Genomic DNA, 270,900 nt, shown 5'->3' on the forward strand with positions numbered 1-270,900 from the left:
AAGGTCCATAGAACTGAAAAAACAAAAAAGCATGCAAAAGTATTGAGGACCTATCTGACATAGTTCAACAAGACAAAATGAGGAAATCCTTGGTTGTTACTGTTAATAGCCCAGCACATCAGAAAATGTTTGTTGTTGATCACGTAGATGATTGTGATGAGAGAGGGGCAGGGGGAATTAGGTTTCAACTTGCTCTTGCTTAGGAGTTTTCACAGTTGTAGTTGTTCTTTCTAATCAACTGATCCAGGACCAGGTTTAGGGAGATTAGATACCTCAAGAGGGTCTTCTAACTTTGAACCAGGGGTTCTAAATCCTCTAGATTTATAGTGGAGAAAACAGAATCAACTACTTTTCTCCAGTTCCATATTTTGATTGAGGGGATGGAGACACATAATGGGTTAAAGGAGGAATTCATTGCCATGGTGATGAGGCCTGGGATATGGTGGACAGTGAAGAACTATGACAAAAAACACTGCAGAGAAAGAAGATGTGGGAGGAGTTGGGAAGCATATGAAAGGAAAAAAAAAGCCAAAAGAGAAATGACTAGATTAATAATTTGGAAGCTTAATGGTGTGTGTCTTAGAAGAAAAGTTTTCTGAGCCAGGCACAGTGGCGCATGTCTGTAAGGCCCAGCTTCTCTGGAGGCTGAGACAGGCAGATCTCTTGAGCTAGGGAGTTCAAGGCCAGCTTGGGCAACATAGCAGGACCTGTCTCTAAAAAAAGAAGAAAAAGCTTCCTGAACGAAAGAGGTTAGAATCCTGTAGAATAAGTAGATCTTGGCAAACAAGTGACTGAATGAGGAAGAGAAGAAGGGCTTTTTCTGAAGTTCATAGTGAATCCATGGGAACGTTAATCCCCAGTCATGCTTGCCATCCATACAGTGCTGCTGCATTCCCAGCCTTCTCTCACAACGCCTCATGAAGGCCCAGTGAAATGAGCCAGAAAAGAGCCCATTTTACAGATGAGAATAAGAAGTTCAGAAGAACGGAGACTTGTTCAAATTTATAAAGGAAAACACTGGTTTTCCTTATCCCATTATAACACATGGCCACTTGGGCTCAGTAGATTCTCAGAGAGTAGATTTTATGACAATAAGATATCAGAAAAATGACTTAAAATGGAATCAAACAGGGTGTGGTGGTTCATGCCTATAATCTCAGCACTTTGGGAGGCCAAGATGGGTGGATCGCTTGAGGTCAGGAGTTCAAGACCAGCCCGGCCAACATGGTGAAACCCCATCTCTACTAAAAATACAAAAAAATTAGCCAGGTGTGATGGCGGGCCCCTGTAATCCAAGCTACTCAGGAGGCTGAGGCAGGAGAATTGCTTAAACCCAGGAGGTGGAGGTTGCAATGAGCAGAGATTGTGCCACTGCACTCCAGCTCTGGGCGACAAAGTGAGACTCTGTCTCAAAAAAAAAAAGAAAAAAAATTGAATCAATTTATCTGAAGAAGAAGGAAGCTAGACGGGAAAACACTAAAAAGAAGAGGTGTATTTTTAAGATTTAAATAAATCTTTACTTTCATGGCAAATTTTACATTTCTCCATTCCATTTAAAATATTTTCCATAGCTTAGCTGAACCAGGCTGAAAGTGGATGCCTGGAGTGGTGGAGGCGACACACCGTGAAGTAGACAGGACAGTAAAGGAAGGGGAGATAACAGCCTTCTTTGTTTTGCTGGGGGCCAGTCATCTCTAGAATTCTTGGAAAATTGAGAAACAGTTAGTGGGCCATTTCCTTCCTGAACTGCAAACCCCAGCATCAGGGCAGAGTTATCACTACAAAGCAGGGAGAGAACGCAACAAATAGAGCTTGGCCTCACCGCACTCTCTGGCTTTTGGATCACATTTAATGTGAGAGAGTTGAGCCTGTTCTTGGAATGGGCAAATTCAAAAGATTAAGCCACCAGGCCATGTGACCATTCATCCAGGTGGGTGAAGGTTCCAGGACTCAGGGAAAGAGGAGCTAGGCAGGCAATGAAATCAGGTACATGAGAAGAAATCATTTTGTTTTTTTCAACCATGGTCTGTGTTGAGTAAAAACTCATTTTAGAATTAATAGAGAATTTCTTCATCTGCTCTGAGCAATTGCTGGCTTGATTTTATAGCTGAATTCAACCACATGGGCTCATTGAGCATGTCATAATTTAGTTTCCATTGCAAAAAGAAAATGAGAGTCTATCTCAAATTTTGAAGAAATATTGAGGAAATTAAAAAATTATCTGGATAAAAGTGCATAAGGGGCGCGTGGAAGCAGAGATAAATGAACACTGCCAGCCCTTCATAAATGTATTATTATGTTTGTGTATAATTTATCACCTTGGATTTAGGAATGAAAACTGATTATGTTTCAAAAGCAGCTAAGTAGAAACTTACTTGAATTTGAGCAACAGATAGAGCCAAAGAGAAGAGAATAAACAGACTGAAATTGAAACACCCAAGAAAATAGCATTAACAGCCTGGTGACTGGGAGAAGGTTGGGATCCTGCCTTCTAGAAGCCTTATATTGGCTCTTGATCCCATAGTCTATACGTAGTGCTTTGGGAATAACGCGGCTTTCCCAGGTGCTAACACTACCAACCAACATAGAGAACCATCAAGGTGTAGCATTTCCTCTAATATTATGTCTTTTCAGTCCTTTAAGAAAAATCAGTTAAAGTGAATGTTATTGCTGTCATGCAGCTTGGAGGCCTGGGAGATATGAAATCTTGTGAAAATGTGCTAATCTTAACATTGCGTATCAGGAGGAGTTGGGGAAGGGAAGGAGGGTCCTGCCAACTTTTTTCTGTCATGAAAAATGAAGAGGACTGTGGCTGGTACTCCAAGCTGGAGCAATGCCCTTCTCTATGAATGCATAAAAGACGCAGGTAGACTTGAGCGTGGAGGACCCAGAGAGGCCCTTGAGGCTGGAGAGATTTAGCCTGAACCTGTGACTTGGGCATGCCTCCCTTGGGGCATCCTCCAGAATGCTGGGCAAATTGCTGGCAGATTCAAGGCCTTACAGAGAGCATAGGGCAGTGAGAAAGCATAGTGGCTAACAGTGTGGGCTCCTGAGTCAGATAAACCTGGGTTTGAATGTGAACACTGTCACTTCTTGGCTATGTGATTTTAGGCAAATACCTTACTTCTCTAATGCCTGTTTCTCTCGTCTTTAAAATGGAAATAACAGTATATCAGTCTCATAAGATTTGCTGCTGCCTGGAACAGTGTAAGCACTCAATAAATGGTAGTTTTGAGGGTTATTTTATTTCTAAAGCCATATGTAGTCAAGTGCCATCATATGACAAATGGTAAGTGCAGCAGTCGTAAGGCATGGCCTAGGCACTTGGGAGCCCACGACAAACAGCTGTCCTGAGAGCTCCCTGGGAGGAGTACCAACATCCGATCCCCATTATGCAGCTCTGGACCCCATTAGCCTCCCAGCTCCAGTATCCTACCTCATTCCCAAATGACCCGATAGACACGGTAACTGGTCCCATGTTGCGACACGAATAGGATTTTTGCATAAGAGTTCAAGTTAAACAGACGTGAGTCATCTTATTCTTTGGTTCCATAGCATTTGGCTATGCAAATTTCATATTCTCTTGGCTTCCTTTTTCTCCAGTGCCCAAGACCAAATAGTGGAAGCAGAAAGAAATGTCAATGGCTGCAAGGGTGCGGGGGGAACCATCACTCCTATATGCCTTGCACTGGAAGTGAGGCTGGAAGGATATCAGGCTGGATTTGTTGACACCTTTGATGGTTCTGTAGGAGGCCTTGCCAATGTCTTATATTTTGAAATTCATGGCAAGACATAAGCAACAGATTTGGCAAGAGGAAATATTATAACCTGAAAAATGGGACAGATTACTAGAAAAGCAGCACAACCAGAGAGAAGGGAAGGGAAAAAAAGGATGACAGAATAAAGGGGAAAGAGAGAAAAGTAGAAAAGGAAATTGAAGAGAATGAAGTGTTCTGGTGCTGATGAAGCTTAAGAATCAGGAAGTGATAATAACAATAATAGTTATAGAAAGTAGGAATGAGATGGTTAGAAAGCCTCAAACAAAAAAGTTAGGAAGGAGGGGGTCTTTCAGGCATTAGGTGATCCATCTCCTTTCTTTATGGCTAAAGAAAAGAAGAAAGAGAAAAAAGAAGAGAAATAGAGAACCCTGTGTGTCTGGGCCTTTGGGTCTAGGGGATTGGACTATGACCTATGAGACTGTTTCCACAACTAATAATCTATGAATTTATAAGTCATGTACGTTTTTCAGATTCCTTTTTTGGTTAAGACTTATTTGGTTAAGTCATTGTGGTCTGTGTAACTTCCGATGAAAGCCATGTTGTGATGGATGACATGAATGCGTTTGATTTTTCGCACCTCTCAAAAAGTCAGGATCATAATGCCCTTCAAAGTTCTAAGTAGCTTATACAGTGTGATCATGTTTTTAAAAGTTGACCAGCCTTCAGGTATGTCCTGGGCCTAATACGCTGCTTTTGGGGAGATAAGAATCTAGGCTAGAACCTGGTCCTAGAACTTTGTGTCACTCATTTGGGTGATTCCTCAGTTTCCTTGTTGTTCAGCTCTATGATATCTGTTTCCTTGGTGTCCAGGTTTTCCATTAAATACAGCATATCAGGAGAGACTCGAGAGCCAGCCACAATGTTGATCCCATTGATCTCTGAGGATGTTTCTGTGTCAATTAAAAGAGCTGGCTGAGAGCTCATGGGATCTGGACTTAAGTTTCCCAGGGAAGTGTGGCTGGAGTCCAGGAATCCCGGAAGACTCCACCTTTTTAGAAAGGTATCACCAGGGTCTCCTTCACAGTTGAATATGTTTTCCTCAGCGATGGCTGAAACAGTCTGGGGACTGGGGCCTCCAGGAGGTGTCTCCTTCTCTGAGGGAGACAGGATGGATCCCATGAGGCCCTGCTTCTGCTCAGTCTTGCTTGGCTGAACCCCTGTAAACTCAGAGCTCAGGATGGAGGTAGCGGAGTCATGGTGGTAGCTGTCTGATGTGGGCACTGGTGCTTCGGCCGCTGTGATGAATACCTCGGGTACCAGTGGCATTTTGATGGGGGAAGTTCTCACACTGGACTGTGGGGTCAGGCTCTGTAAAGTGCTTGTCTGGCTGGTCTCCCTGATGGTGGACAGCTCTCCCATGCTGAAGTGCAGCGTGGGGCTTCCTTCTGGGAAGCAGGATTTCTTCCAGGTGGGTGAGGCCCTGTGGGGATTTCTTGAGGGCACATCCAGTAGATCCCTGGCTGGGCTGAGGTCATCTCGGGGTAAGAACATGGAGCTGTCACTTGTCTGCCTCCCGTAGCTTCTTCTTCTGGGGCTGGAGGGGTGTTCGTGGGCACTCAGGAACCGCTTGACTCTTCTTATCATGGAATGCCGATGGCCATGCTTCTCGTAATCCCACAGCCACTCCTCGTCAGGAAAGTCAGACCCAGACAGCCTGAAACACACAATGACAAGATCCAGGCAGAGTAGCTTCGGGGGCCTAGCTTTGGGGGCAGAGTCTCAAAGTTAAGATATGAATTTGGTATTTTTGCCTTATAGATTTTTTAAATGGGGGTTTGAGGACTTGAGATAGTCTAGCAGAGGCTCACACACTTTTTGATCTCAGATCCCTTTTAAACTCTTAAAAATTATTGCGTATCCCAAAGAGATTTGCTTATGTGGGTTATATCTATTACTCTCTTCTGTATTTAAAATTATAACTGCGGAATGTCTGAAACACAAGCATGTACGAGCACACATTCCGTTGACTGCTAAGTGATGACATCATCACATATCTTGTGGCCTCTGGAAAATTCCACTGGACACCCTTGACAGAATGAGAATGAAAAAGGCAAATAACATGTTGTGCTATTATGAAAACATTTTTGACCTTCAGGACTCTCTGGAGTGGTCTTAGGGATCCCCAGATATCCCCAGACTACACTTTGAGAATCACTGATCTAGAGACTTGGACATTAAGAAATATCTATATATCTATGTCTATGAATCTATCTATCTATCTATCTATCTATCTATCTATCTATCTATCTATCTACCTATCTATCTGTCACCTAGTATATATTCTTTCTCCCTTAGTACAGTTGAATTAAGGTCAAGTTTCCCAAGGATCCATAAAACCCCCCTTAACAATGGATCATAGGTAAATTCATGAGCGTGCAATGCCCAGCTCACATTTATTGACTATATACTAAGGCCCAGCTAAGCACCTCCTATGCATTGATTCATTTAGTTATCACAATAATTAGATGAGTTGGTATTAGTATTATTATTTACACTTTACAAATGAGGAAACTGAGGCCTGGAGAGATTCACTAAATGTACTTAGCTAGTGAGAGCAGATTCGGAAGTCTGGCTCCAAGCCCTTGCTCCTAATCGCTTTGATGGAAAGCCTACTATACAGGGGTCAAGGGATGAGCTAGAGGCCAGGGTGGAATAGTGAGTAAAGCACAGTCCTTGCTCAGAGGTAATTTGTAAACATTCCTGATAAGGCTTTGCATTTATGTCTGTACAATTAGGGTTAAAAAAAGAGAAATTGGAACCTTGTGGAAAGGATATATTCATCCAGTTAGGGTGAACTCGCATCGCGATTGGGCTCCACTTGTGATTAAATTTGATGGATTGGCTACCAATAATTTCCTGCTGAATTTTTACCATTTAAAAAATAAAACAAATAATTCTACCATTTAATTTATTTATTTATTTATTTATTTGAGACAGAGTCTTACTCTGTCACCCAGGCTGGAGTGTAGTGGTGTGATCTCAGCTCACTGCAACCTCTGTCTCCCAGGTTCAAGTGATTCTCGTGCCTCAGCCTCCCCAGTAGCTGGGATTACAGGTGGGTGCTACACGCCCAGCTCATTTTTGTATTTTTAGTAGAGACGGAGTTTTACCGTGTTGGCCAGGCTGGTCTCGAACTCCTGACCTCAAATGATCCGCCCACCTTGCCCTCCCAAAGTGCTGGGATTACAGGCATGAGCCACCACACTTGGCCAATCCTACCATTTTAAATCTCCTTCAGGAATGACATAAAATGAATAATTGAGGTGAGATAAGCCTGTTTGGTAGTTTGGCCTACTCTGGCCTCGGATTACATAGTTATTTGCCACACATCTCTGTGGCATTACATCCTTAATAGGGTTTGAAGAAGGACTTAAAGCCTTGCCCTTGAACTACAAATGCTCATCATGCTAGCTCTGGGAGCAACAGTAACCAGCCGGTCCCAGTCCACTATTGGTAGTGCCATCTCTGGTGACAAGATGCCGGGTGCATTTTATGTGACATAAAGGAAAACATTGGGACAGCATAATATTGGCGTAACTTGAAAGGGCAAAGCAAGCAGCCAAAGAAACGTCGTTCCTCATGTTTATGAATAAAACATGGATGACTGAGATGATTAACTGGCTGAATGTCCTGGGACGGCATTCGATTACAGCCTTGTGCTGTTTTTCTAAAGCCCCAGCAGCGCCCTTGGCTACCAGATAGCCTTCTGACCCACCCTCCACTGTTTGAGGCTCAGATTCTATTACATCGACTTGAGAAATGCAGACTCATGCTTTGGTGGCCTTGGTGACCCTGCTGGGTGGACTGCATTTGGTCAGCTCTGCAGTCACACTCCACAGGCACCCATTTAGTTAGGGAGGACACCAGAGGAGCCACAAGTGAACTTGTTCACTAACACAGCCACTCTGGATGTGTTCTGGGAATCAAGGGCAAGCTGGCAATCTCTCTATATAGGACAGACATCTGTCTTCCATTTGGGATCTCAACTATTTATTTAGGATTTGTTTTTTAAAACTACCTCTAAAGTTGCAATCTTGTAAGAAAGACAATCTTCTAGGAAAAAAGTTAATATTTTTAATACTTCAAAACTTTGTGACTCAAAATACAGAAACCTTATGCCCTGGTATAGGACATATGTATTATACCTTCAACTGCAGCAAGAGGTATAAACCCCTGGGTCATAGATGGGGGAAAATAGACAAGTTGCAACAAGCAAACTGTAAAACATCTGGTGCTCTTGCTAATGTCGTACTGATTCATAACTGACATTGGGTAGGTCTGCCAAGAAGATCCTACTGTACCTTCCTGGCTCATAAGAGTATGGACTGGATGCATGAGATTTATCTGTTTATTCACCCGACTAAATTTATTGAGCACTTATCATAAACAATTTGCTGCATTAGGTACCTTTTAAATTATCACTTAAAAGGAGAGAGAAGACATATAAATAAATATCTACATTTGGGGCAAAGCAAGTTTTTGAGCTGGGCTTTGACACTGAGTGGGAATTGGATAGATAGAAAAGGGACAGAGCATTCCAGGTGAAAGAAGTGACTTGAACAAATAAGGCAGCAGGAAAGTTTAGGGTGTTTGTGAGAAATAGGAGATACTTGAATCTGTGTGAAACACACAGAAAAAGTGTCAGGCCTAGGCTGGAAAGAGGTCCTTGGACCGTGCCACGAAGAATCGTATACCAGGTTGCGGGATGTGGACTTTATCCTGGAGACAGAGGGCAGCTGTGGATCGTCTTTGAGAATGGAGGGCATTGCTAGGGTTGTGTGGTGTTGGTAGGGGTGTCCATGGTGGAAGGCTACACAAAAAGCAACGTTGATGACTGCTTTAGATAAGAAACATGACTTGAAAACTTGTTACTCCTTTAGTCTGAAACAGGGTCCTTGGAAGAACACTTGGTGATCTGTGCTCTGGGGGCAGTTTTAAGTATCTTACACTGAGTGGTGAATGATGCCCTCCAGGTCTTAATGCTGTAACAGAGCAGTAGGGAAACTCCCCAGCATGACAAACCTAATGACCTTTCTTCTAAATGCTTCCATGGAAGGTCTCATTGCCAACACACAGTGTTCATCTCCGCCTTTCTCTGGTAGCCACTATTCCCAGTATGACAGCAGAAGCTGTGCTTTAAGAACAAAATAGTTTAAAATAGAATACTTATTTATTTATTTAGAGACAAAGCCTTGCTCTGTGACCCAGGCTGGAGTGCAGTGGCACAATCATGGCTCACTGTAGCCTTGACCTCTTGGGCTAAAGTGATCCTCCCACCTTAGCCTCCCAAGTAACTAGGACTGTGGGTGTGCACCACCATGCCTGGCTAATTTTTTATTTTTGCTAGAGATGGGGTCTCCCTATGTTGCCCAGGCTGGTCTTGAACTCCTGGCCTCAAGTGGTCCTCCCGTCTTGGCTTCCCAAAGTGTTGGGATTATAGGCGAGAGCCACCACACTCGGCCTTAGAATAGTTTGAAAGAGTATTTCCCAAATGGGAGGCTGGGGTATACATTTTAGTTTCTTTTATGTTTTTTTTTTATGCTCCTTGTTTGATATTTAAAGTGTCCTCTTAGTCTAGGGTTAGTACAATACTGAGGCTCAATATAATACCACTTAACCAACAGAATAGCAGAAATATTATATGATAGAACAAAAGTACCCTCATTATATTCCTATATATTAGGGAGAGTCAGCTGAAAAAGCTAGGTTTTATGTTCTGGAACTTATTTGGACTGAGGGAGGCAGGTAATTAGAGATAGGAGGACATTCATGGAAAGTGTCATGCGGCCATCAGTTTCCAGGGATGAAATTTGAGAACTGTCTCTGTGGTGGGAAAAATAATTTATTTTGAGAGCTTGCAGAGCCAGGATTGCTGTGTCTATGCTGACACCAACCAGCTGTGTGATCTTTGGGGACTCATTTAATCTCTTGTGACTTAGCATCATTTTTGGTAAGCTGGTGATAATTATCCTTTACCTGTCTTTTAGGTTGTTTGAAAGTTCAAAAGGGGTGACCTGTGTAGAAAAGCTTTGAAAGTAGAAGATGTAAAAAGGACTCTGTCAATGACTGGCAAACTTTCAGAGGTGGTTTCCAAGTCATCATTGACTTCTCATACAGGGTTAGAGGAGATGATAATGTGTGTCTGAAGGCCACTCCCTTTTCTTCTTCAAGATTGTCCTTTTAAAAATGTTACTACACCTAGGAGATATCACTTAACAATTAACACCTTCAAAAGGGATGACTTAGCCATTTAATGATAAGTCATTTAATGATAGGGCACTGGGTGAGTGAAGAGGAAATATAAGAACTGGAAGAAGCTGGGTTACTTGAGGGAAGGAAGAGAGGGCTGCTCCAATGATGAAAACTGTAGAGACAGACTGCCCTGACCTTGCCTCTCAATATTGTTTTTTTGTGCCATTTGCCAAACATCATCAAACCCTGCAATATACACTTACTGCGTAATAGAAACCATCAATACAAAAATATAGAAAACATGAGAATGGGACAATTGTGTCACATATTGGGCTATTTTTGAAAGGAAGAAGAGTAAAAGAAGGAGAGAGAGAAAAGGTTATGTTAAGCCAGTCAGGCTGGTTAGTTATAGTTGAGTCCAGAAGAAGGGAGAGCATGCATTATTTCCACACGTTAGGTAGGTGTCTGGATTAAAATTATCTTAATCTCAAGTGTTAATAAAAAACCCAATTTCAAAATATATATGGAATACCTACACAAACATCAGCCCCATGGTTTCCCTTGCAAATGACAAATATCCGAGGGCATACGCAGCCATGATTTAATTAGAAACTTTAAAAGATGCCTGGGCTGGTCAGGGGTGCAGAAGAACATGCTTCACCCTCTGCTGCCATAACAAAGAGGCAAGAAACAGGCTGATGAAGATGTCAGCAGACTGCCATGCTTCTTGGGGTGTGTCTAATATAGAAAGACAAAAATAGCCCTGATAGCTTGAAGGATTTAATGCATTTCTCCAAAGAAAGCTTTTTGCAAAGCAACCCCCTTCTCACGAGAGTGATTAGGTAAATATAGAGCTTCAAAAAGATTGAAAGATAAAACTGGATGATGCTTGTCTCTCTTTCTCTGCTCTACTTTTGAAGCGGTTTTTGGACAATTTAAATTCGAATAATAAGAGGCCTTTTTAACAGAACTGAAATGAGGAATTTAGGAAAATGATATTTAGTATGATGAATTCTACTTCTCACTGCAGATTTATTGTTTTCAAATTGCTAGTGTACTCACAGTCAGGCGACTGCCTTGGAGGGAGCCGATAATTTGCCTGAGAATCTATCAGGGCAGAGACATATGTGGAGAAGCATTTTTCATGGGCAAAGCAAAATGTACTCTTCAAACCCATCTGAGGCGCATGTGGCTATTTTTAACCATCTGCACTGCAGAATCGTCATCAAAGCTGTAGCCAACGATTTATAAAATGGGCAAGGCAACCCTCCCTCTGAGCTGGGAGGTGTGGGGCTTAGGGTTATGAGGAAAATCCAGTGGACCAAATATTGTATTCACCCAGCCTCTCTCAACCCTCTTTCAGGTGGACAGTTCCAAGCTCCAGAGCATCCTAGAAGGTAGCCCAGAAAGCTGCATTTAGGGCTGATGACCCCACTGCTACCCCAGTGTTGGCCTATCTGATCATTGAACCAAGGGCTTCGGCAAATCTGGTTGAAAAAGTGGCCTCTTGTGCCTTTAAAGAGGCTTATCTAGCTTATATCCTACCACCATGGTTATGTTCTCTCGGCTCTTGCTGGCTGACACAAAAAGAAGTTATGGCCAAAAGTGGGGGTTCACTTAAAGTTCCCTCTTTAATATTGTTATATTCTGTAGGAATTTTGTTAAAAAAGGGAAATCAAGCCATGTACACATCTGATACCATTTAAAGATGAAAACTGATTGCCCATGGTGACCTCACATCAGGGTATGAAAGAATCCTTGAGTAAATTCTAAAATTATAAACTTAATGCACATTCATCTCCTTGGAAGTTTCCATTTCTCCTTCCTTTCTGGTACATTAAGTGAAAAATCAATGTTCCCAGAATATACTTTTGTTGAAGTTAGTAATTCAGAATTTGAGATATTTTTGGTAGTTTGTAATATAAGCATGCAATAGTATGTATCAGACTACGTATTTTCTTGTAAAGCTAAAATATTTGAATATAGTTGGCTAAAAAGGATTACTAAGTAACATCAACATAGAAGTATATTTAACCACACTTTAATAAAGTCTTTGCTCACTAAAATATGCATTTTGGTATATTTGAATCAATATCATTAAAAATACTTCTGACCTACTGTATAATCCTAAATATTTTGTGCACATTAAGTGCATTTCCATGTCTGTATAATTACCAAAAAATCATGTTATTGTTACATATTCCTAGAACTTTTAGAATAAAGATAGATAAGTAGAAATTATTATTTCTGACAAAGTTTCATAGCACCAAATACATCTTAAATAAATTCTTCAACTCCTAGCCAGAAGGAGCTCTTTAAAATTTTGAATATTTTTCCACTTTACTAAGTGGATCCTTAATTGACTTCATAGACCCCCTTTTTAAGATTATTATATATGTGAGAACATTTTGACATAATTATTTGAATTATGGCAGAAGAACCCAATAAAACAAAGCTCTTTAAATGGGATTACAGTCAGCAGTTTAAAGTTTACAGGCTTGGAGCATGCTTTTAGATTAGCAAGACAGTTAGAGCAAGCACTCTGGACACACTTGAGTGATCCATTTCATAAGCAGTTACAGCCTCTCTTCTCCAGAATTTCAAATCCTTTAGCTGTTATGAATGGATAGTTTGTTAGGGTTTTTCCAATGCCCTTAAGGGATTATCTTCTTTACTGTTGGCTGTTTTGATTTTCAAGATAGGACTAAAGGGCATTATGAGACTTCAAGTCTTTAATTTCTGTGTTTCATTCCTCAGAGTCTTAAACATTTGTGTTAATGGGTAATCCCAAGTAATTGAAAGATAGTAAGAATTTTGAAGTGGCTCATGATGATATAATGTGAAGACAGGCGTTCTACCTCTACCTCAAGCCAGTTGTGACAGGGTAGTTCTGGACCTTGATTTTTGTTCATTTGTTTTTAAAAATTATTTTCAGCAATACTGGCTTGAGTTTAAGCATTTAAAGTTTCTTTGGGTAAAGTTATTTTTATCATGCATATGTTTATCATTGTCCCAGGAAAACTCATTATTACATTAGGGTTTGGGTATATTTTTTCGCTGTGCATCTTACAGACAATGTTCTTTTGGCCACTCGTGGGTGTTTTCTTGATCTTGGTTAATACCATCTCCATAGTTAAGCTAATGAAAAGATGCCTTAATTAAAATAGCAGATCAAGGCCGGGCACGGTGGCTCCCACCAGTAATCCCAACACTTTGGGAGGCCTAGGTGGGAGGATCTCTTGAGACCAGGAGTTCAAGACTAGAATGGGTAACATAGCCAGACTTTCCCTCTTAAAAAAAAAGCCAGGCATGGTGGTGTGCACCTGTAGTCCCAGCTATTCAGGAGGCTGAGGCAGGAAGGTCGCTTGAGCCTAGGAGTTCCAGGCTACAGTGAGCTGTGATTGCACCACTGTACACTCCATCCTGGGTGACAGAGGGAATCCCTGTCTCAAAAATACAGAAGGCAAAAACCAAACAAAAGCAAGAACAAAACTCCAGCAGATTAGAAAGGATTCCACAGTCTTACAAAAGAACAAACAAAACAGAGTCAACTGAAGTGATCCTACATGAGATAATGGTAAAAGAATTCACACAAGAAATATTTTTTCATTGCTTATTAACTCATAAAATGGCTAAGTGTAGATTACTGGCCATGCAATAATTATCACTATTTAGTAAATGCTCAAGACTGGCATATTTATGAAAGCATTTCTATTTTGGGGACTGCATTCAGATTTTTAACTGGCCTTTTTTCATTCGGAGTGTTGATTTTGAAGCTGATTTTTAACATGTCCCATGCAAAGATCAGGAGATGAAACTTCAGACTGGTTTGGTGTTAAAGCTTATAAAATGCAATTTTAAAACAGTAGCTCTTTGGTCCTAGATTGGACAGAGAAAGATGAGCTCTGTTAAAGCTTCCTCTAGATTAAGAGACAATGACTAGATGAGAAAAGGACATTGATTCCTGCTTCCCTGGCTGCACAGGCACCATCTCCCCCTCTCCCCTTACTGTATCCAACTTCAGCTGCTTCCCTCTAGCTCAGGCACTGGGACCTCCCCCTGCCACCCGGGGCCAGCCCTGTGTCTTCTTTAGGACCTTGCTCTGTCATCCCCCCTTGCTCCTGTGTCTTTCCTCTCTTCCAGTGGGCTCCTTTTGCTCAGCCTGTCTTTTTTCCTTCCTTTTTCAAAACAAGGAGAGTTGTTAACTTGTTTCTTTATCACATCTTGCTTCCTCTTACAAAGGATTTGATGTGGCCTTATGGAAATACATATAATGCAATAATAATATTATGTAGTATATATAACATATAAAATATTATATTTATATATTATATAAGTATATATAATATATAAAATCAAGCCAATATAGTAGAGGTAGAATAAGGAACAATAAAAAAACACAGAATCTAGAAATACATTCCAAAAAAATCCCATTCCACAGACTTAGTAAAGGTAGGCTACAAATTTGATTGTCAGCTTCCCAGCAGCCAAAATGAAAAGGAAATCATCATTAATTATAAAATTATAAAGTTTGTAAGATAAATAGTGTAAGATTTGCCCAGAAGAGGCAAAGCTTTCTTTTTTCCCCACCGACGTCTGAAATACATTTCTTCCTGTGGGTCCTCTGCTAAAAGGGATGCCAAGTCACACAGTGGACAGCACTACAGTAAACACCAGAGGGAGTCTTAATGGCTCTGTCCAAACAAGGCCAGGGTACAGCAGCAAAGTGAAATTCAGTATAGGTGGTGAAGATAATTCTAAGGAGGCCAAGGTGGGCGGATCACTTGAGGTCAGCCTTTCAAGACCAGCCTGGCCAACGTGGTGAAACCCTGTCTCTACTAAAAATACAAAAATTAGCTGGGTGTGGTGGTGCACGCCTGTAATCCCAGATACTTGGGAGGCTGAGGCAGGGGAATTGCTTGAACCCAGGAAGTGGAGGTTGCAGTGAGCTGAGATCATGCCACTGCACTCCAGCCTGGGTGACAGAGAGAGACCCTGTCTCCAAAAAAAGCAAAACACAAAAAACCAAAAAAAAAAGGCAAGTAAAAAATAGGCCATTAGCCTTACCCAAGACAAAACAAAAAAGCCATCCCTAGAAGTCTGAATCGAGGAGGGAAACAAACCAGAGTCCCTATCCCTTGGTGAATACGGTCTGGTCTATTTACCCCATCAATTCAGACTTCTCAAAAAAATAGTCCATGGATACTTAATGAATTGAGGAATTATATGCGTTTTGGGTTTGTTTTATTTTTGTTTTTGAAGTATGAAAATGGCATTATGATCTATTTGCTTTACCGTGATCAAATGGTGGGGAAGATAAAGGCAGGTGGAGAATGAAATAAGACTGGCCGTAACTTGACAATTGAAGGGGTGATGGGTACATGGAGCTTTTTCATAGCTTGTTCTCTACCTTTGGAACTGCTTAAACTTCTTTTTTTTTCTGAGAGGGGATCTTGCTCTGTCACCCAAACTGTAGTGCAATGGCACGATCTTGGCTCACTGCAACCTTCCCTTCCTGGGTTCAAGCGATTCTCCTGCCTCAGCCTCCCAAATAGTTGGGACTACAGGCGTGCACCATCATGCCGGCTAATTTTTGTATTTTTGGTGGAGATGGGGTTTCATCATGTTGGCCAGGTTGGTCTCGAACTTCTGGCCTCAAGTGATCTGCCTGCCTTGGCCTCCCAAAGTGCTGGGATTACAGGTGTGGGCCATCGTGTCTGGCCCGGTTTGAATTTTTCTACAATAAAATTATTTTTTAAAAACAGCTTACACTGGCAATTTGACTTTCTTACTTATCAATCACTTCTAACCTACTACGGTTTAATTTCTACCCCACACTCTCACTTAAGCCCCTGATGACCCTAACATGCAAAACCTATGGCATGCTTTTCAGGCTTTATTTGGAAACTTTCTACCTTTGGCCTCTTGGCAGGGCATTTTCTGGGTTACTCTTCATCTTTATTGACCATTCCTACTCTGACTACCCTTTTCCTCTGACCACCCTTTCAGTAATAGTATTCTACCCCTTCGTATTCTGCTCTGTTTCCTTGATACTGTTCTGATTGCTCCCACCCACTCCTTGGTTCTACGTACTGATACCAGTAAAATGCATCTTCTGTCCCTGGACTCACTGCATGCTGGCCATCTCCATGTGAATTGCCCATAGAGGTCTCAAATTCAACACATGCAAAAGGGAGAGCTCATAATCTTTTCCTTAGAGCAGCTTTCACCCTTACACTCTCTCTCATCTTTGGTTTATTACCATTCTTCACTCCTTCTCCTTTCTTGAATCTGTCCCTTCTGTCACCTCTACTGTCTACATCCCTTGTGATACACCTACTTCAGGCCCTTATCCTCTGTTTAAATGACAACAGCCTGCTAACTCTGGCTCTGGTCTTATCTTCAGCTACCTGTCTTTCAGCCAACTGCCAGGCTAATCTCTCTAAAGCAAAAATGTGACCCCATCATTTAATAGCTTTGAATAATGGCTGAAACCCTTACCTGGCCTATAAAACCCTCCATCTTCTCCCTTGCCTCCTCTCCAGATTCATTTCTTGGCTCTTCTGCTTTGCCTATCAAATTGTTACTCTGAGTACACTATTTATCATTCCTTTCTGTCTTTGCCCATATTGGCCTGAAATGTGCCCTCTGCTGAATCCCCTCAATCCTATCTGTGCACTGGCTCCTAATTCATTCTTTTTTTTTTTTTTTTTTTTGAGATGCAGTTTTGCTCTTCGCTCTTGTCGCCTAGGCTGGAGTATAATCGTGCGATCTCGGTTCACTGCAACCTCTTCTGCCTCCTGGATTCAAGTGATTCTCCTGCCTCAGCCTCCTGAGTAGCTGGAATTACAGGCTGTGCCACCATGCTCAGCTAATTTTGTATTTGTAGTAGAGACTGGGTTTCACCATGTTGGCCAGGCTGGTCTCGAACTGCTGACCTCAACTGATCCACCTGCCTCAGCCTCCCGAAGTGCTGGGATTACATGCATGAGCCACCATGCCCGCCTCCTAACTCATTCTTAAAGATGCATATTAGAGTCCCTGACTCTAAGAGGCTTTCTCTGCTTCACCAGGCTGGGTGAAGTGTGTCTTCATTGCATGTGTTCCCATAAGGCTCAGCATTTCTCCACTGTAGCATTTACCACATTGTATTGTCACTTTTCTCCGCCTTACATCTGTGAGCTTGGGAGGCGTCTTTTTCTTTTCTTCTTTTGACTACCTCTAGCATCTGGCATAGAACCTACCTAATAGTAGGCCCTGAAAAAAATTTACCAGAATAAATTAACGAGCACATTCTGTATGTAAGTGTCCAAGGGAAAATATATTTTAAATTGGTACTTAAGATGGAAAGAGGAAAATTAATTTATTTGAGTTATGTATATTTGATAAATATGCAGAAAATAGGGCCATGTTTTGAACATGTTCCTTAATATAGAGAATAAAGACATTGTCTCCAAGGAGTTTCCTTCTGATGTGGAAATGAACAGTGGCTGAATGTGAACAGCACTGTTGAATGTGCTGGCTGGGAGGCAGGTCTTCTTGCAGGTGGCCCTTGGAGAGTAGTACTTTTGCTCTGTTCTTGAAGGCATTGCTTTGATTTTAGAATATCCGGGTTATGGGAATTGTGGCTACAAACCCAAAACATTGATATGAAAAGGTAAGGAAAATTTGATTTCTGAATTAAATATGCTGGGAACATACACCTTAAAGAGAATAAGAAAATTTAAAAAAATCTCATCCAGGAAAGGATTTTATACGGTCATCAAGAGGCAGGCACTTTTATAAAACGGAATGCTTGTGTCTACAGCATCTTGACACGTGATCTTCACTCTCATGCAAAGAGCTCATTGGCTCAGTCAGCACCAACAAGACCACCAGTGCTACAGTCCCAGGCTGGAGTGCAGTGGCGCAATCTCGGCTCACTGCAAGCTCCGCCTCCCAGGTTCATGCCATTCTCCTGCCTCAGCCTCTCCGAGTAGCTGGGACTACAGGCGCCCGCCACCGAGCCCAGCTAATTTTTTGTATTTTTAGTAGAGACGGGGTTTCACCGTGGTCTCGATCTCCTGACCTCGTGATCCGCCCGCCTCGGCCTCCCAAAGTGCTGGGATTACAAGCGTGAGCCACCGCGCCCGGCTACAGTTCTTAACTTTTACCTTCCCCTTGCCCTGAGCCTCAGTCAGGTGGCCCATTTGACATTGACCTTGTATTTGGTGAGGGAACCATTCATTGCTTAGGGAATTATCTTCTATGATTTTAGAGACATCTATTGTTTTTGCCAGCCCGGCAAAACCATTCATTCACCCTTCTTCTGATAATAGAACCCTGCTTTTTCTTGAGATATCACATAATCCATATAGTTGGATGGGGCTGACTATAACCCTTGGTTCAAAGATGGACCTATAAACCAGCCATGAATAGTCAAAATATTGTCTCCTTGTTGATAGTAATTAGCTCAGGAATGGATACGTGAACCCAAGCCCAGTCAGTCATAGCAAATCCATCACTTCAGTTTCAAGAGTTGGAAAAGAGATGTGCTCTTTCCACAGGTTAGCTGAGAAGGTAAGCTGTGAGCCTGGAGCTTCTCATTTTGCCATTTTGCCCTCAGGATGGGAGAGAGCCTGCCTGGGATCTGAGCCAGTGGAGAGAAAAACAGACCTGAGAGGGACGGGGCAACAGTGAGTCCTGGTGACATTTTCTGATCCTCTGGATCTAGTGACATCCAAAGCTAGGCTTGTTTCTGGATGTGACACTATAAACCTCCTTTAGCTTAAGAAAGTTTGAATTTGGTTTTCTGTCATAGGCAACCAGAAACATTTTTTGTAATACCACAATCACAGGAAAAATAGGCATTAATAGATCCAAAGGGGGCCATTTCTATCAACTCAGGGCTTCTGAACGCCTATTTTCCTGCAGTAAATTTTCCTGGATTGTGGTCCACTTTAATCGTCCTCATTTATACAGAAAATCAAGATCAAGTGAGTTTTGCCTAATTGTTTCTTTGATCAATTGGTTCTAGCAGATTGAGTTAAACCTCTCACAAAACCCTCTCCCAATAGATTCTGGCCTTTGTCTGTTCCTCTCTCCATCCTGCTAGTAAATAGGCCATTTTAGTTGGAGGACTTCTCTCTGACAACTGATAATTTTTTGCTGCAGTTTTAAATATTGTACTTCCTGGTTTTCTCTCAGTTGTTTTATTTTCTGTCCCAAATTTCCAGGGTAAGTTTAATATGAAAAATAGCTCAAAGTGATTTAATCTTTCTCTGCTTCAGTTTGACATCCACAAATAAAACTTGACTAGGTGATAATAATCATCATGCTCTATGGTTTTATATAGAGCATCTTAATGTTTACAATCTCATCTAATCTTCCCAATAATCTTTTGGGGAAGAAATTTTCTCTGAGATCTTGTCAATCCCTAATTCTGTTTCTGTATTTAGAAACAGGAGAAAAAAGTGTTTTAATATTTTCTAAAGAACATGAACATTTATGTAGTAATCTGCAGAATTATGACGATTAGGATGAATAAGTAGATCAGGGTAAAAATTTTGGGACCTTCAAAAAATCATCTTAACCACGGGGTAACAACAACTCAATGGACATAAGAAATAGAGCATGTGGAGCATTTGCAGTCTAAATAGAGTCATCACAATGATGCCCTGATTCTATCAGTATTGCTGGTCTCTTTTCTTTTCAAGTTAAATCTTCAAGTACTTTGCATTAATGAATGGTGGGAGTGAGGAGAAGGATAAAGCATATTTAATTATCTAAAATCAAACTCACAGAAAAATAGCTCTTATTAATTCTGAAAATTAAGAAGATTGCTGGATGTCCATGAAGCTCTGCCCCTGAAGAAGGTATCATGAAGGCTGAGACATGCATACAACACGAGATTCCTGTCCACGGAAACCGAGAATACTGTGAGGGCAGGGATGAGCTCTCTGGCCTGGAAGGAGCCCTGGGTGGGTGGGTCTGGTCTTAGAAGGCTAGCTAGAAGCAGAGGCAAATCTAGCCTGGAGTAGGCAACCTTCTCTAAGATGTGCTTTGCGGGCAACAAGGCAAATCTCCTGGCTCCTAAATCTTTCTCATTATTCGCTGGAACTACAGAAATTCCACTTTCAGTCTTCCTTTTCTTTGGGTCTTGAAAGGTTTTCAGCCTCAGAGGCTCCTTTGGAAGAGAAGTGCCACAAACCATCACTGATGGGGATTAGGAGACATTTGGCAAAGGGAACAGGGTTGAAGTGAGACCTCCTGAAAGTGGAAGGAGGAGGGCAGGTCACTTCAGGGAGGAGGGAAAGAAGGGTCACAGGCAGCAACCACGGGACAGAAACCCACTGCACAAATCCGCTTAGAGCAGGCCTCAGGGAACTATGAGCCACAGTCTTGCCAAGAATTATAAGAAAAATTCCACAAAAGCTTCCCGGTTTGCTACAGTTTTTTTTTTTTTTGTTTTGTTTTTGAGAGGAGAGTTGCTTACTCTCTGAATTAGTCTGTGCTTTTCTCTTTAATTTACTTGGAAACTGTGGCATCTGCCTTCAGCAAATATACTTAAACTTCTCCCACATTCACACACTTCTCCAATATCAAATACATGCTCAGACTTAATGAAATTATTATAGAACTGTACCTGATTTACTTCAGGCCTCAACTCATTTATTTAAAGCTCATTATACATAGGGGTGATTGCTGTGTTAAAACCACTGAACAGAGACTGACTTACAAACTAAGCTTAGGTAGAAAAAAATGCCAAAAAAGGTAAAAAGATTAGAACAGTGATCTATCTGCTGATTTCCTAAATATTGGAGATATTTATTTTAATTTTCATGAAGTAATTATTTTTCTTGAGACAGGGCTTCACTTTGTCACCCAGGCTGGAGTGCAATGGCGCAATCACAGCTCACTGCAGCCTTGAACCCCTGGGTTCAAGCAATCCTCCAACTGCAGCCTCCCCAAGTAGCTAGGACTACAGGTGCCATCACAGTTGGCTACTTTATTTCTTTTCTTTTTTTCTTTCTTTTTTTTTTTTTTGTAGAGACAAGGTCACACTATGTTGCTCAGGCTGGAAAATATTGGAGATTTTAAAAAAATGCACTTACCCCATCTGGACTGTTGACCCCAGAAATGAGGGTATGCAGTAGTCGGCAGCTGCCAATGTGTATGGTGGGCGAGCAGCAGAATCGTCCCAGTAAATGTCCTTCTTCATCTTGGGTAAGCTCATGTGCATTTCGTCCACAGCTAAAAGAGAGACCTAAAATCATTGTTATATTGTTAGAATAACTCAGATGTAAATTAAATAAAAAGGAGAAGTTTTTGTGGGCAGATGAGAGTTAGAGTGGGCTGGACACAGTCTAAATGAGTGAATATACAAATGTCTATAGTTCATACTTGCCATGACCACGGCTGCCACAGAGAGTTGTATCTGTTGTTTACTACCCAAGAGCACTTGGCAATGAGGATAAGTGGGGCTTGAAGCCTCCCACACTCCGGGACCAAACCACACACTCCAGAGTGGAGCTGCCTCTTAGCTGGAGGGAGGGGAGCCATCTTTTTATTCTTTGCTCGCAATTATGGTGTTGTTTTACCTGATAGCACCTACTTAATCTCAAATATTACAGGAAGGTGAAGATTCCACTTTTCATTCTGTTAACCCTGGAGACACATTTTTACTTGACATCACTTCTTATTCCCTGGTTTCTTGTTCATTTCTTTGTTTGGAAAAACATATCAAGAAGTCTATACTGCTCAGCGCTATGGTGATCTCTCCTCTTGGCTTTGACAAAGTGATGCATGAATACATTATTAATCCTCTGGGATTCCAATTTTGACAAAGTGAGGGACCTAGGCATTATGTGTCCTCCCTAAGAGACTGACATTGGGATCTACTGTGAGACGTTTGAACTTACTTAACTGCCGAGTAAGGGCTTGAAACAAATGAACAACGTGAAGGCCTTCACAGGGAAGAGAATGGTCTAGGGAGAGTCTTGCCTAAAAGGAAAATTCCTTCATGCAGTTTCTTCATGAAAAGCTCTCTGGAATAGTGCTTCAGGGTAAGGGCCCTGGGGCCCATTTAGTGCATTTCATGCAGATTTGAGACACAAGCTGGCATGGCCCAGGCTCCCAGTGTCCAGCTGGTGGCTATCTGACTGCTGGGATTGATGTGATACCACTTTGGGAACTCCCACCAGCTTGTGTCTGGATACCATTTTAAGTCACTATTAACCTCTCTGGTTGGCAACAGAAAACAAACTAAAGAACAATTTAAAATACTGCTCTATGCTGAGATGAAAGAGGCTGGAAAAAGCTAATAGAGAGGCTCACAAAGAAAATTGGCTTGAAATTCTACTTAAAAGGAACTAAGCTGAAATCCCAGATATGTAAGCTTTCAAACGGACCTGAGACAGCATTGTGCACAGCCAAGTCTCTTTCATTTGTGGCTGAAGCTCTGAAGCCAAGGGGTGTGCATTTGAAATCTGCTTAGATTTGAAATATCACAAGTGATTTATTATTAATATTTGAAAAAGAAAGAAAAATTCCTCTAACCTGCAAATTTCTGTCAATGCACCAGTTAGTTTCAAAATCATCATCATCTTCTCCAAAAGGGTTGATAAGCTGCTCTGCTACCTGTAGTTGAGAACATAAAATAAATCCATCATGATACCTGTGAAAACTAAGAATAGAGACTGAAGATGATTCCTGTTTTCCTCTCTGCTTCCTCGTGTGACTTTCATAATATGAAGAGTAGAGGGGAGTAGATTGTTCTACCGAGATATTTATTAGCTGGCAAGACATGATTCTCAAACCATGAATGATGCACCTTCGTAGGTATGCTCTCCAAATGGATCTGTCCATTCAACTGGTGACAATGCAGGCCCTATCAGGGGAAGCCATGTCCTATTTAGAAACCAAATCAAATGACTGAATAGTGAAGGAGAACCAACTATTTGCAAGGCACTCTGAAGGGTACACAGGCTATGCTTTCAGGGAATTACAGGGCCCAGATGATAAGACAAAATGTACACAGGGAGAAGGTTAAACAGTAAAGAAAGACTTAAATCACAATTAAAGAAAATAATATAAGAGGCTTTCACAATTTATTTTATTTTTATTTTTATTTTTTTAGACAGTGTCTCACCCTGTTGCCCAGGCTGGAGTGCAGTGGCATAATCTCGGCTCACTGCAAACTCTACCTCCCAGGTTCAAGCAATTCTCCTGCCTCAGTCTCCTGAGTAGCTGGGACTACAGGTGAGCACCATCACATCCAGCTAATTTTTTTTGGATTTTTTTTCAGTAGAGATGGGGTTTCACCATGTGGGCCAGGCTGGTCTTGAACCCCTGAGCTCAGGTGTTCTGCCCTCCTCAACCTCCCAAAGTGTTGAGATTACAGGCGTGAGCCACTGTGCCCAGCCGAGCTTTCACAGTTGTTGAACATAACTGCTAAGTAAATGAGTTAGAGAGCTAGTAAGTCCTAAAGCTGGAAATTGAGGCTTACCTAGTTTTACCCTAAAGGATTTACCCTTATCCAGTAAGTTAGTTTTCCTGCCGGGAAAATGTTAGGTAGCTATTGTCACAAATCTTTTAATATTTGATCAATATTAAATATTCTTATCATGTTCCTGAATTGAATAGCCTTCTTGATGAGAGGTTTATATGTCAAATACAACTCATCTATCATTTTCCTTGTTGAAAAATTTCCCTTGGTTTTTATTATCTGGACATGTGTGCATGCCTGTGTGTGTGCGTGAGAGAGAGAGACAGGGAGAGAGTTGGGGGAGGGGGAGATTTTACATTGAGTCTAGATGGAAAAAAATTTTAAATGTGTAAAATGAAGGCACCATGTCATTAGCTTCTAGAGTCTAAACATTCTAGATTCTGAAACTATTCAGTAGAAAATCTACCTACTTATCTTTTAGGATTTAAGTCAATGTATTAATACTTAGAGCAGTTTTTTTCAACTTTGGCTGCACATTAAAATCACCTTAGGAGCTCTTAAAAAAACCCGACTGATGCCTGGGTCCCTCCCCGAGAGATTGTGATTTAAGCAGTGTGAGGTTGAGCCCAGGCATCAGTGTGGGGTAAAGCTCCCAGGGGATTTTCATATGTGGCTCTTATTTTAAGTGCCTTTCCTTAGGCAGGTCTGTGCCCTGAATCAGTAAGCCTCACACTGATATCTATGTTGAAGTTCTTGTCACCAGTTCCATGGGGCTATCTGCCCTTTCTTGCCTGGAGATTTACTTAGATTAATTAAGGGTACTGGTTGAGTCCTGAAACCTATTTTTATTCTATCCAGATTTTCATTTTTATGCAATCAGTCCTGCATATATTATCGTAGTCTACATTAAATTGACAAAATAGCATGTATGTTTCTGAATTGACCAATCTCAAAATATATCTTTTATTCCACTGGGGGCTGCATTTTCAGCAAGTAACTGAGTGATATTCTATTCATAAGGTTAAGATGGCTTTTCTACACTTTGAAAAGATTTATAAATATCCTAATTGTTGAGATAGAACAGCTGTTTAGAAATGGAGGCACAACCCATTGGTGTTTAGGTTTGCCTATCTTTTTTTTTTTTTTTTTTTTTTTTTTTGAGATGGAGTTTCACTCTTGTTGCCCAGGCTGGAGTGCAATGGCATGATCTTGGCTCACCGCAACCTCCGCCTCCCAGGTTCAAGTGATTCTCCTGCCTCAGCCTCCCAAAGTGCTGGGATTACAGGCGTGCGCCACCACACCCAGCAGGTTTGCCTATCCTTTAATGGAGCACAGATTGCGCCTTTTAATATTTTGTCTTTTAAGATTTTTTTTTTTTATTTTAGACAGGGTCTTGCTCTGTTACCCAGGCTGGAGTGCAGTGGCGTGAACATGGCTCACTGCACCCTTGGCCTCCTGGGCTCAAGTGACCCTTCCACCTCAGCCTCCCAGGTATCTGGGACTGCAGGCATGCACCACCATGCCTGCTAATTTTTTTTGTATTTTTTTTTTTTTTTTTATAGAGATGGGGTTTCGCCATATTGCCTAGGCTGGTCTTGAACTCCTGAGCAATCCTCCTACCTCAGCCTCCCAAAATGCTGGGGTTACAGGCATGAGCCACTGCACCTGACTTTAAAACAGTTTATAAAGGAAAAGGATGTAAATATTTTAGAAAGCATGTCAGATGGAAGGAACCATTATCTGCTCTTTACAGGCTGGTCAAGCACCTTACATGGACACAAAACAAAGAATAAAAAGCTTGGTGCAACTCAGGGGAAAGAAAGAAAAGTACTTTTTGAGAATGATTGAGTATTTGGGCCACTGTGGTGATTTTATATTTATAAAGCTAAAGTCTAATTTTTCCTCTAATGGAAGATGAAAGTCATTAGTCTCTTCTGCTTTCTTGCTCTTACGCAGGTAGAAATAATTAAGAATCACGGTAATCCGATTAAAAATGCTTTTGCCATTTGTAAGGGACTTGGCTTTACTCTTTGGAGTATAATTTGAAATGTCAACATATTATTTTTTTGGTTAAGATTCAAACCAGTGAAAGGAAAGGCTTCTGCAGGGAAAATTTCACTGCAACCTGAAGGCCTCAACGGGTCACAACAACAAATGGCTCTTTGGAAGGCCAAACATTTGAAAATTCTACTTTACGAATATCATCTTCATACCATCATTGCCTTTCAATGAACTTAATGAAGCCATTGTCATTGATTTTTTTCTATCACATATTTCCCATTTGGAAGTTTACAGAGGTGATGGAAGAATCAGGTCTGTGATATTTACACACATACATTGAGGAGGTGGTGGTGAAGGGAGGGGAAGCAAGGAAAATTCTACACAGATAGTTAGGCAAGCCATTCTCACTTCCTGAACCTGTTTAATTCCCTGGCAAACCAGATGTTGTCATTATTTCTGGTGTTTCTGGTTCTGATTCTGATGAATTCTGAGTCTCAGTTCTGGTTTTGAAAATGGGGTACATTTAGACCGGCATGGTGGCTCACGCCTGTAATCCCAGCTACTTGGGAGGCTGAGGTAGGAGAATTGCTTCAACCCGGGAGGCGGAGGTTGCAGTGAGCCGAGATAGTGTTACTGTACTCCAGCCTGGGCAACAGAGCAAGACTCTGTCTCAGGGGAAAAAAAAAATGGGGTACATTTAATGTTGTGGGACAGCTAGCAGAATTTCAGGGAATTGCAATAACTATTTATAGAGTTGAGCATAACCAAGATTCTACTACAACATTTATGGTTAAGTCTGATTTACAAGGCTTCTTGCTGACTCTTTTACTCTGCCTAGTTGCTTATTGTGGTGTACAATATCAATGCAAGTACACTTATGACTTTAGTTACATTATTGTAACCCTAATGGGAACACACAGAAACTTAAAAGAGAATCAATAGCCATAAAAGACTGTTCTTCTAATCTCTTTGCACAAATGAGCTGCTTCAGACAGTACTGACTATATCCCTGTTACTTGAATCCCTGGCAGAAAAGTAATAACATTGCTGACTATTACATGTTAAATCTACCTTTGACTCACTCATGAATGATTTGCTAAAGACTCAGTAAAGGATCGGTGTGGAGCGTCTGGAACATAACAGATTACAACGTGGGCCTGAGACAACTGGCTACCTTGAGCCATCCTGCATAGAAGAAGAATTGTAGGAGGGTGAAGATTGGAATGTAAAGATCCAAGTCATGCCCTGCGTAGCCTTTGGTGGGATCCAAAAACTGGCGTCCAATCAGGCACGCAAAGAAGAAGGTATAGACAGCAAGAGTGACAACCTGGAACAGAGAGAGACCAGAGTGAGGGTACAGTGCTGGCCTCCCACAGCAAAGCTACAGTGCCAAGGTGGGCAAGTAGAAATAAAGAATTCCTGGCAAAGTATTTCTTACCTGGGTGTAAACCAGCGGAATCCCAACCCAGTCATAACCGAATAAGAGGCTGCACCAAGAGCGGTATCGATTCATTTCCTAAGCCAGAAACAGATCGAGCATGATTTACTAAGATGACAGGTGTGGTAATAAGTACTTACTGGGATTCAGAATGTGAGCATGTCTTTTACAGGGCTGACTGTAAGGCTAGTAAATTGGTTCTCAAGGATACTCCAAAAGGAAAGTCCTAAAAATGACCATCAATCAATGAACATCATTGGAGCAATGAGTTCATTGACGAGTACATTTGGACATTTTAAAAAGTATTAAAATAAGTCATGGCCAGGTGTGGTGGCTCATGCCTATAATCCTAGCACTTAGGGTGGCCGAGGCAGGAGGATCTCTTGAGCCCAGGAGTTTGAGATAAGCCTGGGCAATATAGAAAGATATTGTTTCCACAATAAATAAATAAACTAGCTGGGCTTGGTGGCACACGCCTGTAGTCCCAGTTACTCCAGAGGCTGAGGTGGGAGAATCACTTGAGTACAAGAGGTCAAGCCTGCAGTGAGCCATGATTGTGCCACTGTGCTGCTTGTAACCTGGACAACAGAGTGAGACTCTATTTCCAAAAAAAAAGGACTTCATAGAAATATCCCCCTGCCATTCTATTGAACCCATAATTTCCAACATGTATATTGGCCCAAAGTCATGGTGAGAAAGAAATTGTTAACATTTTAAATAAGTAATTTTTATCAATTTTGGTAGGTAATCTGGAAAGCAAATTTTTTGTTTCTCTCATTTTAAAACATGCTTACTGTAGATCTTAGAAAAGAGATATAATTACTCCTGTTTCCTCCCACAAATGGAGGCTATAACAAACATATTGATAGAAAATCTATCTCTGAAGCAGGAAGGACAGGATTCTTTGATTTTTTTCATCGATTGCACACAAGTTATTATGGAAGACTAGGGAAAAGAGTTCACATCAATTTGGGCACTATTTTTAAACAATTCACTCCCATTAGCCTAATCCTGGGAGGGGACTGTCATGGCACAAATATATCCAGCCCTTACATAAAGTTTTTTTTTTTCAGATGATTTCAGGGTTATTTTGTTTAATGAAAATACTATTTTACTTACTAGAGTATCTGAAAGCCTGGCTTAACCTCACGATATTCCAATTTGGGGGAAATATTTGGCTGGGGAGGTTTATTTCTCCTCCAGGTTTTTTTCTAGGATCCTGGAGCCAGGGATGGCAAATATACTTCATGGGCACCATAGTTTTTCGAGCCCTTGGCGACCCTTGGCTAATCAATCAAGGAATACTTTCTTACAGAGCCTATTACAAAGCACGATTCTGTTTAAAACGCAGCTTCCAAGGAACCATTTCCAAGCGACCTGAGTTTAACCTGCGTACCACCTCTGTCCTGCATGTTGAGGGGTCTGACACTAGTCCAATCTTTCCAGTTCCTCTGGAACCACGACTGAACAAAGCTGACTCTTCCTGGTCTAACATGTTATATCCAGGTCCTTCTTGGTCTCTAGCATCTTTTTCTTATGATTTATAATATACTTACAGTCATCAATGATTGCAGATCAACACTGTCTCTGATTCTACCTTCATTCCGGGCTTTAGTTGCAAGATTTCCAAACCAGATGAATGGAACCCAATATTTCAGATGAGGAGACTTGAGGTGGTTGAATAATTTCCTTTCATCTGTTGTCATAAAACCTTTACAAAAAAATAAAAATAGGTAGGTATACAGACTTACTTAGACACTAAAATGTTACCATATTTCAGCATCTATATAAAAGCATATAATGAGGGGATATTAAAGAAATATGGAATAAAGGTTTCTGTCTCAAGTAGTTTATACTTGCATTAGAGTTAAGGAATGTGTGTGTGTGGGCACATCCACAAGTTATATAAAATCCCTGATAGAGGAGGCCATTAGGAGGTAAGGAGACATTAAATGTGAACTAGAACATTTGGGGAAATTTCTTCTTTAGGTTTTGGTTTAGTCCTCTAAAGTTGGGAACCGTAATACTTAGAATGGTTATGATTAAAATAATAAAATATGATAATGTATACAAAGCACTTGGCATAGTGCCGAACACATGATTCACATGACTTTTCTCCTGATGTCTCCTTTCCAAGTCCTACTTAATCATGTCCTCCTCTCTGAAGCCTTCCTTGAGTCCTTCTTTCTCTTTCCTGGGGGATTTCTTCCCTTTAAAGTTCCCACATGGTACTCGCTCTTGGCTTGCATCATAGTAATATTATGCATAAATGTTTCCCTTACTATGACCCTTTTGAAGGGCAAAGAATATTAATGTTCATCATCCCCATAGCATTTTGAACATACTTTAAAATTGTTCCTTTGTGGCCGGGTGCAGTGGTTCACACCTGTAATCCCAGCACTTTGGGAGGCTGAGGTGGGTGGATCACTTCAGGTCAGGAGTTCAACACCAGCCTGGCAAACATGGTGAAATCCCGTCTCTACTAAAAATACAAAAATTAGCCGGGCATGGTGGTGCCTGCCTGTAATCCCAGCTACAGGGGAGGCTCAGGCATGAAAATCGCTTGAACCCAGGAAGCGGAGGTTGCAGTGAGCTGAGATCGTGCCACTGCACTCCAGCCCAGGCGATAGAGCAAAACTGTCTCCCCTGTCCCCAAAAAAGGGTTTCTTTGTGTGTGTGTGTGTGTGTGTGCATGTGTGTATGCATGCGTGTGTGTGTGTATAAAATGCAATTTGCTTGGGCTTGCAGTGACCTCTCTGAGCCTCAATTTTCTCATCTGTAAAAGAGAGATAATATTTGCTTCACAGGGATGTTGTCGAATTACCTGAGATTATGAACATATGTCAAGATGTTATTTAGCATAATGCTTAGCACACACTTAGCACCCACAAAGCACTAAGGCGTATTATGTGAAACTTTAGTTATCCTCTGCCTCCTACTCCCTCCCCAAACACCAAGGGAAGAGGAGATTGAATGACTGAATAAGAGGGAAAAGGTAACAGGTTTGTTTAATAAACATTTATTGAATGCTTACTATATACCAGGGTTTTGTTTGCAACAAGATGCACTTTAAAACTTATAGTTTGGCCGGGCGCGGTGGCTCACGCTTGTAATCCCAGCACTTTGGGAGGCCGAGGCGGGCGGATCACGAGGTCAGGAGATCGAGACCACGGTGAAACCCCGTCTCTACTAAAAATACAAAAAATTAGTCGGGCGTGGTGGCGGGCGCCTGTAGTCCCAGCTACTCGGAGAGGCTGAGGCAGGAGAATGGCGTGAACCCGGGAGGCGGAGCTTGCAGTGAGCCGAGATTGCGCCACTGCACTCCAGCCTGGGCGACAGAGCGAGACTCCATCTCAAAAAAAAAAAAAAAAAAAACTTACAGTTTACACTTGATCTTCTTTTTTTTTTTTTTTTTGAGATGGAGTATCACTCTGTCGCCCAGGCTGGAGTGCAGTGGCGGGATCTCAGCTCACTGCAAGCTCGGCCTCCCGGGTTCAGGCCATTCTTCTGCCTCACTGTCCCTAGCAGCTGGGACTGCAGGCGCCCGCCACCATGCCCGGCTAATTTTTTGTATTTTTAGTAGAGACGGGGTTTCACCGTGTTAGACAGGATGGTCTCAATCTCCTGACCTCGTGATCCACCTGCCTCGGCCTCCCAAAGTGCTGGGATTACAGGCGTGAGACACCGCCCCCAGCCGATCTTTTCTTTTTAAAAATTTTGATTGAATAATTCAAATGGTATAAAAATCCCAAAGGTCCAAAGGACGGTTAGTGGAGAAAGTCTCCTTTTCTTAGCCGCAAAGTTTCTCTCCCTGGAGGAAATCACGATGATCCGTTTATTGTGTATCTTTCCAGAGAAATCTCATGGATTTTCATACAGGCCTATTTTAAAAAACACAAATGATTTTATACTACATATGTATCTGCCATTTGCTTCTATTTTTCAGGTATATCTTGAAGATTTAAAAAATTAATATATAGATAGCAGCAGCATTCTTTTTAATGGCTGCTCTCTCTATATATTAACATTAATAGTTAATAGTATATAGTATTTTGTTTAGCTAGTTCCTTTTTGAATAGACATTTAAGACATTTAAGTTGTTTTTGACTTTTTTGCTACTAAAAATAATGCTGTAATGACTCTCCTGGTATCTATCCCCTTGGCTCTTTATTTTAAGTAGCTTTTAAATGTTCATTATGATTTAATATAAATAGTGTTTTCTGAATTAAAACTTACTTCTAAAACTGATTTTTATTAGACATTAATTTTTGAGTTTTTTTCCTCAGAAATGCAATCATTTGCTTATGGAATTCTGATACTACATTCAGACGAAAATCAACTTTTGCCCTAATATAACACATTTTTCTATCTTTAACCATGTGTAATCAGTTAACAAATCTGGTTGTGCTATTTAAGGTAATCCTTTTGCCAGGTGCAGTGGCTCATGCCTATAATCCCAGCACTTTGGGAGGCCCAGGCAGGAGGATTACTTAGGCCAGGAGTTTGTGACCAGCCTGGGCAATATAGCAAGACTTCATCTCTAATAAATAAATAAATAAAAAATCCTCCCTCCTTATGATGCAGGCCAAATTTTATTTAAGAGGTAGTGTTTCAGTAAAAAAAAGTCAAAGGAGGAGTGAGGTATGTCCATTTTTAGAGTCATCAGTTTATAGAGCTTTGGTGTTCTCTAGATCTTTGACGTGACCTACGCCATTGTTTTGAAGAATAAGATCCAAAGGCCATAGGTCTGAATCACTTGTGATATCTATTAAATATGGAGAGGCCTGGACCCCGACCCTGACTACTAAATCAGACTCAGTAGGGCAGGAGTTCTCAACCCGAGTCTGCACCTTAGAATCTCATAAGGGGACTTTTAGAAAATACCAATGGCAGCAGGGCATGGTGGCTCACGCCCATAATCCCAGCACTTTGGGAGGCCGAGTCGGGTGGATCACTTGAAGTCAGGAGTTCGAGACCAGCCTGACCAACGTGGTGAAACCCAGTCTCTACTAAAAATACAAAAATTAGCCGGGTGTAGTGGCAGGGACCTGTAATCCCAGCTGCTTGGGAGGCTGAGGCAGGAGAATTGCTTGAACCCGGGAGGCAGAGGTTGCAGTGAGCCGAGATTGTGCCATTGCACTCCAGCCTGGGTGACAGAGTGAGACTCCGTCTCAAAAAAAAAAAAAAAAAAAAAAAAGAAGAAAATACCAACGGCTGGGTCTTATATCCTTAGAGATTCTGATTCAATTGATCTAGGATGAGGCCAGCCATCAGCATTCTTTTAAATTTTCCTGGGTGATTTCATAGACTTGGATCTAGGCAGTTGCATGTTTACCAAGCTGTGCAGAAAGTTCTGACATATAGTGGTGTTTGAAAATCACTGTCCCACTAACTGAAGGTTCTGTTTATTCAGGATTTGAAATAAAGTAACAACTACAAAGCCAATATTTACCAACAGGAGACTAGTTTTAGATAACACTTGGGTTATTTATACTAGCTTAGAAGGGTTCTCTCCATGCCTGGAGAATGGTACTCTCCCTGGAAGTGTAAAATAAAAATGAACTTGGTGATTCTCTTCTTGTTTCTCAGAGCATCTCAGAGTTGTTGCACAATCTAAAAAATCTGTTTTGTTGTCTGTTTTTTAAAGAATTGCGGAGCATGATTAAATCTTTTTTTTTTTTTTTTTTTTTTTTCAATTTTTAATGGGACAGAGTCTCCCTCTGTCATCCAGACTGGAGTGCAGTGGTGTAATCGTTGGCTCACTGCAGCCTCAACCTCCTGGGCTCAAGCAATCCTTCCACCTCTGCCTCCTGAGTAGCTGGGTCTACAGGTGCATGCCACTATGCCGGGCTAATTTTTGTATTTTTTGTAGAGACTGGGTTTCACCATGTTGCCTAGACTGGTCTTGAACTTCCTGGGCTCAAGTGATCTGCCCGCCTTGGCCTCCCAAAGTGCTGGGATTACAGCTATGTGCCACTATGCCTGGCCAGTTAAATCTTATTGGATGAAGTTAATAGATAAACTTGATCTGTCTTGGCTTTATGCTTAAAGACTTGCTGTAGCCTATTCTCACATATTCCATATCAATTGTCTAACAGTTATATTCTTGAGACCTATAGTGCAATTTTAAAAAATGATCTCATTTATATATTGGCTTCAATCTATGTCATTTGACCAAAGAATAACTTTATCTCTGGTTATTTTTTATTCAGAAGTATGGATCAAATTGTGCTAGCAAGTCCTTTCTTAGCTTCTAAGCAGAAAGCAAATATGCAGAGTGAGGGTTTATTTGGTGCAAACACTAAAGCAAGATATTGAAAGAGGACAAGTAGAGCAAGAAGAGCTGGTGATTTTGTTTTTAGCACAAATTTATTGAGTATTTTGCTAGGTGCTGTGAAAGATGAATGACAATCACTGAGACATCAATGTATCCTCTAAGAATATATAAGCAGAATAATTTTTGTTATTCCTTGCAGGGTCACACATCTTACTTATCCAAAGTGTGAAAGAAAAATATCTTGGGTTCCCAAAATCACTAAGCTAAAGGGGAAAGTCAAGTTGGGAACTGCTTACAGCAAACCTGCCTCCCATTCTATTAAAGTCATTGCTCTGCTCACTGAGATTAATGCATATCTGATTGCCTCCTTTGGAGAGGCTTAATCAGAAATCCAGAAGAATGCAACCATTTGTCTCTTATCTACCTATGACCCGGAAGCCCCCTCCCCACTTTGAGTCGTCCCCGGCTTTTCCAGACTGAACCAATGTTTATCTTACATATGTTGATCGATGTCTCATGTCTTCCTACAATGTATAAAACCAAACTGTTCTGACCGCTTTGGGCACAAGTCATCAGGACCAACCACTTGAGGCTGTGTCATGGGTGCACATCCTCAACCTTAGCAAAATAAACTTTCTAAATTAACTGAGACCTGTCTCAGATTCTGGGGGTTCATAAAAGTAACTCCACCTTTGGAAATCAAAGTTGATCAACTGAAAGAAAATCTCTAGATTGTTGGTCAAGTCCATTCCAAAAGTATTTGTTATGAAATGGAATGTCACCCTTATCAGGACTTCAAGCCATTTTAAGCAGAGACCAATAATTTTTTTCAGAATATGATCATTATTGTCATTGCTGAGGCTATGCTAATTATAGTTACTGATTTGCTACAGTTCAGCAACACTCTCAGTGGGCTTGTCCTCCCACCACTTGGTTCCCTAACACGTGTCTGTCTCCATGCCATGCTGTCCTCAGGCCCCATCACACCCCTGGCATAGCTATTTTATCCTGCCATTGCATCTGCCTACAGTTTCTCTTGCTATCACTTTTTCTTCTGGCTGGCTCAGCTCTGCTCAGCAATTTTCATATTGTTTATCCCCAAATCCCTCCTTCATCTTTCTAATCAGAGTAAAATCTGTCTCTCAATATAGATACATGTTTGCATTTACTCCCAATTGAGTTTTGGTTTGATGGAGCAGGATCTGCTACTTTAAGACAAAATTTTATTGCCCTCAAGCCAAAGGATTAATTACATCCATTGATAGACAAAATTCCCGTCATCATAGAGATTCTGCCTGCTGTACAGTTGGTCTATTTTTCCTTGATTGAAGATGAGGCAGATGTCTTTTGCCTTTCAAGCAGAGTATTCAAACGAGGCTCTATTAGCAGAGGAACTAAAAGCTCTGCATCTCCAAAACTTGAAGGCAGAATGGGTTTGATGCCAGTTCTTTCTGAAAGAGAAAGTTGTGTATTCAGCATCTGAGCCCTTCTCCAAGGAATGACACTTTTTCAGGAAGAGTGCAACGTGCCTGGCTTGTTTTTATCTCTGTGTTTTCCAAATGAATGGAATGAAGCCATCAGCTTCAGCTACAGCTGTCCTTTCCATTCAGTGGAAGAGGTTTAGAAATCCCTGTCAATTGGGAAAATCAAGGGGGGAGCAAAATGAGATTGAGAGAGGGATGAAATCACATTGCAACAACATCATGCAGGGCAGGATGTCAACCAGTTTTGTTTGCTTGCTTGGTTTTTTTACCATGAACCATAGTAAGATATATGTTGTTCACAAAACAGTTATTGGCCCTGCCACATGATGTGCTTTCTGCTATTTTCTATTCTATTCTATTCTATTCTATTCTATTCTATTCTATTCTATTCTATTCTATTCTATTGTTCTCCATTCCATTCCACTAAAAATACTGGTTACAAGCCATTAACCTGATTTAAGAATCCCATAATGAGTTACAAACCACAGCTGGAAAAGCCTGAAATAGGCTATGGTGGAGTAAAATCAGTTTCTGGGAGTAGCAATAAGGAACGGAGACAGACAATCCTCTATTATATTGATATGAGCAAATCTCTAGTTACCCATATCCTTGTCCATAAATTAGTATCCCATCTGGTAATTCACTGCCTTCTCCATAATCACACACAAGAAATAACATACAAAGAAATCAGTCCTTTTAAATCCTCATCTGCACAGTGGCCCAGAATTTTATTTGCCCTGGGTAGAATAGATCTGAGGCAATTTGCAGATGAAATCGGAGGAATTAATTGATGTGTTCTAGTGCAGCTGTTCCTAAACTCTGCTATACATTACAATGGTCTGGGGAGTTTGGAAAAATCCTGATGCCCAGGTTGCTCTACATACCTAATGAATCCTAATATCTGAGAATGGGAGTCAGGCGTCAGAATTTTTAAAAGATCACCAGAGATTCCAACATGCAGCAAAGTTTAGGTTGAACGACTGCCCTAGTGCTGATCATTTCAGCATTCTCAGTCTGGGTCAAACATCCTGCAGACTTCTAGGGAGCCTGTTTAAAATGTCAATTTCTAGGTCCTAAGTCCCAGATCTAGGTTGCCTAGGAGCCTGCAGCTTAAATAAGCACCCTTGCTAATTCAGTGGATGTGGTCTGCAACCATACTTTGAGAAACATTGAGTGGATAGCCTTGATTTAACTCCTAAAACAGAAATGTGGGGGGAACCTTCAAACACTGACCAACCGAGACTGCCTATCCATGCTATTAATTCAAGAAGGGCTAGTGTTGCATGCATTTTCTCTCATGTGCAGAGCAAGTACACGTAGGTGAGTCAAGTTGCACTCACAGGATGACATTCTGTCCGTTCTGGGCTCATCATGTGAGACTACAGAGGGATGACTTAGCCTCTAAAAGTTCAGCCAACAGAGGAAAAACTGGCACAGCTGTGAATACCACTATCCCCTTGGCTCTCACTCTTGTAACACAAGGCAGTGGAGATTCAGAGACCAAGGAGGCCCAGAGCTATGTAACGGATCAGGAAAAAAAAAACAAAAAACAGTCCACCCAGGGCAGAAATATTATACCAGATTCAATTAGTGTTGTGAATGTTACATAATACATTATATAAAAGTCATTTTAGTTTACCTAGTGAGAGAAGATCACAGATTAAATGATCTATCTGTGCCAGAAAGGCAAATGTGGTTCTAACAGTATTAATTCCATGTTAGAGAAAAGCTTGCTTGTTTGAATAATATTATTGTTTTCCTTAAGTTTGTATATTAGTCCCCAAAAACAGCCTCAAGAAAACAGGACCTTCCACAGAGATAAAAGAAAATATGCTGGCTGGGCTTGGTGGCTCACGCTTATAATCCCAGCACTCTGAGAGGCCGAGGTGGGATCACTTGAGGCCAGGAGTTTGAGACCAGCCTGGCCAACATGGTGAAACCCCGTCTCTGCTAAAAATACAAAAATTAGCTGGGTGTGGTGGCCTGTGCCTGTAATCCCAGCTACTTGGGCAGCTGAGGCAGGAGAAGCACTTGAACTGGGGAGGCAGAGGTTGCAGTGAGCCAAGATTTCAACACCATACTCCAGCCTGGGCAACAGAGCAAGATTCTGTCTCAAAAAAAAAGAAAAAAGAAAAGAGAAAAGAAAAAAAGAAAGAAAGAAAATATGCTGACCAACAGCTCTGGGAATGGGCTGACTAGCCTGTAAGAATAGGCTGATGGCACCTGCAGAAGGTTGCAAAACTTTCACCAAGAAAGCAATGATTAACTGCCCAGCTGACTGAAACTGCTCACATTTCACAAGACTGTTTTGATCTTCATTTATCTTAATTTCCCTTAAAAATCCTTTACCTAGAGGCACAATTCTGAAAGGTGGCCTTTCAACCCAGTTCACTGCCTTCCCCTGGTTGCTGACTTCTCAAATAAAGCTAGCATTCCTTTGACCACAGTTTCTGAGTTGTTTGGCTTTTAAGCAGTAAGTGACCCAGACCTGAGTTCCATTTATAGGGCTAGACTTATAGCCAGAGCATCTGAAGTTAGAACTTTTATCTCAACATCCATTGATAACTGGGGGCTTGTTGGGTTATATTAATGTCTGTTAACCATAAGTGTCACTGAAAATTCCAGTGGAGTCTCATCAGGCTCCCTGTAGTCATAGAAGACAGTCAAGAAACTTTACATTAAGATTCCAAGGCAGGCCAGGTGTGGTGGCTCACGCCAGAAATCTCAGCCCTTTGGGAGGCTATGGTGGGAAGATTGATTGAGGCCAGGAGTTCAAGACCAGCGTAGGCAACATAGTGAGACTCCGTATCAAAAAAAAAAAAAGGGGGGATTAAACCAATAAATAAATAAATTGGCCAGGCATAGTGGCGCACATCTGTAGTCCTAGTTGCTCAAAAGGCTGAGGCAGGAGGATGGCTTGAGCCCAGAAGTTTGAGGTTACCGTAAGCTATGACCATGCTACCGCACTCCAGCTTGGGCAACTGAGTGAGAAGGTGTCTCAAAAAAAAAAAAAGACTCCAAGGCTTTAAGAAAATTAAAGGGTGCTTTTTCCTCAGAGGTTACTGTCTTATAACTACCCTTATGAACTACTAAATACAGACAGAAACTATTTATTTTAGAGAGAGAGAATTGCAATGCAGAGATGTGAAGTTCAACTGTAAATATATTTGTGCTTGTTTATGACAATGATTAATTTAAGATAAGATTTGTAGTAAATTTTACTAATCCTTGAGGATGGGGACCATATTTGTTCTGCTTATAAGGGTATTCCCAGTGCCCAGCACAGTGCCTGGCATATATTGTACACACAATAAACCTTTGTTGCATGAGCAAAGGTGTAATAGATTTAGCATCAGCTTGGTAATGTTTCTTTAAGAGGAACGTTTATAATTTCCTATTACGTATCATTGTGCTTCTGGTAATTTTGAAGATAACTACTTTCCTCTCCTGATGCTTGTAAATACTAGATAAGACTTTTTGATTCAGTATGAGACCATACTATATGCACACAACTAAGGTCATCACTTAACTCAGCCAGGATCTGGAATTGTGCATCTGAATTGACTTGGAATGAATGACATCTCCCAGGGCAGGTGACTGGAATGACTGGAATTTTCCAGAGCAGATTTGTAGCCAGTAGGCAAAAGTAACAGAGACTGTTGCAGTTTCTCTGATAAATAACTGATCACAGACCAGTGCAGGGACTTTTCAGCATAATAGCATTATTCTGAATTCCACTGTTGTATTTTTATTTTCATATAAGCAGAAATAAAAACTTTTTTATTTTTAATTTGAGAAATTTAACCTGTAACATCAAATTATATATATTTCCCCAGCAGCATGGGTTTTGGTCTTTTTATTTTTCAGAATAATGTAACTTGACTGTCCAACTTAAAAGCAAGAAAAGTTCAAGGATGGGCAGGTATGTGACCTAGTTCATCCAGCTCCAGCCAAGGAATTGCCAGATGCTTCAGAAGAAGGTGCTGGTCCTCACTCTTGGCCCTTTCGCTTATTTCCTTCTGACCAGCACTGAATCTATGTAGGCAAAAACCCTCGCAGAAGAAAGAGAAGCTGGAGGGAAACCGATTGCCTCAAAGCCCATTGCTTCCCAGAGTGCAAGCCAGGGGCCACCAGCCTCAGAGTCTCCAGGAGTTTGTTCAACACATTGATTCCTGGAGCCCATTCCAGACCTACTGAGTCAGCATCTCTGGGAGTGGCATCGTGGGATCCAAATTTTTAGCAATATTGATTTTAACAATATGTAATGCACCCTGAAGTTTGAGAACATGTGCTTTTTCTTACAGGTGATTTTATGTAGAGAATTCAACTGACAAGAAGGTCCTTCGTGCCCTTAACCTTGTCCCCACCCCTTTGGGGCCCTCAGTGCTTTACTTACCAGTCCTCTCTGCCCTCAGGCAGGAGCAGGTGCTCTGGCTTTGGACTCAGGGGATCTGCCAAACATTTTCCGCCATCCCTGAACTTCCTGTTCTTCCCAGAAACCTTGGCACAGGCAAAGGACAGTCAGAGAGTGGCGGAGGCATATGCCCAGTTGGAAGAACTTGGAAGCGGACCCCATGTGCAGACTCTGAGTCAGCCCTCTCTGCTGGGGAAAGGAGCAGGAAGTTCAGTGAGTCAGCGCTGCCGGTGACAGGGGGTGCCGGCCTGGGGCAGCCAGGAAGACAGGCCTCTGAAGTATCTCTCCTGGCTTAGAGGATAGTGGCTTGGAACTTTTGCCCTGCCACCTAACACACAATGCGTGCGTATAGTATGGTCTTATACTGAATCAAAACATCTTATCCAGTATTTACAAGCATCAAGAGAGGAAAGTAGTTGTCTTCAAAATTACTTACCAGAAGCACAATATATTCCTGTGGGGACAAGCTGTACCTACTACCTCTTTTCTGCCTTTTGAGAAAATACTTAGGAATTAATGAGAGCAACTGGGACCTTTTCACTGAGATAATCAGTGATTGTGTCACAGCACCCTTGGAAAGGCTTTCACCTCATCATAGCTCCTCTATCAGTTCTCTTCTCCCTTCATCCACTTCAGACAAACCAACCAAAAAGTTTAAGTCAGAACAATGCTTGTTACATCCAAGCAGGTGGAATTCAAATCCCTTATACAGTAGCCTCCCACCAGACTGCTTCCTCAAAGCTCTTCTTTGTAATTCAGGAACCTCAAGCTGAAACCTCGAATCCATCCTTTGTTAATTGCTTGCTGCTTTGTTATCGGTAATGAGTTGGTGGTTGCCAAAGCCTTTTGCTCCAGGAGTGAGAAAAAGGGTTTAAAAAATAAGCATCCCAGAAAAGATGCAACACTTCTCAAACTTTGGGGTACTAAAAAAACCAACACAGCAGCATGTTTCACTGCAGATTCCTAGGCTGTACATCCAAAGGTTGTATTAGGTTCTGTAATAATTCAGAAGGACTGACGTGGGTGGGATCCAGGAATATACATTTTAAATAAATAAACTCAAGTTATTCAAGATGTAGAGGGCCTGTGAGTCTGTGGATCACTCCTAGAGACTAGTTTAAATGTACATCCAGAAGTGAAGGACTCATTTTGAGATTCCCTTGGAATGGCAGAAACATTGGTAGCTGAGCAGATAGCAGTATTTCAGTATTCCACATGCCTTGGAAAGAGAAAAGTCTGAATGCAAGTACGTGGCAGACATCTGTACAAGTTTGAGAGGGAGTGGGCCTTGGTATTCTGAAAAATACACTCAAAGGAAATGAAATCACATCATTTTCCTATTTGCCTCCCTGTATCTACTTGCCCCTCAGACCTGACCACAGCTCAGTCCTCTGAGCTCATGTCTGACCAGAGGCCCCAGAGGCCTCTGCATTGCCAGCCAACCTGGCTTCTTCCTGGTGTGCTTTTAATATGAAGGTGACACTAAGAAGATGAGATTTGCTTTGAGGATTGGACCCGGCATCTGATTCCTGTCAGAATGCACTCTCTTCATTTCAAGGATGCGTCAGAACTAGAGAAATATCACCTCTGTTCATCCAAGTAAACTTTAGCTCATTAACTTGGAATAGGTCATACGTTTCTTTTTTGTTTTTAGGTCTTTCTTAGAGATGGTAATTCTTAATCTATTTGTTCCTGGAGACATTAAGGTAAGATAAAATTGAGTTGTCTAGTAGCATTTTTAACTAGGTCATTCTGAAACAGTATTCTACTTTCATATTTGGAGGAAGGATGCCAGTTACTTTTTTTTTTAAATTCCGACTGATTTTACATTATCGTATACCTGTACACGTGCCAGGCCTTCGGACCCTCCCCCTGAATCCCCCTTAACCAACTCCTGGCACCCATTACTTTCTCACATCTCACTCTGCATCTCTAACAACATCATCTACACCCTTCTTCCTTATTTCCACCTTGACATTCACAACCTCTTGATCAAAGTAGATCAAAAAGACCTGGGATATTATATTAATAACAAGTCTTCTAAAGTGGCTAGAGTGCTATGTTATGCTGTTGTTTGAGATATAATTTCATTACAATGGCAAGAAATCGTGCAGCACTTACTGTGTGCCAGGAATGCTCTAAACATTTTGCAAATACTGACTTTTATAATCCTCATAACAAGCCTATGGGATATATGAGGTAGGTGCTATTATAAGTTACTTTAAGTCCATTTTATGGATGAGGAAACTGAGGAACAGAATGGTTAACTCAGACAAAGCCATGTAGCTAGTAAGCTGTGAGATAAAGTTTCAAACCCTTACTCCATGTTCTTAATCATTGTGAAAGTTGATAACATAATTGGGTCATTCTTGTCGTACCCAACTAAAACAGAGTCAAGAAGCCACCAGGAAAAAGCAGTTGGGGTCAGGCATGGTGGCTCACGCCTGTAATCCCAGCACTTTGGGAGGCCGAGGCGGGCGGATCACAAGGTCAAGAGACTGAGACCATCCTGCCAACATGGTGAAACTCTGTCTCTACTAAAATACAAAAAATTAGCCGGGTGTGGTGGTGTGCGCCTGTAGTCCCAGCTGCTCGGGAGGCTGAGGCAGGGGATTCGCTTGAACCCGGTAGGCAGAGATTGCAGTGAGCCAAGATAGCTCATTGCAATGTGAGCTAAAAGTGAAGTGTGGCCACTTCACTCCAGCCTGGCCACAGAGCAAGACTCCGTCTCAAAAAAAATTATCTGCAGGCCTGGTTGCTGAAACTGCCTGCTATTACCTGAAACCAGTTTTTTTTTTTTTTTTTTTTTTGAGACGGAGTCTCGCTCTGTCGCCCAGGCTGGAGTGCAGTGGCGCTATCTCAGCTCACTGCAAGCTCCGCCTCCCGGGTTCACGCCATTCTCCTGCCTCAGCCTCTCCGAGTAGCTGGGACTACAGGCGCCTGCCACCACGCCTGGCTAATTTTTTGTATTTTTAGTAGAGACGGGGTTTCACCGTGGTCTTGATCTCCTGACCTCATGATCCGCCTGCCTCGGCCTCCCAAAGTGCTGGGATTACAAGCGTGAGCCACCGCGCCTGGCCACCTGAAACCAGTTTTATAGTTGCTGAAATGATCTGCTGCAACTTGAAGACTAATTTTACCCACCTCCATCACTCACCAGTCAAAACTTGCCAGCTCCCGAGAAACTTACTAGTGCCAATGAACTTTCTCAAAGAGCAATATGTAACATTTCTGTCTTTTTATAAAACCTCCAACCTTCTCTTTGCATTTTGGACATACTGAATACCATCTGGTCTGTGTGTATGCCTCTAACTGGAGTTCTTTCTTCTCAAATAAAATGTGAAATGTAGACATTCATCTCTACAGTTTTATTTTGACTTCAGTAGTCACTATCTGTATTAGCCATTTAAGAAGGCAAAACAAAAACAACAACAAAAAAAGCCAACACAAACTCCAAAACAAACTAAAACTATTATCCGAAAATATCTATTTTCCAGGACATTTCAGAAAAGGAGACTAAATACTGCAAACTAATGTGAGACTGGACTCAATGTGAAGGCAGAATCACCTCACGGTTCTTATCCATATGTGCCAAGAATTATCTCATTTAATCCTTGCCCTACTGAAGGCTGATTTAACAGCTTCTTTGCTAAATATTTACACACCAAAGAGAATCATCCTTTAACTATCTACATCTCCTTTGAGGCACAAGAGAAAAGAGGTCCATACTAAAACAGCTTTTGACTGTCACCTTTCAGTGTCTGCCTAGATGAAACTGACATTGCCGGTTCCTACCAGAATCTATTAGAAAGTATTAACTTAGGAGTTTGGAGCCTAAATTTTAATTCTGGCTTTTCCACTGATCAGCTGTGTAATTCAGGGCAGGTTATAACCTTTCTGAACCTATTTTCTACCTTTTTCATGTTTTCTTGAGGTCCAAACGAAATAGCTATAAAGGAGACGAACTGTATAGTGTTGGAAAACTGTAAGTTAATATGACAGATTATTTTTATTTATTTATTTTTTTGGGACTGATGCGGACCTTGTCGCCCAGGGTGGAGTGCAATGGCACGATCTTGGCTCACTGCAACCTCCACTTCCCGGGTTCAAGCGATTCTCCTGCCTCGGCCTCCCGAGTAGCTGGAATTACAGGCAGGAGCCAGCAAGCCCAGCTAATTATTGTATTTTTAGTAGAGACAGGGTTTCACCATGCTGGCCAGGCTTGTCTGGAATGCCTGACCTCAGGTGATCCACCCGCCTGGGCCTCCCAAAGAGCTCGCCCAGCCAGATTGTTTAAATAAATATGATAATTATTTTGTTTACCTTAAGGCAACGTTACTATCTGCCACTTTCTCTCCCCCACCTCTGAAGTAAACTTGAGGGAAGGAACCATGTCTTATTCATCTTTGTCTCTTAGTTTGCTTCTGGCACATAGTAGGTAATCAATAAATGTTTCTTTTTATTTTGTTTCCTTTTCTTTCTCTCTTTTTTTTTTTTTTTTTTTTTTTGAGACAGGTCTGGCTCTGTGGCCCAGGCTGGAGTTCAGTGCTGCAGTCTCCGGTCACTGCAACCTCTGCCTCTGCCTCCCGGGTTCAAGTGATTCTCGTGCCTCAGCCTCCCCAGTAGCTGGGATTACAGGCACGTGCCACCACGCCCAGCTAATTTTTTCTATTTTTAGTAGAGATGGGGTTTTGCCATGTTGGCCAGGTTGGTCTCAAACTCCTGACCTCAGGTGATCCGCCCACCTCGACCTTCCAAAGTGCTGGGATTACAGGCATGGGCCACCGCGCCCGACCAATAAATGTTTCTTGAGTGAACAAACAAACATAAGGAATTTTCAAGGGAATTCTGGAGGTCCTGTCTCAGCTGAGAAGAGCCCACGGAAGGAAAAGCCATTCGTAGTACCTGCTTCAACCACGTGGTCCATTGTGGGAAACCTTTTGTACACAGCAGTGCTCACCGAGCGAAAGATGAGCAGGGAGGTGAGATTGACGTAGCGCATCAGCGTCCTTCTAAGCAGGCGCCCGTGCTCGTCGCTTCCGTGAACACTGCTGGAGATGAGGAACATTAGCCTGTCTGGCCAGGGCAAATTCACAAACTGGTTCCACCATCGGTTCACTACCAGAGTAACATAAAACCCTGTAGAATAACAGGAAATTATAAAGCAGTTTCTTACAGCAGACACGTTGGTGACACTGATGCTTTTAGCTGAATTTTAGCCTTTTTAGAGGTTGGAGGACAAAAATATGTTATTATCCATATCTTCTGATTTTGCCTTCCAGAAAAAAAATGTCATTTGTGCCGGGCAATGCCTAAGCACCCTGTAAGTGGGTATTAGATCTCAAACATTGACTGCAAAAATGGAGAGTTAGTGAAGAGAAAGCTTAAATGTCCAATAGCAGATTATTTCCTCAAACTTGTTTGGTGTTAATTTAGCAAAAGCAGCCGTGAAGGCAAACCTTATGGATGATTCTGGTTCTATTGCAAGCGGTGGCTTTTCAGGCATGCCTCTCAGCTTGGAAACACTCCCATGCAGAGTCATCGGTGTCATCCTAACGGAGACAGCTATGTGGCTGCAATCTGCATGTGACCTATACTTACCAAGCACAAAGGTTACTGGAATTTGTTCAGCATATCTGTCACAGTAAATTGATAATTTTTCAAAGTAACGTTTTTGGGCTCCTGTAAGTAACAATCTGGAGCAAAAATAAAATGCACAGCCCTTTATGATATTATACTTCTGCACCTGCTTTGCAAGTGACATTAAGTGCAAACAATTAAGCACAAGTAATCTGTTTTATTTTTGAAGGAGCAATAATTTTTTCCTTTTTTCTTAAACTGATGTGTCTCGAAAGCTTTTTAATTGCTTAATGTTTCAAGTGCTAACATTTTGTAAACATGATTGGCTATTAAATAGTGGGATTAATTAATCATTTTATTTTAAAAACTTTATATTTTAAAAGTTTTATATGATTGATTCATTGGATTTAGAGCAAGTTGTGTTACAAAATAGTTCCGTTTTCAATTATTCATCAGGAATGCCTTAAAAAGAGTGTATTATTGATTAAGTATGAATTAGCATTATTAAGTAATTGTTAAATAATAACACTGAATTTGACACCTTGGTCTTTCTCCTGAATATGCAACTTAGCACATTCTTGATTATCATGTGTTAAACTTCAAGGGATATTATACCTGTTCATTTTAAAGCCCAGAATTGTTTGGAGTCTAAAACAAATTTAACAATGAGAAATGAAAACTTTCATTATTAAATTTAGTCACTCTCTCAAAATTATATTATAGATCTAACCCAACCTGCCCAAACCCCATTTTCTGGTATCGTTAAACATAAGTGCATTTAATGAGACCATTATTGATATTTACATCATAGGGAAGAGATTCAGAGTCTGGAGAAATGTTTTAAGGCAAACTAATAATAATGACCAAAATACAGGAAGGAAAGCCAAACAGATGAATTCGAATAAATTGACGAGTGTAGCTGTTCCAAAGGAAGAAGGAACTCAAGGAAAGATCCATTATAACAAGCATCAAAGGCTCATTTGGGTCAGTAGAACTTTGATAAAGGAAGCACAGGGATAATGAGATAACAGTAAAGAACCAATTAGATTGCAGATAGAGAGCTGTTGGGAGCTGGTCCTGATAAAGAAGGTGTGTGGGGTACAGGGTGAGCTTGGAGTTCCTGCCCCAGCTTTGGAAGAGGTGTTAGAATTACTGAAGTCAGGGAAAGCTGACAGGAGAAGTACCAGATTGTTGCAGAGGTCTATCGAAGTTATGCTGATGACAATTACAGCCAGAATGGTTTCTGATGTTCAAATAGACATGGTCAAAGAGGATTTAAATGTGGAAAGCATGGACCTTTTTTAAGGTCAGACAAAGCCAGATTTTAATTCCAAGTCTGACACTTATGAATTTGGAATTTGAGCATATTTTTGAATCTCTCTGAGTCTCAGTTTTCTCATCTGTAAGTGGGGATAAAAATATCTATATATAAGGGGTATTGTAAAGATTAAATAATATATGTATACATATATATAACCACTTAACAAATTGCCTCATACTTAGTTAATAATAAAATGATTGGTATTAATAATTGGCCAAAGAAAAAATATTTGGCTAATAGATGCAGAAATTTTAATAGCTAGAAAGTATTTCAGAAATTATTTTGTCAAATTCCTCCAAAAATAGAAATAAATGTAATCAAATTAATGAATCTGGTTCCTCCTTATAATTTTTGTTAGGAATAATTATGTACTTATAATAGAGCTAATAAAGACTTAGAGAATGAAACTACATCTATATTTTTCTATAGATATGTTTGATTTTCTTGACAAACTCATCCTATAGTTCTTGATATACCTTTGATTAAGATAGAAAGATCTATTTTAATAAGGTATTACAATTGAACTTAAAAAATTTAAGGATGACTTGAACCGATAGTTTTTGTTATAAATGTAAGTCCTCTACTTTAGAAGAAATATATGCATAAAATTTTGTGGGGTAAAAGTATGATACTGGAACAAAAGTTGAGGCCCCAAGGAACATTTCTAGCTACACTGCAACTGTACTAAGGGCTATTCTGTTCTGTTCTTAGCAGCAGTAGCAGCAATAAATTCACATTAGTAAAAACGAACTAATGAGATAATTATCATGAAACACCATTGTATCTTTTACCATTTGATATTCTGAAGGCTTAGGTGATACATACCTAAATTGCCAAAATAATATCATATTATATGACATGTCTGAAAAATTATTAGCGGTTGTTAATAAGACTTTGCCTCTAAAAATATTTTGTCAAAATATATACCAATGCATACACTTGCTTGGAAGAGTTGTTTTGACGTATGGAAAAATAGCTCTACCTATTTTACTTTTAATAATTATCAGTCAACTAAATCAATATCCCTCTTTTCCAAAGGAGATCCTGTTGCTGTAAGGAAGAATGTGAGAGCAATGAAACACAAATTTGTTTATCTGTATGCAGAAGAAACATAACAAACTATGTACATAGAAAAAACGGAAATACAGCCTCAAAAACCTTTAGCTTTCCTGTTTTGAGTTTTAGCTTCCTCCAGAGAAGAAATTTATGCATTCAATTTTAATAAAAAAAGCTTTAAAATCTCATAAGTCTTCCCTTTTACCGTACTGACGAAATTTTATTAAGACTATAATTTTTCATCATAAAAGTATTTCTTGGACTTGATATTGCTCCAATTTCCTGTCAATCTTACAGGCATATGTTGTAATGTTATAAAGAATAAACACCTCCTTTTGTGAACATAATATACCCTCAACTCAGAAAATGGAAAGAAAATAAATTAGTCTACAGGCCTTTGCTTTAGTTGAGGTACTGTTAAGCATGGCAGGCATCATCCTGGATAAGATATTTTCATTCCAGGCAAAAAGAAGGAAAGCTTTTGCCTGACATACACCAATCATGAACATGTTGATTATATAGGTAGTTGCTACAAGCTGTCAAGTCATCAACTATGAATGACAAGTTGACAGAAGCACAAATAATTATTGTCTGTGGACTTTGCCCATTCAAAAATCTTTACATAGTAAGGATTTAAGGATAATCCTTCCATTTTATGCCAATTGCAACAGTCTTGAGGCACAACTGGGGCTGAAATGAAGGCCACCTGAGTCTTACAGTGAGGGTCTATTTTACATCCTAACAATGGTTAGTGGTGGATTAAAATCTGTCCTGAGGGGAAGAAGACAAAAGAGAGGCTCATGCAGAAAAGGAGTTACATAACGCAAAGTCAGTGGCAATCAAAAGGTTCAGATTTTTGAGACTGTATTCTTATACAATATCTGATGGCCATTTAAGGAGACATGCAAAGAAAAGTACCTGTACACCAAACTTATTGCTGTATATAGAACAGCAAAAACAATAAATTCCCTGTACAGTAGTTTGTAGATGCTGCCTCTCCACTTGAAGAGTAACCTATGAAATCCAAAAAAAGTTGCATTTGCTACTTTACTGGAGTAAGTGACAGTCATCTTGGATAGTTTTTTCTAGAAGAGTAAGAAGACAAAACACAAGTAAAAAGCAATGTTTAAAATAGGGCATAAATCTGTATGTCTGTATATCAAGGAAATTCAAGCCAGCAACTAGTCAGCCATATCTCTGTTTTGTCTTTCTTAGTTTCTATAATTCGGAACTTTCAGATAACCATTATCTCAGTTTAGCAGAAAGCAGGAGGAAAGGAGTCTCTGGGAAGAGTAATATTAGACATCTTAAACTTGCCTTAACTGTTAAATATTATTTTTAGATTATATAGCCATTGGTCAATATATACTTGAATGAACAAATGAGACAAACAGGGCCCTCATGAGAATTTAATTGATGGGGCACTTTTGGTGGGTTTGATTGCATGTAGATGTCTCTCTAGTGGAGGTCCAAATGCATCGTTAGCACTCATTGCATTTCAAAAGGCAGCCAAAAATTTGGGTCATAGTGATAAATAAGAATGGTGCAGTTTCCTGATGAAAAGTTGTACATAAATGCTTAGGGATGGTTCACATTCTCCTTGGAGCTGAACAAAATGAGGTCATTATTTACGACTCTTTCTACTTGAGTCCATTTCATGAATGTGGTTAGGATGAGCACGGGGCCCAAAAGCCTTGTTTTCAGTGAGTTCTTTGGAATTCCACCAATTTTCACCAAGACATTAAATATTCAGGTTTTGAAACAGACAGCGCAAAGCTAATCTTTGAAAATCCTGCTCAATTTCTGGCTAAGATACAACATATGCAAATAAAATGAGATTTATTTAAAATCTTACTTTTCTCAAAAGGATCTATGAGGAGAGTCTTATAGAGCTACTTAGACTGAAATCATGAAGCTTTTAGGTAGAATTGTACGAGACACAAAAAATAAATTCTGTAGCAGATTTCTTTTGTAAAGTAACCTACACCACACATTTTATCATAAACAAGAAAATTTTCTATCTTTACTCATTGCTGGAAAAACAATTCAACTCTGATTTGCCTATTTTCCCTAAGGAAATGAAACTCTGGAGCTACATTTACAGTATTTTCCAAAATAACAAACTTAGCTTTCAATATTACTGATTTTAATAAAGAAGGCAGGGCCTTTTGGCACAAGTAAGTGGCATTACAAAAGGATGGGACTCATGCCACAAAACCGGTTTTATTTTTCCATCTTTACCTTGTCTATTTGTCTAGTGTGAATACAGCCAAAATTGGGAGAGGAGCATAATAAATTAAACCCATTTCATAATTTGTTCTCATGGACTCCCAGTAGTTTTAAATAACAGTCCTTAAATAACTTTCCTTTCTTTCATTTAGTAGTTCACTCTTCTTTTTAAGCTCTGCTAGGAAAATGAAAATCACAGCAAGTAGAAGTCAGAATTAAAATGCATAGGTTTGCTCTGGGCACTAACCTATTTATTTGGTTTGTAGTCTCCAACAGGAAAGAGAATCTTCAAATTTTGGGCTCCCCTTGAAGAGGTGCCTTCAGGTCGGTGCTGCACGCCCGGTGTCACCCTTCGCTCGTGCACAGTCAGATTTTCTTTCTGTTCTCTGGCCACTGAGAGGACCCAGAGTGTGACAAGTACAGGGGTTAAATGTTTTTCCACTTGTGGAGGCCTGTTTATGCCAATTTACCCACTGATGACAGTTATAGCTGGGAACAAACAGAAGCAACAGCTGCTGATGCTGCTTTTTTCTAAGCTATAATTATAACTCCACCTGCCACCCCAAGTACCCCCTTGAATGAGAAGTTGGCAGTGACATGAAGGATGTGGGGCCGTTTGTCTGTTAGATTCATTTTGACTCCACCCTGGGATCAAGGAAGAAAGGTTCATTTGGCCTTGAAGAGTTCAAAAAAGAGGCCCCACCAGCCAAAAAAAAAAAAGTCTTTTTGTGCTTGAAATGAAGATTAAATTCTTAAAGCTGGGCTGGGATGCGGTGGCTCACACCTGTAATCCTAGCACTGCGGGAGGCCGACGCAGGCGGATCACCTGAGGTCAGGAGTTCGAGACCAGCCTGGCTAACATGGTGAAACCCTGTCTCTACTAAAAATACAAAAATTAGCAGGGCCTGGTGGTGGGCTCCTGTAATCCCACCTACTCAGGAGGTTATGGCTGGAGAATCACTGGAACCCAGGAGGCTGAGGTTGCAGTGAGCTGAGATCACACCACTGCACTCTAGCCTGCGTGACAGAGCGAGACTCTTCCTCAAAAAACAAATGAAAAAATTCTTATGAGGCCATAAACGGGGGCAGACAGGAATATAAACAGGATTTTTGCCACTTGAGAGGTATTGAAAATGTTCTTCAATTAAAAGCAATAATTATGTGTTAGTGTGTGTGGTGTGTGTTTGTGTGTTAGAAGAGCACATAGAGAATCATGATATATTGATGGCTTAGTGTAGTGGGAAACAATAACACATGGATTCATCACTTTTTTTTTTTTTGAGATGGAGTCTCGCTCTCTCACCCAGGCTGGAGTGCAGTGGCACGATCTTGGCTCACTGCAACCTCACCTCCTGGGTTCAAGCGATTTTCCTACCTCAGCCTCCCGAGTAGCTGGGATGACAGGTGCACACCATCACACCGGCTAATTTTTTATATTTTTGGTAGAGATGGGGCTTTACCATGTTGGCCAGGCTGGTCTTGAACTCCTGACCTCAAGTGATCTGCCTGCCTCGGCCTTCCAAAATGCTGGGATTACAGGCTTGAGCCAATGCACCCAGCCAGATTCATCACATTTGTTATCCTTCCGTGGTCAGCTAGGAAATTTTTTCTTTTTTTTTTGAGACGGAGCTTTGCTCTTGTTGCCCAGGCTGGAGTACAATGGTGCCGATCACAGCGCACTGCAACCTCCACCTCCCGGGTTCAAGAGATTCTCCTGCCTCAGACTCCTGAGTAGCTGGGATTACAGGCATGCACTGCCACGCCCAGCTAATTTTGTATTTTTAGTAGAGACAGGGTTTCTCCATGTTGGTCAGGCTGGTCTTGAACCCCCGACCTCAGGTGATATGCCTGCCTCGGCCTCCCAAAGTGCTGGAATTACAGGTGTGAGCCCACCGCACCCGGCCCATATTTTCTTTTCTTTTCTTTCTTTCTTTCTTTCTTTCTCTTTCTTTCTTTCTTTCTTTCTTTCTTTCTTTCTTTCTTTCTTTCTTTCTTTCTTTCTTTCTTTCTTCTTTCTTCTTTCTTTCTTTCTTTCTTTCTTTCTTTCTTTCTCTTTCTTTCTTTCTTTCTTTCTTTCTTTCTTTCTTTCTTTCTTTTCTTTCTTCTTTCTTTCTCTTTTCTTTCTTTTTTCTTTCTTTCCTTCCTTCCTTCCTTCCCTCCTTCCCTCCCTCCTTCCTTTCTTTCTTCTTTCTTTCTTTTTTTTTTTTGAGACAGAGTTTCACTCTGTCACTTAGGCTGGAGTGCAATGGCTCAATCTTGGCTCACTGCAACCTCTGCCTCCTGGGTTCATGCGATTCTCCTGCCTTAGCCTCCCGAGTAGCTGGGACTACAGGCGTGTGCCACCACACCTGGCTAATTTTTGTATTTTTGGTAGAGAGGGAGTTTCACCACATTGGTCAGGCTGGTCTTGAACTCCTGACCTCATGATCCGCCCTCCTCGACCTCCCAAAGTGTTGGGATTACAGGCGTGAGCCATCGCGCCCAGCCCTATATTTTCTTTCTTAAAAGAGAGAATTCACCAGCGTTCTTTAAGTAATAAAATAAATAATTTCAGGGCCAATTCCTGGGACTTTTCCAACCTTCTAAAGTAACTTGTGCACCCTTGCACCTTAACTTAAAGAAAATGTATTTTTGTGGAGAAAGATATAGAAAAAAATGCTTATTCTAAAATTAAGGTTACATATAATTAAATTTTTCTAAAACATTAAATTTTATATGCATTTGGCTGGATTCTTTATCAAATTCTAGATACCTTAGATTAGAGCAAAGCCAGGGCTGTAGGTATCTTTTTAATTTCTTGACCCCATCCCTGTTCGTAGTTCTAGTATGGAGCCCTGTGAACAATGAATATTTAGTATGTATTTGCTGTTTGATTATCCCTTACCTTCACTATTATAATTCTGTTGGTTATTTGAGGGAATCTGTGAACATTTAAAAAGCATATATACAATGTTGCACGTCTTGCGTTGCCATGAAAAGTGGTCTGATAGATCTGATGTTATATTTATAAAGGTTTGCAAGACAAATCAATGTTACTGAATTTCAGCAAATCTAAACCCAAATGCTTATGAAATAGGAACATTGGAGGTATTTTGTAAAATTCTCACTCTTGCCATCTATTGGATGTGAGGTGGCCCTGACAGCTGGCATATTCCCAGCAGCCATGACTGCATAGCTAGGGGATCTGCCTCTGTGGGGCACTGTACGCAATGTTGGTTGGTTTCATTTCTAAACGGGGATAATTATGTTCCTCTCTCCCATTGGGTTGTTTTGAGGAATGACTAATTGATGGTTGGAGACAGCATTCTAAATGCAAATTAGTCAGTAATGATCAGATTGAATGAACAAACTCCCATTGTTGAGCTCTGAATCTGGTGGTTATGTCTAACAGGTACTGAAAGAGGCCTTGTCGAAATAGCCCTGCTTAGAGGAGACAAGCCACTAAAGCTTATTTCAAAATATCCAACAAACACCGCATTGCAAAGTTTAAGGCTCATATCACTTTTAAAATAGAATTTTAAAGTTTCTTCATAGAAATTTTTTTCCAGATTCTAAAAGTAAAATATGATTATTAAAAAATAAAAAGGAAAACAACATATAAAGAAGACAGTGGCACTCTATCCCGCCACACGAGAGGGGTGGTATCATTTGGCATAAAGTTAATCTTGCTAGACTTTTGTGGAAAATATTTTGACCCTATAATTAATAGCAAACAATATGATAGACGCTTAGGCAATTTCAGGGCTCTATGAAATAACTATACCAGCCATATTTTCCCTTAACAGTAAACATTAAGTTATGTGATTTTGACCACTCTGATTTTCAACAGTCCAGAGAAGCACATTTGTCTTCGATTCCAGTAAACCTCCAATGACAGGGCAATTCATAGAAAAGAACAAGGAATCATTTCCACTTGGAATCCTGATATTCACCTATAGATGTCAAAATAAATCTCTTTGTTCTTTAAGGAAACAGGAAATAGTAACAACAACAACAAGTTTACGTAGCCAATACCACCTTCTACTTGAGAAGCAGCTATTTAAAAAGCCCCACATTCATTTTAAACTGATTTGACATGTCTCCATTGACATGAGGTCTCTTGTCAGATTTCTTCTGAGTGATTAGTTGAACATAAATCGTGTGTAGATAACACATGTATTCAAATATTAACCAAAGACCAGACGTTGTATTTGGAGGATTTGATTCTGAACCTAAGACTTTGGGACATTACTAAGTGGGCAATCAATCAATGTTTTTGATGGGAAAATGGTTTGAAAAAATCCGAGCTGCAGAAAGGTGAGTCTCTGGGAAGAGTGTGTGATGAATTGGAGTGGGTAGGGACTATAGAAGGGGAATCAATTTGAAGGTAATTTTGGTTGTTCTGGGATAAACTGGGATGGTGGGTGGGTTGGTGGGTGGAATGCAGAGGAAGAATGGTGGGAGAGAGCCCAGGGGACAGCTACCACTGCAGGGAGGGGAAGAAGAGTAAGTGTAGGCGAGAGGAGGAGGAGAAGGAGGAGGAGGAAGAGGAGGAGGCAAGAGGAGGAGGAAGAGGAGGAAAGAGAAGTATCATATGACTCTTCCTTTGTCCTTTGAGCCTGTTTGCTCCTGAAGAACTAACATTATGGAACATGATTCTCAAATTTGTTCAGGTACGCTGTTCTTGATGACATGCCATGAACTTTTGATATGTTTTATTTTATCCTGCAAATAAAAACATTCTACCAGCAAAAATGGATGCAAAGTCAAGTTGCAAGTGGGAGCCCATGTGCCCATAAAAAATAAAGTTGCTGAATTAAGTATGATTAGTCTGGCCAGGCGCAGTGGCTCACGTCTGTAATCCCAGCACTTTGGGAGGCTGAGGCAGGCGGATCACAAGGTCAGGAGATCGACACCAGCCTGGTCAATGTGGTGAAACCCCATCTCTACTAAAAATACAAAAAAATTAGCCAGGCGTGGTGTCACATGCCTGTAGTCCCACTACTCAGGAGGCTGAGGCAGGAGAATCGCTTGAATCCAGGACGCGGAGGTTGCAGTGAGCTGAGATCGTGCCACTGCACTCCAGCCTGGGTGACACAGCAAGACTCCGTCAAAAAAGAAAAAAAAGAAGGATTAGCCTGTGGTCAGTGGTCGGTTTTCCTGTCAATGCTTCTTTCTGGAACTTATGTTGCTATGTGCTGGATTTCTCTAGAAAAAAGATAGCAAACAGTGCTAAAAGTTCAAGAAAAATTCAGAGTAAAACATAGAGAACAGTCCTCATTTTTTTCCACAGCAGAATACATTGGTTTGGGTAGTTTCAGAACCAATTATAGTGATCATGTTTTCCTACAGGTAAATTTTTACTTGCCCAGTTGGATGGTGAGCTTCTTGAGAACTCAAGTCCTACTCTTTCTTGCTTTTTTTCTTTTTTTTCCTATTTACTGCCTGCAACAATGGATCCAACAGCTGCATAAACAAACACTGTTTGGGGTAAATCATGTGGCACTCCAGGTGTGCAGAGGTGTCTGTACATGTCATTGGACATAGAACTCTGCCAAAAATCAAACCAAAGAGGATGGAAAACCTCTTTAATTAATTTATTATCTTTGATTTCAGGGGAGATACAGTGAGCTCCTCAGACTAGAAAGACTATTGAGTTTTATTACAGCTGAAGCTCTAAGCTCATAAGAGACTGGATATTTGAGGAGTCATCATTACTTTTCTAGCGTAGAGTAATTGCTAACTCAACAAAGCAGAAATGCATTAGTTCAAATTTTGAAGGTTATCTTTTTCTAATGGAAGGTATGGAAACTTTGTTCTATTTTAGAGATGAAAGCTTAGAGTCTAGAGTATTATGATTATGGTGCTGAATGTGTATCCTGTACTCTATAATTGATGACTTTTTAAAAAAATGAATGGTATTATTCATCTCAAATACATTCCAGATTGCTAAGAAAAAAAATTTCAACATAGAATCAATTAAAAATCAGCTTAATTTTACAAGAAAAGTCACACAAATCCAAGAATATTGTTTATTCCAGACAGCTGTGAAATTCTGTTACTTTACCACTGTGATTGTAGAAGGTAGTGGAAATTATATTACTGTGTGGGTAAAGGGAAGATATAGGTAAATAGAAAAATGCTATGCATAAATATGTGGGCAATTCTAAAATACCTTTTCTCATGTAGTAAAATGCACGTGGAAATGAAAAACCCATGTTGGTTTTTTTTTTTTTTGAGATGGAGTCTTGCTCTGTCACCCAGGCTGGAGTGCAGTGGTGCCATCTCAGCTCACTGCAAGCTCCGCCTCCCAGGTTCACGCCATTCTCCTGCCTCAGCCTCCCAAGTACCTGGGACCACAGGCGCCTGCCACCATGCCCGGCTAATTTTTTGTATGTTTAGTAGAGACGGGGTTTCACTGTGTTAGCCAGGATGGTCTCGATCTCCTGACCTCGTGATCCGACCGCCTCGGCCTCCCAGAGTGCTGGGATTACAGGTGTGAGCCACCGAGCCCCGCCGGTTCTGGTTTTCTAATATGGTATATTGAGCATTCTTCAAACATCTTTTCAGTCCTTTAACATATAACAGCTCCTTAACAGTGGTTACTGCTGGGGAGAGTAGTAGGTTTGGAGTAAGGGGGGAAGAAAAAAACTTCAGTTTTTGCTCCATATAATTTTATATTTAAAAAAATAACATCTGTATTTTAATATGTAATCATATTAAATAAATGCAATAAAAGTCAGATTTGATGCCACTTCCAAATTCATACCTCCAGCTCAGATCTTCCACCCAACTCCAGACTTACCTTAATATTTCCATAAACATCTCAAACCCAACATGCCCAAAATGGAACTCCTGGCCTTTTCCCACAAACATGCTCCATCTGTAACCTTTCCCATCTCTGTTGATGAACATTCCTTCCTTCCAAAAGGTCTAGAACCTTGAAGTCATCTTCTGCTCCTCTCTTTCTTCACACTGCAATCCAATCTTTCAGCAAATCTTATTGGCTCCACCTTGAAAATATACTCAGAATCTGTCATCTCACTATCGCAGAGATAGGGAGCTATCTCCACTGCCCCTTCCTCTTCAGAACCCGCATCGTGGTTCTCCGGGGTCACTCCAGCAGCTTCCCACAGGTCTCCCGGTGTCTGCACTTCCTCCCTGCAGTCTGTTCTAACACAAAGGCAGAAAAATCTTATTAAAAGGCAAGCCAAGTCAAGCCATGTCTCTCCTCTTGTCACAAAGGAGTGACAAGCCATGTCACTCCTCTGCTCAAAACCCCTCATTCACTCCCTGCTCTTCTCAGAATAAAAGCCTATGTCCTTCAATGGCAGCTAAGGTCTTCCATGACCTGCTCTCATTTCCTCCCTGGTCTCATTTCCTATTACTTTCACCTGTGGACTCATCTCTAGCTGCATTTGTCTCCTTTCTTTCCTCAAACACATAGGCATGTCCCCAGCCTCAGTAGCAGTGAATCTACCTGCCTGGAATGTTCTTCCTCCAGGTATCTGAGGTACTGTCTCCTTAACCGCTTTCAAGCTTTTGCTCAGGTATCTTCTCAATGAGCTGATGACTCTACCTAAAACTTCGTATTGCCCTGCACACCTCCCTCCCCACAGCACTCCTGATGCCCTTACCCAGCTTCACTTGTGCTCTTTCTCCACACCATTCTCCTTTGTATATACCTTGTAATTGACACATTTGCTGTGTTTATTGTCTTTTTCTCCCTACTAGAATGGGAGTTCCACAGGGCAGGGAGCTGTCTGTTTTGTTCACTGATGAAAGCAAAGTGCCTTGAATAGTGGCTACTTCAAGAAATATTTATTGGGCCGGGCGCGGTGGCTCACGCTTGTAATCCCAGCACTTTGGGAGGCCGAGGCGGGCGGATCACAAGGTCAGGAGATCGAGACCATCCTGGCTAACACGGTGAAACCCCGTCTCTACTAAAAATACAAAAAATTAGCCGGGCGTGGTGGCGGGCGCCTGTAGTCCCAGCTACTTGGGAGGCTGAGGCAGGAGAATGGCGTGAACCCGGGAGGCGGAGCTTGCAGTGAGCCGAGATTGCGCCACTGCGCTCCAGCCTGGGCGACAGAGGGAGACTCCATCTCAAAAAAAAAAAAAAAAAAAAAAAAGAAATATTTATTGAATGAAAATTTAAAAACAGCGTAGAAGAGTTTCCACTATTTCTCATATGAGAATGCCAATGTCATGAGGACCAGTTCCATGAGTATTTTGTTAATTACTTTATATCCAGTGCCCAGCAAAGTATCTGCCATTAGTAGGCACTTAATAAATGTTTGTGAAATGAATAAATGAGGATGTATTTTTTACCCAGATGTTTAGCCCATCTTTTTAGTGTAAATGGTGGGTTTATTTATTTATTTATTTTTTTGAGATGGAGTTTCTCTCTTGTCGCCCAGGCTGGAGTGCAATGACGCGACCTCTGCTCACTGCAACCTCTGCCTCCCAGGTTCAAGCGCTTCTCCTACCTCAGCCTCCCAAGTAGCTGACATTATAGTCACCCACAACTACACCTGGCTAATTTTTGTATTTTTAGTAGAGATGGGGGTTTCACCATGTTGGCCAGGCTGGTGTCAAACTCCTGACCTCAGATGATCTGCCCGCTTTGGCCTCCCAAAGTACTAGGATTACAAGTGTGAGCCACCACACCCAGCAATATAAGTGATATTTATTGAATAATTTTTTTTAATCTCAGCATTTTTCCTCTGGGGTGTGGGTTTTACAGCATTCTAGAAAGCTAAAGACAGGCATTATTCAGGGACATCTGAGTACCAACTTTGCATTCTGTCTGCACCGTGGAATGCTTCATCTGCATTCTGTGTGGTTACCTCTCTTCTGAGTTTCTGTATCCTTAGCTACTTAAATCAGAAACTTAGAGTGGGGATGTGAGTGGCCTCTTGCAGCCAATCCATCTGAAACACGGCCTCTCATCTCTTTTCTTTTCTTTTTTTTTTTTACTGACCTCAAGGAGATTTAGACTAGACTACTGCATGTTAAATAGCAATATAATATTTGAATGGATAGAGGCAGAAATAAATTGATTCCTTCTACCTCCTGTTGACTACTCCATAATATCATTATGTTATAGGCATTGGACTGGGCACTCACATGGTGAGTGATAAATGCATCGAACACTCCTTAAGATAGCAGTAAGCAATAATAATGAAAGGATGGACACAGCAAATGTTCTTTGATGATGATCTAGGTGGTGGTAATATCATTCTTGTGGCTCATAAGATGCCTCAGGGTTCTTGACCTTGAATGCCCTTCTAGGATAGGAGGGTTTTGGTGATGATTAAATTATAAAGGTCCTTTAGTGGAATTTGACTGACTACATTCCCACAGCAGAGTAATAGTATATAAGAGATACAGATGTTCAGATCCACTGTTAAGGTGGTATCTCAGAGCACATTCTGATATGTTTTAATATTTCTGTGAGAGAAAAATGGAAGTAAATTGAGAATCGAGTATACTTCCTCTTCCCATACCTAGTAGTTGGGAGATGACTTGTGTTCTTACTCATCCTGTTTTTTTCTCACAGGTACATAATTAGATTAAATTAAAAACACAAAAATGAGTTGTGTAAAGGAAACTCATAGGACTCAGCTTCTACTAGAGTTCATGGCTTTCTATCAGACCATTTAATCCTGCCTTTAGGAACATAAGATCTGTTTGAGTGCTGATAGGGCTACTTTCCTTAGCATAGCATTATCTTGCTATAAGAAGACAAAAGTAAAAGGTAAGTTGTATACACGTTTCCATTTCCTCAAAGTGAAAAACCAGGTGGTTGTGTCTCTTGGGCTTCCCTTCTCCAAGCCCTTGTAGAAAGAGTTTGTTTTTACATTTGTCATTAGAGTAAGACAGCCAGGATTGTTCCTTGCTAACTTCATTAATAACTAACAAAATTACGTAGGAATTTCCCTTTTGACCCAGCAATTCGGTTTCCAGGAATCCACCTAACTCACACTTCCAATAATAAAAAAATGCATTTGCACCAAGTTATTAACCAAAGCATTGTTTGTAACTGAAAAATGCTGGAAAAAATCTAAATGCCCCTACACAGGAGAGTGGTTGAATAAACTACAGCACATCCACAAAATGTAGTTCTGTGCAGCTGCAAAAGGGAACAAGAAAGATGTTTATGAATTGATATGGAGTGATTTCCAGGGTATATTGATGGGTGAAAAAAATATAAAATAAAACCTATGTCAATAAACATGTGAAAAGATGCTCAACATTATTAATCATTAGGTAAATGCAAATCAAAATGACAATGCGATACCACATCCACCCACTAGGATGGCTATAAACAAACAACGAAACAGAAAATAACAAGTCTTAGTGAGAATGTGGAGAAATTGGAATCCTGTATATTGCTGGTAAAATTGTAAAATGGTACAGCTACTGTGGAAAATGGTTTGGTGGCTCCTTAGAAAGTTAAATAGAATTATCCTATGACCCCAGCAATTCCACTCCTAGGTATATATCCCAAAATATTGAAGACAGATATTCAAAGATGCATATATAATGTTCATAACAGCACTATTCACAATAGCTAAAAGGTGGAAACAGCCCAAATGTCCATCAACTGATAGAAAGATAAACAAAATGTAGTATATCCATTCAATGGAATATTATTCAGCCATAAAAAGGAATGAAGTACTGACACATGCTATAATGTGAATGAAACTTGGAAAAATTATGTTAAATGAAAGAAACCAAATATAAAAAGGTCACATATTCTTATGATTCCATCTATATGAAATTACCCAGATAGGTGAAACCATAGAGACAGAAAACAGACTAGTCATTGCCAGGGCTATAGGTAGGGAAAAATGGGGAGTAACTACTTGATGAATATGGGGGATTCTTTTGAGACATTTTTGAGAAAATATTGTGGAACTAGAGAGACATGGTGGTTGGAGAACATTGTGAATGTGCTAAATGCTACCAAATTGTACACTTCATTATTTTATTTATTTTTTGAGACAGAGTCTCCCTCTGTTACCCAGGCTGGAGTGCAGTAGTGCAATCTCGGTTCACTGCAACCTCCGCCTCCTGGGTTTAAGCGATTCTTGTGTCTCAGCCTTCCGAGTAGCTGGAACTATAGGTGCGTGCCACTATGGCTGGCTAATTTTTTTGTATTTTTAGTGAAGACAGGGTTTTACCATGTTGTCCAGGCTGGTCTCAAACTCCTGGCCTCAAGTGATTCGCCTGCCTTGGCTTCCCAAAGTGCTGGGATTATAGACATGAGCCACCATGCCCAGCCTGAATTGTACACTTCAAAATGGTTAATTTTATGTTATGCAAATTGAACCTCAAAAGAGAGAGAGAATATCGATAGTGTACTACCTTTCATGGAAGAATAAAAGGGGAGATAAAATATGCATGTATCAGCTCACTTGTGGAAAATAACTTTTTACAAAAATAGATGCAGTGAGATTTGGTTATTCAGAGTTTGAGAATGAGATGGAAAGAAGTGGAATGGGGTAGTGGTTGCGGGGTGACATTGACTAGATAAACTTCTTGTATAGCTCTGACTGAACCACAAAGTGCCCCCTACCCTGTCCAAATAATTAAAATCTACAGGATATGGGAGGAGCCCAATTAGAATGCAAAGGGTAACAAGTGGATCTAACTGTATTACAAATGAATATCATAACCATACTTAAAGAGTTGGGGAAGAACCAACTAAGTTTGGAAAACAGTATTTTGACTGTGCAATATAAAGCTAAAGACATAAAGAACTGTACAAAACTATATACTCTAGTTAGTAAATTTGTTTCCACGACAGAGGTATGGGTTAGCAACTCTGAGACTACTTTATGTATATATTAGGATTGAGCAAATAAGTAAAGTGTTCTTTGGAGAAATAATCAATTTCAGGAAATATATAAGATGAGCCTGAACGTTTTGTGGTGCCAGAAACTAAGGAAGTACTAAAAAATGATGGAGTATGTAAAAACGACACAGGAGCCATATTGAAGGAGGTCCCAGTGAAATTTGGGACAAAGTATGCTAAAAAATGGATAATCATAGTAATGGATTATAACCCATAAAATACAATAAATGTTCCTGAGTCCATACTGATATAAACAAGTAATTGAATAAGTAAATAAATTAATGAAGTGAAGGGCCAGCTCTTCTTTAGTAAATATAGAAGGAATAGATCATCCTGGCTAACACGGTGAAACCCCGTCTCTACTAAAAAATACAAAAAATTAGCTGGGCGTGGTGGCGGGTGCCTGTAGTCCCAGGTACTCAGGAGGCTGAGGCAGGAGAAAGGCGTGAACCAGGAGGCAGAGCTTGCAGTGAGCTGAGATCACCCACTGCACTCCAGCCTGGGCGACAGAGCGAGACTCCGTCTCAAAAAAATAAAATAAAATAAAATAAAAATAAAAATAAATAAATAAATATAGAAGGCATGATGGAAATAGAAAGTCACCATTAGCAAAGACAGGAATCAATATACACTAATAGTACTGAGAGAAGTTGTGTTAAGAAACAGGGCATTTGCACGATCTCAAAGTATCTCCCCATAAGATACTTTTAGTTACAAAGGGAAAAGCAGTAGCCTTGTAGAGAGGAAACCTGTCAACTACCACAGAATCAAGTGACCAAAGTTAACTTCACCAGTAATGCCATATTGACGTCAGAGATTCTTAACATGATGCACTGAGAAGGGCACAATATCACTTCTGTGATAGTCTTGCCCAAAATGCATAACCTCAATCTCATCATAAGGAAACATCAGACAAGTGTACACTGAGAGACATTCTACAAAATAATTGATTGGTACTCTTCAAAAGTGTCAAGGTAATGAAAGACAGATTGAGAAACTGTCACAGATTGGAGAAGACTAAGGAGACATGACAGTTGGAACTTAGACCAGTTAGGACATTAGGGGACAACTGTAACATTTGGATAAGGTCTGCAGATTAGTTAATAGAATTATCTCAATACTAACTTCCTGGTTTTGATCATTGTATGGTGGTTAGGGAGGATGTTAATATTAGAGGAAGCTGGACGACAGGTATATGAGATCTCTGTATTGCTCTGCAACTTTTCTCTACTTCTAAAATTTTTCAAAATAAAAAATTAATAACATAAAAAAGCCTTTTTCACTTAAACTTTTGTTTATTTTACTTATTTTGATTTTTAACTGGGCCCAGATTTTAAAAATATATTTAGAGTGACATCATTTACTTTTCCTTTCAGAATACTTTAATGGGATTAAGGAAGGAAATTGAGAATGTTGAGTTGCCTCTGGACCTCTCCCTTCCTAGAGACAAGATTCAATCCCAACAGGGAAATGGTGGGGCAGTAGGTGGTGGAGGATTCAGGGTGGATCCAGCGGGATGGAATTTTCTGGGAAAGTGTTGTCACTCCTATGCCTGAACAACAGAGGGGAGGGAGAAGTTACTGGAACTCAGAGAGATTAGCTGAATGAAAAGAATACTGGACAGTATTCATGGCTTTCAGGGGCAGGACGCAAGCATCCCATAGCAACCAAGCAGCTGGAGCAGGTAAATAAATAATCTAATTTTACTTCCTTTCTGCCTTCTGAGCTCTTGCCAGGACCTCCCATTGACTGAACCCAATCAGAAGCCACAGGGGGAGGGAGCCCATTGATATAGTTTAAACATATCTACTTCTAGTACCCAGAGCAGGGTGGAGAAGACTGGAGAGTACATCTGGAGAAATAAAGGTAAGATATCCAGCATGAAGATGATCTACTCCACCTCTCTCATTTTGTAGATGAAAAAAGCCTCAAAGAAGTGGAAAGATTTATTCAAGGACACAATAAAAGGCAGTTTGGTAGAGTTGAAACCCATTAATCTGCAAGTTGGAAGACAGGTTCTAGTCTTGGATGGGCCACTGCCCTGGGCTTTAGTTTCTGTATCTATAAATGAATGGAGGTAGACTAAAGCAATGGTCTTCAAACTGGGGTATCCATACACTTGGGTTTGCTTAGGAATTTGTAGGAGGTATAGGGTATGGATAATTTTAAGTGAATTATTTTCCAGACCCACAGCTTCCTTACTTATACTGCCTTCTAAAATTAATCTGCTTTTCCCTTTCATAATTGTCCTTCTCCCACTTGACACAAGAAAAGCATACCTTTCATTTATCATACATATGACTATAGTGCATTACCCCAAGGTGTGAAAATTTTGAGACACCAAATAAAGGGGCATTTTGAAAATGCATAGCTTTTGAGACAGATTCCTCTTACAGTACACCAGACAGCTTCAATTAAGAAATACTGAAAGAGGCAGCATTTACTCATGGCAAGTATGCATCCGTACATAGCCTTTCTGAGAAGAGTTTGTATTTCACAAATGAACGTTTCACATTTCAAACATAAGGTTGGAAGTGGGTCTTTGTTCATTTAGGAGGAAAGAAGATTCTAATCTGATTCAGATGATGAGCAGCTTCTAGGAACTGGTTGTGCCACATGCCAGGCTGACTGGCACAACCAGGAGTGATGATATGTAATTATCTCTACCTCTCATACACATGATTTTATTCTTGTATAGTGCTCTGTCTTCACAGAAAAACCAGTTCACAACGCACTAGATGGAGCCAGGAGTTTCCAAGACCAGTTGTCACTTCCCTTTGAATATGTTTAAACTAGGACACAGCAATTGCCACACTAGGTCAGGCTTATGTATCACTCGTCCCACTCCGTTGTCTATTTGGAGAGCAGCAGTGGTCTTCCTGATGCTCACCTTAAGGTTAATAATTTTAAGTTTCTTTTACTTGCCAATTATGACTCTGCCTTCCTTACATTTCTCTATAATTATCCCTCCAATTCTTGAAAATATTATTATTTTTTTAAAATGACAACATGCTCACTAAAAATTCAAACAAACTAGAAAGTATAAAAAGGAAGGACAAAAACATCCCAAATTCGACCAATCAACAATAACTATTAACATTTGGTGACTGTCTTTCTGTGCCTAGACACATTCTCTGCCTAGATACACATGTATATTAATTCCATAAATACGATCATACCACACACGCTGTGCAGTAACCTGCCCTTTCCCTCAACAATGTGTAATCCGTATGCAGCATATCACGTATGTTTTATTTATGTGCTCAACACTCCTTTATTGAAATCCATTTGGATTACTTCCAATTTTCCACTCTCTTTTTGCCATGATGAACATCCTTGTGCATATTTCTTGTCATACTCTGAAAATATCTGTTTGAAGTTATGAATTATATTATTTTTGGATCATAGGCTCCTTCAATAATCTAATGACAGCTGTAGATCACCTCCCTTCCAAAACACATGTCTTCATATAACTCATTTTGTCTTTGATGTTTGTTTTTGTGGTTCATAAATATGCCCCCTAAAATTCATCCTTGGACTTGCTAAAGATACATGAGCCCTAAATTAAGAACTGCTACTTTAGGGTTAACTCCAAGACATGTACATTTTAAATAACCTTTAAAGTAATTTATGTTAATTTATCACTTGTGTGAACACTCATGTGTCCCTCTGCCTCTTTTAGTTGGTGGGTTCACCCTCCAGTCTGTGCCCAACTCTGGAGGTTTGGTGATATAATAAGTAATCAGATTATATAAATTTCCATTTACTACCACAGGGGCTGAAGGGATTTTGAATACAAAGCAATGCATTCAACCTTACTTCATAGCCCTTAAGAAAGATTCGTAAGTCAAAAAGTTTTATGAGGCCAAAAGTTTCATAAGGTGAAAAAAATGAAAAAATGTATTTGAGTCTTTGCTTCCTTCATTCAACAAAAAGATACTGAGTAACAGCTTTGTGCCAGTCCTGATTCTAGGAGCTGGGGATACACAGATGAAGACTAGGTTCTGCTTTCAGGGAATTCCAGGTCTAGGTGGGGGAACAGACATATAGACAAACCATTGTCAGGCAGGCAGAGATTATAGTTGGCTATAATGAGCAGCATTAAGACAAAAGTACGAAACTGCATTGTGTACTCGGGTCATCCTCTGTGAGGTTTATTAGCAAACCTGCTCCCTTCACATGGCTCATTCTTCATCCCCACCCATCTGAATCTTCTTCTCTCCATCCAATATTTATTTCACTTCTCAGGGAGACTTAATCTAATTTGAAACTCAATAATTTCTAGGATGGCTGAAGTGAATCAAGGAAGCTAAAGAATGTAAAAAGTACTCAGGACACATGTGGCAAGGCTACTGGATGACAACATTCACTTTGCAGATTTGCAAATACAGATGGCCTAGTAATTGAGTTACTCCAGCAGATGAAAAATAGAAGAAACTTCAAGTCAAACTTACACATGTAGATAAGTAGATTGCTTGCTATCCAGTGGAGTGTATAATTATTATAACCACAAAGCAATAGCCTATCTAAGAAGCTTATTTTTGTGGTTATTATTATTATTATTTGCCAAAGGTACTTTATACCTTTCGGCTCAGACTTACTCAATAGTTGAGTGCCCTTAGAAATAAGCCATTTTATTTTTTTCTGTCACAGCCCGAGGATCTCTTCAGTAGCTTGACTTTCTGTTTTAATTTCTTTATTGAGTTTTTCGGTTCTAGCATTTCTATTTTGTTAAACAATTATTTAGTGATGCATAATAGATGTGCATAGTTTCAGGGTATAGGTGATAATTTAATACATTCGTATAATTTGAGTTGAAGATCAAATTAGTATAGTTGAGATATTCATCACCCTAAATATTTGTCTTTTCTTTATGCTAGAAAGAATTTCCTTTTGAAATAGGTGAATCTAGCCTATTTGCTGTGAGTTTGATGCCATTTGGTCCTCTGCGTATATCCATTCCTGTCATTCTTTCCCATGTTTTTATTTTTCTTCTTCCCTTGCTGACCACCATCTTCTCTTTTTCTAAGCTTCTCACATTCAAATTGTCATTCATTGGTAAATTCTAGGTCTTCACATTTGCAACAATCTTCAGTCACTACTTACTTGTCTCCCTGAGCCAGGCCCTGGGGTTCCGAGGACACAGCAGGAAACTATCCCTCAGTTAAGGTCTTTTCCTGTATCTGGGAATGAGAGGAAGAAGGTGAGGGTAACTATTTCTCCCAAATTCTTATTTCATAAGGACAGTACTCACAAAACTATTTTAGTTATGTTGATTTCCCTTAGAATTTTGATTCATGGTTATTTTCCATAAAGATCGATTTTTTTAAAGAAAATGTTTGGGGTGTGTGCACTTTACATTCAAAATGAAAGTATATGTTGATGCATAAAATGTGTTTTTAATACATGTATTAATTATTTACAAATATGAGTCATAGGCACCTGAAATCAAGCATTCAAGTCTATCAAGAACAGAATCCATGGTATTTAAATAGTACAAAGGGGGATGGCTGTAACATCTGTCAGCATCCCTGCTACACTTCTGGGTTAGACAGTTTTTTTCTAAGGATTCTTCATGATACAAATAAAAACATCTAAAAATCTCTACAATATTTCTTGCACATTCAGTGCCGACAAAAATGTTTTATGTTAGCATCTCATATTACTTAATTTGTTTTTGATGTAAAATGTAACTTATTTCCCTTAACTTTTTATATTTCATTGATGTATTGTGTTTTTCAAATCTAGTTCACACTTAAAGCCAGAGATTCTCTTTTAGGTTTGAATAGTGTTTTATGCTATGTTTTTATAATTAGTATAACTTCTGTTTTCTCATTAGTCAAAGGGGGATCACAGTAAGGTTGTCACAGGATCATAGGTTGTCATGAGGTTAAATGAATCAATACATATAATGGTATAATGACAGCAACAACAACTAACATTACTTGCATATTTCCACAGGCTAGGCACCATGTCATGTGTTTTACGTGTATTAATGCATGTACTCTTCCCTACAACTCTATATGGTGAGTACTATTATTATTATACTTTTTCTCTGTACTGTTTAGGAAACTGAGGGCACAGAGCATTTGAGTAATGTTCCTAGGTTACAACAGGTAGCAAATGGCAAAGCTGGGATTAAAATTCAGGCAGATGGATTTCAGAGCCTAAACTCATCCACTATGCTCTACTGCCTCTCGAGTAAGATAATACTTAAAAGAGCCAGGCTGTGGATAAGTAGGAATTTTTGTATAAATTGAAAAGTAAAACCTGGAGCATATGAAATGAATGCTTTTTATCTTGTTAATGCTCAGTACAGTCTGGCTAAGGCATCTCTAGTACTTAATGGCTGCTATTTTAATAAATTTTTCAGGTCTCTTTCTTCCTCCTTTTCCTGAATGTTCTTAAACATCTGACTTCAGGTGGAATACCAGTCGAATGAACGTGAGGATTTTAATCAGAAAGGGTTCTACTCTTTACCAGCTGTGTGACCTTGTGCAAGTCACATGCCTATCTGAACCCTTATTTTCTTATCTGTTCAGATGGCGGTAATATCTGCTTCAGCTTCTACAAGAGGAGGCATGAAATAGCTAAACATTAAAACACAGAGGAAGGCAATCAGGAAACTTAGACTATGAATACAGAATATGACCCTCACTGACTGAGACTAAGAACATTGCCTTAGATGCCTCCAAGGCTCAGGGTTCCACCAATTCTCAATGAGGATGGAAATTAATGTCATATGGAAAACTGTATATTTTCCTCATTCCTTAATCCATGTAATAATTCCTATTAGATCTTGTAATTTTTTTTTTTTGAGATGGAGTCTCGCTCTGTCACCCAGGCTAGAGTGCAGTGGCATGATCTTAGCTCACTGCAACCTCTGCTTCCTGGGTTCAAGTGATTCTTCTACCTCACCCTCCCGAGGAGCTGGGATTACAGGCATACGCCACCATGCCTGGCTAATTTTTGTATTTTCAGTAGAGACAGGGTTTCATCATGTTGGCCAGGCTGGTCCTGACCTCAGGTGATCCACCCGCCTCGGCCTCCCAAAGTGCTGGGATTACAGGTGTGAGCCACTGCCCCCGGCCAGATCTTGTAATTTTTATCAAGTCAAAACATGAAGAACTCTTTAAGGTAATTTTATAGATATTTAGAATTTGTACTTTTAGTAACAACTCTGGTGTACAAATAATATGAACAAAAATATAGAAAATGCAATTAGGTTAGTCAGTATATGGGAAAATGCTAGACCTCTGTAGAAATCAAAGAAACGCAAAAGAACCATATGTTTCATATATGAAAATATTCAGTGCTGCTGAGAGTCATATTTATTTTTGATGGGTGTGTAAACTGAAGAAAAACCTGTTGGAAGGCAATTTCAAATATGTAACAAGAACCTAAAATATGTTCATTTACTTTAAGATAATTTCAGTTTCTGAAATCCAGCTTCAAGAAATAACATGAACTACCAAATGAGCTTTTAGTATGAAGTCTTCATTGTGGCATTATTTATAATAAGAAATTGGAAACAACTCAAATGCCCTACAAACTGGGAATAGTTAAGTAAACAAGATGTTTCCCACATAATAGATTACTGTGCAGGTATTTTAAATTAGGCTTATAAATAATTCATAACGGGATGGCAAAATACGTGTAATATAATTTAAGTGAAAAGCAGGATAGTTAATATAGTACGATCACAACTAAGTCAAAAATAGTTTTACAAATACAAACATTTTAAAAAATACATCAGAATGTTACTAATGGTTATTGGTGAGGTGATGATTATGGGTGATTTATTTTGTTTTCTACTTTTCTATATTTTTCTAATTTTTTGTAATGAGCATGTATTATTTTACAATATTAAAAAACAAAGCAAATGATATGAATAAAGATTTTGTTGGTAGGGTGGGCAGTAGTGTCTGTTCTAGCATGCTATCTTAACAAGGCATACCGTTCCACAGGCTTTCTGTGAGAATTAAATATTCGACTATGTGTAGCAGCAGCCAATATATATTGCATGTATTAAGAAACTGTATAGAAAATTTAAATTTTACAGCCTTACATAAAAGATAGTAAAGTGTTTTGTGAAACTTTTTTCTTACGTTTCCAAAGAATTTATAGTTAAGAATTCCTTAATTAGCTAGCTTTCCTATATATTTGAAATTTCATTTATGTAACATGCAACTTTTCAGGACTTCTTTTGTAATCAATTATCATTATTATTATTATTATTTTTGAAGTTTTCGCCCCTTGTTCAGTGGTGAAATGTAGAGTCCTGGTTTACACCTGTTGTCCTGGTGTGATTATTTAATAGCGCCTCCTTTTTCTCTCCTTTTTCTCCCAGACAATAGTTACATGGTCACCCTAGCAATATCAGATATGGGGGGAATGGGAGAACAAATCATGTCTTCTGGATGCTGACTCTGGAGTGGGGGTGAAGGGGGGCAGGGTGGGGACAGTTGGCTCCTGACAACCAGCATGCAGAGAGAAAGAACTGCAGCTGTACCAGAAGCGCCCTAGTTGCCTATAAACACTGTCCCACGGCTGTTATTACTTAGTCTAATCAGTCAATATATCTATTACTTGAAAGTGATTCTGACAGCATTGGCTCTATCTGAAGGTGGAAAAGAAAATCTATCGAATTTATTTAAGATACCAAAGACACACCTGCCCCAGGTATTCTTTTCCACCAGCCCACTCTGGAGCTCCGCATTTTTACCCATAGTGTTATTATAATTAGATGTGATCAAAATAATTAAAATTCTATCTGGAGAGAAATAGCCCCAAAAGTACAGAGGCGATAACACTATTAAGAAGTTAGAAGGATCCTCATGTTGACTCTGCTCTTCCTAGCTGGATGACCCTGGGCAAAGGATGTAACTTCTCAGACATCAGTCTTTTCAGTAGCAAAAGGAGGAAAATAAAACCTGTTCTGACTATATCATGGGAGTTGGAGTATGAATAAAATGGTTACTGTAAGTGAAAATGCTCTGTAAATACAAAAGCACTCTGCCAATATCACAGACTATTAGTATTATGAAGTTATTAAAATAAAAAAACACATTAGCTGAGCTAACAGCCTTGAAACACAATGAGCAACTCCTGGGGGAAAAGACACACAGCTGACCAGACACACAGCCCAGAGTAAGCCTTTGGGAGGGGTGGAAGTGGGAAAGCTGCTAAACATGATGCAAAAGGCTTCTAGCCCCAGGGAAGGAAATGACAGAAATCTTCCTTTGACAGGTTTTTTTCAGAGCTGGCTTTGCTAGGAAACTAAGGGCTAAAATGAATTTTTGATACCCTTGGTTACTGTTCTCCCAATCCACTCCCCTCCGGTTCTAGAAAATAAACTCCATGTGGGTGAGGATTTTTGTCCCCTTTCTTCACTGCTAAATTCCCAGCACTTAGAACATTTCCTGGCACAAAGTATCAGGATAATTTATATTGCATAAGTAAATATAATTTGCCTGTGTCACCTGTGTTCTTCATTCATGCCTGTAATTTAAAGTTGGAAAAGTGTTGTTATTGCAGTTCTGGAGCTACTTAAAAGGAGACTTAGACCCTAAGTTTTGGATACAAGGCCTTGATCTAGGTCACAGAATGATAGCTCTCACTTGTAACTGCTGTTTCCACCACTAACCTTAATTCTTCGGTCATATTCTGTTGAGAAGTCTTAAGAGCACCATTTCACAAGGGGCCTGGCAAAGACATAGCAGATGCTTGGCAGACATGTCCATTCAGCATGCAGGACACCTCTGGAAAAGCTGCAAGAAGAAACCACGCTTCAGAGTAGCCCACTGCAGGAAGAAAGGGGAGAGATGTTTTTCTCCTTGGTACCCTCTCATATCCCATGGGCCAAATTTCACCCCCTAAAAAGATAATTTCCTGTATTTCCAGCCCTCGGCAGACAGTCAGGAAGCCAATCCTGCCCCCCGCCCCACTCGCTCCATAGTGTGGCATTTCATCTAAATCTAGAAAAAGAGTGACAGCTCAATGCTGATAGGGCTCAGCATGTCAGGACTAATGGCCATGCAGGCTCGGGGTTCCAATTCGAACTCTGGCCAGCCCTAGGAGCTCAGTAAAGGCAGTGGTTGTGGTAGGGGTACGATAGGGGTGTGGAGATTACTTTCAGAAAAAAAAGAGGCAGTAGAGAAAATCTGAGGAGGTGCACAAAGATTGCATCCAATACACTTGTTTTGCAAAACTGAATCGTATTTTCCTGTCCTATTTGTTAAAAGCTCCATTTTTTTAATGTTAGTATTTTGAGATCAAACTTATCCTTTTTAACAAATGCCCAAGACTCAAGAGAATGGATATGCTATAATTTATTTTGCCATTTCCCTATTGATGGACATTGAGGTTGTCTCCCAAGTTTTACATTATTGTACAAGTCTTTGGGGGAGGATAGCTTTAACGTACAAGAATAATTTGAAAAGAAAGATCTTATTTAAAATCAGTCACCATGCCTGTCTGGAGCTTTACTGATCTGATACTTGTGATTACATTAATGATGGCCCATTGCACTTTGCCCTGGCTCTGGCAGTTGAGCTTATGCCCTTGACTGGGATCTGCTAGCTTTTCAAATGAAGGTCTGTGACATTGATAAGGTATGCTTCTCTCCCAGGAGGCTCTGAACCCTGAGAGGAGATTGTTTTTTATTTTTGCATATTACCAAAGCTTTTCCATTTGAGTTACTTTGTTAGTGAATAAGTGTCTTGAATGGATAGAGAAATAGAATTCTATGGATCAGACTTTGCCCAGCCTGGTTTTGTGAGCCCTATCGTGGAGGCAGATGAAATTAGTCAGGCAATGGCTAAAAGGTGAGACCTTGGGAGACAGGTCACACTGCATTCCCTGACAAGGGGTTTCAAGTGTTCATTGATAAGAAAACCACCACCACATGGGAAATTTTACATGTCTTCCAGATCAAAAGCACCTCAGTTTTCAGGCTTGTTTTGGAGGAAAACCTTTTATCTTTTGTTTTTAATCTTGTTAATGCTTTGACATCTTGACAGTTTTGAACTTAATGATCCCTTACGGGAAGGAACAGGAATTCCATCTGCTTTTTCTATTTTCTAGGCAGCTCTTCCTTCTCTGTCTCCAACTCACTGCTAAGCCTCTGAAGATCACCCTGGTACCCTTCCCCCAATTACCCTAAAATATTTAACTATAGCATTTCTGAAACCTGCAAATTTTCCTGACTTTAATGAACCCTGTTACTTTATTTTAAAAGTCAACTAACCCCTTGAGATAGTAATTGTATTACAGAATACAAAATATTCTTTCTTCTAGTACCCTTTTGATTTATTTATCAGAGAAGCTTAATAACACAGACTTTGCTGTAAAACAAAAGGCAAATTCTGCATGAAACTGTTTAAAAATTGATCATACCAAATAGACAGGACAAAATTCTATGTAATCCAGCCCTGAGAGGTGCTTGACTAGTAATGTTGAGTGAACCAAAGAGTGCTTCCAGACTCTTAAAAAAAATCTAATCTGACCACTAAATTTACAACCAGACAATATGTGTCTATTTAACATGATATTATTTAATGTTTTTAATGTAAACATGTTACACTGTTGATTATTTATCATATAAATAGTTAATAATTCCAGGTAAACAAATAGCAATATATATCTTTTAGTTATGATATCCTAATAATGGAATATATTTTGTGATTTTCAGTGGTAAAATAATTTTATAAATTATAAACAGTACCTCCTAGATTCAGTGACTGTCTAAAATTGAGAAGGACCTGGAACTTCCCTATTCTTGGAATCTACACTTGGAGTCATTTCTCTTTAAAATGATGCTCCTTTCTTTATTAATCAAAGTTGTATAAAACCACCTATCACACTTCTGGTCGGCATTGAGTTCATATTACATCAACTCAAAGCTAGAAAACATCACATTTCAGTTTGCTTGTGCAGTTTTATTGAGGATGGATGTACAATCGCTACGTGATATCTTTTTGAAATGTTGAAAATAGTTCAACGAGCTCCATAGCTACTTTAAGAGCCCTCAAGGACCCAGAGATCTCCGGGTCGGGAGCTACTTCCTTAGCTAAGGGTTGACATGGATTCTCAGATGGCACTAGTGTTGTGATACTTGTACCTTGCCTAATAGTAGTGGCTGTTTGATACCTCATCTTCTCAAAGTGACCTAAAAAATGTAATTTAATAACTATTATTCAGTTTCTGAGTCAATGGCAAAAAACAAGAGAGAGCGATAAGAGGGAGGCTGAGTATTTATTTCCAAGGTTCCTCCCTTGCTGTGTCACCACCACAGGCTGGCTGTACCTTCTGGGTGAAGGCGACAGCTCCTGTCAGGCAGCCCTCTCCATATACTTCTTTGTTTCCTGGCTCAAGTAACTGCTCCCTTCCTTAAACACATTTTATTTTTATTTATTTATTTTTTTTAAAGACAGAATCTCACTCTGTCACCCAGGCTGGAGTGCAATGGTGCAATCTCGCCACACTGCAACCTCCACCTCCTGGGCTTAAGTGATTCTACTGCCTCAGCCTCCCGAGTAGCTGGGATTACAGGTGCCTGCCACCATGCCTGGCTAATTTTTGTATTTTTAATAGAGATGGGGTTTCACCATGTTGGCCAGGCTGGTCTCAAACTCCTGACCTCAACTGATCCACCCACCTTGGCCTCCCAAAGTGCTGGGATTACAGGCATGAGCCACCACACCCAGCCCTTGAATAATTTTTTAAACCTAGCCTTTTAAGATGTACATTTGGGTGTTTGTAATATTCTATCAGGGACAATGCTGCAATAAATAACTTTGTATATATGCCACTTTCCCCCCTTGATTAGGGCTCAAAGGATTGTTGTGGTGTGTATTAGTCAGGGTTCTCTAGAGGGACAGAACTAATGGAATATATATATATATATATGACAGAACTAGTGGACTATATATATATATAAATATATATATATTTATAGATAAAGAGGAGTTTATTAAGTATTAACTCACACAATCACAAGGTCCCACAATAGGCCGTCTGCAGGCTGAGGAGCAAGGAGAGCCAGTTCAAGTTCCAAAACTGAAGAACCTGAACTCTGATATTTGAGGGCAGGAAGCATCCAGCATGGGAGAAAGATGTAGGCTGGGAGGCTAGGCCAGTCTCTCTTTTCACATTTTTCTGTCTGCTTATGTTCTGGCCTTGCTAGCAGCTGATTAGATGGTGTCCACCCAGATTAAGTGTGAGTCTGCCTTGCCTGGTCCACTGACTCAAATGTTAATCTCCTTTGGCAAAATCCTCAGAGACACACTCAGGGTCAATACTTTGTATCCTTCAATCCAATCAAGTTAACACTCAGTATTAACCATCATGGGGTGTCAAAGGGAGTAAATTAGAAAGACAGAAAGTGAGATGTCAGGGAATAGAATGATGAAACTAAGATAATTAAGTTATTGATAATGACACAATCTAGAGCATGACCATAGGGTGAGTGACTGAGGTGTGGTGGAGAACAAGGTTATTTGAGCAAAGAAGTTAAAAAAACTGACAAACTATGGTGTTGGAAGGATCACCTACCTTAGTTGTTGAAATCACTAAGAATTAAGACTAAAGAGAGAGATTATCAGATTGGAGCTAATAGCATTGAGAAACGGAAAAGACTGACCTAGGTGTCAATAGATGACAGCAAAAATGAACATTTTTGGGTGAGTTAATTTGATAACATGAGATTTAACTTGGGAGAATTTTAGGGAGGCAAGTGAGAAAAGTCTGAAAGTGGCAATGAGGAGCAAAGAGGCAGCCTTCCCCAAATGTAGGCCCAGATATATAAAGACAGTGGAAGAAAAAAAGCAGCCACTATGTAAGATGGCTTCAGGGGAAGCATATCCTCAGGAGACAGCTGGTTTTCTAGAGCAACAGAGTGAATGAAATGTTCAGAAAAGAGGCTAAGGATATAGGGGATTTGGCTGGTGATGGATGAATTCCCAGAGGGCACAAAGGAAAGACATCATTCGTTAATGATACAATGTTCACAAGCAGTCCTTCTACTGGCCTTGTGCCCATTATCTTTTGTTACCTAAAGTTCATCTTTAGTATTTTTCCTAAGAAGGTCTAATAGAAACAGTGCTAGCTGAATTTTTGCATATTTTAAACTCTTTGTAGTTTTTATACTTGAAAGACAGTTTGGCTAGACATAAAGACTTTGTGTCCACTTTTTGTACTTGAGTATCTTGTATACATTGCTCTAATGTCTTCTTGGAACAGATGTTGTTGTGTAGAGATTTAAGGACAGCCTGGCACTTCCCTTTATAAGTGGTTTGATTATCTGCAACCTCTACAAAGGATTTGATTGATTATCTGTAGCCTCTCCAAAGGATTACTTCCTTTTCATTGTAGTCAGTAATTATGTCAGGTAAAATGTCCCTGGCGTATACTACATCCTTTCAATAAACAGGTGTACTTTTTGTTTTTTTGAGAAAAGTTTTCTTCAGTCATATCTTTAAGTATTTGTTTGTTCCATTATTTTGGATCTTTTCCTTGGGGGCACTAGTTATAAGTTTTTTTTAAAAAAACCTCCTTTGCCTGTTTTCTGTATATATTATTTTGTGTCTAATCCTTTCTATTTTTCATTTCATTTTGCTTGTTTTTTTTCATTTCTCTATATTTATTATCTTCCCTTATGTTTCTTTTCTTTCTCACTTTCCTTCTAATTTTGTCTTTATTTCTGTGATGGTTTTGTTTTTTCTACTACTTCTTTTCTGAATTCTTCCGTTGCATTTTATCCCCTCCTATCTCTCTAAATCTTCCTCAAATTCCTATATTTATGTTTTATAATTATATTTTTATTGAGGTTATGGTTCATTCTTTTCTCTAATTCAGGGGAAGTTATTTCTAAAAATTTCATCTGCCAAAGCTACCATTTCACTTGTAAAGCATTCTTCATCTGTTAGCTTTTGCTCCTTTTTCTAAAATTTTGTTATTGTTTCTTTGTATTGGCGATGTGCTACTTCCTTTCCCTTTCCTATTTATTATCACTGAGTCAACTGGGTCTTCCTGGACCAACTATTTGCAAGAGTTCTGGTATGTATGGGAGCAAGGTTAGGAAGAAGCTGTTTTTGACTAAGTGCAGACTCACTTCTCTGCTGCCACATGAACAGACTGCTTCCTGTGAATATGGCTTATCTGTGTGATTCTTTGTGTAGTCTCACTTGCACTGTCTTTTTGAATCAAATTGGGTACAGGGGACTTTTGTTGCCAGCATGGTTTGCCCCAGTTCCCACATCCACTTTTGTAAACAAGGATAATGTTTCTATAACTCAGGATGTCTCTTACCTTCAGGAGTTATACTTTTGCTTGCAGTGTCTAGCTGAGCCTTCTTGCAGCTGAGATTGGTCTCTGTTTTTCCTATTTTTTCCTATACAATTTCTGTTCAACCTCAGCTGATTTTGTCAACTCTTATACATGTTTTAGAACCTGGGCAGTATATTTGTGTCGTACTCTGCAAAAGAAAAAAAAATGGACTTGCAGATTTTGGAAGGTGGGGTTTGTGTTTTTATCCTTTTATATCTAGAATGATTTTCAAAGATAGAAAAGAGAAAATACAAATATACCCACTCATGTTCATGCCAGAAGTCTTCTCTAACTCTTTAGAATAGTAATGTTTACATTTTAGGAATAATTAGAAATCTATAAGCACGTGGCCTGAATTCTCTCCTAATCAACTCTGTTAATAAAAATGCACATATAGCCTACCAAAACTAGGTATGACTCATATCTCTTGCCTAGATGTTACTCAAAGCCTAATAATTGGGCTGGGAGTGGTGGCTCGGGTCTGTAATCCTAGCACTTTGGGAGGGTGAGGCGGGCAGATAACCTGAGGTCAGGAGTTTGAGACCAGCCTAGTCCAACATGGTGAAACCTGGTCTCTACTAAAAATACAAAATATTAGCTGGGTGTGGTGGCAGGTGTCTGTAATCCCAGCTACTCAGGAGGCTGAGGCATGAGAATTGCTTGAACCTAGGAGGCAGAGGTTGCAGTGAGCTGAGATTGCACTACTGCACTCCAGCCTGGGTGACAGAACGAGACTCCATCTCAAAAAAAAAAAAAAAAAAAGCCTCATAATTGCAATATACTGGAAATTTCAGGACCCCAAGAGACAGACCAATTAGGAGTATGTGCTGTTCATTTACTTCTTATAAAATATCAGGCTAAGCAATATTCAGGTACTTGTAACACTGTTTCCAACTCTTTGCCTTAAGGTCAGGTTCTACAATTACCTGAATCATCTGGGCCCTAAGTTGGCATTGCTAGCACTGAATTGGGGACAGATGCCCATTTCTTGTGGCCAAAAGTGCCTGCTTGTCTGGCAAGAATAATTTCACACAGGGATGGTGCCAGAGTATTTTTGGTCCTGAAAGATACTTACCTGATTCAGAAACTTGTTAATTAATTTTGATTATGTCAATGATGATCCAGTTATATATGTGACTAAACAATTCTTGAACCGTCTAGACTGTATTCAAGTAGTATATAGCTGAATTTCTACTCCAAATTTTTGTTTCTGATAGTGTGATTGCCATCAGTCTGGATTTCAGTAGTTTCATGGAAGAATAAAATTTAGGATAATTTTGTGATTCATATACCACTACTCAAATTCTAATTAAATTTTGTCTTTTTTGATAGCATGTTTCCCTTTCAGGTCTGTGAAATTAAATTCCTCTTGCAATCAAGCTGCACAGATAGGGGAGACACTTGGTAATTCAAACACATCTTGGGGTTTGCACACCAAAAGCAGCTGCAGAAACTTAAAGTATGATTCATGTTCATCAGAATATGTCTTCTAAAATTTGGACTTTATTTCTACCAAAATAGTACAGCAACTCCTCAAAATCTGTAATTCCATTAAGCTCAAGGCGGTTGACCTGAGCTCAACTCATATGCCTGGTTTATGCCTGACATTTTTACTTTCTGAAACAAAAGCCCTTCCTTTCCCCTGTGGTTTCAAATTCAGTATATTCAGATGTTTCATCAGAACAAGAAAGCACAATCTCTTGGGCCCCTGAATGTTGAATAAGTTGGGCGAGTGAGAGCTCTTTAATTCCCCAAAGTTCTTGACCTCAAAACATCTCTTTAACAAATACCCATAACCTACACTTCTGACTGCATTAAAGTAAACCCAGACTGCATATGCTGTTTTGTCTTTGCCCAAACTGATGACGGTTAGGTTAGGAGTACAGGCATGAAGAGTGTTGACAACCACGATAATTTCTATTCTTAGACCAGGAAAAGCTTTCTTGCAAAGCTCAAATCAAAAACACACCCGATGAATGATGCAAGGAGCATCAGACCACTTTAATGCTTAAATTAGTATTAAAGCATTTCTCCCCTCTTTCACTGTAGATACCCCACATACAATAAACATCCATGTTTGGACCAAACTTCTCAAATTCCTTTTTGAGATAGTCTTTGCAAAGTTTCTGTGTTCTACCTAACCAGGATCAGTTAGATCACATACTGGATACTGCTGCTTTGGAGCATTCCATTCCATATATTTTGCACATGGGATGTACATCTTAAATTTAAAACAAAATATATTTTCACATTGTTATTTAAGTAAGTGTGTGTCATAATGGTTTTCAAACTTTTTTTTTCCAAGCTGGAAGTTCAATATGCAAATGAAACAAAAGAGAAGCTAGCTGTAGTTAAAAGGAGTTGAGAGAAAAGACAAATACGTAGACAGAAAACAGATTAGTGGTTGCCAAGACCTGGGGGTAAGAGTAAAATTATTGCAAATGGACATGAAGGATCTTTGGGGATAATGGAAATGTTCTTAAACTGGAATGTAGTGTGGTTGCACAACTCTATACATTTGCTAACAATTATTGATTCATATACTTATAATGAGTGAATTTTATGGTATGTAAATTATACCTTAATAAAGTTAATAAAGAAACTAAATATAAAATAATGCAGGATGGCAAGAAGTTGTTGGAGATATAGATGAAACAGATTGGTACTTCACTGATAATTCTTAAAATTGGAAATGAGTGTGTACAATCTTATTTCACTCTTTTTCTTCATTTGTACTCATTTAAATGTTAAAAAAAGAGCTGAATTAAAAAAATAAAAAAATAATAAAGGGGGCTGAGACTAAAGGAACATTTCCCTTGTCCATTAGAGACAAAATTTTTAGGCCTATCTGAAGCACCTTTAGATACTTAATGTTTGTGACTAGTCTATGGTACATTAAAAGAAAATGTATTATTCTCGCTCACATATTTATATAAACTTATAAATATATAAATGTACATATACAGTCTACCTTGCTAATTATGTTATTTAGGTCTTCTATATCCTTACTTAATTTTTGGCCACTTAGTGTGTTCTGGATGAGATAAATTAACTAGTCACATTTTCTGTGGATTTCTCTTTGAATTTGATGTAGTTTTCCTTTATAAATTTCAATTCTATGTTATTTGGTACATTGATATTCATAAGTGTAAAATCTTAATTTTGCATCTCATGTTTTATAAAGTGCCTGTCTTTGTCTCATTTAATACTTTTTTCTTGAATTTGAGATAAAATCTTGATCTTGGTTTTAATTTGCTTGGTATGCCTTCACCTATCTTTTTATTTTCCACCTTTCTAAATCATTTTATTTTCACTGTATCTTATGTATATAGCACAAGGTTGAGATTTGCCCTGATATCCCAGTTGAGAAAATTAATTGAAAATTTTCAGTGCTTATTGAAAAGAAAGTCATGTCATGTTTTATCTTACTTTACCTATCTTTTGTTTTTTTGTTAGGCTTTGTTTGTAGTGCTCATTTATTTTTCACTATATGGCCTGTATATATATTCTTTGCGTATGCATGTTTTTTGAACTTGAAAGTTTTGCATTTTTGTTCCAGTGGTCATCTTAATAACTTTGAAACTATTTTTTATATATTATTGAAAGCATTGAACAGTGTATTTCCTGTTCCTCACCTCTTTACCCCCTAATTATATTATTTTTGTAGTGTTTACCTTATTTCTTTTCTCTTTCAGCTTTTGTTGGTTGTTTCATTGTGATATTGTCAAGACTCACAACAGTTACTCTCTGTTCTATGACCATAATTCTCAATGTTATTTTAGACTTACTTCCCTAGATAATGGATTTAATGATTGCTACCAGTCTCCTCCCACTGCCCATATTTCTAAATTCGTCCCTTTGGTGGTTGAAATTCATTTTCTATGAATATCCTATAAAAATGGGCAATATGAAAACCATATTGCTTGCATGTTCAAAAGTGTTCATTATATTTTTATTTGAATAAGTTTCTCTGGTATGAAATCCTTGGGTATGAAACCTTTAGAATTACATTTTAATTTTTTCCCCCTTATAGATGTCTTGATCATTTTGCTCTGGATGCACGAAAGATTCTTTCATTATCTTTGAAATCCAGTAGCTATGCTAGACTAGGTCTTGGTTTGATTATTCTTGACATTTTTTAATTTGGGATATGATATGCTCTTTCAATATATAGATTTAGGTCTTTTATTTCTGGAAAGTGTCTCAAAATATTTATCTGCTTTTTTTTTTCCTGTTCCAACTTCTAGATTCTTTTGTTAGATTATATACATATTGGATTTCTTTTGTTTCTTTCCATTTACATAATTTTCTCTCTAATCCCTTTTTTTCATTTTCATTTCATGTAACTTGCTTTTCTCAATCTGGTATTTTGTGATTCTTAAAACATTTTTTATTTTGCTTTTTTTTTCCCCTTAACAAGTGTTTATTCCAAGCTTGTGTTAATTTTGTCTTCATTTTTTAAATAGTTATTTTTTTCCTCTACCTTTTTCAATTCATATTTAAGTTCCTTTTGTGGTTCTGCTACTTTAAAAAGAATTTTCAAGTGAAAGGACTTAAGAAAGTTGAGTTAGTCATACTTATTAGTTCATGCCACATTATCATAATTGATTCATGGAAGGCTAGTTTTATTTATTTGTGGTTTCCTTTTTATTCCTATTCCTATCCTCCCCTGGATAAGCAATCATACAAATGCATTAAATATGTAACTTTTTGTTTGCATATATTTTTGTAAAATGTGTATAGTTTTTATATACACACTTTTAAAATTAAAAAAAAATATTTTAGAGAGAATCTTACTATGTTGCCCAAGCTAGCCTCGAACTCCTGGGCTCAAGAGATCCCCTACCTCAGCCTCCCAAGTAGCTGGAACTACAGGCCTGCACCACCATGCCTGGATGATTGATTACTTTTTGATTGATTGCTCATGTTTGGAGGAGAGGTTTTCTAAGAAATGCTGCTTGCAGTAAAGTTTGTGCTGAGAGGCCTGGACCTTATTTCAGCCTAATAGCAATTCTGCTTATGACACAGAGGTTGTGTAGATGAGTTCCTTTAGCTTCTACTTTTAACTAAGAGAAATTGGCAATCACAGGGCTGCTCACATCACAGTCTATATATATTTTTTCCATTTTGCCTCACAAACACAATGCTTTCTGCATATGTGGTATGTCTGAATGATTCTTCTTCCAATGGTGCCCTATCACCTTCTCTTTTATAATAAACCAGGTTGAGGGAAGACACTGCCACCTGTCCACATACTTGATTCCTTTATTTCAAATGAAAGATTGTTTGTTTTGTCTCTAAGGTAAGTCACTTACTTTTGTGAAGTGTGCTTTGTTGATGTTGTCTTCTGCAGTCTGTAGGCATTTATATCTTTTATCAAAGTATTTCTGCCATTCACTGTATTTCACATATATTGTAGTTCAGGGTTTCAGGTATCTACTGTTTTCAATGAAAATGAATTTTATATTATTGTCATTATCCTTGTTACTGAGTAATTTCTGAGAGGTGGAAGAATAGAGGATGCTATCTTTACTCTCTGGATACATTTTTAAAATCACTGTTTTATGTATATATTATGTTAATCCAACTAGACTGTAGTTTGGAGAATTTTCTGCTTTACTTTGTACCATGCATTCTTTACTGTTGATTCCTAAAGTTAAGTGTCATAAAAATTGCTTCTAAAGTTTGTTGAAAAATTTCAGATAGGGCCCAATTCTTAAAGCTTCTGATTCATAAAGCCTGAGTTAAATAAGCATCTCAGGTGATTCTGATGCTAGTGGTTCACCAGCTGGATATTGTACGTAGTGGCCACTCAATAATTTACTGAATGACTTACAAGGGCATGGGTATTTATGTGAGAACGCTTGGTATAGGAAACAGAGTAGATATTGTTTTTATAAATAAGACTGGCTGAGGGTACACAGTAAATAGATACAATTTTACCTGTCACTTGAAAAAATAAAAAAAACACTGGCTGAGATAAAATATGCAGCAATAGAGGGGGTACTGAGGCAGGGATATTTTCCTTGGAGAATAAAGAAACCTTTTTTTTTCTATCTTGGAAATATTCTGTCATCTGTTTAATTGAATATTACCTAGCCCACTAATGACACACAATAAATAACTGATGAATGATGGCATCAAAATTGGGCAAACACTGAGAGAAAAGACTCCCCCAAAGTAACCCAAGACATACAAATTATCTATGTGTTTATGTGAATAATCAGGCAAATACTACCTTAAGGTTAATTTAAACAAAAGACGAATTGCTCGTTAATTTGTGGATGTGTTAGATACATCAAAGTGTAACTTCTTCCCTATTTCTACCCGTACTTTTTTCATTTTAATTTTTATTATTTTTTAAATTTTTTTTGCGGCAGACTGCTAGTTCTTTCTTCCTGAGCAGATAACTGCTGACATAGAGACCGCATTTTCTGTCTTCCCTTATAGCCATGTTTGGCTATGTGACAAAGTTCTCATGAAGTAATGAGTCCTGCTTTATTTTTCTTCATAGCACATATTATTACTTGACATTATGTTATATATTTATGTCTGTATTGACTGTCTCTTCCATTAGAATGTAAAAGCTATTAAAGCAGGGACATTATTTTATTCTCTGTCACTTTCCAAGTAGCTGAAAAGTATCTGGCATGTAAAGGACACTCAATAAGTAAAGGAATTCATGCATAATTATTGCAAAAATATAGAGATTAGGTATTACAGGATATGTGGACCCCAATATTTCTATAATGAGGATGTAGTGAGCCTAATGAAGCATAGTTTATCTTGATTTGAGTTACCAGTTGAACTTGAATGACCACCCTCTGTGTGCATACTTAGCATTCATATTTTCAAAGGGAGGGGGACTGACTGGGTTGATTTCTCTCAACGGATTGGAGGATCCCTATTGGGGAGAGCTTCATGCCACTTCAAAAGTTTGACCTTTCTCATCTTCAATCTAGCCACACAGGGTTGCTTTTGGCTCAGGTATCTATCCAGGTCCAGTTATTAGTGGTTAACACAGCATGGTTGGTTTCACTTAATGTACAATGGCATGAGTCACAGCAATACTGTGCAGAAGACCATCTATCCTCACAAGAATGTGGTGAACATTGCTGCCACTCCCATGCTTTCAAAATAAATATTGTCTTTTCAAAATAGTTGCTTCATGGGAAGTTGCCTGTATTTGTGTTATATGTATCTCAAATGTACTCACCAACATTTTTTAGATGTCCTGTTTTGAAGTTCAGGATGATACAATGGAAATATATAGACTAGTACTGCAAAGACCTGGGTTCAAGACTCAGCTTTGGGACATTTTAGCTCTGTGACCTTGGATAAATCACTTCCTCTTCCGGGGTCTCAGGTTTCTCATTTGTGAAAATAGATGGTGAGGGGAGATGACTTAAAGGTCTCTTCTCACTCCAATAATCTATGACTCTAATTATTTTCAGAGTTTTCATGGCATTACTGTGAATATTCCTAATCACACCGAACACCTTTTCTTTCTTTTCCCTTCCCTTCCCTTGCCTTCCCTTCTCTCTCTCTCTCTCTCTTTCTTTCTCTTTTGAGACGGAGTCTCGTTCTGTTGCCCAGGCTGGAGTGCAGTGGCCTAATCTTGGCTCACTGCAACCTCCGCCTCCCGGGTTCAAGCGATTCTCCCGTCTCAGCCTCCCTAGTAGCTGGGATTACAGATGCCCAACACCACGCCCAGCTAATTTTTATATTTTTAGTAGAGACAGGGTTTCACCATCTCTTGGACAGGCTGGTCTTGAACTCCAGACCTCAGGTGATCTGCCCAACTCAGCCTCCCAAAGTGCTGGGATTACAGGTGTGAGCCACTATGCCCAGCCCCAAACACCCTCCTTTGAATGTAGATTTGATTTTTTTGGAACAGATAAAATTGATCAGAGCCAAGTCCGGTTAATACTATGTATGGCAAAGGTAGATGATACTGTTTTTAAAACTTGGAATTCTCATTGATTCCTTTCTCATCTTTTTTTCTGTATATTCAGTTGCTAGTGGCAGAAAACCCAACATAAATCTGGCATAAGCAAAGAGAAAATTACTGGTTCATGTAACTAAAAAGTCCAGGGTCTCTGGCTTCAGTCACAGGTTGATCCAGGAAGTAAAGTGATGTCATTAGGACTCACACTTGGTTTTCTTATCTCTCAGATCTGCCTTCTCCATGTTAGTTCCATTTTTAGGCATATTCTCCAGTGGCGGCAAGATTGTTGCCAGCAGCTTACATTTGATTTTCTCAGCAATCCACACAGAGAGATTCATTTTTCCCAACATTAACCCAAAAGTCCCAGAACTGACTTTTATTGGCTCTGCTTGAGTCATTTGCTTATCAATGAATCCATCACAGAGACTAGGATTCTCTGATTGGTCAAGACTGGGTCACATATTCACCCCTGGAGTTGGGGGAATTCAGTTCCACTGGAATCATATGGACTAAATATGGTGGAAAGATGCTTCTCCAAGTAACATCAATGTGCTGATCTCAAAAAGGTATAATGGACGCTGAGTAAGCTCTCTCTCTGTGTGTGTGTGTGTGTGTGTGTGTGTGTTTGTGTGTGCACGTGCGCGCATGAGGTGTGAGACATCTAATCACTTGTCACTTGTTGCATTAGACAACATCCTTTGAAATATTTCCTCTTCTCTGTTTTGATGAAGTATAGGCACTATTTCATTGTAGCGTCCTATCTAATTTCCTTGCCTGTAGTCATTCTCTCCTCAAATATATTCTAGGCATTGCCAACACAAGTCTTCCTAAAGCATTGTTTTGATCATTTTACTCTCCAGCTCAAAAATCTTTCAGAAACCTTCTTCTATCAAATTCTATATTCTTCAGTCTGGCATTTATGATCTTTCCACAATCTGGCTCCTGCATATCTTTTCAGGCTTATCTATCCACCTGCACTTTTTCCATGAGCCAACTAAGCTGCATGGCTTACCATTTCTGAACACACTGCATGTTTTACTAACACTGCCTTTGTTCTATTTGTATGTTCTACCCAATCACCATTTCTCTCATCCTAAGTCTCATTCCAGGTGATGAAGTAGAGACTGCTAGTTCTCTTTAATATATGTTCTCCCGTTCTTCATTAGTGTTAGAACCATTGATTTTTAGCTGGGCACATGGCTACCTAATAGAGACTACACTTGGCCAAAACAGTATAGTGTAGTGATGTATACAACTTCTGCAAGTGGCCTAGAATACAGGCGTGTGTTCCTTTCTGTCCCTACCTCCTTTATGCTCGCTGGAAAAAGGATGTAAGGAGCTTGAGCAGCCATGATGGATCATAAGATAGAAGCTGCATTTCAGGATGGTAAAGCCACATGATGGAAGGAGCCCATGGATCTGCTGATTAGAGAGTCACCTACACTGATGTGAGAGTAATGCATTTTATTTTCTTTAAGCTACTCTTACTTTGAGCTTTTTAACTGCTACAGAAATCAATCCCTGTATGAAAATACATTGTTTAGGATAATTTTCTGGTGGCAGTAATAGGAATCATTCAAAGCTATGCAAAGCCAAAAGGGAGAATTATTTTAAGGACAGAAGGATTTCTCACAGAACCTATGGGAAGGGATGAAGGAAGCCTCAGTAATAGAGTGACAGCTGGAATTAAAAAGTAAGGGGAGGGGCCGGGCGCGGTGGCTCACGCTTGTAATCCCAGCACTTTGGGAGGCCGAGGCGGGCGGATCACGAGGTCAGGAGATCGAGACCACGGTGAAACCCCGTCTCTACTAAAAAATACTAAAAATTAGCCGGGCGTGGTGGCGGGCGCCTGTAGTCCCAGCTACTCGGAGAGGCTGAGGCAGGAGAATGGCGTGAACCCGGGAGGCGGAGCTTGCAGTGAGCCGAGATTGCGCCACTGCACTCCAGCGTAGGTGACAGAGCAAGACTCCGTCTCAAAAAAAAAAAAAAAAAAAAAAAAGTAAGGGGAGGCCAGGAAGCCCTCTCATTGTGTCTCATCTCTCTTTCTCTTCCATCTTACTGAAAATTACATAGTTGGCACAGAGAAGCTATAAATAAATATTTGTTTGATGGATGGCAATTTGTGTGTGTGATAAACTGGCTCTAAAGTCAATTCTCAAAACGTTTTGTTATATGTATGTAGCTTGTTAAAGTGATTCTTTTGAAGGGGGGAATCATACTTTTTAGAGTCTAAGCTCTCTCTTAAACCCTTTCTCTCAGCTTTCCAATTTTTCCCAGTCACTTATTCCAATATCAGAAAGGGGGCCTGAAATACAGGATTGTCCACAATTAATATCATGACAGACACTTTAGAGATTGCTCTGCTTTTGTACAGGAGTTGGAAAAGCCAGTTTTTATGAGAACACAAGCACTGGCACTCACTAACTATTTTGGCAGGCAAGGAAATGATAGATTAATTACTTTTGGTACATTTTTCCCATAACTGTCTTTTTTTTCCATTTCATTTTTGCATTGTTATTATTTACCAGCCTGCGTTCTCACTTATACCTAGTTTTTGCCCTTCAGGGTTTCTTATATCCTTGCCAACTCTTTTATATGTTTGATAAGATGTTTTATATATATTTTTATATATTGCTTTTGGTTTGAGAATCAGCCAGCGTCTCTAGTCTGCCATACTACTGGACACAAAAGTTCAATATGTTTTCACTTCATTCATTTATAAGACATTAATTTGCATTCCAAGCACCAGGGCCCTAACTCTGGTGGCCTAAGCTCCCCATCCACAAAAATGAAGAATAACTACCTTTCTATCTGCATCAAATTGTTTTTTATACAAGACTCATGTAATCATTAACATGACGTCACTTTGCAACTGGAAAATACCATGAAAATACACATTTTCTTAACTCTGAAAACAAAACAGAGGCAAACAAGTAATAAAAGTTATAACTAAGGGTAACAACCTTAGAATGGTTTGTTCAATTTAAAATGTCTATATATTTGCACTCATCTGCTTTTCTTCTGGCCCAAGGTATAAATGAGAAAGTCTTAAGATTAAAAAAAAATTATTTTATACATTATATTTGACATTAATTGTATAATTTACATTTTTAAAAAATAAAGAGAAAAAGGCAACCTTGTGCACACTATAAAATCTTTCACTTTTTTTTTTTTTTTTGAGATAGAGTCTCACTCTTGTCGCCCAGGCTGGAGTGCAATGGTGTGATCGGCTCACTGCAGCCTCTGCCTCCTGAGTTCAAGTGATTCAAGGTTCAAGTGATTCTCCTGCCCCAGCCTCCTGAGTAGCTGGGATTACAGGTGCCCACCACCATGCCCGGCTAATTTTTTATATTTTTGGTAGAAATGGGATTTCACTATGTTGGCCAGACTAGTCTTGAACTCCTGACCTCAGGTGATCTGCCCACCTCAGCCTCCCAAAGTGCTGTGATTACAGGTGTGAGCCACCGCGTGCAGCCTTTTTTTTGTTCTTTTGAGACAGGGTCTCTGTCGCCCAGGCTGGAGTGCAGTGGCGTGATCTCGGCTCACTGCAGCCTCTGCCTCCCGGGTTCAAGTGATTCTCCCACCTCAGCCTTCCAAGTAGCTGGGACTACAGGTGTGTGCCACCATGCACAGCTAATTTTCGTTTTTTTTTTTTTTTTTTTTTGGTAGAGATGGGGATTCACCACGTTGGCCAGGCTGGTCTCGAACTCCTTACTGCAAGGATCTGCCCACCTTGGCTTCCCAAAGCGCTGAGATTACAGGCATGAGCCACCGTGCCCGTCCAAATCTTTCACATTTTTTAATTTTGTGAAATAGCTGTCCTTTTTATATATGGGTAAGCTATCAAACTTAAGATGCTCACAGCCCTTTACATACTTTGTAGGCTGAGATTCTGAGTGTCTAACATTCTGTAATGTATCTTGGTCTCTGTGCTGCAAGAACACTGAAGTATTATTATAGGTGACAATATCACTCTTCTCAAACAGTGCTAACAGGTTAAGTATTCAAGAGGAACATCTTTCAGTATATTTCAAAAAGCCTCATGGATGGTAGGTGATTTGTAAATGGACCAACACAGGATTCAGGCATATGGTTACTGCTTACTATTTCCTATAGATCATGATGTCTTAGGTCTTATGTAGAATATATCATAGGACTTGTCCTCTAAACATTCACATACCAAGACTACACTCTGCATGCATGCCATTCACTCATTCTGCATTTACTGAGTCAGTCTTACCGCATGTCAGACCTTGTGCCTGTTCTCAAGAAGCTCACAGTCTAGGAAAATGGAGAAATACAGCTACAATTATAACTCTATGTGATAAGTGTTACAAAGAGATATGGTGTTTTAGAAGCACTGGTAGGGGCACTTAGTCCATACTGGAGTGGCTGGGATAGGGCTGAGTGGCCAACAATAGGGAAGGGTTCACAGTGGAATTGATGTCTAGGCTAAATAATGAATAACAAATAATTAGCAAGGCAAGGAAAAGGTAGGAGATCAAGACATAAAAAGAAACAGCATATGGAAATACAGGGTTGTATGTGAGTACGGCAAGACTGGGGAGCCTAAGTGGTTTGCTGTATATTTACTTTATTCATTTCACGTAGCTATTATTGACATACTTGTCTCCCTATATATGTTCGAGTCCGTGGATGGTGGGGACTTTGTAATGGTTTCTCTGTCCCTCTAACAGGAGGCACACAGATGGAGTGCAATAAAATGTTTGATGAATAAATGACCAGCTATGAGGTGTAAGGGAGAATAGTTAGGAGTCCATTAATGAGAAAGGTTATTTCTAGTGGCAGTGAATACCAGATAAGATAGATTTAAGATTTAGAAATTGGGATAAGACTTGGTGATATATTGGTGATGGGGTATAAAATAAGAAAAACTGACTTTCTAGGTTTCTGGATTACAGATGCATGATAATAGTTATAATGGTATAATAACAATAGCTAATATTCATTAGGCACTCTGTGTCATGAAGTACGCAAAGTGTTTACATGAATTAAGCCATTTAAACTCTTAATGACTCAGTGAGGCAGGTTCTGTATACTCATTCACTGATGAGAAAATTGGGGCTATAGAGATTCATTTGCCTAAGGTCACTCAGCTAGCAGGTGGCAGGCTCAAACCCAGTAATTCTGACTCCAACAACCATACACATAGTCTACTTTTCTTTACTGCCTCTAATAGATGAGATTAATACCCAGAATGATGGCCCTATTCAATATGTGTATCACATAAATGCACGTTTCTCTTTTGCTAAACATAGAGACACATCCTATGACTGCCTCTTTTATTATTATTTTTTGATTTTTGGGATCTTGGCTCTTTCTGTATTTTTCCTATCTGGAAGACTTAAAGTGGGGTAGAAGTTTGATAAAACAGTTGGCACAAAAGATGAGAGAAGACAGGTACAGACATGACATTCTCGAACGCTCTGGCAGTTGCTGGAATGATGGGATCTGGGTTCTACAGGATTCCTCCCCTCCCATCCCCCGCCACACGTCGTAAGGTGTATTTGGCCGCGGAGTCTCAGGTTGGTTCTAGGAGTCCTCAATCCACGGCAAAGGTGCCTCTTCTCCCTCCCGGAGAGCCCAACATGCCTGAAGTCAACCCGAGGCCGCCTCTTAGGCCCCGCGAAACAGAGCGCAGCCCCGGCTCGCGCTGGTTCCCAGGGAAACCGCCCGCGGAGGAACCTGGGGCCAGGGCCGTGACACCTGCGACGAACCCCGCCTGGCGCCAGGGGGCGCGGAAGCGCGTCCGCCCCCAGGCCCCACGCCGGGCTCGCCCCGCCCCTGCCGGCCACACCCCCCCTACCCCGCCCTCCCTCAGTGAGGACCGGCCGCTCCCGGCTCCCGGCCCCCGGCCCCGCTTCCGGCGCAGGCGCAGTCCCGCGTTCCCTCGGCGGTTGCCGGCGTAGCGAGCCCGCCGCGGTGTAGTGTAGCGGAAAGGGCTCGCCGTCCTCCTCCGTCTCTCGCTGCTTCGGGGCGCGCTCTCTGCTGCTCTGTGAGCGCCCCTGAGCGCCGGCAGCGGCCGCGGTGGGTTCGTCAGGTGAGTGCGGCAGCGGGAGGGAGAGGCCCGGAGCGTGGAGCACCGCCCCCCTCGGCGCCCGCGCGCCCGCCTCTGGCTAGTCGGCCAGGAGGAGCGGCCGCGGCAAGTGCAGGTGCTGGCGCCGTGGAGGGCGCGGCACGCGGGGGTTCGGCGGGATGCGCTGGCCCGGTGAGCGCGCTCTCCGCCTGGGCACTTGGGCTCCGGGCCCTTGGAGGCGGTGTGTGGGGGGACCTCGGCGCCCCGGGTCAGCCGGCCGCCCCCTGGGCTACTGGTGGGCGTCGGGCGGCGGCTCCTTCCCCGGGCGCGGACGCGTTACACATTAACCGCGCGGTCCCGCCTGCCCGGGGCAGGGAGCCCGAGTCCAGCGGGTTACCTGGCGGCGGGCGGGCGCGTCCGGGAGCGGAGGGCCGCGGTCGCGAAGAGGGTGAAAAGAGAGTTCCCGAACAAGTCGGAAGCAGCTCACAACACCGGACGCCGCCCGGCAGGGCTGTGGACCTGGGGTGGTTTCGTGCCCCAGTCTTAGGAAACGACGCGCGAGGCACCGTGCTGAGGCGTAGAGGTCACCCTCGGGAGGTTTCAGTGAAACCTGGTGGGAAATTTCGGGCAGGCGCCCGGAGTCGCGCCCGAGGAGGCAGCTCCGTGCCGCCAGACTTGTGTTCGGGGGAGTTGAGACGAACTGCACGGGTGGGATTGCATGGCTCTGCCCTCCCAGCGTTGACAACTCGCCCCGACCGCCAGGAAAGCGCGAGCTTCCTGGCTCCAGAAGTGATGATGCTGGGTGGAATCCCCAGCATGTGAAGAGTTGCTGGTTGTTATGGGATTAAAAAAGATGAGTAAGGTCTTGAAAGACACGAGCGCTGAGTTAGTACTGATTACTGAGAGGCAATTTAGCTTCATGGAAATGTTGCCTGTTCGGAGGCTACCTGTTATATACTCTCCTATTTCACCCCAACTCCTTCCGTTCGGTGTCGGGTTGAAAGCCTTGTAATCTCTTGTAGTGGAATGATTGCATAATTGGAGGAGGGGCCCATAAGAGGATTACAACAAAACTGTTCCATTGTAAATCAGTTGAAAGACCCAGTTCTTGTTCATTATCCTTTTTCTCATTTTGTTGTTCATGAAGGTTTTTGTTTTTCAGTGGTGAATGACAAATCAAGGAGAAAAGAGGCAGAATAGGGTTGTAGACCAATCGTAGTAAATATTTGATACTGTTAAATATTTCACCAGTTTTATGGGGTCTTGTTCTGTTATCATTTGTTATTTATTTACTAGTACTGTGCATTTTGATAGGACTTTTCATGTTTGGACAATGTATTCCAGATGTGGCTTATGTGATCTAATCCTAAAGCCCTTGTGGAATTTATAGAAATAAAGTTATACAATTAAGTAGTCCATTTTTTAACTATTAAAGGAAAAGCCATTGCATTTTTTTCCATTACAGTAATGTTACATATTAATGTATACCTTTGTGAACCAAAGTGCTTGATATAACGCTTCCTTCTGTGTTTGGCAAACAACTCATCTGTGGTATTGAATACTTGTAACCTTTCACCAGGATGGCCATTTAATGTTTAGCTGCTTTGTGGGATTTCTGAATAGATCCTATTGTACTTTTTGAATTAGTGTAGTTATCCTTATGCTTCCTTTAATATTCTTTACCTTTGATTTTGTCTAAACTCTCATCCTCCCCCAACACACACATCCTCTACAAATAATTTTTAAAATGGAAAGGTTCTTAGAAATCTGTTTCACCCCCTCATTTTTTAAACATGGCAGGAAAAAATACCTTGTAGATTACAGTAGTTTTATATGCATTATAGTAGTTAGTATACTTTTTTCCCCCTCAGCAGGAGTCAGTGAACAAATTAGTGAGCTGGCTGAATGAAAAATTATTTAATGTTCAGCTCCATCATTTACTGTGCATAAAACCTTGGGTAAAACATTTAACCTGTTTGAGCTTATTTTCTCCATTTGTCAGTGGAAATACTGTTAGGTTGAAATTGCTAATATTCTGCTGTTTTTTATGTTTCAACCTAATACGAACTTCATAATGGTAAGATGAGGATTTAATAAGATACTCCATTAGAGATGTGGGGAAGGGGAGAAGGAACCAATGTGGAGCTTGATTGTGTGCAAGGCACTGTGTGTGCTTGTTTTCGATACCTTGACTCCTCAGTCCTCTGGACATTCCCGCGATATAGGTGGTTTATCAAATTTTACAAGTCAGGAAATGGAGGCTTAGAAAGTTGCTATAATTTGTCTGTAGTTACTTAGTTGTAGGTGGTCGTACAGCTGGCCAGTGGGAGAGCCGGTATTAAAAACTGTATCTGACTGCCCAAAATGGAACGTAGTACTCTTGTTTCTTACATTCCTGGTCTGCACCTTCTATTAAAGAGCTTTGTAACTATAAGGAGGCACACAGATGACAAGTGTTACCATTTGTATTTCTGGTTTAAAAATATCCAAGATTTCTGAAGACGGTGACGCCAGCATTGCTACTACAGTTACTTTTAAGTCTAGTGCTTATCAAGCCAAGTCCTGGTATAAGCTTTATACTCACTTACTCTCACAGTGAGCAAGGAGATGATACTTTATCCCTATTTTGTAGTTGAGAAAATTGAGATGCTGAGACCTTATGTAGTTTGCTCAAGGTCACATAGTTAATTAAGTGACAGGTCTAGATTAGATGTCAGACAGTTTGTCTTCCATGTCTGTGCTCTTAACCACTACACTCTGTCATTTCTTCATGTATAAGTGGTAATGCTGAAGAATTGTTTGCTCATAATCACTACATTATCACTTCTTTATGTGTAGCTTATAATGCTGAAGAACTTTGTAATTTAGCTTTTATGAGATACGTAATGTTAATGTAATATGTAATTCTCATTGTGTCACCAGAGATTTTTTTAAATCAAATACTCATTGAGCATCTACTCTGCAAGTCACAGTAGGGGTTAAAGGAAACTGTTCTTAAGGAATATGGAAGGTAGGGCCTTATAATCATTCCCATATCTTTTATAAGTTCTTCAAAATGTAGAACGCACTTTACATATTTTAATGAAAGTCAACTAAGACAAAGTGCTAGGATAGTTGAGTAGTGGAGAGGAAGGACAGATGGGTAGTGGGTAGAGATATTTGTGCATTGAGGTAATGAGGGAAAGCTTGAAGATACTCCAAGGGAGTACGCTTTTTCAAACTAAACTTTTTTCCAATATAATTCTGATGAAGATGCAATTCATCAAAGGATAGTAAATTGGTTACTACGCATTTGATATCCTAAAAACAAAATATCTGAGCTTTTGTAAACTGCTTTCTAGCTTGTTTCTCCTTTTTTATACTACTATCCTTAGTTGTACCAGATGGTACTCTTTTTAAAAATTTTATGCTTTTATAATACTGAGTACCTCTTTTTTGGTATTTATGAACTTTGATATTTGTGTTGTATTTGTAATTGTTTCTAGGGCCCTAGAAACATGTTTATTGACAAGGTGGTCTCTTCCTCTAGTCTACAAGTGCTTCGAGAGTAGGGCTTACCTCATTTTATAGCTTTAACATTGGGCCAGGTAAGTACCGTGCTGTGTTTGGTGATGGATGATCAGTTGAAGAACGTTAGGATGTATTGAAGCTGCCCTAGCAGTAGAAATTGAATTGAACATTGAGAAATGAAGGGACAAAGGAAGGAAGAGGAAGATACTTATACAACTGGGAGCATTAACTTGCTATCTCTATTTTCCCTTCTGCTTTCCTTTTCAACTTACAACTAAATGAGGTAGTTTTATAAGTTTACATCGTACATAGTCATGGTTAGAGAAAAGTGGAAAAAGTAATCTGATTTATCTTAGAATATAGGCAACACGAAATTAGATAACTATAGCCATAAACTGATATTACTTAGAGGAAAAAGAATGAAAATTATTCAAATAGTTCAAGTTCATGAAAGATTTGATGTCGTTAACAGTAGGATTGTAAATATAATCAAAATGGCAGTTGATGAAATTCCCCTGAGGAGTATGGATACATACACAAATAAGTATATGAATTGACAGTTTAGTATGAAGAAACTGTTCAAGAATGTGAGAATGCCCTATGAGCATAAAGGAGCATATAGATGATAGCTTAGAACCACTTAAATAAGTGAACTGTAGTTTGATATGCCCAGATAAAAGTAATAGTATTGAATATTTCTTTGGGAGCACCTGGTTGTCAGATAAGGATAAAGTATAAAAGAAAAACCAAAATAAGTTTGAAAAAACAATAAGCAAATTTATATCAGTTCCCTGTGGGGAAAAGAATCATATTTGAACTACATGCCTCGGAAAGACTAGTTTTCCCCTTCTTTCCCTTTTATCTAAGATAAATAAAGATCCCTTCTGATTTGTAAGACAAACCCCTCAGTATGCTTTTGCTATTTCCCCCATTACATTTTTTTCTTTCTTAGATCTTTATAAAATCATACGTTTGTGTTGTGCTTTACAATGTATACAACATTTTTACATTGATTTGCCATTTGATTTTCTCAAATGTAGGCAGGGGAGATAATATCACTACCATTATAGATGTCAAAACTGAAGCTTAGATTAAATGACTTGCGTCAGTTCACACAGCTTGTCAGTGACAGAATCTGAACTAGAAGGAAGGTTTTCTGAAGTTAGTCTGTTAAAATGCTCAGGTTTTCTCAAACTTCAATTTCTCCAGTTTTGATACTCTCGCAAAGTACTTACTGTTTCATTTCTATCTTTTTCAGCAAAAATGTAGCCTGAATAACTCTCCACTCTGTACTGCTTTGCTATTCATTCCTTCTCTAAAGACTCTTGTTTATTTATTCAGTCAGTGCGTACTTCAGCACCTGTTGAATGTTTAGTTAGCATATATTCTTAAGAGGATATATAAAATGAGGCTTCCATTATTGAGAAAAAGAAATTTGGAAAATGATTTTTTTAAAAAATTGTACTTTTAAGTTCTGGGATACATGTGCAGAATGTGCAGGTTTGTTACATTGCCATGGTGGTTTGCTGTACTCATCAACCCATCATCTACATTAGGTATTTCTCCTAATGCTATCCCTCCCCTAGCCCCCCACTCCCCCACAGGCCCTGGTGTGTGCTATTCCCCTCCCTGTGTCCATGTGTTCTCATTGTTCAACTCCCACTTACGAGTGAGAACATGCGTGTTCTGTTAATTTAAATAAATATTTAATTACAAATAAATATTTGTAATTAATTTATTACAAATTAATTTTATTAATTTAATAAATTTTATTAATTTATTTAAATAAATATTTAATAATTTAAATTTAAATACATATTTAAGTTTAAATAAATATTTAAATAAATATTTTTTTAAATTTAAATACATATTTAAGTTTAAATAAATATTTAAATAAATATTTTTTTAAATTTAAATATTTAATTAAAATAATTTTAAAATTAAAGTAATTTAAATAAATATTTAATTACAAATTAATATTTGTAATTAAATATTAGCTCATATTGTATTGTTACAAATAAATATTTGTAATTAAATATAATATAATATTAGCTCATAAGTTCAGAACATTTTGTGAAAACCGTCAACATAACACACTGCAATAACTAACGTCTCTACACGTGTCAGGTTGTACATTGAAGTATTGTGGAATTAGGCCAGGCATGGTGGCTCACACCTGTAGTCCCAGCACTTGGGAGGTTGAGGCAGACAGTTACTTGAGGTCAGGAGTTCGAGACAAGCCTGGTCAACATGGCAAAACCCCATCTCTACTAAAAATACAAAAAATTAGCTGGGTGTGGTGGCCGGCACCTGTAATCCCAGCTACTCAGGAGACAGATGTTGCAGTGAGCCGAGATTGTGCCACTGCACTCCAGCCTGGGCGACAGAGCGAGACTGCATCTCAAAAAAAAAAAAAAAGTATTGTGGAATTAGTGGGAATTCATTTGTGATCTATTATAATAAAAATGGGAAAATTGTGTAGCCTGATTGACCATTTGACTAATTTGACTAATTTTGCTCTTGGGCTATTAATTACATTCGCATTTATAAACATAGAACGCTTCTTAAAAGATAAATGTGATTTTTTTTGTCATAACTAAAATGCTAGTTTGGGAAGCCAACTTTAAAATTATTGTGAAAGCTAATGAAAAAATGACTTTATGTATATACTTGTTTTGTTTTTTCCTCCTTTATTATACAGTATTTGAATAAATTTTGAACTTTCCTTTTTATTTTGAGAGCACTATAAATTATGGAGAGTTTCAAATAAGATAAGTAGACACAATAGTATAATGAACCTGAAAGTTTCCATCATGTAGCCCAGTAACCATCAACAATGATCAGTCCTCATCCATCCACTTCTCCACTTCCATATTATTTTGAAACAAATTGCAAGTCCTGTGTAATTTCACCTGTAGATATTTCAGTATTTCCCAAAGATAAGAGCAGTTAACTACAGTACTTTTACAAACTTTGTTCTTTATTTTTTCATTTTAATCTATATTTCCTGCTTTTATTATTACAAATTTTAGAAAACACTAATTCCTTGATATAAAATATCTACACTTTTTAAAAAAATACACAGGAATATGGGTACTATAGTAAATTCAAGTTTCTGCTTATTTTGATTTATATGCTGTTTTGTTTTTTTTTTTTCCAAGTCCTGTAAGGAGCTGAATAAGTATTTTAAATTCTGGCATAGTAGCAAAACAGAGGAGGAAATGATAACAAAAATAATATAGAGGAAAATAATAGAACACAAAGCAATAGCAAATGCTCATTTCGGTAGCAGTGCTTTAGAGAAACTTCAGTTTTGTCTTTGTGAAAGTAAGAGAAGGGTTCAGAAATTAAACATTATTATTCTGTTTGGATTGTTCACTTCTTTTTTTTTTTTATACTTTAAGTTCTGGGATACCATGTGCAGAACATGGAGGTTTGTTACGTAGGTATACACGTGCCATCGTGGTTTACTGCACCCAGGATTGTTCACTTCTTAGAGATCCTTAGTTGTGATTTAACCTTTATTCCCATCTCCCTACTCCCTATCCATTTCACCTTCTAAGCGTATCTCAGATGTAGTGGAGTTAGGTGTTAGAGTCAGACATACCAGTGTTTGAATACTAGCTCTGTTACTTTTTGTCTATTTGACAAAATTAATCTTTCCGAGCCTCCCTTTTTTTATATCTGTAAAGTCCGTACTTTACAGTTCAAATGAGTGCTCTGAAGATTAACTGGAATAATTGTGTGTTTGTGAATAAATATAAATGAAGCTGTTCTGAATGTTTTCTATATATATATATATATATATATATGCCTCCATTCCCTCATTCCCAGTGCATGACCTTGGCATTAGATCAGACAGTAATTGTTTAACCAGCCTCTAGTCTTTAGTAAAGTTCTCATTGCCTTGGGAGTCATTTTTAAATGACTACATTACAATACATCTATACTTTCTAAAATGTAGATCTCACCATCTCTTCAGGATAAACTTTAAGCAACATTTTCTCTTTTAAAGAAGGCTTTTAATGGTCTGTCACAGTCTGCCTCTCCAGCCTGCTTTTCTGTTACTCTCTCCTTTGTTAGTTTTGTTACTGCCAGACCCTTATTCCCTGACTGTCCTATCCTATTCCCCTGCCCATCTACTGGACTTGTATTCAGCATTCAAAATCTGTCTTATGTTTTACTTCTCCTTGAGACATTCTCCTCTTCCCTCTTCCCTCCCCACAACCCTCAGAATAATCATGCCGTGGCTCTTAGAGGCTGTGTGCCATCTCTTTGGTCCATTTGTATCTGTATTCTTAGCACTTAGTGTCAGGATTTGCCTGGAGGTTTTGAAGCTGGCAATCACCCTTCCATTCCAACAAGAATAAATATAATTTATCACATATATGTATGAAATAAATGTATTTAATATATATAGTAAATGTTGAAGGTTTTTAAAGAAGTGATGGAATTTGTAACTAATTCATGGAATTTATAACAGTTCAATTCATTATATGCTATTGAAGTAGCAGTCTCATTTTTAATCTCAGAAACTTTCTTTCATAATTCATGTTAAATTAAGAAGTCATTTGGGAATTTAAAAAGCATCTGGACTTTCCTCCCTGCCCCCCTTCCACAACTGTCTGTGAATAAATTGAAAGAGGAAAATAGTGCTTACATAATCTTTAAACCTTTTCTTTTGACATGCCTTGGAATATTTAATTTCTATTATTGTGATAATAAAAGTAAAACAAAATTATACTACAGTATAATAGATAGATGTTTACTTTTTTTGAGGAAAATCATTCAAAACAATAAGCTTTTAATTTTTAATATTTAAACCCAAACTCAACAATCATTACTTTTTGTTCTTAGTGATAGTGCTTGTGCTGATACAGTATGATCAAAATATTTGGCCAGTATTAGGAAATGTCCTGGAGATCATTATGATAGTAACAGCCAGTCTTAATTGGTAAGTGCCAGATATGGTGCTAAGCTCTTTAATTCTCATGACTACCTTAGGTACAGTTATCTCCCCTTGCCCTTTGTGTGTGTGTGTGTGTGTGTGTGTGTCTGTGTCTGTGTCTGTGTCTGTGTGAGAGAGAGAGAGGTCTTTCTCTGTTGCCGAGGCTGGAGTGCAGTAGCACGATCACAGTTCACTACAGCCTCAACCTCCCTGGCTCAGGAGTAGCTGGGACCATAGGCGTGTGCCACCACACTCTGCTAATTTTTAAATTTTTTGTAAAGATGGGGTCTTGCTATGTTGCTTTTGGTTGTTGCTTAAACATCTTGGGCACAAGCAGCTGTCCTGTCTTGGCCTTCCAAAGTTCTGAGATTACAAGAACCACTGTGCCTGACCTGTCATCTCCATTTTTAGATGAGAAATTGAGACTTAGATCTCTAGGTCACTTTATTAGTAACTGGTGAAGCCAAGATTTGAGACTGATTCCAGAGTACAAGCTATTTCATGAGATAGTGAATACTGGTTAAGTTACCCTGTTGGCCTTTCTCCTAGTAGACAAGTACATTCCTTTATCTACCAGGATTATTTGATCCAATTCTACAGTGAAATAGATGAAGATATTTGGGTTCAGATAAGTTACCTGCCCAGGTTCATAGATCTCAGCTTGATCAGGAGCCTTAGCTTGCTTCTTCAGGTACTGATGCTTCTACTCTGCTGTGTTGCCATATTACCTCCTTTGTTGGAAATGATTTACTTTCTGAGTGTAGTGCTTTGAGGAATTTTAGTAAATATAGAACTCAAATTATTTAATTTTCACGTGTATTAAATTGATATGAAAAAAGATAAAAATCACAGCTTTAGTTTTTTGTTTTTTTTTCTAAAATTAAGATCTATGTTTCCCATTTGTCAAGGTAAGTCCAAATTAGGGGAGTGTGCTTTGTGTGGAAAAATTGATTTTATTTTTTCTTTTTGACTACTGATATAAATCAAGTTGCTAGATTTCATTTAAAATATGTATATTCATTTTATTCATGTTCTTCAGATGTTTCATTGATAATATTTTCCCATTAATCCTGATTTCTTGAGTTGTCCTAGGGATGCCTTTTGTTTTCAAGAAATATTTTAAAAATTCACTTTAATTAGAATAAGTAAATTTCGTAAGAAGTTGTTAGGATCTTTCTAGGCGTTTATTAAATGAGTTAATATATATGAAATTCTTAGCACCACTATCTGACACATAGTTAACCTTCAGTAAAGATTGACTGTTGTTTTTGCTGTGATAGTACTGATTTTGAGAAAGAAAAATTAACAGGAAATGCATATTAGGGATCAGAAGCAAATTGTTTTGATCAACTTTTTCTTGTGGTCTGCAGTCTGCTTTACTACCTGGAGCTCAGTAATAAGGCCAGCCAAGTTGTGTTGGTAATTCACCCATAAGAATTTAATGTGATCATCTTTTTTACATATTGGTCATGATCCTTGACAAGTTTAATTTATTAATTGTGATAATCAGTTGAAATTAGTTCTTTTTGAATCATTCATTGCTTAATGCAAAAGATATTACTGCTTAAAAATAGTTTATTTTACTCTTATAAAGATGTTGCATGTGAAATAAATCTTAGAGCTTCTATATATTTAAAGGGCGAAAGATTTTCAGACCAGTGAGATTGGCAGCTCATTACTAGCTAAATTACATTTTATGGAAATTTCACGTGCTTGAAAAAGGGATTAAATTTAATCTCAAAATAATCTCCTTTTCAGAAGTGACTTGAATTTAGACCGTGTTTAAATGTATTCCCCAGAGGGGGAACATTGTAGGTTAGAAGCACTGCTCAGAGGCGTTGTCCTAAGTGCTATATAACAGGGGTCCCCAATCCCTGGGCTGTGGACCTAAATGGTCTGTGGCCTGTTAAGAATTGGGCCGCACAGCAGGAGGTAAGTGGCAGAAGGTAAGTGGCGGACAAGCGAGCATTCCCACTTGAGCTCCACCTCCTGTCAGATCATCAAGCTACATTAGATTCTCATAGGAGTGTGAACCGTATTGTGAACTGCACATGCGAGGGATCTAGGTTGTGTGCTTCTTAAGAGAATCTAATGCCTGATGATCTGAGGTGAAACAGTTTCATCCCGAAACCATCCCCTCCCACCCTCTGCCCTGTCTGTGGAAAATGAAACTGGTCCCTGGGGCCAAAAAGGTTGGGGACCGCTGTTATATAGTATTATCTCTTTTAATCTTCATTCTGTTAGGTAGCAAAACCAAGGCACAGATTTCCAGATGGGAGAACCTAGGCTCAGATTGTCTCAGTAATTTGACAGAAGTGGGATTCAAACGTGCCTCTCTTGGAGACTTGTACTTTATATTCATAGCTTGTGCTCCAGCTAATGGAGTATCTGCGTTTTGTATAAATGCTTTGCTTTCATATGGTGGACATGTCTGGAAAGCCCTTACAAAGGTTTTGTCTTTCTCATTTCCTACTTGTTGTTTGGATCTTTCCTTTGGCTTTATTTTTTCGAGAATCCTTTGCCTGTGATTTATTTGTCCTTCCCGTGTGGTCTCTGAGTTTATTTGCATCTTCTGTGGCATTTATCACATGTCATTGCCTCTACTTGTCAGTCTGCTACTCTAATAGGCTGTTTGAAGGCAGAGTAGATTTTTCTTCTTTCCCCAGAGCCTGGCACAGAGCAGGTCATTAGTAAATACTCGCTGAAAGAATGGCTGAAATACTGTGTTTATATGTGGGAAAAATAGGGTTAATGTTGCAGGCATGATGGATTTTAATTCAAAACTAAGAGAAACATTTTCTCTAGAACAGTGGAACAATGGAGTGGCAAAGTAGTTCTACTTGTAAGTGTGTTGTGGTGGTTAAGAGCTTGGACGGTAGAGTCTAATAATGGTAGGCTTTAATTCTGACTATAAGCTGCAGTTTCCTCAACCATAGATGCGCTATACTTAATATTTAGTAAGTGCTCAACAAATACTAGCTGTTACGGGGAGGAGCTACCTTAACTTCCTGTGAGATTGGGGCTGGTAGTTGAATGACTTGGCTCCTTGGCTTCCTGTTCCCTTCCTCTCTCCCTGGATTATTTTGAAGCAAATCTAAGTAATCTTCTTATTTCATCTATAAATACTTCAGTGTGTATCTTTTTTAAAAGATAAAGATTTTAAAAATATAACCATTATACCATTATTATCCCTAAAATTAACTATAATTCCTAATAACATAATTTGTTTTTACAGTTGGTTTATTCAAAGAAGAATCCAAACAAGGCCCACAGATTGTTTTTAGTTACTTCTCTTAAGTCTATAAATTCCCTCTACCTCTTTTTTTTTTTTTTTTTTTTACAGTTTATTGGAAAAACCAGGTAGTTTGTTTATGATGAGAGTTTCCCAAAGTCTAGATTTTACTGTTTTTGTCCCTGTGGTGTTATTTAACATGTTCCTTTCTCCTCTGTATTTACTATAAACTGATGACCATCAAGAGGCTTGTTTGGTTTGGAGTCTTTCTTTTTTTTTTTTTTTTCTTAGAGAGGCCAGAATGCTTCATTAATGGCAGTGATGTTCATTTCTTATTTGCCACATAATATACATAATGTTTGATTGTCTCCGTTTTTGTGACAAGATGTGATCAGTGAGTTCAGGTACTGTCATTCTGATTGATTAACTATAAAGTTCCTCAAACAACCTTTTACCTTATGGTTTTAATAGCTATTTAAATAATTATTGCCCTAAATGCATTATTTCATTAGGATTCCAAAGTTATATTTATTAAATGGAATTCTGCTAAAAAGAACTTTTTCTCATGAGCTGTTCAGTTCCTTGATATACAGGAAAGCCAGATAAAATACTTCATTCTTTCATTTTATTTACCAATTTTGAAAATAATGAATTGGTTCCATAGCATTGATCAAAGAAGGCCAGTGAGGTACTTTGCTTTATTTTTAGTGTCATTATGACCTCATGGATTTAAAAATATTTGCCTTTCAGTTCTTTGCAGATATCCTTTTTGATGTTCAGATTGTGCCGTTTTTGGTTAGTGGGAGTCCTTTTGATATCAGTCCAGTAGTTTTTGATGGTATACTTGCTTTCTGGTATAACGATGTTCCAGGGTCCTTTCGTATGTTTCTGTCCCAGGCTGGAATCAGCCATTTTCCCAAGGAGCCTGTGTTCTTTTTTGGAGGACATGGTATTACTCTGAGCACACGGGTGCGCATTGCTCCTGAGTTGGTCAGCGTTGCTATGCCTTTTCATTGGATAAACTTAGAATTTTTTTTCTGGTGTTTCTGAGTCAAATTTAGGCCTCTAGGATTTAAATTCTTTGATTTTTTTATTTGTATTTTTTCTAATATGCTGAAAATCTTAGTTCCAAATGACATTGGCATAACTTATTTGCTTCATCTTATAACAAAGTTTCAGAATCACAGTTTCAATATTACTACTGTTATGAACATTGAAAATAGGTTGTGACTTTTTTCACTTCCTTTTGCTTTTAGAATACATTCCATTAGGGATATATATTTATGTTGTTATTTTTAAAAATCACTTGAAGTAGTTCTTTTCTGTGTGGTTAAGCTACCGTCTCAATACACAAGTTTATTTGCTTTATGTGTAGGGATTCTTTTTTAAACTTTAATTTTTACTGTTTACATGGTTCCAAGCTCAAAATCAAATATGTAAAGCAGGGTACTTTCAGAAAAAAGTCTAGCTTTCGTATTTTTCACTCTGTCATCCCTCCTATAGGTAACCATTTTGCCTGCTTTTTTTTCTTTTGTTCTTTTTTTTTTTAAAGATAGGGTCTCGCTCTTTCACCCATGCTGGAGTGCAGTGGTATGATCAAAGCTCACTGTACCCTCAAATTCTTCAGCTCAAGCCATCCTCCCATCTTAGCCTCCCAAGTGGTTAGGACTATAGGCTTGCACCATCACACCCAGCTAATTTTACAACTTTTTGTAGAGACAGGATCTCACTATGTTGCCCAGGCTGGTCTTTAACTCTTGGCCACAATTGTCCTCCTGCCTCTGTGTGTCAAGTTTTTGGGATTACAGGTGTGAGCCACTTAACCCAGCCATTCCATTAAAAAAAAATTATATATATATATTAATTTTTTATTTTTATTCTCCTTTTTTAGATAAAAGGTAGTTTACTGTTATTTATCCTGTTTTTTATCTTACTGGTATATCTTCGATGTCACTTCATAGCGATATATGGATATGTATTTTACATCTGTGCAGTGCTTCATTATGAGGATGTACCCTGGTTCATTAAATCAGTTTTTTGCTATTACAAAGAGTGCTGTTGTCATGTTGCCAGTTTATCTTTAGGATAAAGCCACAAGAGTGGCATGCTGGGTCACAGGTTTAATATCATTTTGAAGTTATTGCTAAATTTTCCTCCATAGGATTTGTACTATTTTGTATTTCCAGAAATGCAAATGCTTTTACGTTTTATGATTCAGCGAACCTTCAGGATATAGAGAGGTGAATTCATAGTATATGGGATAGAAGAAAGAATCATAAATAGTTACTGATTAAAATGTCGAAGTTTAATGCAAACCTAATACAAAGGTTTTTTATGTTAATGAATTGGTTAGTGTACTTGCCTGAACTGTATTCAAGTGAAAATGAATTACGTACTTTGAATATAGCTGTTTTCTTGGTATATGTGGGTATATGGATTATGAATAAAAAATGAAAATTCTTTTGGGTGAAAAAATAATAAATTTTAATGGAGTATTAAACACCTTACATTCCTTATTAATCTCATCTTTCATTTGGCATAGTGAATATTTTATGTGAAAAAAACAAGGACTAGTTTCATTTTGAAGAATTAACTATTTAATTTTAATAAACAGCTTATTGGATTTGAAATTTGTCATTTGTAGATTTAATTGTTGCACTTTGGGTTGTCTATATGCTGGAAAGTTTGTGACACATACTATTTGTAATTTTGAAATGATACTGAGTCAGATCTCTTTCAACTTTGCTGAAATCTTTTTGTTTTTATTCTCTACTTGTATTATTTTAACACTTATTATTAAGGATTTGAGAGTTAAATTTTTCATCTAGTTTAACAAATGAATACTTCTGTATCTTATGGAAGAAATGATGTGCTATATTGTTTGGTTTGGCATTTTTTTTATTTTTAATTTTTGAGTTGGAATCTCAGTCTGTCGCCTAGGCTGAAATGCAGTGTCTCAGCTCATTGCCACCTCTTGGGTTCAAATGATTCTCCTGCCTCAGCCTCCGGAGTAGCTGGGATTATAGGCATGGGCCAGCATGCCCAGCTAATTTTTGTGTTTTTAGTAGAGACAGGGTTTCACCATGTTGGCCAGGCTGGTCTCGAACTTCTGATCTCAAGTAATCCACCCGTCTCGGCCTCCCAAAGTGCTGGGATTATAGGTGTGAGCCACCAAGCCTGACCTGTTTGGCATTTTCTAAGTTCCGGGAAGATATTATCCACAACTGTCAAAGTACTATCATAGGAAGGAAAAAAACTGGAAAGAGAGATTGGATTCAGATCCTAGAAGACCTTACTTTTTTGGCTAAGAAGTTTGGTCTTTATTCAGCAGACAGGGAAAATCAATAAAGAATTTGTAAGATGCCATTTAGCTTTGAATTCCTCAGAGGAAAAACTTGAGTGGTACACTCAAGTTAGTTTCCATGTAAACTTTGTGATGCAATTGAATAGTTACATGAACTGTTTTTTGCTTATGGAGAACCTGAAGCATATGTGGTATTGTTAGTGCCTGTGCTATGATAATTCAAGTTTATTGAGGCCATACTCTGTGTCAGGTACATAATACTCTACAAAGTACTTTACATGGATTGTCTCCTTCAATCCTCATGGCAACCAGGACAAGGGAGGGGCTAGTGTTATCCCCATTCTAATCTCATCAGAGGAGAAATTTAAGGCTTATAGAAATGAAACACATTATCCAGGATTGGATCCTGTACATATAAAGGATATTATTGGAACAATTAGTGAAATTTGAATGGGGCCTGTTGATCAGATGGTAATTTTAATCACTGTTAACTTCCAGATTTTGATGATGATTTTGTGGTTACGTAGGAGAATGTCCTTGTACTTAGGATGCACACACACATACACAGATACACACACACACACACACACGCTGTGTATATGTATACATTGAGATATTAAGTGGGCATCATGTCTGAAACATTCTCAAATGACTCAAAAATGTTAAGTTTCATAATCTGGGTGACAGGTATGAGAGAGTATGTGTGTGTCTTTACTGCCTTTCTACTTACTCTAACCAAGGTCATGTAGTCACAAAGTTAAATATAAATTCAAGAGATCTGTGGTACAGCAGGATTACTGTAGTTCCTGATGATATATTGTAAATTCTTGAAAAATGCAGAGAGTAAATGTTGAGTTTTCTCATCACAAAATAATGGCATGAGGTAATACATTTGTTAATTAGCTAGTTAGCCATTTCACAATGTGTATGTGCCTTCAAACATGTTGTACATGATAAATACAATGTTCTCTGTTAAAAAAATTGTTTTAAGAGTTTCACAGCATAATTGTTATTGAGTCTAAGATTGCATAATACTGTTAGATTTTATTTTTAGTATTTTCATATTTAAATAGTATACTAATGAGATAATTTATTTTAATATGAACATTTAATAATTTTAAAATATTTTTAAAAATTAAGCCAATTTTTATTCATTCCTCATACTAATTGATTATTCTCACTTTAACAGCATCGCTCATCACTTTCAGGTTTCTTCTAAATCAGATTGTTTGCCTTTTGTAGTACTCTGAGATCGCTTAGTAAATGTTAAGTGATTGTGGTGTTTTGTTTTTCTTTTTGTTTTTTGAGTGGGACAAGGTCTTGCCCTGTCACCCAGGCTGGAGTGCAGGGCTGTGATCACGGCTCACTGCAACCTGCATTTGGGCTCAAGCAATCCTCCCACTTCATCTTCCCGAGTAGCTGGTACTACAGGCGTATACCACCATGTGATTGTGGTTGTTTTAAAAAAGGCTCTTTTATTGTAAGCTTATAATTTACAATGGACTGTTAAACACATTTTATAATTTATACATTTTAATTTAGTTTTAAGTGTTATTATCTAAAAATAAGTATCTGCTTTTTGTTTTAACATAGGTTATCTTATGATGAGGCTTTTGCTATGGCTAATGATCCCTTGGAAGGCTTCCATGAAGTAAACCTTGCTTCACCTACTTCTCCGGACCTTCTTGGTGTGTATGAATCAGGAACTCAAGAGCAGACTACCTCACCAAGTGTCATCTACCGGCCACACCCTTCAGCTTTATCCTCTGTACCTATCCAGGCAAATGCATTAGATGTTTCTGAACTTCCTACACAACCCGTGTATTCATCCCCCAGACGTTTAAATTGTGCGGAAATATCTAGTATCAGGTAGGAAATAAGTAAATCACTTATTTGATTTTTTTTTAAATGGAGAGTTTGCTTAGTTACTCTATTTTAAGTTTTAGTATTTTTAGAAAATTTGAATAACTTAAGTGTGCCTAGGTAAAGAAATACATGACATGATAATGTTCTAGAACAGGGTTGACAAACTTTTTATGTGAAGGGCCAGATAGTAAATATTTTAGGCTTTGCAAGCCATACAGTCTCTGTTGCAACTACTCAACTCTGCCTTTAGAGTTTGAAAGCAGCCATAGGCAGTATGTAAATGAATGAGAGTGACTGTGTTCCAATAAAACTTCATATATGGATGCAGAATTTTGAATTTCATTTAATTTTCATGTGTCACAAAATATTCTTTTAAAGATTTCTTTTCAACTATTTGAAATTGTAAAAACTATACTTGGCTCATTGATGCCTTATAAAAACAGGTGGAAGGCTTGCTTTAGCCTGCAGGCTATAGTTTGTTAACCCCTGCTCTTGAGTAGCACCGTCCTGTAGAACTTTCTGTGTTGATGAAAATGTTCTATTTCTGTGCTAATATGAATGATAGGTATTAACCACATGTAGCTATTGAGCACTTGAAATGTGGCTGATATGACTGAGGACATACTATTTATTTAAATATAGAAGCTAACAAATTGGGTAGTACAATTCTAGAGCTGTGTGATTAAGCCAGTTCTATTGGAGCGTATGCTGATACTTTCTGAAAAATGTCTCTCTCCTTTACAGCTTTCATGTTACAGACCCAACACCTTGTTCTACCTCTGGAGTCACAGCTGGATTAACTAAATTAACTACAAGAAAGGACAACTATAATGCAGAGAGAGAGTTTTTACAGGGTGCTACTGTAACAGAGGCTTGTGATGGCAGTGATGATATTTTTGGCTTGAGTACTGATAGTCTGTCTCGTTTACGAAGCCCATCTGTTTTGGAAGTTAGAGAAAAGGGCTATGAACGATTAAAAGAAGAACTCGCAAAAGCTCAGAGGGTAAGAAAGAAGATATTTTATTCTTCCATATATTATATTAGAAATGAGTATTTCTCCACGGGGTGGGGCAACCTACAGAAATGAAATCATGACAGTTGTACATTTATCCGTCACATATGCCCAGCCTCAGCTCCTGTTAGGTAGCATTTAGGAATCCGTGAAATTGGTTGGGTAGTAAAGAAGTTCCTCTAAGACTACTAACTGGAAAAATGTGGCTCTGTTAACTCTTCTGTGCCCCACTGCATTGCTCGCTCCCTGTCTTGTATTATTTTAATGCAGATTGAGTGGGCTATATTCCACATGCAGGGTTTTACCTCCTTACTGCATGGCTGACTAAATGGTTATTTACTTGAAGTCACTCAGTCTAAGTCATTTTGTTTTGAGGAGTTTAAGCTGAGTTTGAATATTTTCTGTATCTTACCTTGGAGAATTTTCTTGGTAAGTTGTGTTTCCCATTTGGTCATCTTTAAAGTTTCTGCTATTTATTTCCAAACTTGTGGCCATATCTTAGTCTTTTTCTGAGTCTGCAGTTAAATTTCAGAGGGAAATTTATAGAATGAAATGCATACATTAGAAAACAGGAAAAGTCTCAAATGGACAATCTAAGCTCCCACTTTAAGAATCTGTAAAAAGAAGAGCAAAATAAAACCAGAGCAAGTAGAAGGAAGGAAATTATAAAGAGCAAAAATCAATGAAATTGATAACAGAAAAAATAGATAAAATGAATGAGACAAAATGTTGGTTCTTTAAGAAGATTGATAAAATTGCAAGCCTCTCGCAAGACTGACAAAAAGAAGACAGATTATCAGTAGCAGGAGTGAAATGCAGGATGTCACTGGAGACTCAGATTGAAAGTATAATGGAATGATATGAAAAACTGCATATATAAACCTGACAACCTAGGTGAAATACCAGTTCACATGTAGAAAATTGAGAAGGTAGGGCAGACATTTATAGGTGTAATTTCCAGCCTACCATGACATTTCACAAACATATTCCCACTCTTTCCCTAGCATACTTGTCTCTCATGAGCGTAGTATATTCATTTTTTTTAATCCCCAGTTCCTTCCCAAAGGAAAAGGATGTGATGAGATGTGGTTGCATTTTGTTTCTGTCATCTGGCTCAGACTTTGTCTTAATAGACAGTATTTTAGTAAAATCACACATTATATAGAGGTAAAATTTTGAGTATATGTATCCATCTTTGAGAACACATGGTTATTGATCAGAACAGATTGATCAGAACAGATTGATTAGAACAGAACAATTTCTTAGCTCACTTGAGAATTTCCTTTGAAATCTAGTATGCTGTATTTAGAGATACTGCTGAGATAATTGAAATGATGATGTGTGAACACATGTGGTGACTTTTATGAAGAGTATAAGTTAGTATTAATATTTACTTAGATCTCAAGGCTTGAAAAGGACTCTTGAATATAAAAATACTTCCTGAATTGTGACAACTTGTGAATCAAAACTATGTCAACAGCCATTTTCTTTAGTCTTATTATCTTAAGAGAGGCCATTTTCTATACTTTTTACTTACTTGGTTAACTGTTTGTGTCTTCCTATTTAATACGAGTTTCTTATAGATAGTGTATAGTTAGGTCTTGTTCTTTTGATCCTTTGTAATTATCTCTGTCTTTTAATTGGTGTTTAGACCATTTACATTTAATGGATAATGGTATAGTTTGGTTTAAATTTACCATCTTACTGTTTGTTTTCTGTTTGTCTCATTTGTTCCTTTTTCCCTTTTGTATCCTTTCTTTTGAATTAATTCTGTATTTTTAAAACAATTTCATCTTCCTGTGGCTTTTATCTTTGTTGTGTTAATTTAGTGATTGCTTTAGGGTTTATAGTAGACATATTTAACTTATCACTCTACCTTCCGGTGATATATTACTTTACATCTGGTGTACAGACCTTACAAAACTATACTTTTATTTTTCCCCTCCCAGTTTTCGTGCAATGATTGTTGTATATTTTACTTCTTTGTGTGTTTAAACCCCACAAAACACTATTGTTTTGCATTAAACAGTATTATCTTTTAAAGAGACTTAAATAATAACTAAGAATCTTTATATTTCTTTACATAGATAAACATCAGAAATGTTAGCTACATGGGCATCTGTGTGTTCATTCCTTTGGTATTCATTTCTTCATGTGGATCCAGATTTCCAACTCATATCATTTTTCCTTTGGCTTGAAGGACATCCTTTTACATTTTTGTTGTGCATGTTTGATGGTGATAAATTCTTTTGGCTTTCGTACGTCTGTGTTCATTTTTGGTTTTTGAAAGATATTTTCGCTGAGTAAAGAATTTAAGATTGATAATTTTTTTTCTTTTGGTACTGTAAAGATGTTGCTTCAGTGTTTTCAAGCATGTACATTGTTTCTCACAAGAAGTCTGCTGTTAACCCTTACCTTTGTTCCTCTGCATATTAGGTCTTTTCTCTCTGGCTGCTTATGAGAGTCCTCTCTCACTGGCATAAGCAATGTGATTGTGATTTGCTTTGGTGTAGTTTCTTCAGCTTTTTTATGCTTGGGATTTGTTGAGCTTCTTGAAGCTGTAGGTTGTTAGTTTTCATAAAATTTGGGAAATTTTGGCCTTTATATCTTCAAGAAGTTTTCCATTCTTCCTCTCTCTCTCCTTTCCTCTGGATTCCTATTACATGTACATTAGGCTGCTTAAACTTATCTCACAGCTTGCTGGTGTTATAGTCTTTCATTTAAAAATCTTTTTTTCTCTCTGTGTTTCATTGTGGGTGGTTTCTATTGCTATGTCTTCAAAGTCACTACTATTTTCTTCTGAAATATCTAATCTGTTAATCCCATACAGTATATTTTTAAACTAGACATTGTAGTTTCCATCTCAAAAGTTTGATTTGGATCTTTTTTATACTTTGCTTGCTCTGCTTAATATGTTGGGATGCAGTTTAATAAATGTTTTGTTTCTAATAACTATTTCATCTCTTCAGATAATAATCTGGGGTAGATCTGGAGAGCACATTTTGTTTTTCATTTCTGGGGGATCACTGTCTTTTATTGCCTAATATCAAATGCTTCAAATTGTTGATCCATATATTTTTTCAGAATTTTAATTATGTCAGATGGGTGGTAAATCTAATCCCTGTTCCTCTATCTTAATTGGAAGTGAAAGTTGTACTTACTCATTTATATGACTTCATTGTCTACCCCATTCAAGTAATCCACATAGAAAAACCTGCATTTATACACACATGCTTCAATAATTCTGAGATTCATGAGGATAAAGATTGCATATGTTTTTGCTCATGATTGTATCTTGAGCATATAATGGGTTTTCTATACATTTTGTTGATTAAATGAATATATACATGTATATGCAGTTATACACGTGTTTATATACACACATGCCTGATATATTAGGGTGATGCTTATAAGTAACCCCCAAATTTTCGTGACTTTACCTAATAGAAATTCATTTTTATTCATTTAACACTCTGAAGCAGATGTTCATAGTTGGTAGGCAGTTCTCTGTGAAATAATTCAGAGATCTGTTCTCTTCTGTTTGGGGCCTTTGTAATTTCTTAGGGTTTTATTGTTATTTGTATCTAACCAATGAGACAAAAGGGAAAGACAGCTTAGAGAAGGTACAGCTTCTTCTAAAAAACCTTGGCTTAGATATGATACACATCACTTTTGCTCACATTCTATTGGTGTGAACCTCTTTCATGCCAATACCTAGGTGTATGGTGGGCTGGGTAATGTAATCCCTGGGTGGACAACCACTTTCCAGCAACAAATCCATACTGTGTGTGTAGGGGGACCAATCATGTGGTCACTTATTTTCAGGTGCAGGGATGCCAGAGATTATGATGTAGTCATTTAGCTGTTTGGCCTTCCATAGGATATTGCTGAAGAGCAGCTTTTAGTGGAATTCTCAGGAGGAAGTTGGGCTTTAGTGCATTCTTATTAAGTAGAGATCCTTGCACTCTACTCCAGATCTGCTGAAATCAAATTATTATGTTGAGGTTTGGGAATATGCATTTTCATCAAACTTGTTGATTCTTACATTCACTAAAAGGTGAAATCTGCTGTAAGAGGTTATTTTCAACTTTTATTTTTCTTAAAAGAAAATGAGCTGGGTGCAGTGGCTCACGCCTGTAGTCCCAGCACTTTGGGAGGCTGAGGTGGGCAGATCACGAGGTCAGGAGATCGAGACCATCCTGGCTAACACGGTGAAACCACTTCTGTACTAAAAATACAAAAAATTAGCCAGGTGTGGTGGCAGACGCCTGTAGTCCCAGCTGCTTAGGAGGCTAAGGCAGGAGAATGGCGTGAACCCAGGAGGTGGAGCTTGCAGTGAGCCAAGATTGCGCACTGCACTCCAGCCTAGGCGACAGAGGGAGACTCCGTCTCAGAAAAAAAAAAAAAGAAAATGAAATGACTTAGAAAATAAAGCCCAGTAGGATAGCTTGCAAAGAGAGTCATTGAAAAACACATACTTGCACTAATCCTATTCAGTATTGGTTCTACTAACTGTAGCCAAAGACATTCGTAAACATTAACAAATATTTTCTTTTTTATGAGATAAAACTATAAATTTTATTTTGCTTCTCAACATAAGCTCTGTCAAGTTAAAGACACTTTTATAAGGGATACCAGCCATTTAGTTCATTCTTAAAGAACTGAGGGTGCTGGGAATTTAACCATGTCTATGCAGTCTTTTTTACATTATTAGTTGAAGAAAAATGGATGCTTTTTAAATATTTTTTTAAGATTGTGAACAAAGAATTCCGAAGGAGCCAAATAAGGATTGCAAGGTGTATGCCTAATGATTTTTCATGGAAACACTCACAAAATTGCCCTTGATGAGAGGAATGAGCAAGAACATTGTTGTGGTGGAGAATGACTCTGGTGAAGCTCTCTTGGGCATCTTTCTGCTAAAACTTTGACTAACTTTCATAAAACACTCTGATAGTAAGCACATGTTACCATTCTTTGGCCCTCCAGAAAATCAACCAGCAAAATGCCTTGAGCATGTAAAAAATAGTTGCCATGACTGTTGCTTTTGATCAGTCCACTTTTGCTTTGACTGGACCACTTCCACCTTTTGGTAGCCATTGCTTTGATTGTACTTTGTCTTCAGCATCATAGAGGAAAAGTTATGTTTCATCTCCTATTACAATTCTTTGAAAATGCTTCAGGATCTTGATCTCACTTGTTAAAATTTTTTTTTTCTTCAACTTTTATTTTAAATTTAGGGGGGTATATGTACAGGTTTATTACCTGGATATGTTGTGTAGTTCTGTGGTTTAGGATATGAATAATCCTGTCACCCTGGTACTGAGCGTAGTACCCAATTGTTAGTTTTTCAGCCCTTGTCCCCCTCCCCTGTCTAGTAGTCCCCAGTTTCTATTTTTCCCATCTTTAGGTCCATGAGTACCCAATGTTTAGCTCCCACTTATAAGTGAAAAAAATGCAATACTTGATGTTCTGTTCCTATGTTAATTTGCTTAGGATAATAGCCTCCAGCTGCATCCATATTGCTGCAAAGGAATTTGTTTTGTTCTTTTTTAATGGCTATGTAATATTCCTTGGTGTATATGCACTACATTTTCTTTATCTGATCCACTGTTGATGAGCATCTAGGTTGATTCCATGTCTTTGCTATTGTGCATAGTGCTGGGATGAACATGTGAGTGCATGTGTCTTTTTGGGAGAATAGTTTTTCTTTTGGATATATACCCAGTAATGGGATTGCTGGGTTGAATGGTGGTAATTCTTTCCCAAGGCTGATGTCCAGAATGGTGTTTCCTAAGTTTTTTTCTAGGATTCTTATGGCTTAAGGTCTTACATTGAAATCTTTAATCTGTCTTGAGTTAATTTTTGTTTATGGTGAAGGGGGATGGGTATTCCAGTTTCATTCTTCTGCGTATGCCTAGCCAGCTATCCTAGCACCATTTATTGAACAAGGAGTCGTTTCCTCATTGCTTATTTTTGTTGATTTTTGTCAAAGATCAGATGGCTGTAGGTCCAGGGCTTTATTTCTGGGTTCTGTATTTTGTTCCATTGGTCCGTGTGTCTGTTTTTGTACCAGCACCATGCTGTTTTGGTTATTGTAACCTTATAAAATAGATTGAAGTCAAGTAATATGGTACCTCTGACTTCTTTTTTCAAAGGATTGCTTTGGCCATTCAGGCCCTTCTGTGGTTGCATATGAGTTTTTAAATACTTTTTTTTTTAGTTCTGTGAAAAACGACATTGGTAGTTTGATAGGAATAGCATTGAATCTGTAGATTGCTTTAGGCAGTATGGCCATTTTAACAATGTTGATTCTTCCAGTCCATGAGTATGAAATATTTTTTAAATTTCTTTGTGGTATTTATGATTTAACAGTGTTTTATAGTTCTCTTTGTAGAGATCTTTTGCCCCCTTGGTTGGATGTATTCCTAGGTATTTGTGTGTGTGTGTGGTTATTGTAAATGAGATTGTGTTCTTGATTTGCTCTCACCTTGAATGTTATTGGTGTATACCTATGCTGCTGAATTTTGTACATTGACTTTGTATCTGGAAACTTTACTGGAGTCATTTATCAGTTCCAGGAGCCTTTTGGCAGAGTCTTTATGGTTCTTTAGGTATAAAATCATATAGTCTGTAGGAGAGGTAATTTGACTTTTTCTTTTCATGTTTGGTTGCCTTTTACTTTTTTCTCTTGCTAGATTGCTCTGGCTAACATTTCCAGTACTGTGTTGAATAGGAATGGTGAGAGTGGGCATCGTTGTCTTGTTCCAGTTCTCGGGGAAGCCTTCCAATTTTTGTCCATTCGGTATGATGTTGGCTGTGGGTTTGTCATAGATGGCTCTTATTATTTTGAGGTACATTTCTTTGATGCCTAATTTCTTTAGGGTTTTTATCATGAAAGGATGTGGGATCTTATTGAAAGCTTTTTCCACCTCTGTTGAGATGATCATATGGCTTTTGTTTTTAATTCTATTTATGTTGTGAATCACATTTATTGACTTGTGTATATTGAACCAACCTTGCATCCCAGGAATAAAGCCTACTTGATCGTGATGAATTAACTTTTTGATGTGCTGTTGGAGTCAGTTTGGTAGTATTTTGTTGAGTATTTTTGAATCTCTGTTCACCAGGGATATTGGCCTATGTACTTAAGTGTGACCAGGAGGTCTGCCTGAGCATGGAGCAGAGAGGACCCGCCTATACCAAAGCCTCTGCACAGGAGGGGTGAGGCGACTCAGGCTGCCAAACCAAGCATGCAGGTGCTTTGAATGCCTGGAGATCTGCCTGAGCATGTGGCAGAGAGGATCTCTTAATTTTTGTGGTAGCAGGTATCATTCTTTTGTTTCTATGTTTAGAACTCTCTTAAGGGTATCTTGTAAGGCTAGTCTAGTGGTAACGAATTCCCTTAGCAGTTGCTTGTCTGGAAAATATTTTATTTCTCCTTTGCTTATGAAGCTTAGTTTGACAGGATATGAAGTTCTTGGTTAGAATTTCTTTTCTTTCAGAATGCTGGAAATAGGTCCCCAATCTATCCTGGCTTGAAAGGTTTCTGCTGAGAAGTCCAAAGCCTGGTATGGCTCCATTTTTATGTGATTATGTAATCTAACCTTTTTCTCTATCTTTAAGTATTTTTGTTTGTTTTGTTTTGTTTTGTTTTGTTTTGTATTGACCTTGGACAGTCTGGTGACTATGTGCTGTGACGATCTTCATTTTGGATAGTATCTTGCAGTTCTCTAGATTTTTTGTATCTGGATGTTTACCTTTCTAGCAAGGTTAGGGGAATTTTCTTGAATTATTCCCTCAAATATGTTTTCCAGGTTGTTTACATTTTCTTCTTCCTAGAAATGCCAATAAGTCATAGGTTTGTTTCTTTTATGTAATCCCATATTTCTCAACGACTTTGTTCATTTTTTGAAATTCTTTTCTCTTTATTTTTGTTTGACCGGGTTAATTCAAAAGACCATTCTTCAAGCCCTGAAATTCTTTTTTCTGTTTGGTCCCATCTGTTGCTAAAGCTTTCAATTGTATTTTGAAATTCCTTATGTTGGTTTTTTGGTTCCAGAAGCTCTGATTTCCTTTTATTTTTATTTTTTTAAGACAGAGTTTCACTCTTGTCACCCAGGCTGGAGTGCAATGGCACCATCTCGGCTCACTGCAACCTCCGCTTCCCAGGTTCAAGTGATTCTCCTGCCTCAGCCTCCCGAAGTAGCTGGGATTACAGGCGCCCGCCACCACGCCCAGCTATTTTTTTTTTTTTTTGTATTTTCAGTTGAGATGGGGGTTTCACCATGTTGGCCAGGCTGGTCTTGAACTCCTGACCTCAGGTGATCCATCTGCCTTGGCCTCCCAAAGTGCTGGGATTACAGGCATGAGCCACCATGCCCGGCCCAGAAGCTCTGATTTCTTTTGAATATGTTTATTTCTTCTTTTATTTCCTGGATTGCTTTAGAAGTTTCTTCTATGTTGATTGTCAACTCTGTCTTGGATCTCACTGATCTTCCTTGCAATTCATGTTTTGAATTCTTCATCTGTCATTTCTGAGTTTACATTTTAGTTAAGAACTGTTGCTGGAGAGCTAGTGCTATCCCTTGGTGGTGTTACTACATTTAGATTTTTCATCATGCCAGAATTCTTTCACTGGTTTCTCCTCATCTGGAGATGATTGCACTTCTAATTTTTGTAATTATTTTCATGTGAGTAGGATTTTTTTTCTTTCCCTATAATTGTTTTTTTCTTTTCCTTTCTTTTCCTCCCTATTGGGGTGTGACTGTAGAGAATGCTGGGTAGGGTCTTTTGGTTTTGCTTCTATAGTTCTGTGCACTTCTTTCAGCATGTTTTATATTGGGCTGTGCATTTGACCTACAAGCCAGTAGACCGTGCTTATTGATAAGAGTCGGCTGTAGCCAATGCTGCTGGGTATATACTTGTTTAATGGTAGAAACTCTCTGTTGCCTCAGGCAGTGGTCTGAGCTCCCTGCTCAGCCCCAGGGGGATGGGGCCATGATTGGTGAGAAGGACTGGGCACATCTGCCAAAGGTTCACTCATGGCAAGCACAAATATCAGTGCTGACGGTGAATCCAATGGGCGGCCACCAAGTACCCAGAAGTGTGCCTAGGCATGGAGCTGGGAATCCCCTTCAACCCTAAGTTCTCTGCATGGGAGTCGGGGTGGCCTAAATTCTTGATCTAAGAGAGTTGGTGCTCCAGGTGTCTGGAGGTCTGCCTGGGCATGGAGCAGGGAGGACCCCCCCCCATACCAAGGCCTCTGCACAGGAGGAGTGAGGCAACTCAGGCTGCCAAACCAAGCATGCAGGTGCTTTGAATGCCTGGAGATCTGCCTGGGCATGTGACAGAGAGAACCTGCCTACCCCAGGATCCTTGCACAGGAAGGGTGCGGTGGCTCAGACTGCTGATTCAGGTGAGTGGGATCTCTGAATGCCTGGAGATCTGCCTCAGTGTGAAGTGGAGAAGACCCCCTTTCACCAAGATTTCTGCACAAGAGGGGTGAGGTTACTCATGCTCCTGAACCAGACAAGCAGGTGCTTTGAATGCTTGGAGATCTGCTTGGGCATGTAACAGAAAGGGAACCCCTCCACCAGGATATCTGCACAGGAAGGGTGGTGGGGCAGCTCAAGCTGCTGATCCAGGCAAGCTGGTTCCCTGAATGTCTGCAGATCTGCTTGGGTGTGTAGTGGAGAGGACTTCACTGTACCATGATCTGCATCCAGGAAGGTTGGTGCCAGCTCAGGCTGCTGAACCAGATGCGCAGGCACTCTGCCTGGAGATCTGCCTGGGCATGGACCAGAGAGGGTCTTGCTGTACCACAGTCTATGTCCAGGAAAGGATGGGGTGGTTCAGGCTACTGATTCAGGTGAGCGGGTGCTCCAGATACCTGGAGATCTGCCTGGATATGGAGTGGAGAGGGCTCTGCTGCACCACAATCTATGTCCATGACGGGTGAGGTGGTGCAGGGTGCTGGTCAAGAAAAGTGGGTGCTCCAAATGCTTGGAGATCTTCCTGGGAATGGAGCATAGAAGGCCCTGCTATGCTACAGTGTATGCCCAGGAAAGGTGGGGCTGCTCAGGCTGCTGGTCCAGGCAGGTGGGTGCTCTGAATGCCTGGATTTCTCCCTGGGCTGGAGTGAGAGGACTCCACTGCACCATGATCTCGGGAACGGGCTGAGGCACCCAGCAGTGTCTCACGTGGATCAGTTCACGTTGCCAAACTGGCCCTGGCTGCAAGCCTTGCTGCCCAGGAGAAACTGCTGGGGTAATAGTTCTCCTCCTGCCCCAACCCTGTGACAGGGAAGAGCACAATTCCAGTGCCTACTACTGCGGTGCTTTCCACAGTTCTGCTTGTGGAGGCCCTGACCTCACTCTAAAACAGGTGCTCCAATCTCTGTCCTAAGACTAAAATGCATGAATGGCCATGCTGCCAGGTTATCAAAGAATGGCTAACTTTGTATGTGCCCTGATAGGGTTTGGCTGTGTCCCCACCTAAATCTCATCTTGAATTCCCACGTGTCATGGGAGGGACGCTGTATCATGGGGGCAGGTCTTTCCTGAGCTGTTCTTGTGATACTGAATAAATATCACGAGATGTGATGGTTTTATGGGGGTAGTTTCCCTGCACAATCTCTCTTCTGTTGTCTGCCACCATGTTAGATGTGTATTTCACCTTCTGCCATGATTGTAAGCCTCAGCAATGTGGAACTGTTAAGTCCATTAAACCTCTTTCTTTTGTAAATTGCCCAGTCTTGGGTATGTCTTTATCAGCAGCATGAAAACGGACTAATACATGCCTAGATTAAAAATGGCATTCTGCTCTTGGTCCTGGATTTGGGAACATGTCTGCAGCTTTTCCCAGTGCCTTTCCTTCGTAGCATCTCCAAGCCTCTCCAAGTTAACTCCAGGGATTGGGAGAAACAAAGTGCTCTCCTTCAGCCAGGATAGGGAACCCCGGTGGACAGGTGAATCACAGAGGGAAGTTCTCTGCCTCTCTCATCTACTGGACTTCACTCACTTTTATCAGCCAGACACTATCATGGGGGCTGTTTGTCAGCATTCTCCTCCCTGGGATCTGGGGTGTCTTTTGTGATTCTGGTGGATTGCTGTTTTCCTTTTATGCCTTATCTTCTGGCTCAAATCCTCTAATCCACCATCTTGGGGAAGCAGAAAACCAGAAACAAATATTTATTGAATAACCAAAGTACTCAACAGCATTACACTAGGTTGTGTAGGGGGCAAAAATAATATAGATATGTCTCTCTTTAAGGAGTTTACTAGTTGGGGAGAAGTAGCGTGTATTTTATGGTGAGGTTTCATTGATTCTGAGTTGTACATTTTTTTCAACTAACATCTCTGAAATCAGTAAAAGTCTTAAAATTGCAGTCAGCTAGACATTAATCATGACATTTATCATTGCCTTCTTGTGTGTGAACTTGTTATAAATTTAATTGAATTATGTGAGTTGGGTTCCATATTTGTGATCTTAATTACCAAGTTAAATATCTTCAAAAGGATCTCACTGTGATATGACATCAAAACAGAAAGGCACAAAACACAGTTACATATGATAAAAGTCTATATCTTCATCAGTTTAAAAGAGTCTTCCTATAAGTTGAAAATAAAAATTCCAGTTGGAAAAAAGAACATTATAGATTCATTAATAACATATTTTTAATGTCTAAAATGTTTTTCTAAAAAATGATGAAGTCTTGGATTTGATGAAATACACTTGATTATAGAGTCCTGATACTCTGTGTTGTAAATATATGCATCCCGTGGTTGGGGGTTTTGTTCCAGTCCTCCAAATCCGCCCCCCCCCACCCTGCCGGGGATATCAAAATCGATAGATCCTCAATTGCATAGTGTTTGCATATAACCTATTCACATTCTCCTGTATACTTTAAATCATCTCTACGTTACTTATAATACCTAATATAATATAAATGCTGTGTAAATAGTTATACTGTATTGTCTTATACAAATTTCTATTTTTATTGTTTTTTCTCAACATTTTGATCTGTGGTTTGGTGAATATGCAGATGTGGAACCTGCTGATGCAGAACTTGTGTACACAGAGGGCCAACTGTATCTTTCAAGTTTCTTGTCTCCAGTATTACCACTCTGCATCCATATCTCTTGCTTGAAATATTGCAGTGATTAGTTTTGTCTCTTTCCAGTCTTTTTTTTTTAACCTAGCCATAATGTCCAAGTTACCATTTAAAAAAAAGTTTGATTTTTAACTGACAGGTAGTAATTGTATATATTTATGCAACACAGTGTGGTGTATGTATATTTACACATACACACACATACATATACACACACACATTGTATAATGATCAAATCCGACTAATTAGCATTGCCATCACCTCAAATATTTATTGTTTCTTTGTGATGAGACATTGAAAATCTCCTCTAGCTATTTTGCAATATATGATAGATTATTAACTATTGACCCTGCTGTGCAGTAGAACACCAGAACTTACTTCTCCCATTTAAACTAACTTTTTATCTGTTTACCAACCTTTCCTCATTCTACTCCCTACTCTTCCCAGCTTTTGATAACCGCTATTCTCTGCTGTACTTCTATGAGATCAAATTTTTTAGATTCCACATATGAGTGAGATCATGCAATATTTGTCCTTCTGTACTTGGTTTATTTCACTTAACATAATGTCCTCTAGGCTTACCCATATTGTGACAAATGACAGGATTTCATTCTTGTTTATGGCTGAATAGTATTTCATTTTGTATATATAGTGCATTTAAAATAATCCAGCAGGGTGTGGTGGCTTATGCTTGTAATCCCAGCACTTTGGAAGGCCAAAGTGGGAGGATCACTTGACCACAGGCATTCAAGACCAGCCTAGGCAACATAGCGAGATGCCATTTCTGCAAAAAATAAATTAACCAGACATGGTGCATGCCTGTGTTCCCAGCTACTTGGAAAGCTGAGGTGGGAGGATTGCTTGAGCTTCTGTGGTTGAGGCTGCAGTGAGCTGTGATCATGTCGCTGCACTCCAGCCTGGGTGACAGAGTGAGACCCTGTCTCAAAAAAAAAAAAAAAAATTCATTCACTGATGAACACTTAGGTTGATTCCATGTCTTAGCTATTGAGAATAGTGCTGCGGTAAACTTGGGAGTGCAGCTGTCTCTTTGACATACTGATTTACTTTACTGTGAATTTTATTCCCAGTAGTAGAATTGCTGGATATTCTATTTTTAATTTTTGGGGGAACCTCCATACTGTTGTCTGTAATGGCTGTACTAATTTGTATTACCACCAACACTGTATGAAAGATTCCCTTTCTCCACATCCTCCTCAGTATTTGTTATTTTTCATCATTTTGATGATAGCCATTCTAAGTGGGTTGAGATGATACCTCATGGTGGTTTTGATTTGCATTCCCTTAATTATTAATGATGCTGTGTATTTTTTCATACCTGTTGGCCATTTGTATGTCTTCTTTTGAGAAATGTTTATTCAGGTCTTTTGCCCATTTTAAAATTACGTTATTTGTATTTTTGCCATTGAGTTGTTTCTGTTTCTGGGAGTGAGTGAGTGCTGAATTTCTTTACTGTTATTGTATGACAGTCTATCCTTTTATGTCTATTAATATTTGCTCCAATGTAAGGTGCATATATATTTACAATTATTATATCCTCTTTATTGGCCCCCTTATCATTACACAATACTCACGTTTCTTCTTACAATTTTTGGCTTAAAGTCTGTTTTATCTGATATAAGTATAGGTAGATACTCCTGCTTTCTTTTGTTTTTCTATTTGCATTGAATGTTTTCCCTTTCAGTCTCTGTATGTCCTTACAGAGGATTTGAGTCTCTTGTAGGCAGCATGGAGTTGGGTCTTGTTTTTTAAATTCATTCAGTCACTCTGTCTCTTATTGGAGATTTTAATCCATTTACATTCAAGATAATTATTAATAAGTAAAGACATACTACTGCAATTTTGGTACTTCTTTTATAGTTGTTTTGTAGATCCTTCCTTCCTCTCTGTCTTCCTTTGTGGTTAAATGATTTTCTCTAGTAATATGTTTTGACACCTTGCCTTTTACTTTTAGTGTATCTATTGTAGGATTTTGCTTTGTAGTTACCATGAGGCTTACAAAAAACATAACCAGTTATTTTAAACTGCTAACAACTTAATTTTGATCTCAAAGAAAGAAAACGTACACTTTAACTCCATTCTTTTCCCACATTTTGAATTTTTGATGTTACAATTTATATCTTTGTATATTGTCTATCTCTTAACAAAGTATTATAGTTCTTATTTTTAATAGTTTTGTCTTTTAGTCTTAATACTAAAGATAGGAGTGGTTAATATACCACTATTACAATATTAGAGTATTCTGAATTTGTCTGTTTACTGACTTGTGCCAGTGATTTTTATACCTTCAGAAGTTTCTTTGTTACATGTTAGCATTCTTTTCTTTCAGATTGAAGAAATCCCTTTAGCATTTCTCGTAAGACAATTCTGATGGTATTGAATTCCTTCAGCTTTTGTTTTTCTGGGAAACTTTTAATCTTCGTTTCTGAAAGATGGCTTTGCTGGGTACAGTATTCTTGGTGTTTTTGTTTGTTTTTTCCTTCAGCTTTCTGAATATATTCTCCTACTTCCTCCTGATCTGCAAGGTTCTTGCTGAGAAGTTTGCTGCCAGGCATGTTGGAATTCTTTTGTATGTTAACTTGCTGCTTTTCTCTTGCTGCTTTCGGAATCCCCTCCTTGTCTTTGATCTTTGAGAGCTTGATTGTAATATGCCTTGGGGTAGTCTTATTTAGGTTGAATATGATTAGTGATCTTTGACTTTCCTTTATCTGGATTTTATTTTTCTCTAGGTTTTGAAAATGTTCTGTTATTATTTTTTTGGATATGCCTTCTACCCATTTGTCTTTCTTTATTCCCTCTTGAACTCCAAATTACTTGAACATTTTCTCTTTTGATGCTATCCCATAGATCTTGTAAGCTTTCTTCATTCCTCTTTAGTCTTTTTTTTTCTTCTCTACTACCTGTATGTTTTTCACTTATCCTGCCTTTGAGCTCACTCATTGTTTCTTCCACTTGGTCAATTCTGTTGTTGAAGCTCTCTATTGCATTTTTCACTGCTTTCGCTGCACATTCTAGCTAGGGAACTTTTTTTTTTCAGTGTCTCTGTTAAATTTTTCTGCTGAATTTCTGAATTGTTTATCTGTATTTTCTTGAAGTTCACTGATGATCCTTAACACAGCTAGTTTGATTTTTATTCTGACAGATCACACATCTCCATCTTTTTAGGGTCTGTTATTGGTACCTTATTTTGTCTCTTTGGTGAGGTCATAATTCCCTGTTTGTTCTTAATGCTTGTGGATGTACATTGATGTCTTATTAACGAATTAGTTATTTATTCAAGTCTTTGCAGTGTGACTTTGTGCCCATCCTTCTTCAGGGGCCTATCTAGAGATCTAAGACTGGCTGTTGTCAAGTCTGTGACTGCTGCTGCCATTTCAGCGGTAGAGGGCGCCTTAAGCCCATTTTTACCGCGAGTCTAATGAGGGCTTCCAGGATGACATGGTGTTCCAGCCACGATATACCTGATGATGACTTAAGGTAGGGGTACCCTGACTGTGAGGAAGTTGGCCAGTGACCCGAACCTGGAAGCCTGTCCGATTTGCTTAGACAGATGCATGTTTCCCCGCAATTCCCTGCACAGATGGGATAGTTCCCCAACTGTAGCAAAAGGAACTGGAGCTGAGACTGGGACCCCTTACACTCTGCTGTAGGATGGAGGCTGGTGAGCTTGCCCCAGTGGCCCACATCCATGTTTCCCAGTAATTTCCTGCATGGATGGGACAGTTTACCAACTGCAGGGAGAGGGGCTGGAGCTGAGTCTGGGCCCCTTCACTGCTGTGGGACAGAGGCTGGAAAACCCACCAGGGTAGCCCAGCCAGGCAAGCTTCCCCTAGAAGCTCCCTGCACAGGTGGGACATTTCCCTGACTGTAGTGAGAGAGGCTGGAGTGGAGAGTGGGATCCTTTAGGACCTGCTTTGGGACAAAGGCTGACAGGTCCTTCAAGGAGGCTCAGACAGACAAATCATTCCTGGGTTGTGGGATATGGGTAAATCTTCTGGGTCCTTGTGCAAGCAGTAATAAACGGCCCATGGCTGGGTGGCAGAAGGGTTGGAGCCAATTTACAGGGTAACTTTCAGGACTGCTGCCAAGACCAATGTCAGTGGGCAGATGAAGCTTGCTGCCTAGGCACTAGTGTGCTTGATTCCTCCTAAATCTTTTTTTTTTTTAATTAGTATTTTGGAAGGCTTGATTTTTGTTTTGTTATTTTTAATCAAATACATTTATGTATCCTAAAAGTTCTATATATACTACCTTTGTTTCCTGCCATAAACAATACTAAACTGTTTCTTCCCTTTTCCTGTATCATTTAATTTTAGTTACAAGTATTATCTTAATGCCAATCACTATGTTCATAAATGTACTTGGGTTTATCCCAGTTGATTTGAGAGCTTCAAGTTATAACTCTTTTTCCAAGTAACACTTAAGAAGTTAGTACACTTAGTTTCACCTTTCTTGTAATTTTTTTGGTTTTTAAAAGTAATATGTGTTAATTTTACATCCCTTGAGCTTATATCATTTTTATACCATTTTGTCAGTTTTATCTCCATTTTTAAAAAATTGACACTTTTTTAGAGCAGTTTTAGGTTCACAGCAAAATTGAAAGTACAGAGTCCCCATGTACTTGCTGTCCCCACACACGCACAGCATCCCCCCCATTAGCATCCCCTCCCAGAGTGGTACGTTTCTTAAAATTAATACACCTCCATTGACACATTGTCTCCCAAAGTTCATAGTTTACATTAGGGTTTACTCTTGGTGTTGTACATGCTGTGGATTTTGATGAATGTATAATGACATGTGTCTACCATGATAGTATCTTACAGAATAGTTTCACTGACCTAAAAATCTTCTGTGCTCTGCCTGCTCATCCCTTTCTCCCCAAAAACCCCGGCAACCAATGATCTTTTTAACATCTCTGTAGTCTTACCTTTTCCAGATTGTCATAGAGTTGGAATCATATAGTGTGTAGCCTTTTCAGATTGACTTCTTTCACTTAGTAATGTGCATTTAATCTTTTATGTCCTTTCATGCCTTGTTCATTTTCTTTTAGCACAAAATGGTGTTTCACTGTCTGGATGTACCACAGTTTATTCATTCACCTAGTAAAGGCCATCTGCTGCTTCTAAGTTTGGGCAATTATGAGTGAATAAAGCTGCTGTAAATGTGTGTTTGCAGGTTTTTGTGTGGACATGTTTTTGACTAATTTAGGCAAATACCAACAAGTGTGATTGCTGGATCCCATGGTAAAGTATGGTTAGCTTTGTAAGAAATTGCCAAACTATCTTCCAAAGTAGCTTTCCCAATTTGGATTGTCACTAGCAATAAATTAGAGTTCCTATTCGTTCACATTCTCTTTTGCATTTGATATTATCAGTTTTAATCCCCCTTTGGGGGATTAAAAAACTATATTACCACCACAGTTACAACACCACTAACTCATGTTCTGAGTTTTAGCCATTCTAGTAGGTATGCAGGGTATCTCATTGTTTTTTTGTTTTGTTTTTTCTTTTTGAGATCGAGTCTCGCTCTATCACCCAGGCTGGGGTGCAGTGGTGCAATCTTGGCTCATTGCAATCTCCGCCTCCCGGGTTCAAGGGATTTTCCTGCCTCAGCCTTCTGAGTAGCTGGGATTACAGGCACGTGCCACCAAGCGTGGCTAATTTTTGTATTTTTAGTGGAGACGGGGTTTCACCATGTTGGTCAGGCTGGTCTCGAACTCCTGACCTCGTGATATACTCGCCTCAGCCTCCCAAAGTGCTGGGATTACAGGCATGAGCCACTACACCCAGCCATCTCACTGTTTTAATTTGTGATTCCTTAATAAGATATGATGTTGATCATCATTTCACATGCTTATTTGTCATCTGTGTATCTGTCTTCTCTGGTGAAGTGTCTGTTTTGGTCATTTGCCCAGTTTTTAATTGGGTTGTTCTTTTCTCACTGTTGGATTTTAAGTGTTCTTTGTATATTTTGGATAACAGTAGTTTATCACACAGGTCATTTGCAAGTATTTTTTTCCCAATTTGTGTCTTGTCTTCTCATTCTCTTGATATTCCCATCTTTTAGTTTTAGTTCTAAAGTTAGATGTATTTTCTTCTTACCCCAGTCCATCATGTTACAGCTTCTCCAGTTTTTTTTGTTATTTTGTTTATTTAATCTGAAACATTCTCTGCTCCACTCAGGCAAGCTCATAGGAGAGATATTTTCTAAGGTCTTACAGGTTTATGACTTTGTGATCGTACACTTGAAGGACACTTTGGCTGGATATAAAATACTCAGCTCACATTTTTTCCTTTGAGTATCTTAAAAATGTTACTTCATTGTTTTCTAACATAAATGTTGCCGTTGAAATTCAGTACCAGTCTGATTTTCTTTCCCTTATAGGTGACTTGGCTTTGTATATAACTTTGTTAATGTGATAACTTTACATATTTTTGTGTCCCATGTTTAAATGATCTGGATTTCCCTGGACTATTAGGAAGAGATTCCTATGAAAGAATAAATCAGGATAGCTTTATCAGTTTACATTTGAAGGTCTTTCTCCTCTGTTGTTTTTGGAGTGTGTGTGTAGCCCCTTTTGTCTCTTAGGTAATCCTTGCAAAAAGGTTTTTCTTTTCTAGCGCACTGTTTCTGAGAGCTTTACATGCTTAGCATCCCATCATAGGATACTTATTTTCTCTCTCCAGTATTTTCTGTCAACAGTTTCCTTTGGAACTTTGCCACTCCATTCCCTCTTTATATCTGATCCTTCCTTCTCCCTGTCTTCATTGCCCTGCAGTTTTGTTTGAGACTTGAGAGTTTTTTTCCCCTTAGGGTGAGACTCCGTCCTTCTGGTGAGGGCTCTTTGTTACGTACTCCTCTAAGATGCTTGAGAGTTTAGAGCTTCATAGCACTCTTTGCTGCGTATAGGACTGACTATACAGGTTTTTGCAGTCACCTGCAAGTTGGAGCCTGTGAAAACCTTTTCCTTTCTCTCCATTTATTCTTAGATTTGCTCTCCGAGTTTTCTCCAAAGATAGAGTCCTGTGCTTGTGGAGTATTTCTTAGTGATTTTTGGGTTTCGTTGCTTTGTAGGGTACCTCTGTTGTAGCTTTAATTTCCTGCTGCTTTTGTACATCTGGTGATCATGCATTGTGAGCAGTTTATCCACATTCTCTTAATATTCTGAGAATTATGGAGATTCTCTTTTACTTAGTTTCATTGGGATCTTCTCATATTCCTGTTGGTATATCTGGTTTTTAGGAGTTATCTTTGGGGGATTAAAAGATTATACTGCCACAATTATAACACCACTAACTCATTATTTTATGTTTAATTGTGACTAATATGTAAGGAGCTTAGATTTTTTCCCCCCCTATGTTTGAAAGGTTAGTTTAGGGCTACTTAAGTATACAAAATTGCATATGCTTAATATCTGAATAAAGGAATTTTAAAACATCTATATGTGACCTGGTGAGGAGTTGAATATAAATGTAGAATGTGATTTTTGGTAACATTTTTCTTGATTTTAAATGCAAATATGCATTATTTCTATCTGGTTACACTCTTTAATGGATATAGTCTCCTAATAGATATTTTAGATTAGTTGCAGTATGGTACATGAAGTTACCTATAAGTAAATAGCTTTTAAAGTAAACATGAAAAAAAGTGAATTTTTATTGAAATATGCATAATTAAATTCCTTACTTGATGGAAATAAATATGTATAGCAAAAAGTTAAAGGAAAAAAAGTCATTTTGTTTATTTTCACCTGTAATATATATTATATATATTTTATATATAATATATACTATATATATTTTATATATATAATATATATTTTCAATTTTTGGATATTTTATGAAAGAAATGTGAAAATTTAATTCGTTGGTTGGGATTTTCTGTAATTTTGGACTTGCCTAATTGTCTTCCACATAGCAGGTGCTAGATAAATATTTTCAATGTGAACATTGTCGGAAGTGACAGTATTCATATTTTATAATTTTATTAGTAAAGATTATATAGTCTGCTGAATCTAACTTCAAACTATGGAGATCCAAAATAAAATTATCAATTTCTCTTAGGAACTGAAGTTAAAAGATGAAGAATGTGAGAGGCTTTCAAAAGTGCGAGATCAACTTGGACAGGAATTGGAAGAACTCACAGCTAGTCTATTTGAGGTTGGTCTATTTACATCTTGGCCAACAGCAACATCTTGACTTTTATATATTGACAAAATTGTATTTTGAGGGAATCTTGAAAAAGATTTGCTTAGCTTCATGTATATTTATAAGTCCTCTAAGCAAAAGAGAAATCTTTAAGCAATGTAGAGTTTACAACTTAAGATGATGTGAAAAGAAATAAAAAACAACTATGGGCTACCAGTATCAGATTATTTAAAAATGTATGTGTGCAAAGAAAGGAGGCAAATTTTAATATTGATTTTTATTTTGCCAAGTATTTATGGGCTACTTTAGATTAACTACATATGACTGTACAACTAAGAGGGCAAACTCTTTGAGATAGTCATCTTATATGGGATGATTTGAGAAATGTTAGAAGGCACATCTACTTGTAAGAAGGCATACTTTTTATATCCGGCCCGCCACCAGGAAAAATTTCTACCTAACTGGAGCAGTGTTTCTCCATAGGGGTGCCACTAACATTGTAGGACATTTAGTGTCCTTGGTGTTTTAGTCAGGGTTCTCCAGAAAAACAGAGCCTATATACATATACATGTATAGAGAGATACAGAGAGGGAGAGAGAAGGACAGAGGCACCCATTATTATAGGGAGAGTTGGCTCTTGCTGTTATGGAGGCTGGCAAGTCCCAGGGAGCTGCAGTGGGAGTCAGCAAACTGGAGGCCCAGGAGGGTTGATGGTGCACTTCCAGTCCAACTTTGAAGGTCTGAGAACTGGGAAGAGCAAATGTTTCAGTTTGAGTCTGAAGACAGAAAAAAAATCTCTTCCTTGAGGGAGGGTCACCCTTTTTTGTTCTATTCAGGCCATCAACTGATTGGATGAGGGTCACCCACATTCTAGAGGGCAGTCTACTTTACTCAGTCTACCAATGTGAATGTTATTCTTATCCAGAAACATTCAGGATAATGTTTGACTACATATTCGAGCACCCTGTGATTCAGTCAAGTTGACATACACAATTAACCATCATAATAGGCTTTGGTCAAAAAAGTGCTAGTAATACCTCTGGTCATTTTGACAGCATACAAATACCCCTGGGGATGAGGTGAGGGTAGTACTTCCATGAGTAAGAACTGTTGCCGTAAAGTGTCTCCTTTGGGTTAAGACCTTGAGTGTTTAGAAGTTCCTTAACAAAAACATTGATGTGTTACTGGAATGGCTAATGCCATTATCATTTAACGATATATGTATTTTTTTTCCTAAAGATTTGTTCTTAAAACTTTTATTATAATAAACTTGGGGGTGGAAATTCCATCACCTTTTGTTATTATTTATTCATAATCTATTTCACAGTCTCAGGTATGTATATATTCTTACCTAGTTGTAATTTAATATTTTGTGTTTTTCTAAATAACATTTTTAATGTTGCTGCACCATCACTAATTGTAATGATAGTCATAATCTACTAAGTGCCTGTTACACAACTTTTATCATTACAAGTAACATTGCCCTGAATGTCTTTAGACATGTAGGGCTTTCCATGCCTTTTCTGCTCCATACCCCTTTGCCTTCTTTTCTGTCTTTTTGGGGTCATTTTCTTTCATGAACATTTTAAAACTAATCTGTTTATTTATTTAGCTAGCTAGTCATCAGAGATGAGAGGAGAATAAATTTAAGGATAGGAAGAGTGGAAAGTTAAAGAGATAGAATAGAAGCTATGTGACTTGTTACATTTCTGAATAGAAGATTATACAGAAACATTAGATTTTTCTTCCAGTATTGTCTGACTGGAAGAAAATTTTGTAGTGATACGGATATTAGGTAAGAAAGCAAATATATTAAACTATTTATGTTAATTTTGATTTCCTGACTACTTGCATTTAATTTAGCTAGCCCTGCTTAGTTTCACCCATCTGCACATGTATGTATGTTTTCTCCCAATAATACTATGATGCATATAGGGCAGATTATTATCATTTTATCTGAGAAGAAAAGTGAGGCAGAGAGGCTAATGAGCATTGCAGGCACTCATATTCATGATCCTAACTCTTGCTTTATCTACTGTGAAAATCGTAAATGGCATTTCTGTTTGTTTCAAACCATGGAAAAGAAGTCATCACTGGGGCCTCTTATTTCTTCATTCCACACTCAGATGATCAGTTAAGTCTTTTGATGCTACCTCCAGGACATAGAGCACGTTGCCTTCCAAGCCATCATTTGTTAGCTAAATCAATAGATGCCAAACTTTTTGATCCTATACCTGATCAGTACAAGAAAAATTTGAGCATGTTGCCTCCATTATGATGAAGATACCTAATATTTATTGAGAGTTCCCTATGTGCTAGGCACATATAGGTAGTGTTCTATATGAACATGTATGCGTATTTATAAATTACACACACTTGCTAATGGACATACTAATATGTTAACATACATTGTAAATACAAGTTTTAAAAGGTAAGACAATAAAAATGCTTAACATTTTTATTATGGTACAAAAATTCTCATTAAAACAGTTATACACACACATGTTTTATATATACTTAGTGAGAGGAGTGTGATTGAATATGTTACTTTATTTTAGAAGATCTTGTTTTAACAGTTTATTATCCAGATGAAGGTCTGGTCTAAGTTCCATTTTCAAAAGTAGATCTAATAACTGCTGATAACTCACACATCTATTGGTCTAATGTAAGAAATACATCTTTCCCTATTTTAAATCATTATTTTGTCATTATAGATTTCATTGTGCAGAAATCGGTAGAGTATACTTACACAAACCAAGATGTGGTAAAACCTAGGTAGTACAGCCTATTACACACCTTGGCTATATGATATTGCTTATTGCTCCTGGGCTGCAAACCTGTATAACATGTTACTATACTGAATACTGTAGGCACTTGTGACACAATGGTAAATATTTATGTATCTAAACATAGAAAAAGTAAAGTAAAAATAAATATGGTATTATAATTTTATGGGACCACTGTCATGTATGCGGTCCATTGTTCACTGAAATGTTATGTGGTGCATGACTGTATATATGCACCCAACATCAAAGCACCTAAATGTATAAAACAAACTGACAGATCTGAAGGCTGATATAGTAATACATTAATAGTAGGTGACTTCAATACCCCAGTCTCTCTAATGAGTAGATTATTCAGACAGAAAATTAATAAGGAAACAGCAGAACTGTATAACACTATAAACCAAATGGATCTAACAGATATGTATGGAACTTTTAACACAACAGCAAAAGAATATACATTCTTCTCAGGTGCACGTGAAACATTCTCCAGTATAGTTCATGTTAGGTCACAAAACAAGTCTCAAATTTAAGAAGATCAAAATCATTCTAAGAATCTTTTCCACTCACAATGGAATTCAATTAGGAATCAATAATAGTAAGAAAACAGGAAAACTTAAATATGTGGAAACTAAACAATGGTATCCTTTTGAACAACCTTTGAGTCAAAGAAAAAATCAAAAGGGAACTTGAAAAGTTTCTTGAGACGAATAAAACTGAAAACACAACGTACCAAAACTTAAGAGATGCAGAAAAAGCAGTACTAAGAGGGATAAAGGCCTACATTAAAAAAGAAGAACAATCTCAAACAACCTAACTTTATACCTCAAAGAATTAGAAGGAGAACAAACTAAGTCCAAACTTAGCAGAGGGAAGGGAATAACAAAGATCAGAGTAGAAAGAGAGAATAGGAAAATATTAGAAAATATTAAGAAAACCTGAGTTTGTTTCTTGAAAAAAATAAAAACCCTTAGCTAGACAAACCAAGAAAATAGAGGACTCAAATCAGAAATAAAGAGGAGGTATTACAATGGATGCTTCAGAAATAAAAAAGATCATAAGTGACTTTTATGAACCACATGCCAATCAATTGGATAATCTAGAAGAAATAGATAAATTCCTAGAAACTGAATCAGTTTTCTGGAATCAAATTCCGGAAAATGGAATCAAGAAGTAGAAACAAAAAAGCCCAAGATTAGATGGCTTCACAGGTAAATTCTACCAAACATTCAAAGAAGAATCAGTGCCAATTCTTTTTACACTCTTAGAAAAATAGAAGAGGGAACACTTCCAAATTCATTTTATGAGGCCACTATCACTCTAATACCAAAGCCAGTAAATGTACCACAAGGAAAAAACTATAGGCCAATATTCTCAATGAACATAGGTGCAGAAGCCCTTAATAAAATGTTAGAAAATCAAATTCAGTAACATATTAAAAGGATTATATACACTATGATCAAATGGGATTTGTCCCTGGGATGCAAGGATGCATCAACATAGGCAAATCAATCAGTGTGATAAACCACAGTAATAGAATGATATAGTAACATACATTATAATCTTAATAGAAGCAGAAAAAGCATTTGACAAAATTCCACATTCATTTATGCTAAAACTCTCAACAAAATAGATGTAGGAACTTACTTTAAGACAATAAAGACCATATACGGAAAACCCATAGCTAACAATCATAATGGGGGAAATTGAAAGCTTTTCCTCTAAGATCTGGTATAAGACAAGGATGCCCACTCTTCACCATTTCTGTACAGCACAGTTCTGGAATGTTAGAGCAATCAGTCAAGAAAAAGAAAAGGCAACCAAATTGGAAAGGAAGAAATAAAACAATCTCTGTGTGCAGATGACATGATTACAAATGTAGAAAATTCTAAAGATTCAACAACAAAAAAGTTAGAACTAATAAATGAATTTGATAGGGTTGCAGGATAAAAAAATTAATGATTTTTCTATACATGGACAACCAGTTACCTGAAAAGGAATTTAAGAGAACAATCTCATGATTTCAGTGTCAAAAAGCATCAGAAAGAATAAAATACTCAGGAATAAACTTAACCAAAGAGGCAAAAAGACTTGTATACTGAAAATTATAATACAGTTAATGAAGGGAATTAAGACACAGATGGAAAGAGATTTGTGTTCATTGGTTGGAAGAATTAATACTGTTAAAATGTCTATTCTACCCAAGTGATTTACAAATACAATGCAATCCCTGTGAAAATCCCAATGGCATTTTTTACAGAAGTAGGAAATTCATAAGGAACTACAAAAGACATTAATAGCCAAAGTAATTTTTTTTTTTTTTTTTGAGGTGGAGTCTTGCTCTGTTGCCTAGGCTGGAGTGCAATGGTGTGATCTTGGTTCACTGTAACCTCTGCCTCCTAGGTTCTAGCTTTTCTCCTGTCTCAGCCTCCTGCGTAGCTGGGATTAAAGGTGTGCACCACCACGCCCAGATAATTTTTGTATTTTTAGTATTAATGGGTTTCACCACGTTGGCCAGGTTGGTCTTGAACTCCTGACCTCAGGTGATCCACCTGCCTCAGCCTCCCAAAGTGCTGGGATTACAGGTGTGAGCCACCATGCCCAGCCCCAAAGTAATCTTGAGCAAGAAAAATAAAGCTGGATGCATCACACTTCCTGATTTCAAAGTACATGACAAAGTTACAGAATTAAAAACAGTATGGCACTGATATAAAAACAGACATGTGGACTAATAGAAGAGAATAGAGAGCCCAGAAATGACACATTTATGGTTAGCTGACCCTCAACAAAGATGCTAAGGACACCTAGTGGGGAGTAGATAGTCTTATCAATAAATGCTGCTGAGAAAATTGGATATCCACATGCAAATGAATGAAATTAGACCCTGATCTCGCACCATAAAGAAAAATTCAAACGGATTAAAGACTTACACGTAAGACCTGAAACTGTAAAACTCAGAAGAAACAAGGAAAAAGCTTCTTGAGGTTGGTCTGGGCAGTGATTTTTTTGGATGTGACACCAAAAGCACAGGCAACAAAAACAAAATGGACAAGTGGGAGTGCATCAAACTAAAAAGCTCTGCCCAGCAAAAAACAGTCAACAAAATGAAAAAGCAGCATACTGAATGGGAAAACATATTTGCAAACCATGTATCTGATAAGGAGTTAATATCCAAAGTATATAAGGTGTGCAGTAGCAAAAAACAACCCAATTAAAAGATGGGCTAGGGGCCTGAATAGACATTTCTCCTAAGAAGACATACAAATGGCCAACCAGTATATGATAAGGTACCCAGCATCAGTAATCATCAGGTAAATGCCAGTCGCTCCCCAGTGAGATAGCACCCCACACTGGTTAGAATGGCTATTATCAAAATACAAAAGATAGTAAATGTTGGCAAGGATGTGGAGAAAAGGAACTTGTCCGCTATTGGTGGGAATGTAAATTGGTACAGCCATTATGGAAAACAGTATGGAAGTTTCTCCTCAAAAAATTAAAAATAAAGCTACTGCATGATCCAGCAATCCCACTTCCAGATATATATCCAAAAGAAAATCGCTATCCTGATGAGTTATCTGTACTTCCATGTTCATTGCAGCATTATTCACAGTAGCAAAGTTATGGAAACAAGTTATATGTCTATTGATGAATGGATAAAGAAAATGTGGGGGGTATGTGTGTGTATATGAATACTACTCAGTCTTAGAAAATGGAAATCCTGCCTTTTGCAACAACATGCGTGAACCTGGAGGACAGTTTGCTAAGTGAAATAAGCAAGACACAGACAAATGCTACATTATCTCACTTATATGTGGAATGTAAAATAGTCGAGCTCATAGAAGCACAGAGTAGACTGGTGGTTGTCAGGGGTTGGGAAGTGGGAGAAATGGGAGATGTTGGTCATTGGTACAAAGTGTCAGTTATGCAGGATGGATAAATTCTGAAGACCCAATGTACAGCATGACTATATTGTATGTTGCAAATTTGCTAAGAAGGTAGACCACATGTGTGCTCACCACCTCCCCTCCAAAAAAAAAAAAAAAAAAGGTAACTGAGAGGTGCTGGATATGCTAAAAGAGAAACAAAATGATATATATATATTTCAGTGTTAATAAATATTTATTAAAACAGCCACACTAATTTGTGTATTATCTATGGCTGCTTTCACATTGCAATGGCAGAGCTGAGGAGTTGCAACTGAGGCTGTATATGTATACATAGCATTTGACTCTTTACAAAAAAAGTTTACTGATCCTGGTATAGGTGATACTTACATCATTTTCTGCTTTGGAAGGACAGTGTGATGGAAAATTTTCAAACTTTTTTTGAGTCTACCTTTTGATGTTTTTTGTCAATTTTTTAAAATTTCTGTAAAAATTCTGCTTGTCATCTTTTTAGCAACTGATCCTGCCCCAGTCTAGTGCTCATCTTTCCTTTTGGGGCTCCAATTACATGTATGTTATACCTTTTCACTGTAACCCTTATGTCTGTAGTGGAAAAGTCACCTAAAATTTCACGTCACTTCTAAGTTTACTTCACTATTTTGTTCTCAGATACCTTCAAACACATTTTAAAAACAAAAAACTTACCTAGCTTTTCCAATCGTTCTCCGTTGGAGGTTTGGTCCAAATTGCATAATCCACTATTAATGAAAGCAGAGTCCATTTCCAAAAATGTAGTCAACTATTCTCTCCATAGTATGAATTACTTTTGCATTTAAAGTTAAAATGTTACTTATCTTGAAGGGTCAGATTAGCTGTGTTTATTATTTTTAAAACATGGCCAAATAGTCTTGTGTTGACAGCCACTTGTCCCAGAAAAATTCAGCAAATCTGAAACATTTGTTATTTTTTAAAGGAGAATATTTAACTCATTAAATTTGACAGCTCTTAAGGACTTTGCCAAGATAGCCAGAATAATAGTGCATGGAATATCTTCATGGTTAATATCATTTTGCTATAAATCATTGATAGTAAAGATTCTCCTGTTTAATATAAGCTGCAAATTCACATTCATGGGCACACACAAACTGCAATTGTTACAATCTGTAAAAGCGAATGAACAAATGGGAAACAAACAGTCAAACTCTGATGTAAAGAACTTCCACCTTTCCATTCTACCACTGTGCATTTTGACAGATCTAGTGAGGGTGCCATTGTCAAACTATTCATTAAATATCTTTGAAGCTCATTTCCTTCCTTCCTCTGATAAATTGTAAATTGAAGTTCTAAAACATAAGTTCTTAAATCTCAGGGCACAATCTCAAGCACCCTATATATGCTTCCAGTCCATTCTTAATCCCTTACAGGGATTATTCTATACAAGGGCATACTCTTTTAAAAATAAAATGATCATGTCTTCCTTAAAAAACTGTAAGGCTTCATATTGCATTTAGAATAAAACCCGCAATTCTTATTCTGATATTTGATTGATACATATAATCAGAATGTAAGCTCCTTAAGAGCAGGGACTTTGTCCTTTCCCAGTATGTAATCAGCATCTGGAGCAGTACCTCACAAGGAGATGACATGAGTAAATATCTCATGAATAAACATTATATGAATAAAAAGGAATTAAATACCTAGAGTTTCATATTTGTGGTACTAGAAGATTAAAACTCTATTAAAGGGTAAACTGATTTGCCTTTTTAGGTTGCTCTGCACAAAATTGTCACATAATATAATTTTGTGAATGTTTTTATTGAAAGCTCTAAGGCTTCTTAGCTGTCATTACTGTAAACTGCAACGTTGGCGTGTTAATGTTTTTACTTGTCCCTCCTGTATGTCTTTGCTGTGACTAATAAGAACATATATAGTGACCACATTATAAAAAGCTGACTTCAAAGGAGTTGGCTTTGACATATTGGTCATTGTTTGCCTTCATCACATTCACAGTCCTTACACAAGCATTTATCAGGATGATTGATCTCAACTTGGCTGCCTCAGTGGTAATAGGTCGTAAAAGAAGGCACCTGTTCCTAATGTCTCATAGTTTGTCTCTCTGTTGTCAACTGCTGCTTCCATAGTTGACATTGAATACTTATTTTCAGGCTAACTTGTTGTAGTGTATCTTTGCTTCAAACGTAAACACTTGGCAAGAGCTTTTTGAAAACAAATGCTACTTTGTTTCTAAAATTTGAGATGTTAACTTTTTCAGGAAGCTCATAAGATGGTGAGAGAAGCAAATATCAAGCAGGCAACAGCAGAAAAACAGCTAAAAGAAGCACAAGGAAAAGTGAGTTTTTGCAGCTCTTAATAGTATAAAATAAATTAGTGATAACTGTTTTAAAGATACCTTAACATTGTTGGATTTTATTCTGATTGTAAAGTAGCGCTTGTTTTCAATTTGGAAACTACAGAAAAATAGAAGAAAATAGCTACTGTGTAGATATAATTAATAGTAAACATTTGGTGTCCATTTGTATGAGAACCAAATGATTTAAAGCCTTGTAAATCACATGAATTATCCAAAGGATTATAGAATCACGTTTTAATGTTAATACTTAGTTTTTAAATTCACTGAGAAAAGCCACCTGAATGTTACTAGATTTTACTGTTTTAGGAGTGAACTTCTACAACTAATCATAAGCTATTATATTTTGAAGATTTTGAAAATTCACATAAATGTTAGATATTTTGGTAATTTTCACAGTTTCATTTGACATTGTTAATAATAGATGAATCCAAACCATATGGAAATATCAAAAAACTTGATTTTAGTTTCTTTTTATTACTCCACAGGAAATACAAATTAAACTTACTTTTCATCTTTGAAAGTGTTTTGACCAGATTGCTAATATTTAGCTGCATCTGTCATGAAACATATTTAATGTATGTGACTATGTTGATTTCTTTCCAAGATTGATGTACTTCAAGCTGAAGTAGCTGCATTGAAGACACTTGTATTGTCCAGTTCTCCAACATCACCTACGCAGGAGCCTTTGCCAGGTGGAAAGACACCTTTTAAAAAGGGGCATACAAGAAATAAAAGCACAAGCAGTGCTATGAGTGGCAGTCATCAGGACCTCAGTGTGATACAGCCAATTGTAAAAGACTGCAAAGAGGTAACTCGTCAAGGACTGTCCCCTCTGACTCTGTTGATACTTGTTAATTCTCATCATTGAGGTGTCAGTTACCATTTTTGCCAGCAAAATTTTTAGTACAAAATATGCAGTATTAAGATGGGGGAGGCTTTATCTAGAGCTGGCTGCTTTCAGGGATTCTTCAGTTCCATTTTCTACCTGGCTGACCTTGGAGTACCTGCTGGAAACTTGGTAAGTTTCTTAATCTCAGTATTTCATTAAGGGAGGAAACTCTCATGTGCTGTCTAGAGGAGAGTGGGTGGCTTTAATGGTCTGGCTAGTCAAAATTTATTGCTAGAGTGTGCTTACAAAGTATGGATATAAGAAATATGTGAAAATAAGATGATTTTCTTAAAGATCAATACATTGCTTTTATTTAAATTCAGAGAGAAAGAATTTTATGTCAGCAAGGGAGTCCTAGATTTAATTTAGATAATTAAGCAACAAAAAATAGAAATAATGGTAGCCTTACAATGACATAAGGCTGGAATACATTTTGCTAAGTGAGATTTCAAGTTCTAGTAGAACAATTAGTGTCATTTTTGATCCCAAATTAGGTTTCACAGTTCAGCCAGTCTGTTATTCAGACACTTACAACTATGTAAGGCTACCATTATCATATATCCATAACAATTAAAAATTAAAAAATGAAATAACGGGCTGGGCATGGTGGCTCATGCCTGTAATGTCAGCACTTTGGGAGGCCGAGGCTGGAGGATCACCTGAGGTTGGGAGTTCGAGATCAACCTGACCAACATGGAGAAACCCTGTCTGTACTAAAGATACAAAATTAGCTGGGCATGGTGGCTCATGCCTATAATCCCAGCTACTCGGGAGGCTGAGGCAGGAGAATCCCTTGAACCTGGGAGGCGGAGGTTGCGGTGAGCTGAGATTGCGCCATCACACTCCAGCCTGGGCAACAAGAGCGAAACTCTGTCTCAAAATAATAATAATAATAATAGTCTTATTTTAAAAGATATGTTATAAAGATAACTGAAATAATATATAAATATTTTGAGCTCTTTAGAGTAAAAATTTTTAATCATCGTATACTGTGAGAATGCATTTCTAAGAGGATTGATCAATAATTTATGAAGCTTTCCCATTTCTTCTTAGAAGCCATCTTTTACATTGTTAAATTCACGTCCATCATTAATCTTGAAGAAATGTGTGTGCTTGTTAAATTTTTGTATGGAAGCCAGGAGTTTATTAAATGGAATAACCAATGTTGGTAACCTGTTTTAATTGAATTGCATTTTGACGAATTATCAATAAAAAAGATGCTGGTAAGAGAGAAGTTCAATACTTGGTTAAATCTGAATGTAACCAAATCCAAAATTCACATTGGTTTCTGTTAAATATTTAAGAAACTTCTTTATCCTAACTTTAATTCTAATTCTTTGGAATTTAAATAGCAATTTTAATTGCCTGGTACAACTTGTATTTTTGGTGTTTCTTACTCAGTATGTGTAAGTAATTATGTAGCTTTCCCCTCTATTTACACTAACAAAATTATAAGTGTCTTCTCATGGAACATGGTAAAGGTTCATTTTCAGTTTTTGAAATCCCTTAAAATGTGCGTAGGCAGCATATAACTCCAAAATAATAATCTTTGCTCTTCAGGTACGTGTTATATTCTGATGTTTCATGAAAAACTTGTCAAAAAGTCTTACTAGGCAAAGGAATTACATAAATTTGACCTGTGTAAGTCTTAGAAAAATATGTAACAATCTGGAGGAAAATATGATGGGGCACTCCGTTATGACATTAGCAACATGTCTTCTGCAAACATTTAAAATACATATGCATGCATGCAGACATACATTCCCAGTGCAAGGCTTTGGGATCAAGCCAGTTAGATTTGAATTCGGACTTTACTGCTTTCTTGCTATGCAATCTCGGGCAAGTTACAAATGGTGATCATAATATCTGTCTTGCACAGTTGTGAGGATTAAATGTTTGTAAAGTGCTTACGGTGGTTCCTGGCAGTCAGCTCTTAATAAATGGTTTAAATTACAGCCTTTAAACTAGAATCTTTCCTTAGAATACCACTTACCTGCTTTGGGGTTTATGCCCTTTTTCTTTTTTTCTTTTCTTTTTTTTTTTTTGATAAATTTGCATCTTTCTTAAAGAGTAACAGACTTAGATCATTAGTGTGTGCTCATATAAATCAATATATGTTGGGAACAAATACATTTGAGAAGTTAATATTAAACAGAAGTTAATATTAAAAGTTAAACTGGAGATGTGACATCTCTTATCAGAGCCAGGAAGTAAGTGAATTAGGAACAAAGATAAAAGTCTTATTTAGAAGATAAATGGAATTGAGGAAGTGTCCTTTTTCTCAGTAACTTTACAAAGAAAATGCATTTGAAAATGTAAGTATTGCTTATATGCTAATATTATTTATCCTGTTGCTTTTGCTTTGATTCAAGGAATTTATGAATTGGGCTGAAAAAAGATTCACATGGAGATTGCCCTTATACACCTTAAAAGGAAGTCTGTAGGAAGGCTTGGCTACACTCAGCTCTATGTTAACATTTTTGTAGACTACTTGCACATCTGATTGAGCTATCCTAGAGGCAGTCTGTAGCTGTAGTCAGTGCATCATTTACGGTATATCCAGTGCTTCTGGACAAGAGCAGCTTAGAGCTGTAGGATGGGGGAGACTGCTCTAGTTTGGGTGGCTGATGTCAGTGCAACTTTGTATTCCAGCAGATGCTGTTGAGCCGGACTGAGGGAATCTGAGAATCTGTGGGGAAGAATACTTGGGGGAAATTTATTAGGGAGGTGAGAAAGAGAGGGACAGCTGGAGGAGTGAATAGGAAGGCAGGTGCCAGCAGTGGATTATTATTGATGCCTAAGATGGTAGTTACTGGATGCCAAAAATATGTCAAAAATGTCTAAATAAATGTTGTATTTTAAGGTAATTTAGAAGGCTTTACATGTTCTTTTTTTTAATCCTGTTGCTTATGCAATAACATTTTGACAATTCTTTTTGGAATGCCTTCAAGTTATAGTAGAACAATTAGTGTCATTTTTGATCCCAAACTAGGTTTCGCAGTTCAGCCAGTCTCAGTTTATTCAGACACTGTAATTAATTAGGTTCCAAATTACCTTTTTATTGTTTTCAGAAAAGACTTGTCATCATTTATTATATTCTGAATAGTGTGCCACCTGTGTCTTAAGAGGAACTCCAGCATTTTTGGTGGGGATGGGAGAAGGAGCTCAGGGTGAGGATAATAGTAGCGTTATTGAACATGGTAGTGGATGATGCTTGGAAAAAGGCTAATGGTTATTTGAGAGTCATTTTTTAAAAAGGAAAACTGCTACCAGGTATTATGTAACTAATCAATAGTGGTTCAGTTTATTATTTTAAATGAAGAGCATTTTTTTCAGTGATGTTTAAATTAGTTTTGGTTTTGTAAAGTGGTTTTTATGTTTATACTTTTTAAAACGTGTTTTTGTGTTTTCCTTTGGTTTGTCTGTTAGGCTGACTTATCCTTGTATAATGAGTTCCGATTGTGGAAGGATGAGCCCACAATGGACAGGACTTGTCCTTTCTTAGACAAAATCTACCAGGAAGATATCTTTCCATGTTTAACATTCTCAAAAAGCGAGGTAATTTTTTTTTATTTTAGTAGGAATTCATTATAGTTGTTTCTGTACTTATTTTAAACTAAATCATATTACATATTTTAATATCTCTTACATAAATAAGTTATTATAAAATGTCATGTTTTACTATTTTTGCCATTCCATACTAGAATCATGATAATTTCTTGGCATTCAGTTACTGAACATCTTTTCTTATATGAGCAGAGGATCATTCACACTCAAATGTGTACTGTATTGGTGCCAGGTATTAAATAGGTATGGGGGATAGTACTTATTTCTTGATTTGCAGTCCAAGGTTCAGTGTAATTTGGGAAGTTCTCTACACACTCTGTTAAAGGCATTTGTTGTGTCTATCTGTACATGATTTAAAAGTCTTATTTTTTTATCTTTAAAACAGGAAAAGTAATGCCTTCTTTGCCTGTGCCACAGGATTGTTAAAAGGATAAAATGAAGTGGATTAAGTAGATGCAAAAACGTTAGAAAAATAAGGCAGTATAAAAATTTAAAGCTATAATTTTAATTTGTTCTTACATGTGAAAGGTTTGTCTACAAATATCCCGTCAATTAAAGTATAAGAAATTTAATCCTAAGAGTTTTATGTTAAGTCTTTCAAGCATTTAATTATAACGTTACTTATCAGGAGAAGTTAAGATGAACATTTTTCACACTTTTGATATGAATATGTCTTGTTCATTGTGGCTCTGTATCTGGTTTCAGGTAGGCCATTCAGTATTAGTAACTTTGCCAGATTAAAGAGGTTTTGCTGTTTCATCTGGTGTCAGTTGCTACCATCTTCATCTGGGCATTTAATATTTGCTAATTCAGCTAATTCTTTTGTAGACTCACTCTTGTGCACATAAATACAAATTCAGAAAATATACAGCTAATTAATGTATATTGGTGTGGTATAAATGACCAATGTTTAAAAATATTGTATACATTTAGCAGAATAAAGCTTTAGGATATTCATTTTGAAGTGGCATTAACTGTGGATATTAATCGTGGGTAAGGAGTGAACAGAGAGTGGAATTAATGCCTTTAATCCTCATCCAGATAATGAGGAAAGTTATTTTACCATAAGTAAATTGCCATTCATAACAGTGTTTGGATTATAAAATAAATCAAACCAAAATTATCTGATTTCTTCCTTTTTCATTTGCTAAAGCCAAGCTAGTGGAACTTGGGAGAAGAATAATTTATAAAATTAGTTTACTGTAGAACACAATTTTGATATTTTTCTGCCAGTATAGCATCTAGTACTTTTTCTTTTTTTTAAAGTTGGCTTCAGCTGTTCTGGAGGCTGTGGAAAACAATACTCTAAGCATTGAACCAGTGGGATTACAACCTATCCGGTTTGTGAAAGCTTCTGCAGTTGAATGTGGAGGACCAAAGTAGGTTTTTACGTGCATGAATTGTGAAAGTGACTGAGTCTTTGAAATGTTATGGGTTGCAGTTATTTAGTTTTTCTGGTTTTAAATGTAGTTATATTTCCCTCAGATTTCTCTTAAGCATCTGTGTAGCCCAAAGACAAATTCCTGAGACAGTGCGGAATATAGTATTTCAGATTTAGCATTAAAGGAGAGCCCTTTTAATTATAGGTTGGTGCAAAAGCAATCGTGCTTGTTGCCATTGAAAGTAATGGCAACAAGCACGATTGCTTTTGCACCAACCCAATACAATAATATACATATATGATAGAGATCCAGGTAAACTAGAGATAGAAACCTGAGTCTTGTTTTTGTTTTTAACCTCATATTGTGACCTATTAGTGGATTGTGAAATCAGTTTAGTGGGTCATAAGCAGAATTTTTTTTATTACACGTATATGTGTAGCTATGTGTCCTGGGTTTCTGTATAAAATACTTCTCTCTGAGGGTGACCATCAAAAATAGTTTGGGAAGCTACTGAGTTAGACTGAGTCTTACTGATCATGAAAACTGTGTACCAAAAAGACTTGATGAGATCTCTCCTTTCATATTGTGTTTATAAAGGATTCTCACTTTAATAAATAATCAGGTTTGTCTTTCATATGTGAGTCTTACTTGAGAATTAGAAATCTTCAGAGATAAGACTCCCACATTTCATAGCAGGGCAGACTTGTTTTCCATCCAGTCCTATGAGGAGGAATGACTGAAACCAACAGTGCTTAAAACATCTGGCAAAGGTGAAAGGTTTTGCCTAAAACCATGGCATAAATTGTGCCTTGGCTTCTGTTTAAAAAATGACTTGGAAAGCTTTTTAGAAAGATGCTTATTAAGTGCTTAGAGCCAGATCAATATAGGGGACTGGAAAGCCTGAGAGAGCTCATAGAAAGCATAACTGACTGCTGTCAGGGTTATTTTGAAGCCAGAAGAGGAAAAGACTGGTTGAGATGAACTAATAGGTCTGTGTTAAAGCTGTCGTAGGAATTGTGTGCTTCTTTCTATTCCTTGTTACGCACGTTACAGTCTCAGCAAGATTACAGAATGTTGTTATTAAGGTGACCATTTGTTGGAGGGTTCCTAGTCATATGTTTGCTCTGTGAGCCACACCTGTAGCACGTTGGCCTCTGAATTTTAGGGAAAGAATTTACATTCTTAAATTCTACAAATACCCAAGTATTTTTATTCTGATCCTTCCACCCCAAATATGGAGAGTTAAATTTAATCATAGCAGTTTTCTTATTTTTAAGGTCTGTGTCATGCCTCATTTTAAATATAGCATATAACTGTTTTCATTATAGAATTTAAAATTGGTGCTTGCATTATATATCACATATATGTGCAGATATCAAATGATAACAAATGGAGATACCAAATTAAAGTGGATTTATAGTATCTTTAGTAAAATAATTATAGTTTAGATTTAGAGAACAGTTTACAAAGTTTAAGGATATTGTGCTTGTGGGAATGGGGCCAGAATCCAAGGTGATGCATATCATATGGCAAAAGCTAAAGGAAGATATTATCTTCCTTTATGAAATGTGAACTGTGGCTCTGGCCATGGCTCTTGTGAGCTAGAGTGTGAAGATAATGACTAAGTGAGTGGCACAGCACTGTAGGAATTTTGAGGAAGACAAGATCATTCAAACTGTGATTAAGTACTCTTCTTGAAGGGGGGGAGATTTGGTTTAGGTTTTTTTTTAATTTTTTTTATTGTTATTATACTTTAAGTTTTAGGGTACATGTGCACAACATGCAGGTTTGTTACATATGTATACATGTGCCATGTTGGTGTGCTGCACCCATTAACTCGTCATTTAGCATTAGGTATATCTCCTAATGCTATCCCTCCCCACTCCTCCCACCCCACAACAGTCCCCAGTGTGTGATGTTCCCCTTCCTGTGTCCATGTGTTCTCATTGTTCAGTTCCCACCTATGAGTGAGAATATGCGGTGTTTGGTTTTTTGTCCTTGCGATAGTTTGCTGAGAATGATAGTTTCCAGCTTCATCCATGTCCCTACAAAGGACATGAACTCATCATTTTTTATGGCTGCATAGTATTCCATGGTGTATATGTGCCACATTTTGTTAATCCAGTCTATCATTGTTGGACATTTGGGTTGGTTCCAAGTCTTTGCTATTGTGAATAGTGCTGCAATAAACATGTGTGTGCACATGTCTTTATAGCAGCATGATTTATAATCCTTTGGGTATATACCCAGTAATGGGATGGCTGGGTCAAATGGTATTTCTAGTTCTAGATCCCTGAGGAATCGCCACACCGACTTTCACAATGGTTGAACTAGTTTACAGTCCCACCAACAGTGTAAAAGTGTTCGTATTTCTCTACATCCTCTCCAGCACCTGTTGTTTCCTGACTTTCTAATGATTGCCATTCTAACTGGCGTGAGATGGTATCTCATTGTGGTTTTGATTTGCATTTCTCTGATAGCCAGTGATGATGAGCATTTTTTCATGTGATTTTTGCCTGCATAAATGTCTTCTTTTGAGAAGTGTCTGTTCATATCCTTTGCCTACTTTTTGATGGGGTTGTTTGTTTTCTTCTTGTAAATTTGTTTGAGTTCTTTGTAGATTCTGGATATTAGCCCTTTGTCAGATGAGTAGGTTGCAAAAATTTTCTCCCATTCTGTAGGTTGCCTGTTCACTCTGATGGTGGTTTCTTTTGCTGTGCAGAAGCTCTTTAGTTTAATTAGATCCCATTTGTTAATTTTGGCTTTTGTTGCCATTGCTTTTAGTGTTTTAGACATGAAGTCCTTGCCCATGCCTATGTCCTGAATGGTATTGCCTAGGTTTTCTTCTAGGGTTTTTATGGTTTTAGGTCTAACATGTAAGTCTTTAATCCATTTTTAATTAATTTTTGTGTAAGGTGTAAGGAAGGGATCCAGTTTCAGCTTTCTGCATATGGCTAGCCAGTTTTCCCAGCACCATTTATTAAATAGGGAATCCTTTCCCCATTGCTTGTTTTTGTCAGGTTTGTCAAAGATCAGATAGTTGTAGATATGCGGCGTTATTTCTGAGGGCTCTGTTCTGTTCCATTGATCTATATCTCTGTTTTGGTACCAGTAGCATGCTGTTTTGGTTACTGTAGTCTTGTAGTATAGTTTGAAGTCAGGTAGCGTGATGCCTCCAGCTTTGTTCTTTTGGCTTAGGATTGACTTGGCGATGCGGGCTTTGTTTTGGTTCCATATGAACTTTAAAGTAGTGTTTTCCAATTCTGTGAAGAAAGTCATTGGTAGCTTGATGGGGATGGCATTAAATCTATAAATTACCTTGGGCAGTATGGCCATTTTCACGATATTGATTCTTCCAACCCATGAGCATGGAATGTTCTTCCATTTGTTTGTATCCTCTTTTATTTCATTGAGCAGTGATTTGTAGTTCTCCTTGAAGAGGTCCTTCACATCCCTTGTAAGTTGGATTCCTAGGTATTTTGTTCTCTTTGAAAGCAATTGTGAATGGGAGTTCACTCATGATTTGGCTCTCTGTTTGTCTGTTATTGGTGTATAAGAATGCTTGTGATTTTTGTACATTGATTTTGTGTCCTGAGACTTTGCTGAAGTTGCTTATCAGCTTAAGGAGATTTTGGGCTGAGACGTTGGGGTTTTCTAGATATACAATCATGTCATCTGCAAACAGGGACAATTTGACTTCCTCTTTTCCTAATCAAATGCCCTTTATTCCCTTCTCCTGCCTGATTGCCCTGGCCAGAACTTCCAACACTATGTTGAATAGGAATGGTGAGAGAGGGCATCCCTGTCTTGTGCCAGTTTTCAAAGGGAATGCTTCCAGTTTTTGCCCATTCAGTATGATATTGGCTGTGGGTTTGTCGTAGATAGCTCTTATTATTTTGAGATACGTCCCATCAATACCTAATTTATTGAGAGTTTTTAGCATGAAGCGTTGTTGAATTTTGTCAGAGGGCTTTTCTGCATCTATTGAGATAATCATGTGGTTTTTGTCTTTGGTTCAGTTGATATGCTGGATTACATTTATTGATTTGCATATGTTGAACCAGCCTTGCATCCCAGGGAAGAAGCTCACTTGATCATGGTGGATAACCTTTTTGATGTGTTGCTGGATTTGGTTTGCCAGTATTTTATTGAGGATTTTTGCATCAATGTTCATCAAGGATATTGGTCTGAAATTCTCTTTTTTTGTTGTGTCTCTGCCAGGCTTTGGTATCAGGATGATGCTGGCCTCATAAAATGAGTTAGGGCTGATTCTCTCTTTTTCTATCGATTGGAATAGTTTCAGAAGGAATGGTACCAGCTCCTCCTTGTACCTCTGGTAGAATTCGGCTGTGAATCCATCTGGTCCTGGACTTTTTTTGGTTGGTAAGCTATTAATTATTGCCTCAATTTCAGAGCCTGTTATTGGTCTGTTCAGGGGTTCAACTTCTTCCTGGTTTAGTCTTGGGAGAGTGTATGTGTCGAGGAATTTATCCATTTCTTCTGGATTTTCTAGTTTATTTGCGTAGAGGTGTTTATACAAACTACTCTGATGGTAGTTTGTATTTCTGTGGGATCGGTCATTTTTTATTGCATCTGTTTGATTCCTCTCTCTTTTCTTCTTTATTAGTCTTGCTAGTGGTCTATCAGTTTTGTTGATCTTTTCAAAAAACCAGCTCCTGGATTCATTGATTTTTTTTGAAGGGTTTTTTGTGTCTCCATTTCCTTCAGGTCTGCTCTGATTTTAGTTATTTCTTGCCTTCTGCTAGCTTTTGAACGTGTTTGCTCTTGCTTCTCTAGTTCTGTTAATTGTGATGTTAGGGTGTCAATTTTGGATTTTTCCTGCTTTCTCTTGTGGCCATTTAGTGCTATAAATTTCCCTCTGCACACTGCTTTGAATGTGTCCCAGAGATTCTGGTATGTTGTGTCTTTGTTCTCGTTGGTTTCAAAGAACATCTTTATTTCTGTCTTCATTTCATTATGTACCCAGTAGTCATTCAGAAGCAGGTTGTTCAGTTTCCATGTAGTTGAGCGGTTTTGAGTGAGTTTCTTAATCCTGAGTTCTAGTTTGATTGCACTGTGGTCAGAGAGACAGTTTGTTATAATTTCTGTTCTGTTACATTTGCTGAGGAGTGCTTTACTTCCAACTATGTGGTCAATTTTGGAATAAGTGTGGTGTGGTGCTGAAAAGAATGTATATTCTGTTGATTTGGGGTGGAGAGTTCTGTAGGTGTCTATTAGGTCTGCTTGGTGCAGAGCTGAGTTCAATTCCTGGATATCCTTGTTAACTTTCTGTCTCGTTGATCTCTCTAATGTTGACAGTGGGGTGTTAAAGTCTCCCATTATTATTGTGTGGGAGTCTAAGTCTCTTTGTAGGTCACTAAGGACTTGCTTTATGAATCTGGGTGCTTCTGTATTGGGTGCATAATATATTTAGGATAGTTAGTTCTTCTTGTTGAATTTGTTGAATTGATCCCTTTACCATTATGTAATGGCCTTCTTTGTCTCTTTTAATCTTTGTTGGTTTAAAGTCTGTTTTATCAGAGACTAGGATTGCAACCCCTGCCTTTTTTTGTTTTCCATTTGCTTGGTAGATCTTCCTCCATCCCTTTATTTTGAGTCTGTGTGTGTCTCTGCACGTGAGATGGGTTTCCTGAATACAGCACACTGATGGGTCTTGACTCTTTATCCGGTTTGCCAGTCTGTGCCTTTTAATTGGAGCATTTAGCCCATTTACATTTAAGGTTAGTGTTGTTATGTGTGAATTTGATCCTGTCATTATGATGTTAGCTGGTTATTTTGCTCGTTAGTTGATGCAGTTTCTTCCTAGCCTCGATGGTCTTTACAATTTGGCATGTTTTTGCAGTGGCCGGTACTGGTTGTTCCTTTCCATGTTTAGTGCTTCCTTCAGGAGCTCTTTTAGGGCAGGCCTGGTGGTGACAAAATCTCTCAGCATTTGCTTGTCTGTAAAGTATTTTATTTCTCCTTCACTTATGAAGCTTAGTTTGGCTGGATGTGAGATTCTGGGTTGAAAATTCTTTTCTTTAAGAATGCTGAATATTGGCCGTCACTCTCTTCTGGCTTGTAGAGTTTCTGCCGAGAGATCAGCTGTTAGTCTGATGGGCTTCCCTTTGTGAGTAACCCGACCTTTCTCTCTGGCTGCCCTTAACATTTTTTCCTTCATGTCAACTTTGGTGAAACTGACAATTATGTGTCTTGGAGTTGCTCTTCTCGAGGAGTATCTTTGTGGCGTTCTCTGTATTTCCTGAATTTGAATGTTGGCCTGCCTTGCTAGATTGGGGAAGTTCTCCTGGATAATATCCTGCAGAGTGTTTTCCAACTTGGTTCCATTCTCCCCGTCACTTTCAGCTACACCACTTAGACGTAGATTTGGTCTTTTCACATAGTCCCACATTTCCTGGAGGCTTTATTCATTTCTTTTTATTCTTTTTTCTCTAAACTTCTCTTCACGCTTCATTTCATTCATTTCATCTTCCATCACTGATACCCTTTCTTCCAGTTGATCGCATCGGTTACTGAGGCTTGTGCATTCATCATGTAGTTCCCATGCCGTGGTTTTTGGTTCCATCAGGTCCTTTAAGGACTTCTCTGCATTGGTTATTCTAGTTATCCATTCGTCTAATTTTTTTTTTCAAAGTTTTTAACTTCTTTACCATTGGTTCGAACTTCCTCCTTTAGCTCAGAGTAGTTTGATCTTCTGAAGCCTTCCTCTCTCAACTCATTAAAGTCATTCTCCATCCAGCTTTGTTCCATTGCTGGTGAGGAGCTGCGTTCCTTTGGAGGAGGAGAGGTGCCCTGATTTTTAGAGTTTCTAGTTTTTCTGTTCTGTTTTTTTCCCCATCTTTGTGGTTTTATCTACCTTTGGTCTTTAATGATGGTGACGTACAGATGGGTTTTTGGTGTGGATGTCCTTTCTGTTTGTTAGTTTTCCTTCTAACAGTCAGGACCCTCAGCTGCAGGTCTGTTGGAGTTTACTGGAGGTCCACTCCAGACCCTGTTTGCCTAGGTATCAGTAACGGTGGCTGCAGAACAGTAGATATTGGTGAACTGCAAATGCTGCTGCCTGATCGTTCCTCTGAAAGTTTTGTCTCAGAGGAGTACCCAGCTGTGTGAGGTGTCAGTCCGCCCCTATTGGGGGGTGCCTCCCAGTTAGGCTACTCGGGGGTCAGGGACGCACTTGAGGAGGCAGTCTGCCCGTTCTCAGATCTCAAGCTGTGTACTGGGAGAACCACTACTCTCTTCAAAGCTCAGTTGGAAATGCAGAAATCACCCATCTTCTGCGTGGCTCACGCTGGGAGCTGTAGACTGGAGCTGTTCCTATTTGGCCATCTTGGCTCCACCCTCCAGAAATAAAAACTGATTTAGGTTTTTGAAGCATAAGGGTAATTTGGATAAAGAGCAGTACATACAACTGAAGGCCTAGAAACAAATCAAAGTGTGTTCAAAGGATGGTCAGTGTATGGAGAGGAAAGGGAAGATGTGACAGATTTTAAGAAAGAAAAGTTAGATTGGGGTGGGGGGATGGGTAAAGGAGAAAGGAGTTAGAGATATCTGACTGGAAGACTGATTTGAAGTGATTGTGGAAATTAATAGAAAAGGCTTTGGTTTGTGGAAGAAGATTACGGTCTAGATTTAGACATGATGACATCGTCACATGAAAATGGCAAACAAGGATTTGAAATCTTGGGACTAGAGTTATAGAGATTTATTAATGTAGTGTAGCATGTTTGAAAAAAATGGAGTTGGAGGTCAGAGGTCTATTTGCATTGAATCCTGGCTTAACTAAAAATACATTAGGTGTGTCCAATTCACAAAATAGCTTAGAAATGAGATCTTATAAGAAATGCTATACACCATGGAATACTATACAGCCATAAAAAAAAGAATGAGATCATGTCCTTTGCAGGGACATGGCTGGAGCTGGAGGCCATTATCCTTAGCAACCTAATGTAGGAACAGAGAATCAAATGCCACCTGTTCTCCCTTATAAGTGGGAGCTAAATGATGAGAACACATGGACACATAGAAGGGAACAACACACACTGCCGCCTATGGAAGGGTGGAGGATGGGAAGAGGGAGAAGATCAGGCAGAGTAATGGATACTTCTTCCTGAATCACCCAGGGTGATGAAATGATATATACAACAAACCCCCATGACACGTTTACCTATGTAATAAGCCTGCACACCCTGCAGGTGTCCTCCTGAACTTACAAGTTAAAAAAAAGAAACACTTGTTATTTTAAAAGTTGATACTTAAAGCCACCTTACCAGATCCCTTTCAAAATTAGGCTAAATAGTAGACCAGCAGGCATATGTCAGTTTCCAGAAGAATAGTGTATAAATTGGTTTTTAGCAGCTTGATGGCACATTTTCCTCTTACGCAAATTATACTTTTGGAAGTTCCACAGACTTCCAACACTTTGTGCTTTAAATTTCTAGATCTTCTATCCTCCCCAAGCTAGTAGTTAGTGCTTTTAAATATTGTTACAGATAATTAAAGGAATTTGCTAATAAACAATAAATATCTATCTGAAAAAAGATAGGAATTGATTTGTGATTTGAATTGCCCCCTCCTCAAAAATTATCCTGTTTCAGATACACATTGTTGTGTGTTTTCTTAATTTAAAGGCACATTTGTATTATATTTCTTGTAAGTATCGCTAAAATGTAATGTTATTTAATATATTTACTATATAATTTATACTGTCATATAAAATGCTATTGGCCACTTACTTTACTTAGAGCTATGCTAATTTTGCATTGATGGGGAGTGATAGTTGTATTGAGCCAGGTTCCTAGCTTAGGAGGGTGACAACTGGGCTGCTGCAAGTCTGGCCTGATAGACATGCTAGCTTTATCTCAGGGAGCCATAGGGTAACAGATGGCTCATTACTTATTCAGCAGTCATTGAATGTGTGCTGTGTGCCAGGCACATGCCTGGTGCCAGGCATTTAAAGATGAATCAAAGTCCCTGCCCTCAAGAGGTTGATAGCCTAATCCCAGCCAGAAAGCCCTCATATAAAATTTTAGCTTTTGTCATATGCAAATAGAAAGGATCTTGTGAAATTCAGTGAACTTGCTATATGATTGTTAAGATTCAGTATTTTTATAAGGTGGCTTATTCCTTTGTACTTCTCCCTAGGTCCCACATTAAATGCATATAGAGCAACCAACCAACCAAATAAACAAATACCCCATCTGGAAACTATTACCCTGCAAGCTATCAATAACATGCTTTGAGACTTGAACAGTCATCATGAGGATATTTTCAGCTGAGAAGTTGAAATTGATGGAAAGCTGAGAGCTGTCCTGCAGCTGATTACTGATTTGTAAATTTGTTCCAAGATGGGACATACATGGAAAACACCTAGTTTCTGTTTCTAGAATCATGGTTAATGTTATGGCATTAAACTTATATTACTAATAGAATGTAAGTCTCAGAAGGGCAGAGACTTTGTCCTTTTCATCACTTTAGCCCAGCATCTAGAACGGTGCCTGGTACACAGTAGGTTCTCAAATATTTGTTATCTAACTGAATGAATAGGCAACTTGTACAGAAGGTAGGGGCAAATGCTTTTAATTTCAGAAAACTGAAATTTATCATTATTTCACAGAAAATGTGCTCTCACTGGCCAGAGTAAGTCCTGTAAACACAGAATTAAATTAGGGGACTCAAGCAACTATTACTATATTTCTCCTTTTTGCAGATACAGGGTAAGTGACTTAACCATGAATTTTAATAAAGCTTGCTTTGATATGAGACATTTGACCATTCATGACATTTTCTCCATTTGGCCTAGATCACTTCTGTATGTAACTTTTTTACATACATTCGATACATTCAGCAGGGACTCGTGAAACAGCAGGATGGTGAGTGTTCTTGATTCAACGTAAGTCTTTACATAAAAGTTCAGCAAAAAGTATAGGACGTAGTAGTAATGCTCATATCAAGTTTATTGTTGGCACATTTATATTGAATCCCTCTATAGATCTAATAAAATTTGTGGAGAATTTGGGAACAAATGTCTTTTAGAAAAATATTGTGTTTAATTATTTTATTTGCCTCATTTTACCCTTAATTTTGAACTTTAAGCAGGGTCAGTTTTAACTCATAAAGGGTATATGATAAACCAGATGGTAAATGAGAAGAGAGTTCCAAGCTTATTGAATTGACTCTTTAAGAGATGAAAATGAGGAGGCCGGCAAAGTGGTCAGATTTATTTTAATTGATGGAAACCATGATGGAGCTCGCAACTAAGTTTTCCCTGTATTTTCTACTTTTTTTGTGTGAATTAATAAAGCAGTCATGAGGATAATTCTGAATGGAATAAAGATTGCCATATTCTAAATCAGCAGAAATGTGCAGGTGATATATCCAGGAGAACCAACCTCATGAAAGTGTGTTAATATTTTTGATACAATTTTATAGCAAAATATCTTAAATATCAGGCATGAAAACTAATATGGCCTGACAACTTCAAAGCAGTATCTCTCGAGCACAAATGATTGTTTAAAAAAAAAAATAGCAGATACTAGGCTAGGGACAAGTCTGTGCCAGTTTGTATTTAAAGTTTTACGAAATTTCCCTGTTTATATTTTTTAGGCACTGAAAATATTATCTTGCTTAGACACTGGTAGAAGCCTACCATCTTTCAATCATGTAAAGCAGTGAATCTTAATTCTATGGAGAAGTTAGTCACGCTGATAAAAGCTTAGTTTAGCCTTTCTCAAGGTCTGGTATGTTGAAAAATGTCGTATTTCTTTAAAATCCCATATAGTTGGATTTTAATGCCTAAAACAATAGAGATAAAACCTGTTAACCTAATAACCTGATAACCTAATTAATGTTGAATTTCAAAAGGCCTAATAACATAAAAACAGTCTTTAAACTGTATAATACTTTTTTTGACTTTAATAAAACTGAATTCTTTTTGAATACCTGTTGATGGATAATATAATTAAGCCAGAGAACAGAAAATTTATGTTAAGTATAATTGCCAAGAATATAATATTTTTCTGTTTGTTTAAATAAGAAGCTTGTGGGAAAGACAAAGATAATTTATGAAAATAGGAAGAAAGTGTTACGAGTAATGAATGGTGAGGGTGATGATAATAAAAGTAGTATATCTTCTCTGGTTTCTGTCCCTCTTCCACTTGATGATATTTAGTACATATCATTTACTATGTGTGTTTGTTGTAAACAGGTATTAGTCTTAAAATCTGTTTATTATATGTGCCTTGTGCCAACAAAGGATTTAGGGCAGCTAAATCTAGAGCAGAATTTCTCGATGTTGGTAATAGTGACATTTTGAGCTGGATAATTCTTTGTTGTGGGGGGCGGTCTTGTGCATTTGTAGGATGTTTAATAGCATCCCTAGGTTTTACTCATTAGATACCTCTAGCACCCCCGAGATGGGACAGTGAAAAATGTATCTATTCATTGCCAAATGTACCCTGGAGTGGCCAGGGGGTGAGGAGTGGTGGTGGTGGTAGTGGTGGAATCTTCCGTGATTGAGAACCATTGATCTAAATGAATGTAATCTGATCATATATCAAACGAAGACATTTTATTGTCTGAAATAAGGAGCCAACGTTTTTCCACTTATAGTGGGAACTTACAAAAGTATAGGTAATTGAATTTACAATTCATCTTCCACATGCATTTTTGTTTCCAATTTGAGCCATACACAAAACCTTTCTGTTTTTTTTTTTTTTTTTTTTTGAGACAGAGTCTCGCTCTGTCACCCAGGCTGGAGTGCAGTGGCGCGATCTCGGCTCACTGCAAGCTCCGCCTCCCGGGTTCACGCCATTCTCCTGCCTCAGCCTCTCCTAGTAGCTGGGACTACAGGCGCCCACCACCACGCCCGGCTAATTTTTTGTATTTTTAGTAGAGACGGGGTTTCACCGTGGTCTCGATCTCCTGACCTCGTGATCCGCCCGCCTCGGCCTCCCAAAGTGCTGGGATTACAAGCGTGAGCCACTGCGGCCGGCCTTGTTATTTCTCACAAACAATGTTACTGAGTTTTCTGTATTGTCTTGTTTTCTTTTGTTCCCCTCCACCCTCTGTTAGTGTTAATGAAGAGTAAAATGGCCACAATGTAACAAACTAGAGCAAGAAGATTCGTAAGTTAGAGAATAACTCGAATAATTGAGTATTGAGTATACTCACTTAATGAAGGTAACAGCATTGACATTTACTCAGGATGCTGAATGTCTACCTTTTCTTGGGCTAAAATGATAGTCTCTGATGTATTTAACAAATAATTGTGACAAAACTGGTGACTTTTGCTTTATTGATAAAACTGGGATGGTCACAAGTCTGTGGAAAAGTTTGTGAATTATTGAAAAAATGTAGGTACATCTTTAGGAAATGCACAATTGACATTTCAGCTAACTTAAGTTTTCAGCGAAACATTAAAAATAATGAAGATGGTATTTTATGATTTAAATATCTCTCTTTTCTGTTTGTATAGTTGATCAGATGTTTTGGGAAGTTATGCAGTTGAGAAAAGAGATGTCATTGGCAAAGCTGGGTTATTTCAAAGAGGAACTCTGATGCTCTGCGTGGGACCATGCCTGAACTCCCCGAATAACTGAAAAATGGATGAATATTTTTATGGTTACTTGATATTTATTTCCAAGGAGTGGGCCTAAGACTTTTTTCCCCTTTTGCAAATTGCTCTAAGAAGTACCATGATTTCTTTTAAACTGATCTATGCTGTGTTTGCTTATTCTTTAGTTGAACACACTATGAAGAATTCCAGGTGTACTAGTGAATGTAATTTATAGTTGCAAAAAAAAACCCTGAAATAAATAAATGTTAGATTGAATGTGTGTACATTTTCTCTTCTAGCTCTGACATGGCATTTAGGGTTAGCAGAATGTATTAAATAGTAATTTTCAAACTACACAGTAGCTTCCTTCCTTGTGAGAGGCAAGAAAGAAGTCTGAGTGGATAGTACTCCCTTTCCAAGGCCCCCACCTCTAGAATGGCTTTATTTTTGTCTGTTTTCTATATTGGGTTTCAAAAAAGATTTTATTTGAAGAAATATTTCCGCTGCTACAAAGTTTGAAAGTTACTATTTTAATTATTCTGCTCTCTGTAATTGAAAGAATCCCTTTGGCCGGGCGCAGTGGCTCACGCCTGTAATCCCAGCACTTTGGGAGGCCGAGGTGGGCGGATCACGAGGTCAGGAGATCGAGACCATGGTGAAACCCCGTCTCTACTAAAAATACAAAAAATTAGCCGGGCGTAGTGGCGGGCGCCTGTAGTCCCAGCTACTTGGGAGGTTGAGGCAGGAGAATGGCATGAACCCGGGAGGCAGAGTTTGCAGTGAGCCGAGATTGCACCACTGCGCTCCATCCTGGGCGACAGAGCGAGACTCCGTCTCAAAAAAAAAAAAAAAAAAAAAAAGAGTCCCTTTATTTTGGTGATTCATTAAAATATAATAGAAGGCAGTCAGATTTTATCCCAGAGATGTATTCCTGAGTGTCTTGATGTAGTGTATTCATGTTTTATATGTGTTGACCACTATATTGTCATTGGAGGGACATAGATGTAAATGAGTTTGATGTGTGTCAAAGGGGTTTGGGGTTTTAAGGGGTGTGGGTTGAAAGAATGTGGTACGTGCAAGTATACACTGATTATAGAACCACTTGACCTCTGCATTCCAAATTGTAAAACTGACTCAACTGGAGAAATTACAACAAAGAGGTTTGTGGTAGAAATGTAATAAGTATAGAAAAGCAAAAAGAAAAAATGAGAAACCATTTTAGTCTCTGTTTAGAGAAAGCTGCTGTTAATATTTTTGGATAGTAGCCTTTCAGCTTTCAGATATTTTCTACTTACATATGCATATTTTTAAAATAAAAAGTAGGCTTTTTTTTTTTTGCTTTTTAAACCTAACATTAAATACATTTTCCCTTGGGTAAACCTACACATCCTAATCCCTGTTTATAGAATTTTAACATAATTTAATCGTGTTTGGAGATGAGGTGGTTTTCAGTTTATTTTTCGTATAATGCTGTGACGAGTATCCTTAGTTGTACACTTTTGAACATTGTTGAGTTCTTTCGTGTGGATGCGTGGAGATAAAATTGTGTAAAGATATATATGTATTTTTAAATGTTTGATCTGCATTGCTAGATTGCCATCCAGAAAAGTTAATCAATTTGTATTCACAGCAGCAGTGTATTAGAGAGCTGGTTTTCTGAAGATAACATTTTTTTCAGTTCTGTTCAGAGGTTTGGTCAACCTTACCTGTAGATGACTTCAGCCACCAGGCTGGATGGGAGCCCACAGACAAAAGGACATTGGTGTATGTTATGGTAAAAACCATCAGTACCATGCGTAGCTCAAGAATGTGAAATTGAACCTGAAAAAAACTTTGAACCTACAATTTTATGTTCTGAAAATAGTTATTCTAATGGGAGGGCATTAATAAGAATATGTACCATCAAGGCTTCAGAAGATTTTCCATACAAACTAAAATCACTTTTGAAGAAAGTACCTAAATAAAAAGAGAAACAAATCCAGGAGATACTGTAAGATTTGAAAGAAAGGTAATCAAATACTCAGAAAAAGTTTGTTGATGACTTAAAAAGGATAAATAAAAAATAAGACTAAAGAAAATCAGTATACCCATTAATAATAAATCTTTAGTAATCTATAAGGGGAAGAATGCTTTTCAACCTTATACACTAGAAGCATGCTCTTTAAAATTAATGCGACAGGATGATGACTTGATGTAGAAAATATATGTGGAATTATAGATTAAAATGTGATTGAAACATATTTAGAAAATGTGATTATCTTCCCGATCCTACTCCCTTTAGGAAGAACTTCTTAAACTGGAAGCAGGAAAAAATAAAAAAACCATAAAAGATAACCATAAAAGAAAATAAGTTATGCTATATTATAAATTCTTTTTTTTTTTCTTTTTTTTTTTTTTATTATACTTTAGGGTTTTAGGGTACATGTACACAATGTGCAGGTTTGTTACATATGTATCCATGTGCCATGTTGATTTCCTGCACCCATTAACTCGTCATTTAGCATTAGGTGTATCTCTTAATGCTGTCCCTCCCCCCTCCCCCCACCCCACAACAGTCCCCGGAGTGTGATGTTCCCCTTCCTGTGTCCATGAGTTCTCATTGTTCAATTCCCACCTATGAGTGAGAACATGCGGTGTTTGGTTTTTTGTCCTTGCGATAGTTTACTGAGAATGATGATTTCCAGTTTCATCCATGTCCCTACAAAGGACATGAACTCATCATTTTTTATGGCTGCATAGTATTCCATGGTGTATATGTGCCACATTTTCTTAATCCAGTCTATCATTGTTGGACATTTGGGTTGGTTCCAACTCTTTGCTATTGTGAATAGTGCTTCAATAAACATACGTGTGCATGTGTCTTTATAGCAGCATGATTTATAGTCCTTTGGGTATATACCCAGTAATGGGATGGCTGGGTCAAATGGTATTTCTAGTTCGAGATCCCTGAGGAATCGCCACACTGACTTCCACAATGGTTGAACTAGTTTACAGTCCCACCAACAGTGTAAAAGTGTTCCTATTTCTCCACATCCTCTCCAGCACCTGTTGTTTCCTGATTTTTTAATGATGGCCATTCTAACTGGTGTGAGATGGTATCTCACTGTGGTTTTGATTTGCATTTCTCTGATGGCCAGTGATGATGAGCATTTCTTCATGTGTTTTTTGGCTGCATAAATGTCTTCTTTTGAGAAGTGTCTGTTCATGTCCTCTGCCCACTTTTTGATGGGGTTGTTTGTTTTATTCTTGTAAATTTGTTTGAGTTCATTGTAGATTCTGGATATTAGCCCTTTGTCAGATGAGTAGGTTGCAAAAATTTTTTCCCATTCTGTAGGTTGCCTGTTCACTCTGATGGTGGTTTCTTTTGCTGTGCAGAAGCTCTTTAGTTTAATGAGATCCCATTTGTCGATTTTGGCTTTTGTTGCCATTGCTTTTGGTGTTTTAGACATGAAGTCCTTGCCCACGCCTATGTCCTGAATGGTATTGCCTAGGTTTTCTTGTAGGAGTTTAATGGTTTTAGGTCTAACATATAAGTCTTTAATCCATCTTGAATTAATTTTTGTATAAGGTGTAAGGAAGGGATCCAGTTTCAGCTTTCTACATATGGCTAGCCAGTTTTCCCAGCACCATTTATTAAATAGGGAATCCTTTCCCCGTTGCTTGTTTTTGTCAGGTTTGTCAAAGATCAGATAGTTGTAGATATGCAGCATCATTTCTGAGGGCTCTGTTCTGTTCCATTGATCTATGTCTCTGTTGTGGTACCAGTACCATGCTGTTTTGGTTACTGTAGCCTTGTAGTATAGTTTAAAGTCAGGTAGCGTGATGCCTCCAGCTTTGTTCTTTTGGCTTAGGATTGACTTGGCGATGTGGGCTCTTTTTTGGTTCCATATGAACTTTAAAGTAGTTTTTTCCAATTCTGTGAAGAAAGTCATTGGTAGGTTGATGGGGATGGCATTGAATCTATAAATTACCTTGGGCAGTATGGCCATTTTCACGATACTGATTCTTCCAACCCATGAGCACGGAATGTTCTTCCATTTGTTTGTATCCTCTTTTATTTCATTGAGCAGTGGTTTGTAGTTCTCCTTGAAGAGGTCCTTCACATCCCTTGTAAGCTGGATTCCTAGGTATTTTATTCTCTTTGAAGCAATTGTGAATGGGAGTTCACTCATGATTTGGCTCTCTGTTTGTCTGTTATTGGTGTACAAGAATGCTTGTGATTTTTGTACATTAATTTTGTATCCTGAGACTTTGCTGAAGTTGCTAATCAGCTTAAGGAGATTTTGGGCTGAGACAATGGGGTTTTCTAGATATACAATCATGTCATCTGCAAACAGGGACAATTTGACTTCCTCTTTTCCGAATTGAATACCCTTTATTTCCTTCTCCTGCCTGATTGCTCTGGCCAGAACTTCCAGCACTATGTTGAATAGGAGCGGTGAGAGAGGGCATCCCTGTCTTGTGCCAGTTTTCAGAGGGAATGCTTCCAGTTTTTGCCCATTCAGTATGATATTGGCTGTGGGTTTGTCGTAGATAGCTCTTATTATTTTGAGATATGTCCCATCAATACCTAATGTATTGAGAGTTTTTAGCATGAAGGGTTGTTGAATTTTGTCAAAGGCCTTTTCTGCATCTATTGAGATAATCATGTGGTTTTTGTCTTTGGTTCTGTTTATATGCTGGATTACATTTATTGATTTGCGTATGTTGAACCAGCCTTGCATCCCAGGGATGAAGCCCACTTGATCATGGTGGATAAGCTTTTTGATGTGCTGCTGGATTCGGTTTGCCAGTATTTTATTGAGGATTTTTGCATCAATGTTCATCAAGGATATTGGTCTGAAATTCTCTTTTTTGGTTATGTCTCTGCCAGGTTTTGGTATCAGGACGATGCTGGCTTCGTAAAATGTGTTAGGGAGGATTCCCTCTTTTTCTATCGATTGGAATAGTTTCAGGAGGAATGGTACCAGTTCCTCCTTGTACCTCTGGTAGAATTCAGCTGTGAATCCATCAGGTCCTGGACTCTTTTTGGTTGGTAAGCTATTGATTATTGCCACAATTTCAGAACCTGTTATTGGTCTATTCACAGATTCAGCTTCTTCCTGGTTTAGTCTTGGGAGGGTGTATTTGTCGAGGAATTTATCCATTTCTTCTAGATTTTCTAGTTTATTTGCATAGAGGTGTTTGTAGTATTCTCTGATGGTAGATTGTATTTCTGTGGGATCGGTGGTGATATCCCCTTTTTCGTTTTTTATTGCATCTATTTGATTCTTCTCTCTTTTCTTCTTTAGTAGTCTTGCTAGTGGTCCATCAATTTTGTTGATCTTTTCAAAAAACCAGCTCCTGGATTCATTAATTTTTTGAAGGGTTTTTTGTGTCTCTATTTCCTTCAGTTCTGCTCTGATTTTAGTTATTTCTAGCCTTCTGCTAGCTTTTGAATGTGTTTGCTCTTGCTTTTCTAGTTCTTTTAATTGTGATGTTAAGGTGTCAATTTTGGATCTTTCCTGCTTTCTCTTGTGGGCATTTAGTGCTATAAATTTCCCTCTACACACTGCTTTGAACGTGTCCCAGAGATTCTGGTATGTTGTGTCTTTGTTCTCGTTGGTTTCAAAGAACATCTTTATTTCTGCCTTCATTTCATTATGTACCCAATAGTCATTCAGGAGCAGGTTGTTCAGTTTCCATGTAGTTGAGTGGTTTTGAGTGAGTTTCTTAATCCTGAGTTCTAGTTTGATTGCACTGTGGTCTGAGAGACAGTTTGTTATAATTTCTGTTCTTTTACATTTGCTGAGGAGAGCTTTACTTCCAACTATGTGGTCAATTTTGGAATAGGTGTGGTGTGGTGCTGAAAAAAATGTATATTCTGTTGACTTGGGGTGGAGAGTTCTGTAGATGTCTATTAGGTCCACTTTATGTAGAGCTGAGTTCAATTCCTGGATATCCTTGTTAACTTTCTGTCTCGTTGATCTGTCTAATGTTGACAGTGGGGTGTTAAAATCTCCCATTATTATTGTATGGGAGTTTAAGTCCCTTTGTAGGTCACTGAGGACTTGCTTTATGAATCTGGGTGCTCCTGTGTTGGGTGCATATATATTTAGGATAGTTAGCTCTTCTTGTTGAATTGATCCCTTTACCATTATGTAATGGCCTTCTTTGTCTCTTTTGATCTTTGTTGGTTTAAAGTCTATTTTATCAGAGACTAGGATTGCAACCCCTGCCTTTTTTTGTTTTCCAGTTGCTTGATAGATCTTCCTCCATCCCTTTATTTTGAGTCTATGTGTGTCTCTGCACATGAGATGGGTTTCCTGAATACAGCACACTGATGGGTCCTGACTCCTTATCCAGTTTGCCAGTCTGTGTCTTTTGATTGGAGCATTTAGCCCATTTACATTTAACGTTAATATTGTTATGTGTGAATCTGATCCTGTCATTGTGATGTTAGTTGGTTATTTTGCTCGTTAGTTGCTAAAGTTTCTTCCTAGCCTCGATGGTCTTTACAATTTGGCATGTTTTTGCAGTGGCTGGTACTGGTTGTTCCTTTCCATGTTTAGTGCTTCCTTCAGGAGCTCTTTTAGGGCAGGCCTGGTGGTGACAAAATCATTCAGCATTTGCTTGTCTGTAAAGTATTTTATTTCTCCTTCACTTATGAAGCTTAGTTTGGCGGGATAGGAAATTCTGGGTTGAAAATTCTTTTCTTTAAGAATGTTGAATATCGGCCCCCACTCTCTTCTGGCTTGTAGAGTTTCTGCTGAGAGATCAGCTGTTAGTCTGATGGGCTTCCCTTTGTGGGTAACCCGACCTTTCTCTCTGGCTGCCCTTAACATTTTTTCCTTCATTTCAACTTTGGTGAATCTGACAATTATGTGTCTTGGAGTTGCTCTTCTCGAGGAGTATCTTTGTGGCGTTCTCTGTATTTCCTGAATCTGAATGCTGGCCTGCCTTGCTAGATTGGGGAAGTTCTCCTGGATAATATCTTGCAGAGTGTTTTCCAACTTGGTTCCATTCTCCCCATCATTTTCAGGTACACCAATCAGACGTAGGTTTGGTCTTTTCACATAGTCCCAAATTTCTTGGAGGGTTTGTTCATTTCTTTTTATTCTTTTTTCTCTAAACTTCCCTTCTCTCTTCATTTCATTCATTTCATCTTCCAACAGCGATACCCTTTCTTCCAGTTGATTGCATCTGCTACTGAGGCTTCTGCATTCTTCGCGTAGTTCTCGAAACTTGGCTTTCAGCTCCATCAGCTCCTTTAAGCCCTTCTCTCCATTGGTTATTCTAGCTATCCATTCTTCTAATTTTTTTTCAAAGTTTTTAACTTCTTTGCTATTGTTTTGAATTTCCTCTCGTAGCTCAGAGTAGTTTGATCGTCTGAAGCCTTCGTCTCTCAACTCATCATAGTCATCCTCCATCCAGCTTTGTTCCGTTGCTGGTGAGGAACTGCGTTCCTTTGGAGGAGGAGAGGTGCTCTGTTTTTTGGAGTTTCCAGTTTTTTTGGTCTGTTTTTTCCCCACCATTGTGGTTTTATCTACTTTTTGTCTTTGATGATGGTGATGTACAGATGGGTTTTTGGTGTGGATGTCCTTTCTGTTTGTTAGTTTTCCTTCTACCAGACAGGACCCTCAGCTGCAGGTCTGTTGGAGTTTACTAGAAGTCCACTCCAGACCCTGTTTGGCTGGGTGTCAGCAGCGGTGGCTGCAGAACAGCGGATTTTCGTGAGACCACAAATTCAGCTGTCTGATAGTTCCTCTGAAAGTTTTGTCTCAGAGGAGTACCCGGTTGAATGAGGTGTCAGTCTGTCCCTACTGGGGGGGTGCCTCCCAGTTAGGCTGCTCAGAGGTGAGGGACCCACTTTAGGAGGCAGTCTGTCCGTTCTCAGATCTCCAGCTGCATGCTGGGAGAACCACTACTCTCTTCAAAGCTGTCAGTCAGACAGGGACATTTAAGTCTGTGGAGGTTCTTGCTGAGTTTTTGTTTGTCTGTGCCCTGCCCCCAGAGGTGGAGCCTACAGAGGCAGGCAGGCCTCCTTGAGCTGTGGTGGGCTCCACCCAGTTCGAGCTTCCTGGCTGCTTTGTTTACCTAAGCAAGCCTGGGCAATGGCGGGCGCCCCTCCCCCAGCCTCGTTGCCGCCTTGCAGCTTGATCTCAGACTGCTGTGCTAGCAATCAGCGAGACTCCGTGGGCATAGGACCCTCCGAGCCAGGGGCGGGACACAATCTCCTAGTGTGCCGTTTTCCAGGCCCGTTGGAAAAGCGCAGTATTAGGATGGGACTGACCCGATATTCCAGGTGCCGTCTGTTTCCCCTTTCTTTGACTAGGAAAGGGAACTCCCTGACCCCTTGCGCTTCCCGAGTGAGGCAATGCCTCGCCCTGCTTCGGCTCGCGCACAGTGCGCTTCACCAACTGTCCTGCACCCGCTGTTAGGCACTCCCTAGTGAGATGAAACTGGTACCTCAAGCAGAAATGCAGAAATCACCCGTCTTCTATGTCGCTGGGGCTGGGAGCTGGAGACCGGAGCTGTTCCTATTCGGCCATCTTGGCTCCACCTATAAATTCTTAATTTAGAAATTGTGCATCGGTGGTTAGGCATTGTGGCTCATGCCTGTAATCCCAGCACTTTGGGAGGCAGAGGCAGAAGGATTACTTGAGCTGCTTGAGCCCAGGAGTTTGAGACGGGCCTGGGAAAATTAGGGAAACTCCATTTCCACACACACACACACACACACACACACACACACACAAATTCTGTCCATCAACTTGGGAGGATGAGATGGGAAGATTGCTTGAGCCCAGGGGTTCAAGTCCAACTTGGGCAACATAGGGAGACCTTGTCTTTAAAAAAAACTAAAGCCAAACTACAAACTCTGAGGCAATATCTGCAAAGAAAAAAGCAAAAAAAAACTAAAGCCAAACTACAAACTGAGGCAATATCAGCAACATTTATAACCAGTAATAGCTTAGTATCAAGAATGTATACAGAAATTCTACAAACCAACAAAAAAGGACAGTGTCATAGAAAAATAGGCGAAAGACTGAACCAGGCCTTCCACACAATTAGAAGTGCATATGGGCCAATAAACATATTAAGAGGTTTTCATCTCTCAATCAGGAAAACGTAAATCAAAATGACAATGACATGTTCGAATTCATTCAATTGGTGAAAATGAAGAAACACAATAAAGTCAAGTTTTGGAGAGGGTTTTAGTCAATAGGATCACTCACATATTACTGATGGGGGTATCAGTTGGTATATCCACTGTGAAAAACCATTCACTAGGAAAGTTGGGCCAGGCCCAGTGGCTCATGCCTCTTGGCTTTGGGAGGCCAAGGTGGGAGGATCACTTGAGCCCAAGCGTTCACGACCAGCTTGGGCAACATAGGGAGACCACATCTGTACAAAAAAATTTTTTTTTAATTAACTGGGCATGGTGGTGCATGCCTGTGGTCCCAGCTACTTGGGAAGCTGAGGTGGAAGGATTGCTTAAACCTAGGAGGTTGAGGTTGCAGTGAATCATGATTGTGCCACTGCACTCTATCTTGGGTGACAGAATAAGATCATGCCTTAAAAAAAAAAAAAATGGTATACCCATGGGTCAGCAGTTTCACTTTTCAGTATATACTTGAGAAATGCTTGCACAAGTCCCCCAGATCACACGTATAAGTATGTTCTGGAATAAATTAAAATATCTATTTTTAGGAAGGTGTAATGTGTTCACAGAATGGGTGATTATTACATGGCAGCAAAATGAATGAATACCAGCTACTTGCAGCACAGTAACTCAGAATGAAAAAGCAATTCTGAGAAAACTATATATGACATGATACTTTTCTCATAAAAGTCACGAACAACTGAAACTGAACAGCTGTTTAGGCATTGACATGTGACAAAACTTTTAAAAAGTAATAAAGTTCAAGATAGTAGTTACCTCTGGGTGTTGGAGAGGTAGAGGAGGAGCAAATCTATGGGTAAGTCACTGGTAATGTTTTAGTCCCTGGGTTAGGTGGTGGGTTTTGGGGTGGTTCATTTGTCATTAAAAGTAAGTACATGAGCTGGGTGTAGTGGTGCGTGCCTATAGTCCCAGCTACTTGGGAGTCTGAGGTAGGAAGATCCTTGAGGCCAGTTCAAGGCTGTAGTGTGCTATGATTTCACCTGTGAATAGCTACTATATTCCAACCTGGGCAACATAGACCATGCCCCCCCTAAAAAAAATTCAAAAACAAAACAAATGCATGAACAAATGAGCAAGAGAGGTATGCATGGAACATCGGAGGTGTATTATGAATCAAGCATCATTATTAGCTCAGTTATATGTGCCTTCATTCCAAAACAAAAAATAAAAGGTAACAAAATTGTTGAACTGCATTTGAGAGAGAGGAAAGGAAAGAATTCAGGTCTGAATCTTAGGCTTTTGGCTTGAGCTATTGCAGTTTATTGAGATGGGGAAGTACATGTTGGGGGAAAGTTTGGGTACGTGCATAACAGAGACAAATTCAGTGTTTTGACACATCAAGTGTGAGGTGCCCACTGAGCATCAAAGAGGATATGTTAAGTAGGTATTGGATATACAAGTCTAAATTCAGTAAGGTCAGTCCAGGGGATAATACGGGGAGTAGTTAGCCATGGGATCAGATGGGCGCTTTAGGGACACTTTGGAGATGAAGTACAGCACTGAGCCCTGAGTTCCTGTAACAGAGAAGAAGCCTGCAAAGACGAAAGGAGGAGCTGTTAGGAAGAGCAAGGCAACAGAAAAGGAAGAACCAACATGCTGATTATGTTCAGGAGAGTGTTTCTACGCTGAATTTAATTGCCAAGATTACCAATTCTAAAGAAGAGGAAGACTCTTGGACAAGTTTTTAGAAGTTGGTTTGGAGCTGGAGTGAGAGCCTGGCCTAATGGAGACAGCTCTGGATTGGGAGTCATTTAGACCTACATTCTGGTCTAGGTTTGGCTCCCAAAAACTGGGAAGGTCAGGTAGGTTGCCACTCCTCTCTCTTCATGGTTTCTCTCAGCTTGAAGACAATTTACAGTCTTTGACTAAGCATCCACACTGGAAGAACAAGATTTGGTTTCTGAACATTGGGTCTTAGTCCTTAAAGTTAACTTGCAACCTGTTAACTCTTCACTTATCCCATCGCCACCATAAGAATCCTGTGTGTTTTTGTTTTGTGCATCCAGATTCTAAAACGGGTCTGCTTTTATTCATAGGCTTTTGTTTTCAAATATTTTTGTTGTTGCATTTTTCCCTAGATAAAATGTTTTTTCTATAAGACACTGCTTAAAAGAGTCTAATGCAGTATGAATTTGTATTTGTGTTTAACTTTTATGCTTAGCAAATCTGCCATGCTGAACTCTCAGTTGCTTAAGCAAAATTCTGGGGCTTATTCTAGGTTCCTTTATTTGTTATTGTCACTCCCAATCCAGTTATCAGCAAATTCCATCAGCTGTCTCTGAGACATCTTAAATCTGTCCACTTCCCTCCGTGTCCACTGCTACTACTCTGTCCAAGCTATTATCATCTTTCACCTGAACTCCTGCACTAATGTCTGCTGTCCTTGCATCCACTCCTGCCCTCCTACAATCACTGACGGCAGCCACAGGGATCTTTATAAAACAAAAATCAGATAATGTCACTTCCCTGCTTAAAGCCCTTTTAGTGGCTTCCCATTGCACTTAGAAAAAAAAAAGAAACAAACTGGCCGGGTGCGATGGCTCATGCCTGTAATCCCAGCACTTTGGGAGGCCAAGGCGGGCAGATCCCCTGAGGTTGGGAGTTTGAGACCAGCTTGACCAACATGGAGAAACGCTGTCCCTACTAAAAACACAAAATTAGGCAGGCGTGATGGCGCATTCCTGTAATCCCAGCTACTTGGGAGGCTGAGGCAGGAGAATCGCTTGAACCCAGGAGGCAGAGGTTGTGGTGAGTCGAGATCACGCCATTGCACTCCAGCCTGGGCAACAAGAGTGAAACTCCATCTGAAAAAAAACAAACCCAAACTCAATAGAAAATCAAGTTTTCGTAGTGGTAGTCGTTAACAGAGAAATAACAATGAAAGCTTTAAAAAACTTCATGAAAATTTGCAAAACTAAAAAAATGTCGAAGAGGAGTAAACTTGATAAAATATTGGAAGAATTGAAACCCTTCCTAAAGGCAGCTTCTCAAGGGAGCACAGGTTCACACGCAGTTTACTTCTGGAGGAACGTCTGAGGTCATGAGGACTAGATTCTAGAGCTGCAGGTCTCAGGGACAGTCTCAAGAGGGATACAGGGCTCACCATCACCACATCCCCAGATTTAACCGCAGCAGCTCAGCTTTTATCTGTATCTATTGGAGGTCTCTAGGAAATGTCAATACCAAAGCAAACCCAAATCACAACTAAATTAGATTACTATTCAAGAGGATGATTCTCTACCGAAACTGTGCAAAATGGGGATATCAAGAGAGTTGGAAAATGTAAGAGACGTAAAGACCGTAATCAGGAAAATACGCATCATATTTGTTATTCACTGAGAGGGAGGAATTTCCACTTAAATCCCATTTCTACCAGCTGGATTGTGTTCTCAGGGGAGTGCTCTGGATTCTGATAAATAGAGATTTTCTAGTCCTCCCAACGACTTCCTTCTCAGTTCTCTTCACTTTCCGCAGATCTCGGCACCAAGGTTGCATCTTGTGGGCTCCACTGTGTTTTCACACAATGTGCTATTTGTCCTTCACAGTGTTTTGGTTTATTTTTCTGTTTGTCCATCTTGTTTTTGAACAATTGCCAGCATATAAAAATGAGGAAATCTAAAATCTGCATTTCAAGCTGCTCTTTTAAAATGTGCCGTTTTGACAACACTGAGCTCACATTCTTGAATGACAACACTTGGGTGAAGCTGAGTGACTCCACCTGTCGGGTGGCTACACCCTTGCTCAGGGTATGCAGTCCGTGGTTTGCTCTATGGCCCACCACCCTGGATTGTCTCCCTGACACCAAGGCTAAGGGACCCACTTTTCTCACTTATCTGCTGGGCCTTGGAAGTATTTCAGTTCGGAACCCCAATTCTAACCTTAGCTTCCCAGGCCATTAAATGAAATCTCATTTCTATGATGCTTCCTGTCACATCACTGTGCTGCTGAGAACATGAAGTCTGTGGGTGAATTGGTGGACGGGATCCAGAATCATTACTTGGCAGTGGATTATAGTGTGATGACTCATTTCCAGTGGCCTCCAGGAGACTTGGCTGGAAGCTTCTCTTGGAGTCTAGGGTTAGCCAGAGGCTACATATTTTAGGCATCTTAATTCATATTTTACCTAAAGGCATATAAATCCTTAAAAAAAATCATTTGACTTCATCCTTGGTCCCTACATCCAGCCAGTAACCATTGCTTTGTTTTACATCGCCTTGCTTCAGGCTTTACTAGAGCCTACCTGGATTTTGCAGTAGCTTCTTAAACTGCTTAAACTTTGGTTATTGCCTCAGCCAACACATTCTGCCACAGAGATCTCTCTGAGTTAAATGGGATTGTATCACGCCCCACACCCACGCAGGTAGAAAATGTCAATAGATACACTTAGAATGAATATGCATAGAATCAAATTACATTCAGAATCTACCACTATAGGTAGTGAATACAACGGAGGATAGCAGAGGCTGGGAAGGGTAATGGGGGTTGGGGGTGGGAGGATAAAGAGGGTTTGGGTAATGGGTGTAAAAATCTATAGAAGGACTATGATCTATTGTTTGGTAGCACAATAGGGTGAATACCGTTAATAATTTATTGTATATTTCACAGTAAAGGAGTGGGTTTGGAATGTTCCCAGCACAAATGATAAATGTTTGAGGTTATGGATACGCCAATTACCCTGATTTGATCATTACACATTGTTATGTTTGTATCAAAATATCATATGTACCCCATAAATATGTACAACTATTATGTATCCATAAAAATTAGAAATAAACTACCACCATCTTTCTTCAGCCTGTTTTCCAGTCTCCTCTCACACCATACTAGGCACACAATCTCTGTACCTGTGCTCTCTGTCTTCCAAGCCATTGCTCATGTTTTAAGAAACATACTTATTGTTTAATATATCCTGTACCACTGTAGGATGACTGTAGTTAACAATAATGTGTAGTTTCAAATAGCTAATAGCTGGAAGGAGGTTATTGAATGTTTCCAACATAAAGAAATGATAAATGTTTGAGATGATGGATATGCTAATTACCCTGATCTGATAGTATATGTATGGAAATATCATTGTGTACCCCATGAATATGGGCAATTATTATTTGTTAATTTAAAAAATAAAATGAAAAAATAAAAAAGACCTACCCACTGTTTAAGTGTATCCACATCCTAGCTCTTTGTGGCACCTTTCCAGATCCTCCCAGATTAAATTACTGTCCTTTATCTGTTCCCTTGAGACGTTTTCCCAGCTGTCAGTCTGCCCTGAGTTACAGTCACTTGTGTTTTTCTCATGCCCTAGATTTCAGTTTATGGAGGGCAGGGACTATTATTTATTCATCTTTTTATTTCCTGCACCCAGCAGATAGCTTCACACAATTGTTGAAAATCATTTCTTTAAACAACTTGATGACTTGTCCTTACAGATCTGAGAGCCAGTGTGACTGTCAAAAGAAGCTGCTAAACCTTTTCTTTTCTAAGGTCAACTTAGTTTGCTCATTTTCAAGTAACAGTATATGTGTGTAAAATATATGTTTGGAATTACGTCACCTACTAATTCTAGTAATGAAACAATAGACAAATTTGGAAAATGGGTATTCTACAAGGCAATGAGCCTGGACTATAGAAAAAAGTCAAAATCATGAAGAGCACAAATCACAATGACAAGGGGACTGTTCTATATTTTAAAAAGACATAACCAAAGGCAGTGCATGGACATCCATTGGATCCTTAATCAGAAATCAAAAGCCATAAAAAATATTTTGGAGACTGGAAGAAATTATATATGAGATGATAATATTACATTTCTTTGGTATAATGATGATATTGCGATTATGTGGGAAAATGTCCTTATTGTTGGAACACATATACTGAGTTATTTAAGGGTGACATATCAAGATGTCACCAACTTATTTTCAAATGGTTCAGTCAAAGAAAGGATATGGATATATATGTATATACATTCAGAATCTACCACTATAGGTAGTGAATACAACGGAGGATAGCAGAGGCTGGGAAGGGTAATGGGGTTAGGGGGTGAGAGGATAAAGAGGGGTTGGGTAATGGGTGCAAAAATATATAGAAAGAATATGATCTAGTGTTTGGTAGCACAATAGGGTAAATACAGTTAACAATAATTTATCGTATATTTCACAATAAAGGAGTGGATTTGGAATGTTCCCAACATAAATGATAAATGATAAATGTTTGAGGTGATGGATACCCCAATTACCCTGATTTGATCATTACACATTGTTATGTTTGTATCAAAATATATGTACCCCATAAATATGTACAACTATTATGTATCCGTAAAAATTAGAAATAAACTATATATATAAAAACTATATGGATATATATAAACTATATATGGATATATATATCCATATCCTTCCACACCCATATCCATATCCACAAACATATCCATATCCACTGCTACCACTCTGTCTCATATATATATATATGTATATATATGAGAGTGTCAATAATTGGTAAGTGTAGGTGAAGAGTATATGGATATTTTATGATACTATTTTTTTTTTCCAAAGAGAAAGTTGGGAAAAAAGAGAAAAGGAAGGGGCTGAAAGGATAATTTAATTTCCTAATTGTATTTTCTTAGGCTATTATTAAATGAATTATAGCTAAGCAGTGAAAACAAAACATTTATTTGGGTATGGTTTTATATTTAGGAGTGAATCCAGTTACTAGTGACTCAACTGTAAGAATTATTAAATTGGTAATGCAGTTTTTGTTGCTTGTTAGAGAGACTTCTCATCCTTTATGGTTTATACTTTGGAAGCAAATAAGCTCTAGAGGAAATGGAACAGGTATGTAATAAGGAATTTAAGTTTTTCTTGTAAGTTTGGAAATACTTAATAAATTCTAACTTTTCATTATCACAAGACTTTTAAAATTACCTGTGATTATAGGTATCTATAAAAGTAATTATATTGATTTATCCCTTTTTTCTAGGTTAAAAAAATAAGTATGTTTTATTGGTGGTAGCTAAGTGGATCTCGTTGATAAAGGTGGAGATATAAATATATTGGTGTAAAAGGACAATAAGAGATAAGACTATGTATTTATTGCCCATTTATGTAATTACATGGGTCACTAAGGACAAAGGTCCTTAAAGACGAAAAGCAGAGTAGAAACAGTTCCCTATAGTAAGATAGATGAATTTGCTACCTCTTACCTCTTCATGAATTTTTTTTTAAATGTATGGTTGTATATCCTTCCAGTTTTATAATTACATTTGAAAACTCAACCATCTTTCTGGGCACAACTTGATGGCCGAAGATATGCTTCACTCCAATAAAAAGAAAATGAAGATTTTTCAAGAGCATTCGTAGGCTTCGAATCAAAAGGACAGTACTTACTTCCTGAGGTCTGATAACCATTGTTTTATGAGGAAATAGTACTAGGATCACAGTACCATGGATGTGGTAGGCGAAAATGAGGCCCTGCAGCAGTTCTTTGAAGGTAAGAGGCCAATTTCCAGCATGAATTTGCTGCTTCTGAGAAATGCTCACTATCCCTGTTTCACCTTTTCCGTATTCACTTAAACTTTGTTTTGAAAGAAATGCTATCATACTAAGGTAACTCTCCTAATATCGAAAGTAGGGGTTTATTTGCTACATTGGAAGCAAAAAATCAACGGTATTGATAGAGATTTTAAACAAAACAGGATTTTCATCTTATAGTTTGGTTGTTAGAATCAAGGAGTCAGCATATTTATGCTATTATTACTTGTCCCTGTCCTGTGCTAGATTTTATTTTTTCCCATGCCCTATGTTTAAAAAAACTACATAGCCATGCTCAAATTCCATGTGAAGGGAAACGTGACCATCATTTTTACACGGTAAGGTATTTTGCATGAGGGAGTATGAGAAGAAGTGAGGGAAGACCCGCTCATTTACAGAATCTAGGGATCAGTCAGCAGCACATTGAGAAAAGTGCTTTTGGTATTTCTTGTGCTTTGTAAAGTGCCTGACAAATAATATATATTTAAAAGTTGAATGGAATGGGCTGAATAGTAAACAATGCTGAACACTAAAGAGTGACGGGGCATACCAAAGAAATAGTGAGATTCTGTGTCACTATTGGGAGGAATCAACACCATGGGGTAGTTTCTGTGGCTTGGATTTTTCCAGAAATGGCAAGAAGAAACATAAGACCAAGAGAATTATCACATTATCTCTTCCTACCATCCATCCCATTGAGTGTTCTGTCTCTGACAGTGGCCAAGTTGGAATTGTCTACCTGGGTCATGCTTGGCACATGGTAGGCACACTAATGTTGCTAGACTGTTATTGCCTGATTTTATATCATATATAATTTTCATTTGAGCAGCAGGTGGCAAGCTTCAATCTACCATTTCATCTATTTTAGAGAAACCAGCAATTTATTGTATACATGCAAAAATCTACTCCATTTCCCTCTAGAGCTAGTGAAGACCTGAATATCGAATCTGGTCTACCTTCTGTTTTTTGAAAGAGCTTTTATTTCTATGGGATCCCTATACTGTCCTTGTTTATACTATTTTTGGAGGTTTCTATGGATATAGTTTCTACAAGTCCCCTCTGCAGCTTGTTGCAATTATCTGATCATTATTATAAAAGTATTTGTCTTAGTCCAAACCAAACTCTGTGGCTCAATTTGAAGCCTTTTTGATGGAGAAAGTCCATTCTCTATTGAAAGAGAATAAAATGGTCAGTGTTTTTCTTACATTATCTGTGAACAGTTGAAAAAGGTGGTAGACTTCACAAATTAAAATGAAGGCACTAGCTTAAGTGATTCCCATCCCCCTGAAAATCACACAGCTAATTGTCAATTTTTTCTTACCTCTACTATTCAGCAAATATTGAGCACCTACTCTGAGTCAGGTTCAACAACCACTTTCTTTAAATGGTAGCTTGTAGGGCTTTGGATACATTCTCTTACATTTTAATAATTTCCTTTCTCTTGACCCTTTTCAAATGAAGACAGCTGAACTGAAGCTGATATTCTTGATCTGCAGTCCAGTGCTCTACCTCTGAGCTATACCCTCTCCTTGAATCTGATATTCTAATGAGAAGAGCCAGTTGTTTCACGTCATGCTCCTATTGATGTGTTGCTGTTTCTAATCAAATACCATCTCATATATAAAAAATTCGAGGTTTGAAAATCAAGAAAAAAATCTGACAATTTGTTACCCACCTGAAAGCTATTTTCTCCATTTCCTCAGGCTCTTCATTCTAAGAAACTAAGCTCTAAATAATGTATGTTTTCCTTATAAACATTTTTGTATTGAAAATTATCTTGAATTAAATGGCCTTGACTGTCAAAGCTCATGATGATCTTAGTTTTTTTTTTTTTTAAACTTCCAAACTTGACTAAATCTTCATGGTGTCTCAGGAAAATGACAAGGGTGGTTGTTCTGGGTAGCTGATAATTCTGGTTCTAATTCAAATCCCCGTCTGCTACTGATGCAATAGGTAGGCTTATGAGCTAAAGCAGAAGAGGCGCCATCAGGCACTCTAGAGATTGCAACATCGTCTGGAAACTGAGACGCCATGTGAGATGTTTGGCTTTTTCAGCAAAATGGTACCACTTCAAGAAAAAGGTTGTCAGAAGACCGGTGCATTGTTTTATTTATAATAACTAAAAATTGGTTACAACCTAAATTTCTAATAGTGGTAGATTTATTAATTATGGTTCTAACATATAATGGAATATTTTGTGGCTATTAAAAATGATGACAAGGAAAAATGTTTATGATCTTAAGGAAAAAAGTGAATTACAATGTGGAATATATAAACACAATTAGATATATATAGATAACTTTGTATAACAAAGTTTATTAAAACTGGGTTGAAAACAGTTAATATATTTCCATTCATGCACACACAAATACATAGAAAAAACCATATTAATATACTTTAAGCATTAATAGTAACTACCTCGGAGTGATAGGATTATGAAGATTTTTATTTTCTTTATACTTTATTATCTAAGTGCTTTATAATTTGAATATATAATGTTATAATCAGGGAAGAGTTTATCTTAAAGGAGAATAGGTTTAATTCAGCAAAACGCTTCTGTTCAAGATCCATGTGTCAAGAAAAATTGTAAAAGATTTTGACATGGATTAAAAGGATTACTGGGTGTCTTCCATAGAAAACTGTGCCTAAATCACATCATTCTGGGCTATGGGATTCTATGGTGTTTGCGCCTTTCAGTGTGGTAGAGCTATTTTAAAACTCTGTAAATTGCAGTTAACTGATATCGATGCAAATGATTTTTATATATAGATACGCAAATGAAATATGTTCTTAGGGGGATCAATAGTTTCAGTAAAAGCCATTTTTGCATTTATTTATAAATTCATTCTGTACAGTGTATGTGTGCATCTGATGTTTGAATTCTCCTTTGAAACAGTTGTAACATCTTCCTGGTCCCTTCATTAATTAAGTAGTTAAATACAATCTCTGACATGCATTCATATTATATTTCTATGAGAGTCATGGTTTTATCTTTAGAAATCTATATGCTTTAACGTTTGCAAAGTTTTAAGTTAACTTGAAACTTTAACGTTTGCAAAGTTTTAAGTTAACTTGAAAACATCGTCAATTTCACCTCAAGTTTGAACCAGATTAATAACATCTGTTGAGCATTTGCCATGTGCCAAGCGCCAAGCTATTTACTTTACATCATATCATTTTATTCTAACAACAACCTTCTGGATAAAAAGGAATTAAAAAATGAAGTACAGTAAATCCCATTCCTCACTTTACTTCATTTATCTTTGATAGCTATAATCTTAGACTCTTAATTTGTACTATCTTGATATCAGAGGACTCATTATTTGTTTCCAAGCTCTTAAAAGTAGTTTATTAAAAATTATTTGAAAACAGTATTGTTGATTATATTTAATCTCTAAAGAACAAATTTTTGAGAAGCTACTTATTTATCCTCTTCATCCTGAAGTAGATGCTCAAATGCTTTGTTGGCTTAGCATTGAAAGCAGAGGAGATTCCAGCCCAGATTGAACAGAGTGGGGAAAAGTATGCCGTGGGAAAAACTACATACTAAGATCACAAGTAAAAGCTCAAGAAGGAAACTGGCAGAAACTCCAGCTCACTTGTTGAGGTTTGTGGGAGTAGCTGCTAGAACCTGTGGAAGGACAGTAACCACCAGGCAGCTCTTGAGATCTACGAGGAAGAATAGTCTGTTCAGGAAGCTGCCATCAAAAAATCTTTGAACATTTTCTGCGCCTGTCTCGCTGCTTAAGATTTAAATTCCCCAGGTAGCTATTATCAAAAGAGGGCAGTGGGGATGCAGGGAAGGCAGAAACATCTGCTGTCCATAAGCTGTATAGGAATACCACAGAACTACCCCATGTTCAGGAAAATGGGGGAAATGCTGAAGGCTTTGGAGCAGACAAGCAGTGCCTGAAGTGCTTAATTCAGATGGGATTAATCTAGAAGGGCTTCAGGGAGGTTAAGCAGAATTGCTGTGTAGAGGAGAGCCATTGCTTGCAAAAAGTGCCTATATGATATTGGCATATAGTAGGCACTTACTGATATTTACGTAGTGAATGAATGAAAGAACAGTGGAAAAGACTTGTCCATTCAACAAGCAGATATCGAATTCTAACCAGGGCTGCGGCACCCAGCAAGTCCAACTGTATGAAGAGGGAAAACTTGCCCAGTAGCAGAATGGTCCGGTGAATAGAACAGAGTTGTTGATAGAATGCCTCAGATTCCATTATTAGCAGAGATAAAATGGTAAATGTCTTAAGTGGTTCCTGTATATTATTTCTCCAAAATGTGAAAACAATTTTGATTGGCTTGTTTCTGAATTTCTGACAGAAGAATCAGAAGCTCTGAAAGCTGAATGCAGTGTAGAGGACAGAAGCTGCCCAGTGCTGGCACTGGGCAAGTCTGTCTTATGGGTAAATAGTATCTCTGGCCTCAGGCCAGTCTCTCAATTCTGTCTTTGGGGCCACCACTTTCCCACTCTCTTAGACAACCAGTTTCCTATGCCCTCTTCCTTCTGTCCTAATAAAACCTAAGCTTGCACAGAGGAGCAAATGGCAAATGATCTAACACCACCTTACACCTCTGTAGAGTCTTGTATTCAAAGTTCGTTCACAGAACATTGAAGCTGTCTTGATCAAAAGCAGCAGAAAGATTACCTCCTCCAGGAACAGGTCTGGTTAATCTCTAATGGTGGAATTTTAGGTATTATGTTGTACCCAGCATCTCTGAAATTATCCCACAGATATATCTATATATATCTATATATATATAGATATAGATATCTATATATAGATAATATATAGAGAGATAATATATCTATATAGATATATTCTACCTTCTGTTTTTTGAAAGAGCTTTTATTTCTATGGGATCCCTATACTGTCCTTGTTTATACTATTTTTGGAGGTTTCTATGGATATAGTTTCTATATATATTATAGATAATACATAGAGAGATAACATATTTATATAGATATATAGAGATATCTATATATATATCCCTGTGGGGTAATTTCAGAGATGCAGGAGTTCATTGTTCATCTGTGCAGGCAGCCTCTGATTCTGTGTGGAAACAGCATGGACTTCCCAGGAGACTGGGAACAAGAACATGCCAAGGACAGGAAGAACCAGCCAGGTCATGCAAGGAATTTAGCATTATCTGAACATTTCTATGAAATTATCTGAACATTTCTCAGAAATACCTTTCTTCTTTCATTCTGGGATCTCCAAAATGAAGATGATTTAATTAGAATTTGAAGTGTGCCATAAGGAGATTAGAGCTGACCTTTGTCACCTGCCCACGCCACCTTTGAGACCTGTTAGATTTATCAGCATCTCTGGGGAGCCCTGGAACAAAATCACCCAAACAAACCCTTATGAGTGGAGGACTCCCCACCTTCTTTGGTGTTAGTGATATTGTCATCTTTCAACTTTGAAGTTAGAACCTGGTTTCTGGAAGACTCCACAACGTCTTGGAAGCTAAACATTCAATGCATGGACAATTGTGGATAATATAGATAACCTAAAAGAAGAAGATAGTTATCACTAGTAATTTTACTATTTAGTGCTAACTGTGTTCAGTTTGGTGTCTATCTTGTGTGCTTTTTAAAACAAAAATGGGATTATATAATTTGTGCTTTTTAGTAAACATACAGTAAGCATCTCTTAATGTTAGTTATTCATCATCAACAGGGGTCAGTAAATTATGGATCACAGGCCAAATCTGGCCTGCAGCCTGTTTTTGCAAATAAAGTTTTACTGTAACATACTCTTTTACATATTGTCTGTGGCTGCTTTGATGCTGTGATCAAAGAGGTGAATGGTTGCAATAGAGACCATGTGGCCTGCAAAACCTAAAATACTATCTGGCTCTTTACAGAAAAAGTTTACCAACCCCTGATCTACAACCTAATTAATAATCATAATAACTGTTGCCAAGCACTTACTATGTGCTGAGTGCAGAATCATCCTTAGGAACATGGGTTCTGAGTTATTCATCCTGGCTGTGATTCCTAGCTCTGCCACTGACTACCTCTGGGACTATGGATAGGTTCATAAGGCTCTGCAGGCCTTAATTTCCTTGCTGGTAAAATGGGGATAACCCTATTATCTCAAAATGTGGTTGTGAAGCACTATACCTGGCACAGAGAGACAGTAATTTTTAGTTACTATTATTCTCATTGTTTCTTAATTATTATTTTCTCCATTCAGCATCAAGGCAGCCCCGGGGGATTTCTATCCTTGTATGAGAAACACGAGGCTGACAGAGGTTAGGTAACTTGCTTGAGGGTTATCCAGATGCTAAGTGGCTGCAAGGTCATTTATTCCTTACCTTGTTTATTCAGTCAGTTGTCAAAATCAAAATAAAAATGTAGAGATGAATCTCTAAATTTAATGTTTTATTTGGGAAGAAAGAATTGCAATTTGGAGCATAGAAGCAGGCTAGGTTGTCTTTGGTATGCTTGAAGAATAAAGAGGAGGCTGGAGGTTTTATAGAAAGGAGAAATGTTGTATTTTGTTCTTTGAGGAAATTAATTGGCACTATTAAAGTTTAGGGAGCTGGCAAGTTTTGGTTGGTGAGCGACAGTGGTGGGTAAAACTAGTTTTAAGAGTTGTAGCAGGTTGTTTCAGCAATGATTAGATATAAAACTGGTCTAAGTTTATATAGCAAGCACTTTCAGCATCCCGGCTTGTAGAGAATTACATTTTTTGAGCAATGTTATATGCCCTGAGTGCTTTTTCCCCCTGGCCTCATGACTCTGTTTTAGTTAACTATGACAAGAATGACCTAATTTGTGTGATCAACTTTCACACAATCAAAAAATATTTGACTGTCTCTCATGAGCCTGCTGCTCTCCTAAGAGCCAGGGACTCTGTGATGAATTAGCAGAATCCTTGCCTTATAGTGGCTTCTTCTCTAGATGAAGGGAGAAGACAACAGGAGATAAATAAAACAATGATTTCAAAATGTCATTAATTATGAAGAAAATAAAACCGGATGGTGGTGCAGAGAGTCTGATGAAGAGTTACTTGAGCTAAGACAATCAGGAATGGTTTCTGAGGGGATGACATTCAAGCTGAGACCTGAAGAATGACCAGAAGCAAGTCATGCATCTGTCTGGGAGAAGAACATTTTACGTAAAAAGAACAACTGTGCAGTCACTGAGCTTGAAGTAGTTGGCAGAGGGGTAGGAAAGGAACAGTGAGGTGGAAGTGCTTGAAGTATGAGTAACAATGGGGAGGGTGGTAGAAAATGACATTAGAGTTTGGATTTTTATTCTCAGTGTGGAGAGTTTTAAGGAGGAGAACAGGCAGGGGCAGATGGGTGGGATGTGGGGGTGAGGAAGACAGAGGAATCTGTTTAGGATGATGCCTAGGTGTTGGTGTCAACAATTCATGGATGGTAGTACAATGTACTTAGATGTGGAAGACTGAAGAACAGGCATGTGTGTGTGTGTGTGTGTGTGTGTGTAATTAAGAATTCATTTGGGACATTTTACATTTGAGATCTCTTTTAGACAACCAAGTGGAAGCGATGAGGAGGCAGTTGGATTATTGAATTTGAAACTCAAGGAAGGATTAGAGCTGCTGATAATTTGGGAGTCATCAGCTTAAAGAGTCATCAGTTTAAAACCCTGAGACTAAGTGAGATCACCAAGAAGAGTACAGATAGAGAAAAGGGTCCCAGATCACATTTTGGGATCCAAGTGAAAGTAACTAGCAAAGGAATGTTTAGTGAGGTAGGAGGGAAACCAGGAGAGTGTGGTTGTTAAACTAGGAAAGAAAGTGTTTCAAGAAGAATATGGTCAAACGTTTCAAATGTTTCTGAAATACAAGACAATTGCCTGTAGAATCTGGGGAAAAGAAGGTTGTATGTGACCTTGAAAAAAGCATTCCGTGCAGTGGAGAAGGGTGTCCAGTCAGTGGGTTGAAGACAGCAGCCTGTGATCAGTAAGAAAACCACTATCATTTAATGAAGGAAAACCACTGCCATTTAATGAATGCTTTACTTTATGTTAGATATTGTACTAAGGCTTTAGCTATATTAATTCATAATTTGCACAACACAATGAATGATAATGTTGTCAGTATTTTAGAGATGAGGAAACAGATTCAGAGAAGTTATGTACTTTGCCCAAGGTAACACAGCGATTATGTACGTGAAGTGCTTAGATTTGGACAGAAGTCTGTCTGGCTCTGAAGGCTTGTGTCCCTATCCACTGTGCACATTGTCTTCTAATCAGGTCACAGGGAACATCTATAGAGATAGTTGTAGAACTCATGTCTCCTGTCAAGATAAGCAGAAGATAAGCAGGGCTTTCTTTTTTTTTTTTTTTTTTTGTACAATTTGCATGTAAAATTATTCTGGACTGCTAGCAGTTGGCACTTTACTGCCATCTGCCATTATTCCTTAGAAAATCCCAGCTCTAGCACAATAAGATGAGGTGTTAGTGGTAAAAAGGTAATGGCTTATGTTCATTGAGCACGCAGCTCCAGAAACTCATAATGTAAGTCCACTAATAAGAGTACAAAGATATCAGAACACCATCACTGTTCTTTAGTACTGCTCTGTGCATAACAAAAATATACAGAGGAAAGTTAGGCAGCAGGCTATGCTCAGAAGTGCAGTATAAATATTAACTATTAATCTTGTAATTTTGGGTAACCGGACTCAGGACAAAAAGTCCAGCAAGATGGGACCCCAGTGGTTGATACCCTGGTATTAACAATATAAGAAACAAATGTCATATGTGGCAATAAGAAGTAATGTGTTCTGAAGAGAGCATCATGTGACTTGATGCTGAGAATTAGTGTCATTCTCGTAGGGTTAAAGCTACCAATAGCTCAACTATTAAGAGCTGAGAAATACGCTTCCTAGGAATCTCTGTGGTATGCAGGCTAATGGCGTATGCCTTGTTTCAGGCACATGTGGCTTTGAATCCTGGTTTCTTTGCATCTTAATTGTACGACCTTTTAAAGTTTCAATGTTCTCCATCTGTCAAATGGGGATAATAACACCTACCCTCTTGTGGTTGGGAAGATTAATGATAAAATGTTAAAATGATAGAATAAATGGTAGTGGTTTTTATTATAGTATTTGCAAGTGTGAAGGAACCAAATTGCTTGTTTTATTTCTTGTGAAACAAGAACGAGTACAGCTACATACATAGATCCATACATTTCTTTTTCAAAGAAACACTCCTGTCTCCAGGGAGTTATTACAAGTTTTACATGTTCACATTAATTCCAGAGAATTTATAATCATAAAATCCATTTATAGCCCTTAGTTGCCAAGCAACAAAGGACAAAGTACTGAGTATTTCCTTTTATTGCAAAAGGTTCAGCTTTTCCATGTTGGTCTTGAAATCAACATTTTTCAGAAAACACAGAACAGTGAAACTTAATATATTTCCAAGGTTTAGCTGGCATTCTTTGTTTGGGGATAGACTCAAAGCTGAAAGAAATATATTGTTATTATTGTCCTGTTCTTAGATCGTCTGAAGCATTTTGTTCTAATTTTATAGTAAATCTGTAAGAAGTTCTGAAGTCGAGAGATTGCAAATTCATTTTAAGGAGATAACTTTTTTCAGTTTACCTATGTTCTATGATGCTCTCACTTTAAAAGGACCAGTTCTTTTATCTATCAACTGTCTTTCAGGAAAGGCTGGGGTGGTATAAAATTCATACAGAAAAATGCTATCTGCTGACCTTGTTAATCACTGACCTCAAGTAGGTCATTCAGCCATGCCTTGGTAGGGTTTGGGGAAGCTGGCTCAGATCTGAACTAAATTCTCTACTTCCTTAAAAGGGATAGAAGTTTTTAACTACTTCTGCTGTTTTTGTTCATGAAAAACCAGAAGTAAAGGTTTGAAAGTCCATATAATCCAGAAGGATATATTACTATTTAACATCCCATAAAGAACTCCAGTACAACTCATGTATTTAACCGCTCATAAAAGCATGCATGGGAAACAGTTTTTTAATTTGCATAGCTATTTTTTTATTTATCTGTATTAAAACAGTGCAAAAGCAGGTTAGACATCTTTGGAACTTTACTGCCCTTGTTCCTATCTGTGTTCTGTATATGTAGTGGATTCCATAGATGGAAAGAGTGAAGACAATGATCCTCTTGTTTTCTTCCATTGTTGGGTTAGGGAAGCTTGTTGCTTTGAAACAAATCTATTGATAAGTCTCATGAAAGTTCCTGAAATGGAAAAGGTTCCCTTGTCCCCCTCACAGGGTGTGTGACAGGGGCAGTGGCTCGCTTCTTCAATGCCCTGCTGCTCAAACCTCTAGGGGAGCATACAGACGGGCAGGCTGTGGGGCTCCAACACCACGGCAGTGTCTACAGGTGAATGCTTACAGCTCCTAAAGCCCCAGTGGATGTGTGTTACAGTGTGCTCTTTTAGTTTTGCCGTCTATAGGCTTGTGTTAACCAGCTCAACTAGACCCTCTACCTTGTCCCAAGGACAGAGGGCTTTCTTTATCCCGGGTTCTTGCCTTGGTGTACCGGAATAATCGGATCACACGTGGGCTTGGAGAATGAGTGCAAGGTTTTATTGACTGGAAGTAGCTCGCAGCAGATGGGGGAACCAGAAGGGAGATGGTTTTCCCACTCAGTGTCCCGGATTGCCCTGGCCAAATTCCGTGTGCTTCTGCCGGTCAGTGGCTAGCCGGCATGCCGGTGTGGGTCCATTCCTCTTGACGTCCAGCCGCCTGTGTGTTCCTCCACCAATGTGCTCCTCTTGCCCTCCAGCTGCTTCTGTCTCTGCCTTGCTAGAGTCTCGGGTTTTTATAGGCACAGGATGGGGGACGTGGCACGCCAGGGTGGTCTTGGGAAATGCAACAGAAATGCCTGTCCTCACCTAGGTCCTTGGAGGTGGAGCCCTAACTAGGGAACACTCCCTCCTCTACCCACACTCCTGCATCAGTCCTATGTGCAGGAAGAGGCAGAAATGACACAAATGATTATAATTCTACAAGATAACAGCTAGTCAAAGCTCTTCTGCCAAGAGTAAATATTCCTTGGAATGATTTTTCTGTGTGAATATAAGAGTAAGATCTAGCTTTTAGCATGAGCAGGCTAATTCCAGTCAATCAGAAGAGGGACAATTTAAAATCTATTATCCATTCATCTCAAGTGTTGTTCCTTAAGAAGCATTTGAAGAACTGCTGTTAGCTCCTTTTATCTGTATAAGGATAAGACAAAAAAAATTTGCTTCCTTCTCCTGAAAGAGGCAGGTTTCTGAGTGAGAATTTGAAATAACCTTTACTGGTGGTGAGGAGGTCAGGTCTGTGAAACAATGCTCAGGACCTGTCCTCCTCTTTGCTGGCTTTTTGTGAAAATGTTAAAAAAAAGCAAAAATCTATAGACGGCCACCAATATTAACGTGTTTATTTTGCCAGTTCATTCTTAGCCCAACTTCAAAGTTTCTTTCCCACTCTGCCATTTGTGTTATGCTTGCTTATAGAGTTTGACATTTTACAAACTCTTGCATTTCCATCAACTTGTTGGTCCTTCACATATTAAAAAAAAAAAAAAATTGAGTCTTAACAAATTGACAGATGTGCCTAAAATCGGATTGGTAAATTTCAGGCAAGACCCTGTCTTTTCATTCCAAGTCCAACACTCTTTTCATCTGCACACCACTCCGCCTACCCAGAGGGAAGAGCAGGGAAAGACATGTATTGGCCCATTAGCTTCCGTATTCTAGAACAAGATGTCAATAAATATAGTCAGTATTTGGGAAAATTGCCTCCCTTCTATCCTTCTGTCACTCACTTACCCCTAGCCATTGTATAATTGCTCACAAACTGGCCACTGGCTACCCAACTCCCTCTTCAGGACAGAGTCAAAGTTTCCATCTTTTCGGACTTTGCCTAACCCCTTGCTTGGATGTAACTGATCTGTCATGAGTTCAACAATTGGTTCATTGTTCTGAGCCCTGTCTCCGGGGGAGTGGAGGCAGGGAGCAGGGGAGGAATTGGAAAGGGATGCACATTTACTGTGTGCCATGTGCCAGTAGCAGATTCATATGTTATCACATTTCGTCTGCAAGCAACTCTGTAAGGTGGTAAAACCCATCTCCTTCATCCAGATGAGGAAGTAGGCCCAGAGAAGTTAAGCAAAAGTAGAATTTAACCCAGGCCTGCCTGACTTGCAGTTTTCTAAGTCTCATGCTCTTCTTACCTCTGGGTCACATGGGGCTTCTTCCTTCTGGAGCACACTTCCCTGCCTTGTTTACTTGGTTAACTTGGTTCACTCAAGGTTCGGGCTTTGGCGTCATTCCCTCAGGGGCTCCCAGTGTGTTTCCACAGTACTTTGCACTTCACCTTTCAAAGTATGTAATGAATACCTTTTTTCCGTGTCTATCTCCTATGGACACCTGGAAGGAGGGAACTATGCCTTCTTCATTCCTGTAGCCTCTGCACCTAGGGACTGGTACATAGCAGTCACTCAAATGTATGTGTTGAGTCAATAAATAAAAAACTCAAATCCTTTTTCCAGGATTCCAAGTCTTCTGGATTTCCTTCTTTATCCTGCAACTGGCTGAAGACTAGGCCCTCAGACAGTGCTCTATTTGACTGTCCTTTCCCTTTCTGCCTGACTTGCGAGGACAGAAAGGCATTGCTGGGGAAGGACAGGCACTCCTGAAAGCCATAGGTGAGCAGTTTTCTTGTCACATCTTGCTGAACTTGTGCCATGCAGTGTCAGCCCAGAGGAACATCGATTTAATATTTAACACTGTACATTCCAGGTGAGCCATCTCACCTGCAGAGCCTGTGGGTGGTGTCTCCTCTTTAGCTGTCCTTCCTTTTGAAAGACTTTTTCCCTTCCTCCCCTGCCTCCTCCTCTTCTCCTCTCTGTTTTTCTTCTTCATCTTCTTCCCCCTTTTTTGGCCTTGGGAAAATTAGACTTTCTAATAGTCCAAACCGGAATAATAATTCTTCCAAACCTTGGTTATAAAATCAATGAGATTATTCATTTCTATGAGACATGTTCCTGTCGTTTAAAAGAAACTGTCAGCTTCTCTTTCCCAAATTTATCTTCTATGGCTAAAGTTAATATTGCTTAACATGTAGTCAATGGTGTTTTATTTCTTTTTGGTTGTTTTATTTATTCTTCTGTATATTAACATTAATGTGTGTTGTCAAAGAAAAAATGGATGTAACATAAAAGTTTAATCCTCACATTGTAGGACTGGAAGAAGGTTTAGCTGTAAAGTTTCTCAAACTGCTGGAAAAATTGATTCCCAGACTTCCAGAAAGGCCGGAAGATCATGCTTAATTTATATTTCAAATCACTAATTTAAAAGGAGAAGTGTGAACTTGATAATGTACTAGTAAAGACCCTGAAATACTTTTACCATGATAGAGGTTACATGATGCAATGAACTAGTCACTTTCCTTTCTTAGTTTGAATCCCATTAAAATTTTTAGATTATTCACTGAGAAGCTGTGCAAAGCCACAAGTGCAGCTCTCTAAAGACATCGAGCCAACCAGCAGTCATTTATTCTTTACCCTGAGTGATTCCTAAGTTTGTGAAAAAGTAATGAAGAATGGATTCATGTGGCATTTTAGTAACTGTAATGCTAAAGGAACGTAGATCCATAACATTTTAAAGTTATGTATGGCTGACCCCACCAGCAGGCACACCCACCTTCTTTCCTGCAAACGGAAGCCAAATTTGTTCAGATAGAGGAGGAGAGTCCTTGAACCCAGAAAGAACAGGTTCTTACTCAGCTTTATCAGATGGATTGTAATTCATTTAAACTAGTTATTATCATCTCAATTTCCCCCTCTCTTTTCCCTTCGTCTTCATAATTCAGCACTGCAACTCTTTTTTGCAACCCCTTCTAATATTTCTAAATAAAGGCTAAATGCTAATATTTGCTGAAGTACTTAGCAATATTAATAATAATTTAACATGTCTTAAATTTGCATTAGACATGTCATTGTTTTTATTAACTTTTAGTGTTTTTCTTCAACTCTGCATTCTTCTGCTATTTTTTACAATTCTGCAAAAAGCAAGGTTGTTCAGGAACACGTACATTGTGTTATAGTAGAAAACACCTGAGCCCCTGCAATGACACTTGTGTTATTGAACTTGCGCAATACTTAAACTCACTAAGACAACTTCTCTGAAAAATAGGGATAATAATAGTGCCTATCTCATAGAATAAAATTGTTTTGAGTATTAAATGAGAAAGTAAATGTAAAATTCTTAGCATAGTATTGGTACATAATAAGAGAACACTAAACTTACCAAGTATTATCAATCTTCTCCATTGATTGTCTCTCAAATGGCTTAGCTCATGATTCTTTTGCTCCTTGCTGGATCTCCTCTGGATCCCCTACTATTTGTTAGCATTCCTTTTAAAATCTGGGTCCCACATCCTCAAGATCTGACCTATGCATAGAGGAACAGGAATTGCACTATCCTAGTTCTGTACTCAATACTTTTATTATTATAACTCTACATTAGTTTCCTTGTCTTTTCCAAACCTATGACAAAACTAAAAGACCCATGTCTTTGTCATCTATTCATTCATAAGCCAAATTTCCCCATATTATATTTACATAATTAGAAAAACCAGTGCAAACCTGTATGCTTAACCTAGTAAATCTTATCCTGCCAAAGTCAGCTATGAATGCAATCAGTCAAGATTAGAGTCTGACGCTTTCTACTATATTGTACCTTGCCCACTTCCTTCAGGCTGTCTGAATGTATGTCCAGTTTGCCTTCTCTATATTTTTCCAAATTACAAATAACATTATTGAGAAGGATGAGAGCAGGTAATTTTATGCTGAATTTTAGGATTTTCTTCAGGTTGGCTCTCTGGGGGACAGTTATTCTCCCAGGTACAAATTCACCTGATTCTAGCATAATTTCCTCTACATTTCTCCGTCTTGGCTATAAATACAGCCATTTTTGACCTCTCCTCTCTACTTCCCAAGTTGTATCAAAAGCTCCTTCTAAATGTCTGCTTGGGTCTGACATCCCACTGCACTGTTCCTGCCTGTTGACTTCCCTGTACTCCCCTCTCCTGCCTTAGTGCTGCTCACTGTTGTATCCTTGGTGCCTAGCACACTGCTCTTCATTACATATGCAATGAATTTTGAATGAATGAGTAAGTTCATTTAGCATCTAGTTGAAATAAAGATATACATTTCCTTCGAGAGTCTCCTAATCTGCCAGTCAGGCAGCTGAACAGGAAAGGCAATGAAGTCCATTTGCATGTCTAGTTCTTGGTAGACACGTGCAGGTTTCTGGATGTTTTCTGCTGTTCTTAGAGTCCAGCAGCCAAGTTTTTAATAATCCTTGCCAAATTTTTGCATCTGTGACAGTTTTAGAAAACCCATGTGGGGGTTGCCATCGTGTTACACAATGTGCTTGAACTATTTATTTACTCAAGTTGAATAAAGGTTAACTTTTATTTTATCTCTCAATTATCAGGCACATAAATTCCAGGTGATTCATGTCATGTTAAAGTCCAGCCAGAGACAGTCTTTTAATTCAGTTATTATTTCCAACAATGGGTCACGTTACTTCTGTTTGAAATAACTGATTAGATTCTTCTTGGGTCAATGTAAAACTATCTGTACAAGGAGACTGGGAGATTCCCAGGATTCCAGGTTGTTAGGTGGGGGGCAGTGCCCTGCTGCTCACTTCTATCTCCAAGAGTACAAAAGAGTACATGGCCCCGTGCAGATAAACTCATGCTTCTTCCCCGGCTCCTCATCCACTTCTCTCATATTTCCTATTTCAAGTCACCAGCATGACCATCAAGACAGGGACTGGGGAATCACCTAGATTTCTTACAGTCAGTCACAAAATTCAATGGCTTATCCTCCCGAATACTAGCCACATACAGTGATGTGGTAAATGTTTAATAAGCAACTCTTTAGGTTTGGGGGAAGGGAAAGTTGGGAGGCAGCCCTGATTTGTAGCGTTTCCTCATTTCCATGGTGTAAATGCTCTCACTATGGCCGATTTCAAGCTACTCACATGATGTTAAATATGAAGTTGGAAGAGATGTGCACAAGCTTGTACAACCTGGCTCCAGCACATTGCTGCACATTCTTCCACTTTCCTGACCACACCACACCAGGTCAGACTTTCACAGCATTTAAGGCCCTAGGATCTGTTTCTGTTGATAGTTGTAGCCTTGTTGACCCCCGCTCTTAGAAGCTTTTCCTGGCATCTTTTTGCCCTGTTGAGTCATTAAAGTGACCCACAATGCCCTGTGTGCATCTCTGTTGTCACATTATCTTGCTATGATATGTTTTTGTGTCAGGTTTTTCTTACTGGTCTATAAACTTCTTGAGCACAGAAACTAATGGTAATGACCAGGGGTAGAATTTATTGAGCTGGGACCTATGCTAAGCACTTTGCATGTATTATCTCATTTAATTCCCACAACTCCTCTATGAGGTAGATGCTTGTATTAGCCTCATTTTGAAAATAAGGAAAGTAAATAAAGGAAGACACTAAGAGGCTAGCTCACTTATCCCGGGTTACACAGCTAAGTCTCAGCAAAGATGTAAGCCCTAGCCTGACTATAGAACCAGAATCCTTAACTACTATTGCTTCTTTGTGTTTGGATCTCTAACCCTTAGCACTATGCCTGGCCCATATCACATATCCACTGTGTTAAGAAATGCAATGTGGGAAGTTTAATGTTGGCAACGTCCTTGACTAGTCTCTTTGAACTAGTCTTGCCCAGCTTCAGTGCAGTCTCCCAACTGCAGGCTAAATGATCTTTCAGAATTATAAACCTAATCACATCACTCCCCTGCTTAAAGTTTTTCAATGACTCTATCACTTTCAAAATAAAGTTCTTATCATAATACACTTTCCACCATTCATAATTACATTTATTCATTCACAGCTTTATTTACTCATTTAACAAGGTCAACGTTTATTGAATAGCTATAATATTCTAAATCCTGTTCTGGATGCTTAGGATTTGTACAATAAAAAATAATTTTTGCCCTAGAAAGGCTTAGAGTTGAGCAGAGAGAAAGAGATACACAACACGTAATTGCTATGGTGATTAAAATAAAAGCACATGCAGCTGGCAGTGGGGTCCAGGAATGGTGCGGCCCTCAGTCTCTACCATGTTCTTCACCTGCCTCCTGGCTGTGGTCAGACTACGGGCATGTTTCCACAGAGTCCTGCTGTTGATTATTTGAATTTATTTGCACATGCCTTTTTTGTTCCTAGGATGTTTATCATCTTTTACCTAGTGAATCCCTACTTAACCTTAAAAAGCCCTCTCAAGTGTGATAGGAAGTCCTTGGCTCACCCCAGGCCAGCCTAATTAAAAGGTTCCCATAGTATCCAAGCACACATTCATCATTACTTAACACCTTGCATTGCTACAGCTGATTTTCTTGTCCCTCTCACTGGACCATGAGCTTGTTTCTGATTTTATTTCAGGACACAGAATGAACAATAAGTAAATGCGTAAGTAAATGAATAAAGCAATTAGTCAATTAATGATTGGTAATATCTCTAGGAAAATGTCATCCTTACTTCTCTAACTCTGGACTGGTTGTGTCTCTACACACCAACATTAGATTTTAGATCCAGTACTACATTTAATGGATTTTTCAAGGCAAAAGTATTCTAAGCAAATGAGAGCAGGGGAGTATTTTATTTCTCTTCATCTCCTATATCTTCTTTTCTTCCTCTCCTCTTCCTTCTTCTTCGAAATATCTATTAACATTTCTGCTCCAGTTTTTCATGAACACTGGCATGTCAGAGGGAAACTATCTTTATGTTTAAATCCAGAAGGCAACCATTTGGGAGACCTTCATTATTATTTTTAAAATCCTTTAAACAACTAGAGTTGTTGGAACAAATTTTGTCATCTTGCCAGTTGTCTGAATTCTCTGGGCATACTGTGTGGCACCAAGTGTGAAAGAATAAATCAAGAAGAGGGCCTTATCAGTGTTGGGGAAAGTGATGAAGAAAGCTGTTGGATGGAAATAAGAAAAGATCTTTATATAGGACTGGCAGGTGGTGAGTGGAGAAGGCAGGGAGTCCTGAAAGCAAAGTCTTTGCTGTGCCTTCCCTGCTCATGCCTTGGAGAAGCCCCATAGGCATACGTAGATTTTTTAGTAGGTCCTGTGGATGCAACTTGGGTGTGTTTGTAGTACTCCCTGATGGACCCATCTTCATAACCAAGTGCCTTTTTATTGTCTTCCTAAGGCCAAGAGCAGCAGGACATGTTACTATCTTATAGCTCTTGCTGCACCTGGAAAGGGAGGCAGAGAATGAGGGTGAGGAAGAGCTTTGCTTTACAAAAGCAGTACGGGGACAGCTTCTCTGACACACCCAGGAGGCCTAGGCAGCTTCTCCCTTTGTAAGCAAAACTGTGGCAGCCCTTCCTAGCTACAGAAGTAAAGAATGGAACCTGATTTCAAACTGAGCCTCCCTGATGGGGGATAGGATGCTTAAGGGTGCCCTCTTGGCAGGCTTGGGTGTTACAAACAAGTGTTAAAAACATTTAGAGCAAAGCGATTATTTTTAAAAGCATGAGATTTATTTTAGGAGCCATTTGAGAGTTGTTCTCTGTGTGTAAAACCTCCTGAAAACAATTTTATCTGACACTGTGGATTTATCTTTTTGAGTAATTTCCTTTGGATTTGGAAAACACAGATAGGATTTTGGAGTCCAAGAGGAAGCCAGCTACTGCAGGGATCATCTCTCCTTATTCATTAAGGCGTTTGGGCAAGCCACATCAGGCAGGTCCTAGAGCTGTGGCCCATTTCCTATTTCTACCTGGGGGAGCAGGTGGGGGCCGGTGGGTGATGTAAAGCAAGTGACACAGGAGTCAGGTCTTAGAATCTATGGGCCACCTCCTATTTCTACCTGGGCAATTGTGTGGCGGGTGTGGAGGGGAGAGTGAAGGGTGCCATATAAAGCAGATGGGACACCAGCAGGGGCTTCAGAGGAAAACTAAACAGATTCCTCCCTCCATCTGCTTCTGTTAGCAGTCGGCTTGCCTTAAGCCCAGTGAAGCAGTAGAAGCAAGGCAGTCCTCCCTGCAGTTGGCTGGCATTGCTGGGGAGGTGGCGGGGCATGGGGCGGTGGTGAGAGCATGCTCAGTAGCCTGGGTTGGCTTCCCTGTGTGTCACTTACAAGCTGTGTGACTCTGGGCAAGCTGGTTAACCTATGTAATCACTTGGCCTTATCTGTAAACTGGAAGTAGTATTGATGGACACCTCCTAGGGCTGTTGTGAATAAGATCACATAAGCAAAGTGCTTGTTCTTTTGCTTGGCTCAGAGTGAGAAATTCAAACTCTGAGTGTCCCTGGATAACTGCAGAAGTATTTAAATTGATCTCCTTCTCTTCTTGTCCTCTTATAATGTTCCCACAAGCAAGCAGAATGACCCTCGAAAACATAAAGTATATGATGTCACTCTCCAAAGGCTTCCTATTGCTCTGCCCTCCTGTCCTACGCCCATGCTCCTGTGCTCTAACCCGTTGGATGATTTGTTTCTTGCCACTGCCATTTTTTCTCCACCTGGCACACTCTGCCCTTGATCCCTGCATGGCTGGCTCCCTCCTGAGAGAGGCATCCGCATAGAAAAGTGCTCCCTCTATCACAGTCTATTATACCAGCCTGTTTTGTTTTCCTCACACTCTGAAAATATCCTTTTATTTGTTATTTTTATATGTTATATGTGTCCTACCCTACCCCCAATGTCGCCTCCTTTCCCTCCCTTAGAATGCAAGCCCTCTAAGGGGTTCTTGTCTTCTTTTTCACAGCTGGGTCCCCAGAACTTTGTGCAATACTTGGCACATGGTAGGTCCTTAGTAAATTGTGGTTGAATCTATGAAAGAATGAAGTTGTCTTGTCCATCCTAGCCTTTCTTCAAAGTCCAACTGAAGACTCAACTCCACTATGAGGTAATTTCTGACCATCTAAATCTCTAGGAATCACTCCTGTGAATCCAGGAGGCATGTGGGATATATTCCATCCATTTTCGTCTTAGCTCATGTCAACAAATTGAGTTGGTGATGTCTCCTCCACAATTTTCACAATTCTAAAATGTAGAGAAAGAAGAAAAGCCTCCAAATTCTTTTTATGAAGCCAGCATAAAACTTGAGAAGTATTGGAGTGAGGGATAGAAAGCAGAACTCTTATGTATTTAAACTGTACCTGGAAAAAACCCACAAAATTTATTAAGACCTCATTCAATTATCTGTCATCTATTTCAGATTTTAATAAGATGAAAGAAAAACCTTATGACTTTCCACTGTTGGGAAAAGCAAAAAAAAACAAAACCTTGTTATTACAGGTTTTACAGATGTGAATATTATAATCCTCTAGCAAAGCAAAGCACGAAACAAAGTGTACCTCACAGAATGGAGATTGGGAGTTTCCAAAGATAATACCTGCATCCTGCAGTGCTCTTGACACCCTTCTAAATGATGGGATTGAGTGCATTTGTTTATCCGTGGCAGCTTAGAGAACAGTTGACTCCAGCAAAACTGGCTCTCCTCTGCATTCAGCACAAATAAACTCCTTGCCTTAGTTTAACCCTTGGATGCTGGCTTTCAGATATTGGCTATTGACTATCAACTAGTGGCAATCAGGAGCTACAATTCTTTGGTAATTGTCTGGTGGGGTGGGAGGTTCTTGTGCCACTCAAACTGTTGCAGTAAGACAAAGGCTTAGTCAAAGGGCTCTGAAGGAAACTCACATTTCAAGGCCCTTTTGTTATTGGGTGCTAATGTATTCTGCTCAGAAACTGCAGAAAGGATGGGGTGAAGGAGGGCATATAGAACAGAGAGCATATGCCCCAATTATGTCACCTCTTTACTAAGGATTGTCAATCCAGTCCTTGCTAGTGAAGATATTCATTCATTCATTCAACAAACATTGTTTTTTTCAAAGAAAAATGTCATTTTATTCTTACTCAGAGATGAACTTCTTTTATAACTTTATGATTACAAAAGTAATACATTTAAAGAATAAAACAGAAGTATAAAGAAGAGAAAACAAAACAAAGCACTGTCACTGAAGATAATCACCATTAACATTTTGGATTCCATCTCTGTGGCTTTTCTATGCATTTGTTATCCAGACACATATACTTCCTTGTTAGCTGGCTCTGGAGTCCTAGAAAATATTTACCTCGCTCTTCAAATGACTTCTCTCTCTCTCTCTTTAAAAAAAGAAAAAGAAAAAAGCTTTAGTACTATGAGGTTACAGTGACGAATAAGACAACTATGATCTTTGCCCTCATGAACCTTTTCTAGTGAGTAAGATGTAGGCAATCATTAAGAAGCTTTGATTTGAGAATTATTAGTCCAAAACCTTAGAAGCAGCATTTGCTTTCAACCTTGCTTTTCATGTAGTCTGAAAAATTCAATTTTTATGTAGTCAAATTTATAGACCTTTTTTTCTGTATATTTTTTGGTATTCTTATTATGGTTTAAGAGTCTTCTTCTCTTTCCAAAATATACAGACAGATGTGCCTGTTTTCTTCTAGTAATATTATGGTTTATCTAAATCCTCCATACATCTAGGAATTCATTTTGGTGTGGAAGTGAGATTCTAGTATAGAACGTAGCTTTTTTTCATGGACATAAAATGATACATCTATCACAAACTAAATTCTCATAAATATCTTTGGGTTTATTTCTGGACTTTATTATGTTCAAAATATTGGTCTGTTTATTGTTGCAACACAATATTTATATTACTTTTGTACATCTTGTTGGTAAATATCTCTTTTTTACGCAAATGTTTTTTATTGTCATGGGTATTTTCACATTAGCATTCTTTGAGATAAACTTTAGAATCAGTCTGTTTCCTTAAGAAATTTTTGATTGTAGATATATTAAATTTATAAATTAATTTAGGAGTATTTACATCTTTATACTATTGCCTTTTTTTATCCAAACAAAATGTGCTCTTAATTTATTCATCTTCTCTTCATTATATCAGAATTTTAGAGTTTCTTCTTTTGATTTAATTTTATTCCTAACAATTATATTCCTATTATAAATGGATCTTTCTGCATTACATTTTCTCAGTAGCTGTTGTTTGAATATAGAAATCTATTTTTTTTACATTACTTTTGTGGTGGTCTCCTTATTGAAGTTGCCTATTATTTTAAACAAGTTTTAGTTGGTATTCTTTGATTTTATAAGTTTAAAATATATGTCATATGCAAATTATTTCCACCGTTCTGACATTCATACCTCTCTTTGTTTTCTTGATTAAGTGGGATGCTAGTGCATTTAGCAGTGTATTGTGTAATAACATGGTAACTAAAATACTTATTTTATTTCTAACATTAATGAAAATACAGTAGTTCTAATTTTCTAAATCATTAAACATGACACTGGCTCTTATTTGCTTTTGTTTTTGTTATTGATTATTGAGAGATCTTGCTCTGTCACCCAGGCTGGAGTGCAGTGCTGTGATCTCCGCTCACTGCAACCTCTACCTCCCGGGTTCAAGCGATTCTCATGCCTCAGCCTCCCAAGTAGCTGGGACCACAGGTGCATGGCACCACACCCAGCTAATTTTTGTATTTTTAGTAGAGACAGGGTTTCACTATGTTTGCCAGGCTGGTTTCAAACTCCTGGGCTTCAGTGATCTGCCCACCTCAGCCTCCCAAAGTGCTGGAATTACAGGCATGAGCCATTGTGCCCAGCCAACACTGGGTCTTATTTGATGTTAGTTTTCTATCATACACATAATATATATGTGCATGTGAATATATATAATCTTAAGGATATATTCATTGGAATTGATGTTGAATGTTTAATGCCTTTTGGCATTAAGAAGGTCAAATACTATTTTACCTTTGATATATGAATTCTAGTATTGAGTCATCTTTGTGTTTCTTGATGATAAATTTTTCTTTTAATGTTGAATTTCATTTGACAGCATTTTATTTAGGATTTGAGTATACCATTCACAAATTATATTAGTCTATGGTTTTCTTTATGCATTTCATCTCTGTCAGATTTTGGCATTCATTTTATGCTAGCTTCATGAAAATACTTTGGATATTTTTATTCTTTCTGTGTTTTACAATTGTGAAAATGGTAGAAGAGTTATATTGTTAAAGTTTTAAAAGCATGATCCTTGATGTCATTGGAACCTTGCTTGTTTATGCAGTGGTAGGGTGATGGTTATGGGTGAAATTTTTCTCTATTTATTCCGGGGCTATTTGTCATTTCAGACTTTCTCTTTGAGTTGATTTTGGCAACTTGATTTTTTAATTGTTTTAGAAAATAATTTTACCCAAAGTTGTATAAAATATTTTTCCAAAGTTTAAAATTAGGACTTGAAAATAATGATCAATTGCCCTCAATCCTATAATCTAACCAGTGTTAACGGTGGTGGGATGTTATTTCATCATCTCTCCATGAATATCTACAGATAGAAGGATATGTGGATGGATGGATGGGTGATGTGGTTTGGCTCTGTGTCCCCACCCAAATCTCATCTTGTAGCTCCCATAATTCCCACATGTTGTGGGAGGGACCTGGTGGGAGATGATTGAATCATAGGGGGAGGTCTTTCCTGTGCTGTTCTTGTGATAGTGAATGAGTCTCATGAGATCTCATGATTTTAAAAATGGGAGTTTCCCTGCACAAGCTCTCTTGTCTTGTCTGATACCATGTGAAATGTGCCTTTCACCTTCCACCATGATTGTGAGGCCTCCCTGGCTATGTGGAATTATAAGTCCAATAAACCTCTTCCTTTTGTAAATTGCCCAGTCTTGGGTATGTCTTTATCTGTAGCGTGAAAACAGACTAATAAAATGGGTAGGTAGATAAATGGATAGAAATTATCATTATAAGAAATGATCTTATATTCACTATTTTAATAAAATATTAAATTTAATATAAAATATTAATTTTACTTGAATTTAACAGAATAAAAATAACTTGAAGGAAAACTAAAGGAATTACAGAATTTTAATTCTGAAAAAAGTAATTCTTTACTGTTAAAAATATCAGTTCTAAAGGATTCTTCCAAGATTAAGGAAAGGGGATTTAAAAAATGACAAAAAAGTTGAAGAATTTTTTTTAACCAAATGGTACAGGTCTAGGTAGTAAAGATGCATTCTGAGATATGAATGGTGAGATAATTAGTATTACATCTCTTCCCACCTCCCATCTCCCTGCTTTCCAGTTTTTGTTGTTTATATTATTTTTTCTTTGTCAGAGTTTATTACTTTTCCATTTTGATCTGTAGCCAAAATCCTCTTAGAATTTCAGTCTAAGTCCTATATTTACCTGAATTCGCTCTTCATCCATGGTTGTTTTTCACCTCAGTTTCTGTATTCTTTGTTTTTTTTCTTGTGATTCATTCTTGATTGGCTGAATTTTATTGTTAAGGAGCTACTTTCAAGAGGGACTTAAAGGAGTCTTATACCCTCAACTTTTTCATTTTGGAATTGTCTATCTGTTGCCTTTATATTGGGAAGCAAATTCACTGCATACAAGATTTTGCAACCCACTTTTTTCTCTTGAGACATTGTAAAATTTATTAAATGGCTGCATAATATTTCATGGAATGGACCTTGCTTATGTAATATTCTTGTCAAACATATACAATTTGAATTTAACCATAAGATAATAGGAGGCAAACTAAAACTGAGGAACATCCTGTAAATAACTAGCCTGTACTTTTTGAAAAATCTAAAAAGACATGATAACCCAATGCATTATGTTATTCTGGATTAGATTCAGGACTGGAAAAAAATGTCTATAAATGCTTATTACCTGGATGATGGGATCTATACTTTAAATCTCAGCATCATGCAATATACCTATGGAACAAACTTGCACATACACCCTTTATTTCTAAAATCAAAGTTGAAAAAAATAATTTTTGCTGAATACCAAGGCTTAAACCAAAACAGAAAATATTTCAGTTTGTTTTTCATTTTTTGTATTAAAATACTTATGAACATCAAAACATGCTAAAACTATTGGGTAAAAATTTGATGAGAAACAGTATGTATGCAAAATCTCAAAGTATCTCCCCACAGATTATAAAAGGAGAGCTTTTACAGTGAGGAAAGCTGGCAGACAGTACTTTAACCAAGGAATCAACATTAACATCAGTCATAACAGAACACTATTATCCTCCTGATGTAAGGCACAAAGAAGGACACAGTATCATTTACATAATATGTTATTTTATTTTGAGACAAGGTCTTTCTTTGTTGCCCAGGCTGGAGTGCAGTGGTGCGATCATGGCTCACTGTAGCCTCAACCTCCCGGGCTCAGAAGAACCACCCACCTTAGCCTCCTGAGAAGCTGGGACTACACACACACACCACCACACTTGGCTCATCTTTGGGGGAATTTTTTGTAGACATGGGGTTTCGCCATGTTGCCCAGGCTGGTCTCCAACTCCTGAGTTCAAACAATCCACCTGCCTTGGCCTCCCAAAATGCTGGGATTACAGGCGTAAACCGTGGTACCCAGCCAGGATCAGAAATATTTAGACTATCGCTCTAGTCCTCTGCCTTAGCTATTGTATGACTTAATCTCAACTACCAGCTTTAAAGTCCATGAGTTCAAATTCTTGGGAGAAATAGTTGAATTGGTCACTGTCCAAACAATGGATTGGTTTTCCCTGATTCAGATGCCTGTAGAGGTTATGTATTACAATTATGGCTGCAGGAGACTATCTTTTTAAGGGGAAATTCTCAGAAAACAAATATGTGGGGTTGGCAGGCATCCTAAATAATGTGTAGTAAGATTTTTGCAATATTGTCTTTCAGCCTAAGAACAATGTAGGTCTCTTCATTTGTTCAAATCTTTTCTTAAGGCCTTTCATAGAGTTTTTAGTGAAACAAATTGTCTCTAAATATATATTTAGGTATCTTATGCTTTTTGTTATTTTGGTTATTTTGAATAAAATCTTTTTTCCCAGTATATGTATCTGCATGATTAAATGGTTCTTATTTCTTTATATATAGCAATTAGTTTTCATATTTAATTTTAGCCAACTACTTTATTTATTTATTTATTTATTTATTTATTTATTTATTTATTTATTTTAAATCATAGCTCAAAGGCTTGCAGGCAGGCTGTTTATTTTTAATTTTTAATTTTTTTGTTTATGAGATGATGGAGACTCACTCTGTCACCCAGGCTGGAGTGCAGTGGTGCGATCTCGGATCACTGCAACCTTTGCCTCCTGGGTTCAAGCGATTCTGCTGCCTCAGCCTCCTGAGTAGCTGGGACTACAGGCACACGCCACCATGTCTGACTAATTTTTTTGTACTTTTAGTAGAAACAGGGTTTCACTATGTTGGTCAGGCTGGTCTTGAACTCCTGACCTCAAATGATTCACCTCCCTCGGCCTCCCAAAGTGCTGGGATTACACACGTGAGCCACCATGCCTGGCCAGCTTATTTTTAAGTTTTTAATTTTTATATATTTAGGAGTACAAGGGCAGACTTCTTACATGCATATATGGCATACTGATAAAGTCTGGGCTTTTAGTGTACCCATCACCCGAAACCCCTATTTAATTTTCTGAATATTTCTGTTTATCAGTTGTATAGTGTCATGTTATCTGCAAATAAAACAATTTTGTCTTTTTTATAGTATGTAGCCCTATATTTTATTCTATAAAAATATCAACATATTTATTATAGTCAGTAAGAAACCAGTACATTTATTTTCATTTTGTAAACCAAGGAAAAGGACAGAACTATTTTACTACCTTTCGGCAGGTCTAAAAAAAGTGTGAAACAAGGTATTGAACTTCTTGTTGAACTTAACTGGAAATAATTTGGCCTACCAACAAAACTGCCATCCATCCTTCCATCCATCCACCCGTTGAATAAATGTTTACTTTGTGCCTCTTCCATGCTGTTGATCCTTGTGGATACAATAAGAAAGACACAGTCCCTGACCTTAAAGATTTGTCAGTGTTTTTAGCCATTGGCCATACTGAAATCTTCATGTTTCTCAAGATTTTCAATTTGCCTTTGCAGCTCAGGGAGCCAATGGTACTCTGGAGAACCCAGCCCTGGACACAAGTCTGTTGGAGGAATTCTTGGGCAATGACTTTGATTTGGGGGCCTTGTAAGTAATGAGAGCACTGCTCTCTAGCTGATGTTTAAAATATTATGAAATGATTAAATGAGCTAAGAAGTGTTCCCTCCTCTCCTGTTTTCCAAAATAACTTGGATAGAGTTGATATTATTATGTCTATGGATCTTTGACAAATATCACCACTGCAGAATTTTCTTTGTGAGAAATTCCACTCATTCCTCACCTCCATCTGCAAATTCAGTATATTTAATAGATATGGAGCTATTCAGGTTATCTATTGATAGTAATCAGCTTAGGCAGTTTGTGTCTTTCAATGAATTTGTCCATTTCAACTAAGTTGTCAAATTCATCAGCAAAAAGTTCTTCATATTCCCTTATACTTTTAATGTCTGTAGGATCTATAGTGATGATTCATTTGTTGTTCTTGATGTCAGTAACTTGTCTTTTTTTTTTTTCTTGGTTAATCTGACATGATGTTTATCAGTTTTCTTAATCTCTCAAAGTACCAGCTTTTGGTTAAAGTTAAATTCTTACTTTTTGTTTTCTATTTCATTGATTTCTGCTCTTATTTTCTGGTATTAATATAGGCACTCTAGCCTTTTTTATTTTTAATTTACATCTACTGAAGTTCAAATTTTTGTATAAATTTCTATGAGTTTTGACAAGTTCATAGTAATATAACCACTACCATTATCATAACATACAACACTGAAAAATTTCCCTATGCCATTCATCTGTGATCAGACTCACCATCTACACTGTCCCCTGGTAACCACTGGTCTGTTTTTTGTTCCTATGGTTTTGATTTATTTCAGAATGTGACATAAATGAAACCATACAGTATATAACACTTCGAGTCTGCCTCCTTTCATTTAGCATAATATCTTTGATCAATATTTCATTCCTTTTTTGTTACAGAGAAAGATACCTTTAAGTGGTTATAACAGTTTGTTTAGCCATTAATCTGTTCAAGGACATTTGAATTATTTCCAGTTTTGGCAACTGTAAATCATGCTTCTATAAATATTTAAGTATGAGTTTTTGTGTGATCAATAGTTTAAATTTCTCTATGATAAATACTTAGGATAAGAACTGCTGGATCATGTTGTAAATGTAAGCTTAACTATAAAAATATCCACATTTTGTAGAGTGGTGGTACCACTTTGTGTTGCTAGCAATGCATGAGATATCCAATTGCTTCTCTTCATTGCCAATTCTTGGGTATTATGAGTTTAAAATTGTTTTTATTATAGCCATTCTAATTGGTTTGTAGTGACATATCATGTATTGTGCATTTTTCTAATAACTAATGATGTTAAACATCATTTCATGTACTAGTTCACCATTTATACATTTTCTTTGGTGAAGTGTTAATTCAAATCTTTTGCCCATTTTTAAAAATTGGGGTTGTTTTCTTTAAGTTTAGAAAAATTTTTAGATATTCTGGATATAAAAAGTTTATTAGCTATGTTATTCATGAATATTTTCTCCAAGTTTGTCACTTATGTTTTTGTTTTTCTCAGAGTAAAAGTTTTAATTTTGATGATGTCCAATTTATTGAATTTTTCTTATATGGCTTATGGTTTATAGCTAAGAAATATAGACTTTACCTAATCCAAGTTCCCAAAGATTTTCTTTTAAAAGTTTTAGAGTTTTATATTTAGGTCTATGACCCATTTTGATTTTTTTTTGTATAAGGCTTGAGATATAGATTTATATTAGTTTCTTTGTATGTGCATGTCCAATTATCCTGGAATCATTTGTTAAATAACTTTCTTTCATTAAATTGCCTTTGTACAGTTGTAAAAAATCAATTGACAAAATATATGTGGGTCTGTTTCTAGACTGTTCATTCCTTTCCATTGATCTATGTGCCTATCATTTTGCCAACACAACATTATCTTGATTACTGTATGTGATCTTTATTACATATATTTATTACATATAAAGTACACAGGCACTTTATTATAAGCCTTAAAATCATATAGTGTAAGTCCTCTGAAGTTTTCTTCTGTTTCAATATTGTCTTGGCTATTCTAGTTTCTTTGACTTCCCACAGAAACACTAGAATTAGCTTGTCAATATTTAAACAATTCTTCTGGGATTTTGATTAAAATTTTATCAAACCTAGTGATCTATCCAAGGAGACTTAACATTCTAACAAAATCGAGCCTTCCAATCTATAAACATGGTATATCTCTCTATTTATTGAGGGCTTCTTTGATTTCTTTCATCAGTGTTTTATAGTTTTCAACATAAAAATACTGCACATATTTTCCTAAATATTTCATGTTCTTCTTTGAACATCATGGTTCTTTTTCAATTTTTAGTTCCAATTATTCATCATTAGTATATAGAAATATTGATTTTTATATATTGGGCTTGCAATCTTAAGTCATTTATTAGTTATAATTACTTTTTAAAATATATATTTCTTGGGATATTCTATGTTGACAGTCATGTCATCTGCAAATTGAGACAGTTGTATGTCTTTCTTTTCAAACTGTATATCTTTTGACACTTTTTTGCCTTACTGAGCTAGGTAAGACCTGGGTATAGTATCGAATAAAGAAATAGTGAGACTAGACATATTTGCCTTGTCCGTGAGCTTGGAGGGGAAGCATTTAGTTTTTAAGTGTTAATGTTAGTGATACATTTTTTTTTAACCATGCCCTTCATTTGCTTAAGAAGGTTCTCTTCCACTGTTTGCTGATAATTTTTATCATAAATGGATGTTGAATTTTGTCGATTTTTTTCTGTATTTATTGATTATATGTTTTTTCTTCCCATCTGTTAATATAATGAATTACTTTGCTTAGTTTTTGACTATTGAACTGCCTTGTATTCCTGGAATAAACCTCAGTTAATTGTGATATGTTATCTTTTGATACAATGTTGGATTCAATTTGGTAAAATTTTGTTGAGCATTTTGCATCTATGTTTACAAGAATATTGATCGCAGTTTTTTTTTTTTATATTTTATTTTTTCTGGGTTTGGTATCACAGCAACTATACCCTTCTTAAATTCATTGGGAAATTCCCTCACTTAAATTCTCTGGATGAGATAGTGTAGAATTGGATTTATTCTTGCTTAAATGTTTGGTAGCATTAGTCAGCAAAATAGTCTGTTCCTTTGCTTTGTTGGAGGGTCTTCAATACAAATTTAATTTATTTAGTAGATTCAGGGCTATTTATGGTATCTCATTCTACTTAAGTGAGTTAGCTTTTTTACTTTTTTCCCAAGGAATTGATCAATGTTATCTAAGTTGTTAAATTTATGGCCATAGAGTTACTCATAGTATTTTTTATTAACCTTTTAATCTCTGAAGAGTCTGTAGTGATATTCCCTCTTTCATTCTTCATATTGGTAGTTTATTTCTTTTTTTCTTCTCTCCTTAATCAATGTGGACATTTATCAGTTTTGTTGATTGATTCAAATAGGTGGCTTTTGATGTCATTGATTTTCTCTATTGTGTTTGTTTTCAGTTTCACTGACTTCTACTCTTATTTTTATTATTTTGTTCCTTATGCTTAATTTGGGTTTAGTTTGCTCTTATTTTTCTAGTTCTTTAGAGTGGGAAGTGAGTTCGTGATTTGAGAGTATTCTTTGTTTTCTGATTTAAGCATTCAATGCTGTACATTCCCCTCTCTATGTGGCTTTAGCTGCCTCACTCAGTTTTTGATATACTATATATATATATTTTTTTTCAGTTCAAAGTACTTTCAGATTTCTTTTGAGAAATTTTATTTGACTTTCTTTGACTCATGGGTTGCTGGAAATATATTATGTAACTTCCAAATGTTTGGAAATTTTCCATATATTTTTCTGTGACTGGTTTCTAGTTTAATTCCATTATGAACAGAGAACATCCTTTGTATGATTTCAAATTTTGTTAAGGTTTGCTTTATGACCCAGAATATGATCTATCTTGGTGAATCTTACATATGCACTTGAAAGAATGCTCACTTGCTGTTGTTGGATAGTATTCTATAAATATCACTTAGGTCAAGTTGGTTGACATTCTTGTTCAGGTCCTCTATATCCTTGCTGATTGCTTTCTACTAATTTTATCTACGACAGTGACAGAAATGTTGAAGTCTTCAAGTGTGATTGTGGATGTTTCTACTTCTCCTTCAATTCTATTGGATTTTGTGAAAGCATAATTGTATTGAATTGAAAAGTTATGTGGTTAAGTGTAAACACATTGACTATTGTTTTGTCTTTCTGGTGAACTTAGTCTTTTATCACAGTGATGTTCTTTTTTATCTCCTTTTTTCTTATTCTGAAGTCTATTTGGTCTGATATTAATCTAGCCACTGCAGCTCTCTTTTTTTTCTTTTCTTCAACTTTTATTTTAAGTTCAGGGGTACATATGCAGGATGTACAGACTTGTTACATAGATAAACGTGTGCCTAGGTGGTTTGCTGCAAGGATCATCCCATCACCTAGGTATTCAGCCCAGCATCCATTAGCTATTCTTCCTGATGCTCTCCATCTGCCCCCAACTCCTGGGCCCCCCAACGGGCTCCAGTGTGTGTTGTTCCCCCTTGTGTTCATGTGTTCTCATAATTCAGCTCCCACTTATAAGTGAGGACACGTGGTGTTTGGTTTTCCATTTCTGCGTTAGTTTGCTGAGGATAATGACTTCCCACTCCATCCATGTCCCTTCAGAGGACATGATCTCATTCCTTTTTATGGCTGTATAGTATTCCATGGTGTATATTACCACACTTTCTTTATCCATTCTATCATGGATGGACATTTAGGTTGATTCCATGTTTTTGCTATTGTGAATAGTTTCGGCTCTCTTTTGATTAGTGTTTGTGTTATATATCTTTTGCCATCCTTTAATTTTAACCTATATATATCAAATTAGTTTTTTTTATTCAGCATATCATTGGGTATTTTTCTCTATCTAGTTGGACAATTTCTGTCTCAACTTAGACAATTTATATTTAAATTAATTATTGATATGTTTGGATTTGAGTCTATCTTTTTCTTTTAAAAAATGTCCATCCCCTCTGCTTCTTGTACTTCTTTTCCCCCTTTCCTGCCCTCTTTTAAATTGTTTGAAGATTTTTAGTATTCCATCTTAATATATTAATTGCCTTTTAAACTCTTTATATAGATTTATTTTCAGTGGTAACTCGAGGGACAACAATCTACATACCTAACCTCTTGTAGTCAATTTAAAGATATTTTATCACTTCACGTGAAAAGTAGAAAGCTTATAGCCATAAAAGTCCTATTTCTCTTTCTCTTTTATATTGTAGCTATCATGTGTATTGCATCTATATATATTTAAAACTCTATGAGACAATGCTATAATCTTTGGTTTCAACACTCATGTATACGTTGAGGAACTTAAGAGAGAAAAAATAGGCTATTACATTGACCCAAGCATTTACCATTTTTGTTGATCTTCTTCATTTGGGAAGTTCCACAATTCTTTCTGGCATCATTCTTCTTCCACCTTAGGAACTCCCTTCAGAATTTCATTTAGAGCAGATTTGTTGGTGATAGACTTTGTTAGTTTTCCTCTACTGAAAATGTCTTTATTTCAACTTCATTTTTAAAAGACATTTTTGCTGAATATAAAATACTTGGTCATTAGAGTTTTTTCCTCCCACAGCATTTAAAAACTGTTGACCCACTGCCTTCTAGCCTCCATGGTTTCTGATGAAAAATAAACAGCTATTTGAATCATTGTTCCCTTGTATGTAATACATCATTTTTCTCCATCTGCAAGATATTTTCTTTATCTTTGGTATTCAGCAGTTTGATTATATGTTTCTAGGTATGAGCATTTTTTTATATTATACTGTTTGGGATTTGCTCAAATTCAAATCTGTAAATGTATAGTTTTGACCACATCTGGGAAATTTGTAGCCATCGTTTTTTAACATTTATTTTTCTTTACCAGTGTCTTTCTTTTTCCCTTCTAGAACTCCAAGAATGCAAATGTTAGACCTTTGATATTTTGCACAGGTCACTGAGGCTCAGTTCATTTTTTTTTTCAATCTTTTTTCTCTCTGTTGGTTATATTGGATAATTTCTATTGATTTGACTTTAAGTTCACTGACTCTCCACTGTCACTGTCATCTCCGTTCTGTTATTGAGCCCACCTCAGCATACCTGCAAATGCCCCTACCCTCCTAAGACAGAGAGTGAAACCAGGCCTGAATCCTCAATAGTAGCGGAGAAACCTGTATGCAGATATTTCTGGTACCTGGCTCTTATTACTGTCTGCCAACAGAAACTTCCTTGGCAACAAACTATGGGAAGAAGGTGAGTTCAACTGCACACAGACACAGACACACACAGACACACACACACACACACACACACACACACACAGAGCTAGTAGGTTGCCAAATGTCTGAGCCCACACTCTGAGCTGGCTGTTGTGTGCTAGGCACTGCATGGGCTGAACTCAGATACTAGTTGCCCCTGTGCCTGCCCTCACATTCCTCTCACTACATCCCAGTAACTTGTATGAATTGTGGACAATGGATATATCCTTTTCTCTGACCTGGAAGCAACCTGCCAAAGGTTGTATAGTCTCTCTCCTCTAAGTGTCTTCTCCTAAAGTGAATGTTCCACTGATTCCACCCGGGTTCTGTATAATCATCTAGACTACTTTTTATAACTAACAGAAAGACCTTTAGCTGTTTAGAAGGAAAAGTGAACAAAGGTCTTCATCAAAGAGCTGTCTTTTATAGGGATGGAAATGTGTGATACCATTCCTTGTCCATCATAATGGTCACAACCAACACTCCTATAACAAAAGACAGGCTAACAAAAGAAAAGCATAAACAATTTACTTAATTAAAGTTTTATGTGATGCAGGAGTCTTCAGAAATGAAACCCAGAGACTCAGGGAAAACTATTTTTATTTTTGTGCTTGGGTTCAATGAGGAATGAACAGCTGTGTAGAAATGTAAGTGGGCGAAAGGGTGTGATCTAATGGTAATAGACTGAAGGAGGAAACCCAGCAGGGTCTGTTCAGATTTTTCTTGGCTTCTCTATGTAGCATTGCTTCTTCCAAGGTATGAGGTAGGGTCTCTTTGGAATGAGAGTCCCCTTGGAATGAGACAGAAGGGGGAGAATGACTTTTCTGGGTTTTATGGCTTGCTTTATGGGGAGGAGTTCTAGTATCTATGAACCATCTTGGGGAAGAAGAATTATGGTTTCTGTGATTTGCTTTGAGGGAGAAAAGGGGGTGAGAGACAGGAGGACAGGGGAAGATCAGAAATACCTTGCTTCTGAGGTCCTTCCAGTCTCCTTCATTTCAAAGTACTCAGCATGCCAAGGCACCATACTTTGGGGTATCGTGTTCTGAGCTACCTGGGAGGTCTGAAATCTGCCTTATATATTAGTCTCCATGATAATAATGGTCCTTCCTACCAGACCAGAAATATCTACCCATAGGCTTCTCCCTTGCTATTGAGATTCAGGACTGGTTTGCCCAAGGGGCTTCACTCTCTACCTTTGAGGTGGGTGATGGGGCTTGCAGGTGAGGTAGAAGAGGAAGTTACTATTGCTGAGCATTTACTAAGTGTTGGGCATTCTTTGCACTTCATATATTCACTTATTTAATTATATATTTGATGTAATACATCTCGTTCTCTTAACTCTTCCAAATATGTATATTATCTATGTTTTACAGATAGGGAGGATAAGGTGCAGAGAGGTTAAGTAACTCTCCATAGGTCAATACATGGCAAAGCTGAGATAAAAATCTGCCTGGCTCTAGAAACATGCCTTTTCTTCCACATGAAACTTTTAGATTAATTGATATTTTAAAGGAATGTGAATCTCAGGGAAACACATGAAATGTGTCTAAAATTATCTACCAAATGGTGTGACTCAGAGTAGATCTGAGCCATAGTTCATAAAGATTGTCAGAGTTCACGTTCATTAAAGGAGATCCCTATGATCAGATAACCTGTCATTACTTGATTAAAAAAATGCTCAGATGCATGCAGTTAAGTGGAACTGCAATAAAATCTCAGTAAGAACAAGCAGAAACATGGCTAGTCTATGACCGCAGGGACATTGGGCTAGTTCAATGATCATTAGATCTGTACAACCTGTTCAAATACTCCAAGTTTTAAATATTTCTAAATACCAGAATCTTTATGCAGGTTAGTTTCATTTCATAGTTTCATATCACAACAGCACTGGGATGTAGGGTTTTGTTTTTTGTTTTTTCTTTTTTTTTTTTGCCTGGGTACTAGAGGTGGGATTCAGACCTGGGTTTACTACAAATCATGTTACTTCCCCTCTACCATATTGCCTACAATGTGTGTCTTCTAAAGATATCAGTGACAACCCTTTATCTCAAAAATCTAAGAGACCATTGGGCTGCAAAATTTCTGAGAGCTAGTTGAAATCTCATAGGCAGATTTTCAGATCTTAAATATATTAAAACATTGCATTATTGGCCTTATGAAAAAGGACCAAATGCTCTATGAAAAGCTTGTCCCATTAAATGCTGTGAGGAAAAATGTTCCATGGTCAGTAAATTAGCTTGTGACTCACTGGCTTAAACAAAATTACATGAGTGTTTTTACTGCAGGACTTCTCAGTGCCTTTGATGTGCTAATGTGCAACTAGGGAAGAGAAATGGAATGAAGTGTTCCTCAAACTTATTTGGCCATGGGCCCCATTTGGGATGCATTATACATGTATGAACATGTATAAGGCATGTATGCAGAGCTGAGGGCCGTCCTGTCAACATGTGAAGGTTTCTGTAAATTGCCCTTAACTCTTTATTTCCTTATGTGGTAGAGTTTGGGTTAGCTGTCTGCTTAGGAGGAGCAGGCTGAGGTCCTCTCTGATTTCCTAGGTTAGCCAGACAGTTACCCACTTGGTACACAGTTGAGCTACGGTGGTGGGACATACTAGGAAATGTCCAGGTATGCAATGCTGCTTTGAGAGAGGGAGATTGGAGAGACTTAGGGGAAGAATAAAACCCTGAAATTACAATGAAAAAGGGCAAGAAGCATTATATGCATGTGTGTGTAGAGAAGGCAAGGGTCTAGAAAAGAGACTAGTAAATCTTCAAGACAGGCTAAATTAATGCAGTTTGATTTGAGTCAGTGTGCTTAGTAGGGGTAGATAAAATGAGCTTTAGGCTTTGAGATCTGGTATAAGGGTAGGAGGGAACTAGCTGAGGACACTGGTGTTTGAATAGGTGACATCACAGGAGGGGAAACTTAGAGACATGTTAGATCTGTGAAGGAATGAACTGCAGGTTTCATTTTATTTCATTCTAATGTTTGAGCTTAAGCATCTAACATTATGGATTTAACTTAGGACTTGGCTTATTGGGTTTGGATGGCAAGATGAATTAGGAGTCAATTACCAGCTGCATGTCTTGGTTCTGCCATCACTATAGTGGGGTTGATAAGCTCTACTGTGATGTTTCAAAAGGGAGTGAGAGAGTACGTGGAGTTCTGTGAGAAGAGCTTGTTAAAGACTATTTGAGTTCAGTGACTGGTTTGACTTCTGAGTTCAAACTGATATAATAAGAGAAAGCCTGAAGAAGAAGACTGGGTTAAAACATTATCTGATACTCCTTAATTCTAAGGATATCTGTGCCAGATGAAATGACCTATAATAATAAGTAATTTTATTAGAATGGTCTGTATTTAAAATACCCTGTTATTTAGGGGATAAACTCTGGTGGTAGACCATCTGACTCCAGCTTGACTAACTGCCAGATGAATAATCATGAGTGAATTATTTAACCTCATCAAGCCTTGGTTTCTTTTCTTTTTTCTTTTTTGAGATGGAGTCTCACTCTGTCGCCCAGTCTGGAGTGCAGTGGCACAATCTCGGCTCACTGCAGCCTCCACCTGCCAGGTTCAAGCAATTCTCCTGCCTCAGCCTCCCGAGTAGCTGGGACTACAGGTTTGCGTCACCATGCCTGGCTAATTTTTTTGTATTTTTTTTTTTTTTAGTAGAGATGGGGTTTCACCATGCTGGCCAAGGTGGTCTCAAACTCCTGACCTTGTGATCCACCCGCCTCGGCCTCCCAAAGTGCTGGGATTACAGGCATGAGCCACCACGCCAGACCAAGCCTCAGTTTCATTGCCTGAGGATTAAGGACAATGATGGTACCTTTTCATATGAGAGTTGTGGAGGTTAAATGAGACACACATGCAAAGGGTTAGCATGGTGCCTGGCTCGGAGTAGGTTCTCAAAAAAGTTTCTCTATATCTAAAGCAGCAGAGGAGGGGTGTGAAAGGGTCAGATCCTTGCAGTCTGCCAGCACAGAGCTGAAGGGGAGGAGTGGCATCTCCTTTGCCTTGTTTTTTGCTGCCCTATCATGAAATGGTTTTCTTCGGCAATCATACTCATTTACAACATTTCTGCCAAAACCCTTTCCTGTATCAACTTCTAGATGGTGGCTACAAGCCCCAACGGACCTTGATCAAGTATTTATTGAGTGCCTGTCACAGTCTCCCCATTGGAGCACTATGGAGTGCACATGTACACACACATGCACAGCATGCACACGTGCACACACACGTGCACACACATGCACTCACACACACGTACTCACACATACACACAGATATGCACTCACACATGCCCACATGTGTGCACACACATGCAGTCACACATGCACACACACATGCACTCACACATGCACACACACATGCACTCACACACAGAGTAGTAAGACATATTCTTAATGTGAAAGTTCATGTGAAAAGATAAATCATATACATGAAAAATTGGAGGAAATACTTTAAATAACAACCATTTTTATAGTTGGAGGATGAGGTAAAACAGTGAACAAAACAGATGTAATCCCTGCCAGTAGCTCACCAAGGGCACTGTGGTGGGTACAGTCTGCCCTGGCAGGGCACCCAGGCATTTTTCTTAGAATTGGTGATGCATGGTGATACTAAAAAGCAGACTGACTCTTTGTAGGCTTAGTATTGTTTTCAAATTGTCTACAGACAATGCATTTCCTTATTGCCTGCACCTGGGGTGAGCAATTCCCATCCCCTCATCCTTGGCACACCATTGCTGTCATGCCACTCCGGTGGGAAGAAAAAGACAATGGCAGGTAGTCTAAAGTCACTCAGTAAGATGAAGACAAATAAGAGTAAGACAAGCAGGAGAAGCTACCATTTTAGATTGGGTGGTCAGGAAAGCTCTCTCTTGATATATGGATTTATATATATGGCATGTTCATGGTCATATGTAGTTTAACACAGTCTTTCGTATTTGTTATGCACCAACTCTGTATTGGGCACTGTGCTGAGCCAAGCTCAGTGTGAGGTGCAATAGAGCTTTAGAGAAGCAGCGGTTTGTGTTGTGTGAAGGCACCGAGGCATTCATTGGAGAAAACTAGGATTGGATGGCTCAATTGTGAGTATCCCACCTAGATATTCACATGAAGACACACTGTGTATGTGACTTGCCTAATGCCTGGTAGAGTCATGAGCACAGTAGGCACTCAGTAAAGACTTGAGCAAGCCTGGTTGCAATATGAAAGAAATACTGGCTGCATTGAGGGCAGCATGTATGTCATGGATGTACATATCGCCTCAACTAGCTGGAGGGCAAAGTCTATTTTGTATGCCCTCTTTTGGTTCACGTAGATTCAACCCCTGGGAGACTGTTTCTCCATTCATCCTCCAAAAGACAAAAACAAGTTGTATGTCTGAGAGGAAGGGGTTTAGAAGGCAAATTATTTTATTTTTATCAGCTGCTAAGAATCTCTTGATTTTTCTTCCCTTTTTTTTTTTTTTTTTTTCTGTGACAGAGTCTCACTCTGTCGCCCAGGCTGGAGGGTAGTGTTCAGATCTCGGCTCACTGCAACCTCTGCCTCCTGGGTTCAAGGGAGCACGTCTGGCTAATATATATATATTTTTTTGTATTTTTAGTGAAGACAGGGTTTTGCCATGTTGGCCAGGCTGGTCTCGAACTCCTGACCTCAGGTGATCCACCCGCCTCGGCCTCCCGAATCTCTTGATTTTTACAACTCTTTCCTGCTGAAGCTAGAGACAGCGTTGGCCGCTCAAGATATAACCCATAGTGTCTGTTGCTCCCTGGTGTTTGTCTGCTTTATGGAAATCCTTTTGGTATAATAGACAAGTTTGGAGCACAAAGACTGAAACACAGTCTGTGTGCATTTCTGGGATTCTTGACATGATGATTGTGAGTAAGAGGGGCTAAGAAGTGAAGACAAAATACCAAACAAGTGTTTTACTAGGAGCTAATCATTGCTCTTGTTTTAACAATTTGGTCAGTTTGAAGGTAGCTATCATTAATTCTCCCTTCAAATTCACTGAAAAGAAGTGCAAAATTTCTCTAACTGTATTTAAATGCATTGAGCATGGAAGCATATAAAATACAATGAAATAAAGGAGTAGCTGTGGTGAATTTTGGAAGGGAAAGGAACTGTAAAGACAGCATTTAATATTTTAAAATCTTCATCTTAAAACCACCAACACATATTCCTGTCACTCAATGCAGGGACTTTTGGTTCTTGTTAAGAGACTGCTGGATGGAGACTGCATTCCTGTTTACAATATGCCAAGTCATTTTTTTTTTTTTAGTAGATTGATCATTTACTTGTGATTTTCAGTTTTTATTACATTATTGAATTCAATGATGCCTGTAGTGTCAGGGTAACTAAACAACTGCCTAGAGCCTTAAATGTGGAATTATGAGATCACAGAGTCAGTTACAAAATTTAATTTATAGACCTAGAGTGATACATGTGAAGAATTTAAGAAGTCAAATGATACTGTATACAGCATATAATAAGAGATTACCAGCAATCCCCCTGCTCTACCCCGTCTTTAAATTGGCTCCCCCAGAGGCAGCCACTTTCCAACTATTTTTGGATATTTCCTTTTTTTTTTTTTTTTTTTGAGATGGAGTCTTGCTCTGTCGCCCAGGCTGGAGTGCAGTGGCACAATCTCGGCTCACTGCAAGCTCCGCCTCCTGGGTTCATGCCATTCTCCTGCCTCAGCCTCCCGAGTAGCTGGGACTACAGGCACCTACCACCATGCCTGGCTAATTTTTGTATTTTTTTTTAGTAGAGACAGGATTTCACTGTGTTAGCCAGAATGATCTCTTGACCTTGTGATCCACCCGCCTCGGCCTCCCAAAATGCTGGGATTACAGGCGTGGGCTGCCGCGCCCGGCCCTCTTTTTGGATATTTCTATGCCCTATATCTAAATAATGTTTTTATATTGCTTTTTTGCTGTATACACTTGAAGAACATAATATAATCTTCTGGGAAGATTTAATTTCCTTATATCACATCTTACATTCACTTCTACACTCAGCTTCCCAATATCATAAAATTGTCTAAAATTTTTTAGTTATGTCAGTAACCAGGGCTTACATTATCATGATGTGTCACATATAAATTTTCATTTTTTTTGCTTTGTTTGAATCACTGCCTTGTTTTTACAATTTGTTTGGCTTTGGTTCCCTCAAGTTCTCTAAAAAGAGCTGAAAATTTTTCTCAATGTTAAAAATAATCAATTCTTTTCCTCTTCAATAAACTCCTCAATCCGTGTATGTCTTTAGTGACTTTTTGGTTCTGTCAACTTGTTCTCCCCATTTTGTTCTATCATCGATGAAAGAGGAATGTTAAAATGTTTAGCTATGTGATTGTACAATTGTCTACATCTTTTAGTTTCACTAATTTTTGCTTTGTATATTTTGAAACTCTGTTATTAAGTACATAAACAATCATGATTCCTATGCCTTCCTAAAAAATGACTCTTTTATTATTAGGAAATGAGCCTCTTTGTCTGTGGTGGTACTCTTTATTTTGAAGTCAGTTTTAGCTATTATTCATGAAACTGCTTCACCCTTCTTGTACACATTTTTCTCTTGGTTAACTTTTGACTTATCTGTGTCTTTGTATTTCAAGTGTTTTTGCAGGCAAAAGAGAGTTGCTTTTTAAAAATTCATTCTGATAATTTCTGCCCTTTTACCCCCTTAGGGACAGGGTCTCACTTTGTCACCTAGGCTGAAGTGCAGTGGCATGATCACAGCTCATTGTAACCTCAAACTTCTGGGCTCAAGTGATCCTCCTGCCTCACCCTCCTGAATAGCTGGGACTATAGGTGTGCACAACCACACCTGGCTAATTAAAAAAAAAAAAATTTTTTTTTTTTTGAGATGGAGTCTTTCTCTGTTGCCTAGGCTGGAGTGCAATGGCACGATCTCGGCTCACTGCAACCTTCGCCTCCTGAGGTCATGCGATTCTCCTGCCTCAGCCTCATGAGTAGCTGGGATTACAGGTGTGCGCCATCATGCCTGGCTAATTTTTGTATTTTCAGTAGAGATGGGGTTTCACCATGTTGGCGAGGCTGGTCTCAGACTCCTGACCTTGTGATCTACCCACCTTGGCCTCCCAAAGTGCTGGGATTACGGGTGTAAGCCAACACGCCTGGCCTTTACATTTTGTTTTTAGAGACAGGGTCTCACTATGTTGCTGAAGCTCATCTTGAATTCCTAACCTCAAGCAATTGTCCTGCCTCAGCTTCCCAAAGCACTGGAATTATAGATGTGAGCTACCGTGCCTGGCCTAATTTCTGCCTTTTAATGGGAGTGTTTAATCTTTTAACATCTAATGTAATTATTAGTATTGTACAATAGACTTCCTTATTCATGGAGGATATGTTGCAATACCTCTACTGGATGCCTGAAACTGAGGATAGTACCAAACCCTATATATGCTATGCACAAATTTCTTTTTCTTTCTTTACAGTTTCATGAATAGAAGATTAATTCTTATAGTAGATCAGGGGTGTCCAATCTTTTGGCTTCCCTGGGCCACATTGGAAGAAGAAGAATTGTCTTTGGCCACATGTAAAATACACAAAGATTAATGATAGATGATGAGCTAAACAAACAAAAAAAAATCAGAAAAAAATCTCATAACGTTTATTAAAAGTTTACAAATTTGTGTTGGGCTGCATCCGTCCTGGGCTGCATGTAGCCCATGGGTGGCGGGTTGGACAAGCTTGCAGTGGATTCTAGCAATCTCAGTACACAATTTTTTTCTTTCCTTACTAGGTCAAGAATTTTCAAATGTTCACTTAAAGGAAGCACTCTGTGGCTTCTCTTGGGCATATCCAAATTGCCAACTTTACGTGTCTTGTGTTTGGAACCATTATAAAGTAAAATAAAGGTTACTTGAACACAAGCAATGTGATATCGTGGCGGGCAATCTGTCTTTGTCTTAGGCTACTAAGACAATGGGTGGGGAGTGGATACAGTGTGGATATACTAGAAAAAGGGATGATTCATGGTTTGTGATTTCATCATGCTACTCAGAATGGTGTGCAATTTAAAACTTATAAATTATTTATTTCTGGAATTTTCCATTTAATATTTTTGGACCAAGGTTGATTGTGGGTAACTGAAACCTTAGAAAGTGAAACCATGGATAAGGGAGGACTATATCTGTGGTTAAGTCTGACATTTAATTATTTGTCTCTCTTTTTTTTTTTTGGCCCCTTCTGTTTCTTATTCTTCTGTAACTCCTTTCTTGGTTTATTTTGTATTGTTTGAATAATTTTAGAATTTCAGTTTATCTGTTGCCTTTAGTTCTACTTCTTTGCATTATTTAACTTTTTACAGTTTACTTAGAGTTAATGAGTTAATATTGTACCACTTTACATAAAATGTAGAACCATCAACAATGTAGTTCCATTGATCTCTGACTCCCATCCCCTATGCTATAGTTGTCCTAAGTATTATACCTATGTGCATTATAAACTTCACAAAATCATGTCATAAGTTTTGCTTTAAGCAGTCAAATGTATTTTATTTTGTTATTTTATTTTATTATTATTTTTGAAATACGGTCTCAGCCTGTTACTCAGGCTAGGGAGCAGTGGCAACTCATGGCTCACTCAAGCCTCAGTCTCCTGGGCTCAAGTGATCCTTCAGCCTTAGCCTCCTGAGTAGCTGGGAGCACAGGTGCATGCCACCACGCCCTGTTAATTTTAGTATTTTTTGTAGAAACAGGGTCTTGCCATGTTGTCCAGCTAGTCTTAAACTCCTGGTCTTGAGCAATTCTTCTCCTTCGGCCTCCCAAAGTGCTGGGATTATAGGCATGAGCCACTGTGCCCAGCTTCAGACGTATTTTTAAAAATTAAGATAAAAAATAATTTACATTCAATAATATATCATTTTTATTCTCTTCATCCCTTTTCATAGTTTCAAATTTCCATCTAGAACCATTTCCCTTGAAATGTCTTTAACATTTCTTATTGTACATGTCTATTCTCAAATTCACTTAGTTTTCTTTTTTTTTTTTTTTTTTTTTTTTTTTTTTTTGAGACAGAGTCTCGCTCTATCGCCCGGGCTGGAGTGCAGTGGCGCAATCTCGGCTCACTGCAAGCTCCGCCTCCCGGGTTCACGCCATTCTCCTGCCTCAGCCTCCGAGTAGCTGGGACTACAGGCGCCCGCCACCGCGCCCGGCTAATTTTTTGTATTTTTTTAGTAGAGACGGGGTTTCACCGTGGTCTCGATCTCCTGACCTCGTGATCCGCCCGCCTCGGCCTCCCAAAGTGCTGGGATTACAAGCGTGAGCCACCGCGCCCGGCCAGTTTTCTTTTATCTCAAAATATCTTTATTTTGCTTTCATTCTTGAAGACTATTTTCATTGGATATCAAATTCTGGCTCACCAGTTTTGTTTTCTGTAGCACTTTAAAGATGTTTTTGTACTGTCTTCTGGCCTCTGGGGATTTTGATTAGTCAGTGATTATTTGAATCACTATGACCCTGCACATAATGTACTGTTTTTCTTTAGCTACTTTTAAGACTTTCTCTATTTTTGGCTTACAGTTACTTCACTCTGATGCGGTAGATGTATTTATTTTGCTGAGCTTCTAAAAGATATAAATGTATATATCTTTAAAGATATAAATGTATATATCTTTAAAGATATAATGTAAAATATATATACATTTATATCTTTTCCTAAATTTAGGAAGATTTTGACTGTTATATCTTAATTTTTTTCTGTTTCATCCTCTCTGCAGGTTCATAAATCTCTTTTTCTCTCTCTTTTTTAAAGTTCATTTTTTTTCCTCTCTGTTGTTTAGATGGGATGATGTCTATTGATGTATCTTTGAGTTCTGTTTTAAGCCCATCTAATAATTTTTTAAATTTTTTATTTCTGGAATTTTTCTGATCTTAGAATTTCTATTTAGTTTTTTTATTTGTAGTTTTGATTTCTTTGCTGAGATTTTATTTTTTTCACAAGCATGTGCTTGTCTGCTCCATTTAGCTTCTTATGGTTGCTGCTTTAAAGATCCTTGTCTGCTAATCCAGTATCTGGATCATTTCTGGGTTAGTGTTCACTGGTTGTTCTGTCCCTCCAAGCTAGGCCGTATTTTTCTGGTTCTTTGTAGAACAGTTTTTCCAACCCCTGCCGGCGGACTGCTACGGGTCCATGGCCTGAGAGGAACCGGGCTGCAAGAGCATTCCCGCCTGGGCTCCGCCTCCTGTCAGATCAGCAGCGGCATTAGATTCCCTCAGGAGCGGGAACCCGGTTGTGAACTGCACATGCGAGGGGGATCTAGATTGCATGCGCCTTATGAAAATCTAACCAACGCCTGATGATCTGAGGTGGAGCAGTTTCATCCCGAAACCATCCCCTGCCCCCACTACGTCCATCTCTTCCATGAAATCAGTCTGTAGTGCCAAAAAGGTTGGGGATTGCTGTTGTAGTTTTTGTACCTGGACATTGTGAATGGCTGGATTCTTTTATATCCCTCAGAAGAGTATGTATACTTTTGTTTTAGTAGTCAATCACTTTGCTTAGACTCAAATTGTAAACTTTGTCTCGGGAAGTAACTCAAATTTCAGTTCAGTCCTGTTGTCTTTGGTTGGGCTGTGCACAGTCTACCCCATATATGATAGATCAGGAGTCAGCGATAGATTTGGCAGAGTTACACACAGAATCCAGGGGTCCCCTCCTCTTATCTTTCTTTTCCAAGATTCCTCTTTCACTTTTCAGCAGATGTGTTTGCCCCAAAATCTGTTTTCTGGTTATTCGGGCCAGGAAGGCTGTGGATTTCTATCAGAGGTTAGCTGTCCTGTGGCTGTGACTTCAACCAGCCCTCAGACTAAATGCTGTAAACAAGAAACTCACTGTATGGCAGTACCTTCTCCAAGTTTCAGTGCCCGCCACAATCTCCTTGCTTTTGTCTAGTTTCCAGTGTCTTTGGGTAGGTGGTGTTTTTTGTTTTGTTTTGTTTTTGTTTTTTAAGTATTTCCAGCGTTTGTAGTGTTTTTCTGTGGGAGGGTCAGATCTGGTAGGAGTTTACTCATCATATAAGAAGGGGGAAAAAAAAAACAAAAAGAGCTTTTTGTGATTCTTTAGCATTCCCTATTTATCTGGTTTTGTTCTCTCTTTAATGTTAAAGGCTTTCTCAAAATGTCTGGTCCTTTATTGTTTGTTCTTGTTTAAAAAGTTCTGTGTGCAAACCAGTGTTCTCAAAGGATGAATTTCCTGGTAGAGTGATCAAGGAGGGGATGGCTATTTCCTTGGTAACTTGAAAATACTACGTTTTCCTCGAGTACATTCCATTTTTCTTGGGAACATTATTCCAATTTCTTACTTGTGGGAAATCTGCTAGGATACATGCAAAACAGAGTTAAGGAAAAGACTCAGAATTCAGTGGTTAGATTTTTAATGAATTCTTCTATTTTTTCAGCCTAGTAGCTCAGCCACAGCATTCACTGTGCCTGGTAACCCTGTACCACAGTTTCCCTGGGGCCATTTCTCTAGAGAGTAAAGCTTTCCAACTTCTGTTGGGGTGATGGAGGTAGCTTTACAGGGTGGGGAAGCTGATGTAAGGGTCCAGGTCTTTCTTTCTTTCTTTCTTTCTTTCTTTCTTTCTTTCTTTCTTTCTTTCTTTCTTTCTTTCTTTCTTTCTTTCTTTCTTTCTTCTTTCTTTCTTTTTTTTTTTTTGAGACGGAGTCTCGCTCGGTCACCTAGGCTGGAGTGCAGTGGCGCGATCTCGGCTCACTGCAAGCTCCGCCTCCCGGGTTCACGCCATTCTCCTGCCTCAGCCTCTGGAGTAGCTGGGACTACAGGCGCCTGCCACCACGCCCGGCTAATTTTTTGTATTTTTAGTAGAGACGGAGTTTCACCGTGTTAGGTGGGATGGTCTTGATCTCCTGACCTTGTGATCCTCCCGCCTCTGCCTCCCAAAGTGCTGGGATTACAGGCATGAGCCACTGCGCCCGGCTTCCAGTTGTTTCTTGTTCAAATGTTCAAACAATCCTTTTGTTTTCAGCTCCACTCTTAGCCCTGAATGCAGAAGCTCATGGTGACTTCTGCGTCCTGGGCTTTTTGAGTTTTGTTTGATTTGAAAACTTCTTGTTGGTTCCCTCTGTTCCCTCCACCATTTCCAGGCAGTCTTGGTTGTGTTTTGTCCATTCTAGTAGTTCAGTTATCATCTATTCTATTTCTGTCTGCTGCCATGTTATTAAAATTTGGTCTGCTGGGGTCTCTGCTCATATTCTCTATATGCTTTGGTATTTATGTCTCTTTATTGCTTCACATTTATTTGAGTGGGATTTTTGGAGGAGAGTAGATGTGTGTTCTCTCTTCTCTTATTAATAGGAAGTGAATAAATTATAAAGAAGTAATTTGAGGAGAAAACAACTTTTCTGATAAATGATAAAAGCAAGCTTTTCATCATATTATGTTGGACTTTTAAACAACATACTAAACTTGAAGCTTCCTCTTCAAGCAAGAGAATCAAGTAGAGGTTGGGGTGCTTATGTATGATGCAGCATCACAGAGATGCTGAGCTATAAGCAACTTGTAGGTCTTTTGGAACAGAGATTTTCACACTTCTTTAGTGGTAGTACACATTTTTTAAAAAATAAAATTTTACTGGCCGAGTGCCGTGGCTCACGCCTGTAATCCCTACACTTTGGGAGGCTGAGATGGGCAGATCACCTAAGGTCAGGAGTTCAAGACCAGCCTGGCCAACATGGTGAAACCCTGTCTCTACTAAAAATACAAAAATTAACCAGGCGTGGTGGCAGGCGCCTGTAATCCCAGCTACTTGGGAGGCTGAGTCAGGAGAATCACTTGAACCTGGGAGGTGGAGCTTGCAGTGAGCCAAGATCATGCCACTGTATTCCGGCCTGGGTAACAGAGCAAGACTCCATCTCAAAAAAAAAAGAATTACTTGCACTTCAACATATACAACAGAAAAAAGTTATTTTCTCCTCAGCAATTTAAAGTGTTCTTGTTATAAAACCCCTGAGCTCCTTTTAAGAGCTTTGGGATCCCCTGGCGCCCAGATGGAAAATCATTGCTGTAGGGACAGCAATTTACATTTCCTTAGCCCAAACAGTATATACAACCATTTTTTTTCTGGTATAGGAGTATTAAGAAGTAATTATTTAAAAAATTTTATTGATACATAATAGATGTATATATATTTGGGGGTAAATGCGATAATTTAATACATTCATGTAATTTGTAAAGATTCAATCAGTGCCATTGGGATATCTGTCACTTTAAATATTTGTCCTTTATAAGAAGCAATAATATTAAACTTTATTGGGCACTCGCTATGTTTGGGACATTATGTTATGGGCTTTATATACATGATCTCATTTAATTCTCACAACAATGCTGTGAGGTAGATGTAATGATTATTTCCATTTTGTAGATGAGGAAATGGAGGCCTGGAGAGTTCATGTACTTGTTCATGGAACATAGCTAGGAAGTGGAAGAGCTGGGACCCAAAGCCCACTCACTTAACCAGGACACGACCCTGGGCCTGGTCTGCTGGGCTCTCACTTCCCAACCCCCTCAACCCCCATGCCCAGCACCTGGAACCATACTGTGGGGGCTGTACACTGAGGGTTGCCTTCTATTTGTGACAAAAATATAATGGACTAGAGTGAAACAAAAATGCAATGTATGTCTCTAATCTTCAGGCAACGCCAGCTCCCAGACACCCCGCCCTATTCTGCATCCCACTCCTGCTCTCCTCCGCAGGTCAAAGGTGAGTGTGATCCACCTTCAGCACATCTTGCACTGTTGCTCTTCCTCCTCGACTCTGGGCGGTGAGAAAGGGGCACTTCTTGTTTGTGTCTCTCCCCAGGTGCATGCTACCGAGCCCCGAGGCCCACAGCTAGGAGGACTCCAGCTCCTTTTCTCCACCCCACAGCTGCTCCTGCGATGCTGCCCATGCACCCGCTGCAGAGCACCTCTGGAATGGGCGACTCCAGCCAAATCCACGGAGGCTTTCACAGCTGCCACTCAAACGCCAGTCATCTTGCCACCCCCCTGGACCAATCCGTGTCCTCCCATCTGGGGATAGGTTGTTCTTACCATCAGCAGCCTCTGTGTCACAGCCCTGGGTAAAGAAAAATATATTTAGTTATCAAAGACCTCTGCAGAAAACCTCGGAGCAGCCTGCCTCTGGCAGGGACCTAGAGAGCATGCACAGTGGAGTCCTGTCCAGGAGATGGCAGTGTTGAGACGCATATAGAACGTCGCGAGGTCCCAGTGTTCTTGGCTTAGACTATCTTTTAATTAAAAACCCTCCAAATCCAAGGTCCTCATTCAACCAAAAGCTAAAATGTCAGAAATATACAGTGAGGTTCTGGATGATGGAGGAAGCACTGTTAGCTTATGCACCCTCAGCTAGACTACCCAAAGGGATTGTGAATGAGCTCTCCGAGAAATATCTGCTAATTAAGCATTAACTAATGTCTTTTCTTCTGTCTTCTCCCCTTTTCTTTCTTTTATTTCCTCTTCTGGATCTAGAGGGTGCCAGAAAGAATAAAGGCCATCAAAAATTGTGGTAAAACTCCACATGAAAACAAGTTGTCGGGTGTAAAATGTATACCTGTATTTTAAGTCTGTATCTTCCCTGTCTCAATGAGTCCTCTGCCGTTATAAACATTGTCAGCTTATCTTTTAGGTTGGTGGATCTCAGATCCACTTGATCAAGGGAAACTGAGTTTCAGCCTAGTAGGGCTCAAGGAACCTTAACTAATTGGAATTAGACTTAGGAAAGCAGAGAGCCTGGGAGATTAAATTTTATTTAACATAACATGGAACGCAAGGAAGAATCCTAACCTTCATTTTGGTGTCTTGATTTTAGAGCCTCACTGCCTCCAGCCAAGAAGAGAAAGTGCACACAGGCACTGGAGGACTCCGGGGAATGCCGAGTGTGGGCCTGCCACTGCAGACCGAGTGAGCAAACCTGGGTGGGGACAAGGGCAATGCCATCAAAGCCTTGGGCATTAAATCAAGGCTTTTTACCAGCCTTTGAGCAGCCCTACAAAAGTTTCCCTCTCACAGAAGAGCAATGATAAGCTCTGGTAGTTTGGTTCTTCCCTCTTGATGTACCTTTCATGCAGGCGGGGTCACACAGTTCCTCCCAGGAAGAGATGATGTTTTCTTTCTCAGGTGCGGGTGAAATGCCAATCTTTCAATTTCAGGGACAATGTGTCTCAGAGGATCCAGGCTCCAGGCCTGTGGAAGCTGTGCAATATGCCAGTGCCTTCAAGAGCCTGCTGGTGTGCCCATTGCATTGTTGCAAACCTTCTCAACCTTAATGTGCAAGAAATAGCATGAGGATCTTGGTAAAATGCAGACTCTGATTCAGTCTCTAGGGTCTGAGGTCTGCGTTTCTAACAAGCTCCCAGGTGATGGCGATGCTGCTGGCTCATGGAAGGCACTCTGAGAAGCAAGACTTACAGGGTTTTTCCACTAGAACAGGGAGGTGGAAAGTTGAAATTTCCTCAAACTCACTTCAAATTGGCAAGTTCCCAGTGGATGCTTGAAATTTTGTAAAATCATTTTAGAAGTCTTTCATCCGAGTCATCTAATATCCAAGCGGTCAGCCTTCCTGTTTTTTTTTGTCTTATATAACGTATAACACATCATGTTTTGAGCCAAGAGACCTGATTAACAAAGTAGCCTTTGAAGTCTAAAGACTTGAACTTCAAAATTTTCAGAGTAAATGCTATGGCACATACTAGGGGAAAAGGATAACACTCTAGGCCAGTTTCTGTTTGTTTGCTTATTTGTTTCTGTAAAGATAGGTTTTGCTAAGTTGCCCAGGCTGGTCTTGAATTCCTGGCTTCAAGTGATTCTCTCACCTCAGCCTGCCAAAGTCTTTGGATTGCAATTATGAGCCACCATGTCTGGCCTCAACCCAGTTCTATTAGCAACTGTAAACACTCACATGTGGGCAGTGTGAACAAATTCAGCATACCAAGTCCCATTTCTTCTATCCCAGTTTGTCAGCTTAGCAAGAGGTTGAAGACTTCCTTATTGGGTTCCCCCATCCCACCACTGTCCCCAGATTCTAGAGGTTTACACTGTCCAGAAAGGAGATGTGCGTGGCTTCACCTGAGTGGGAAAAAACACAGTCTCTCTTGCTGGGGCTGCTGCCTTTGCCTTTGACAGCCCTATGGTAAGAGCTGATTCTCTGAGGGACCTCTGGCGTCAGCTCCAGCATGGGCTGTGGAGGCCTTCTGTGAATGATGACTTCACCCTGTCAGTCAAGTCCCACCCATCTCCTGGAAGTGTGGTCTCAGAATTGCACTGGGCATCTATCCCTCATATCAACTAAACCTCGAACTGCCTCCTTTCTTTGTATATGCATCCAACATGGTCAGCAGTTGCTCACCATTTTTTTTTCCAACCTTAGAAACACAAAATGCTAATTAAAGCCCCATTTGTGGATAAGTTAGAGCTTTCCATCCACCTTCCTATACAATGCTACCCTAATTTCTTCAGGGATCCCCACATCTAGCCTGTAGCTTTTTTTATGATTCTCAGACATAAAAGGCTGAGTAAGTTCCTAGCCAGACGGGGGAACCATCTGTTCATTCTCCTGCAGATGCACTAGCTCACTAAGGGATACAGGACAAGTCACTCAAACCTTCCAAGAATTTCCTCTTCAAACCAGATTGCTGCTCAAATTGTCCTGGCCATCCCAGAGTTAAGCTCTATCCTGTGATGGTTTTCTGCTGCCTGTCCCAGAAAGGTCATTGATTCATCACCATCTTCAGAGAACAACCATGGAAGAGTGATGGAAATTACTAGGATTTCCAGCAGATAGGAAATCCTATATCCCTTGTTTAAGTCCTATTCACAGGTCACTGAAGAGCTGACTAAAGATAACTGATTCCAGACAACAGTTCCAGAATGAAAATGAGCAGGTTCCCAAGGCCGAAAAAAGAAAAAAGAAAGAAAAAAGACACAAAACAAAGCATTTAGTTAATCCGAATGCCACATTCTTATTACAGTTTGTATTTTTAGCAAAAGTTTTCTAGTCAATAATTCCTATTTGATGTTGCAGGGGCCAAGGTTTCTACAAAGGTCCTGGGGAAACAGCACATTGCTAGAGGAAGGAGGAGGTTATGCCAGTCTTACAGGCAGAAAGATCACGAATTTTTGATCAGAGATGTCCTGAATCAATCAATAAACCTTTTCTAGTGACCTCCTCCCAAGTAGTACACTTTGGCCAAGGGTTCCAAGATCTTCATTTATAGGGCTGAAAATGTAGAATTACTGGGTTGGCGTGGGCAAATGTAAAATTTTGCTTAGAGAGGAAGTGTTGGTAGGCAGGCTTCTACCAGCTGGTTCCTGGCCCTACTTGGTCTGAACCCCAAATAAAAAAAGTGTTCACGGCCTCCCTGGGAGGCTTCAATCTTCTCTTATTTAGAACCTCAAATACAAAAGGGTTTTCCAGCCTTAGAGTCATGGCCAGTGGCCCACAGTAAGAGGTGCACTGGCTGAATTCACACTGTAGCATCAGAAAATGTACCTATCTCATCTCTCCAGGAATCTGGGATTCCCAGAGCCTTATTTTTCTTGATTATGAAATGAGAATAATAATTTGACTTTACCCATCTCTAAGACTTTTTAAAGTAAGTTATGCAAACATATTTTGAAAAGCATTCAAATGCAAGCTATCAGTTTTCTCCAAAAGGTCTGGACTTAAGCAGTTTGCTGCTTTTACATTCTCACTTCTGTTAAATTTTCTCAAGAGATCCTCAATCTAGCATGAAGTGAAGAGGAAGATTGGAATCTCACCTCTTCCACTTAACAGCTGTGACACTGGGCAAGTTATTTCAGGTCTTTGAAAGTCAGTTTCCACATTTGTTAAATGAGATTAAGAATCCTTACCTCATAACCACTTTAGAAATCCTTTTGGCAGTATCTACTAAAGCATGTCCTACAACCCAGTGATTCCACCCCTGGAAGTATAACTAACAGGAATGTGTACATATACCCACCAAAAGACATGCATCAGAATGTCCAGAGCATCATTACTTATAACAATCACAAACCAAAAAGATACCAAATGGCCATCAATGGCAAGATAAATTGTGGTATATTTATACAATGGAGTACAATATGGCAATGAGAATGAGCAAAGGACTGCCATTTGCAACACTAATGAATGAATCCCATAAACATACTGTTGGGCAAAAGAGGCCAGTGAGGCCGGGGATGGTGGCTCATGCCTGTAATCTCAGCATTTTGGGAGGCTGAGGTGGGTGGATTGCTTGAGCCCAGAAGTTTGAGACCAGCCTGGGCAACAAAGTAAGATCCTGTCTCTACAAAAAGTAAAAAAAAAAAAAAATTAGCCAATGTGGTGGCACACGCCTGTGGTCTCAACTACATGGGAGGCTGAGGTGGGTGGATAGCTTCAGCCCAGGAAGTTGAAGCTACAGTGAGCTATAATTGTGCCATTGCACTCCAGCCTGGGTGATGGAGCAAGACCCTGTCTAAAAAAGAAGAAGAAAAAAAAAGCCAGCCCAGCATACAAAAGTATATATTACATCATAATATTCCATTTCTATAAACTCTGCTATGGTGTTAAATTTTAGGATAGTGGTCAGTCTTGGGGAGGAGAGACTAATTATTGACAGGGGGCATGTGGGTGTCTCCTGCCGGGCTCAAAGCATCCCATAGAACTAGATCATTTTGTAAAGTATAAAATTGTGTACTCATGATCTGTGTACTCTTCTTGATGTACAGTGTCCTTCAAAAAAGAAAGTTTATGGAACAAAAGGATTCTTACCTGGGAGATAATTTAAGGAGCTGATGGAATACTACATAAGGTGTCTGGGACAGCACCTGTGGTGCAGAAAGCACTCAAAGTAGGAGACATTGTTAGTAGTATTAATATCAGTAAGTTCTAGCACTAGGCTCAGGTGTGTGCCTTGGGTTTCAGTGTGGGTCTGTAATCCCAGGTTCTGGTACCTAGGCTTTTCCCAGCTGATAGCCATCTCCCAGGGAAGCCACAATGTGTCACCCCTATTGGAGCGGCTGCGCTGATACCCTTACTGTTGTGATGACAAAGGGCAGGAAATGCTGTTGTCTTTGAGGACAATCCTCCCTGCCCCTGTCCACCCTCTCCATCAGTGTCTGGAGGGGTGGAGCTGGCTTTTGGCTGCATGCCTGGGAACATTGACCTTGCTGCCATGCTTGAGTGGGAAAGGGCCATGATTTAGCCAGTATTCAGTCAGGAACATGGGCTAGTTATTTCACATTAGATAGAGCTACCATGGAGGCCAAAAACAGAAGTATTTCCCAAGGCTTCTTAGGAAATACTGAGCCACCTAAGTTGAAACAACTACAGTGATAATGACAGTGCCACTAGTAATAGCTGAAGGCACTGTTGTTTAAACTCTTACCAGTGGCAGACACTGTGCTTTGCATTTTACAGTCATGGCCTCATTGAACCCCTTCAACAACTCTGGGAGGTGACATAATTACTCCCATTTTGCAGATGAAAAAACTGAAGCTCAGAGAGCTTAAATCATTTTTGTAAGATTGCTTAGCCCTTAAGTGTAGAGTTGTGATTCAAACCCAGATCTGTCTTGATTCGAAACTCCAAGCTCTTGACCCTTTCTTCATTGTAGGAGAGAGGAAGAAAAAAAAGGAAGAATTACGTTCTCTTTTTCTCTCAATTTGGTGTAAGCAGGATAACCATAGAAGGGTTTCTTTCCGGCCGGGCGCGGTGGCTCACGCTTGTAATCCCAGCACTTTGGGAGGCCAAGGCGGGCGGATCACGAGGTCAGGAGATCGAGACCACCGTGAAACCCCGTCTCTACTAAAAATACAAAAAATTAGCCGGGCGTGGTGGCAGGCGCCTGTAGTCCCAGCTACTCCAGAGGCTGAGGCAGGAGAATGGCGTGAACCCAGGAGGCGGAGCTTGCAGTGAGCCAAGATTGCCCCACTGCACTCCAGCCTGGGTGACAGAGTAAGACTCCGTCTCAAAAAAAAAAAAAAAAAAAGATTTCTTTCCTTTTTGTTTTTTCTGAAAATATTTTAGACCAGGTAGCTTTTGGAGGAGTGAGAGCATGAAGAGCTCCTTGCATTGTCCACTTCCTGCATTTGTAGCTGGGAAAAAAGTTTTTCAGTGTTTTGAGAAATCTTTCTAAAATGGGTATTTTATAAAAACAAAAAAATGCATATTTTGCTTAAGTGACATTTAATAGCAATACTCCAAGAGAAATACTTTTTTTTTTTTGACATTTGGTATGAAAGGCAGCTTGAAGCAGCTCTATTTATTTATTTTAGGAAGTCCTCAATGGAAGTATAAAGAAAGGAAAAGTTTGAAGATCAAAAAACAACCCAGCTCCTTTCTCCTGCCTTCTTCAAGCTGTGGGCTAGGTGGATACATTCAATAGCAGCTAATGTCCTATTTGTACATTGTTACTGAGAGCCTGCACCTGGTCTCACAAACACCCACTGTTTCCCATTCCCTCCTGTAGCCAGGCATGAGTGATGGTAGAGGAGTTAAAAGAAAAGGGAACAGCAACTGTACCAATACCATTTTGCATAAAAATTATCTGAGGTTGAATCCATATGGTTTAGGAGGCATACTCAAATTAAGAGAAGTTGCAAGGATTATGCAAAATAGGAGGTTGCACATGTGAAATTGCTGTTATTTGACCATTTTTGACATAGAAAAGTGGCAGTTTTCTACAGTTGATATTGCACACTAACAAGATTTTCTCTGTTACTTTATCTTGGTTCTAGCTTCTGAAAGTGCTTTCACTTCCATTATGTCATTCTCTCTGCTTGTGTAATGCTGTAATGTGTAAAGATGGCAGGATATATGTTTTTAATTTCTTTTTTGCAGTTGAGGGAAGTAAGACTCCAAGTGAATAAATAACTGGTCTAAGTTCAAAAAGCTAGTTGGACCACAGAATCTTGGAGCCACAAAAGACCTGCCAGAATTAAAATATATTGGTTGCAATGAACAAAAACAAACCAAAATTCAAAAAAAGGCAAACCCTCAAACTGCCTTGTGCAAAAAAAGCAAAATAAAACAGCAACAACAAAACAAACAAAAAACAAAATCAGGGGAACTATTGGCTCCTGTAACGCGAGGGTTTAGAATTGGGTCCCAGAACTCAGATGACACCACGAGGACTGGGTGCCCTTCGTTTTTAACTCTGCCTTCTGCTGTGCTGGCATCATTCCCAGATGGGCTTTTCCCTCATGTCCCAAAATGGTGCCAGCAGCTGTTGGCAATGTATCTTGCAGGTTCAAACCTCATGGAGAAGAGTGAGCATCCCTGAAGTGCTGAGATCCACTCTGCTTGAATTGGGATAGGCCACATGTCCACCGCTGATGCAATTACTGATGCAAGGACTGAATGCTGTACTTTGATTGATTGAGATGGGTCACCTACCCTCCCGGCTCTGGGAGTGAACTTCACTGCAACCACACAGACTGAAAGTGAGGAGAAGCTATGCAGGATGTAGGGTAGATAGATATTAGGGACAAAGTTTCCAACCGGTGTTCACCCCCCACCCTTTGACATCGCTGACCCCAGGCTGCTCCTTTTACAGATGAGAAAATGAGGTCAGCAGCACACCTCCTACCCCCAGCACATGACACTTCCCCGGTCACTCTGCCTTACACATGGCCCACTCATCAGCTTCACGCTGCTAGCTGTGAGTCCAGGAAAAACAGCCTGGAGGGAAGGCTCTGACCCACCTGTTTCTTTGCAGTGACAAGTAGGAGTCACAGCAGTGAAGTCCAGGACCCTGACAGTGAGGGACAGAACGGAATGCCTACAGACCAGTGCTCTCCTGCTCTGAAGTGGCAGCCATACCATAGTGTTCCTTGGCACAGCTTATTAAACAGTCATTATGAAAAACTGTAAGTGGCCTTGGGTGGGCTGGAGAGTGGGGGGAGAAAGACAGTGCCAAATCTCAGTACTGAGTTCAAGCACTGGAGCTTTGATGTCACCTCTGGTCAAGTGGGGCAAGTCAATGAGAAAGTGTCTGTCTTACTCCTCATTTTTTGCATCCTAACAAATAAATAGTTGGAACATGGGTTTCTGGCCTTCAGAAAGCCAGACTTATAGTTCTATCTGATTATAATTTAACCACTAAGTGATGGAGAAAGAAGGAATCTTTCTGGGATCACATGCCCAGTTTAAACTAAAAACTGGAATATAGACATTCCCCAAATCACTAACGTTTAATCCTGCAGTTCATTTATAATGCCATAAAATACTTTTCTGGGGGCCACATTAAATTGTGAGCCAGTGACCACCCCCAACATATATGCTGTGAATGAATATTACCAAGTTCACTGACAATATATCCTGCAGCAATCGTGGTAGGTGGTTTCTTTATGTTAAGGAGTCTGAAGTCAAATCATAAAACATCCTAAAAAAGTGGAAAAACTTCACCCAATTTTTATGACATAATATAGTTTCAAGAAATAAATGTGGAATCCTATATTATTACTCTTAAACATCCTTTAAACTTCTTTATTTCTTAGCATGTAATTTACCTACTTAAGTCTTCTAGAATTTTCATTGGGCTATAACTTAAGTTAAAATTTTCCAAATTCAAATACAGTAAAGCTTATCACTAGGACTTTTATGGTGGATGTACTAGAGGGAAGAAATATTTTCCTTAAAACAAAATCTAGGGAGTTAAACAGACTTTGGGAGTTGGTGTGTTTAATAAGCTAAAGGAAGCTCATTGCTCCTTGTATCATTGAAATGTCATGACTTTGTGTCTTTTCTACTGTGTGCAATTAGAAAAAGAAATGAGGGGTCCATGGGTTTTGGCTTTGAGGCTTGGCCTTCATTAGATTATCTTTTGGGGAACATTCCATGTTCTATAAGAAATGTGAGCACCGAGGTATGAAACTGTCACACGCAGGCTCAATGTTTTAATTAAAACTTAACTGCTTCCCAGGCTCTATGCAACAAGTTGATCAAGTTTTCAAGGTAAGTGTTATCCCTCTTCTTATTTGAAAACATTTTTAAGTTTGTTTGAACAGCCTATCTTGGCTCCAATAATCTAGAAAAATATGGAGAACACAGAGGATATGGAAAGAAAGGAGAACACAGATGGTATCAACTCAAAAGTATTGAGGCAGATTTATGTTGAGTATTTAGCCATAATTCACTTTTCCTAAGCAAAAAAGGAAGGCAATATTTACCCAGTTTAGAATTCAGGCCCTCCTAATTTCACTACTTATATCAATATATTGGTATAAGTTTTTAGGAAGACAGAAAAACATCCGTCTTTTCTTCTATAGTTAGGTCTAATTTGTTACAAAAATATCATTTTCTTAAGTAACCTAAAAACAGTACAGTTAGGGCATTAAAATTTTATCAATTTTTTTCTGAATAATGTTTCAGTGCTATCAAAGAACTTTTAAAAAGCCAGTTTAATTGACTTTATACTTAACTTTTGATATCAGAAGCAGAATTGCCATTCTTAGGTAAGCAGATTTCTATAATCAGAGATTGGTGTTTAAGGTTCACAATAATCATCAACAGTATAATTCTTATTGATTGATTCTATTTCTGATTATTGGTGTCCTAAATTTCAGCCTAATGCTCATATCTTAGCTGTACTTTTTTTCTTCAGAGTTTTTGACAGTGAAGCATAAAACATCACCAAAAATGTTTTATTCTCAACCAAGACAGTTCTTATTACCCTCTGTAGTAAAATCTATATAGTTCTATCCATCTAGCCTTTAGATGAACAAATTAGCAGATTAATTCTAGAAACTTGAGTCAATAAGCAGTTTCCAGATGGCATAAGACATGTAGTCTTTATCAAATTCTTCATTCAGTGGATTTTCTTTTTGCTGCTGGCAGGCACAGTGATTGTGGAGCCTTTGACTGATTGGCTTCTTAAGGGTAGCCAATGACTCAGTAACTTGATCCACTGGGAAGGTGCAAAGAACATGAACACTCTTCTCCCAAGAGACCCATTATTTTTTTCTGTTTCTGGAATTAGAGGAAAATTTAGAAACTCTGTGTTATTCATTATAATAGCAGCCATCCAAATTGAGATCCCAGGATGCACAGATCTGTACAGTAGTAGAGCAGTGAGTACTGCCCTCCTCTGCTTGTGGAGAGCTTCTTTCTTGAGAAGAAACCCACATTTAGGAAGCTTGATGAATTAAAAATCCTGCTGCATATTTTCATCATGCATGGGAAAGATTCATCAAAGAAGTTTTCAACTTTTATATTCTCTATTTGATAATGTTATACATTTAATATATTTTCTTTTTATTAACATTTTAGAATTATTTTATTAAGGCTATTACAGTTTGAGTATTCCTTATCTGAAATGTTTGAGATCAGAAGTATTTCTGATTTGGAAACTTTTTTGGATTTTGGAAGATTGTATTATATTTACCCTAATCCAAAAATCTGAAATCTGAAATGCTCCAGTGAGCATTTCTTTTGAGCATCATGTTGGTGTTCAAAAAGTTTTGGATCGGCTGGGTGCAGTGGCTCACGCCCGTAATCCCAGCACTCTGGGAGGCCGAGGCGGGCGGATCACCTGAGGTCAGGAGTTCAAGACCAGTCTGGCCAACATGGCGAAACCCCATCTTTACTAGAAAAATACAAAAATTGGTCGAGCATGGTAGCTGGAGCCTGTAATCCCAGCTACTCAGGAGGCTGAGGCCGGGAGAATTGCTTGAACCCGGAGGCGGAGGTCGCAGTGAGCTGAGATCACACCACTGCACTCCACCTGGGAGACAGAACGAGACTCTGTCTCAAAAAAAAAAAAAAAAAAAAAAAAAAGTTTAGGATCTTGGAGTACTTCAGATTTGGGATTTTCAGATTTGGGATGCTCAATTTATATACACAAAGCATTGCTATTAGAAATAGCAATGATAAAACCAATAAAGCAAAAATTTGATTAGCCACCCTGCCACTATCCCATTTCTTTCTGCAGAAGTAACCACCGTTGTAGGTTTTCAGTGCTATTACCAAATTGGGAGAATAAAAAGGAAATGACCATACTCTAGTGAAAACAGGTTTCCAATCGATTGCATAACTGGCTCTGATTGATTTGATTTAAGAGCTATTCCTGGTAATTCTGCTAAGTCTGCTTTTTCATGTGATCATCAATAGGCTGAATATTCTTTCATCCAAGTGACTTTTTAAATATGGTGTTGCTGGTGAAATTTTGAGACTTTTTTTTTCCTAAAGGAGAAAAGAGATTAATTCTACCCCAGATATTTCACAAGTCTAAGTAATGTGTTGACTTCTCAACATCTAGCCTACATCTTTCTATTGTATTGTGGAGTCAAAAGTCTAAAAAGTACAAAGGGGAAAGGCAATCTGAAAAAAATAATGCTTCCATTTGGCAAGAATTGTACTTCTGGCCAGGTGCGGTAGCTCACACCTGTAATCCTAGCACTTTGGGATGCCGAGGTGGGTGGGATCGCTTGAGGTCAGGAGTTTGAAACCCGGCCTGGCCAACATGGCAAAACCCTGTCTCTACTAAAAATACAAAAATTAGCCGGGCGTAGTGGTGCGCACCTGTAGTCCCAGCTACTCAGGGGGTTGAGGCAGGAGAATTGCTTGAACCCAGGAGGCTGAGGTTGCAGTGAGCCAAGTTGGTGCTACTGCATTCCAGCTTAGGGGACAGAGCAAGACTGTCTCAAAAAAAAAAAAAAAAAAAGATTGTACTTCTTTGTGAGAAAATAAAAAGGTGGGAAACAGCCAGCTGTGTTTTGAAATGTTATTTTTATTTCCTCATTAAAAATTCAAGAAATCAATTGATTAAATATAGCAAAAGGCACTTCTCACAGTACATTTTCTTGAAATGTTTATACAACTAATATTGTTAATGAAAATAAATATATAGAAAACATTTGTAAAACTGGTTTCTTGGTTTCTCTTTTCATAGACCTGATGTGGGCTATCGAGTTGTAATAGACAAAGGATTTAACTTTTCACCAGCAGATGAAGCTTTTGTTTGCCAAAAGAAGAATCATTTTCAGATAACCATTCACATCCAAGTTTGGGGAAGTCCAAAATTTGTTGAAACCGAGATGGGCCTAAAGCCAATAGAAATGTTTTACTTGAAAGCTTTTGGCATTAAGGTATGTCTTTTATTTAGTTCAGTTTACATCAGTCAACATTTATTTTGTTTCAGTTGTCAATTGCTGCATGACAAACTATCCCAAAATGACTTAAAAGAATAACAGTCCTTTATTTTGGTCACAAATCTGCAACTGGGTCAGAGTGTGACTATGACAACTCATCTTTGCTCAGAAGTCATCAACTGGGGCAGCTTAACTGGGCCATTTTCAAGAAGCACTCAGATGCCTGTTGAGTTTGGGCTGGCCATCAGCTGGAGCTCAAATGGGGCTCTAACTGGCAGGGCTTAGCTCTTCTCCATGTGAACTGCTCTTTGGGAAAGCTTGTGTTTCTTCACAGCATGGTGGCTGGCTTCTAAGGATAAACATTGCAAGACAAGTGAAGTGAAAGATGTCAATTTTCTTTCCTTCTTTCTTTCTTTCTTTCTTTCTTTCTTTCTTTCTTTCTTTCTTTCTTTCTTTCTTTCTTTCTTTCTTTCCTTCTCTTCTTTCTTTCTTTCTTTCAGACATGGTCTTGCTCTGTCACCCAGGCTGGAGCACAGCAGCATGATTATGGCTCATTGCAGCCTTGACCTCCCAGGCTCAAGTGGTAGCCTCCCAAATAGCTGAGACCACAGGTGTGTGCCACCATGCTGGCTGTGCTTGTAGAGATGGGGTCTCACTATGTTGCCTGGGCTGGTCTTCAATTCCTGGGCTCAAGTGACCCTCCTGCCTCAGCCTCCCAAAGTGCTGGGATAACAGGCATGAGCTACCATATCCAGCCAAGATGTCAATTTCATAAGCCTGGGCTCAGAAAATGGCACAACATCACTTCAAACTATAGTTTGAAGCTTCCCAAGTAGTTGAGTTCTAGGTCTCAGCCTCCCAAGTAGCTGAGACCACAGGTGTGTACCACCATGCCTGGTTGTTTCTGTGGAGATGGGGTCTCACTATGTTGCCTGGGCTGATCTTGAATTCCTGGGCTCAAGTGACCCTCCTGCCCTGGCCTCCCAAAGTGCTGGGATAACAGGCATAAGTCACTATATCCAGCCAAGATGTCAATTTCATAAGCCTGGGCTCAGAAAATGGCACAGCATCACTTCAAATGATAGTTTTATAGTTTTCAGTGAATACTCTTGCAATTCTTTTACTAAATGTATTCTTAATTATTTTATTTTTATTGATGTTGATTCATTTTCATATGAAGTAGATTCATTATTTTCAGCAGATTGTCAAAGAGATCTGTGACCTAAAAAAAAGCCAAGAAGCCACTAATTTAGTCAACGCCCTCCTCTACAGTTTAACAGAGGGGAGACTGAGGACCAATAAGGTTACACAATTCATCCGAGGTAGTAAATGATAGAGCAGAATGCAGGTAATATGACTTCTGAGTGATCAAAAAGTAATTCTTAAACTGTAACTTTACATCCAGTTCCTAAGAGAGAGAAGCATTCATTATCTGCATATTTAGTTGTTTTTGTTGTTGTTTTGTTTTCTTTAAGACAGGGTCTCGCTCTGTCACCTAGACTGGAGTGCAGTGGCTTTATCACGGCTCACTACAGCCTCAACTTCTTGGGCTCAAGCAATCCTCCTGCTTCTGCCTCCCAAAGTGTTAGAATTACAGGCATGAGCCATTCTGCCTGGCCTACACATTTTATTCTGATAGCTAACCTGGGCTTAGGCGCTAAGGCTTGGCTGCTGCACACATGACTGTTCTTGCACCAAACTGAGCTCTTAAAAACAAAGCAAAACAAAACAGAAATACATATAAACATCAAACAAACAAGCAACAAAAAGACATTCTTTTTATGATTATGAATGTAATATGAGTTCGTTATGAAAATTTTGGAACATAATAGAAATGTATGAAAAAGATAAAATTCATTTGTATTTGGGATCCACCATTTGGTAGCCTATTTTTTTCTCATTTTTTTCTGTTATTAAAATTAATCTCATATTGCTAGTAATATATTGTGAACATCACATTATATGATATTATTAAGGACCCCATAAAAATATTGTTCACAAAGATGATATAGGTTTCCATTGTATGGATGCATCATGTTAATTCCCTTATTATTAGAAGTTTTGTTTATTTTCCCTTTTTTATTGTTAATAAAACTTCAGTGAACATCCACCAACCTTTGCATAAGGATATATTCCAGAAGGGGAATTTACACATGAAAGATACATATTATTAAAACTCTTGATATAGGCCACCAATTGCTTTCTAGAAAGATTTGTTACAATGTGAATACCCACCAGTTGTATATTACAGGGCTGGTCTCACAAGTCCTTTCCAATATTCACAGAACAAGAGGAATTTGTAGCAGATGCTGAATAAATGTTAATTCCTATGCTTTATTTATTATATTGTATATCATTGTTTCTTCATAGTAAGCTCCCCAAGGACAGAAATTTTGTTAATTGTGTTCAGTTCTTATCTCTAATGCCTAAAGCAGTTCCTCGTACATAGTGGGTGCTCCATAAGTACTTCTAGAATGAATGAATAAATAAGGAGCTGCCTTACTCCTGATGTTTCAGCCAGCTTCCAGCCCTCTCTGTATTCACTGCCTACCTGAAATACTCTGTTGTCTTGTGTTCTCATTGTTTAATTTCACAGGTATTTATTTCTTTCCTCATCAACAGAACACCGCATTAAGGTAGGGACTATTGTCTTATGTGTCTTTTCAGTGACTTGTTCCTCCTGCCTAGTGCCTAGGATGATGTCTTGAAAAGCTTTTTAAGTACTCGAACATTCTTTGCTAATTAACATTTTAATTAATTAATTAATTAATTAGTTTACTTTTTGTTGTTTCATACAGGTAGAAGCCACCAATCAAATAATTGCTATTGAACAGTCCCAAGCAGATAGGAGCAAAAAGATTTTCAATCCTGTTAAGTAAGAATTTATTTTCTGAATTCCTTTGTGAATGTTTTGTGAATAAACACCTACTTTGTTTTATATATATATATAATTTTATTTATTGTCTAATTTATTTTGCTTATTTAAAATGAAACCTACCATAGAATAGAATCCAAATTAATAATGTCAATGTAGTGTTTTTTTTTTTTTTTGAGAAAGAATTTTGCTCTTGTTGCCCAGGCTAGAGTGCAGTGGCACGCTCCGGGCTCACTGCAACCTCCGCCTCTTGGATTCAAGGGATTCTCCTGCCTCAACCTCCAGAGTAGCTGGGATTACAGGCATGAGCCACCACGCCTGGCTAATTTTTTGTATCTTTAGTAGAGATGGGGTTTCACCATGTTGGCCAGGCTGGTCTTGAATTCCTGAACTCAGGTGATCCGCCTGGCTCAGCCTCCCAAGGTGCTGGGATTACAGGTGTGAGCCACAGCGCCCTGCCATTAATGTAGTATTAATGTTAATCTTATGAATATATGTTTATCAACAAAAGTAAAGTTGTACTATGCATTGAAACTGTTGCAAAAATTCTTTATAAAACGATCCGTTTTTAAAGCCACTTATTTTTATATAGTTTATTGCTAAAAACTTTGCTAACAATCTTACTAACAACTTTAGTTCCTTGAGATAAATTATGGCTAGATCTTTCTTTTAATTTTTCATTTAAATCAGCATGATGTTGATTGAATTAATTTCAAGATTGTATATCCATGCTGTACTTAGAAGTCATTTTTCCTTATTCTTTAAAGCCATGTTGATTGCTTGCTGAATGGATTCCAATATAGAAAGCATATATAGCTGGTAGTATGCAAAGCAATATGGCAGTCCAAGCTAGAGTCCTCTCTGTAGGATGACTTACAGTGAGTGGGATTTGCTTTTTGAATGGTTTGGCAGGGATGCAGTGGAGACATTTCAGGGTTTTGACCCTGAGTCAACCCCCTTTGGGCTGAGAAGAAGATGGTTTCATGGCCTGGACAGTCCAGAAGCCACTTGTACAAACACCGCACTAAATGTGCGTGGTGCATCTGGTTCTCCCTTGCCTGGGCAGGGTGTCTGTGGCCTTCCTTTGGAGGAAGCTGCCTCCCACTGCTAGGCTAAGAGAGGCAAATACGTGAAGGGGATGCAAAGGCATTCATGTGAGACCTAAACTGCTTCAGTCAGGAGGTGAGTGCTATCACAACAGTGGCAGCGGCACAAATGAAAGGTTTTCTTTCCCCACTGTGGAGGTGAAAGAACCCATGCTGGGTATATGGAGCATGCAGCCCTTGTGAGTTGGAAACTCCAGGCTTGAGCTTTTACTGACTGAGCATTTCTTACCCTTCAAGATATTCCATGGCCTTCCTGGCAGCTATTGCTGACCATGCTGTGGATAGGAGTTAATAATCGGGGACTAAAATAAACTGTTCTTTCAGTGTGGTGAGAACTGAAAGTGGATTAGATATGATCAGAGATTTGGTGTTCTCTTATAGTCTCTTGGTTTTTTTTGCTATTTGTTTTAGAATTGATCTACTGACTGACCAGGTCACCAAAGTAACGCTGGGACGATTACACTTCAGTGAAACCACAGCAAATAATATGAGAAAAAAGGGAAAACCAAATCCAGACCAGAGGTACTGATGTCACTGTGTGCATGGCAGTGTGGCCGGGTACTTTATCTGGCCAGGAAGTGCCCTCCTGTGGCCCCTCTGATCCTCCTAGTGCTACCAGCCAGAACACAGGTCCTCTAAGCCACTTTCCTCCCTTCTCTGACTCTCAGTTTATTAACATTTCTCCTTTACCTGTGGACATCTTCCTTCTCCCACCCCCATGCCCTTCAACGCCACTTTCCTGCCCTGCCCTATCTCTGCCTGGCTCGATTGCCTCCATGGTTTTCTAGAGTGACCACATGTTTATGTCTCATTGCCATCCACAGATTGAGGACTGACTGCATTTCTCAACCAGTGTGCTGATCTCTAGTCCTGAAGTTCTGCTATGACCTTTTTGATTAAAAAAGAAAATAACATGTTTTCATGATTTAGACCTGTGGTTTTCAAAGTATGGTTCCGGGACTAGCAGAGATGGAAACTTGTTAAAAATGCGAGTTCTTGGGCCTTACTGAAGAATCAAAAACTCTGAATCAAAAACTCTGGGGATGGGGCTCAGCAATTTGTAGTTTAACAAACCCTCCAGGTGACACTGATACATGCTCAAGTTTGAGAACAGCTGGTTTTAGAACATAGGTTTTGGAGTTGGATAGAATTGAATTTGACTATTTGATACTGGCATTTACTAGGTGAGTGACTTCGGGCATATAACTTAACCTCTCTGAGACTCATTTTCCTGTCCTATAAAATAGAGACAATAACAATATTCTACTCCAATAAAGTTGTTTTGGGGATAAAAATAAACTAATGTAGGTAAACTGTTTAGCCCGGTACATGGCACACTGAGCTCTTGATAGTAACTAATACTAATAATGATAACAGTTACTACTCTTACTGATTTACTTTAGATGCAGAGGGAAACTCTTGTTCTCTAGGAGAATAGGAGTGTTACAGAGGAAGCTGGTGAAGCTTTTTCTTGCAGTTCTTGGAAAAAAGCTTCTTTGATGAGGATAGTTTTAATTTTGACTTTTAAGAAGTGGTCTAGTCTTAAAACTGTCTCATCGGTGGTACATATGAAGAGGCAATTGAAATAACAGTGATGAAAATTGCTTTGGAAGCAATTGAAGGGGCTAAAGTCAAGCCCTGAGGTTGTTGAAGGCACAGGATATATGGCCAAGAGCAGGCTGAACTGGTAAGGATCCAGTGTGGTAGGGCAGACTCTAGGAGTCAGTCTCCATTAAGGCCCAGGCCATGTGGCTTCTGTGGCTCTGAACAAAAGGACTTTAAGGTGGCTTCCTGTTGTATTTGTGAGCCATGCTGTGCTGAGGGCCCAGGACTGCAGCGTGGAGAGGCCTGTGCTGAATCAGCACAGATAGGCTGACCCAGACCCCTCCTGGGACATCTCCTCAGGGTGACCTGCTTTCCTCCTCTTTTGGGGCATGTAAAACAGCTCCCAAATACCACCAACTGGGCAAAGAGCTGACCCAGAACAATAGCAAGTGAATCAACTACTCTCTTGTTTCACTGGGGGGACAACTTAGAACAGAAGGGAAAAGGCAGTCTTTAAATAAGCAAACTCTTCTTGATAAGTTCACTATTGATCAACTGTTGGATGGTATTTGATTGTACGAATTGTGTCTGCATTCCTGATGCGTTGGCATTGGTCTGCTGTCTCTGAATTAGATACTTCATGTTGGTGGTTGGACTGTATGCTGCTAATCAAGACCAGTTCTATCTGTTGTCTGCCCACATCTCTGAAAGGATCATTGTAAGGGTAAGCTCAGTTCTCTGACTTTTCTGGATCTCACATGCTTTCCTCCCATGTAGGCAGAATTTGAATTTTCAATGGTGTGCTTGAATATGCTATTTCGATGATAATGATAGTAATAGCAGAAACTATTATTTTAGTTTTCACACAGTGGTTCACAAACGAGGGCAATTTTGTTCTCCAAGGGTCACTTGGCAATGTCTGGAGACATTTTTGGTTGTCACAGCTGGCATCTAGTGGGTAGAGACCAGGGATTCTGCTCAGTACCTTACAATGCACAGGACAACCTCCACAATAAAAAATTATACCCCCCAAAATGTCAGTGGTGTTGAGGTCGAGAAACTCTGGTTTTTACTCTATGTTCTAGGCACTGAGCTAAACAATTTACATATAACATCATTTTACATTGTTATTCTTTCACATTACATTATTTATACCCAGAGCAACTGAGGCTTAAGAGGCTAAGTAACTAACCGATGATCTCACGAATTGTAAATGATGGAGCCTGGATCTCTCTGACCCCAAAGCCCACAGGGTAGGGAAAGTGGTAGGAAAGCATTCCAGGCCAAATGTGATTGGTGGTACCAGGGCATCTGGGCTACTGTCTAGCACATGGGAATGGCTGGCTCAGCACATTTTGCTGAATGAATGATTGGTCACAGCTGTGCCGGGGAGTCTTGGCAGGCACAAAACATAAAGCTATTGGCAGCTGCAGCTGCAGCTGTGTGAGTTCAGGTTGGCCACCACTGAAAATACCAGAGGCATGAAGTAACAGGTAGCCACAGGCCTGGCAGCCCTGGGAGGGGCTGTGTTGTTATGGATCTTTGAAGTGATACAGGAAGGCATGCAAACTCCGATAGAGAACAGTGTTCACTGTGGGCCTGCCCATGTATGTGGCTATTAACCTGAGGCCCTGAGGAAGAAAAGAAGATCTGCCCATTTGGGGAAATGGCATCTCTCCTTGCCCGTGTCGAACTGTTCTGAAACAAAGGGCCCTCTGTAATTCCTTTTGTCAATTAAAATTAATAAGCCTCCTATTAGTGGAAATCCTTTAACTGTGTCTCAGCGTTGTAATGGAGATGAAGTAATGATAGAAATGAGGTAAAACACTTATGTGTTCAGCAATCCCAGGGTTAGGGAAGGACATGCACACTCCAGGCTGCATTTTTGTGGGTTCTGACATAACGTGTAGCAAATGAGGATCATCTGGGGCAGAGGCAGGTGGGGCCCTCTCCTTGCATCATAAGCCAGTCACAGAGTGCCTGTCCATGCCTCTGCAGGGGCCAGGGCCATCTTTGACATCTCATTTGATGTAATCTAGAATTGTCTTGCTGTGCTAACAAATCAGATTTAAAGTAAAGTCTGGAAACCTAGGTTGCATATTGTTTCTCTTAGGAAGGAATAGAGACAGATAATGCCATTCTTTTCAGAGTTAGCATAGATAAGATATCATGACAGTACTCTCCGGAGCTGTATAACTTATACTTCAGACAGATAGTCTGCTAGTCACCTGCATACTTGGAATAATTTACCTAGTGACAAAGTTTCTCCATTTGCTGCTGACAGCTCCTGCAAAGCTGTATGCAGCTGCTGTGCAAGTCTACACAACAGCAACATGACAGGGAGGGAGCTCCACTTTCTAGCATTCTGTTTACCAAAAACTCTCTGTTAATTGGCATCTCCTCAAATCCAAAGCACAATGATAATGAGATCATAATGATGACTTTGAGAAGTAGAAAGTTCTATAATTCATATTCGGTATGAATACCAAAAATATTAAATTTACTCAGCATAGTTTGGGTATCATGCTATTCACTAAATTTTTATTTTAAAAAATGATTGTATTCCAGATCTCATAGTCTTCTCCCAGACACAATTTTGGTTACAGAGAATACCCTATTCTGCCGGGCATGGTGGCTCACGCTTGTAATCCCAGCACTTTGGGAGGCCGAGGCGGGCGGATCACGAGGTCAGGAGATCGAGACCATGGTGAAACGCCGTCTCTACTAAAAATACAAAAAAATTAGCGGGGCGTGGTGGCAGGCGCCTGTAGTCCCAGCTACTCGGAGAGGCTGAGGCAGGAGAATGGCGTGAACCCGGGAGGCGGAGCTTGCAGTGAGCCGAGATCGTGCCACTGCACTCCAGCCTGGGTGACAGAGTGAGACTCCGTCTCAAAAAAAAAAAAACAAAAACAAAAACGAGAATACCCTATTCTACAAGTGTGCTGGATAACACAAAAGTTACCCTAACAGCAATGAGAAGAAAAGGATTACTAACATCAACCATTCATCCCTCCACTAGAAATATCTTATTGATATTATTTCATTCAAACTCTAAAACACAGAAATGAAAATGAATGCAGACTTTTCAGCTTAATTGTTTAAGAAATGGCATTATTGTTTGAATTAGTGAGTTTTAGAAATGTCCACAGAATACATTTTCTACCACCTGAGATTCTAGAGGGGCCTATACAGGTGCATACAAATGGGTTGGGCAGAGGGCAGACCAGCCAACATTCTACAAAAGAGCCAGATGTGGCCTCTTAGGCCATGGCCTGGTTATGTTAGTTTAAGCTCCAGAATGAAGAATGGGAAGAAAAATTTGACAAAGACACTACAAGCCCTGACCACATTAAATGGAGAAATGAAAACTGCATTTAAGCAAATCCAGACTTGTTCTGTGGCCTAAGAACCACTCCTCCTAATGGCAGAGATTGGCATTTTACTATTTGGTAAGGGTGATTGTATGAGGATTAGACCTAGATGAGTTCCAGGCCTCCAGGAAGGGTCCAGGAGACCAAGCTTGTCAGAATTCTGCTTGGAGAGAGAATGGTGGGCAGAACCCGGTAATTGTTCATCTGGGTTGTCAATCAAAACAGCTTTAGAAGTATATTATGATCCTGTAGTATAAATTGACCAATTTAATGAAAATTAAGGCTTACTGCAAAGAACAGATTTATTTGCTGAGTCTTTGTTTCTGGGAGCATTCCCCAGTGGAGTTCCTTCAGATTCCCCTTGTTAATGACTGGGCTCTTCTATCTCAGCCCCACTTTCCTTCTAAAATACTTAATTAAACCTGGTTTGGAGTGCAGTGTTGCAAGCAGAAGGGATGATTACTTTTGTCTGCCTTTCAAAGACACTCTAGGGTTTCCTCATTTTTAAAACCAATAAATTATTCCAATTTCTTTTCCAGAAGAATAGAAATGGGCATGTCCCCAAGAATTCTTCCTCTACTGCTCTGAAAATGACAGTGCGTGATGTGGGAAGCCAAACCTAGGGTTGGGGAAGATGATATAATAATGCATATGTGCACACATGCACACACACACAAACACAGACACACGCATTCCTCTTTTGAAGTTCAGATGAATTTTTATTTACTCAAAGAAAACAATTTATGGAGTAATGCCTGTTTTGGACTCAACAGATCTTTCTGTCAACTACAGAAGGGCAACTTATGACCAGGAGTATATGGCGTAAAGAAGTAGTTCTCAAGCTTGTATTATGAATAAGAATCCCCAGAGAGCTTGTAAGAACACAAATACCTGTGTTTTTGATTCAGTAGGTTAGGGATGCCTGAAAATATGCATTTCTAACAGGCTTGCAGGAGATGCTGATATTGCTAGCCTGCAGACCACGCTTTGAGTAGCACCAGCAGAGAGTATTTCTAGGTCCTTTTTCTGTAACCCTTTCAAAAAGTGCAAAAATGGACTTCCTAAGAGCTGCCTTCCTCAGGTCAAGCTCTTCTATCAGTTCTTTGGCTGCTTTCGAATCCCAAACGATGGTAAAACAAATTCCAACTTTTCATTTCTAACTCAGCATAGGCTTCAAATTGCTGCTGATGCTGTTTTCTATTTCAATAATCTGCAGGGGGCGCCATTTACATTGTATTTTTTATGAAAGGCGTCCCCCTGGAATTGTGCAACTCTGCAGGTGCGTTGTTGAGGAGAGCGGATGAAGCAATTATAGGTTAAATAGCTGCTGTTGTGCCCAGGATAGTGTGTCGAGAATAACTTTGAGACTTTTCATCCTCATCTTTGCAAACTGTTCATGCACACGTGATTTCACTTAATCCCACAATAACCCTATGAGGTGGGTAAAAGAGACATGATTCTTTATTCATCAGAGGAGGACACAGTACAGAAAGATTAAGTGACTGCCCCAAGGTCACACAGCTAGTTTGTGTTATAACATAGGCTAGAATGCTCGGGTCTCTTCCCTAAATAAGAGGATATGAGACAAACAATAAAAGTATTTTAGAAAGTTTAATTAATTCGTTTTGGTGTTTGATATCCATCAGCCACTATTGGGTCACATATGAATACAAACTCATCATTCCACAAAGAGGTAGTATATTGTGGCTTGCTTTGACACATGAAGGTTGTGGATTCCAGAGAAAGGAAATAAGTTCACAGATCTTATGAGAACGTTTCCTGTTACTGATGAGGAATTCTCCCTAGGGCTATATATTTAGAATGTTGTGAATCTGTGGCCCTTTCCAAAATAATGTGAACATATTTTAGGGATTTGAGTTCTCATCTGATGAAAGCTAAGTGAGAATATTGCAATTGTTCCAAAAAATTAAATCCACTTCTATCTGCTGTTCCAGTATCAAGTTACCAACATGATAATAACTATCCCAAAGCTCATTACGAAAAAATTCATCACTGTCTTATTTTGTTTCCTTGAGGTGGCTCATTATGTTCAAAATAGAGAAAAATACATCACCATCTTATATGGCATACCTTTGGATTTAGTTGATTCGTTGCTGTAAAAGGATTTGAGTCAAAGCCAATTTGCCATTCACAACCAAGGGGCTCTAGGGAACTTACAGAAAAGCTCTTTGTTCAAGTAAATTTACACAAAATAATGTTCAAAGCTTTTACTTTATATTCTTCCCCCACTCCCCACTACCCTCCCACCCCATTACTTTACATTACATTCTTTCACTGCTGTTTTGTTGTTGTTGTTATTGTTCTTGTTTTTGAGACAGAGTATTGCGCTGTCCCCTAGGCTGGAGTGCAGTGGCATGATCTCAGCTCACTGCAACCTCCACCTCCCGAGTTAAAGTGATTCTGCTGACTCAGCCTCCTGAGTAGCTGGGACTACAGGAACATGCCACCACACATGGCTAATTTTTGTATTTTTAGTAGAGATGAGGCTTCACCATGTTGGCCAGGCTGGTCTTGAACTCCTGATCTCAAGTGATCCATACACCTCAGTCTCCCAAAGTGCTGGGATTACAGGTGTGAGCCACCACACACCCAGCCTCTTTCACTGCTTTTGTCTATCAAGTATCAATGGTTGAGTCTTCCAAGCAGCTCAGGGTTCAGACACTTGGGACTGAATTAGGAAATTGAAGACATCAAAAAGTTCTTTAAACCCAAACTAAGAAATAAACTTTGTGGTTTCTTTTAATTATTTTTAAAATTGTAACAAATGCATATGGCAAAACACTCAAACAATACCAAGAGAGTATATAGTGAAAGGTGAGTCTCCCTCCTACCATCTTCCAGGCTCCATCCTTGAGGAAACCATTGTTACTGGTTCCCTGAGTAGTCTTCAGAGAAAATCTATGCATATTCAGGTGCTGAGCTTGCAATGTATCATATACCACCAGAAAGGTAAAAAATCAAGTATTAGTACTGACTTTTTAGATAATCAGGATCGCAACTGTCTAAAGTTGTGACAACTTGCCTCAATCATAAAAATACGTCATAATTTTAAAAACAAATTAGTATTGTTGTGAGGGTTTTGTGGGATTTAGAGATGCCTACTTGAAAATATTTGGGAATATATTCAGTGGCTACAGGGAAGCAGGGAGGAAGGAAGGCAGTACAGTGGAATATTCTTTGACAAAGAATTTTATTTAAGAGTAAAATCTCCAGACCTTTTTCTAGTCGAATGGTTTCACTTGGATTTTCTTTGAAGATTGCCAGGACTACTTCTAAGCAATGCCATGAAATAGGCAAATCATTATTTAACAATCAGAGGACTTGTAGTTCCAGCTCCAGAACTTATTAACTTTGTGGCTTTGGGCAATTTATTTATCTTTTCAGAGTGTCAGTATCAATAAAATGAGGACAGTAGTACATATCTCATATAATTGCACTGTGAATTATCGCACAACAAATGTAGCTGTTATTATTCTTCCTTCAGTATCCTCTGTGTTTAGGGAATAGTTGATGTATATTAAATATATTTGTATTATATTTGCTTGTCACTTGTGTATGAAATCATAAATATAAAAGCATTTTGAAACTATAATAGGGCTAGCTAAATGCAAGATATTTTTATTTATCTGACTTTAGTACACCTGTAATATTTTCTGATGTAATGTTCTGATTTTAAATCATGATGATGATGTGATGATGACTATTCCTGAAAAGATAACCATTTTTAGTTTTCTTCTTTATCATCCACCTAGTATAACTGATCACATTCTTAATTCCAGATAGATGCAATAGAGATTGGATGTTTCAAATCAGAGTATAAAGAGCTTCTGCTAGTGGGGAGGCAGAGTGGTTAGGGAAGCCTCCCCGGCTCTCCTGGGCCCCAGAGTTACTTGGATATGTCAGAATGTCCCACTCAATACAGGATTCTCTTGTGAAAGACTTAGATAATATTCAGTTTGCATTTGCTCTAAACACTAAGATGATCATCTATTCCTGCTACTGTAACTTTAATTGTAATATATTTATGTATTTTTCCAGGCCTCTAACCCTGGGCAATTTGAAAATGACAGTGATGCCTTGTGGCAGCGAGGACAAGTTCCAGAATCTGTTGTCTGTCACGGTCGAATAGGAATCAACACAGATGCGCCGGACGAAGCCCTGGTTGTCTGTGGCAACATGAAAGTGATGGGGACCATCATGCATCCCTCTGACAGCCGGGCAAAGCAGAATATCCAGGAGGTGAGCACAGAGTCAGGCCCTGGCGCCTCCTCTGACACCCCAGTCAGGTGTGCTGGGTGCTCCTGGCCTCTGACACACCTTGTACTGCGCATCTTTACATGTCACCCAGTGGTGTGAGATGAACACACTGCTTAAAAATGATGACTGAGCTGCTGGGCATCTCTGCTGAAATTGTGAAGCAGTTCCTCCCTGAGTGAATGGATTTACCTGACAGGAGTGGTGGGCAAGGACAGCATGTCATTGGCTTCACAGGCAGCAAGTCTCAATTATTTTCCACAGGCCATTGCCCTTCCTTCCACACTTTGTCAGCTTCCAGAGTTTGCTTTTTCCTTTCTGTCTCCCCACTCATCTTCCAAGCACTGTCTCAGTCCAGTTCCTGATCATATTTCTCTTGGATGTCTCCAGCCTCTTCCTTCTGGAGTCCCTGGCACCAACCCTACTGGCCATTATCTTCCCCAGGCATCATCTTTCTCTAGGAACTCTTGAGAAGCTCCTCCTCCTCATCTGTTACTTGGTCAGTTCATCGCCAAGAGTTCCGGGTGAAGACCTTTTCCCTCTGTGGAGAGGCAGTTACCTAGAGGAAACCAGAAGTCAGGCCTAGATGTCAGGAGATGGCTCCTCCGCTTTGGGCTCTTCCCAGTTATGTGACCCTGGATAAAATGCTTAATCTCCTTGAACTCAGTGTCTTCAGCTGTAAGATGAAAATGGTGCCTGCCTGCCTGCCTGACACCTTTGGCTCTTTTTTATTTTTTAACCAGTTGAACTGAATCATCTTGGAAAGCTACAACTGCTATGTAGACCATAAGGATGAGGATTAAGCTTCCAATCTGTTAGCCAGCTACTAACACCTCATTCCAACTTTTCTACCATTTAATTATTTCCCATTCATTGCTTCTACCACTTCCCCATCATCTCACTCATACGACTTCTCTTGACAGCATTTGTGAAGCTCTGTTTTAAAAGTTCCTTTTCTCTCCTTTCCTTATTCCTTTTTAGCTAATAGAACTCCTAATCTGTTCACTATTAGCCCCTCTTCCAGACTGCATTCCTTTCTCGGTGCAAATCTGCACTGGTTTTCCTAAACCAGCCAAGGAATGTCCTCCTTTGCTTAGAGGATTCCAAAGAATGGTTGTAATTATAGACTTTTATACTGATTGTGAAGCTGTGGTTCATATTAGAAGAGCTGTGACCTACTAACCAGATGAGAATGCAGAGCTAGAGAGTTCTTACATATATTTCCAGATGTCAGTCCTAGATATTGTGCCTTTGAACTTTAGAGAGAGATCATCTGTTTGCATTTCAGGTCACACCAACTCAAATTTATCCTTGCAATTGGCTATACAATTCACTACCAAGTCTTATTAAAATGTAAATTGAATATAACAAGTGAGAAAAGTCCTGTACAACCCTTCCTGCTACCACCAGGCTTAACACAGAACTTCGTTCACCAAAAGTCTTCAAATATTGCTTCTTGGTTTGAAGAAAATATATTGTCTTAAAATAACAAGCTTCCGGAGAACTTCTCACACCCCTTCTAAAAATCCTTTTCCATATCAATGAAATGTCACTTCAATCCAGGCTCTAAATGTGAAATTTCTGTATCCCCTTCCTGCTCATGGCAGCATGATAGAATAAAGAAAATCCTTGTCCGTGGTTAGAAGTCTAAGAGTTTAGTCCTGACTCTGGCAACCACCAGCCCAAGAACTTTGGCCCAGAGGCGATTTGTGACTCTTGTTTTGTTGTCTGAACAGGAAATGCTCATATTCATTTTACCCACGTTAAGAGATTTTTCTAAACTCATATATGTAAGGTATTTTTTAGCCAGACAAGTCTAAGCAAAGAGAATTTATTTTCTATTTATACAAAATAAAAATTACATGTAATTTATTTATTAAATGATTTCATATTAATAGATTTGTTTTAATAGATCTATGCACATTTTTGAGATATATATTCCTAGAAATCTTGTCTGTCCCAATCCACTGTTTATTACAGAGATGAGGGAGATGATGGTAATGTTGATGATGCTGATGACAGATGTGTGAATTTCATCTTCACCTCTACCTGACTTAGTTTTTGCAACTTTTAAAAAGAGAGCCTTTCTTTCAAATACTCTGGGGATCTGACCCTTGGTCAATTTGATGGCATGCATAGGACTGGAAGCAATTTCTTATTCTTTAAGAGTGCATTCTAACCACAGCTGGCTTCTGAATGGATGAGCTGCTACAAAATGTAATGGTCAAATATGTTACCTAATACTACAATTGGGGAAAATGGATATAGGCTGCTGCTTTGCCCTATGTGTTTCCTCACTCAGGAAACACAGATTGCTTTGTGGATATTAAGAACATGATTATCTACAAAGTCCTGGTCGGGGAAATCTCTGATGCTCACAGGGACACAGATCCAAGACATGGAGAAGATGACACAGATATGACTGAAACCTCTGCAGTTGAGGTCCTGGGCAGAGGAGCAGCTTAACTTACCCATCCATTGGCATCGTGTCTACTAATGTGACTGCAGACTATGGAAGGACATGCAGCTCTGACAGTGGAAAATGAGCAAAACTAGGGGGAAAAGGACACGCTGAACACTAAAGGCACATGAAGAACCTCAATGTCAATGCCCAAAATCATGAGGAAGTTGAGAATAGAATGCATCAGTCAAATTCTGTGGTGAAGGCTGAAAAAAGGAGCAAGATATTCAAAAATTCAAGCCAGAAAAGGGAATCATTAAGATGAAATGCTCAAAGTCTGTTTTGATTTTCTCCTAACCACACTACCCGTGTGCTAGTGGAAGACAAATGTAGACATGAAAAAAGATCAAGAAAGTCAAATATGCAAAGTCTCCCTCAGGGCCAGGAGCCAAATGCAGAAGTTCCTTTGCTCAGGGTGAGCAGGTGTCATTTAAGCTGCTCCTAGTCCAGACTGCAGCTGGGCTGTGGGCCATCACCAGATGACGGATAGCCTTCCCTGAACAGACTGAGTCCCACAGACTGGAAGGTGTTCTCTGTGATGCAATTCTTGAGCTAATGATATATTATAGAAACCTTGGGTGTGAGGCAGCATGATGCTGATGGCTATTTGCATTCATGGTCAAAACTTTCAAAAACTTCTGTGGGCAAGGTCAAAGCAGACACCCAAATTCAGTTTTCAGTTTCTTACTCAACAGGCATTGAAGAGCAAGGCACAGCAATAAGTGCTGGCTTGGGTAGGGTTCCTGGGGAGGATTCAAAGAAGGCACACCCTTTGCCTCAAGTGTTTTCCCTAGGCCAAGTGTACACATAGGGATCATGCAATACAGGCTGCTGTTTATATTCAGCTTTGGGAAGACTATAAGTCCAGAAATTAGAAAAGCATTTTGTTTGAGGAACATTGTCATATAAAATGTTTAGGTCTCCAAGTAACTGTCAAAATTTTTCTTGGCTGAAAATCTGTCTAGAGGATGATAGTAGTACCAGAGAACCTAATGCTATGTCTAGCAGTATGTCTTGGGGAATCAAGGATCCAGTTTAGAAACCAGGGACCATTTCCCTCTCTGTAGCCTGGACAGCCTACATGAGAGTACTTTCTCCCCTGCTTTCCATCTGCAACAAAGGAACTGACACTGCCTCTGCTTCCTTCTTTAGTGGGGGCCCTGCACGTGAGGCAGGAACAAAGGGGAAAATAGGAAGTGGGCATAGAACTCCCAGGGGCCTATGGCTGAGGAACTGGGTAGGGCCTAGGCAGTGCAAGGCCAGTCCAGGCTGCCTCCTGATTGACGCTCTCTCTTCAATTCTCTTCATGTCAGGGATTGTCTTGCCATTTTAATACCTTTGTTCTTTTATTCCTTCTTTTTTCCATCAAAAATTTTAGGCGCCTATTACATGTCAGACACTTTGCTCGGTACTGTGCAGGTCCTGAGATAAATAAGACTCAAGAATGAAACTTTTACTAAACTTTAAGCTCCAAATGAGAAACATTCACTGAATCTCCAGTGCTTAGGAGATCATCTGGCACATAGTAGCTACTCAATAAATATTTGTTGACTGAGTGAAGGCGCTCACAGTGATAGATACATGCACAGGGCTATATGAGATTGTGACCGTTCCTTCCAAGTATGACCTGCAAGGCCGTCCCTCCTCTGGCCTTAACCATTCTAGTCCAGTAATGCCAAATTCTGCCTTGGTTGTGCAGATGTCATTCAGGGCATTTGCTCTCTCGGGCCTTGGTTCATGGTGTTCTGTCTGGCTAGCATTCCTGTCTTAGTCTCATCCTTCCCCCTCCCTTCCTGTCTTACATCTTTCCCTAATGCTTAAAGTTATTAATGTATTTAACAATTAGTTGAGCACCCACAACATGCAAGGAATTGTACTAGAAACTGGTGATATGGTGGTGAACCATGGCCTTAAACATGTCCTCACTCTCAACGGGGTATATGTGATGCAGGAGAAGACAAAGAATGAAGTTGACACAATTAGTTGTCTTGTAATTGTGACTCATGCTGTGAAGGAGAACTGGTGCTATGAGCACATAAAGCAGAGGAACTTTGCCTAGACGTGGAGGTCAAGAGATCCTTCTCTGAGGAACAATGCTTACATTGGTGAAGGGGAAGGTAAGGGAATGGGAAGGAAGAGCTTTTGAGTCTGGGAAAACAGCATGAACAAAGGCTGGGAAGTGAAAGGAGCAGAGTTTGTCTGAGGAACTGGAGTAAGCCAAGATCTCGGTTGGGCTTCATCATCGCTAGGAAGCCTTCCTTTACATGTCCCTGAGAATATTTTCAACACCTCCTCAGAGCTGTAATGATTCTCTGTGCATAATTCCATCATTGTACTGTGTTTCTCACATTGTAATATAATCATATGTGATTATGTATGTATATATCAGCTGGGTCTTCCTGTCTAGACCACAAACTTTTAAAAGGCAATTTTTTTTAAACTTTTAAGTTTAGGGGTACAAGTGCAGGTTTGTTATATAGGTAAACTTGTGTCATGGGGGTCTGTTGTACAGATTGTTTCATCACCCAGGTATTAAGCCTAGTACCCATCAGCTGTTTTTCCTGATCCTCTCCCTCCTCCCACCCTCCACCCTCCACCTTCAAAAGGCCCCAGTGTGTGTTGCTCCCCTCTATGTGTCCAGGTGTTCTCATCATTTAGCTCTTAGTTATAGTGAGAACAGGCAGTATTTGGTGTTCTGTTCCTGTGTTGGTTTGCCGAGGGTAATGGCCTCCAGCTCAAGGCAATTACTTTTTAAGTCCCAACACTTAGTAGTGCATGATATGTTGAAGGTGATTGGTAAATGTTAGTCGAATAAAACAAAGAATGAATGATGGCAGTAAGCTCAGAATTATACTCTGGAATAACTTCCTGAAGTAAAGCTAATCCGTTTAGCCAGTTAAGCACCAAGCTACCATCTTTCACAGCCAGTCCAGCTAGTGAAGGGCTGAGAATCCTAAACGATGGTGGAGGGGCTCTCCTGCCACCTTGGGGAGTGTGTCAAGGGAGGAGCTGAGGGCTATGACAATGGTTTTCTTAAAACAACAACAATTGGCCGGGCGCAGTGGCTTACGCCTGTAATCCCAGCACTTTGGGAGGCCAAGGCGGGCGGATCATGAGATCAGGAGATCGAGACCATCCTGGATAACACGGTGAAACCCCGTCTCTACGACAAAATACAAAACAACAACAACAACAACAACAACAACAACAACAACAACGACAACAACAACAAGCGTTTTTGGTTCCTCTATCACATGGATGAATGCCCAGGCAGTTTACTTTTAATTGCCTCAATAGCTACTCAATAAATATTTGTATTTGTTTGTAATTCTATTATGTTCCAAAAGAAAATTTAGGGTACCCACAAAGGGCTGCCAACTTTTTTTTATCAGATAAAGACATTTAAAAAAAAGATTCTGCTGTTACTATCATTTACAAAATCTCTCAATTTAAAGAGGAATCCTTTGGATCAAACCCATTTAGCTTTAGGGAAAGTTCACTGTCCTGTCTTGATTGTTATCATTTTGCTGGGACCCCGTAGTGACAGTTGGGACAGCCTTTAATGATGTGAGAGCAGTGATTGCAGGTAGAGGATGCCCTGCTGGCTGGGGTGATGTGGGGGGGGGGGTCTGTCCAGGGGAAGGAGGGTGGCTGGGTCCTGAAGGGCCAGCAGTTGGGTAATCCTGGCTTGGAATCCACTTGAAGAAATTATCTCCAGCAAAATGTCCAAAAGCAATTCAGTGATTTCTCTGGGTCACTCTGGGCATTAATTTGAATAGCAAACATCTATGCGAGTAAAATCTGCTCTTCTTTAATTAAATTAGGTTGACACAAATGAACAGCTGAAAAGAATAGCCCAAATGAGAATTGTCGAATATGACTACAAACCTGAATTTGCATCTGCAATGGGAATAAACACTGCCCATCAAACAGGTACACACACAAATTCCCCTTTTAATTTTGTATTGCCAACTATTAAAATTTTAATTTCCTCTTTATTTTGAGGTTATGTTCTATGGCATTTGACACTATGTTGATCTAACTCGTTCTCTGTGAAACTCATAGTCACTAGAACAGGAAAGGTTAAAGAATTTCTGTGTCATTTTTACTCAACACCCCCACTCCTCCACCCCAAGGTACTGGTGGAGTAGGTTGAATATATAGTTTCTTTGCACTGGAGTCCTCTTGCTCATGGGCTGAGGGTTCAGGGACAGATGGCAGCTCAACCTATGTGAGGAACGGCATTGTGCAGTCGGGAGGTGGTGGGGCGTTAGCTTGATTTCCTTTCTTTTCCTATAGGAAGCCTTTGCCCCTAAAATATTCCTTCCTTCTTTAGGTTTCCTGGATTGGAGTATAAACATCACTTTGCTTACCCCTTCTCTTATCTAGATCCACTTACCCTGCCACCTTCTCCCTCCTTTACTTCTATGGACAGGGATTTTAAGGCACTTACCTCCCCCTGTTGGCCCAGAGTCTCAAAAAAAAAAAAAAAAAAAAACAAAAGAAAAAACAGAAAACACTCCCACTTTTAATCCTATAGTGGTTCTTGGCTCAAAATTCTTTCTTTGCTGCAAATGCATTGTAGATCAAAGCAAAAGCTTAGTGAGGATTTTCTCCAGAAAGGTCTTTCTTTGAAGATTAAACTTGTGGAGTGTTTTGTATATAGGAATGATTGCCCAGGAGGTGCAAGAAATCCTGCCCAGAGCAGTAAGAGAGGGTGGTGATGTCACCTGTGGAAACGGAGAGACCTTGGAGAACTTCCTCATGGTGGATAAGGTAATCATTGAAAAGATATCAGCTGCTATAAGCTATCAGTCTAGGGATAAACCCCCTTCTGTGATAGCACAACGGGCTGAAACATCCAACCGGGAGGTGGGACATTAAAATAATTCTTCACTGAGTTGTGGAGTGAGTAGGTATCAACTATCTTATAATTGATATTCAAATTGATTATAAGCACCAAAAAGAAGTTCCATATGATAAAAAGAAAAATGCATACGCAATAGTAAGAATTCGAGTTCAGCAGATCTTAACTGGCACTAGGAAAGTCCACTTAGCATGAATGCACTTTAAACAAGGGCCAAACATCATGATAAATACTGACAAAAAAGTTTTAATTAGACTTCATCTTTTAAAATGGTAATAAACTTATGAAAAATGCATTATATTTTATGTAATGCAACTTAAATTATAATTACACAATATGTTTCTTCTTAGAATGATTAAAGATTAAGTGAAGTGTTGAATTTTTGAGCATAGTTTTTTTTGATAAAACTGTGTTTGACTTTTACAGTATAATCATAAAGTGGGTCATTTTTACAAAGATATTCATGGGTGTGATCATTTTTTTCCCAAAGGCCTCTCTTAATTCTTTGATATTCAAATCATTCTCTTTTGAAGGAATACCATCATGCCTGTAGATTAGCTCTTCTTCATTTGGTAATGGATCTAAATCTGCCAGTTCCTTGCTTGTTGATGCTGTGTGTATGATTTGAGGAGTTCCCTAATACCACGTCTATTGATTCTATGAAATCCTGCATTTTTGCAAGGTTTGCAAATGCACTGTGATGCTGATTTGTTTTATACTGCATTATTATATTTGATGCTGAGAGGAAAGACCAATTGATGTAAGGGTTTTGTAGTCATGGGGAGAGATGCTTGAGTGGAGACTAATTTATAATTTGTCAGTTAATGGAGGTAATGCTCCCTGAACTTCAAAGTGCACATGCATCACTGGGAATCTTATTAAAATGTGGATTCTGATTCTGCAAGAATGGAGTGAGGCCAGAGATCCTGCAATTCCAACCAGCCTCCAGGTAATGCCAATCTTGCCAACCTTGCTGGTCAGATGCCACACTTGGAGCAGCAAAGCAGAGGATGCCTTTTCATGTTAGGCACCGCCACCATCTTCCACCTACCAGCCCCTGTACCACAAACTCTTAGATGAAATGGTCTGGGAGGCCTGCTCAGCCCAGGGCTGCAAGAGCAGAGTGCAGAAGTTGACTTACTGCCTCCTGCTTCCCAAGAACATATCTTCGATAGAAGCAATTCTTCAGTCTCTCTCCCAGACCTAGGCTATCATTTCACTTGAGAGGTATATCATGAAACATTTATTTATATATTTATTTCTGAGGTTTTTTATTGTGGTAAAATACACAAAACATAACATGTATTATCTTAACCATTTTTAAGCATACAGGTCATTGATGTTTGATACGTTCATCATGTTGTACAACCATCACCACCATCCATCTCCAGAACTCTTTTTCATTTTGTAAAACAAAAACTCTGTACCGGTAAAACAATAACTCCCCATTATCCGCTTTCCCTAGCCCCTGGCAACCACAATTCTATTGTCTGTTTCTATGATTCTGACTACATATAAGCAGAATCATAGAGCATTTCTTTCTTTTTTTGTGGCTGGCTTATTTCACTTAGCTTAATGTCCTTGAGGTTCATCTATGTTGCAGTGTGTATCGAAATTTCCTTTCTTTTTAAGACTGAATAATTTTCAACTTATTCACATTTTGCGTATCCATTCCTATGTTGATGAACTCTTGGGTTGCTTCCATGTTTTAGGTATTGTGAATAATACTGCTATGATTGTGAGTATTCAAATGTCTCTTCAATATTCTGTTTTCAATTTGGGGGGAATATTTACTCAGAAGTGGAACTGCTGGATCATATGGCAATTCTATTTTTAATTTTTTGAGGAACCACCATACTATTTCCCATGTGACAATATCATTTTACATTCCCACCAACAGTTCCCAAAGATTCCAGTTTGTCCACGTCCTCATCAATGCTTCTAATTTTCTTTTTTTCTTTTTTCAAACAGTAGCCATCCAAATGGGTGTGAGGTGATATCTCATTCTAGTTTTGATTTACATTTCCCTAATGATTAGTGATGTTGCGCATCTTTTCATGTGCTTATTGTTCATGTGTATATCTTCTTTGGAAAAATGTCAATTCAAGTCCTTTGCCCATTTTTGACTTGGGTTGTTTACTGTTGTTAGGTTTCAGGAATTCTCTATATATTCTGGATATTAATCCCTTATGAGATATATAATTTGCAAATATTTTCTCCCATTCTGTGGGTTGTCTTTTCACTTTCTCGAGATAGTGTCTTTGTGTACAAAAGTTTTAAATTTTAATGATATCCAATTTATCTATTTTCCCTTTTGTTGCCTATGCCAATGGTGTTCTATCCAGGAAATCATTGCCAAATCCAATATTGTAAAGATTGTCCCCTTTGTTTTCTTTTAAGAGTTTTATAATTTTAGGTTTTACGTTCATGTTTTTGATCCATTTTGAGTTAATATTTGTGTTAGGTAAGAGTCCAGCTTCATCCTTTTGTATATGGATATCCAGTTTTCCTGGCACCATTTGTTGAAAAGACTGTCCTTTTCCCATTGAATGGTCTTGGCATCCTTGTCTAAAATCACTTAACCATATATGTGAGAGTTTATTTCTGTGCTGTTTATTATGTTCCATTTGTCTGTATGTCTGTCTTTATGCGAGTACCACACTGTTTTGACTACTCTAACTCTGTAGTAAGTTTTGAAATCAGGAAGTGTGAGTCATACGGCTTTGTTCTTGTTTTTTGGGATTTCCTTGTCTATTTTCAGGCTCTCTTATGATCCCATGTGAATTTTAGAATGGATCTTTCTATTTCTGCAAAAGACAACGTTGGGATTTTGATAGGGATTGCACTGAATTTGTAGATCACTTTGGGTAGTGTTGACATTGTAACAATATTAAGTCTTCTAATCCCTGAACATGGGATGTATTTCTGTTTTATTTGTGCTTTCTTTAATTTCTTTCAGCAATGTTTTATGGTTTTTATTGTACAAATCTTTTACCATGTTGGTTAGTTAATTCACAAGAGTCTTATTTTTTTCGATGTGATTGTAAATGGGATTTCTTTCCTAGTTTTCTTTACAGATTGCTTACTGTTATTGTATAGAAATGCAGCTAATTTTTGTGTTGACTTTGTATCCTGCTACTTTGCTGAGAAATTTATTTTTAATAATAAAATACTGAAGTTTTCCAATAAATTACTTAAAAAATAAAATAGGGCCTGTTTTATTATTTCTAGGGCCCATTTAGAGGTCCTTTTTTTGAAGTAAATTATTAGAAAACTTTAGTATTTTATTATTAAAATAAAATTATAGCTTTTTTTTCATAAGCTTTCTGTCGTGAAAGGAAAGGAGTATAAGCACAGCTATTAGTCCCAGGGTACAGCCTTGGGAGTATGTCACCAGGCTGCCAAGGTGGGGGCTTATGGGGTTACCCTCTGGAAGCAGCTATATAACTTCTGGATGTGGCCCTCCACTAGAACACTAAAAAAGAAGTGTTCCTGAGTGGCAATGGGTAGGTAATGTCTTCCTGTGGCAGCCAAATAATTAGTTCTCTCCTTTGTTTCCAGTATTTTCCCATTCCCTAGTTGAGTTGATTGGGAATAGTTGAGACAGAATCTTCTCTTTCTATCAGGAGTTCCAAGGTCCATCCTCCTTCTTCCAGGAGAGGCTACAACCTAAGCTCATTCCTAGGAAGGCACACTCAGAGGTCTGGGGAGGTAGGGGGCAGCATTCCTGTTCCAGGCAGCCAGCCTCATTCATGTGTCACCTGAGGAGAAAACCATGCCAAGGCAGCACTCAGTTTATAAACTGGTAAAACTCACAGGAGTCCAGGATGGAAATGTTGTGATTCTCTTAAAAACAGGACCCTGGAGTGATGCAATCTATGGAGATGTCACTAAGGCCACACTCACAGAATCTGTAACACCACAAGCAAGTGAACATCTCCCCACTCTGATGATGCAGGAGAAGCCTGGCAGTGTGCTGTGCCTCACTTCTGAGGACAGACTTTGTTTGCTAGTTTAACCCTCAACACGGTGGGCTATCCCTGCCTACCTTATAAAAGCCTCACAGAGCATCTCCTTATTCTTTCTTGTTAAGAATACAGGCAAAGTGGCTCCTCTTGTCCCATGTTCTTTGTTAATTGTTAAACAAGCAGGATGTACAGTGAGCCTCTTGCTTTCCTGGACTTCTACCTATTCATGTGGGCAGTGTGGCTTTGGTTGCCACCTCCAGCGCTGCTTGTTTTAAGGAACTTTGCCAGGACGTCCTGGGCTTCATGTGCTGTAATAAGTGGAGGAGGTCATATGAAGGTACAGCCTCTCCATTCGTCACTCCATTTCTGTCCCACCACCTGATCCTTTTTTGTGAAGAAATTTTCATTGAAGTTCGAATGCAAATTAGAAACACTTATAGCTCTCCATGATTGCTATGTCACTTCTGCAGGTACCTCACAACCTGATGCCAAAATAGGAAAAAAGAATGGCTGGATCTTTATAGACTGTCTATGCAAGCAACCAAAGTGGGTGATCTTTGTCAAAGTTGGTACAAACAGCTTTTCTTTCTCCCTTCTCAGGAGAGATGACCTTACAAAATAAACTACTTATGTGGGGCAATTTGCCTCTTCTCCTATATTCCCCCACAGTGTCCCTGTGCCCCAGTGAAGGCCCAGTGGCAGGAGGTGGAGTGAGAGGGATTGGGAGTGACACTGAAAGCAAGGGGACGTGTAGGCTGTAGACACCTGGCCTAACCCTGCATTAAACCGGTGGCAGCTTGGCCTTTTCTGCTTGTTCATCTATCTCTTTATTTGGCAACTTTATTTGTTTCTGTGATTCTTTCGGGGCAGGTGATCACATTTTTTGAGCATTATTATTAGATGTGCTTGGTGTAAGGAAAACATACCCAGTAAATATAAGTACTGCCTTAAAGTAATTCACAACTGAACCTGTTTAAAGGTGAGGTGTGTCTTGTGAATAATTATTCCTTGGACAATTCTTGTTGATTTTTTTAAATTTAAGATTGCATGCTGTACACCACCCTACTGTGGCTTAGTATGTGGGTACTTTTTACTCATTGATTCTATTCTTTTTAATCATAATGTACCAGGAATTATCTATTTGAATGATGCAATGATAAGTAACCCTTAGTTCCTGTCTCCAAGTAGCTTATGGTCTAAGAGGGGGATGATAAGACAGGTACACAAGTAATAAAGCTCTAAGTAATAATGTGAGAAATACTATAGGATGCGTAAATAAAGCACTACATCAGCTCAGAGGAAGGAGAAAAGAAAGCTGGAGATGGGGCGGAGGTTCACAGGTGGAAAAGAAGGGGAAAGACTTGAGAGGCAAGCAAAAGAAGACATGATGGAGCTTGGGGACTGAAAATGTGGCCAAGGGAGGACAGACGGCTTCTCAAACCTTCCTTTTTCTTGTCCATGATATGCAATTAAACACTCAGTCCTATTTTTCTTCCTTTGGCAGTATCTTTGTATATCAGTTCTCTTCTTTATTCTCTTTATTCTTTCCATTTTTCTCCCACACTATTATAATGATCTCCTAACTGACCTGCTAGCCACCAGTAGAATTATCTTCTTTAAAAACAAAGCAAAACAAATCTCTGATCATACAATCTCCCTTTCCCACCAGCCCTTTATTGGCTACAGACTGTTATAACCCTCCACAATCGGGATGGAGTCTTCTCTTTCTAACTCGTTTCCTAACGCTCCCATAACCCCTTAATCCCATGATGCCTTCAGTGCAGCCAGACTAAACGACCTTCTCACCTTTTCTCAAATAAGCTGGGCCCTTTCAGAATATGATGTGTTTGTGTCCTTACCTTGGAAGCCTTTGCTGCTGCCCAACACTTTGCACTGAAAACTCCTACATATTCCTTCAAAAGCCTGGCGTTTCCCTGTGCTGCCTAGCTTCCATCTCTCTCCAGTAGCTTCCACCGCTCCCCTTCCCCGGATGCAGGTGCCTTTTGTTTGCCAGCGCCTCCCTCTCTCTGTTCCTCAAACCTGCCAAGTATGTTTCTGCCTTAGAGCTGTTCTGTTGAGTGGTTCTCAGCCCTAAAGACTCTTCAGATGATCTCATCATTTGGACCTTAGAGCAGTGCCGAGACCTTCCTTAACGACCCCATCTAACACAGTCCCTGCGTCACTTGGTTTCATTTTGTTTTTAAGAGTCAGGGCCACTGTGAGAATGTGTAGTGCCTTTGCTCTAATTTTAAAAAGGTGCCTCCTCTGGCTACTGCAGACCCTATTCGCACCCTCGGTTGGGCCTGTGCTGTAAACGTGCTGTAAACAAACTGTAAACTTGTTCAGGGCAGCCTGGAGGGTATTTGTCCCTAACTGAAATCATCTTGTTTATTCACTGACTTTTTTTTTTTTTTTTTTTTTTTGCCAGTCTCTCTTATTAGTTGTATGAGAGCAGAAATTTATGCTTTTTAAAACTATCCAACACTTTATTGTGGCTTTTACCCCAGAACTTCAAGTACTGTAGGAATTCAACAAATACTGGTAACATGAATTAATGAATTCTGTGATGCCTTGGTTGATCCTGTTTCTGTACTGCCTTAGGCCTCTGCATATACACCTTCTAGAGTATTTATTACATTGTATTGCCATTGTCTTTCCATTATCTTTCTCCTTCACTGGACTGTGAGACTCCTGAGGTCAGAGAATCTGCGTCATCAACGCTATGTTGATTAGTACAGTATCTGATACATTGTGGATACCCCTGATAAAAATTCGTGTATATTAATGCCAGAGTTTTTAAATCTCCATGAAAGGAAGAGAAGTGGTTTTATTAACTTAAGGAAATCTGAAGGAGAAGTGATTTTCTGAGGAAAAGATAAGGTCAATATTGGCTTTGAGATGTCAACTGAACATTCAGATGAAAAAAAAAAAAAGTCCAGAAGGTGACCGTGACTGTAGAACTTGGGAGGGCAGTTAGGGTAGAGAGGAAGCTGCAGCCATGGATGAAGATATTAATTAAGGAGGGAAAGGTTATGGGTATAGGTCACAGGTTGCAAGCCTGTGGCCAAGTCTGGGTTGCAGACATTTTTTCCCCCATAGTGTTTTAAAACATTTCAGATTTGTTCCCTATATTTAAAAATTAGGAGATCTTCATAAAAATATCAGATTTACGGGTCCTTTGAAATATCAGAAGGGCTGGGCACTTGGGCTGGGAAGTGGCCCCTCCAGTGAGGCTTCATGTGCTCTCACATCACTGCTACCTGTTACCTTCTTGGCCCTATGGACTTTCAAGTTTATATGGAATGAGAAACAAAAAGAACCAAAGAACCGAAAGCAACACCTTGAGGAACACACCCATTTAGGGCCTGTAGAGGAAGAAGAGAATCTGTGAGGGCTGAGAGGATTGGATGAAAGTAGGAAGAGAACATGGGGTAAGCGCAGTGTCAAGTCAAGTGAACGAATAGGATCAATAAGGAAATGGGGAGGAGAGAGATGAGATGTGAGGCTCTCTCTGGAACAAATACAAGGAGTGGGATGCAGGATACACACAGACTTAATTTTATAAAATACTGCCTACTGTTGCTCAGTTCTCATTCATAACAGCAATGCATGAGGCTTACTGTTTCTCTGTATCCTCAACACCTGACATTATCAGACTTTCTAAATTTTGCAATTCTGATTGAGTTAAAGGAGCATCATATTGTTTTAATTTACCTTTCTCTGGTTAGTAATAAAGTTGTGCATCTCTTTCTTATGTTAGCTATTAGGTTTTTCCTTCTGTGAATGGTTTGACTCAGTGTTTCATTGGGTTAACTTGTCTTTTTCGGGACAAGAATATAACTTTTCACTTGACTCTATTATTTTATTCTTTCCTGGTACTTTCAAAAATAAAATTAATATACCAAGTCTATAGTAACAGCTTAAGAGACTGACAATTATTTTCTATTCCAATGCCTTGTTAGCTTCCTTCCTAGTGCTAATTATACCCTTGAACTGTATTATTTATTTGTGGTTTACTTGTTATTGGTCAGTCTCTCCCACTGGAAAATATTCTCTATGAGGGCAGAGATCCTGTCTACTTAATCTAATTGTCTTATCCTCGCACTCAGGTGAGTGTCTAGCATATCATAGGTGCTTAATAAAGAACTACTGATTGTGTTCATCAATTGAATATTGAGGTGCATGTGTCAGGTACTGAGTTGGCCCTGAGGAGTCACAAGACAAAGTCACTGCCTTCAAAAGGAGCTTGTTAATCATCTTGGTAAGACAAGAAATCAAAGAATCACAACAAATTATGACATTTGCTAGTTCAACTGGAAACTTGTCTCAAAGGACTCAAGCCCTTTCCACAGAAAATTGCACTTAAATGAAAATAACAAAAATTAAATGAGGATTCTAAGGCAAACAAAGGGCAACAATATTGCACACAATTTTAAACACTTTTATGAATCTCGTGCTCTTTCTATGTAAAGCAGAAGAGAAAGGAGTCCAAGATTTGTCCTGTTTGCAAGAGAAATATGCATGCTAGGGAAGCCTGTCCTCCAGAGACCTGTTGAAAAGCCACCTGGAAGTCTGAGCTTCCACACCATCCCAGCAGCCTGCTTTTCTGGTTTAAGGATTCTGTGTTTTTAAATCCATGTCAGGGCTCAGTACTCTCTCTGCAAAATAAACTCCTGGACAAAAATCTAAAGCTGAGTTTATTCAAAGCCCAAACAATTGCCAGACACACCCATTGGCTAAAGACAGTTTTTCTCCCGTTGGCAATCATTTTTACAATGCTCGATTACAGGCTGTTTTATTCCCATGGTTTTATTATACAACATCAGTCCATGCAACACCAGATGCATCATTTACCATAAGGAGAGATTTTCAAGTCTGCAATGCTCTCTTGTGAGGAAAGACATAAAGGCCTATTTCAACTTCTTGAAGCTCGCTTTGCCATCAGGCTAAGTTACCCTCGCTCAGTGTCGCTAAATAAAGGATGAATTGTAGCTTCCAAAGAGAGGAGAAATCAGCTCCTCTGCCTGGCTATGCCCCAATATCTTGGGTACATTATCTTTAGACCTGCAATGGACCCAGGAGCTTCCAAGCTGTGTTCTGCCGAGTCCAGGGATTTCCTGGAGGGGGTGGGGTGAGAGGGAACTCAAGGGCTTTCATCTGTTTCCTGAGCCAATCTCCTCGCAAAGAGGACAGGACCTAACCTGAGTAGAAGCTGGTTTGTTAGTTATCATGGAATCACCAGCCCGTTGCCCTAGATGATAAACACTAGTGTTTATTTAATTCACTCACATTTCCATGGACATTTCCCAACATGAAAAAGGAATTTGGGCCTTAGGTGTTTTCTTGTTTCTGTTTTCGTTCTGTTTTGTTTTGTTTTTTGCTTCTCTGATACTTCAGATAAAAGAATAAACTAGACGCTGGTACTCTCTTCATTTCTCTAGAGAGCAACACTATGACCTCTCAGTGCCTCGTGCCATGAACCACCTGTAAGAATATTTATTCATGTAATCATCAAATGTGTACTGAGTTATTAGTCTGTGCTGGAGTGGCAACTATGGATGAAATGTAAGCCCTGTCCAGGTGAGCCCACTCTCCAGGTAAATCTGACACCAAGTTTAAGGAAGGTGGGAACAGGGGAGGACAGGTGATTCAGGTAGAGGAAGCAGCATGTGCTAGATCCAGAGGCTAGAGGAATCCTGCCATGTTCCGTGAATGGCAAATGGTTCAACATGGTGAGAGCATGGAGCATGAAGAGGGCTGTAGTGAAAGATGAGTTTTAGATAAGGGATACCCACTCTGAGCTCACTAACAGCTCTGATTTCATGAATACTTTCCTGTTGTTTTCATGTGCAATACACTTACCGGACTGCCTCTAGTGCCCATTTAGAAAACACGCTCATTCTGTCCATATGTACCCTAACTCCATAGCGAGTCTCAAACAGTGAGTAAAAGTTTCTTAGGTTATTTGAAGCAGTTGCCACCTTTTGCTTCACAATCTCATTAGAAAATTTTGGTGGCAAGCTAGTTTAATCATTTTTACATCACAACTGTAAAGTTGTGTTTCAGCTGAGGTAGTGGACCCTATTTAAAACCGTTAATAGCTGGACAAAGTAGAGTAATTAATTGGGTTCAATTACAAAATGGTTAGTCGTCAAGGATGGGCATCAAATTGGGAGACTTCAAAATGCCCCTCAGCCCTAATGAATCCAAGCTTCTTTAAAACATTTTTTTTTTGTAGAGCTGGGGTCTCACTATGTTGCCCAGGCTGGTCTTGAACTCCTGGCCTCAAGCAGTCCTCCCACCCTGGACTCCCAAAGTGCTGGGATTACAAGTGTGAGCTAATGCGTCTGGCTCATGAATCCAAGATTCTACATGGGGTCCAGACATGTGTATTTAGAAAAAAGTTCCTAAGGCATCTGTGATATGGGTTCTTGGTTCAAATCTGCTCATACAGACTTAATCACTTGCGTAGAAAAGAACATTTTCAGAAAAACTCTAGATTATAGTTTTGAGCATATTTATACTAGATTCACTGTGACAATGGGGAACAGAAGTCAGAACTCCAAATACTTCAGTAAGAGTCAACCCCTATGATATGTATTGGAAATTTACTTTTTGGTAATTTTCTATTGGATGGATCCATAAAGTCAGAGCCAGCCATAATTATAATCAGGAAAGTGGTAGTAAATTTCCTCTCCACTTTTATTTCCTCTTGAATAGGAAAACATGAATTATCTCCTTGCCTATTGGATCTACCTGTAAGATATATGGTACTGGCAAATTTGAGTTGGAGAAATTAAACCTGGCCTTTTATCATTATTGACAAGTAACCAGTCAATTGCAGCCATTGCTTGTATCCTGTGAGGCAGTATTGAAAGTCCTGTTGAAGAAAATACTGCAGAAAGAACTTCCTGCAGTTTAGAGGGGACTTTATTATAATTTTCCATAGTCTGCTTTGGCTTGAGCTAAATCATAAATTAACGTATTAAGCAATTTTTTTTTTTTTTAAAGAAGAAGGTTGTTACCAAGGGAATAAAAAGAGTATCAGTAGTGTTAGTGAGGATGGAGAGAAGTGGGTAGCTTTGGGAGATTTAGGATGCCGAACTGACAGTCCTGCATGGCAGATTGCCTGCCAGTGAGCAGGGTGCAGGGAGGGTCAGAGAGGACGGCTGGAAATCTGTTTTGGGCTGCTGGTGGACATCAGCTGACCATGTGATCCACTGTAAATAATACAGCTGTAATTATAGTATAAGGCTCTCTACAGGGTAAACATAGTAAATAATGATTTGACATTTATCATGATTTAGAATCATAGAATGCTGTTTCTATCTTCATAATTTCTGCCTTATTTTTATTACAACAAATTTAGGAATAAAGGAAAACCTGTAGCAGGATTAGAAAATTTAGAAGGGCTTTTGTTAGGAGATTTTTGTTTTTGTTTTGTGATTTAAAAAAACACTTTTAATGAAAAATTTCAAATGTATAAAAAAACTAGAGAGAATAGTAATGAAACCCCATGTATGCCTCACTCAAATTCCCCAGTTATTCATTTCAATTCTTGTCCAATCTTATTTTATTTAAATCACTCACCAACGACCCTCTCCCACCAACTAGATTATTTAAAGCAACCTCCAACATCATACTATTTTATTACAGATTTTCAATACTTTTTTTCTGAAAGAAAAATGACCTCTTAAAACCGGAACCACTGTAACATTATCACACCTAAAAATGTACAGTAATTCCTTAATATTATCAAATCCAGTTGGTGTTGAAATTTCCCCACTTGTTTTTACATATGTATGTATAAAACAAAGAAACAAATACATGCAATAGTTTTAGTAAACATTGAGGATTATTGCCTAGATCTATTGTTTCATTAGGGGTTGGAAAACAGTGATACTCTATCATTTCTTCTTTATTTATTCTCTGAAATTTATTATCTGGAATTCTTTTTAAATGAACTTTCAAATCTGTAGATGTTATATAGGACATACAGGACAAAAGTTTTATTCTTTTATTTACAAGATTTTTTAAAAAATGAGTTAAGCCCTTAATGTCTCCCAAAGGTAAATAATAAACTATTTTTAAAAATTGAATAGGATTTTGGATGCTTTTAAAGCACATCTGATTCTTTGTTCTATCATGGTAATTAGCCCTTTGATGTTCTATCTTTGGCCAACAAGAGCTTCTTCAGTTAGCTCCTGAGTCATTTTGACCCAACCACAGTACTCTGTGATAGCTTCCTTATTTTCTCGTATTGAAAGATTTTCCAGGTTCACCTCAGACATATCTTACCCTAGATCTGGAAAAGTACCCAAAATCTGGGTCCTTTCACTGGGAATAGTATTTAGAGACTACAATGAGGAGTCTTCATTGTTAGTAGGTGGGAAGTTTTTTTCCAGTCCTTTTTAGTTAATGTAGCTAGAAAATGTCTTTTTCTTTTAAGAAATAAAATATATCAGAAATTAATAGTCATATTTCTAACTTAAATTTAGATTTGCTAGGCTTTTACTAAATGTTTTAATTTTATGTTTATATCTCTTTTCTTAAATGTTAAAAATCTTGGTTTATAGCACTATTAACTATGTATTTGTTTTATCCAAATATATATGTGTGCTGTCTATGTGTGTATAATCTATCACTATTATTACTAACAGTATGATTATTGAAAAGCTTAAGATTCCCTTGCTGGTTGATTTTTTTTTTTATTTTTATTTTTTGTCTTCAGGCTCTATCTCTCTGGGAATGGGCAGTCAAATTACTATGTTTTGAAGTCGCTTAATCAATCTTCTCTGTAAGGTTAAACCAGAAACTCAATACCCAATTAAGCTTATTTGTTTTATTTTGCCTTCTGTTTCTAGGGGATGTTTTTAAAAATTTTGTTTATTTTTTATACGTATTTAAAATACCCACGTATGGGCCGGGCGCGGTGGCTCACGCCTGTAATCCCAGCACTTTGGGATGCCAACGAGGGCGGATCACGAGGTCAGGAGATCAAGACCATGCTGGCTAACACAGTGAAACCCTGTCTCTACTAAAAATACAAAAAATTAGCCGGGCGTGGTGGTGGGCACCTGTAGTCCCAGCTACTCGGGAGGCTGAGGCAGGAGAATGGTATGAACCCGGGAGGCAGAGCTTGCAGTGAGCCGAGATCGTGCCACTGCACTCCAGCCTGGATGACAGGGCGGGACTCCATCTCAAAAAAAAAAAAAAAAATCATAAAATACCCACATATTCTAAAGGTTAATTTATAAAAACAGGATACGTTCAGAGAATCTGGGTTCTATCCATTTCACCCATCTTGTTTCTTCCTTTCCATTATGTGTAACAATTTTAAGTTAGTTTTTGTTTATCCTTCATTTTATTAATGTAAGAAAATATAGACGTTTTGTATTCTTCTTATACTACAGACTTTGCTCCATAACAGTATATAGAGATATTCTTCCTTTCTTTTTACAGTTGCATAGTATACTGCTATGCAAATGTACCACAGTTTATTATCAATTCCCCTATTAATGGACATTTGGTTTGATTGTGGTCTCTTTTATTTCTTACTTTTCTCCACGAGGTCTGTGGAATAGAGTCCTAGAAGTGGGTTTACTGGCTCAAAAATAAAAATATATGTAATTTTGCTAGATATTGCTAAATTCTACTCCAGAAGGTTTTATCAATTTGTTATTTGGATGGATTTTGAAGGATGTATGGTAAGACTTCGGGAAAAATGTAGGGTTTTCTGATGACGTTTGAGAAGCTGATACAAGTATGTTTTTTTGTTGTTGGATTTTTTGTGTTTTTTTGGTAAGTTTTCTTAAAGCAAACATAGGCCTCAGAAATCAAGCTTTGGTCACTTTGCATCCCAAATACGAAGGTTTTCTGCTTCCCTAAGCTGCTAACTCATAGCACTTTTCAATTCACTTGTGTCCGTTCTTACTGAGCATTTCCTATGGGCAAAGGCATGTGCTAAATACTGGTGAGATATGCAAATAAATCAACATAATTCTGCTCTCCACAAACTCATGATCCAGGTAGGAGACAGACACATAACACCTGATACAAGGCAAATGGCCAGGTGATAGAATTGAACATACTTTGAGGACATTGTAGAGTGAGTGGTGCTTTCTGACTAGTGGTCTCTGGGGAGATACTGGGTATGATGGGATTTGGACTGGCCTTGAGGAAGGGCATTTTTATCATAGGTAATTACGGGAAAGAGGTCTCAAACACTGGAGAGTGCAGGGTGTTCAGGGGGCCTCAACAGATCTGTGTGGCTGCTCTGGGAGTTTCAGAGAGTTCTCCAGTGTATCATGAGATACATCTGTCTTTGAACTGCATACACTAAGCCTTGAATCTGGAATGTTCAGCTTTTGATTCTTTCTGAGTGATTGCTCTACAGTGTTCGAAACCCTCAAAGCTTCAATTTGGATGATAAGAATCTCAAAGCCACATAGCCCTGAGTTTGACCCTCAACCACAAAACAGTCTCTATTGCCCTTGAACTCAGCTTTGGACCAGCCTCTCTGCCATTCAGAAAGTGCTGTGGGATTTTGAACTTGCAAACAGAGAGAAAGATAGGAGGAGAGGTCATGGGGTTGGGATGTTAGTTGATAAGAGCTTTCCAGGCTTTTTGTTATGGCTGAGAAATGGGCATATGTGTTCATATGACAACTGAAGTGTGTGGGCGGGGAAGAGGATGGCCTGGACTCTGCGTTTGGTTGGTCTCCCCTTTCTTTTTCTGATGTGTCAGTGACATTCTGTGAACAGGAAGAACTATGTGCTTTAAAAAAAAATTGCTTTTTTTTTAAGTTAGGCTACAATATAAGCAGTATACAATAGTTCATTGGATGTTGACGCAGATATTGACACCTCAATAATTATCTTCTCATTTATAGATGAAGAAATGGAAGCACAGAGAGGTTATTGCATTTTGTCTGGAGTCTCACTTCTAGTAGGTGACAGAACTCAGAGAAAAGCCCAGGTCTTTGTTCCTTCTTCCCTCACATGAGCAATTTGATGCGTATTTTACTAGGGAGAACTAGAGTCATTTTCTAGGAATTTTGGTGATGGACAGACAATTAACATTCAGAAGCCTGTTTTGACTTTCTTTTTTCTTCTTCTTTTTTTTTTTTTGAGATGGAGTTTCACTCTTGTTGCCCAGGTTGGAGTGCAATGGCATGATCTCAGCTCACTGCAACCTCCGCCTCCTGGGGTTCAAGCGATTCTCCTGCCTCAGAATTTTAAATATGGAATAATGGCCATTGAAAATAAATCTTTCAATTCCAGATTTGCCAATGTCCTTCAGCTCCATTTTTGAGTTACAAGGTTGTATTTTCATTTTATTGGAAATTGAACAGAAGCAGTTTACTACACAGCCAGCAGTTTAGCAAGACCGTGTTCAGTTTCAAACCTCTCCAGATTTAACTTGAATGAACTTGAAGATGTGTGTGTCTGTAACCATTTTCAACGGTATAATCCAGCTGTCTTTGAATGGGCTGTGGACAGCCTTGTAGTGATTTCAAATTGTTAATTTATGCACTCTGTTTGATTTTTCCCTTTTAGGACCAGATCTTTATGGAAAATGTAGGTGCAGTGAAGCAACTGTGCAAACTAACTAACAACCTTGAGGAGCGAATAGAAGAGTTAGAAATATGGAACAGAAAGCTGGCCCAGCTAAAGCGGCTCAGTAGTTGGAAATCATCAGCCAGTGAAGCAAGCACAATCAGGTACATGCAGCCAGGATTGCCATAGAAATTTGGGGAAAGGAGAGAGTGAGCTCTTTCCAGAGTAAGATCAATCTAAATGGTCTTTTTGGTCAAACAGCAACCGCTACTTTCTGATAATGAAGTCTGCATTTTTCTTTTAGAATATTTTGGAGCACAATTTGTCTTATGTGATAACTTTCTTATTTTTTTCTGTTGCTGTTTTTTTGTTTTTGAGCCTGAGTTTTGCTGTTGTTGTCCGGGCTGGAGTGCAATGGCGCGATATTGGCTCACTGCAACCTCCTTCTCCCAGGTTCAAGGGATTCTCCTGCCTCAACCTCCCGAGTAGCTGGGATTACAGTGCCCGCCACCATGCCCAGCTAATTTTTGTATTTTTAGTAGAGACAGGTTTCACCATGTTGGCCAGGCTGGTCTTGAACTCCTGACCTCAGGTGTTCCACCCACCTCGGCCTCCCAAAGTGCTGGGATTACAGGCGTGAGCCACCACGCCCAGCCCTGTTGCTGTTTTAAAAGTGGAAAAAAACCATGAGACATCTGTTTAGTAGCAGTTGTTATAGGAAGTGCTAAATTTTAGCATAAGGGTGGCTTCTCCTTTAATGAGGAGAAGTGGTCATTTCTAAATTTAGAAAACCATGTTTGGTCCTCGGGGGAAAACTTTTTGTTATTTTTTTTTTAGTTGCTTAAGAAGGTAAATGCACATTTCCTGGGGTTTAGTTTTGAGAAAAAGAGAAATACAATGTTTAATTCATTCAGTTATACTTACTAAAGTTCCTTTTCACAAAAGGAACTCTCAATTGCCATGACTTTTTGTTTTCAAAATATCACTGTATTGCAAAACAAAGTCATATTGCTATGTTAGTGACAGCCTGGGCCTTTGTCATATACCTTCTGGAGAGGTATTTGAATAGTAACCAATTTTCTCTCTCTTTTAAAGCAAATCTAGCAGAGCCGTTAGTGCATCTTCTCCAAGAAGGGCCGTTCATAGAAAAAACAACAAGGTAAATAGACAAATTTACAATGAAAGGAAATGATGTTTTCTACTTAAAAAGTCTTTGGAGAAATCAGTCAAGAATTTTTTTCTCATTTATTTGTTGAGAAAATCCCTAGTTTGCATCCTTATGTACTATATGTGTTTAAATATTAGCCCTCTAGTAGATATTAAATGGCTTTTAAAAGCAAAGTTTAGAGAAACGAGCACAGAATATATCAATCTCAGAATTATTATCTGCAAGTTTTTGTTTACGTTGTCCCCTTCAGGTGAAAGTCAGCAGCCTCGGCATACAGATGGCCTTGTGCTGCCAGATCTATGTACATGCCTTGACCCCCACCCCCTTATCTTTGGCTTTAGGAGATCCCAAAGGGACTTTAGTTAATCCTCAAATCCCTCTTTTCCCTTTGATATTTAGTACTAAATATGCAAATGGAAGAATAGGTATTCACTTGCTGGCAAAGGTTAAAATGTGATGGTTTTATTAGTGAATAAAGAAAGCATTTATTAAGTAGGATAGTATTTATAGTTAAAGCGAAGGTTAATCATTTATTAACTTGAAGGACACCCTCTCCATCACAGAGAAATATCAGTAAGGGAGAAGCT

The 270,900-nt window shown here is 38.9% G+C and overlaps 3 protein-coding genes across 12 annotated transcripts in view; 2 read left to right on the top strand and 1 right to left on the bottom strand.

Annotated features, from left to right (window-relative positions):
• Positions 1-3,226: 3,226 nt before the first annotated feature.
• Positions 3,227-90,040, bottom strand: BEST3 (bestrophin 3). Of its 3 annotated transcripts, XM_055236660.2 has the most exons (18): positions 89,827-90,040; positions 88,555-88,595; positions 81,682-81,805; positions 76,349-76,514; positions 70,686-70,809; positions 66,146-66,222; positions 55,982-56,349; positions 51,950-52,031; positions 49,445-49,590; positions 47,887-48,053; positions 44,613-44,707; positions 43,917-44,150; positions 28,393-28,547; positions 26,837-26,914; positions 26,573-26,725; positions 22,509-22,589; positions 21,065-21,216; positions 3,227-5,433 (listed from the first exon to the last, which is right to left on the bottom strand). In XM_055236660.2, the coding sequence occupies exons 10-18, from the start codon at positions 48,036-48,038 to the stop codon at positions 4,524-4,526; spliced, it is 2,010 nt and encodes a 669-aa protein (XP_055092635.1). In that variant the 5' UTR covers positions 48,039-48,053; positions 49,445-49,590; positions 51,950-52,031; positions 55,982-56,349; positions 66,146-66,222; positions 70,686-70,809; positions 76,349-76,514; positions 81,682-81,805; positions 88,555-88,595; positions 89,827-90,040; the 3' UTR covers positions 3,227-4,523. The 3 variants fall into 3 exon arrangements, with proteins under 3 accessions (XP_055092635.1, XP_063470276.1, XP_063470277.1); XM_063614206.1 differs by lacking the exons at positions 26,573-26,725; positions 43,917-44,150; positions 44,613-44,707; ... (2 more) ...; positions 51,950-52,031; positions 55,982-56,349; XM_063614207.1 differs by lacking the exons at positions 26,573-26,725; positions 43,917-44,150; positions 44,613-44,707; ... (7 more) ...; positions 88,555-88,595; positions 89,827-90,040 and having other exon boundaries at positions 3,485-5,433; positions 47,887-48,010.
• RAB3IP (RAB3A interacting protein) lies at positions 89,830-156,226 on the top strand. Of its 8 annotated transcripts, none has more exons than XM_055236663.2 (11): positions 89,830-89,860; positions 106,939-107,214; positions 107,956-108,214; positions 128,417-128,512; positions 137,440-137,517; positions 138,143-138,346; positions 141,857-141,985; positions 143,261-143,373; positions 153,011-153,110; positions 153,197-153,266; positions 155,870-156,226. In XM_055236663.2, exons 2-11 carry the CDS (start codon positions 106,964-106,966, stop codon positions 155,950-155,952), a joined length of 1,383 nt encoding a protein of 460 aa, XP_055092638.1. In that variant the 5' UTR covers positions 89,830-89,860; positions 106,939-106,963; the 3' UTR covers positions 155,953-156,226. The 8 variants fall into 8 exon arrangements, with proteins under 8 accessions (XP_055092638.1, XP_055092642.1, XP_055092641.1 ...); XM_055236662.2 differs by lacking the exon at positions 89,830-89,860 and adding an exon at positions 90,191-90,375; XM_055236664.2 differs by lacking the exon at positions 89,830-89,860 and adding an exon at positions 90,191-90,375 and having other exon boundaries at positions 153,197-153,286; positions 155,870-155,967.
• Positions 156,227-171,545: 15,319 nt separating this feature from the next.
• Positions 171,546-270,900, top strand: part of MYRFL (myelin regulatory factor like) — a 124,732-nt gene continuing 25,377 nt past the window's right edge. The window contains exons 1-15 of the mRNA XM_055237899.2: positions 171,546-172,598; positions 199,644-199,734; positions 220,684-220,751; positions 220,851-221,109; positions 221,859-221,950; positions 228,748-228,898; positions 232,921-233,116; positions 235,918-235,994; positions 237,512-237,622; positions 239,279-239,369; positions 246,076-246,276; positions 252,577-252,685; positions 253,419-253,528; positions 269,146-269,309; positions 270,241-270,304. Coding sequence (XP_055093874.1) covers positions 172,553-172,598; positions 199,644-199,734; positions 220,684-220,751; positions 220,851-221,109; positions 221,859-221,950; positions 228,748-228,898; positions 232,921-233,116; positions 235,918-235,994; positions 237,512-237,622; positions 239,279-239,369; positions 246,076-246,276; positions 252,577-252,685; positions 253,419-253,528; positions 269,146-269,309; positions 270,241-270,304 — 1,830 coding nt within the window. The 5' untranslated portion in view covers positions 171,546-172,552. The remainder of the gene's footprint in view (positions 172,599-199,643; positions 199,735-220,683; positions 220,752-220,850; positions 221,110-221,858; positions 221,951-228,747; positions 228,899-232,920; positions 233,117-235,917; positions 235,995-237,511; positions 237,623-239,278; positions 239,370-246,075; positions 246,277-252,576; positions 252,686-253,418; positions 253,529-269,145; positions 269,310-270,240; positions 270,305-270,900) is intronic.

This window comes from Symphalangus syndactylus, chromosome 13 (assembly GCF_028878055.3).
Source record: "Symphalangus syndactylus isolate Jambi chromosome 13, NHGRI_mSymSyn1-v2.1_pri, whole genome shotgun sequence".
Lineage (NCBI taxonomy): Eukaryota > Metazoa > Chordata > Mammalia > Primates > Hylobatidae > Symphalangus > Symphalangus syndactylus.

Bases quoted from the DNA above. Each gene is read 5' to 3' on its own strand.
- BEST3 (XM_055236660.2), bottom strand. From the start codon at position 48,038: ATGACTGTCACTTACTCCAGTAAAGTAGCAAATGCAACTTTTTTTGGA. The intron at 44,708-47,886 runs GTACTTTTCTTT...TTTTTGCTCCAG, and splicing joins GCAATAAGTTTGGTGTACAG to ATTGTTACTTACAGGAGCCC. The intron at 21,217-22,508 runs GTTAGAGGAATT...CAATGATTTTAG, and splicing joins GCATTGACAGAAATTTGCAG to GTCTCTCTTTTAGCTGTGGA.
- RAB3IP (XM_055236663.2), top strand. From the start codon at position 106,964: ATGGCTAATGATCCCTTGGAAGGCTTCCATGAAGTAAACCTTGCTTCA. The intron at 141,986-143,260 runs GTAATTTTTTTT...TTTTTTTTAAAG, and splicing joins TAACATTCTCAAAAAGCGAG to TTGGCTTCAGCTGTTCTGGA. The intron at 153,111-153,196 runs GTAAGTGACTTA...CATTTGGCCTAG, and splicing joins CTCCTTTTTGCAGATACAGG to ATCACTTCTGTATGTAACTT.